Source organism: Orcinus orca, chromosome 2 (genome assembly GCF_937001465.1).
Source record: "Orcinus orca chromosome 2, mOrcOrc1.1, whole genome shotgun sequence".
In the NCBI taxonomy this organism is placed as follows: Eukaryota; Metazoa; Chordata; class Mammalia; order Artiodactyla; family Delphinidae; genus Orcinus; species Orcinus orca.
This window is the reverse complement of record NC_064560.1, coordinates 196,480,491-196,688,062: the sequence shown is the minus strand read 5'-3', so window position 1 is coordinate 196,688,062 and position 207,572 is coordinate 196,480,491. Positions and strand designations below refer to the sequence as shown.

General features: G+C 46.4%; 1 protein-coding gene across 3 annotated transcripts; it reads right to left on the bottom strand.

Moving 5' to 3' along the window:
* Positions 1–1,598: 1,598 nt before the first annotated feature.
* EML1 (EMAP like 1) lies at positions 1,599–145,477 on the bottom strand. Of its 3 annotated transcripts, XM_033420148.2 has the most exons (23): positions 145,239–145,477; positions 85,918–86,100; positions 69,654–69,789; positions 57,659–57,793; positions 44,999–45,027; positions 41,553–41,682; positions 40,826–40,975; positions 39,987–40,056; positions 38,049–38,159; positions 37,097–37,192; positions 35,416–35,550; positions 34,589–34,688; positions 32,911–33,065; positions 30,612–30,737; positions 30,228–30,359; positions 27,292–27,359; positions 24,347–24,435; positions 6,732–6,829; positions 6,534–6,621; positions 5,075–5,170; positions 3,689–3,819; positions 2,959–3,122; positions 1,599–1,806 (listed from the first exon to the last, which is right to left on the bottom strand). In XM_033420148.2, exons 1-22 carry the CDS (start codon positions 145,444–145,446, stop codon positions 2,997–2,999), a joined length of 2,592 nt encoding a protein of 863 aa, XP_033276039.2. In that variant the 5' UTR covers positions 145,447–145,477; the 3' UTR covers positions 1,599–1,806; positions 2,959–2,996. The 3 variants fall into 3 exon arrangements, with proteins under 3 accessions (XP_033276039.2, XP_004262438.2, XP_033276041.2); XM_004262390.3 differs by having other exon boundaries at positions 1,599–3,122; XM_033420150.2 differs by lacking the exon at positions 85,918–86,100 and having other exon boundaries at positions 1,599–3,122.
* Positions 145,478–207,572: the final 62,095 nt, after the last annotated feature.

The following is a 207,572-nucleotide window of genomic DNA, read 5'->3' as shown; positions in this document are numbered from 1 at the left end:
AGATGTAAGTCCACGGATGCCAGGATCCACTGAACTTTCCCCCATGCAGCTCCAGCTGGCTCTGGAGGCCTCCCACCCCATGCCCTCACCCCTGACCTTGTGCCCTCTCTCCTCCACTTGCTGAGGCTCTCCCAGCACGCCTGGGTCCCCTGCCCAGCATCACTTTGTACAAAGATGCTGGAAAACCATTTGTTAAACAAGTAAAGAGCCCACAGTGGCTCCACAGCGAGCACCACATCAAGCCCCCGGCTGCCGGGTCCTCCACAGCCCTCGTGTGGGTCTCTTTTCTGCCCCACCCAGCCCTCTGCTGGCTTTTCTCCTTCCTTGCTGACAGCTCATGCTCTACCTAACCTTGAAGTCCATCGGAGTCCCCCAGGCTGCGTCGGAGGCCCTCTCCTCACCCTGCTTGCCCAGGACCCGCAGACTCAGCACATCCTGGCTTCAGCGTCAGCCTCCTGCGGAGAGCATCACTCACGCTGGTACCTCCAGCCCGACTTCTGTTCTGCGCCTGCCAGCCAAACGCCTGCTTCGCACTTAACACTTGGATGTCTCAGCGGCCCCTCACCTCACTCCAGCCTGTACCAGGCCTGACTCATTATCCTCTTTCAAACTTGCAGCGCCCCCCATCTTAGCCGACGGCACCAACATCTGCCCAGAGAACAGTCGGGGACCTGGGCCTCACCCACCGCCCCCATCCCATCCATCGCCAGGCCCTGCTGACGTCACCCCAGGAACCGCTCTCAGACACTCCATTCACCTCTCCCCTGTCCACTGCTTGCACCTTAGTCCACACCATCACTTCACCGAGATTAGGGTAACAGTCCGTCATCTGTCACTCTCTGCAGTAGGGCTAAGAGCTGATGTGGCCATAGGCCACTGGGAGGAACAGGCCTGGCTCTGCTTCTGGGGTCTCTCATTCCAGCAGAATCCCGGGGTTCTAGGCCTAGTTTGCCTGAGAGGTGGTAAGTGGTGGTACGTGGCCACTGCTTCCTATGTTAATGAATACCTGCAAGGTTAATACTGAGAATTTCATTTAAAATGTAGGCAAGTATGAAGGTAGCAATAATGATTTATATACATACCCCTTTTCCATTATCGAGCTTGGAAAATACTGAAAGTGTATAGAAATAAAAGTAGATCTTATAACTTTTGAGTCAATAATGGGTTTCCTTCCCTTCTCTGATCTGGTTATTCCTTAATTATTAATTTAAAAAAGATTATTTTTGCCAGTATTTACATAACCAAGTAAACTAACAACTGGGTATGGTAATTAAGCTAAAAGCTTGGGAGTTCCCTGGTGGCCTAGTGGTTAGGATTCTGGCCTTTCACTGCTGTGCCCTGGGTTCAATCCCTGGTCAGGGAACTGAGGTCCCACAAGCCACGTGGGGCGGCCAAAAACAACAACAACAAAAAGCTGAATGCCTTATAGTTGTCTAATCTGATGAATGCTTACACACCATATGCAAACTGCTGTTTTATCTGCAAATGACCCAGGTGAGAAAAAAAAAATCTGGATATGAAACAGAATATTGTGTGAATCATATCTAATTTTAAATATTTTAATTTATATACTTTCATGATTATAGGTCAATAAGAAATCCACTTTTCAGATTTTATTTCATTATAGAATATATTTGATAAGGATACATTACAAACAGAATCATCTTTAATACACATTGTTTACTGGTGCCCGGCATTTCCGCAGCCGGCTGGAGATGGAATAAAAAACGCTCCCCAATGTTCAGCTTCATCGGCCACTCTAAACAACCAGTGCTCTAGAGTTGATGGTTCAGTTCATTTACTTGCCTAGAACAAGTAAAAATCTTAACATTCGTCTTTCAGTCTGTTTATTACTCTTCTATTTTAAAATCTGAGATACATTCCCCAATGTAAACAATAACCTTCAATCTGCCACACAATTGAAATGGATAAGGCCTTCTCTGTTTTACTCATCAGAGCGCAATCTTATTTCATAGCGTAATAAGCCGTCCATGCACAAAAGACAGGAAAAGAAGCTGCCCTTAGTACCTGGTGGAGCCTTCCAGACTTCTCCCCGCTGCAGGTGTATGGTACACTAGAGATAGCTTTTTGACTTGGTCTACTTGGTCTTAAAATACAAATATACAATGTCCGTAAGCATTAAAATAGTAAAGCCTAGCCTTACGTATTCGTTACGAATTGCTAAAATCCTATACAAGTACGATACCATATCATGCCAATTAATATACAGAGGAAGGTGGCTCGTTGTCTCCACCATTCACCAAGGGCCTGTGAGCGGGGAACAGAGGGGACGTGATTCGTGTAGCGTTAAGTGGCTGACTGCATATGGTTAGGCAGACAGTCTAGCTGGAACTCTGAAATGCCTGGGTACCCTGCTGCAATAGTTAAGTGAATCTGGAGTAGAATTTGCTTAACACAAGAAGAATCTGACTCCTTTCTCACCAGCCTCCCAGAGGGAGCACTGAATGAAACCTTAGAAAATGTTAACCAAATAAAGTCTTATTTGCATTTCCTGATTCAGTTGTGCAAATCAGTTATCCATTCTCTTCCCCAACGACTTATCCTTTTAGGACCAGTTAATCAACAGCAATCACGATGCAGTACCTCGTTATCATAAATATCTGACTTAGCAACCTCCATGGTGAAACAGTAAAGCCTATATACAATCTTTGAAAAGGCATTCTGTGACCGTTTTTGAAGAGTTCATAGAAAAGTTATGAAGGATACACCAGTCACTTCTCGATGTCACCGTAATGTAAACCTTGGCATCTTTTTTATATTAAGTGTTTTATATATTGTACAACAAAAGAGAGACCTGAATGGCTGACCTGCTGTGATGCTCACCGATCCACTAAGCTAAGGTAACCAGTAAAGGGCATAATTTTCCTGAGGTTTGTGAGAACTCTTCAAACAAAGCAGAAATCACAGTGACCGAGTGAGCGAAACTCGAGTCTGTACCTCCTGGCCCGTTCTGCTCCCCCGGGTTCTTGCCGGGACTAAATGACCCGCCACTGCATGATGCTCGTGTCTTTGCCGCCAGTGGAGATAAGGTGGCTGTCGTCACAGAGGAAATCGACGTTGGTGACGTGACTGCTGTGCCCGCTGTACACGTGGCTGGGAGCCTGGGGAAGAATGATATGGAGGGAGCTGAACGCAAAGCCATCGAGGCGGGGTTGGAAGTGCTGGACGTCTACATTCGTGCCAAACCACATGGAGCCCCTGTACATTGAGAATCTGGTCTGGAGGGGACGAATGCGGGCAGGGAGAGGTTCAACCCCAGAGGCTGCACCAGGCACAGGCCGGCCCAAAGGAGGGAGGACCGGATGCAGGGGTGGAGGGGAGGGTCTTCTAGGAGGAGGGTCAGGTCTGGGAAGAACGAAGAGGGGTGTTCCAGGAACTGGTGCGGGCTCGGCTCAGCAGGGCTGGAGCAGAGGGATCCGTGGTGGACAGCAGAGGGGGGAGGCCCACGAAGTGCAGAGGAGGACAAGCCAGCACCACGTCGGGGGGCGGGGTTCTCCCCAGAGGGCAGTGGAGGGGGACCTGAAGAGCTCTGGGGCAGCCGAATGACGGTCACCCCTGCATTTGTGACTGGTGGCATCACTCACAGCACCTTTCTATTCAATTACCAACAGGCCAGGCAGTAAGTGCGCCCCGTGGGGTAAGGCTAGAGAAGAAGATGAGCCTTTACCCTGAACTGTGAGCAGGGGTAGGAGAAGAGGTGCACTTTGCCAAAGTCGTCACCGGTTGACAGGAGTTTCTTCTCGTGGGCCCGACAGGCGGCATTGATGTCGGTTCCGTCCGAGCCTTCTGGCCACACTCCTAAAACAAAGACCCCAGACAGAGCACTGGAAATACCAGGACACAGGGCCACACTGTGTGAGGACTGGCCATCGAACTCCCACGAAAATAGAAATGTCTCCAATTTAGAAACCACGCCCAAGGAACGCTTCGTCTCAGATGATCTCCCTGCAGGCTGTTCCAGGAAACCCTCACTGCGTATACTGTTCTGCTGCATGAGAGTCGCAGTGACAGGCCTTCAGGGCTTCCACCTCTTTCGGGCCCCTTCTTGACGCTACATCAGAAAGCAGGCCAGAATCCCTGGTTCTGGACATGATGGCTTTCATTATCCCCAAAGCATCTGATGGGAAGCTGACTAGTCCTAAGCCTGCAGTTTCCTAACTTTTCTTTTTTTGGGGTAACTCTTTACATATGAGAGGCCCTCCAAAGAGCTTTTTAACTCTGGGACTGCCTGTGTGTTTCAGGCGTTCCTTGGTGTCAGCCCTTCATGGCTTCTGTCTGCCTGGTGGCACTGGGCAGGTGGGGTGTCTGCTCACTGTGGGCCGGGTGATGCAGCAGCTCTGACTCCACAGCCCTGTGCCCAGGTGGGCCTGGGGTGTGGTCTGGGGGATGGGATCTCCTGACCATTGCTTCAGGAAACCCTGTTGGTCCCAATAACTTTGGATATGAGAGAGCTGCATGCACATCAGTTTCCTAACAGGCAGATCTAGAGTAAACCCAGGGCGTCCTAGCATTCAACACCAGAAGATGGCAAAACGCCAGCCCTAAGGAGACTTGTGAACTTCTGACCAACTTACTGACTTGCGGTCATACATAAAGAGATTATAAGTACCGCCTTTTCTTTTTTTATTCTATTAAATTGTGGCAATTTATTTTAGACCATTTATAAACATATTCCTAATCTAAACTTTGAAGGAGGTGAAAAATTTAGTTTAAGGGCCAAAAAGATACAATCAGTCTAACAAATGGTAAATAAATTGATAGGGTACCATCTGGTCCATTTATCGAGGACGTTTGGCACTACCTCATACAAGCGTTCTAGAGAATTATCTCAGGACCCATTTCGTATGAGAGAAAAGGGTTCTGGTTCCTCTCGCCTGGCCATAGCTGGGCAAGCCCTGGCCCTTCCCCAGGGCTGCGGGGAGTGTGTCCTGTGGGGTCCACGGGGTAGCAGAGCAGTTTGACGCCGACCAAGAGACTTCACTCCTATTCGAAAGTCATTCTAAAAGTAGATAAACCCTATGTTTGACCAGAATGAAAGGTGCAGAAACCTTACCAAAGACGTGGAATCCCAAAGTGCAGGTGTATGTGGCCCATTCGATGTCTCTCGTAGTTTCCACACTTACGACTTGCTTACAAGCAGAGGGAATCCCTGGAAAGGCAAATGCAGGTCTGGTGACATCAGTGCCAAAGCCCCCTCTCCTTCTTGGGCAAGGCTGGGCCCTCGGAGCCAGGCCCCATCGGCTACAAAGCCCTCTGGGAGGGGGACACCATCCACCTCCCAGCTCTGTGGGGACCATGCTCACTGCCCAAGGCCCGGGGCCTCGGTGGGGACCCCACTTCTTCCGCTTCTTCTCATCTCCTCTGTGTCTGTTCCCCCAGTCTGGCTTCTTTTCTTTGACCACCTCTGGTTCTGAGGCCCCTGTCTGCTCACTGTTCCCCTGGATGCAACTCCACCCCCTGCTGTCAGGCTCCCTAGCCCTCTCCCAACATACACTTTGGCACGCGCACGCGCGCGCGCGCGCGCACACACACACACACACACACACACACACACACACACACACACCATCCCTTCAGCACCGAGTTAGGAATGGAAGCTTACGGAAACCAGTCATACCAAGTACCTGTGGCGCTGCAGGTGATTTGTTTGTTCCCCAGTTAAACTCTCACTAGTGGAGTATGCGACCATGTCTGAGAAGATTCTAGACCCATGGCCTGTCCCTGAAAACCATCCCCCACTCCTGCCCCACATCAGGCAGGGCCTCCTGCCCCGCCCGAGGGAGGCCCCTTCCCTCCAGCACCAGCAGCCCTGCCCAGGCCTGCTCCTCAACGAGGGGGCGCCCACCTCCCCACCCACTGGCTCCTGATGCCTGTGGCCTTGTATCTGAGATGATATTTCCTCTTCCTTAAAATGGGACAAGCCAGAAAGTGCTGTGGATCACCTGAGAGCCTGTGGGTGAAGCACACTGCACTTGCTGGTACCTTCCGCCGGGGCAGAGACCGGGCCCTCCTCTGCCCTGGGACCCTGCACTTGGCACGCGGCAGGTGCTTGCCAGATGCTGGAGGAGGCAGTGCACGGCATGTAGCATGCGCTCGGCAAGTGCAGCCCCATCCTTCATGCCTCCACTGCGCGGCCCTGCCTGGGCTCAGACCTGGCCAGGAGGGGCTGAGGGAGGAGGAGGGGCCCAGGGGGCTGCTGGGTCTCTGCCCGTGAGGGTGATGCCTTCACGATGCGCCATCCCTCTTGCCGGGACAGCTCTGACCCACTCTCTCTGCCTCTCCCTGCAGGGCCCCACCTTCTCCTCCTGGGGGCCCAAACCCCAAGTATCTCAGTGCCAAGGCGGAGGTGTCCAGCCCAACTCCTGTACTGTGCAGAGGAGGGGCCCAGGCCCAGAGACGCCATCACGTGCCCAAGTTGTATGGGGCGTGGGTTTTTGCAGGAGGCCCCATTTGGTCTCAGAGTGAAGGTTCTACGTGATCTGCACCCAGACCACACCTGGGGAACCACTCACAGTAAAGGATTTCATAGTCTCCGGAATTCGACATGAGGAACTGTGAGTTTACAGACCAGTCCAGGTGAGTGATGAAGCTGGAATGACCCTGGGAGAGAACACATGGGTGAGTTTCACTTGCCTTATAGATTCCCACCCACACTGTCGTAACGTGACAAACAACTGCACAGACCCACGAGGAGTGACCAGCACGCTCACCGAGCACTTGCCGACCCGTGCGTACTTCCTCCCATTGTCACTGACTCCGTATATGTAGATGCAGTTGTCATGGGAGCCTATTGCTAAGAAATTCCCATCTGCAAAAACACGCGGGATTACATTTCAGTTGTTAAGAATAAACATTTTATCAATTACAAGCGATAATGCTAGTGGCCATTACAGAGTTAGAAAAAATAGCCATGAATTATTTCAAAGAGACAAAATTTGCTTTTAAATCACTCCTATACCACTTCCAAAGCTATCTTTTGAAAATCCACATCTGATCAGATTCTGCCCCTTAAAAAAAACCTTCCCTGGCTGTCCCCACTGCTGAAGGATCAAGACTCAGTTCCTCAGTGGGGTCCCCAAGGCCCGCCAGGATGCAGCTGCATCATTCCTCCCTGAACAGACCGGGTTCTCTCAGGCCTCTGGCACACTTCCTCCTGCCCACCCCCTCCCCGCCTGGAAAGCCCTCCCCCTCACCTCTGTGCACTCTGCCCCCTCCCCCCAGCCTGGAAAACCCTCCCCCTCACCTCTGCACACACTGCCCCCCCTCATCCCCAGCCTGGAAGGCCCTCCCCGTCACCTCTGTGCATGCTTCCCCTCCCCCCTGCCTGGAAGGCCCTCCCCCTCACCTCAGTGCACACTGCCCCTCCCCCCATGCCTGGAGGGCCCTCTCCCCTCACCTCTGTGCACACAGCGCCCCCTTTATTCCCCCGCCGCCCCGCCTGGAAGGCCCTTCCTGCCGCTCTTCCAATGGGCCATCAGTTAGCATCTCCTTTACCCAGGTTCCTGGCATCAGGAAGGCTTAAGGAATCAGGCCGTGATGCTCGTGTAGAAACACAAGGGAAGGCGCTCACTGTCATGTAAGAGCAGAGCAGCCCCTGTCGCTGGCAGATGAACCTGCCAAGTGTGAAGCCGGAGTGGGGAGGCCCAGGATGTACTGGGATGGAAGCGGGGCCTGAGAGACTAGTCTGGAGGAGGTCAGACCTTCCTGGGGCCAGGAACCGGAAGGAAGGAGAAAGGAACCACATGGGGGCCGGACAACCTGCACCCAGAATGGAGCCTAGAGGAGGCGGGGTCTCTGCCCACGAGCTCGGGGACAGCAAATGCGTCCCTCCTCTCACTGAGCGCCAGTTCCTCCATCCACGAAGCACGGCACCTTCTCATCGAAATTCAGAGGATTCCCTTGGACAATGTCTGTAAAGGTCCTAGCGGTCACTGGCACATCATGAGGTCAATAAGGGTTCTCCCCCCACCTCTTCCCCCTGGTTTTCCTTCTCGCAAGGTAGGAAGACCTACAGGAAATAGCATGGCCTGGCACCATCAGGAAATGGTATTTTCGGAAGTCTTGGCCAATGCCTGGCCAAAATCAAGGTGTTGGCAAGTCAGAGTTAGCCTGTCCAAAGCAGGCTCGTGAGGGGGTGGGGTAAATGGGCCGAGGACTGCCTTAGCTGGGGGATGGGCCACCTTCTGCTGCTGATGGTTCTAGAGAAGGCCAGAGAGCTGCCCGGCAGACCACCTGCACTTGGTCCTCCAACTGACCAAGCCCTGACAATAATGATGATGACAGTAAACAGTAAATGCTAACAAGAATTACTATCAAATAATTATGAGTCGACGTTTGTTGAATAACTACTATGTACCAGTACTATTCTAAACTCTTCCTATATTAACTTACTTAATCCTCATTGACCCCTGTGAGGTAGATATTATCTCCACTTTTCAGGAGAGGAAACTGAGGCATGGATGATAAAATAACTTGCACAAGGTCACACAGGTTTAGAGAAGCTAGGATTCGAACCCAGCAGTCTGACTAGAGCCTGAGCATTTCTTTGCTAAATGCCATTGCCCCTGTGACAAAGAATAACAGTAAAGAACAGCTGAAAATCTGATAAATGATGTACGCACCCTGGCTTGTACACTCTTTTTATTAACATCTTTATTGCAGTATGATTGCTTTACAATGGTGTGTTAGTTTCGGCTTTATAACAAAGTGAGTCAGCTATACGTATACACATATCCCCATGTCCCCTCCCTCTTGCGTCTCCCTCCCACCCTCCCTATCCCACCCCTCTAGGTGGTCACAAAGCACCCAGCTGATCTCCCTGTGCTATGCGGCTGCTTCCCACCAGCTAGCTACGCGTGTACACTCCTAAGCACGACGCTCTTTAGATAAGAACGACCGTATCATTTGTTAGCTCTAAAATAATGAGCTCTCTTTCCTCGTGGAACCACTTGTTATGATTTTGCCTACCCCAGCCTTTATGACTTTGACGACTCTAAGTTCCTCATAAGTGAAATCGTACAATATTTGTCTTTTGGTGCCTGGCTTATTTCACTCAGCAAGATGTCAAGGTTCTTCCACGTTGCAGCATGTGTTAGAATTTCCTTCCTTTTGAAGGCTGAATAATATTCCACTGTATATCACATTTTACTTATCCATTCATCTGTTGATGGACACCTGGATTGCCTCCATGGTTTAGTTATTGTCAATAAGGATGCTATGAACATGGGTGTACACAGACCTCTTTGGGACTCTGCTTTCAATTCTTTTGGGTATGTATCCAGACGTGGAATTGCTGGACCATATGCTAATTCTACTTTGAATTTTTTTAGGAACCGCTGTACTGTTTTCTGCAATGGCTGCACCACTTTACATTCCCACCAACAGTGCACATTTCTCCACATCCTCACCAACACTTGTTGTTTTCTGTTTTTTTTTTCTTTCGTTTTTTTTGTGGTACGCGGGCCTCTCACTGCCGTGGCCTCTCCCGTTGCGGAGCACAGGCTCCGGACGCGCAGGCTCAGTGGCCATGGCTCACGGGCCCAGCCGCTCCGCGGCATGTGGGATCCTCTTGGACCGGGGCACGAACCCGTGTCCCCTGCATCGGCAGGCGGACTCCCAACCACTGCGCCACCGGGGAAGCCCTGTTTTCTGTTTGTTTTGATAGTAGCCATCTTAATGGGTGTGAGATGGCGTCTCACTGTAGTTTTGATTTGCATTTCCCTAATGAGTAGTGATGTTGAGCACCTTCTCACATGCTTACTGGCCATTTGTATGTCTTCTCTGAAGAAATGCCCATTCGAGCCTTTTGCCCATTTTTGAGTGGGTTGCTAGTTTTTTTGTTGTTGCTCCAGGAACACATGCACAGTTGCCTGTCAGGGGACTGGAGGTGAGGGGGTGGGTCGCTGCCACTGTGCTAAGAGCTGAAACTGACTGAAATTAACTGCAACTTACCATCCAAGTCTTTCTCTGGAAGTTGCAAGCCTTCAATAGACTCTGGCTTTCCAAAACAGTTCTATCAGACAGTTTCTGCCAGTTGCTGTCTAGGTGGAGAGACAGATTCCTGCTGGTTCCTACTCACCATCTTCCCAGAATCTTCTCTCAAACCCCCCACTTAAAAGTCAACTTTGAGGTATAATCTACACACAATAAAATGCACATATTCTAAGAGTTTTGACAAAAATACCCGTATAACTACCATCTCCATATCTGTTTTTTTTTTTTTTTTTTTTTTGCGGTACGCGGGCCTCTCACTGTTGTGGCCTCTCCCGTTGCGGAGCACAGGCTCCGGAGGCCCAGGCTCAGCGGCCATGGCTCACGGGCCCAGCCGCTCCGTGGCATGTGGGATCTTCCCGGACCGGAGCACGAACCCGTGTCCCCTGCGTCGGCAGGCGGACCCTCAACCCCTGCGCCACCAGGGAAGCCCCATATCTGTTTTTAAAGATGAATGAAAAATAGGATTTCACAATCTCCCTTGGCAATTCACTTCTAACAGCCTAATGAGATTGTAATTTCTCCTTAAAATTTGAAATAGAAAGTTTTCATGTAACGGTTTAAGCTCATTCATAAATATGTAATAAAACTGTCTGCCTAATACGTCAAAACCAAGCAGTTTCGGTCAATATGCTATCAGCGGCCAGATGAAACCCAAGCGCTGCCTATTTCTCGGACCTCCAGAGCACTTTCTCATCCTGTGAACCACGTCCTCTCACCCATAAACTCTATGCCTCACCCCCAGCTCTCTCAGAGAGTACAAAATTCCTAAACTTACTCGACTAAAAGAAGCGGGCATTTGGTCCCAAATAAAAATCAGCTGGAGGACTGACTCATAAGAACAGAGAGCAGGGGTCTGGTCACCTGGAGGAGAAAGATAACACCATAGCCAGTTTCACTGATTGCCTCTTTACAAGGTTTGGGGATGGGTTTCCACACAGCTCTTAACTAAGTCCAACAGTATTTTAAGAGCAGGGAGAATTTGTCCAGCTGTGCAAATGACGAAACTGAGGTTCAGTAACTTGCCTAAGATGACACAGCTGAGTGCGTGGCACGGCTTGACCTGGGCTGGAAGGACGAGTGAACCGTGGGCATGGGAGACAGTGCGCCAGGTGGGAGCACAGCAGGGTCTCCAGGGTAGCTGTACGGCTGCTGTGCATCCGCCCTGCTTGTCACACGGGGCAGGTGATTTGGGGCTCCGCAGGAGACTGCTGCACCTGGACGGGGAGCATGCCTGGTGGAGTGCAGGCTTGGGGACGTTGTGTGGGCAGGAGAGAGGTTGGCTGGGTGGCAGGGGCGGCATCCCAGCGGGTCTCTAGTCCCACCTGGAAAGCAGAGGTGGGATTCGATGCTGGGGTGATGCAAATGAACACCAGATTCTGATTCATTCTTATAAAAGCAGAGAAACTCCATGTCTCAATGATACGGATAAGATTAAAGAAGAGATCAATATAATCACATGAGCAATGCATTAGTTCATTGTGATTTTCCCTTTTTCATCTTCACGTTTAGGGTTTTAGATTTTTAATCCAAGTTTCAACAGGTTGAAACTAGACCAGGCAGGCTAAGTATTTGCAGTTGGGCTTAACGAACATGAAATTATCTTCTTCCAATCTCCATTCCTCTTTTAAAAAATTTACAAATTTAATCCAATCAAAACTCCATTGGTCCACCGACAAAGTGCTCTGTAAGGTTCCTGATGTGCGTGTCAACTTTGAGAACTGTCCCTACTACAGTTCTATATTTAATGAACCTACAAGGGGCCTGGCAATCGTAGTTGATTATGGTTTCAGTAAAAATTCACATAACGTTAGCTTATTAGCATTAGGCCATCTTATGTAAGGTATTTCATAAATGAAAACATGTAATAAAATGTGACTGAAATGGTTATCAGATGATCCATTGAAATGCTCTAGGTTTGTGGTTCCCAGGATGCCAAAGAACCCCTCCACAAGCCCATACCCTCTGGGCGATTCTAATGCACGCCAAAGGCTCTGCTTCACCGGCTCCCAGCGTGCACCTGTGTCTGGGACTATCGCTCTGAACCTCCCACTTCAACCAAAGGCCAGATACAGGTTATTAGCCGCTGAAACCTGGGCCTCTCACTAGTGCCTGCGGAATTGAGAAATTGTCTGAAAGATTTAGTTCTCAGGCCACACGGTTAACTTCAGGGAGCAACTGCTCACCTCTCACCATCCCTGCACAACATAACGTCAACCTTAAAGGGGATTTACAAAGCAGTCTCACTTCCACCTGAGCTCATCCTACACAACCCATCTGCGGCAGTAGGTAGGTGTCTGCTAGCGAAGAAACGTCATCATGCGGAAGCCCGGGGAAGGCGTTCTGGCTTATTCGTGATTTAACTTGAATTTTCGGCTAGCTAAAACAGCCTATGTGTGGCCTAGCAAACACGCCGTACACCTGCTTTACTCACTAAAGAAAAGGGTGCCTTGACCAGAAGTAAAGAATACCCACGTTAAAAATGAAGATTAAATGCCTCTCTTCCTGGGACGCCGGTGCTGCTCTGCCCTCAATGATAAGATTCCTTTTCCAGGCACCAGGTGCCGTCCTGACTTGCTGTGTATGTGCTGTTCTGTTCTTTCTTTTAAACGTTGAAGAAATGTATCCCTGACTTGTGTGAAGTTCTTTGTTCCGACGCAATATAAAACTGCTGAAACCATGCTTCTCTGGAGCAGTGCCGCAGAATTATCTGAGAGGCTGTCTCCTGGGCTTTGGTCCTCACTTTGGCTCACTTCTATGATTATTTCCATCTACATTGCTTGGCGTAGCTGGCAGGATATCAGAAAAACCCACGTGGGGTCACCTGGAGTCTACTTTTCTCCCCCCAGCCTTTGATATTTATTTATTTATTTATTTAGGGCTGCATCGGGTTTTAGTTGAGGCACGTGGGATCTTTCGTTGTGGCGCACGGGATTCTCTCTAGTTATGGCGTGTGAGCTCCAAGGCGCATGGGCTCTGTAGTTGCAGCACGTGGGCTCTCTAGATGAGGCGTGCAAGCTCAGTAGTTGTGGCGCACGGGCTTAGTTGCCCCGCAGCATGTGGGATCTTGGTTCCCTGACCAGGAATCGAACCTGCGTCTCCTGCACTGGAAGGTGGATTCTTTACCACTGGACCACCAGGGAAGTCGCTGGAGTCTACCCTGGATGGATGCTGGGCAGCAAACACGGACCCTTTGAGCCCCAGCCCCAGCCCCCCAGCTTCACAGCACTCTTGAGGTTGGTTGGTTCGGTGAGTTTTTCCTGATGTCTGGATCTTCTTGTATGAAGTGGCAGTCCATGACTTTTATTTGAGCTGTTACCTTAAGACCTGGACTCTTAAGGGGGTACCAGTACATTTCCTAGGTGAAAGGAACCTAGCGGGAAGTTCCAGGCAAGGGATCTAGATGGAGTTTCCAGGTAAGAAACCTAGAAGAAATTTCCAGGCAGGAAAGGCCTAGAAGGAACTTTGGGGTAAACTGGGTTGGTTGGCTTTTTTTAAAATGTGGCTTAAAATTGGAAAGATTTGTACTGTATAATAAAATGAAACTGAAATAAATCAGGAAATTGTGCTTCTAACGCCTAACGGCTCCCAGACAGGGAACTCCGGCTGGCTTCTACAATTGTAGAAATGACATAGCTCTAAAATGGCCAGAATGGGACTCTTCTGACATTCTAAAACTGAGTTTTGCATGTGCAATTAAAGAAAGCTGGCTCGGGCTTCCCTGGTGGCGCAGTGGTTGAGAGTCCGCCTGCCGATGCAGGGGACACGGGTTCGTGCCCCGGCCCGGGAAGATCCCACATGCCACAGAGCGGCTGGGCCCGTGAGCCATGGCCGCTGAGCCTGCGTGTCTGGAGCCTGTGCTCCGCAATGGGAGAGGCCACAACAGTGAGAGGCCCGCGTACCGCAGAAAAAAAAAAACAAAGCTGGCTTGATAAAACATTTTTTTTCAAAATTCTGACCTGAGACAATAAAAGTACTCCTTTTTATGCTTGAATAAAAGTATTCAAGCAAATTTGAAGGTATAACTCTTATCATGTCCTTGAAATGCAAGCACAGCCCACACTGCCTGAGACCACAGCCTTGGCTCAACTAGTAGAACCTAAAACTGCAGAAAAGGGGAAATGAGACCTTTAAAAACTGAAGCAGGAAAACTATGAGATTTCTGTCTATCTGGATGTGTGTATGTCTGTATGTACATTATAAATATAGCACGTTTCTACCTCCAAATGATATTATCAAAATTAATTTGAAAAAGAGCTCTATTTAATTGACTTAGAAGTAAGTGCTTACCTATGAAATATTTCTAACTATAACAAGAAACTAACCCCTCACATTTTTAAAGTATCATATGATCCAGGATTAATCTTTAATAAATGAAAATAAGTTTAAGTTGTTGGTTTGGTTAATACAGACACGTCTTTAAGTCATCAACATTAAGTATAATACTTTTATTATACCTAGGTTTATTGAAAGTCAATTAAGGGACTTCCCTGGTGGTGCAGTGGTAAAGAATCCGCCTTCCAATGCAGGCGACGTGGGTTCGATCCCTGGTCAGGGAACTAAGACCCCCACATGCCGCGGTGCAGCTAAGCCCGTGCGCCACAACTACTGAGCTTGTGTACCTCAACTGGAGCCCATGTGCTGCAAACTACAGAGCCCATGACCCTTGGAACCTGCGCGCCACTAGAGAAGAGAAGAAAAAACCCGCACACCACAACTAGAGGGAAGCCTGCGCACCACAACGAAGAGCTGGTGCGCCACAACAAAAGATCCCGAATGCCTCAATGAATATCCTGCGTGCCGCAACTAAGACCCGACGCAGCCAAAAAAAATCCCCAAAAAATCTTAAAAAAGAAATCAATAAGCTCATGTTATCTCTGTTCCAACACTTGTCAACAAGAAAATTAACTTGGTATGATGATGTTTTCATAAGTAGGGAAATAGAGACACATGAGATAAAAGTTTTTAGGTAAACTCTTTAAGAATGATTATGTTTTATAAATAGTACGTTTACTTAAAAATAGTTCCTCCAGATTTTGGTAACTTGAAACTTGAGAGTTTTGCTAAGTTAATATAAATTATGGAAATTCATTAAATATACAGATAATTTCCAAATAAGATAAAATACTAAAACATTACTTGCTAAGCAAATCTAAGTTTACCTCTTTGTCTTCTTATTAGAGGAAAACTAAAGATGTTTGGGTTTATTTGGACACACATCTTATACCACATTGAGAAAAGAAATTACGCTATAAGAAGATGTATGTTTCTAGACGTTATAGAAAATTTTCGTAAGTTTGCCAATCGGGAAATGTTAATATGAGAAACAGTTCACAATTGTTTGCTTCTTGGTTTTTGCTAGAGATTAATGTTTTTTAAGGGTTAAAAATTATATATGTAATTCATGCTACTAGAAATATTAAGGGAAATATTTCAGTATACAAGGAAAATAAGGTTTTCAGTAAAAGAAGATATGGAATGGAAATGCATTTTGTTAAGGGAAAAGAAAGTGATTTTGTCCTGAAGCATCTCAAAGAGAGATATTAAACTAATTAGGTTTATTTGGTGTTTATTTGGTATGTTAAATAACATGGGAAGCGTGGTCAAATAAAAGATAACGTTAAGCCTTGTTAATGTTCTGTCTATATAAGTATATATTATAGGTGTTCCAGAAATTATATGACATTCTTGGAAATCTTATATGTCCCGACATAAAATGCTATTTGTCATCAAAATTGAGGCTCACACTGAAGGGAATGAACCCAAGTATTAGGGAAATACTCCAGCTGACTTTCAGGCAAAGGCAACAACAAAATCTGTAAAGATTATGTAACGATGTAGATACAAACAATTTTCTGCTTCTACAAAAGTTAACCCCCCATTGTTAGACTTCTGCCATCCTGACGCTTGTGACATGGCAACAGTCTGCTCCTAAATCAGATAGTTAAGATGGGTAGACAACAGCTGTGAGTTTTAACAGCCAGGGCTATGGGAAACCCTTGACGGTTGCTTGGCTCTCCCTGTTCCCTGGAAAACCCCATTTTTGTTTGATGGGTTAAAGCCTTCTCTTGCTGCAAGGCTAATGTCCTCACAATGACAAAGAAACTGTTAGAAATTGTGTTTTCCACTTGGGATATACTTTCCACAGTGTCCAGTGGTCCAAGGCACCCATGTCACTGGGCAAATCATATAAGCCTTAACAAAAACCTTACAAATTTCTTGAAATTATCACTGTCACTATCACCCTCAATCGTCAGGCAAGGTCAACAGAACTGATGGAAAAACTGGACTCAAGTGGAACAAAAATTAATTACATGGGATTGAATGAACTGATAAATATGATTATAATTTGTGTGACTTTCATCTGAAATATTACTGGCTTTTAATCTTTGTTTTCCAGATAAGGGAACCTTTCCCCTTAAGCTAATTATGACTTACAGCAATTTAGTAAATTATACCTTTGTAAACAGAACTGAAGCATTTATCTTTTCTTTCTACCTGACCTCTCCAGAATTTGGAAACTCTTAGGTTCCCAGCAGCCTTTCCAGGTGAATAAGGAAGGCCCGTTCCTGGCAGGTGCAGTAACCTCAAGATATTTTGGACCTTGAGAAGAGAGGAATTCACCTAAGTCTGTAGGTACTGCAGGCAGGATCTAATGGCAAGTCTTTGGTGTGGCTTTCCTGGCTTTGAGAGGGCTTTTGAAAGTTCAATTTGAAATTCCCTATGAAAAGTTCCAGCAAAGCCAAATTTAAAAGAGCCTAGGGCTTCCCTGGTGGCGCAGTGGTTGAGAGTCCGCCTGCCGATGCAGGGGACACGGGTTTGTGCCCCGGTCTAGGAAGATCCCACGTGCCGCAGAGTGGCTGGGCCCGTGAGCCATGGCCGCTGAGCCTGCGCGTCCGGAGCCTGTGCTCCGCAACGGGAGAGGCCACAACAGTGAGAGGCCCACGTACCGCAAAAAAAAAAAAAAAAAAAGAGCCTATATGATCAATTACATTTATGTAAGTAATCAGGCCAAGTTTACTGAAACCAGACGTATTTTGCAAACAATTTAGTCTTAATTTGACTATATTTGGTAAAAATGAGGATTATCTATTTATTTAATACAAAATTGTATATATTTATTTAAAAGCCTGCATTTTCTTCCCTGGACTTAAAACAAAGCACAGCATGTTGAATCCTGGCCATACGAGTTAATATGAAATTTCTCTTTACTCACATGTGAATTTGGGGTGGGGATGGGCATCAGATTAGGTTCTTTTTTTTCATCTTTAAGATTATTTCAAGGTCAAGTTATTTGCTTTGTTAGTTTTTCAAATACTTATTGGCTAAAATGAGGATAATTTAGAAAGAAAAATTATGTTTCAATAATATACCTTTGTGGATACTGAGGTTTTATATATATTGAGGTTTCTGTATTTACTACCTACATCCAAGATGCTTCTTTGTTGCTATGTTACATTAAAGTTTAACTGAATTATTAACAGGATATTCTAAGCTTGTTTCTGAAGCTGATTACAGTTATTTATCTTTGGACGAAGATCAGATGCACCATGACCTGCCCCCAGGAGATTATGAATACTGTAAAAGACATTTTTAAAAAAACTCTCTCTCCAGCCTAGATGGAAGGACCCTTATCAGGTACTCCGCACAGTGAAAGTGAAGGGAGTTGACTCCTGAATTCATATTCCCCCTTAAAAAGGGCCTCCGCACCAGACTGCTCTATAGAGAGGACCGCTAACCTCAAACTCACCTTAAAACAACCATCAAGCCAGGTGGAGAAGATGACAACAACAGTAGACAGATGGCCCGCAAATCCAGACTAGGTCTGGAAGACCCGTCCTACTAGTTCAATTGAACTGTCTGCTAAATGTTTGTCTCCCTATCAAAATTGAAGGTTACTGTTTTGCTTTTAGCTATATTTTTGCCCCAATGTTCAGGATGGAAAAAAAAATTCTTTAGTAAAGTTATCACAGAGTATAGCTACTGGGGGAAAATCTAACCAATTGGTGGATCTGTCGTCAAATTCCTTGGTCAATACAAGACCGATACAAGCCCCTTATAATACGTATCACTGACTGTTCAGGTTTTCCTAATGTGACCACTCACCGAGACTAACCTCTCTCTGGCCTAATCTTTCAGGTTCAAACTTTTCAACATATTAATATGTCCATCCCTTGTCGGATACTATCCTCAGTCCTTAGAGACCGAGCACAACTTACCCTAGGGCCCCTTGATCTGTCCCTTACTTAACTGAAAAATGTCTTTTAGAGAAAAATGGGAGTAAATTATGCCAGCAACTACTGTATATTAAATACCATGCAAATGACTTTTGGAAAGTCTACGAGAGAAGTGATCCATAGTTTAATATTGTGTTGACAGGCTTCTCTGGTGGCGCAGTGGTTAAGAATCCATCTGCCAATGCAGGGGACACAGGTTCAAGCCCTGGTCCGGGAAGATCCCAACATGCTGCGGAGCAACTAAGCCCGTGCGCCACTACTGAGCCTGCTCTCTAGAGCCCGTGACCCACAACTACTGAGCCCGTGAGCCACAACTACTGAGCCTGCATGCCACAACTACTGAAGCCCACGCACCTAGAGCCTGTGCTCCACAACAGGAGAAGTCACCGCAATGAGAAGCCTGCGCATGGCAACGAAGAGCAGTCCCCACTCATCGCAACTAGAGAAAAGCCCGTGCGCAGCAACAAAGACCCAACACAGCCAAAAATAAATAAATAAAATAAATAAATTAAAAAAAAATTGTGTTGACAAAACTCCCAATTCATGAGGCTATCAATGAGAGCACTCTGGGAGGGATCACCTGTGCTCCCCCAGGTCTTGTATTCATAGGTGGTATTGGAATTGACCCACCTTCCCAAGGATGGGCACATAAATTTCTTAAAAGCTGACAAACAGAAGGTTTACTCTTATTGGGACATTATGTTACTCCATCGTCTGTACATCAGGAAATAGACGAACCTCCTTTGTCTCTTCATTACAGAGTCAAGAGAACCATGTTAGCAAGATACTAAGATACCTGGTGGCAAAATCTTTGGGGAATATTAATTCCTAGTGCAGGAATGTACAGTTTACATATTGTTACAAAAAAGATGATCAGAAATCTATCAGCCACCATTGGTTAAATAGCCAAAGAGACGGCCAAAAGCATTGCAGCACAACAGACATCCCTAAGTTCCTCAGCCCAAGTAACATTAGACAACAGGGCTGCCTTAGATTTTCTACTGGCTAAACAAGGGGGTGTTTGTGTTATTATTGCTCATACTGTTTGTTGCACTTATATCAGTACCGCTGGAGAAACTGAGATGCACCTAGAAAGAATGTCCCAGAAGGCAAAACGGTTATAACATATAAGAAAAACTGACCCTTTAAATGATCTGTTTCGTTGGCTCCCCTCAGAAATAGGCAACTTTTTTGCTCTGCTTTACAGATGATTATCATTTTCATAATGTGTAGTATTATTCTTTTCCTAGCCGTCAAGTTACTCATGACATACATCACTGCTTGCCTTAGGCCTACTGCTAAAAGCACATGTACAATGTTTGCATGACAATTTGGTACAACTGCAAAAACATATCGCCTATAAAATATTTCCCAATTAGCATACCTCTGTACTTGTTCACTATGTCTGCTTAGTTTCCCCCTAATGTGGGTAACGAGGCAAATCTCCACACATATATAAACAACCAAAAAGAGGCCAAGCACCGAGGGACATGATGGACACAGGGCAGGCGGCAACCACCCTGACGTCAAGGGACAAACATTTTGATCGTCAATGCTTTCTGTTGAAAGATTTATGATCAAAAGAGGCAATTAACGCAAAATTTTTCACATACTGAGACATGGAGAAGTCATTCTGGCTTATACATGATTTAACTTGAATTTTACACTAACTAAAACAGTCTGTTTGTGGCTTATCAAACATACATCCGCTTTAATCATTAAAGAAAAGGGTGCACTGACCAAAGTAAAGAATGTCCATATTAATTTACATTCCCATCAACAGTGCAAGAGGGCTCCCTTTTCTCCACACCCTCTCCAGCATTTATTGTTTCTAGATTTTTTGATGATGGCCATTCTGACTGGTGTGAGGTGATACCTCATTGTAGTTTTGATTTGCATTTCTCTAATGATTAGTGATGTTGAGCATCCTTTCATGTGTTTGTTGGCAGTCTGTATATCTTCGAACCTAGGGGCAGGACAGGAATAAAGACGCAGACGTAGAGAATGGACGTGAGGACATGGGGAGGGGGAAGGGTAAGCTGGGACGAAGTGAGAGAGTGGCATGGACATGTATACACTACCAAATGTAAAACAGATAGCTAGTGGGAAGCAGCCGCATAGCACAGGGAGATCAGCTCGGTGCTTTGTGACCATCTAGAGGGGTGGGACAGGGAGGGTGGGAGGGAGATGCAAGAGAGAGGGGATATGGGGATATATGTATACATATAGCTGATTCACTTTGTTATACAGCAGAAACTAACACACCATTGTAAAGCAATTATACTCCAAGAAAGATGTTAAAAAAAAAAGAAGAATGTCCATGTTAGAAATAAGGATCAAATGCCTCCTTTCCTAGGATGCCAAAGCTGCTACTCCTTCAATGATAAGACTCCCTTCCTAGGCACCAGGCGCCATACTGACTCTCTGTGTACATGTTGGTCTGTTTTTTTTAACCTTGCAGAAATCCACCCTTGACCTGTTTGATGTTCTTTGTTCTGACAAGACATGAAACTGCTGAAAACCACACTTCCCTGGAGCAGTGCCTCAGAGTTATCTGAGAGGCCGTCTCCTGGGCAACAGTCCTCAGTTCTACTCCAGGAAAGCTCTTTTCTACCCCTATTATAGACTGGTTTATTGATTACTTCCCTCGACACTGCCTATGTCACTGACTGCAAAGGCGGCATTTATCACGGTCAAGCCTGGCAGCTGGAGTGTACTGGTCCTTCCCAGCATCCTGGGGGTCAGCTCCACCCATAAAGCTTAAGAATCGTTTGCTTTTCCTCTAGCTGCTAGCACAGCATCCAGAACTTGCGTGAGACTGAAGGAATGAGAAGAAAGCCCTCCTAGTTTGATGTCTTCTCAGCAAAGCACAGCCCAGGGAGCCGCGGCGAGACGGCTGCAAACGCGGGCTGGGGTTTCGCAGCAGTTTCCTGTGTGTGTGTGTGTGTGTGTGTGTGTGTGTGTGTGTGTGTGTGTGTGTGTGTGTGTGTGTGTGTGTGTGTCTAAAATCTGTAAATACCTGAATCCGAAAAGGAGCCAGCCGGTAATCTACAATAGTATAGCCCACGTGCCTGAAAGATCTCGTGCGCAAGCAGAAAACTCATAATGATGATCACAGTGTGCTTTGCATCTAGTCAGATGCACTGTAGTTAGTCTGTCTGCATTCGTGCATCAGCTAATATTCGCTGAGCATCTATTCTGTCTAGGTATATATTACCTCCTCTTCGTGCTCTGTTGCATCTCCTCTCAGCAAGGTGCTGGGCATACAGTGCCGAACAAGACACTGTGGGGCTGGGGGCCACGGCCCGAGGATCTGGGGCCACCACCACTGCCACGGCTGCTGCTGACATCCCATCCCCCATGTCATCTGCGTAATGCTCTGCTCTTCAGAGAGCACGTTCACACCTCCTCCTTTGGTTGAGCCCCACAATAACGTGTCTGATTTGACAAGGGACAGCTGGCTAATGAAGAGAGGGCACTGGGTCCACATGCAGCCCGCCCTGATTTGGCCCAGGCTCATCACCTCTGCCCCACACAGCCTCCAGTCAATGACTCTAAAACCTGAGAGGCAGAGTTACTGGTAGTGAGAGCTCTCTGGTCTCCAGGGGACAGTCATTAGTATAACTGACAAGAAACAGAAATGGACTCCCGAAAGGACCCTGCTATGTTAGCAGGAGCTAACAGATAAAAAGCAGCTGTAGATGAGGCCCTCCTGCACTCAGCAGAGGTTCAAAGTAACTAAGAAAATGACGAGAAGCACATAGGAGGATATGCAAAATATGGCCTGGGATGAACAGAACAAAATATGACACTTAAAATGTCGAGTGAAGTAAGGTACTTCTCAACATGGAGAAAAGGTTCCCAAGGTGGCTGTGCAGTTGTCTGTTTAGGATAAGAAGTTGTAAGTCTTTGGGTGCAAGGGTCTAAAAAGGGTATTCTTTCTATGAGGTTACCTCTAGAGAACAAGAACACAGCCCCACCATGAGATAAGTACGACCGTCTATCAGCTTATAAAATGGAAGACTCCTACAGAGTGACGGCAATTCAGTCGCGGCCAAGTATTTCCAAGGACTAAAACTGCTATTTCCAAGAGTGCTCACATAGCTGAAGGTCCTACATATCACGGAGAAGGAGTGCTTCCTAAACCAAAAGCATAAATGACGAGGCTTAGAAACGATGACCTACCCAGTAGCCACGAGCATCCCAGGAACCCAAGCTGTCAAAAGGACTCAGGAGCCAAACTGAAGTGGCCAATAATGGATAAATGGTTCCACGTACCATAACTATCCCAGACTGAAACATACCAAATACACTTAAATTCATAACGGCACCAAAAACACCACCACCGGCAACCGATCATTGTTAAAGGGAGCAGAGAACGAACTCACTATCTTGGAAACTGGTAAATAAAGGGAAAGAAGCTGAGCATTTATCTTGGTTAACTCTACCATATGACTGGGTAACAAAACAGTATACTATTTGGGTAACAAAAAGTAGATGAAGGGAAGTTTCTCTTTATAGAAGTACTATATCTGATAAATGAAGAAAGGCTAAAATAGAAAAACCAGTCCCCGTACGGATCTAAGTGTTGGGCAGTGACGGCTCTAATGGCATAGACAGTGAGACAAGCAGACCTCATGTGTCTCTGGTAGGAAGAGGAGACCAATACACATAGAGGTGGAAGCGGATCTAGATCCCAAATTACATTACAGGAAATATGGGGGACAGAGGGACGTGTTAAGCAACACCACAGAGATGCACTCACAAAAACCCAGAGTGTGGAAAATGCTCTGGGAAAAATGAAGCAGCTTGTTCAACAAATGAACTGCAAGCGAGGGTGGCGTGTGTTTGCCTGTGTGTGTGTGGAGGGAAAGAGAGAGAGGCGGAGAGAGAGAGAGAGAGAGAGAGAGAGAGAGAGAGAGAGAGAGAGCGCCTATGGAGTAAAAGAGACTTATGAGTACAAAATGTGCATATGGGGACTTCCCTGGCAGTCCAGTAGTTAGAACTCCGAGCTTTCACTGCTGAGGGTGTGAGTTCGATCGCTGATCAGGGAACTAAGATCCCGCAAGCCATGAGGCGTGGCCAAAAAAAAAAAGAAACCAACCAAAATGGACATATGATCAATGTTCCTAGCAGCATTATTCATAATAGCCAAAACACAGAAACGATCCAAATATCCCCTGATGAATGGATGAACCAGACATGACACATCCGTAAAATGGGATACTATCTAGCAGTTAAAAAGGAATAAACTACTGATACACACACAATAACATGAATAACCTCACAAACATTATTTTAACTAAAAGAAGTCAGATGCAGCAGGTGACGTGTTGAACGACTCCATTGACATGAGATGTTCAGAAAAGGCCATTTATGTTGCCTAGGGCTGGGGGTGGGAGTAGAGATTAATTACTAACAGGCAGGGAGGGAACTTCTGGGGGTGATGGGAAGGTTCCAAAACTGGCTGGTGGTGATGGTCGCACAACTCTACAAATTTACTAAGAATCACTGAATTGTACATTTCATGAAGAGTAAAATATTGTATGTAAATTATACCTCAATAAAGCTGTTTAAAAAGGGTCCTCATATTCTTTAGATCTCTCTAGTTATTAACATTAACAGATGAAAGGATAAGACGTCTGGGAGCGGCTTCAGAAACAACATGGGAGGGGGCAGTGGGTGGGGCTATGGGTGAACAAAACGGCTAAGAGTCGATAATTATTGAAGCTGGGTGATGGGTACGTTGGGGGTTCATTATGCTATTCTGTGCAATTTTGTCCCTGTTTGAAATTTTCCGTAATAAAAAGTTAAAAACACACAAGTAAACTGCTCCAAAGGCACCTGGCAAGAAAGCATGAGTGCATGAGAGGCTATTATAAATATAATAAAGGTGCTTTTTGACATGCTGAAACAAACAAAAAAACCCACACAAGCATAGTGACCCAAAGAAGGGAGGTTGAGAACGCCCAAGTGCCACAATTATGTGCAGATATAGTTTAAATTTCGCTCTTGAGGGGGCCTGTGAATGTTTTTTCTTTACAGACATCTACAGAGAACTTCATCAATCTGTCAGAGTGAATGGACCGTATTCTAACCTGGTGAGTAACGCATTACAGACAGCTGTTCATTTCCATCCGTGTGGACGGTGACCAAGTCTTTCGTTTCTGTGTCAAACACGAACCACCTGTTGTAAACATGGGGAAAAGTACAAATCAATTGTTTAGCGAGAAAATGAAGTAAGACTACTACAGTCACAGCAAGGCTATTAAAAAAAATTAACCTAAGAGCTTAAAAATGCTCTGTATTTGCTTAATAAGAATTCTTATTCCCAGCTTTCATTTAAAGAAAATTTCCTGCATATGAGCAGTTCCTAAAGATAGGAGCAGCAAACTGGGTACTATGGGAAATGATTCAGTTACTGATGCTATGGCAGGGTTCCCTGGTGTTTGAGTTTTGTCACTTACACATTAAAGGAGAGAAAGCCCTGGGCAGGGAAGATGAACCAACACCTACCCCCAGCCTGTGGCCAGAGGAAGCAGCAAAGGGGCCACTGCACACACTCACCCAGAGATCTGGCCCAGGGCAAGGCAGGATGGGTACAGGAGGATGGGGCCGGGACAACTTCCAGGGCTGCTGCAAGCAGAGCTGGGCCAGCACCTGACCTTCTGTGATGCGGGTGTGCAACCAGCTGGGTGAAAGAAATGACCCAGAGAATGGCAGAAGGGCGAGTAGAGGACTGGCCTTTGAATTTAGCCTCTCTGGGCTCAGTTTCCCCAACTGTAAAATGGGAATAAAGGCCCAGAATGACTTTGCAGGCCCAGCGTCCAATCGGTCAAATTATAATGGACACGGAAGTGCTCCGAATCCTCTAATCAGGACACGGTACTCGGTCAATGTTTGTTACATGGCGGGAAGATTGAACTCTCCTGCCCACGTGTTCTCAAGTAGTGGCAGTGAGTGGGACCCCAGTGTTTTCAGGGATGAAAAGGAATGTGGACTCCCTGCTGCTGCCGTTTCAAACCTTGATGACACACATCCATCAGCGAGTCCCTCGAGCCAGAGTCACCATCCACTCAGGGCCCTAGTCGGCACCACTCAAGGGGACCGGCTGACCCCCGACATCTGGATTTGGCGTCTCAGCTTTGCTTCCTTGCATCTCTAACAACCATTTACCTTTAATGTGTGCTATCTAACTTTTTTTAAAAAATATAAATTTAATTAATTTATTTTTGGCTGCCTTGGGTCTTCGTTGCTGCATGTGGGCTTTCTCTAGTTGCGGCGAGCGGGGGCTACTCTTCATTGCAGTGCGCAGGCTTCTCATTGCGGCGGCTTCTCTTGTTGCAGAGCACAGGCTCTAGGCGTGCGGGCTTCAGTAGTTGTGGCGCGTGGGCTCAGTAGTTGTGGCTCACGGGCTCTAGAGTGCAGGCTCAGTAGTTGTGGCGCATGGGCTTAGTTGCTCCGCCGCACGTGGGATCTTCCCGGACCAGGGCTCGAACCCGTGTCCCCTGCATCGGCAGGCAGATTCTTAACCACTGCACCACCAGGGAAGTCCCTGTGCTATTTAACTTTAACAGAGGTCAGAATAGAAGAAGCAGAGAGACCGGGCTGTCTGGGCTGTGCCTTTGAAACATCGTGTTAAACTGCCCCATCGAGAGCTAAGCCTGGTACCAGGACCAGGGGTGGGGGAGGCATAAACAGAGGGGAAGGATTAAGTTGCATGTTCCATCTCTCTTCCTCCTACAGGGCACTGTCTGTGATTCTGAGCAGCTGGCACTGTCCCATACCCTGTCCTGCCACACAGACTCAGCACGTAGCTGACGGCAGTAACTGGCTGGCAGCCGTTCTTCAGAGCCTGCTGAGTTGGAAGCTTCATATGTCTCTAAGAGAGGTCAAAGGAGTGTGTGTGAGTGTGTGTGTGTGTGTGTGTGTGTGTGTGTGTGTGTGCAAACATTTTCACGAAGGATTCTGTTGGATACAAGGTGCCCAACTCTTAAGATGTTGCCACCTATGACTTACAAATGGTTACTCTTTCTTTATACATACTCTAAGTTCCTAGCAACAGAATCTAAGTGGTATTCTTTTTTTTGAAGCATAGTTGCTGTACAATATTTTATAAGTTACAAGCGTACAATGTAGTGATTCACAATTTTTAAAGCTTACACTCCACTTATAGTTATTATAAAATATTGGCTCTATTCCCCATGGTGTACAATACATCCTTGTAGCTTACTGTATACCTAATAGTCTGCACCTCTTACTCCCCTACCCCTGTGCTGCCCCTCCCCACTTCCCTCTCCGTAAGTGGTACGCTCTTTAGAGAGGAGGGGATCACCAATGGTATATGAATTAAGCTATAATACGTGTAGATACTATGACAAACAATATAAAAGTATAATCGAATCTTATGAAACAATGATATAATAATAACCACCGAAATCGCCTGCCAGGCGACCCCAGGAGCTGCTTCATCCATTGTCTCCCTCAGTCATCAGCGTACGGCCAGGCAGATATATCGTCACAATTTACAGAGGAAGAAACAAACTCAGAGAGATCATGTAACTGGCTCAGAGACACACTGCGGCTAAGTGGCGAAGCTGGGATTCAAGCGCAGAGCTAGTGCCTCGCATATCAGAGGCGCTTTGGCAAATAAGTGTTGGCTGAATCCAACATGAGGCTCAGGAGCTGGGCAGTTTCTCTAAGTCTGACAGGGCAGCAAGAAAAAGCATTTAAAATTCGCAGTGCTTTGAAATGCTGTGTTGCCCCATTCCAAAGTTGAGAAGCCCCACAATCCTGTGTGTGTGGAGCTGGGGCCTCTTCTGGGAGAGGGGTCCACAGCTTCCCTCGGCTTTTCCCAAAGTCCAAAACGTGAAGGGCCACTGCCTCAGGTTTCACTTTCGAGTTCGGACTTAACTCCCGGCAAGTCATTAGGAGCTCAGAGAGGCAGCCAAGAGCTACCCTGTGCCTGTCGCTGGGGAAACACAGACAACAAGCCTCTTTCCCATGAACTTTGAAAGCACAAGCCATGCTGACATGCACTTACCTCCCAGTCAGTGTTCCGACTGCAACCACAGACCCTGAAGGATGAAAACCAGAAGACTGAGCTGGATCCTAAAACATTGTAAAGGAAGTGTAAATTGATGGCCAGACACAGTGCGATCACATAAAACACACACAAGCACAGCTGTAATCCCTTAGGGCTACGTGGCCCCATTTAAAAAATCTCTTTTCTCTCCAGAGAGGAAAACATTTTCCTACTTTAATGAAGGTCATGTCTCAATAATACTAAATTTTTATCCTCTTATAATTTTTCTCTTTCTGTCTTATATCCTTTCACAGCTACAGTAATCAGATGACAGATCAACAAAGACACGCTCCTCCTCCAGGTCTTGGAAGTTCCTTCAGTTTACCCCCATGCTGAGTGGGAAGCTTGTGCTCCATCCGTCTGGAATTACGACCCCTGCACCCAATGCCATCAGGTCGATACTGGGTAAACGCCCCCCACTGGGTGCAAGACACCACGGTAGCCCTAGACGGATCTCAAGATGAGCAGGGCACATTCCAGGTTTGGCTCTAGTGGGACACGTACGTGTTTGTTCCTAACAAGGTGAAACGAGACTGATGAGAGAGGTAAAAGGAGCTGGAGACGGAGCATTAGGTGAAGTCAGATGGGGAAGCTGGGCCAAGGCATGCTGGCGCTGGAAGTCTTTGACTCGGGCCTTCCGGTATAGGTGAAGGCGGACGTGGACACACCAATATTTTTTTTGGATCGCGTGTTAAGGGGACAAAAATATAGTCAAGGAGGTAGAAGCAACACAGTTTGGGGCATGTTTGAGGAACAGCAGGTAGAGTCAGCGGGTTTACAGGGTGGGGAACGGGAAAGCGGAGAATGCTACGGAGGATGCTAGTAATGTGGGCTGCACTGCCACGTCAAGGGCTGTGATCATCAGGAAAAACACAGTGAGAATAACTGTTTCCTTTCACGAAAAAGAATGACGTGATCAAATCTATGTCTTAGATCACTTGCTAGGAGTGCTCAGGACGAATTGAAGTGAGAAGAGATTAATCACAGGAAGACCAAGAAAATAGGAGTACTGGAAATGGAAATGGAAGGAGGCACTGAGGTACCACTGGAGAACCCGAAAAAAAGAGAGAGAGACCAGAGAGAAACTCTTCAGGGACTGATGACGTTACTGCGTTGCTTTTCCAAAGCGGGAGCTGTGATTAAGCTCAGGGCCTCCACTGACATACAGAGAGAAATCATGTGCACTTGAAGCTTTACTGCCTAGTTGATTTGAGGCTCATAACATTTTTGAGACGAAGACACTTGAGTGTTTCTGTCTAGTGGCCAGTGGGTAAAGAAGCTACGGAACTGCAGATCTTTCTGGGCTCCAGTTTGGCGCCCGTGCCCTGATGCCAGGCTGGTGATGGAGTAACCGGCATTGCTTTCGGCCAGACTGCCGTGTAGACCGAGGCCGCAGGGAAGGCTGCTCTCCTGGACCATCACTGTCCCTGCTGCATCAGTGGCTGTCAGCTCTGCACCAGCCCTTCATGTACTCGCCATTCCATCTGATCCTCCAAGCCCCCACCAGGGGACGGTCACGACATGGGACACCACTTCCTGTAGCTATGCCCTGCCACCTGGGCCACTCCCGCTCTGCCCTCTGGTGGCGGTGTCACCCCCAGGCCTGTCATCTCAGTGATCAGCTCCCCCAGTGACCAGCCAGCTCCAGTCTCTTACAGACCTTCTCCAAAAGCAAAGGGCAGGGGCTTCCCTGGTGGTGCAGTGGCTAAGAATCCGCCTGCCAATGCAGGGGACATGGGTTCCAGCCCTGGTCCGGGAAGATCCCACATGTCACAGAACAACTAAGCCCGTGTGCCACAACAACTGAGCCTGCGAGCCACAACTACTGAGCCCGTGTGCCACAACTACTGAAGCCCGTGCTCCGCAACAAGAGAAGCCACCGCAATGAGAAACCCATGCACCGCAACGAAGAGTAGCCTCCACTCGCCGCAACTAGAGAAAGCCAGCGTGCAGCAACGAAGACCCAACGCAGCCAAAATTAAACAGATAAATAAATTTATTTATTAAAATAAGCGAAGGGCAGGAGGGCCAAAACACGGACCCAGCACATCAGGAAATGCTGGCAACTCTGCGGGGGCCGAAAGGAGGACGTGTGGGGTCTACAGAGGGGCAACCCCTTGCCTGGGGCTGGATGTGTCATTAAGGGCATAAGTAAGATGGGAGGTGTATTTCACTCACTACAGTAGGATGTGGCAGGAGACCCTGACTTTGGGAGTCAGACTGAGCTGGGGGTGAACACTGGCTCCATCATGGATTCAGGGACCTTGGTGAGCTATTGACTTACCTAAGCTTCAATTTCCTAATCAATAAAATCAGGGTTAAAAAACTTCAACCTGCAAGGCTGCTGCAAGGATTAAGGATAATACATGTACAATGCTTGGTATGCAAACAGTGCTCGATAAGTGCAGACACTGCTGTGTGGTATGTAGGGAAAGGATACTTCAGCACTCTGATGTACAACTGGAGTTCCGTTTGCAAAGGTCACAGACATGCTGACTTTAAACTTTACCATCAGACTCAAAGCGCAGAGATAAATTAAACTGTACGCTGTTAGAATAGTTAATAAATCCTCATTCAAAAGGTACTCTGTAAATAGAATGCAGGCTCGTAACGAGGGCTTTTCAGCCTTTAAACCAGAAGAGATTGCACTTGGGAAACCCAGCAACCAACTCGGAAAGGCTCACTTGCTGTCCAAAAATGCAACAGCAAACTTCCGAACTACACGGATGAGACCACTTGAGGCAATGTTTAAAGCAGTGCAATTTGAAGGAGATAAAGTAAGTGACATTTGCTTTGGGACGAATTTATATCACTATTAATCTCATGCAAAAAAAAAATCAACATGTTCCAGATGAATTTTTATAAGAAAGATGGAATATAACATGCATGTCTACCTCTATTATTTTGTTCCAGACAGGCCGGTGACCAACAGCGTCCCACAGGGTGGCGTGCCTGTCATGCCCACAGGTCAAGAACTGAGGTTTTGAGGCATGGATGGCCAGTCCCCAGAGCTCATCAGTGTGACCCTACAAAGAACCGAGACAAACAGAAGCTCTGAAATATTACAGCCAACACCCAGGAGCCCTGCAGGACCATGAACCATGGCTTACTGCACACGCTGGAATTTCTCCCATCTGTTTTTCTTCCTCGCTGACTGAAGCCGAGGAAGGTGATGTTAGTATAAAACACAGGAAAAATCTCCTCTTTGTAACTCTGTCTTATGTTCTACTATTGCACAGAATGAACGTGTTTGGTGGGCTGGCTGAGCTGGCGCGTACCTGAGTGATGGGTGTGAAGTCTCCGGACAGTGTGCCCTGTAGGACGAAGTTTCTGGTGGTGCCTATCAAGATCACATCGCCCTTCCCCTCAGCCACTGTCCGTATGGGACCAAACTGTTCTGGAATCTGCATGGAAAAGATTTCAAATGTCATTAAATGCTTAGCTCCATCATTCAAAATACTTGTTTACTTATCATGATGACAGCTCCTATCACAATGACATACACACATGCATGTGCTATGGAGAGAGAGAAAGTACTTGAGTGAATGATCCCCAATCTTACATTTAAACTCCAAACATTTAATATACCTAAAAAAAAATCAGCAATCGTAAGGTTTTTTTTTCTTTTTTATACATTTATTTATTTATTTAGTTTTGGTTGCATTGGGTCTTCATTGCTGCGCACGGGCTTTCTCTAGTTGAGGTGAGCGAGGGCTACTCTTCATTGCAGTGCGCGGCCTTCTCATTGAAGTGGCTTCTCTTGCTGTGAAGCACGGGCTCTAGGTGCGCGGGTTTCACTAGTTGTGGCTCACGGGCTCAGCAGTTGTGGCGCATGGGCTTAGCTGCTCTGCGGCATGTGGGATCTTCCCGGACCAGGGCTCGAACCCACGTCCCCTGCATTGGCAGGCGGATTCTTAACCACTGCGCCACCAGGGAAGCCCAGTAAGGTTGTTTAAAAAACAAAGAATAAAACATTTTTGTCTTGACAAAATATAAAAATAAGAAATACAACTGAGTAGTTTACTCTTGTTATGACTTCTGATAGCAGAACCAGGTAAAATTTGGAAAGTAAAGAATATGTAATCTGCTGTAATAAGAGTTCCTAAACATTTTTTATAACTTAAAAGGTTAAATACTTTGGCGACTTCATTTAGTTTTGAAATCTACTTCTCATGTTGGCAAACATATATGATTATCTAAGTGTTAATAAAAATAATTTCAAAATACACCAGCCAAGAACGATTTGCTATGATAAAATAAACAGAGGTGCTTGCACTTTATAAAAAGAACAGAAAATCGCAGTGAAAGCCTGGGGTGGACTCCAGGCACCGCGGCTCTGGGACGGTGAGGCGCAGCCTGTCCTCATACAAACTGTCTGCTTCCAGCGCGCTCTGTTAGCACAGCCTGGAGAAAAGTGGGTAACAACCCACGCCAATGAAGAGGACTTACAGGTACTTAAAAACGATGAGTATCTTCTATAAAACTAGGTGAGACTCTGGAGTATTTGTTATGATTGGGTTCATCAAATGCTGGTCAAATCTTATTATAAAAAAATGCTACCACAATTAAAGTCTCCATGAAAGGAAGGTGATTTCCAAAACTCAGATGAAGGCCTTCCTTTTTTTTTTTTTGCGGTACGCGGGCCTCTCACTGTTGTGGCCTCTCCCGTTGCGGAGCACAGGCTCCGGACACGCAGGCTCAGTGGCCACGGGTCACGGGCCCAGCCGCTCCGCGGCATGTGGGATCTTCCCGGACCGGGGCACGAACCGGTGTCCCCTGCATCGGCAGGCAGACTCTCAACCACTGCGCCACCAGGGAAGCCCAGGCCTTCCTTTATGAGGAGCAGGAATCAACAAAACCAAATTCTCATACTGTCAGAGCACCATGCCACGCTGCTCTCTGATGTAACTGTGCTGTGTGCATCTGACTTAGAAGTTGGAAAAGTTCTACAAGGTGTCCATGCTATGCTAGAGAGGAAGAAACTCAACCTTCGGATTGATGCCGACCTTGATATCTGTCTGCTCATAATTTCCCAGGGCCTGGGGGAGAGAAAATTCAGTGAGTGTGTAGAAGGGATATTGAATTTCTTGCCTCCGGCTCCTGTTGGAGTCCAGGTCTGCTAACCAGGTAATAAGGAGGTGAAGGAGATGCCCAAAGGGGTCAGAGCTCTAGAGATGGTGTTGGCACTCAGCCACGCACAACGTAAATACTCAGTGAACACTAGTTCAAAGTGAAAGTGTCTCCAAAGTAACACGATGGAAATTAAAGTGAAAACAGAAGAAACGTTTTAACGATTAATCAAAATGTGGATAAATGTTCCCTTGGAAAAGTGAGATTGGGTCTTTGATAAAAATATTCTAGATGTGAAACGCGACCACCTCACATTTTATAAACCTAATTCCCTTTTAGTACTTAAACTGCCTTCGTGATTTTGGTAAAATACTACCCCGTTTAGGAAAATTTTATCTAAACGATTCTCAAAACGGTAAGCTGAAGATTTCAAACTAACAAGGAAACTGGTCAGTATAACAGTTTAACGTTCAAAACGAATGTCAATAGCATGACTTGCTGTCTTACCTCGGTTTTATGAAGTTTCTGGTAGTTTCCATCCCAAGAAATGAGCTTCCGGTCTTTCCCTCCTCCCGACACCAGCGTGCCGTCCCTCAACATACAAAGTGCAAAAATACCGCCCTCGTGGGCCCCTTGAACTGCGTGGCTTATTCGATTCGTACCTAAACACAGCAAGACCAAGCTGAGGACATCGTCAAAGGCTCACCTCTGCCCATCTCATTTCATTTTTGTTTTAAAATGCGATACTGTCGGTTAGAACATCATTGCAGTGTGACTCTATCAAGGATCCACTTTCTAGAAGTTCCCAGAGCACCAGACAAGCATGAACTGAATTACTTTATAATTAAGGAAAACAGGGGGAGGGGGTTGGGGGGAGGGACAGACTGGGAGTTTGGGAATAGCAGATACAAACTATTATATATAGGATGGGTAAACAACAAGGTCCTACTGATAGCACAGGGAACTATATTCAATATCCTGTGATAAACCATAATGGAAAAGAATATGAAAAAGGATATATATGTATATGTATAACTGAATCTCCTTGCCGTACAGCAGAAATTAACACGTTGTAAATCAACTATACTTCAATAAAATAAACTAAGAAAAAAATAATTAAGGAAAACACGCTAACACGAAGCATAGTGTGTGAAGAGTACAGCCAGACTACATGTGGCTGAGAAATGAGCTGTGTGTCTCTGGACAGGTGACTTAACTGCTCTATCTCAGTTTCCCCCTTGGTGTAATGGGGCTACTGCTTATCCCACGGGATTGTTCTAAGGGTGGAATGAACTGATGTATACATAGAGTCCATGGCACCCAGAGTAGCAGGGATACTACAAAGGTCACCATATTAATCTGAAATTACACTGGTGGCTCTGTTTTCACCTTCACCCCCAACTCAAATACTAAAATCCTCGAGGACAGGGATAGTGCATTTTTCCTGGCACATGGCAAGCACTCAGAAGTGCTCACTGAAGAACTTCCCTGGTGGTCCAGTGGGTTAAGACGCCGAGCTCCCAATGCAGGGGGCCCGGGTTTGATCCCTGGTCGGGGAACTAGATCCTGCATGCCGCAACTAAGAAGTCCGCATGCCGCATCTAAGACCCAGTGCAGCCAAAATAAATAATAAGTAAATAAATAAAGAAATAATTTAAAGTCAATAAATAAATGCTCGTTGAACTTGACCAAATAAATGTTTCTGAGTAAGGAGACCTCCTTACCACACTGTTTGCCCACTGACAGCAGGGATGCCCATCTGACTCATATGTTTGCTCAGCATCTAGCATGCTGCCTCAGACAGCACTCAGTCAACGTCTGCCAAGCACTATGTGGACCAGAGAAGTTAAATACTGTACAGCTAAATAAACAGTCTTCGATGATTTCACCATTATAAGTTGTTATCAGATCTCCTAAATAAGCTATTAGCTCCATTATAATGTCTTGGGCTTAAAGAGCCTTTTAGAGCGACAGAAGTCCACAGCTTACTAGTCTCATTTTCCTCAGTCCCAGTGTTTTGGTTCCAAGTTACACCCGCACACATGCATGTATGTACCTATGTACCTTGGAATCGAATAGTAAACCTGGAAATGATATTAACAGACAATACTTACAGGAGCCACGTTTGGCTTCATATTTATAACATCACCCAGAAATGTCTGCTTTGGGAGGAATCACGTGTTACCTTTTCCCCATACCAGGATGTTGCCACTTGAATCTCCGGTGATGGTGTCACCATTTTCAGAAAATGTCACACAGAGGACAAACTTTGGCTTTTCTTGCTTCTGCAGAATATTTTAAAAGAATACATATATACAATCAAGACATCCTTTTGTTTGTATTAATACCATCTAGAAGCACAGTCACCCCAAGCTGGATAGTGTCAGCTTCTGCTACCACACTGTGTACCTTTCATTCTTATCCACCATTACGTAACTTATGCCCTGAGATTATCTTGTCTAAAGTAAAGAGATTTCTGCTACTTATCAGGTTGAAGGCAGTTCGAGCAGAGGAGGGTGTTGGAGAGGCTAAGGGGCCGTGTTGCCGTGACTACGGCCTGAAGGATGGGCCTGGCATCCTCTGACTCAGCCTCTGGGCCCACAGGGCAGCAGGTGCCCTCCCGGTGCTCTCGCAAGGCCCGCAGATGCTGGACTAAATGGCACAGAGACTGGCCATCGCTCTCTGCAGAGTCCCACTGGGGTCTCCTGGGCGCCTTCTTCCTTGCTCTTTGCAGCCAGCAGGCCTCGGCGAGGGCCCAGCCCCTGGGCATCCTTTCCTGGTGCTTCTGCCTGTGCTGATCCTTCCTTCTCAGCATCACCAGTGTTATCCATGAGACACAAGGGGCTCCCCAGCTCTGCCAGGGATCTCCAGGAACAGTCTTTATCATGACACCCCCGCATTTGCCAATTAAAACAAATTCTAGCACTGGGATGCCTCGAAGCTTCCTTAAAAGCTAGGTGACCGCAAGTACCATCGGTGAAAAATAAAACGACAGATGCAATTTCACTTTACCTCGAATAATCCTTGCTTCTTAATAAGGGAGCTTCCTTCTAGTGTCCAAAAGTAGAGATGGGACTTTCCACAGGTAACAATTATATTCGTGTCCGTGGGGTGGAAATCCGCAGCAAATACAGCTTCGTTAGAACACTTGGTGCAAAACAGGAGAATCAAATGTCTCAAGTCTCTGAAGACACTTAAGAAAATAAATACACTCTGAACCACAAATAAATAATTCATCAAGGTAAGCACTAGGCCTCTTGGTATTTTCTCCCACTGAATTCGTCTTTTGGAATCACTGAACTTGTGTCTGTGCGTGCCGACCCCTCTCCTCCTCGTCTGTCTCCCCCACTGCACTGAGCCCTGAGGATGGGGCCACGAGGTCATCCTTCCGTATGGGGACTCACGGGAACTGGGACACAGCAGGCACACAGTGAGCTCTGGCTGAAGGGGCGGCCGGGGAACTAAGAATTGCAGGTTCATCGCCATCGAGTGACTGGAAGGGCCCCGGCGTCTGGATCGTATTCGGCTCCATCGCTCCCGGCCCACTTTGGCTGCCCTGCTTGTCTGGGGAGTCCCTCCTGATACGGATCCCCAGGACTCTGCCGGTGGTTTGCCGACCAAGCCTGGAATCCAGCAGGGGATCTGGCTCTTTGGGTACCACTTCACCACCCTCACCCTGCTATCTTGATTTCCACGACTTGCACCCTGGTCCCATGAATCAGACCCTGATGGCTCTTTGTGCTTGATAATTCAGTTATACATTCCTAAACCCGGACAGTAACTTGCGCTGACTGCTTCCAACCCAGCGACATGGCAAGGACTTAAATACTTGAGCAGACTATTAGAAGGCATAGCTACAGCATAAAAATAGTTATTTAATGCCTTATTAGAACACAGGGTCTGCATCCCACACACAAACAAGAGAGAAAGTTATGTAAGTGGGGTGATCCAATGGTGCTCCTAATGTCAGGTAGGTAAAGTGATCCAATGGTGATGCTAATCTTAGGTAAGCCAGGTGGTCCAGTGGTGATGCTAATCTTAGGTAAGTCAGGTGATCTACGGTTAACGGATGCCAGGGTGAGAAATCTGAAGTCAGTTCTATAAAAATAGATCCAATCATGGTTTTAACAGGAGGAAAGCATAAGAAAGCTCAAGGAAGGTACACTGACATAAGGAAAGTCCAGTGGGTCCCACTGCAGGAAGAGCACCGCTGGGAGGACCCCATTCCGGAGTCCACTCAGCTCGGGACAAGCCCTGTGCTGGCTGTGCCGCCCTCCTCGTGCCCCTGCTCCCTGCCTGGCCCTCCCGCTGAGCAGCAGGCACATCTCACTTGTCACCATCGCGCCAGTGTCTCCTCAACACGCGTGTGCAAAGGGGACACTCGGCATTTGTGGATGACGGAGAGAACGCGAGCAAATGAGCGACGGAGCGAATTAAAAGGGTGGTGACTGTAAAATGAGGAAGGAAAACCCTTATAGACGCTGTGATGAGAAGAAGAAACCCTACCAGGCCTTGGGAATGGGGGGAGGGGTGGGGGCCCAAGGGCTTCTCGGTGAAGGGGTCCTGCCTAGGGGCTGTAGCGGGGACGGAGCCCACAGCCCACCGAGACACAGAAAGCTGGCCAGGGGCCAGCAGGGGAAGGCTCCACATGGGAAAAGGACAGCATAGCCCAACATGAGGCTTGGAGAGAGACCTTGACATCCGCCAGCCTCTCTTCCTTTTGCCAGTCCCACACGGACAGCACGTGGTCATTGGAGTCATCCACGGCACAGAGGTTGCTTCCTCCATTCTGGAAAAAAAAAAAAGGTATTCACAGGAAGACTACATTTGAGAATAAACTAGGTTGAGAGTGATTAAAAAGGAACATAATTTTATTTTTAATAAAGAGTCCGCTACATCTTCATTAAAGAATATTTACCCACCACCGTCGAGACCTACTTATGACTTGGGCACACAGACAGTGGGAGCAGGGGAATGTGGGGTGACAAGGGACAGGAGCGGGAGGGAGGGGTCGGGGGCTGCGCTTCACCACTGGTTCTGTTAGAACCAGCCTCCTAGGGGCTGCAGAGCCCCCGCCCTGGAGGAGAAGGCATCTGCGGCTCCAGGGCACAGGTCTGCGCTGAGCGATGACCAGGTTACCGCAAGGCCGTACAAGGGGAGGGGGCACTGGGGGTGAGGCACGCGGTGTACTGATGTGAACACATGTATGTTTCTGAACTGGCTGAACAAGTGCTTTAAATGGTGGCTTTGTTGAACGGGCACATCCTGAGGAAGCCTGGGAGACCACGAGGTCCATCCAGCCCCTGCTTATGGCCAGGCAGCGAGCCAGGCCGGCCGGGGACCGCACAGACAGGCAGGGGAAATTCAAGGCCAGAGCAGGCAAGACTGCTCCAGGAGCCTGAAGACAGTGTGGCTGCAGGGCCTCTTCTCATCACCGTGGAAATGTCGGATTGGGAGCGTGTGTCACCGAGGCGGCGCATGCGACCTCTGAATGAGGGGACCTGGGATGCGGGGGGTTTCGGAGTCCAAATCTGTACACACACCTGGGCAGTTACGGGCGTGTTAACTCTCTCCCTCTTCCACCTTGAGCTGATTCTCTCCTCCCTGTGGACAAAGGCTGCAATACCCACAGGGCTCGTACTTACGGATTTTGAGAATGCGATACAGGTGACGGCTCGGTCAAAAAACCCGATTCCGATGACGTGCAGCGTGTTCAGCGTCACGGAATCCCAGATGCGCACGTTTGGGGGCAACTGCTGCTTAGAAAACAAGGCAGAGTCACCTACTGTGCCGCGTCTACAAGTTTATCTTTACCTTGAAATTATGAGAATACTTTAATATTGTCAAAAAAAAATGTTTTTTTGATGCATTTGAGGACTCTGCCTTTTAATGTAAATAAAACATTCCCAATCTCTCCCGGAGGTCGTGGCTCTCGGGGCCAATTTAACTTCAGGAGAGCTCGTTATTGATAACTGTACCACAGGAAGTGATATTCTCATGTGCGTATCGAATGCGTCTGAGTTTTAAAAATGAAAAATGATGAAGAACATGGAGTCTCATTTAAGGGTTATCCTTGCAAAGTCTGTATTGTTACTGAGGATCAAGCGTGGTTCAATTCACCATGATGGTTGCCACCAATGGTATTAAGAGCTTAACATCCTTGGGCCCCACAGGAAATTGATTGTATGCAAACGAAAATTTAGAATTGTTATGATTAGTTCAAAACCCTCTCAACTATGTTAATTTTTCTCTTCCTTAATAGGAGAAAACATCACAGAATAATCAGCAGGTTTATCAAGAAAAGGACTAGCATTGTACCCCGTAGATGGGTGAAGTAGGCTCTAGGTTGGACTTGTCTCTAAGTAGCTGAGCATCCGCAGACAGTCCCTCGGCCTCTCCAGACTTCTCCACGTGTAAATGCAAAGGCATGGTTCAGATAGCTATGACATTTTCTCTGGCTCTAAGGTTCTGATTCAATTTCAAGGCCAGAAACTGAAATACACAGTTAAGCCACTAGAGGGGAGGAACAAATGATTTACTACTAATTTCAAATAACTTTTAAAGATCATTTAACAGTTAAAAAAAAAAAAAAAAGAAGATGGGGACTTCCCTGGCAGTCCAGTGGTAAGACTCCGTGCTTCCAATGCAGGGGGCATGGGTTCAATCCCTGGTCAGGGAACTAAGATCCCACATGCCATGTGGTGTGGACAAAAAAAAAAAAAAGAAGATGAAGACCCTGTTCCCTCTGTGTTTACAGAATAGTGGTCTGATTTCCGTTGTTCCTGTTACCTCCTTTCAAGTATAGGATTTTAATGGAAAATAGCATAAATAGTTAAAATTTGATGTTATTAAAATATTTTCTGAAAAATGGTAGCACTCAGGATAAAAATGGAAGAACTTAATGTAATTAGCTTCAGATCATACATTGTGCATGGATACACAATGCTATACAAAAATGGACATCAGAAAAGTTACAAGAAGTTTTGGATAAGACATGACAATGACCACAGATTGTGGTAAATAAGTACGTGGAAGCCAGTATTGAGTTGTTCTCTTTGTCAAATTCTACTAGCTCCTTCTCTGATTCCTTAAAATACAAACCGAAGTCTTGCTGAAGTGCTTACAGAATTTGGGCTAAAATCCTTCCAGCAGCCCTTATAGATTACACCCAGACACAAATTCCATGGGTTGAAGTCATGATTACAGGGAATTCATGGCAGAGGGTGTCTGAAATTCACTGAAGAGGCAACGTGCCCCCAATTCAAATGATTATTTATTATGATTTTAACTTTGCTTATTAAATGTGTACTTAACATTTTAATGTTTATCACGTGTGTAAATAAGTATCTTAAGAGTTAATGGATTCTTAGGCAAGAACAATGCTATTTAAAAATTAGCTGAAACTAAGGTGAGCTCAAGGGGTTTGTCAAGTCAGTGTAAGAACTTTAATTTGCAATAAAACATTCAAATGAGGGATTAAGAAGTACTCAGACATTTTGTATCTAAGCAGGCTCATTCGTCAGCAAACTTTTCAGAAATTTTGTGTTACCAGTTCATTACAAAAATATTAAAATAGAACTCACTTTTCCATCCTTAGATGTGCCTGCAACTTGTCCTGTGGCTATCGTGATCCTATCAGGATGAACTGCAAGGCTAAAAAGAGATATTTAAAAAACATCTACCGTTTAAAGGTAAGCTTCACTCTTCCCTTGAGCAAATATAATCTGGTCAAAAATTTAAAAGTAAGATATACACAGTGCCTAACTTCTTACAGTCATGATAAATTCTCTAAGCACCTCATTTCATTTCATCTTAATTCCTTTATCTATAGAGAATTTTCAAATTCAAAGAGAAAGCACCCTCTGCTTGGGAAATACCATTTCAATCTCAGAACCACTTCATTAGTATACAATCTTTATCAAGAAGTCATTTGAGTATCTCAAATAGCAAAAGCATCATCTTTTTCCAACAGCATTTTAATAACTGACCAGGGAGTCAGGATAAATAGAAATACATAAATCCATCTATTCATCCCTCATCTTTTCCAGATACATAAAATCGCTACCAAAGGTATAAATGAATTATAGGAATAGCAGACCCAGACATACACATGAGGCAAAACATTTTTATTAAAAAATAAAGACTCAAATTAGAAGCCGTTAGCACGAGAAGGCCTCCAGATAGGGGTCTGTTAGAGCTATTTGTTTAGGTAACATGGTTGGTTAAGATGATGTGTTATAAGGATAGAAAACTAAAAAGGTGTCTTAGAGAGTAGGCTACCCAGAACACAAAGAAGAGTTTTCCCCAAAGATCCTATTTTCTCAGATCCCTTTCTTTCTCTTTAGTTATATCCCATCACTGAACCCTTTCTGCCAATGCCCTTCCCACAGGTGTCAGAGGAATCCCGGTTTTGAGGACTCACCACTTCACGTCATCATTATGGCCCGTGTAGTGCCGCTGAAGCTGCTCCTCCACGTTGTACAGCACGACCACGGACGCGATGAAATACACAGTCTCGCCCGTTGGAAGCAAGTACAGGTTGTTACGACAGTCTCGACCCCTGTACCCATAGCTTCGTGTACGTCAAGACAAAATAAAAAATATGTTTTTTAAAAGTAAAAAATAAAGTAAAATAAAATAAAAACCCAACTCTTTCACGTGCTCTATTTTCTTGTCTTTCATTGTTTTCTTCTTGGAAGCTCGTTCATGTCCCCAAATCTCATACTATGAAGGCTCCAGCAGCTTTATTTCAAGAACGCTAGTCATACGGCTGACTCAGATTTTTGTGGCTTAGATTTTGTGGGAGCTTTTTCGTTTTCTTTTTTGGAAAGGGTATTATACCTGTGCTACATGTCCATTTAATATAAGCCATATACTGTATTTCCTTCATTTAGTACTGGGTTCATCCTCATGTTCCTTCTTTAATTAGTCGGTGTTAACTTGAAGTTAGGCCCCAAGGTTAGCCAAGTCCCTACTGGCTGAGGGGGCAATGCTAGTCTTTCCTTCCAGGGTACCCCTCTTTCTTTCTTTGGGTTTAAAAACTTTGTGCCAGCATGGTTTAGTGACGTGATTTTCTACAGCTGAATTTCGATAAAAGCATTCATCGACTGATTACTTCGTGTAAGACTTAATCAATGAATAAAGGATACACCCATTCCAGCTTAAGTCTCTTCGTCGGTAGTTCTACTTTTGCTTCCAAGCTGTAAGAATCCACTTGATCTTTGGGCATGTGCATGGTAACAGGGCGTCCACGAAGAAACATTTTTACATATCCTTCTTCTATGAAAAGAACAAAGAGGTCAGTAGGATACCTCAGTGCCCAGCGTACCTGAGAAAAGGTTATATTTTCTCTGGCCTTTCAATGGGAAAGCGGAAACTTTGCCCTTTATGTCCTTTCTGGTTAAAGTCCTAGGGAAAACTACCTAAAACACAAACGGTTTGAAACAAAATTTTTCATCTTGTTTGCCTTTGACATTCTGCTTACTTAAGTAATGTAAGAAATTGTAAAAGGCAGGAAAGAACTGGATTCCCACAATTATTTTCCATGAGAGATTTTAGTGCTTACGTTTCATCATCAGGAGGGGGAAAAATGCCACCCCCCCCAAAAATTACAACTAACACAAGAAATCCACTTAAATTCTTTATTGAGTTCAATGTATATACAATGTCAGTATCAAAATTCATAAAATATCTTTCAATGTTTAAATTGGTGTGTTATAGCGCAATGTAAAAATGTGTCTTTATGTATCTTTTACACTGGACACTTCTTTCAAGTGTAAAGAACACAAAATCAGCAGAAGTACATGCTAGGATGCATGCAGGAGGAAAATGCTCAAAGAAAAGCTAGAAATAGGAAACCAGAGAACAAAAGACCCATTAGAGAGAGAAACTGGGAAATAAACCTTTCCTAAACAAACATTTTTAATAACAAAATAACTTATGATGTTTTGATAAATTATAGGGATGAAAGTAAAACCCAATAACATATGGACAAGGGGCAACTCCTGGACTTTTAAAAAGAAACGACTTTGGGTTTTCTGGCTACAGTTTTCAGGATATAATAAGACCAAAGAAAATGTCTTGTGAGCTCTTGATGAATTCTGTTCTGATTCAGAACTCACTGCATTCTGATGCTTCACTGCAGATCAAAGGACTGGGTCTTAATGGCATTTAAATTGGGCAGTTGGGACCGCGGATATCTGTACATCACTCAACAGAAAAATCCTCCGCAGAGAGGAAATTGCTGAGGAAGTCATAAAGTAATTATAGTGTCGTAAGTACCACATTTACAAATTAGTTTTGTAAGTCTTATTCCTAAGGATTTGCAAACAATGCCACATGCAACATTGCCTGGAAGTTGAGAGGCCATCCCACTTTTATGTTATGGTGTGCGTGCAATTCAGGTCATAAATGCATGCGATACGCTCTTCACTCCTGCACACAGCGTGCCAGCTGCTCTGTTCTGTGATCCGCCTCCCCAGCTCCGCTGGGACTAGCCCATCTGAGGCCCACGGCACTGCAGGCCTTCTCATCACCCCACCCCCCGCCCCGGTCATCCTAGATGCTGCTGCCAAACCTGTCCAGGCCCACAATGGATTCAGAATCCTTCTCCCACTCTCTTACCTGCTGGACCCAAAGCTCTAACTGCCCTGCCCCACTGTTCCCGTATGTGACCTCACTGGCCACAGCTACCCCCCACCCCGTGGAACCTTCTCTCTCTCTGCCACCTGCACACCACTCCGTGCCTCTACCCATGCTCCCCTCAGCTGACCTCTTCCCTTCCTTAATCCCTCACCCAAGTCTCAGCTCATCAGACAGTGTGGCTACCTCAGCTGCAGACCCTAAAAGCACCCAGCAGACCGATCGAAGGGGGACAAGGGGGGGGGGTGTGACAGCTTAAGTGACAAGCGATTCCGTTAATTCTCTTTGTAAGGGGAATCACGGAATGCAGATTCAGAATAAAGGGACTATAATGCCATCCCACAGCACACACAAGAAGCCTAGTAGGGCTGCATATGATCAACGTAAGTGACACATCTACTTGAGTATATGGTTGTTATGTGCTGGTAAAGTCCTTATGATGGACGTTTGCTCACTGGGCAGTTCTACATCACTGGACTGGGCAAAAAAGCGCTGGAGTTAGCCTTGGCACCGTTTTGTACTGGTAAGTCAGACATTCTACAACTAAAATAAAAAACGCAGCAAGGGAAAGCAATGTTTTTTTTTTGTTTTGGGGGTTTTTTTTTTTCAGGCATATTAGGATAACAGCACACACCCACCAAACCCAAAGGTGCTAGAGGGAGCGGCCAGCAGCAGTGCAGGTTTCAAACAGTGGGGCATCCAGGGGTTGCCCTATAGCTCTCTTAAGGTTCATACAGATTTTAAAAAGAGTTCCTATAATCAGCCAATAATCCATCAAGATCCAATTTATAGCTGCTCATTAAAACCCACCCCAGTAAATGCTCAGGAATGCTTTTAACTTCCAACGAATCAAAGTGGTTTGCATCACAAAAACATTTTCATACAAGGAGACTATCTGTTGGCCTGTATGAAAAGAGTTTCTGCAGCCTGGGTCACAGCTTTGCTCAGAGAGCTATGAGGTTTCAGAAATGCCGCCTACCTTTGCAGTGTGTCACCCGGCGTTTCCCTTGTGATTTCGGAGACAGAGACAGAAGTGCTGGGTAAAGAGACGATGGGGCACTGCAAGAGTGACTGGCCTGCCCGGGAGCACTCCCGAGCCCTCAGGCCGAGAGGCTCCCGGCCCCCTGCTAGAAAAACCTGGACACATTTCGGGGATTCTGACAAGTGCACTCCAGACCTAGCTCTGCAGGCTTAGGGTGATTACATTTTCAGTGAGTAATTTCATGCTTCTTGAAAACGAAATGAATACTGAAGCACATGCGGATAAATAGGAAAGTCCGACTTTCATGTTTCAATTGTGCACTTAAGGGGGAAAAAAACCTTGGAAAATTAAATGAATTTATTTAACCCGTTGCACACTTGTCAATGATTTTGCGTTTTTAAACACACTTTCAAATAAGGTTACTATTCTCAAAATAGCAGCTCCCTTATTATAAAATGTGTTAGAAGAGACATATAGAAAGATATATATGAACTATTAGTTTGCAGTTTAGGAAATCAAAGGCAGAAAAAGAAAAAAAAAAGTTGCTTTTAGACAAAGTTATAACTGGATGCATCAGAAACTTTCCCCTTCAGAGAAATGTAAATGTTGATGATGGGGGGGGAGCCCCATTAGTAAGGAAGAGATAACAAAGCAACAGGAGTCTTTTAACCTAGAACTTTTGTTTCAGTATAATGGCATCTCACTCTTCCTCCTTATTGATGTATCTTGAATCGGTTTAAAGGGAGTGAGTAAAGGGTTTAGTCTTTATGACCATTTTCTGGGTGGTCTCTGTATGACGTGAGCCATCAGACCCCCAGGTACAGGCTGACAGTGAGCACTCAGCCCCCAGTCCTGCCACATGGACCCCCCATGTTCTGCCCGTCCCAGCTGCCCCTGAATAACTACTTCTTATCGCCCCTCAAGTCCTGAGGTGACTGAGGGACGCCCGCACCAACATTCAATCAGCCTTACCTGCGCTGAAGACCGGCTCCTTGGGTTTGCTGTGGAGATAAAACCAAACCAGTTTGTAAAGGGAGGCTGGGGGTGGTGGTTAGTCTCATTCACAGAAGACCCCACACCCCACTAGCTGCCGCAGTTTGTCACACGGATGCTGTTAAAAAGAAAAACAAAACCATGTAACTGCAAAGAGGAGGAACGTAAGCAAAAGTGTCCAAAACCAGGTGCCAGAGACGACAATCCCAACTTCATCACCAAAGATGTGCTTTTTATGAGAGCAGATAAAGGTTTGGAGACGGAAAACATGTGGCTCATCACGACGGGAACAGCCCTGCCTAAATGTGTAGAAAGGTTTGTTTTCCTTCTCCACGTTCTTCTGGCAGATTATCTGAAGAACTTACTTAAAACTAGCAAACTCCTGTCACAGGGGCTTTGGGGAGAGAGCTTTTAGCGTCCAGCTCCCAGCAGGGATGGGTACGGGGTGGGCGGGCGGAAGATGAAGGGGTGGGAGAGAGGGAAGAATAAGGAATGTCAGGGTGTGGCCACATCCTGGGACATGTGGGGATCCTCACTGTGGGCCTTGGCCAGGCCGAGACCCCCCATGACTGCACCTGGGAAACCAGAACCCCACCGTGTTCAAGTTCACACCACCAGGGACTGAGGTCATCCCTAGGGGCAATCCTCCCACAGGACGAGCCTGCATGGGGAGTCCCCCCAAGTGCAGGAGGGCACAGCCCTCCCCGTGACAACCTGACAGCCACCTGTGGGGAGACTGTCACCTCGTGCCAGACAAGGGAAGGGACTCCCAAGCACGGCAGGAAGTGCGTCCCGTTCAAACACAGAGCCAGTGCTTGAAGCCAAGCCTGTGAGACTCCGATGTCTATGCCGTCTTCCAAGGTACCCCTACCCCACCAGAGTACCTCCCGCTTTAAGATGTGGAAAAGACACAGCAAATAAACGAAACCCGTCCCAAAGAGGGCTGGGAGAACAGTAAGCCTGCAGAGGCGCCTACATTTTTTGTGCGTACATGTTGAAAAACACATACTGGAGCAGATACGGTCCTAATGTTACTTTTCCCCTTCATTTTAAACTTGAAATACATTGAGAAACACCACCAGTAAAAACTACCCCTAATCCCATGATGTAATAAATGACATTATTTATTAATGGCCTTGATTTTCAGATAATTTTATGAGTATATGGCGGGAAACTCTTTACTGATGCTTTAAGAATGGTTTACTGTGTTTCAAGTAGGTGGATCTGCTATGGGCTGAGATTCCTGCATGCGAACCACTGGTCACTGAAAATAGTACTCTGCAGGCCCCGCACACCATTTAACACAAAAGCCTAACTTCCATCAGCCCTGAAAGCCCAAAACAACCTCTGTGGACCCCGACATTTTTCCGATCTCATCCTCCTGTCTCTCCCCTCAGTCACAGACTTCCAGACACTCTGTCCCTGCTGTCCCGAGACTGGGCCAGCAGCTCCCAAGCCCAGTGTGGACCCCAGCTTCCCACCCCCATGGAGAGCGCATGGCCGGGCGTGTGCTCAGAGCCGCCCCGAGAGGCCTTCTTCCATGCTCCACTCTGCAGCCTCCTCGGTCCTGCTCACCACGCCCCGCCTGGCTTTATCTGTATTAATCTGTCTCTCCCCAGAAGCGCAGGAGGGCAGAGATCTTTGCTCACGACCGCGTCCCGGGGCCTGTAACAGTCTTCAGCTGCTGCCTGGAAGCTGGTAAGGTCTGGAGCCCTCCCTGCCTCTGATCCCAGCTGGCCCCGTGGGTGTGCGTCTGGCCAGGGGGGCGCTGGGGGCTGTCCCGACGGCCCTGCTGCCCCCCACCTCCCCCGAGGTAGCCGGTACTTCCTGGCGCCTGGCGTTTCTCGCTGTCCTCCCGGTCAGTCCTCAGCCTTTACTGCGCCATCACGGCATGCAGCCCCTCCAGGGCCCCCTCTCAGCATCTTCGTCCCTCCTTCGGGGTGGTACACACACAAGGCCCAGTGTGGAGCATCCCTCCCGGTCCTCGGGCTGGGCCCTCGGCAGGTGCCATGCCTGGGCTCAGAAGGGGTGGCTTCAGAACTCCTGTCCTGCTCCCAGGCTCTGTCACAAGCTCACCGAAGGTCTGTGGAAAAGGGGTACGTGTGTGTGAAGGTTCCCTTTGTGCCTGGGGCTCCCGAGAGTTCTACACCACTCGGCCTCTCGGGATTCTACAAGCTGTCAGCTCCTTTCTTCTTCCAACCATTCCTCCTCTCCTGCAGCTCTGCCAAAGATCACGGCGGCCAGGGCAGTCCCTCCTAAGAGGGGCTTGTCACTTTTGGGGCTGGAGTTCGTCATATCACTCGGTGACCTCGGCTCCACGGCGGGCTCACCTGGCTTGTTCTCGTCGTTGGGGGGAGTGACACTCTTGTGATTTTCTAAGCAGAAGCGTTAAGTCTTAACTGCAACTTTTATATCTTATTAGATTCACAGGCAGGGCAAGGACACAAGAGGAAAAGCTAAAACAGAAGACTACAAAGCAAACCTACTGGTTAGGTAAGCCAGGCAGGGAATTAGAAGACAGGAATGTTATTTTTCCATCATGACTTTGATCACAAAAGCAGAAAGATGCCAAGTCCATGAAACAGACATAAGCAATCTGGAACCCTCCCTAGAGACAGAAAAGAGCAATTACAGATTATGTTCCTCTTAGAAAGAGAACATCCATAGGGGAATTTGAACTTCAAATATAGGGAAGCCAGTGGAATTTTGATGTTGAAGAAGATGGATGAAAGATCAGTTAAAAGACCAGAAAAAGGCAGCTAAGTGTTAACAGCTAAAGGTCACTGAGAGGTACCAGGTACTGAAGTTCTCATAGTTCTTTACACCTTGCTCTAAACTATGCCTTACCTTTTGGGTATACAGGTATTGTATTTAGAAAACATACTATCGCTAGGCTTCGTTATTCTAGAAAGTTCAATTTTTATAGAAAGATATACTATACTTAGAACCCACGATTCCTGCCCACATACCACCCTCCTGAAAGGCAAGAAGCCTGGGAAAAGGTACTATTCCAACTCACGCATGCACGTCTGATAAATACAAACCTATAAAATGACAATAAATCTTCCCAACGATTGATAGAAGGGCAAACCCACAGAACATGTGATGACGAGTATCCAAAGTTAAAGATGCTGTGGCCCCAGGTCAAGATCAGTGAATGGCAGCTGTGCGCCGATCACCTGTCCGATCTTGAACTCACCGTCAATAGAGCTGAGAGTGGGTGGGCCCTTCAGACCCAGCACACTGGAAACACGCTCGGGTTGTGAGCTCACTTGGAACGGGAGACGACTGCCTCTCAAGGTGTGGTGTAATTTGTCCCTGGGCACCCATTCCTTAAATGGGCTAAATGGAAAACTGAAGTGGGGGACTTGGCACTGCCTCTGCCGCCAGGGTGTGGCTCCTGGGGGCGGGGGGAGAGTGAATAAACTCTGGGACCAGAATGAGGCTCCATCCATCCCTGTCCGAGTCTGGAGTCAGCGCAGATGTTCCCCATCCTGAAGCCCAGGACTGAAGTAAGCCCAGAGGAGAGAAAGGATTTCCCTTCTGGCAAATAGTCTCTTGGCTATTCCGGCCTCAGGCTGCTGGGCCCAATATCTCCAAAATGAACCACGGTGCAATCCAGTGCGGGTCTTTTTACTGCTCTGCTTTTGGCAGGAAGGAGATTTGCTGAAAGAGCTTGGCTGTACACTCCCTAAAGCTGGAAGGTTCGGGAGACTCTCCTAACTAGAAGCAGTACCTGGGGGTCACGGAGGACGTGAGGAAGCCTGGAGCCTTCACCAGACCAGTAGCTGGATCTAGAGGCAGTAGGAGGAAACCAGACAGTTGGCCCAAAGAAAAACTCCCACCCGGAGCTGTGAGCTCACACCACGAAGCAGCTATAATCACCCAAGTCACATGTTATCCCCGAAAACGTTCACTGTGGACTCTGGTTGCCGGGACTGTCAAAAGTGGCTGTTTCCCCTTCATCTGATATCATTCAGATGACTCACTGTGGGCTGGGTGTTTGTAAGGGGGAGAGTCCAGCCAAGAACTCGTTCAGACTCAGATGCAACGAGTATTCCCTGCACTGCTCCTCTGCGGTGGGATCCGCGCTTAGCACATTCGTATCTGTTACTAATTTACCCCAAGGTCCTGAAAGCCGGTCTCCGACACATGGGTGACGCATGTAACAGGGAGCTCTGGAGACGGGAATTAGGGCAGACTGACAGTGGCCAAATGCTTCCGAGCAGAGATACTGGCTTTACAAAATGATTAATAAGGCCTGATCGAGGAGGAGACCGTTCCAAAGTCAAACATGTTTTTTCCCTGCAACTTATTCATCTACAAAAATGGTACCTCTCGGCATACATACCATGACTCCTTCTGAAAATGACTTCACTTGATGAAATGTGATCCCTGCTGGGAGTCAAGATACTCTGCTACGTAAATAATGATTCTTTTTATAAATTGCCCTTAAGTAAGCAGCTGTTAACTATAAGTAGGGTCATTCAGGAACCATCTATTTAAAATATTTAGAAGTTGCTACTGGGGACAAAAACTACTGCTTCATACACATTTCCAACCAATACTTCCAGTTTAACGTGGCAGAAAGAGCACAGGGTTTTTTGTTTTTTGGTTGCACTGGGTCTTAGTTGAGGCTTGCGGGCTCCTTAATTGCAGCACGTGGGCTCCTTAGTTGCAGCAGGCGGGCTCCTTAGTTGCGGCTCCAGGCCTCCTTAGTTGCGGCAGGTGGGCTCCTTAGTTGTGGCATGTGAACTCTTAGTTGCAGCATGTGGGATCTAGTTTTCTGACCAGGGATCAAACCCAGGCCCCCTGCACTGGAAGCGTGGAGCCTTACCCACTGCACCACCAGGGAAGTCCCAGGAGCACGGATTTTGAAGGCAGTTGGATTCGTGTTTTATTTGGGCAAATCATTCTACCTCCATAAACTTTAGATTCTTTCATCTACAAAAATGGGACTAAAACCACTGTGAGGCATAGGCATAGGCAGGATCGTATATAACATGTGACAAAGTATCTAACACACGGTTATTAATTAATATTACTTCCCTCTTCCTCCTAATTTCACTGACAATAACCTATCAATACATGTATGTACTTCTGAGCTCTTTACCTAACAGCCTCAAAACTAAAACAAAATAAAGAATACCATACCAGCACTTATTATTTTAACATTTGTTAAAAACTAAATGACCTCTTGGCTTAAAGAGTGAAACAATCTTTTCATCTGAAAAAAAAAAAAAGATTCATTTAAATCACCTAATTTCCAACGTTTTGGAATCCAAAATATAGTGTTAAAATCATCTACCAATAGGTGGTGCTGTTTGCATAGTTCTTAAATGACTATGGTTTTAAAATCTAAGTACAGTATATAGGTAACATCCTTTCATTCATTCAGCGAATGTTTATTGAGCACTTACTGTGTGCCAGAACTGTGCAAAGTGCTAGGAATATAAAGAAGAAAAAATGACACAGCTCTGCCCTCCCAAAGCTTAAGGGGGCGGGCGTGGGGGGGGGGGGGCGGAATGTGTGGGAAGCCCCTGGGGGGTGGGGAGGGAGGAGTTACAGTTACAGATAAAGTTAATGGGCAGGAACAAAGCAATCTGGAAGGCAGCTAACTCAGACCAGGGCGCTCAGGCAGGCTTCCCAGAGAAAGGGGCATCCTGAAGGATTAGCTGGAGTTCTCCTCCTGCCAAGTTTCCAGACACATACATATGCCACTTAGGACAAGGGACAAACCTCCACTTACTAAGTGTTAAAAAGTGTCATTCATCAAGCTCTGCATTTGTTTGGTTTTGGTATCTGTTTGATTTTCTAATACTACAATAAAAAGATTTTTCTAGGGGCTTCCCTGGTGACGCAGTGGTTGAGAGTCCGCCTGCCGATGCAGGGCACACGGGTTCGTGCCCCGGTCCGGGAAGATCCCACATGCTGCGGAGCGGCTGGGCCCGTGAGCCATGGTCTCTGAGCCTGCGTGTCCGGAGCCTGTGCTCCGCAACGGGAGAGGCCACGGCAGTGAGAGGCCCACGTACCACAAAAAAAAAAAAAGATTTTTCTCCATATGCTATCTTCTTATTTTCATTTGGGTTTCTTTAATGAAGACTGAGTTTGAATATCTTTTCCTTAGTTAATTGGCTACTCGTATTTCTTTCTCAGCGAACTGTCTCTGTTCAAACCTTTTACCCACTTTCCGATTGAGTTAACTGTCCTTTCCCTCGCTGGTGTGTGTTGTGACCTTTGGAAATGAAGGACATTGGCCCTCTTCAGTTGTGGGTGTCATTCGTATTTGTTGAGAGGATGAGTCTTCGTGGGCTTTTCCTTCCCACTTCCCGCCAAGCCTTACGCTCTGTCCTGCACATGGTAGGTGCTCAGTGAGTCAAACAGTGCTGGGAAAGGGTATGAGTAAGGTGAGAGAAATCTTCAGAATTTCTGATTCCTCCCTTTTCAGGTTGGGGTGAGATCAGAAATGGGAGTTGGAGAATTCTGGAATGTCCCAAAAAAGAGAGGCACTCAAGGGCTTCCCTGGTGGCGCAGTGGTTGAGAGTCCGCCTGCCGATGCAGGGCACACGGGTTCGTGCCCCGGTCCGGGAAGATCCCACATGCCGCAGAGCGGCTGGGCCCGTGAGCCATGGCCGCTGAGCCTGTGCGTCCGGAGCCTGTGCTCCGCAACGGGAGAGGCCACAACAGTGAGAGGCCCGCGTACCGCAAAAAAAGAAAAGAGAGGCACTCAAGATTGGGGAGTGGGGTGAGCAAAGGTGTACAAACATCAGCTCCGACTCTGGGATGGAGAAGGCAAATATCAGTACTCACACCATCTATGGAGCGCCAACGTCGGCCAGCCCCACGCTACGCACACCATCTTGTTTAATCCTTACAACAGCCCTGAGAGGTAGGTATTAGTTTTTACTGGTGCTGAGGGAAACCCCAAAGAGGTTAAGTAACTAGTTCACAGTCACATAACAAAAGTGGCAGAGCTGGGATTAAAATTTGGTTATGGCTATAATGCCCCATCCGTCTACACTCGTTTTGTTATATTGATTGGGGTAAAACGAGTTGTTCAACAAATGTTTATTGGGTACCCACTGTATGCTGGGCATTGTTCTAGATGTTGGGCTGGTCTGACAGGACTAGAAAAGCCTTGTTGGTATCCAAACGTCCAACAAAAGTGCATTCGCCTAGATAAATAATGATCCACATCTGAAATAACGTTGTAAGAGTATACTTCCTGACACAAAGACATGCTCATACAGCAAATGAAAAAGAGGGTTACAAAATGTATGCAGAAGAATATTCTTTATGTAAAAATTATACCCTACACACATGCAACACCCTAGAAATAAAATCTGGATGGAAACACAATAAAATGGTAGCTGTGAGTTCTCTGAGTGCTGAGATAATAGGGGATTTTCCTTTCCTCTCTTTTGTACATTTGGATATCCTAAAACACATGTTTACTTGTGTAATAAATAGATTACTACAAAAAGGAAAATAAATCCTGCTGGGGGAAAGTAAGAGCCAGTGTTGGAAGCTGTGGATATCAGGGTACAAGACAGGGTGAGGAGCCAGTAGATGAAGGACCTTGAACCCAGGCTGAAGATTAAGATTTACATTCCACCATCAGTGATGCGAAAGGAAAAGAAAAGCAATGCTGAGCCTTGAGGACCCTGAGGTGTCAATCAAAAGACTGCCTCATTGGTGTGCAGAAAAGGGAACCCTCCTGCATTGTTGGTGGGAATGTAAATTGGTGCAGCCACTATGGAGAACAGCATGGAGGTTCCTCAAAAAACTAAAAATAGAGTTGCCATATGATCCAGCCATTCCACTCCTGGGCATATATCTGGACAAAACTATAATTCGAAAAGATACATGCACCCCCTATGTTCATAGCAGCACTGTTTACAATAGCCAAGATGTGGAAGCAACCTGAATGTCCATCGACAGATGAATGGATAAAGGAGATGTGTGTGTGTGTGTGTGTGTGTGTGTGTGTGTGTGTGTGTGTGTGTAATGGAATATTACTCAGCATAAAAAAGAATGAAATAATGCCATTTGCAGCAATACGGATGGACCTAGAGATCATCATACTGAGTGAAGTCAGACAGAGAAAGACAAATACCATATGATATCACTTATATGTGGAATCTAAACTATGACATAAATGAACTTATCCATGAAACAGAAACAGACTCACAGACATAGAGAACAGACTTGTGGTTGCTGGGGGCGGCGGGCGGTGGTGGGGGGCAGGTAGGGATGGATTGGGAGTTTGGGATTAGCAGATACAAACTATTGTATATAGAATGGATAACCAACAAGGACCTGCTGTATAGCACAGGGAACTATATTCAATACCCTGTAATAAACCATAATAGAAAAGAATATACATATTATATTATTATAATTATATATATAACTGAACCACTTGGCTGTACAGCAGAAACTAACACAACATTGTAAATCAACTCTACTTAAATGAAATAAATTAAAAAAAACAAGACTGCCTCACTGAACGCTAGAGCTTAAAGAAGGATGGAGCTGAGAGTTCCGCTTAGGGTTCTGAACTTCACGGCCTGGATAAAGCAGCCAGTTGCACAGCACAGAAGGGGATCTAAGGGAACACTTTTATGTGGCAGACGTCTTCATAATTTTGAAGCTTTCTTCATATTTGTTTACTCCAGAGATGGGCAGTTTATTTGTGTGTTACAAGGTTTCCAGCAGATGGCTGAAACACTTCTTGTTCTGACAAAATCAGCTCATACTGCAACAACTTTTTGATGGAAACAAAGTGTCTTGCTTACAAAGTTGATATATCCTATTCCAGTCAGAATTACAAAGGAGGAACCAGTTGGATAATTGAAACATTTTATCAGTCTAGCAACATCTAACATAAACTATGCATTACAAACAGTAGTTGTTTTTCTGTCTGATATAAAACATTTTTAAAAAAAAATTTTAAAAAAACCTCTCTTGGATTACTCTACTGGCGACATTAGATAGTACAGGTTGTTTATCAGAATGTTATTGGCGATTCCCTATTTAAATTTAATAAATACTTCCTTATGACACAAATCACTGTATAACTGTTAATATTCACTTACAATCAATAATATATAAAGTGAATATTACATTGCCATATAATGCTTTTGTTCTTATGAAAGTTTTGTCAGCAAAGATTAATAAGGGCTGTTAAAATTCTGTGGCTCATTGCAAGCAAAATATTTTAAAATGTTAACTATTCTAAGATAAAAGTCTACAATGTCACAAGAGAAACTGTTGACTCTCACGGCCATTTCCAAAGAAAAGGAGATACAGGAGCACGAAAAGTGAAACTCTCAGGAATAACAGTTTGTATGAACACAGAACACATGATTATTATTAAATAAATTAATGTATCTTGGAAAACGGGAATGCTTAGGACATCAAAAACACTGGTATTTTACGTTGGACAGTAAGATCTGTACAGTTTATAGGGAGTGTAATTATTATTACTGAGGAATATAAATGTTGAAAGGAGCCTCCTAATTTTCACAGAAGTGCCAGGTGCCCTGGAGCCAGCGCTGTGTGTGGTGCGTGGTCACTGTGAGCGTTACAGCCGACAGTCTGCGATTGACACAAGTTAAAGCACTGCCCTGCGTGAAGGACTTGCTTCTGCAAATCAGGACAGACCCAAAGTTACACCTCACTCACTCACATTCTGATAAGCTTTCCTGTGAAGCTCGGGGCCTGCACACCAGCTCATTCTGATGTGACAGTAACAACCATGAGAATACATGGTCGGTCCTCTGCATCTGCAGGTTCTGCATCTGCGGAATTAAACACCCACAGTCGTAGAGATCCATGGTTGGTTGAATCTGTGGATGCAGAGCCCACTGGCTAAAGGACTTGAGCGTCTGTCCTTGGTATGGGGGTGGGATCCTGGAACCAATCCCCCTCGGACAACCTGGGATGACTGTATAATACTTTATTTCTCCCCAACCAATTTTACATTTTGCCAAAATCCAGGTTGCACTCATAGGACTGTGTCCTGTGAATGTAAGTTAATATGTGTTAGACCAAAAATAGACTAATAATTTCAGATGTCATCCACCACCTTCATCTTACCAATGAGGAAATGAAGTTCAGAATTTTGGAAAGCCTCATGAATTATTTTCTTCTACTCTGCACAGGTCTCAATTTATAACAGCTGCCATTACTGAGTGCCAAGTGCTACGATGGGTGTTTTCCTATCCAGTTAGCTCTCTGACAAGATTGAAGGGAATTAGGTATAAAATCCCTTTTTCACAGAGGGGGAAAACTGAGGCTCAGAGAAGTTAACTGGCCAAATTCACTTACAAACCCAGATCTCCCTTTTACTCCAGAGCATGTGTCCTTTCCATTACATCTTGCTGTTTATAGTAACCAAACATGGACAATGTGTTAAAATGCAAGACAGCTTTCTGGAACCATGAACAACGTAAGACAGCATCCTGGCACCATGGACAAATACTTGTGTGTGATGCAGAAGAGGTCACGCTGTCTTAGACCACCGAGGATCATGTTTAAAAGGGGAATTGCATCGAGGCCACCTCTCTATCCCTTTCTTTGCCTGCTTTAAGCCATGGGGACTGGGCATTGGTCCATTAGACTCCAGCTCTGATTCGGTACAAGGTCAAGGTAGCCCAAGAGTAGGGCTCTTCATATGGGGATGGAAAGGAAAGATGAAGGGAAATGGGCAGGCAGCAACAGAAGAACCAGCTTGACCTTCACCTCTATTGCTTCTCAGCTACTTCTTCCTTCTGTCGGAGTTCCTGCTGCCATCATTCCCATGGGCCCCTAAAGGTGTCTGTCGGTACCAGCAATGACCTACGAGAAGGCAGGAACTTTCTCTCTGAAGCTCCTTAGGTGCAACTCAACCAGTTCAGTGCTACGTGGGCCTCAACTACTATTCCTGGGCTCTAATGAGACGAAGAATTTATGCTTAAATGGACGTGTTTAGTTGCCTGAATTATTTTTATAAAATGATTAGTAAATTTTCCCAGTCCCTCATTTCCAAATCAAAATTTCCTACGGTAGCATTAAAAAACAAAAAAACCCTTTGTAAATATCTTTCATGGAAATATTTACCCAGCACACTTAGCAAAGCCATAGGATTTAAAAGATACAACAGATCTGGAGTTTGCACAATGCAGATTCTTTTTGGAAATTCTTAATACAAATCAGATGTGCAGCGAAGAAGCCAGGTTTTTAAGAACTGCCAAGATCTAGACATCTCAGGTCAACTTCCAAGCTTACGCTGAATTCAGAGAAGCCTAAAGGCCACCCTGCATCTCTCACTCACGCTCTGCTACCATTGTAACTACTTGGCCTTATTTCCAAGGTATTATCACCCAATTAGCATAATCTTCTGATAAGGAGTCCTATTAATAGTCTAAATTAGAAGACAACCCCAGGTTAGTGGTTTTGAGATTGTTAATGGACTGTGGACTTGACCTGCTAGAGATAGGAGAGGCCCCCGTATCTCTTTCTACGCAACATATCTTTTAGGAATAAAACTGAAAAAGGGTTTAAGCTTCCTTTACAGGACTGAATCAGAATGGACTTACAAGCTTGGAAATTTTTCAGCCTGTGGGTTGGAGTCCACTGCTTTATGACTAAGCCTTCTCCTTACACGAACATTTGGAAAAAAACAAAAGAAAACATGGTTAGCCTGTGAAGCTGAAATTCCTTCCTAAGCCTTGCTCAATAGAGAGAATAGAATTAAAGCACAATGTTTAAAAAGAGAGAATAAAGTACATTGAGTAGATATATACAGAGACAGAGAAACTGATCTCAAATACACAATACATTCTTAAACATAAAACAGGGCTTCCCTGGTGGCGCAGTGGTTGAGAGTCTGCCTGCCGACGCAGGGGACACGAGTTTGTGCCCCAGTCCGGGAAGATCCCACATGCCGCGGAGCGGCTGGGCCTGTGAGCCATGGCCGCTGAGCCTGTGCTCCGCAACGGGAGAGGCCACAACAGTGAGAGGCCCGCGTACCACAAAAACAAAAAACAAAAAAAAAACAAGCTCTTAAAATGCCCCAAATTAGCTTTCACTTATAAAATGTTACTATTAACAGGGAGCTATCATAATCCATTATAAACCAACCTCAAAGAAAAAACTCAAAGCATGTTTCATGAAACCAGAAAGAAAATAGTTCCTAGTTCTGGAGTTAGCTCAATATTAAAAATAGTTTCTGACAAATCATAAAATTACAACTTTTCACCCAGTCTGTCGCAGAAAATACTGTTCACAAACAAGCCACTAAAATTAATTTTAAAATGGCAGCAGAGAGTATTAGAAATATAAAGTGCTCCGTATGGAAATTCAGAACAGGTTCTCAAATTCCATGGAGTTGGTACTAAGCAAATTCTCAGAAACGACTTCTGTCTGAATAGGAGCCCTGAGAGTTCAAGTTGTAATTTTCTACTTGGATGGTAAGTGGTGTGAGCTGTGACCCGCAGCTGTTTGATTAGCGCCCACAGTGATGTCAGGAGAAGGAGTATGGGGCATGGAGGGCTCACAGCTTGTGTGCGTATTAGGGGGTCTTCTGATTCACCTCTGGGAAAAGAGGCCACACAATATCGGAACCGCAGGAACCAGAAGTAAGACGCCCCTTACCTTTCACTGTTCTTTTTGCCACTAGAAGAACTGCTGGTGGATCCCGTGCGATTCCGGTTTCCTTTGGAATCCCCATAGCTTTCCCTTCGACCACCAGGAGATACCCGTTCGGAAGAGCTGGTCCTCTTGATGGTACTAAAAGTACAAAGTAAATGACAATGAAATCCTTCACGGAGTGATTTTATTTTATTGCTGAGTGTGAAGATATACACATAGAACATTCTATTTCCATGTGGATATTTAAAAGATAGAGTGGTTTGAAATTCCTAACTATAGAGATCAAAAAACTTTTCAGAATGTCACTTGAGATCAATGCCTCTCCTCATTGCCTTTGTAACTGTGGCAATCAGTGTAGTTCAAGGTCATAGAGGAATCTGAAAGGTAAGATTCCCAACAATACCGTGAGAACTCTCCAGGGGCCTAGTGGGAGGTGACCCCGCCCTTGTGCAGTTTTCAGTCTAGACCAGTGGTGCTCAACCAGGGGTGACTCTGCCCCCCAGGGACATCTGACAATGTCTGGAGACACTTCTGCTTGTCACAACGGGGGCAGGGGGAGGGCCGCTACACCTAATGCATAGAGGCCAGGGGTGCTGCTAAACACCCTATAATGCCCAGGACAGCCCTGCAACAAAGCATGACCCACCCCCAAACGTCAACAGTGCTGATAAGGAAGAACTCTGGTCTAAAGGCGTACGTGGGACAAAGACATTCCACTCTCTATAGGATGCCTCTGTTTAGAGGTGGTGCCCATGCAAGTGCTTACTTCCTTCTGAATAAACAGAGGGACTAGAGTGGTTGGAAGCCTGGTGAGGGATGTCTGGGGAAGACTTCCTGAAGACTGTGAATTTCTGGGAGACAGAAAATGAACGGCTTGAACGTGTTATAATGACACAGTAGGGAAGATCCTGTCCTAGGAAAAGGGATACCACACGCACAGGTAATTCACAGGCGTGAGGGGTCAGTTAGCCAGGGCAGGGGCTGTAGGTTGATGGTTTGCTCTTGGAGCCCGGAAGTGTGTTACAGGCAGCCCTGTAAAGTTTCTTTGTTTGTTTTTTTTATCTTCATCATTAAGCCATATGTTTCCCGAGATCCCATCTCATTTATCATTCTTATATTCTTTGCAGAGCCTAGTATAGAAGCTTGATAAAGATTAATTAAATGAAAGGGTGAAATAAATGAAACGATCAATGGTAGTGTCACCCTGACCCTGTCACAGGCAGAGGCATGTGATGCTATAATTTAGCACCTGCTCCGTGAGGAAGAAAGAAGGACGAGAGTGGATGGTGGTGCCGCTCCCGGGTGGGGCTGCTGGGGGAGGTCTGGTCTGGATGCACAGAGTCAAGGTGCAGGTGGGCGATAACGCCAAGTCTGCAACCCAGGAGGTGGCTCGGGATTGGCACCGTCAACTGGGGGGTCACTGAACCACGGACGCGGAGGAAATCTCCATGCCGGGAAGGAGAGAAGATGAGAACGGAGAGAACCTCCCCAGCAAAGAGTGACTTTATAAGACGTTGGTTGAGGAACTGCCACAGGAATCTCAGGTAGCAGATAAACCCCGAGGGACAGGGGAGGAAGAACCCCCAGAGGACAGTTAAGGTGCTGGGGTCGTGGATGCAGGAGGGGGACCTCGATGATGATGATGAAGCCTCAGGGGCTCCAGTCAGGGGAGGGTGGAGACGGACCTGAATTTCAATCCGGAGGACACAGGCAGGAGCTGAGAAGCTTGAGACAGTGAGACTACTGCCCCTGGGCTGGATTCCAAAGCCCTCCTTTCTCACAATTAAATAACACAGAATGTGCAAGAGCCTTGCACACGGGATGCTCTGCTGTCTTCCCTTCATTCTCTTTTTCCTCCTCATTTCTGCCTTCCTTTGGGCCAACTTTAAGTCCTTTTTCCTCTGTAACTTCCGATCGGTCAGTAAATAATCTCTTAGCACGTTTTCAAAAACTGCACAGTGTATCGGCTTTTGAAAAGCCATCTCGCTCCCTGAGTGAATGAACATAAATGAAATGACCATAATCATGATGATCTGAAGACACTTTCTGCGTAGTCTTTTTGGTCACTGAGGAAACTCCGAATTGACAGCCCCGGGATCTCACAGCTGGGATCTGCACGGGTGTGCCTTAAGGTCAAAATGTGAATTTTTAGAACTCTCAATTTGAGGACAAGGAAATTACAGATCTTAGGAGAGCGTTACATTTCTGAAATTTAGGATTGAAGTCTAAAAATTACAGAAACCTTTATGTTTAAAGTTCAAGATCTTCCAGTGACGAAAAACACCAAGCTAATTTCACGTTGTGGGAGCTCTCTCTGCTAAGCATCTGGCCCGCCGAGGCTCTCAGGCACACTGCCCCAGCAGCTGGCAGCCCTGAGCGGCACCTCCATAGTGTCCTTGTGGGAGTTCAGGGTAAGTTCATGGCATTTTAAAGGCTTGTATAAAACACCCTTAAAGAGCTGAAAAGCCATGACTATTAATCAATGATAGCAAACGTTAATCGATTTTCTAATAACACTCAACCTGGTGGCTGGAAGAGTTAAGAGGGGAGATCAGTGATGGAACCATGGGCGGCAACGGTTCGCATGTATTAAGAGCTTCGCGTTTTATACGAATCATTTAATTTAAACCTCACATCCCCTGCAAAAGTATCATTGTCCCTATTCTCCAGATGAGGGGACAGCTTCAGGGATACAAAGCAACACGTCTGAGGTTACTTGACCCCTTGCTCTCTACTGGGCCTCCTAGTTAAGGCCACCTAGGGAATTCCCTGGTGGGCCAGTGGTTAGGACTCCTCGCTTTCACTGCAGAGGGCCCGCGTTTGATCCCTGCTCAGGGAACTAAGATCCCACAAGCTGTGCGGCATGGCCAAAAAATAAATAAATAAAATAAAGACCGCCTGCAATTTATGAAACACCGAAGTACGTTAGTTTTGAGGACCTGTTGAACAGAGATGTTGGACGTCTAAAAATCCAATAAAGGTCAATAATTAATACAGTTATATGATTTAAGCCTTGATCAATGGCAGGCATCGGAGAAGGCCCTCTAAGCTACTGCACTAAAAGGGTGGTAGAACTACCAAAGCATTAGTGAGGGTTACAAAGTAAATCTAAGTACTCCTCACCTGGGTGTGGAACTGTTCAGTCTGCATGCATTGAGAAGACTCACAGACCTGTTTAATCTACGTGTGAGAGGCACGGAAACAAAGCAGAATAAACACGACTGCAATAATAAAAGCGAGGAAAAATATTCTGGTAAACTTCAATAAATTACAGAATACACCGCACATTAAAATGGGAAAACATTTTGGTTTGCACATACAGACTTGGATATAATCCATCCGGCTCCTTCAAGATATTTGTCATTCACGCATTTGCATTAAAATGTTCAGCTTTAAAAAAAATCTACTATTGTTGTATACGTAGAAAAAACAAGAAATTTCCTTTTGAGAGCCAAAAGCTCTCATGAATTAAAGAGGATTTACTAGGACTCGGAGTGAAGGACAGAAAATAGAGCTTGAAGACAAGACATCTGCAGGAACAAGGGCGGCCAGAAGAAGTAATACTGTATACTCACTGAGAGAAGCCTCCTTCAACAACCAGCAGGGAATATCAAAGAAGTTATGCTCCCTCTGGACAGCAAGTGAGAAATCATGTGCTTTATTTTGAAAGTGGTAGAAGTCCTAGCTTGTGAAAGACTGTATAATAACACAGCACAATTTTTTACTGCTTAAGGCAAGCATTTTTGGTGTAGAAATGCAGATACCATCATTTCTCTTCCCTTCTGCTCTCAACCTCCACTCTCAAACCCAAAGTTCTGAAAATACAATGGTTCTTCGCCTTACACTACAGTTGCATTCAATGGTTTTTGCCAATTTAAACTAAATTTTAGACATAATAAAATCTCTGCAAAGGGAGAACAGAGGGAAAATGGCCATCTTTCTTCTTATGGTTAGATAATAACGCTAAATGTAATAAGTTACCACAGCATCTTTCTTTCATTATGTGATTTAAAACCAAGAATTGGTTTTCCAAAGTTTTGCAGAAAAGATCTCAAACTTTTACAACTGAAAAAAAATACTGGGACTTCCCTGGTGGTCCGGTGGAAGCCTCTGCGCTCCCAATGCAGGGGGCCCGGGTTCAATCTCTGGTCAGGAAACTAGATCCCGCATGCCGCAACTAAAAGATCCCGCATGCTGCAACGAAGACCCGGCACAGCCGGGTCCTATTTATAAATAAATAAATGAATAAGTAAATAAAAAGGAAAGAAAGAAAGAAAACACTAATCTGAGGGGAAGCTTGTACTCGTGACCCGAGATTTTCTGATGAGGTCATTTGCCATGACAGCCGGAGGGATTAACGCTAGATTAAAACGATTATCTACTCAACAAATACTCATTTGGAATCAATTTATACTGGGCTCTACGCTGAGCACTGGCAAATCAACATGGGACCAGGACTAACCTGGTTTTTGTCCTGCAAGGGGTGAGGTAATTGTGACAGATTGAGGTCACGCAACTTCAGTAATTAGGAAATGCTCTTATCTTTGTCTAAAGACATCTTTGTAGCAAAAACCAAGGCATTTCCTAAGAAGGCTGGTGGCCTTAGAGAATTTGACAGACCAAAATAAGTTTTTTTTCTATCATATGAAGCCAACTACCTGAGCCCAGAGGGGGGAATTGCAACACTTCTGATAAGAGAATAAGTACCAATTCATCTTCCTCTGTTCAAGAGCATCAACTCCCATTTCTAGCTTGTTACAGAGATCACACTCAAAACCTGAATTTAACACATACATTTCAGTGGATCTCAATGATAAAGAGTATATTAGAAAAAAAAAAAAAAACCAAAGCAGATTTAAATCATGTAAGTACCTGGCGCTGACTTTGGTACTTTTACAAATGCTGTTATTTCTAATGAGTGCAACTAGTTTTCTAAAGGACTATCAGCTGTTTGTTTGAAAGCCATAGATATTTACCATCCTACCTTCCAACTGGAACAGAGCATTTTAAAAATAATGCTCTCTTTTTGTACCAGTTTTGTTCTTTTGATCTCTCTTCTCACAGCTTTGCCCTATTGTAAAACTCTACTTAGGAGTGGAAAGAATGAGTGATTGTTTTGAGCCAGTGGAAATGTTATTCTATTGTCAGCTCCAGCATCCCCACTGAGGAAGGTATGACCCTACAATGTCTTCCCCGGATTTTCTGCCTTTTCTCCTTTCACTAATGGAAACAAAGCTTTTCCCAAGGATTCCAAATCACGCCCCCAATCGAAGTCTTAATTGGCAACACAAAGCACAACCCCTGGGTGCTGGACAATTTCCAAAGGGGATTTTGTTCTTTAGTACTAGGCTGAAAAAACCCCAGAGAAAAGAAAACAAACATATACCCATCCACACACCAGAGATGCCCCAGCTTGGTTAATTTGGAACTCTGATTACAGAAAAATTCCTACATGATTATAAATGTATTTGAAATGGCTCGGAGGTTGTTTTAATCCTAACAGGCGGATTTCAAAATTCTCTAAGGAGAGATCTATAGGAACTTCGTCACAGAGTAATTATTATGTGCCACTGTTTGGGTTTCCAACTTCCAGACAGATGGGAATTCACATCCACGGAAGCCCACAAAAGGCAGAGGAACAAAATAAATGAATCACTATGCTTTACACCGAAACACCAAGAGTCTCAGACAATCTAGAAAACCATGTATTTCTAGTTGGCTGCCGGACATAAGCTTATCAAATGAATAAAACTGATTATTTTGTAAATTAAAAAGAAAAGTCTACAAAGGCCTAAGAACATTTCTAGAAGGAAGGTTATTGTTTAAATGCTAATACACACACACACACACACACACACACACACACACACACGCACGCACATACACATATATATAAAATATGATGGCTACCGACTATCTTCCCCCGCCACCATCCTTTCCTTCTAAGATAATATTGCTGAGGGCAAGCACTGTCCGTGAGCTCCTTCATACATGGCTGAAACGGGGGGCAGAGGACCCAGGCTTCTGCTCACAGCAAGGGGCCTGGTCCTGTAATGGGAGTTCAGGCCCTGCAGCCCCATATGAATGGGCGATTCTGTCTCTCAGAGTTGCAACTTGCTGCCAATCTCTGCTCAGTCACCCTCGCCCCTGCCTGCTACTCCTGTCAGCACCCTCAGGGGCATCTCAGAACATCACCGTTTCTAAAGAGCATCACCCAGACAGGATGGGGAACACAAAAGGGATGGTTTCCGAAGAGCAATTATATCAAGCATTTTTGTATGAGTAGATGTAAGCGCTGACCTGGAAATCTTTGCAAGAAGCAGCCTGTCACAGTGAAAGGAGTGTGAGCTCTGGATCCAGACAGACCTGCGTTGGAGCCCAGGTTCTCTACTCACTTGATCCCGGGCAAGTTACTTCACTTCTTTGAGCGTCAGTTTACCCACTGGCAAAACAGGGATAATAATATCTACCTTGGAAGGTTGTTTGGAGCATCAGTGATAATGGTATTAAAAGCTTGATGCTTAGTACACTTTTATCATTAAAAGATAATTTCTATCATCATCACTGATTTAAAGAGGGCCCGAAGCACCATGAGGGCTCTTTGTCTTTTTCACATCCTGTGGGAAAGTATCAATTAGATTCTTCAGCAGAGCCTCACTCCTGTAGTCATCTGCATAAATCCCATCCCCCAGCCTTATCCTACCCTGAATCGATGTTTCAAATACTAGCACTCAAAACACAATTTGCCAGGGATTCTTAACAGTTGTGCCAATTAATCCTGCAAGGTCTAAGAAAACCATAAACAGTCTATTAAGTGAAGGATATTATTGTACTACATCAAAGTTACTTTGGATCAAACACAGAGCCTTCCACAGAATCAAAGTGCAAGAATGCTTGACATATGCTCTCATGAAAGGAACTGAAAGCTAGAAATTGTATCTACATTTCAAATTTTACTTTTATGATTTTTTGCTCTGAAAAAAAATTTTCCTTTTACTTAAATGCCAAATATATAAAGAGATATAAATTTAAAAAGTGTATTTTCTTTAAGAATAAAGAAAAAGAATCTCATGTTTTCATTAACTACTTGCTACTTCAAAAAGTCAGTCTTGAAATTCAACAACTCGCTTTTAAACAGCCAATGAGTTAAAGAAGGAATCGCAAGAGAATTCTGAAAGTATCTAGAGACAAATGAAAACAAAAACAAAACATTCTGAAACTTGTGGGATGCAGAAAAAGCAGCGCCAAGAGGGAAGTTTACAGCTGTGGAAACACTTACATTAAAAAGAAGAAAGATCTGAAATCAACAACTTGACTTTATACCTCAAGGAAACCGAAAAAAACAAGAACAAATAAAGCTAAAAGTTAGCAGAGGGAAGGTAATAACAAAGATTACAGTAGAGATAAACAAAATGGAGAAAAGAAAAACAATAGAAAAAAACCAGTGAAATCAAGAGTTGATTTTTGAAAAGATCAATAAAATTGCCAAATCCTCCATTAAACTGAGAAAAAGAGAGAAGACTCAAATAACTAAAATTAGAAGCTAAAGAGGGACTATTACAACTGATGTCACAGAAATAAAAAGGATTATAAGAGACTACAATGAATAAATGCATGCCAACAAACTGAATAAACTAGAAGAAATGAATAAATTCTTAGAAACATACAACCTATCAAGACTGAATCATGAAGTATTGAAAACTCTGAATAGACCTATAACTAGTAAGGAGATTGAAGCAGTAATCAAAACCCTCCCAACAAAGCAAAGCCCAGGACCAGATGGCATGACTCCAGAATTCTACCAAACATTTAAAGAACTAATACCAATCCTCCTCAAACTCCTCTAAAGACTAAAGGGGCAGTGGGGGCACACCCAATCTCATTCTAGGAGACCAGCATTATTCAGATACCAAAAAAAAAAAAAAAAAAAAAGACGCAACAAGAAAAAATACACGCCAATAACTCTGATAAATAATGATGCAGAAATCAACAAAATACTACCAAACTGAATTTAACAGCACATTAAAAGGATTATACACCATGACCAAGTGGGATTTACACCTGTAATGCAAGGATGGTTCAACATAAGAAAATTGATATAATATTGTACATCACATTAAGAGAATGAAAGACAAAAACCACATGATCATCTAAATTGATGCAGAAAAAGCACTTGACAAAACTCAACACCCCTCATGATAAAAACACTCAAACTAGGAATAGAAGAAAACTACCTCAACATAGTAAAAACCATATATGAAATGCCCACAGTGAACACATACTCAATGGTGAAACACTCAACGGTGAAAGCTTTTCTCCTAAGGTCAGGAATAAGGCAAGGATACTCAGTCTCATCACTATTGAACACAGTACTGGAAGTCCTAGCCAGAGCAATAAGACATGTAAAAAAATAAAAGGCATCCATGTTGGAAAGGAAGAAGTAAAACGACCTCTGTTTGCAGATGACATGATCTTAGGGAAAACCCTAAAGATTCCACACAAAAAAATGTTAAAACTAATAATTTCACCAAAGTTGCAGGATACAAAAACCAAAACACAGAAATCAGTTGTATTTCTATGCACTAACAATGACCAATCTGAAAAGGAAATTCAGAAAATAACCTCATTTATTATAGCATCAAAAAGTACAAACTACTTAGGAATAAACTTAACCAAAGAGGTGAAAGACTTGTAGACAGAAAAGTACAAAACACTGCTGAAAGAAATCAAAGAAGATACAAAGAAATGGAAAGTCATCCTATTTTTGTGGGATTGGAAGACTTAATATGTTAAAATGTCTACACTACCCAAAGTGATTTACAGATTCAATGCAATCCCTATCAAAATACCAATGGCATTTTTTGTAGAAATAGAAAAAAAAATCCTAAAATTCATATGGAATCTAAAGGGACCGCAAATAGCCAAAACAATCTTGAAAAAGAAGAACAAAATTGGAGGACTCACATTTCCTGATTTCAAAATATACTACAAAGTAACAGTAATCAAGACAGTGTGGTACTGGAATAAAGACAGATAATATAGGCCAATGGAACAGGATAGAGAGCCCAGAAATAATCCCTTGCATATACGGGCAAATGATTTTCAGCAAGGGTGCCAATACTACACAAGGGGGAAAGTCAGTTTCATCAACAAATGGTGTAGGGAAAACTGGACATCCACATGCAAAAGAATGAAGTTGGACCCTTACCTTATGCTACATACAAAAATTAACTTGAAATGTGTTAAAGACCTAGAACTATGAAACTCCTAGAAGAAAACATAGGGGGAAAGCTTTAGGACATTGGATTCAGCAATTATTTCTTGGATATGACACCAAATGTAAAAATAAACAAATGGGACTGCATCAAACTTAAAAACTCTGTGCAAAGGAAACTGTCAATAGAGTGAGAAAGCAATGTATGGAATAGGAGAAAATATTTGTGAATCATGTATCTGGTAAGGGATTAATATCCAGAATATATAAGGAACTCCTACAATTCAACAACAAAAAAATGAATAACCCAATTAAAAATGGGAAAAGGAATTGAATAGAAAATTTTCCAAAAGATATATACAAGTTGCCAACAAGCATATGAAAAAGATGCTCAACATCACTAATAATAAGAGAAATGCAAATGAAAACCATAATGAGATATCACCTCACACCCATTAGAATGGCCACTATCAAGAACAGAAAATAACAAATGTGGGCAAGGATGAGGAGAAATTGGAACCCTTGTGCACTGTTAGTGGGAATGTAAAATGGTGCAGTCATTATGGAAAACATTAAGGAGGTTCCTCAAAAAATTAAAAATAGAATTACCATATGACTCAGCAATCCCACTTCTGAGTGTATATCCAAAAGAATTCAAAGCAGGATCTCAAAGAGATATCTGTACACCTATGTTGATTGCAGCATTATTCACAATAGCCAAGAGGTAGAAGAAACACTAACATCCATTGACATGAATGGATAAAGAAAAGGTGGTATACTGGGCTTCCCTGGTGGCGCAGTGGTTGAGAGTCCGCCTGCCGATGCAGGGGACGCAGGTTCGTGCCCCGGTCCGGGAAGATCCCACATGCCGCGGAGCGGCTGGGCCTGTGAGCCATGGCCGCTGAGCCTGCGCGTCCAGAGCCTGTGCTCCGCAGCGGGAGAGGCCACAGCAGTGAGAGGCCCGCGTACCGCAAAAACAAAACAAAAAAAAGAAAAGGTGGTATATACACACAATGGAATGTTATATAGACTTAAAAAAGAAGAAAATCCTGGGACTTCCCTGGTGGTCCAGTGGGTAAGACTCCATGTTCCCTGTGCAGGGGGCCCGGGTTCGATCCCTGGTGGGGGAGCTAGATCCTGCATGCTGCAACTAAGAGTCGGCATGCTGCAGCTAAAGATCCCGCATGCTGCAACTAAGACCTAGCGCAGCCTAAATAAATAAAAAAAATACAAAGCCACTTTAAAAAAAAAAAAGGAAATACTGTCACATGCTACAGTATGAATGAACCTTGATGATATTATGTTAAGTGAAGTAAGTCAGCCACGAAAGGACAAATACTGCGCGATTCCACTCATATGAAGTATCTGATGTAGTCAAATCATAGACACAGAAAGGAAAAAGGTGGTCACCAAGGGCTCTGAGGGGGATTTACTGTTGAAGAGATATATTGGGTTGGCCAAAAAGTTCGTTCTGGCTTTTCCTTCCCATCTTAAGGAAAAATTCGAACGAACTTTGTGGCCAATAAATAGTTTCAGTTCTGCAAGACGAAAAAGTTCTGGAGATCTGCTGTACAGAATATACGTGACACCACTGAACTGAACTGTACACTTAAAAATGGTTAAGATGGTAAATTTAATGTGACGTGGTTTTTACCACTATTAAAAAAAAAGAAGAAAGAAATGGTAACAGATGGCAACCTGAAACTTAAAAAGTCAGTGTCAATCTTATAACATCTAGATGAATAAAAGGCAGTCCATATCTACTGCTGCCAATTAGAATCCAGAAGGTCATTTCATGTTGATTATTAATGAATGATTCAAAGAAGTATTAAAAAGGGATGAAATGAGGCTGAGAATTTCATTTTAAAGTTCTAAAAAGCCCTGCAAAACCAATTTTCTTAAAATTCACAAACAATAAGTACATGAAACTCTATCTGATGAAACACAATGCCAAGTTTGCTTGGCGAAGGATAAAGCTTTATGTATAAACACTATATATTTAAAAGATAAGACGGCGTTGTTACATTTTCATTCCGAGTCACGATGCAGCATTAAACCTACTCTCACCAGCCCAATGGGTATCCCAGCACACCGCAGAGCATACTCACACCCAGAATTCCCAGTGCACATAAAGCAAGTTAGCATTTTCATGAACTTTACGAGTTCTTCTAACAAGCCCATGAGGTAGCATTGCAGAAAGAATTTCTTTAAGGTTTTTCTATGCTATATTATTACCAGATAGTTCGTTTTTTTAGGGCATAAAAAATTAGAAAACTGGCCTGGCATATAAAATATACAATTTTAATATGACAACTATGAAATTATAGAAAATTAAGAGCAATCTATGCTCTATCTGACAAACATAAACATCTGAAGCTCCACTGTTAGGCATCATTTAAAAGTACGAGCTTATCCAAATTTTACTGATAAAAATTTAAGCTCAGTACAGCAATCTGAATTTTGCTATATTCCAAGCATATTCATTTTTTATATAGGTTATATACTCCCACTTGTTTTTTCAAAAGAGAAGTTTAAGTAAAAACACAAAATGCTGCACTGCGGCTTTAGTGAATGAGATTTCAAAGACTATATGATTACAACAAAAAAAACGCAGACTAATAAATCGACATGGTTCCTGTTTTGGCAACACACCAAATATTGTGCTTTTATAAGCTTTAACTCAAAGGAGAAATTTTACTACAGTGTCATATAAAAGAGTAATACTTATTTTAGCATCTGAGCCAGAACTGCTTTCAGAGTTCATGTAAGGTGCTTCTTGCCTACCTTTTGGCTGTGGCAGGTACAGCGGTTTCTTTCCTGGCCCCCGAAGGGGCTGGCAGGGAGCCACTGGCTTTCTTTGGTACCACAGTGCCGTTGTTGACGGTGGTTCTTAAAGGCAAGGTCTGCACCAGTGGTCTTGCTGTAAGACAAGCAGAAAAGGCAATCAGAACTTTCGCCTTTTCAAGGGAACTCCTTACAGGACTTAAAATAATGTAGAAAGAAAAAGGACGTCCATTTCAAATGCTAGCAGAATCGACAAAGGTGCAAAGACAACGGAGCTTTTCAACAACGGTGCTGAAACAATGAACCCAGACACCAACCTCAGGCCTTACACAAAAATTAACTCAGAAGGGACCACGGGCCTATGTGTGAAATGCAAAACTAAAACTTCTAGATGAAAATATAGGAGAAAAATCTGTGTGACCCTGCGTTTGGTGATGGGTTTTTAGATACAATACCAAAAGCACATCCATGAAAGGAAAAATTGATATCTTGGACCTCATTAAAATTAAAACAACAACAAAACTTTTGCTCTGTAAAAGACATCATTAGGAGGATGAAAAGACAATTTATAGACTGGGGGAAATATTTGCAAATCACATATCTGATAAAGGACTTGTATACAGAATATAAAAAGAACTCTTAAAATTCAACAATAAGAAAATGAATAGCCCAATTTAAAAAATGTGCAAAAGATCTGAACAGAAACCTCACCAAAGAATATATACAGATGGCAAATAAGCATATGAAAAGATGCTCAACATCTTTTATCATTAGGGAAATGCAAATTAAAACAATAATGAGATATCTCTATTACACCTATTAGGATGGCTAAAATCCAAAACACAGACAGCATACCAACTGCTGGCCAGGACGCAGAGCAAGAGGAACTCTCCTTCATTCCTGGTGGGAATGCAAAATGGTACGGCCGCTTTGGAAGACAGCTTGGCGGTGCTTACAAAGTTGAGGCTCATAAATTCTACCATAGGATGCAGTAATTGTGCTTCACACTAAGCATTGACCCAAGTGAGTTGAAAACTTATGTCTACACAAAACTTTCATTTAATATTTATAGCAGCTTTATTTATCGCTGTGAAAACTGGAAGCAACCAAGATGTCCTTCAATTGGTGATGGATAAACAGACTGGGGTCCATCCAGACAATGGAATAGGATTCGGTGATGACAGGAATGAACCAATCCACACAACCATGGGTGAGTCTTAAATTCATATTGCCAAGCGAAAGAAGCCAGTCTGAGAGGCTCTATACTGCAAGATTCCATTTAAAGTGACATTCTACAAACGGGTAAACTACAGAGACAGAAAGTGGATCAGTGGTTGCCAGAGACTGGGGGCGGTGTCACTAGGTGAAGCACAGAGATTCTTCAGGGTGGGAAATCGTAGTGGTGGACGTGTGATGCTATGCATTTGTCAAAACCCACAGACCCTTACAGCACAAAGAGTAAACCTTAATACACGCAAATACAATAACAGTCAATAGGAGATGGGGGAACCCCATGACGGAATGCAGACTGTGACAAAAGAATCTAACTGCGTTACAAACATGCAACGTAACCTCACGGAAGGGGTTGGAGAGGAAAGGTGCAGACAAAGTAATTCTGGTAATGAGCAGAGACTGGAAGACTACAAAAGGAACTGCACATAAGCACTGTATTCTAGTTGGTAAAGTTGTTTCCCACAGGGCCATAAGGTAGGAGCCAGGCTTCTCACTGTTGGAGAGGGAGGTTACAGACCAGCAAGGGGGGAACGCTAGAATGAACCAGGTGGAATGGAGAAGAGGAGACATCAGTGTGAACTCATGTCTATCTTAACAGAGACAAAGACACACAGAGATGTAATTATAGGTAAGTCTGTGTACACGGGTTGTATAAACACATCTATTTCCCAGCTCTGTCTGCTGAGAGACCCAGGGCCCAAACCTGGGTTCCTAATACCAATCTACAGGAAAAGGAACCAGGGCTCCTTGGGGAAGCACCTGAATCCAGGGCTGAGACAGGGAATATCCAACATGAGCCCGGAGCATCTCATGGTGCCAGAAAGTAAGGAAGTGCTCACAGAACCCACACTGACGGGGGGTGTGGCAAAGGGACCCAGGAGCCAATGGGAAGAGCCAAAGCCGCAACAATGTGGGCAACAGAATAAATAAAGTCGTGCTGGGTTATACCCCCAACTATCACATAAATATCCACAGGTCCACACTGATATAAATGCACGATGGAATAAATGCATGAGGAGGACAAACCCCCAGGCAGAAGAATTCTGAATGATTGACGTAGATACTTTGTCCTTGAGGTGGTGGGGCACATTCTCCACTCCTTCCGTGTGGGCTGTGCGTAGTGACTTCCTTCTAAACCACGCAGTGCGGAGGTGTGGCGAGAAGGAGAAACCTGACCAACGCATCTCAGGTGATCACGGTCAACGTCAACAGTGGTAAGTCATGTTCACAGGACACGTCCTTGGTAGATGTGATGAGAATGGCACCTGACCTCTGTGGTCTTCCTCCCTAAACCCAGCCCTAGTCTGATCGTGAGAAAAACATCACACAAACCCAGACTGAAGGACCGTCGATGGATGACCTAAGTGGTACTCCTCAGAACTGTCAAGGTCTTCAGCAGCAAGGAAAACGTGAGAAACTGTCAGTTCAGAGGAGCCTCAGGAGGCACCATGATTAAATATAATCCCAAATGGGATCCTGGGACCAAAAAAGGACATAAGGGATAAACTAAGGAAATCTGAATAAAGTATGCCCCTCGATTGATAATAATGTATCAATATTGTCCCATTAGTCGTGACAAACGCGCCATGCTAATATAAGATGTTAACAGTAGGGGAAACCGGGTGCAGGAGATACGGGAACCGTCTGTATTCTGCCTGCAACGTTTCTGTAAATCTAAAACTACTCTAAAATTAAAAGTTTATTTTAAAATGCTAGCAGAATTAATTTTGTTCATCCCAGAATTAAATCTACCTCAGCGCAGGCTCTTAAAAACACGACCAGTGACAAAACTGCCTAGAATGTCAAAATTTTAATATACTGAAACTTTTCAGTCCCTAAAGCTGAGGGCCAGACTACCTTTCTTTTTAACTGTGAAAGAGAGTTTAAAAAGCCACAGTCAGGCCCCTCCAGCCAGAGCAGAACACCCTTCTTCACCCTCTCCAAGCTCTCTCTTTCTTCATCCCCTGAACACCTACTCCAGCCAAGGGCCTAGACCGGTGCTCAGAGCTAATATTCCACAGTGAAAATACCACAGTTCCAAAACAGAGATCCTGAATCTTTCCTAACACACACAATCTGCTCCCCGTGCTGAGGTCCACTCTCTGCCGGGACAGAACCCTTCCCAAGTAGGAAGAAATGCCATCCTCACCTCATCTCTATCTCCTTTTTCTACTTCACCTACCATTTCAGTCTCCATTCTGTCTTTTTCCTTTAAATACATGTACTGTGTTAGTGTCCTCCCCGAAATTCACATCCACCCAGAACCTCAGAATGTGACCTTATTAGGAAACAGTGTCTTTGCAGATGTAATTGGTTAAGATGAGGTCATACTGGATTTGGGTGGGCCCTGAATCCCATGACTCGTGTCCTTTTAAGAAGCCCATGTGTATATATGTACATATAATGGAATACTACTCAGCCATAAAAAAGAATGAAATAATGCCATTTGCAGCAACATGGATGGACCTAGAGATGATCATGCTAACTGAAGTAAGTCAGACAGAGAAAGACAAATATCATATGACATCACTCATATGTGGAATCTAAAATATGACACAAATAAACTTATCTGCGAAACAGAAACAGACTCACAGACATAGAGAAGAGACTTGTGTTTGCCAAGGGAAGGAGGGGCGGGGGAGGGATGGATTGGGAGTTTGGGATTAGCAGGTGCAAACTATTATATGTAGAATGGATACAAGGTCCTACTGTATAGCACAGGGAACTATATTCAATATCCTGTGATAAACCATACAGAAAAGAATATGAAAAAGAATGGCATTGACATATATACACTACCAAATGTAAAACAGATAGCTAGTGGGAAGCAGCAGCATAGCACAGGGAGATCAGCTCAGTGCTTTGTGACCACCTAGAGGGGTGGGATAGGGAGGGTGGGAGGGAGGGAGACGCAAGAGGGAGGAGATATGGGGATATATGTATATGTATAACTGATTCACTTCGTTATAAAGCAGAAACTAACACACCATTGTAAAGCAATTATACTCCAATAAAGATGTTAAAAAAAAAGACTAGTAATACAAAAAAAGAAAGAATGTATATATATGAATAACTGAATCACTTTGTTGCACAGCAGAAATTAACACAACATTGTAAATCAACTATACTTCAATAAGATAAATTAAGGGGAAAAAAAGAGGCCCAGGTGAAGATGCATAAGGAGGAGCTCGCCACGTAAGGACAGAGCATCCTCTAGCCGAGGCCAGACAGCAGCCACGAAGCCCGGCAACAGGCATGGACCAGTTTCTCCCTCAGAGCCTCCAGGAGGGACAATGCTGCCAGCACCCTGATTTCAGCCCAGTGGCACTGACTTCAGGCATCTGGTCTCCAGAACGGTGAGGGAATCAATTTCTGTTTGTACTAACTCACAACAGAGGCCCTAGGCAGTGACTACAGTATGCATATCAGCTTGCTGGGCGTCTTTCAATCCACCGATTTTCTTGTTCCCACCACGCACCCAGGCGCTCCAACATCCACCCCCCCACCCCCAACAAGCAAATCCTGCCTCATTCCCACCTCCTTAGCTTGTTTCTGTGGAGAAGAATCCCCTGGAGTTAAAATACAGATCGCTGGGCCCCATCCCCAGATTCAGGAGGTCTGGGGCAGAGCCTGAGACTCTGCATTTCTAACCAGTTTCCGGGTTGCTGCCGCTGCTGCTCTAGGGACCACACTTTGAGAACCACTGGTCGGTGCCATCCTCCAGCTTCGAAGGGCCTCTCCTCGTTACCCAGGCCTCCTTGGCTGTCCCGCTCTGATCTTCTGTCACACGTCAGTCTGTAGCTCACAACTGAGTGCCTGATTACGGACTGCTGTTTCAGGCGGGCTAGTCTTACTTCCCCAGTTAGAGTGGGTGCACACATCGTGCTGGGGGAGGGCATCACCTAGATCCTTCTCCGTGTGCTTGGGGAGTGGACTGGACTCCACGCCGAGCCCCAGGCTTACTGCCCCGTCTCCTAGGCTGACAGCAGCACAGCTATAGCTAATCCCATGCCTGCAGGGCCAAGGGGAGGGAGGTCACGAGACCCTAAGAGGAGAGACGCTGCTGGGGGAGCAGCAGCTATATCCAGGGGGTGGGGACACAGCCAAGCCGAGGGGCCCCATGTGGAAGGAGTCGGGGGTGGATCCTCTGACCACACTCTCCCTCCTTCCAGTCCCCAGCTAGGGATCCCCTGCTCAAACCTCACTGGAGCAGAGAGTGGTGTGGTCCATACAGCTCAGCTGCCGGGGCAGAGAGCTGGCTGGAGGAGGGTAAGGAAAGGGCCTGGAGGGGCCGATGGAAGATGCCTGGCCCCCAGCTCCTCTCCGGCACCTGGGCCAGGACCTGCCTCACCCACTTACATGCCCACCAAACCAGGCCGGGCGAGCCTCCTGGGCTCCCCTGGTCCCTGCTTTGCCGCTGTCCTCACATTGTTTATTCCTGTCCACTCCATTGCCCGGGGGCTCCACGACGGCAGCAGCCCCTGTGATGCTGACACAGAAGGTGTTCAACATGCATTTGTTGATCAGACTGCACTAAATTTCGAGAACAAAGACCCCACTTTCAAGAAAAGGCATTGTGTTGCCATTTCTGAGTCACTGTTTTTTTTTTTTTGTGGTACGCAGGCCTCTCACTGCCGTGGCCTCTCCCGTTGCGGAGCACAGGCTCCGGATGCGCAGGCTCAGCGGCCATGGCTCACAGGCCCAGCCGCTCCGCGGCATGTGGGATCTTCCCGGACCGGGGCACGAACCCGTGTCCCCTGCATCGGCAGGCGGACTCCCAACCACTGCGCCATCAGGGAAGCCCCACTGTGGGTTTTTCTTTTTTTTAATTTTATTTTTTGGCCATGCCACACGGCATGCGGGATCCTAGTTCCCCGACTAGGGATCAAACCCTCACCTCCTGCAGTGGAAGCACGGGGTCTCAACCACTGGACCCCCAGGGAAGTCTGTCTGAGTCACTGTTTTTTATCTTTCCTTGAGTCATAATTTCAAACTTCAGTCTCATAATAATCTAGTATTGTCCTTCTCCCCAAAAAGGAAATGGGACTTTTTTAAAGCCCATAAAAAGAACATCAATTGCATGCAACGGGCCTTCTCAGAGGGCACAATAAACCTTACACATTAAACTATAACAGAGTAGCAACAAAAGCAAACAGAACTGTTAAAGTTGTAATGCGAAATCATAAAAGAAAAATAGTGGATATGGAGAGGAAGCGGGGAGAAGGAGGGAGGGGGGGATGGCGGCCACACTTGGAGTGACAAGAAGTTGGAAAGGTTCTCATTTTGGCAACATCTGATCACCACTACATGCTTATCTTGATAATATCTTTGGCTTTTCGTCACCACTGACTTTTTAAATAGCATCACGACTACACCAGTATGCGTGCTAAATACCTATTTTGCACACAACATCTCGTCAGGTCTCTTTCATGTTTCCGTATCTAAACATGATTGGCCACTCAAGGAAAAAATGTTGCCACCATAAAGAAAAGTTTTGGAAGAAAACAGTATCTCCTAATGTCCAATCTGAACAGGTACTAGCCTGGATCATGAGGGCAGCAGGACACAAGAACAGCCATAATGAGTCATTTTTCAGACAAGCGATCTCAGGAACTGCAGAAGAGAAACAGCACCAGGGAAGGTTCACACACAATTTCCTGCTGATCAGGTGCTAAGATAAATGGATCCCTGGCTTTGAGATGACACCAAGGTATGAGATATTCTTCCAGTTCATTAAAGGTTTTTTAAAAATAATTATTTTAATTGTTCTTAGGGGCAAAACATAGACACACAGCACTGAAAGAAGAATTTCTCAACATAAAAGGAGAATGAGTGCTACATGATATATGTTTAGAATGCATTCATTGGAAGGGATGTCGGGATGGTGGGAGGAGCACAGAGGAACAAAGGGCAAAGAGCCTTGAGTTAGGACCCACTCATTCTCAACTCGGCAAGTCACCTTTCCAAGCCTCGGCTTCTTTGTAAAACAGGATAACAGTGCCCACCTTGCAGGGCTGCTGTGAGGTTTTGGAATGAGGAGTGGCAAGCTACACAGTGCCCTTCGTGGAGCAGCACGTAAAAGGTGGCAGCTATTACCCCACGGCCACGCCCAGATGATGAAATGCTCTGCTTTGGACACCGGGATGCAATCTCGTAGCTTGAATTCAATGTGAGAAACATTAAATGCAGGATTTCAGTTATGAGCAAAGGTGCCTGAGGCAGAATCAGGTCCAGTGAGTGTCCCCACTGCATCATCCCGCGCACACACGGAGGGGTCGAGGAAGACCCCAGACAGTTCTCATCCCCCAAACGGTTGCTTTCCTCCTCGTGCCCAGGCAAAGTGAGAGGGGGGAGGAGAGCGCAGAAGGAGCTCAGGTCTGGGAGTCGGGGGCCAGGGCGTGAATTCCAGTGTGTCCTCGACTGGCAGTGCGACTGCAGGCAAGGCCCTCTGGGCCCCATTTCCCTAACCCATAAAGGAAAGACTTCAGTCTATAAATGCTCTAAGGGTGGCTCTTCGTGCTCTGAAATCTATGATCCTAATTCATGTGAGAAGAGTGTTCAGGAGAGAAACACCCGAGTTTCTGTGGGACTTTTCACACTGCGTAAGTTCCTTTAGACCCACCAATCCACCAGAAGTGAAGGAGAGGAGCCACTGAAGTGGACAGGCCTCGTCAGAGGGACAGATGCAGTCACATGCACAGTGTTCATGGCCCCCAGTTTCCTGTTACCGTGCATACTATTTAGTATAAGGTCCCCATAAAGTACCTCAAGTTAACATCCCTGAAAAATGACGCCAGGGCTTCCCTGGTGGTGCAGTCGTTGAGGGTCCGCCTGCCGATGCAGGGGACATGGGTTCGTGCCCTGGTCTGGGAGGATCCCACATGCCGCGGAGCGGCTGGGCCCGTGAGCCATGGCCGCTGAGCCTGCACATCCGGAGCCTGTGCTCTGCAACGGGAGAGGCCACGGCAGTGAGAGGCCCGCGTACCGCAAAAAAAAAAAAAAAAAATGACTCCAGAGTGTGGGAACTGAAAATCTCTAACATGGGACATCCCCGGCAGTCCAGTGGTTAAGACTTCGCCTTCCAGTGCAGGGGGTGCAGATTCAATCCCTGGTCAGGGAGCTGAGATCCCACCTGCCTCGTGGCCAAAAAAACCCCCAAAACATAAAACAGAAGCAATATTGTAACAAATTCAATAAAGACTTTAAAAATGGTCCACATCAAAAAAATCTTTAAAAATCTCTAACAAAGGTATTCAGAATCTCAGGTCTAAAGCATTACAAGTATGCCTGAAATAAAAAGGTTTCATCTTTCTAAACGGGAGGATTGGAATACTCAGACTTCCATGAAGTACTATCTGTGGCAATATATTTCCAAAACTACAGTTGATGTAAATATAGAAATTCAAGTATAGGTAGTCAAATCTACTAATGCTTATTATTATGATACTGTCATAATCTAAAGATGAAGAAATCCTTTTAACTTACATCACATTAATAACTCAGTGTGCAATATTTGATAAGTAAAACTTTCCATTAAGTTTCACAATAAATTCTTTTTTTTTTTTTTTTTTTTTTTTTTTTTGCGGTACACGGGCCTCTCACCGATGCAGCCCCTCCCGCTGCGGAGCACAGGCTCCGGACGCGCAGGCCAAGCAGCCATGGCTCACGGGCCCATCCGCTCCACGGCATGTGGGGTCCTCCCGGACCGGGGCACGAACCCACGTCCCTTGTATCGGCAGGCGGACTCTCAACCATTGCGGCACCAGGGAAGCCCCACAATAAATTTAATTATGCAAAGCATGACCACGTATGTGATTATGTGTAGAAATTCAAAGCTTAACTTTAACACACCTGACCATTATGAACCCAGAATTCCTAAGTATCTACTTTGAAATTGAAAAGATGTCTATACTTGGAATTGGAGAAGGCAACTTGCTTTCGCTAAATTGTCAGACAAAGTAGATAATTACTTATGTGCTGGGGAAGGTTCCCGTCACTAATACCTAGCAATATTACAGATGCATTTGTCCTTGGATCCAGCAATCCCACTTCCAGGAACCTATCCTAAAGATATACCGGCAAATAAAAAGAAACAAAATTGAGACATCTGTAGTGAGGTGGATGGACCTAGAGTCTGTCATACATAGTGAAGTAAGTCAGAAAGTGAAAAACAAATACTGTATGCTAACACATATATATGGAATATAAGAAAAAAAAAAAAAGGTCATGAAGAACCTAGGAGTAAGATGGGAATAAAGACACAGACCTACTAGAGAATGGACTTGAGGATATGGGGAGGGGGAAGGGTAAACTGTGACAAAGTGAGAGAGTGGCATGGACATGTAAACACTACCAAACGTAAAATAGCTAGCTAGTGGGAAGCAGCCGCATAGCACAGGGAGATCAGCTCGGTGCTCTGTGACCACCTAGCGGGGGGGGATAGGGAGGGTGGGAGGGAGGGAGACGCAAGACGGAAGAGATATGGGAACATATGTATATGTATAGCTGATTCACTTTGTTATAAAGCAGAAACTAACACACCATTGTAAAGCAATTATACTCCAATAAAGATGTTAAAAGAAAAAAAAAGATATACTGGCAAAAATAAAAAATGCCATACACACAAGGCCAATTATTTGTAAAACAAAAGACCACCCATAGGGAGTGGCACATGCCCATTTTTTTCTACTTTTATATGCATTTCAACATTTTCATAAGACAACGTTTAAAAACAATCTTTCTCAGTCTCTGAAAAACTGAATATACCTACCAAGCCTTTTCTATAAATCACTAACGAACACCTATTTAAACTGGGGAAGGTAATTAAAGAGGAAAATGGAAGAAACTATAGCATGTTCTGTCTAAAAGAAAGCACAAGTTATTTTCTGTAATTAGCCAATTTGTAAGGAGAAAGATAAGGAGAAAGCACAGTAGACCAGAGAGAGGGAAAAATTGCTAGTTTGGTTAACCAGGAAAAAGAACTAAGCTAAATATTCATTAAGTTCATTCACTGCAAAGAACTTAAAAGTTTTTCATTTGTTAGTTGCACCTAGCTAATAAGATTTGTGAAAGGACTATGATACAATATTTGATACAATTATACGCTGAATGTCATTTGTTGTATTTGGGACACTTTGCAAATCAAATTAAACCTTGAAAAAAACCTCATTTCAAGTCATATCCTTATTCATTCCTTAAATATTTGGTTTGATTTGAATAATGCTAATTTAAATAATACTGCTAAGAGGCGTAAGCACAGCCAAGCAACACAGATGGCAGAAAGAAAGGACGTTCAGCCAGGCCCTAGGGTCTAGTCCCAGATTTTCCATAACCAGCTGTGTAACCGGGGGCAAATTATTCCATCTCCTAGAGGCAGCTTTCTCATCTGTAAAATGGGCACAATAATACCTACCTCAAAGGGTTGTGGAGAGGTAAAATGAGCTAATACATACAAAGTATCTATTGCAAAGGCCTGTACCCACCCAATTAATAAATGGTAGCTACAAGAATGATTATGACTATCAGGGTTAAGTGTTAATATAGCAGAGGCTACTTAAAGACAACCTGCAGGGCTTCCCCTGGTGGCACAGTGGTTGAGAGTCCGCCTGCCGATGCAGGGGACACGGGTTCGTGCCCCGGTCCGGGAAGATCCCACGTGCCACGGAGCGGCTGGGCCCGTGAGCCATGGCCAATGAGCCTGCGCGTCCGGAGCCTGTGCTCCGCAACAGGAGAGGCCACAACAGTGAGAGGCCCGCGTACTGCAAAAAAAAAACCCAGAAAAACAAAACAAACAAACAAAAAAAGGCAACCTGCAGTCAGCTTTCAACACCAGTTGCAGAGACTAAATTCTGAGACCAGATTTTGATGTCCTGGAACAACAGGACTGTCTTGCTTGTCAGCATCTCCAGCTGAAGGTTTTTGCTTATATTTATTCACTCTCCGATCTGTTAATTAATGGGGTTCTTAATATAAAGAACAGAAAAGTTTGCAAAAGGTGCATTCAAGTTTTTTAAAAGGCAAGCTGCCAAAGACAGTCTGAACTCCCAAGCAAAATCGAAAATGAGAAACAGGAACTCTTGCTGGTTAATGCATAGCGAAGCAGACCAGCCCCACATACATGGGACAATGAGTATATTTTAACCTACGTTTTACACTGAAATCCTGTAACACTCCCCTAGCACTGAAATGGAAATTAGCCGTGCATGTCTACAATGGATCTATTATGAATTTAACTCCACACCATGATTCCTTCTCTTCTTTTTTTAAAAAAATTTATTTATTTTTGGCTGCATTGGGTCTTCATTGCTGCTGCACGCAGGCTTTCTCTAGCTGTGGCGAGCGGGGGCTGCTCTTTGTTGCGGTGCGCGGGCTTCTCATTGCAGGAGCTTCTCTTGTTGTGGAGCACGGGCTCTTCAGTAGTTGTGGCACGTGGGCTCAGTAGTTGTGGCTTGTGGGCTCTAGAGCGCAGGCTCAGTAGTTGTGGTGCACGGGCTTAGTTGCTCTGCGGCAAGTGGGATCTTCCCAGACCAGGGATCGAACCCGTGTCCCCTGCATTGGCAGGCACGTTCTTAACCCCTGCGCCACCAGGGAAGCCCCTCGTTGTCTTCTTGAGAACACACATGAGCACGCTCCAGCCTCCGGACATTTGCTCTGAGCTGTGCTATTGACCTTGGTGCAGTGAAGATCAGCTTCAGTGGTAAGAAAGGAGTCATTTTAAAACACAAATTCCTTCTGCTTATTAAAGAATACACACCAAAGAGCGTTTAGAAATGAAGTAAAAGTATAAAAAAGAAAAAAAAAAATCATCATCCTCCCACTCAGAAAAAAAGAAAGATAACTCTTGGTATACTTCTCTCCATTCTTCTTTGCATAGATTTTGTCTATTTAGTTGAAAAATACAACATATCCAGTTTTATATCCTGATTCTGCCTTTTAATATAATACACAAGCATCTTTCCTGTTGTTACCGGGAACACAAACATTTTTAAAGATTGCATGGCTTTCCATCATACGAGGATCCACAGTTTTCTGGCCACGCCCCTATTGCTTGCTTTTGCTTAACTGTTTCCTACACAATTTTTCTCCAATATACGTAATTCTGCAAGGAACTCCCTGGTTCCTCACACGTTTTTCTGTATTTACACTCAGAATAGCAAAAAAATGGTGTCTGTTCACTGCACTCTGTGCCCCCAGTCCAACCACAACACTGAAAAAACTTTAATATCGGCAAGAATTTTAAGAATACAGGCCTCCAGAAACTATTTGATTCTCCTTTCTCCACTGTACGGTAGCCCAAGTTCAGTATAATTAGAACACCCCAAATCTTCCTATCTGAAAGTAAATCCCACCCAAACAAAGCAAACTTTGCAGGCTGAGGTTCTCTACGGTCGAGATGCATGACAAGGCAACAAGTTCTTCATATGTCTTTTTTTTTTAATAACAAAAGCAAAGGAAAAGGAGAATAGCAATCCTAAAACCCAGGGCAGTATCGCTGGGTTAAAAAGAGATGGAAAATGAGCACAAAAAGCCAATCCCGGGCACAGAAAAGGGTTACCAAGAAAAGGTAGCGTCTGAGACATAACTCTGTCTCTATAAACTGTGTGTCCACAGGCCTCGCACTTTACAGGGTTGCCCACAATCTTTCCTCTGTTTCAGGAGGCCTCGAACTTGATCTGTTAGTGAATTATCTTCATGAGACTGCAGTTCTCACTGGTGCACTAGTTAAGCCATATGAAGAATGATGATAAAGTAAGTGAAAGTTTAGATGTCAGAACACCTTTCTTCATAAGTGAAGTACCGTCGTGAAAAGGTTAAGAGTTATTATCCATGGTCTCCCAGGCAATGACTAAGGCCAGTGAGTGGACACTGCAGTCTAACGGTTCAGGATGGCTGCAGAGGGGACGTTGTGCTCGCCACGCACTTCCTTTAAGCTGACCCACACGGACGCTCACTGCCTTCCGAGGCAGCCTGTTTCTCTGTGGCACAGCCGTCCCTGTCCCTGGGCAAACGGCACAAAGATGTGCACCAGAAGCTCGAAACCCTGAGCCCTAAGCTTCTGACAATTAACCTTGGGGGAAAAAATCATGTGATATTTAAAAATTAGAATGCCACGTGTCCAGGCTACTTCAAGCCTGTGTTAGGATGGCAATCCCAAAGAATGGCAAATGATAATAATAATGCGGCCTTCTAAGAACCAAAGGAGGCTTGTCTCAAAGCTGTCTTGTCTGAATATCCCCTAACTAAGCCACGGCTATGGAGTGCCAGCTGTCCAGATAGGGGTGTACATACCGTGCCAACATGGCACTGTCTGAAAGAGAAGCAGCGACCCAGGGCTTCTTATGGAATCACTCCCCCTTCTCCCCTCTGCTCCCACCACCCTCTAACTGCATAGGAAGTAGGGGGGCCCACAGCCCACTGAATTCAGGGCACGCCGCTCACCAGCTCTCTTATAATCTTTTTTCTGTTTCTTGGTGTGACTTTGGCTCTCGTGCTTTGGTTTATTTTCACTTTTGAAAATAATGTTATAAAGAAACATCAGATCTAACTATGAAAAAAAGTTAAAAGTTTCCAAAATTCAAACTTTACTCTCGATCAAGAAAATAAGACTCCTGGGCAGTCCCCTGGTATTATTTTTCCCCCTCCTTTTTCTAAAAATAGAAGTTTTAGAAGCCTGGAGTTGGATATAAAGCAGCGACTTCAAATGTACCCTTTAGGATAGGTAGTCATCAGATTTATTTTTGGAAAGCCGAGTAGGTCAAGAATACCTAGAATAACCTGGTTTCTATTTAAAACACCCTAATTGCTTTGTAACTTAGGAGAAAAAGATTATTTAAAAAGATTATTCAAAATGTAGACATCGCCCAGTGTGTATATCTCACATGGAGCTGGTGATAGTTATCCCGAAGGACAAGGAAATAGATTTCTTTCCATAAACGTGTGAAAATGTATCCAAGACCAGAGAAGAAACTAACATATGCAACATCAAGACAGTACCCTCTCCTGACTCCAAGGAAAAGATGGTAACTGTGAAATAATTTGTTAAATCCAAACAAAATAAGAAAGTTAATTTTAAGGGGACATTTACATGCCGCAGACTCAAAATGTTTTAACTAAAGGAATTTTACAGCCCAGATGAATTCTGTTTCCTAGAGTTAGCCATGAGGAAAAGCCGTTCTGGCAAAAGATGAGCAATGCATACTGGTTGGAAGCAGACGTCAGGGCACTAACTAGGAGAGAAGCTTTTACGAGGCGTTTTATTTCCAAAATTGTAAGAAGAGGGTCACTACAAAGTTATTTAAAGCACAAATATTGCTTTTTGTTTTGTTCCCAGGCACCACTGGGAAATGAAATGGTGATCTAAATGTGCCAGAAATCCACTATTTATAGGTATAGAATTCTGTTGTAGGCTATGCTCTTCTGGACAAAAGAAAAAGGGATTTTAAAAAACCAGGAGGCTTTGCCCCAAATGAGCTTACTCGCTAGAAGGCGGAGGGAAAGTTGGTGATGAGCTTCAGGGTTCTGAGCAAATCAGGGAGGGGCCTGCCCGCCTCTGGGTCCCAGTCCTCAACTCAGAGCTTCACATGTGGCATGTGATCAAGTAAGTGTTTGCTGCGCTGAACTGGACAACAGTGTGAACTGAGGACAGGCTTCCCTGGTGGTACAGTGGTTAAGCATCCACCTGCCAATGCAGGGGACACAGGTTCGAGCCCTGGTCTGGGAAGATCCCACATGCCGCGGAGCAACTAAGCCTGTGCGCCACAACTAGTGAGCCTGTGCTCTAGAGCCTGCGAGCCACAACTACTGAGCCCGAGTGCCACAACTACTGAAGCCCACACGCCTACAGCCCATGCTCCACAGCAAGAGAAACCACCGCAATGAGAAGCCCGCGCACCGCAATGAAGACCCAACACAGCCAAAGAACTAAATAAATAAAATAAAAATCTTTAAACTGAGGACAGAGAAAGAGATGAGAGTCGCCAAAAGTTTCTAGGTGAAAGAGCCTCCACAGGGGCCCAAAGAATCGTGTTTGCTTTGGCTTTCGGTTTTGTTTTGCAAGCTCTCTCTATCCCAGAGAGTCTGGATAAATGACAGTTCTCTGGTCCACTGTGGACATTCCTTCCTTGACTCAACCAGTCTTTACGGGTCACCTACAACTGTGCACCACTGGGCTACAGTTCACCAACGTCCAGCCAAAAAATACTGTCAAACTTTGTGTGATGATTTCAACAATCCTAAGGCTGCTTCACTGTTTTTCTAAGCTTGGGTTCTCTGTCAATATTAAGAGAGCAACATATTTGCTGGAGCAAGAATCTGCAATGAGCTACCATATGATCCATCAATTCCCCTCCTGGGCATATATCCAGAGAAAACCTTAATTCAAAAAGATACGTGCACCCCTATGTTCACTGCAGCACTACAATAGCCAAGACGTGCAAGCAACCTAACTGTCCATCAACAGAGGAGTGGATAAAGAAGATGTGGTACATATATAAATGGAATACTACTCAGTCATAAAAAAGGAATGAAATAATACCATTTTCAGCAATATGGATGGACCTAGAGATTATCATACTAAGTGAAGTAAGCCAAACAAGGATGAATATCATATGATATCACTGCTATGTGGAATCTAAAAAAAAAATGATACAAATGAACTTATTTACAAAATAGAAATAGACCCACAGACATAGAAAACAAACTTATGGTTACCTAAGGGGAAAGGCGGGGGAGGGATAAATTAGGAGGTTGGAATTAACATAGACTCACTACTGTATATAAAATAGATAACCAACAAGGACCTACTGTATAGCACAGGGAACTATATTCAATATTTTATAATAACCTATAAGGGGAGAGAATCTGAAAGAAATAGATATACAGGTCTGTACAACTGAATCGCTTTGCTGTACACCTGAAACTAACACAACACTAAATCAACTATACTTCAATCAAATTAACAAACAAGGATACTCAGAATGAAAGAAAACAAAATGCGCCACGAGCGCCATTCCCGTGAGTCTCGAATGCCCACCTTTGGTAGGTCCTTTCCTGTTGAGCACGGCCTGCTGCTCCTCGGTGATGTTCAGCCGCCGAACCACATCGGCCAGAGCCGACTTGAGCAGCTGGATGTCGTCTTCCTGCATCTGGACTTTCTGCTCCAGGGAGGCGATGCGGTCTGTCACCTCCATGCTACTGGCGGCAGAAGCGCTGTCATCTAGACCGAGGGAAAGGGGCAAATGAGTCTCAGCTGCTCCCCAGAGAAACCAGACTAAGAAACACACACCAACACGTTGCTATTATGTAACACAACAACATTTAAAAGCTGGAGACCACGGCTTGTAGGCAGAACTCATGCGAAATCTTTTTTTTTCTTTTTTTAAAATATTTATTTATTTATTTCTATTTTGGCTGCGTTGGGTCTTCATTGCCGTGCGCAGGCTTGCTCTAGTTGCGGCGAGCGGGGGCTGCTCTTCATTGCTGTGCGCGGGCTTCTCATTGCGGTGGCTTCTCTTGTTTTGGAACATGGGCTCTAGGCGCGCAGGCTTCGGTAGTCGTGGCACGTGGGCTCAGTAGTTGTGGCTCGCGGGCTCTAGAGTGCAGACTCAGTAGTTGTGGCGCACGGGCTTAGTTGCTCCAGGGCATGTGGGATCTTCCTGGATCAGGGCTCGAACCTGTGTCCCTGCATTGGCAGGCGGATTCTTAACCACTGCGCCACTAGGGAAGTCCCTGTGTGAAATCTTTTAAAATTATGAAGAACTGCACTGCTTCATTCTGCTACCATCTTTTCATTCTCTAGGTTTGTGCTTTTCATGTTTTTTTTAAACTGTGGTTTTAATTGTCATGATATGTTTGTAGATTCAGGCCATTTTCTTTTCTGTGATACCAGAGAACCTCAGAACTAGAGTGGATATTAGAATACATGTACTACAACTTCCCACACATGGCAGAAATTGACTGCATGGTCTCCTAGTTTTTGTTCCAGTGATGCTGACAGGTCGTGCAGATAATCACAGGGCCATACTATCTTCCAGTCAAGACTCTTAAGGACAAAGCAATAGGAGTGGTCAAATCTGTTTGGTAAGCACACCCTTACAGCTAGAGTGATCATAGTTTCTTATCTAGAGGCACTAACTCCCAGGTCCTTACCAAGGTCTACCAGGGCCCTTCATGATCTTCCTTACCTCTCCAACCTCATTTTACATCCTTCTGCCCCCTCTTCCCATGCTCCAGCCACACTGCCCCTTCTCTCCTACTTTAGGGATTTGGTATCTGCTGTTGCCTTTGCCAGAAGCATTTCTCAACCAGATTTTTTTCATGACCAAGTTCTGTTCTTTCGGTCTCAACTCAAATGGAAGTTTCTCAGAGAACCTTGCTAATAACCTTCCTTTAAGTTGTTCCTTTCAGTCATGTCTACCTTATTTCTTTCTTTCATAGCATCACTATGACCTAGAATCATCTTGCTTGTTTGCTTCCTGTCTATGTCTCCCAATTAACATGTAAGCATCATGGAGTCTCTTCTGCTTCCGGGTATGAGAAACCCCTATTGGACAGCACCCGCTGCAGAAAGTAATTGTTAAGCCTGGAAATTATACAAATAACAGCAGAAGTACTGGAGCGTGGACACAAGCATATAGACTCTGGTGGGAGTTTGCACTCACTTGGTAGAAGGGAGATGGGGAACTATACAAGTAAACTCCCTTTTTCCCGGCTTTGAGCCCAGGGCTAAATGTTGTATACAATGGGGGTGAGGACACACTCAGAAAACCCTGTTGCCTTTTTGTCCTTAAAAAATAAAAAAGTGAAGTCTGAAAACCATGAACACTAACAAGAGTGGGGAAATCCCAGAAGGAAAAAAAAAACTAGAGAGGGGATCCCCAAACTCTACCTCTTTATATCTCTGACTGACCTGTGAATCACACATGCATGGAATAGACTCAAAGCAGAGCTTGCAGTTCAAGCCCAATTAAAGTACCCACTGAAACAAACAATACTTGTCAGAGAAAAAATACTAGAATACAGAATCTCCATAACTTAACATTCATAATGTCCAGGATATAATCCAAAATTAGTAACATACTAAGAATCAAGAAATGGAACACATTCTCAAGAGAAAAGAAAATAAATTGAGTCCAACTCCAAAATGAACAAACATTGGAACTAACAGATAAGGAATTTAAAATGGCTATCAAGACTACCCTCTATATGTAAAATCAGTATTTTTTTCAATGAATGAAAATTTCAGAGAGAAGTGGGAAGTATCGGCAGAAAGACAGAAATGAAAAATGAACTTAATGGAAATTCAAGAGCTGAAAAATATAATGTATGACAATAAAAAACTCACTAAATGGAATTAACAGACATGACATGAAAAACCAAACAAAACTGAAGACAGATCAGTCGGAAGTATCCGAGGTGAAGAACACAGAGGGAAAAGTAACAGAGCCCTGGGGACTTGTTAGGACTATCTCAAACAGTCCAACATACATTTAATTGGAATATAAAAAGAGAAAGAGCAGGACAGAAAAAAATATCTGAAAAATAATGGCCTCAAACATCCCAAGTTCAATAAAGGAAAGAAATGTAAAATTACAAAATGCTAAGCAAAAAGCAAGCAAAATAAACACAAAAAAGACCACCTCAAGGTCTATCATAATCATACTGTTGAAAACCAAAGATAAAGTACGCATCTTGAAAGCAGCAAGAGAAAAACAACATATATAACTATACAGGGAACAATAATCTGATTAATAGCTGGTTGTCATAAACCATGGAGCCTAGAAGAGAGTGAAGCAACATCTTTAAAGTACTGGATGAAAAAAAACTCAATCCAGAATTCTATATCCTGCAAAAATATCCTCCAAGAATGAAGGCAAATTAAGGCATTTTCAGATAAATGAAAACTGAAAGAATTTATTGCCAGTAGATCTGCATTACAAGAAGTTAAAGGAAGTTCTTCAGAGTAAAGGGAAATTACATAAAATGGAAACTCAGACCCTCAGAAAAGAATGAAGAACACTGGAAATGATAAATATTTGAAGGAGCTCAAGCCTTTTTTTCTTTTTGCATTTTCCTTTTTCTTCTTCCTTTGAGAATTTCGGGGGGGGGGAAGCAAGACTCAACTATATGCTGACCACAAGACACACACTTTATATTTTTTTATTTTTTATTTATTTATTTTTTTGCGGTACACGGGCCTCTCACTGTTGTGGCCTCTCCCGTTGTGGAGCACAGGCTCCGGACGCGCAGGCTCAGCGGCCATGGCTCATGGGCCCGGCCGCTCTGTGGCATATGGGATCTCCCCGGACCAGGGCACGAACCCGTGTCCCCTGCATCGGCAGGCGGACTCTCGACAACTGCACCACCAGGGAAGCCCAAGACACACACTTTAAATGCAAAGACACAGATAGACTTAAAGTAAATGAACGGAGAAAAAGATATAGCATGCAAATAGTAAGCATAAGAAGGCTGGAGTAGCAATATTAATATCAGATAAAATAGATGTCAAATAAAATGTATTACCAGCTATAAAGAAGGACATTTCGTAATGAAAAAAGTATTAACTTATCAGAAAGGCAATGAAAAATATGCCCAATAACAGAGCTTTAAAATACATGAAACTCCATTTGCAGCAACATAGATGGACCTAGAGTTTATCATACTAAGTGAAGTAAGTCAGATAAATATCATATATCACTTACATGTGGAATCTAAAAATAGTGATACAAATGAACTTATTTACAAAACAAACAGACTCACAGACTTCGAAAATAAACTTATGGTTACCAAAGGGGAAATCGGGAGGGGGATAAATTAGGAGATTGGGATTAACATATACAAACTACTATGCATAATGAATAAAACAGATAATCAGCAAGGACCTACTGTATAGCACAGGGGACTCTACTCAATATTCTATAATAACTGACTATTAAAAAGAATCTGAAAAAAGAATGGATATATGTGTATGTATAAATGAATCACTTTGCTGTATACCTGAAACTAACACAACACTGTAAATCAACTATACTCCAATATAAAATTTAAAAATTGAATTAAAAAAATTAGTAAGTAAAATACATGAAACAAAAATTGACAGAATTAAAGTGAGAAATAGACAATTCCACAGTTATTCCTCAAGATTTTAACACCCCTTTCTCAGCAACTGACGGAACAACTAATTTAAAAAATCAGTAAAGACAGATGATCTGAATAACATTATAAACCACTTTGACTAAATTGATATGTATAAGAAACTACAGCCAATGATAGCAGTGTACATGGTACATTTACCAAGACACGTCATATTCTGGGCCATGAAACAGACCTGAATAAACCTAAAGATTGAAAGAGTATGTTCTCTGACCACAGTGACAATAAATTAGAAATCAAAAACAATAAGAGAACAAGGAAACACCCCCAAATTTTGGAAATTAAACAACACACGTCTATATAATCATTAGGTAAAAGAAGACATCACAGGAGAAAATAGAAAAAATTTTAAGTTGAATGATAATGAAAATATAACATATCAAAATGTATGAGTTGCAGGTAAAGCAGGTCTTTGAGGAAAATTAATAGCTTTAAAATCTCTATTAGAAAAGGAGAGTATTCGCAAATCAATGATTCTCAGCTATCACATTAAGTAACTAGAAAAAGAAGAGCAAATTAAACCCAAATCAAGCAAAAGAAAGGGAAAGAGTAAAGAGCAGAAATCAATGGAATAAAACATGAACAAGCAATGAAGAAAATCAATGAACTCAAAGGCTGGTTCTCTAAAACATCAATAAAGTGTAAGCTCCATGAAAGCAGGGATCTTTTTTGCTGGTTCACTGCTCTATGTTTCCAATATGTAACACAGAGTAAGAACTCAATAAATATTTGGTAAATGAATGAATAAATGTGTAAATGGCTATCTTTTATGAAACATACATCAAATTAGTTTCTGGGGATGGAAAGATGACTGATTCACCGTCCTTTAGAAGCTCTCTCTGTGGTGGAGAAGACAAATGTCCCCAAATCCCTAAAACAATGTGATAAGTTATATAATTGAGAAATATACAGAGTGATAAATGAACACAGAGAAGAAATATTAATGGTATTTGGAAAAACAGAAGAAAGTAGGGGGTTGGCCATGAAAGATAAAAACATTTACAAGGTGGAAAAGCAAGAAGACTCCTTTGTCCTTTTGGACCACCTCCTAGAGAAATGGAAATAAAAACAAAAATAAACAAATGGGACCTAATGAAATGCTTTTGCACAGCAAAGGAAACCATAAACAAGACGAAAAGACAACCCTCAGAATGGGAGGAAATATTTGCAAACAGAGCAACTGACAAAGGATTAATCTCCAAAATATACAAGCAGCTCATGCAGCTCAATATCAAAAATACAAACAACCCAATCCAAAAATGGGTGGAAGACCTAAGTAGACATTTCTCCAAAGAAGATATACAGATTGCCCACAAACACATGAAAGGATGCTCAACATCACTAATCATTAGAGAAATGCAAATCAAAACTACAATGAGGTATCACCTCACACTAGTCAGAATGGCCATCGTCAAAAAATCTACAAACAATAAATGCTGGAGAGGGTGTGGAGAAAAGAGAACCCTCTTGCACTCTTGGTGGGAATGTAAATTGATACAGCCACTATACAGAACAGTATGCAGGTGCCTTAAAAAACTAAAAATAGAACTACCATATGACCCAGCAATCCCACTACTGGGCATATACCCTGAGAAAACCATAATTCAAAAAGAGTCATGTACCACAATGTTCACTGCAGCACTATTTACAATAGCCAGGACATGGAAGCAACCTAAGCGTCCATAGACAGATGAATGGATAAGGAAGACGTGGCACATATATACAATGGAATAATACTCAGCCATTAAAAGAAATGAAATTGAGTTATTTGTAGTAAGGTGGATGGACCTAGAGTCTGTCATACAGAGTGAAGTAAGTCAGAAAGAGAAAAACAAATACCGTATGCTAACACATGTATGTGGATTCTAAAAAAAAAAAAGAAATTGGTTCTGATGAACCTAGGGGCAGGAGAGGAATAAAGACGCAGACATAGAGAATGGACTTGAGGACACGGAGAGGGGGAAGGGTAAGCTGGGATGAAGTGAGAGAGTGGCATGGACATATATACACTACCAAATGTAAAATAGCTAGTGGGAAGCAGCCACATAGCACAGGGAGATCAGCTCGGTGCTTTGCGACCACACAGAGGGGTGGGGTAGGGAGGGTGGGAGGGAGACGCAAGAGGGAGGGGATATGGGGATATATGTATACATAGAGCTGATTCACTTCGTTATACAGCAGAAACTAATACAACATTGTAAAGCAACTATACTCCAATAAAGATGTTAAAATAAATAAATAAATAAAAGAGCAAGATGGAAGCACATGTACTAACATGGATAAATTTCTAAGATATCTTGTTGAGAAAAAGAATCATGTTTCAAAAAGACAAAATAATATATGTATTCTACAATATTCATTTATATGTATGTAAATGTATAGAAAACGTTCTAGAAGGATATGCACAAATTGTCATCTCTGGAGAATGCAGCAAGTATGGGATTATAGGTGGTGGTCAAAGAGAAACTTAGACTTGCCTGTAATATTACAATGTTTTAGGAAGATTTTATATATATGTGTGTGTGTACTACTCGTGCAGTTTGAAATTAATTTTAAATGAAGTGTAAGACAGATCCACAAATAGCAATATGGACAATATCGTAAATAAATTGCAAAGTGAAAACAAAAAAGCAAAACAAAACAAAACAAACAACCAAAAAAAGAAGAATCCTTTGCATTCCAGGCAAAGGAAACAATTTAAACAAAACATGGGAACATGAAAGCATAAGGAATATTCAGATAATCATGGCCTTTGAAATTGAAATCTACCATCTTGTAACTTCTACTTACTGGATATAATTCTGTCTTGCCCTGAAATTCGAGCTCTGCCAACTTTCTAAGTAATATAATTGTTTCATACATAGAAATGTTTTTTAAGTCAATGTCAAGTCAAGTGTCAATGGCACTTCTGAGGGAGAATAACGTATTAAATATCTGATAACGCAGAGAACTTATTAAGCAGTCACACATATCTAAAATTGTTACCCTTTTATGAAGAGACATTATATAGCTGTTTAAAAAAATGTATCGGGCTTCCCTGGTGGTGCAGTGGTTGAGAGTCCGCCTGCCAATGCAGGGGACGCGGGTTCGTGCCCCAGTCTGGGAAGATCCCACATGCCGCGGAGCGGCTGGGCCCGTGAGCCACGGCTGCTGAGCCCACACATACAGAGCCTGTGCTCCGCAACGGGAGAGGCCACAACAGTGAGAGGCCCGCGTATCACAAAAAAAAAAAAAAAAAAAAAGTATCAAGACATATTTCTTTAAAGAAATCAAACTGTGAGGTAAGAACTTACAAACAATCCTCTTCTTGCACTCCTCCCCTTCCTAGAACTGCGTACTCCATCCTTTACACTAATAATATAGAATTCACACTTTTTCAGCCAGCAACCTGGGGGTAACCTTTTTCTCTGTCTCCTCCTGTGGATTGAGACGCATAAAGAACTTTAAAAACCCAACAATGAGAAAAGAAATAACCTGATTAAAAAAGAGAGAAAAGAAAAAAATAGGCAAAAGTCTCAAGCAGACACTTCGCCAAAGAGGATATACAGATGACAGACACATGAAAAGATGTCACTGTCACTAGCCATTAGGGAAATGCAAATTAAAACCGCAATGAGATACTGCTGCATACCTATCAGAATGGTTAAAACACAAAATATTAACAAAACAAAATGCAATAAGGATACGGAGCAAATGAAACTCTCCTACGTTGCTGGTGGGCACATAAAATGGTATGGTCACTCTGGAAAACACTTTTGCAGTTTCTTGTAAAGATAAACATACAATTGCCATGCGCTCTAGCAATCCTAAGCACTTAGTCTAGAGAAATGCACATTCGCATTCATACAAAGCCTGTACATCAGTGTTTACTGATGTACAGTGATGTACAGTGGCTCAATTCACACTTGGTAAAAACTGGAAGCTACTCAAACGTGTATACACTGTGGTATATGCAACATAGTGGAATACCACTCAGCAATAAAAAGGAACAAACAAATAAAATACCACTCAGCAATAAAAAGGAACAAACTACCGATACATGCCAACGATTTGGATGGATGTCAAGGGCATTATGCTGAATGAAGACAGCCAGTCTCAGAAGGTTACACATTGCATGATTCCATTTATCTGATATTCTCTAAAAGACAAAACCATAGTGAAGGAGTATAGATCAGTGGTTGCCAAGGGTTAGGGTAGGGATAGAGCACAGGGGAGTTTTGGGGGGATGATGGAAATGTTCTGTCCTGATGGTGGTGGTAGTTACATGAATCTATACTGTGTTAAAATACATAGAATTCTCTCAAAAAAAGAAGTTTTGTTGAATGTTAACATAAATAAAACAGCTTTCTGAGAGTTCAAGTGAGATAAAGTCTTAAAGTCTTCTTCAAGTGAGATAAAGGCTTTGTCAATGAGAGGTTATTATATTTGCTTGTTGAAGTTGGTTGCTTTTTTTTTTTTTTTTTTTTGGTGGTACACGGGCCTCTCACTGTTGTGGCCTCTCCCGTTGCGGAGCACAGGCTCCGGACGCACAGGCTCAGCGGCCATGGCTCACAGGCCTACCCTCTCCATGGCATGTGGGATCTTCCCGGACTGGGGCACGAACCCGTGTCCCCTGCAACGGCAGGCAGACTCTCAACCACTGCGCCACCAGGGAAGCCCTGAAGTTGGTTGCTTTTATACCATGAGATCTCAGCAAGGAAATATTTCAATGAAAACTGAATACTGGTTGCTCATTAGAAAGAGACCATCCTTTAAGTTCTAGATAACTTCTTGTGAATGGACAGTAGTTCTGTTAAATTTCTCCATTTGTCCTTTGACCTGGATGGGAAAGCGGGAAAGTCCCACTTCATAATGTCAAGCTGATTGGAAGGGAGAAGTGGGGAGGATAAGATAGTATTTTATATCTGTCTTCCCTCTGGGAGCAACTACAGAGCTGACGAAAACCTTCAGTCACGTGCAAGCCTGGGCCATTGCAGACCTAACTGGGAAGGTCTCCGGCCTCAGGAAGCAGGTGGTGGGGGGATGAGGGATGGTTCTAGAGCTAAGTTAGTGTGGGAGAGTACTTGCAGGACCAGCATGTACTTCAGTCATTAAAAGCATGAACTCTGACGTCAAGCTTCCTGGGTTCAAACTGCAGCCCTACTACCTACTAGCTACGTGACATAGGGCAAATTATTGAATCACGACGTGCCTCAGTTTCTCCATTTGGGGAGCAACAGAAGTTATCTACCTCAGAGGGTTGTCGTAATAGTAAATGAGTTAATATAGAGAGAGCACTTGGGATCTGTTTTTGCATATAGGAAGTGTTCTCAAAATGTAAGCTGTAAGCTATTGTCATTATTATTACTGATACGGATGACCAAAGCAAATTCAAGTTTAACATTTTTCCGTCAAGACTTCTATGTGCTGTCTGAACACTGTAGTGCAAAAGAGCACTGAAAAATTAATTAGAAATTAGCGTTTTGTTAACAAAATGCTTTCTAAGTCATAAAAGGATCTGGCATATAGAGTCTTGTATTCCTCTGATCTTTTTGGGTTGTCTGCCTAGACAGCTGCTTTGAAGAGGGTGCTACACCCATCACTGGGACCTGAGCCCATGGACAGTGGTGGCCAGCAGTCCTGGAGGTCAATAAGTTGGCCTCTATCATCCAACGTTGCATTTTCTAATCACTATCCTATAACCTACCAAGTAAGACAAGGCAGGCCTGCTCCACGTTACCAAAATTTATGATGCGAAACAGCATCCCTGTGGCCTCAGTTTGCACTATAGATGGCTTTAATAAACTGCATAAATCAGGCTCTATTTTAATTAGACTGCCAAGTCTGCATAGGAAAAAGTCTAATTTTAATATTTTACCCAAAATAACCCTTCAAAATCCCCAAACCAAAACCCTAACCACCTGAATATCTGCCTTCAAATACAAGCGATTAAAAACTGCAATGTCTGATCTGCTTAAGAGACCCTCCATTTGTGAGATGGGCTGAAATTCCCCCCAGGCCATAAACCTAGTGCTTATCAAATCCTGCCAGCACCGCTGCTATAACCTGTCGGGAACTGACTTCTGCTCCTGCAGGTAACTGACTCTGGAGGACAGACTGGAGGCTTCTTGGCAGCAGTGGGAGCTGCCTGAGGTTCTCAGCCTTCTGGTGCACAGAAAAGGCCAGTGTTGTTCAAATGACTTTACATTCCAATTCAGCTGGGGCCAAACTGATTAGCATAATGAAAAACAAAACCCAAAGCTTGGTTTAACCAACGCGAACCGTTTCCGACCTCTGTACATTGCATAGGAGTCTGGAGCACAGAATGGGAGAGTTTATCTGAATTCTATCAAAGAAAACCTCACTAGATTGGGAATCCAGCCCAAATAAAACCTTCACAGGTTATTTATTTCAAAGTAATTTTCATTTCAGTGCCTCTAAAATTTATCTATGGCGGTCATTAAAACAGTGTTAACATGAGAGCGGCTTTAACCTTTTTCAAAGTATTCTCATTCTTTCAAGCACCACTGCACTTTGTGATGTTAGGGAAGGTTTGAAAAAGGATAATAGTCTATATTTTCACTTGTTGAGTTTTGAGCTAGAACCACTGGCTGGGGCTGGGGTACCTTCTCATTTACTCAGGAAGGCACGGGGATCTATTTACACACAGCAGGTAGGGTGTCCCTTTATCTCGGTATTGGGTAACCATCTCTCAGATGGTGATCATGCTATGGGCAAGGGGGTAGACAGGATTTAATCTGAGATAGAACCAGACCCACAGTGGTGCGAGGACCTTAATGTAGATGTCTCAGCTGGCCAACTTCTCTAGAAGATGCTCTACCAGCAGCAGACCTTCCTGGGGCTACAATTTCCAACCTCCCGGCATTCTGTCAAGGTCCAAATGTGGTTCAGTAAACTGGCTCTTGGAAAGGCCAGTAATCAGTGTCACCTACACTGGATGGTCTGGGTCCTGGGGCTTTAGACAGGACACTGACCTGGGGTTCAAATCGGGCAGCATTCCATTCCTGGGTCTGGCACTTAGGAGCTATGTAACCTTGGCAAACAACTTGACCACTCCAGGAATAATACCATAACCGGTCTTCTGAAGTTCTTGTGAAGATAAACGTTAACGTTTATGAAACATCTAATAGGATGGTGGCAGATAGGTGCTCAACACAAATGGTAGTTTAGTATTTCCATAGCTGACTGTTGTTAATATTGTGTATCATAGACCATCAGTAAAATCAACATTAACAACAGTTACTGAACAAATTCTGTGAGTATGTGCAGTGCTTGCCCCACGAGACAGGTCAAGGCTAGACTAAAAGGTACCATTCCTGGTCTGCAGCACCTCAGGTCAAGTTGAGGAAACGTGACATTAAGCTTAAGGTGAAGAATTGTTTCATAAAAGCCCTCTCCCATGACAGCGCCTGATTAGTGGCCAAAGGATGGACCGAGCATGACACCAACGGCTCCATCCTGACTTGCCTCTTGTGAGAACCTAGCCAAATGCCGGCTTCTTTCTGAGTTTCAAGTGATGTCATGGACCCAGGTAGGTCCTACATCCCCCCTCGTTCCACAGGTAAAAAGATGACCTTGAGCTCTGCCTCTTCCCTAGGTCTCCGTGTAGCTATCTGCGGTGATGACTTTCAAGTTTAATTACCGTTTTACAGTAAAAAGCGGCACAAAAAGATCTTCAGGTAACTTGTCTGTTTTACTCTATTTAAAAGGCAAGGAAAGTATACTTTTTCCTCCATTCATATGATCATCTCATTACCTGGAGATAAAAACAGGCTCTTGCCTCTAAATCTTCTGGTGATATGAAGGTACTGCTATTACCTGAGTAATAATCTTCCAGGAGCTCAAAGGGGGCCTATTCATTTTAAAAGGTTAACTTAGAATCTGTCCCCTTTATGTTGAGATGGTCTCTCTTTTCCCTAACTATTTAAAACAATAAGGATAGCACCAAAACAATAATAGCTACCCTTATTCCCCACCCACTATGTGTCAGACCCTATGTCTTGCAGTGTCTTATCTCCAACCCATACAGCTTCCTCCATCTGGGTGCTGTCCCCGTTTCAGAGATGAGGTTGAAGAACTTAGGTTTCTCATCCACCTAATCTGAAGTCGCGCAGTGAAAGCGGCAAGCCAAGGGCTAGCCTTTACACTGTCTCCTGTGGTCCATCCAAATGACAAGCTTTAATTCCAGTGGGACTTGTGTGGTACTAAGTAAAATATACATACAAATTTTGCATCATTTTACCTTTCCAAAACACTAGACAAATGCTATTTAGAAATCTTATTATAAGGTTCTAGTATTTTAGGAACCAATCACATAAGCAATAAGGACTAACAACCTTTCACTCAATATCCTGTAGGTAGACACCTATGTAAAACCTGGCTTTCCATATTTTTTTTTAAATATTTATTTATTTATTTATTTAATTTATTTGGTTGAGCCAGGTCTTAGTTGCAGCTCCAGGGCTCCTTAAGTTATGGCTCCAGGGCTCCTTAGTTGTGGCATGGAAACTCTTAGTTGTGGCATGCATGTGGGATTTAGTTCCCTGACCAGGGATGGAACCCAGGCCCCCTGCATTGGGAGCGCAGTTTTATCCACTGCGCCACCAGGGAAATCCCCTGGCTTTCCATATTATACACTGTTTGCAGAAAAGTTATATTTTGTTGTCATAGTCCGAACCACTATAGTGTCCACTAGCAAAAGAAAAATGGAAACAGGTAGCATAGAGAAACAACATATCCTCTGTCATTTTAAGGTCTGGATTTCAGCCCTACTGTCAGATCTGCAGCCCTGTACACCCCTCCTGGCTGAAGGGCTCCAGCTTTATTTCACTTCTGAGACTGGCTTCTTCTTTGATCATCTGGGTCAGTCAGGAACTCTGAGACTTGCACATCCCTGGGCTGGACCCGTCACTTGAGCTCTCGCTCTGAGACCCATCACTTCATAGATAATTACAAGAACTGACCCCATCCATCAGTAAACCCATCTCAAATGACGCTGAGCAAATGTTCCTATACTTGATTGTGAGAGAATTCTACAACAGCCCTTAACTGCTATAAAAATGCTGGCATTGCCTACTGATTAAAGGAACTTCAGCAGAGCCTCTTGAATCTGGAAGGAAATGTATCAAGATATTTTATGAGTCTTGGGTTGTAAAACAGGGGTGCTGGAGACCAGAAAAAAACACATAAGAATCACCCTAAGAAGCAGTATGTGACTCAGCAGCATTTAGGTGACACAGTTTAAAGCTAACAAACTTTCCATTCGGTTCAATGCAACGTTACCAAGCGTCCTCTGGACCAGACCGGCAATCAACACTGCGACCTTCCGTCTGGCAGAGGAGAGACTGGCCAACAAATAACTCCCCAGGAAATACAGGGACACAGACAAGAGGGCAATTAAACTGTCCCCACCGCGCCCCCATCACAAGCTGGGCAAAAAGCTGGCTGGAAATGTAATATGAGGACTAGTCAAACCTAGAACAAAACACAGGTGAAGGAGGAAGAACAGGATTTCAGGTGAGCTACTGGGTTTCAATGAATGCATAACGGATGAGGCAAAAGAGGAAGAATACGAACAATCACTTACAGAAAGAACAGCCTTGAAATTCTCTAGTTGCCTATTTAGGAAGTGTGTTAATTACTTTATCTTGAAACATGCTCTCATTTCATTTTGCCTAAACCATAGTTACCAAGCCAGCAAAGACTTCCCACGGAGCCCTGAGATTCTCTGAAATCCTTAGAATGCTTATTTAACAACTAACACTTTAATATTTAATACTTGAATTTTTTTTTTTTTTTTTTTTTTTTGGCGGTACGCGGGCCTCTCACTGCTGTGGCCTCTTCCGTTGCGGAGCACAGCCTCCGGACGCGCAGGCTCAGCGGCCATGGCTCACGGGCCTAGGCGCTCCGCGGCACGTGGGATCTTCCCGGACCGGGGCACGAACCCGTGTCCCCTGCATCGGCAGGCGGACTCTCAGCCACTGCGCCACCAGGGAAGCCCTGAATATTTACTTTTAACACTATACACGCACTCCCACACATACACACACACACACGCAGACACACACGTGCATGCACACACACCCCTACTTTTGCAGATGTAATTCTGTTTCTTGTTTCTGTTAGATACTAAAAGACCTAGGAACTGTAAAGTCGTTAATACCTTTCCCCCACCCACTTTACAGTTTTAAAGCAAACAAGAGATGCTGCAATTGAGCAGAAGAGAAACTCCCAACAGTGTGTGAAGTGATCTGCCCTAAAACTTGGCCTTTGCTCTGAAGCTCAGAAGCCCAGGAGTGCTGAGGCAGAAATGGCATATCCAGTCTCTGGGACAGCTGGGATGAGAGGGAGGGGAAAGGGGTAGAGGGGAAGGGAGAGGGGAGGAGGGGAGGAGAGGGAGAAGGAAAAAAACTGAAGCTTTGTAATAAAGCCCCTAGCAAGTCATGCAGGATCACCAAATTCTTACCATAAAAGGAAAGATTAAAGTTACGGAGGTGGGGAAGGGGAGAGCAGACAGAATGCCAAGCCTAAGGGTGGAACTTGATAAAGATCTAAAACCATAGTCCAAATTTTTATTTTACGTGGAGACTATGCAATATTCGCTCGTTACATTTGTTGTACACTTCTCCATAAGATGGACTCGGTTCATAAACTGACCTAATAAAAAGTATCTAAAAAGGTAGCTTTAACAAGTTTTTATTTGATACAATGGTTTTAAAACCTTTCAGCAAAAGGAATAAAAGAAAAGCTATTCTTATCTTCATTTTTTTCTATTAATTTCCATTAGTACAAAAACATTTCTATTTAAAGTACTCTACGAGGGAGTTCCCTGGTGGCCTAGTGGTTAGGATTCAGGGCTTTCACTGCTGTGGCCCGGGTTCAATCCCTGGTCAGGGTAGGGACGTTCCCACAAGCCACACAGTGCAGCCAATCAATCAATCAATCAATCAATCAATCAAATCCACAGAATTCCCCGGCGGTCCAGTTGTTAGGACTTGGCGCTTTCACTGCTGTGGCCTGGGTTCAATCCCTGGTCAGGGAACTAAGATCCCCCACACTGCATGGCATGGCCAAAAAAATTAAAAATAAACAAAAAGTTAAAAAATAGAGTACGCTATACGGTTACATTACCCTTAACACTGACTGTCTTCTAGACCGAATCGTTTTGATTAGTTTTAGATAATATTCCCTCATGTGAGAGCCTGTGCTTTAATAGTTGAGATGAAGGTCAGAAAAGCACAGTTGAAATGGTCTGAAATCCACCACTGGGGCTAAAGCCAGAACACTGGTCTTCGAGTTCTAAAACATACTGAAACTAGTGGTCCATCTTCAGGATAATACGGTAGATATGACTGGTTCATAGAAGACGTTACAAGTGAAAATACCTAGGTCCTCGTTGTAGCACTTATCTTTTAGGTTCCTTTCAAAAAAGTGGAGCTATAACATTCTAAGGTTAGAATCTAAAGGGAGGTTTGAAATCTAACCTCTTCCACCCACATTCTTTTTTGTGATTATTGTTCTCGCTGTAAAGCTTTTTCTTTGCCCTTTCTTATTGACACTGTGGAACTACTTTTTTTTTCAAGTGCCATTAACTTCTGCTTCCAGCCAAGACGGAGCAACAGGGACTGGATTTGCCATCCTACCTAAAACAGCTAAAAAGAACAGACAGAATATATTACACAATGGTTTTTAAGACATTGGACGTCGGACAATGAGGGGCAGTGATTGCTCAGTGATGACAAGCAAAAGAGCTGAACCCTATGACTGCCCCAGGATACAGCCTGAAGACTTTCCAGGAAGTGACGCCAGGAGGGGAACCAGGTGGAACCTGGAGGTCTCCCTTGGTGGAGGAGACCGTGCTGGAAGTCCAGAAAAGCCAAGGTGACTAGAGTTCAGGGGGCAGAGTACCAAAGAGGAGAGACTTGCAAAGGGAGGAAACTTCAGAAATCTGCAGAGAATACCCCCCATATCTTCAGCTGAGTATTGATCAGCTGAACGTATGAGGAAATTACCCAGGTCTGGGGAAGCAACCATCCAATACGAACAGCGAGAGCAATCACTGGAGCTCACACAGGGCTGGGAGTAGCTCCTGTCACCCTTCGCTAGAGTGGAAACCACAAAATCCACAGGGCACTGGGTAGAGAACGCAGAAAATTTTACCCTAGACTAAATGCTACTCTGGTTTCCCCTAATAAAGCTTAAGAGCAAGACATGAAAGGACCAAACTGTTTCCAAGTAACTTAACCACATCCCAGAACAAAGCTCAAAAATTTGTATGGGAATATGAAAATATCCATCTCCCAACAAGGTAAAATTCATAACGTCTGGCATCCAACAAAAAACCGCCAGGCATTCAAAGAAGCAGGAAAATGTATGACCCATAATAAGGAAAAGAACCAACGGAGCAAAACTAACCTGGACATGACAGAATTACTCGGCAAAGAAAATTAAAGTTATTGTAACTGTATTGCCTATGTTCAAGAAGCTAAAAGAAAAAACTGAATGTGTTAGGTAGAGGCATGGAAGGTATATATTTACAAAATAAGGCAAACTTCTAGAGAGGAAAACTACAATATACTAGATGAGAGTAAATGAAAAGATTAGTGAACATGAAGAAACAACAATAGAAACCACCCAAAATGAAATTTAGAGAAAAAAAAAAAGACTCAAGGGAAGGAGGGAGGGAGGGAGAGAGACAGAGAAAATGAATAAGAACGAAGCATGGGGGGGGGGGTGTAAGACAACTTCAAGTGTACTAATAATATCTGTGTAGTTCAAGTCTCTAAAGGAGGGGGGGAAACAAAAACTAATTAGAGAAATAATGGCTGAAAAATTTCCAAATTTGATGAAAATTATAAAGTCACAGATCAAGGAGCTCAATGAATCTCAGGCACAGAAAACATGAAGAAAATTACACCAAGGCAGATCAAAATCCAATTGCTTAGGACCAGAGATAAAGAGAAAATCAGGCAAACTAGGAATCCAGGTGAACTTCCTCAACCTGATAAAGAACATCTACAAAGAGCCTACAGCTGACGCCACCCTTAATGGTGAGAAACAGGATGCTTCCCCCTAAGACTGGGAACAAAGCAAAGACGTCCCCTCTCACCACTCCTATTCGACATCATACTGGAAGTCCGGGCTAGTGCAAGAAGACCAAAAACGGAAGTGAACGGTATACAAATTGGGAAGGAAGAAATAAAACTGTCTGTCTGCAGATGACATGATGGTTTATGTAGAAAACTCCAAAGAATTGATCAGAAAAACCTCCTAAAACGTGACTAGAACGCTGTTGCATGAAGCAAGATTAATATACAAAAGTCAACCACTTTCCCATGTACTACTGATGAACAATTGCAATTTGAAATTAAAAACATAATACCATTTACAATAGCACCAAAAAAAAAGAAATAGTTATAAATCTAACAAAATATATTCAGAATCTATATGCAGAAAACTATAAAATTATGATCAAAGAAATAATAAGAGAACTAAAGAAATGGAAAGATATTCCATGTTCATGTATTAGAAATCCCGATACTTTATGATGTTGATTCTTCCCAACTTGATCTATAGATTCCACACAGTCCCCAGTCATAATCCTAGCAGGCTATTGTGTGAATAATGACAAACTGATTTATATGGAAAGGCAAAGGGCCCAGAAGAGCCAACACAATACTGAAGAAGGGCAACAAAGTTGGAGAACTGATATTACCTAGACATCATGCTATTGGTGAAACAAGGGACGTATAGGTCAATGGAACAGAACAGAGAGCCCAGAGACAGACCTGCTCAAACGCAGTCAATCCTTGACAAAGGAGCAAAGGCAATTCAATGGAGAAAGGACAGTATTTTCACCATAAATAAATAAATACATATAAATAAATACAATCTAGACACAGACCTTACAACCTGCAGAAAAATTAACTCAAAGTTTATAGAAAGGAAAATTAGATAATATTTTGAACTGAATGAACATGAAAACACAGCATATCAAAATCTGTGGGATGCTGCTAAAATAGTTCTTAAGGAGAGTTTTAGAGCTCTAAACACCTACATTAGAAAAGAAGAAGAAGGAAGACGAGGACGTGAAGGAAAATGACCTCAGCATCTGACTTAAGAAACCTAAAGTAAGCAGAAGAAAGTAAGTAATACGCAGCAGAGCAGAAATCAATTAAATAGGGAAAATCAATGAAACCAAAAGCTAGGTCTTTGAGGAAATAAATTTGACAAACCTATAGTCAAATTATTGAGGAAAAAAAGAGAAAAAGAGAAAGGACACAAAATATCAATATGAGGAACCAGAGGTGACACTACTACAGATCTACAGATTAGAAGGATAATAGGAAATATTAAGAATAACTTTATACCAATAAATTCAATAACTTAGATGAAATACAAAAATTCTTTGAGAGACAAAACTACCAAAGGTCCTGCAAGAATAAATAGGCAATCTAAATAGTACTACTAAAGAAATGAAATTTTTAGTTAAAAACTTTTCAAAACAAACAAACCCAGACTCAGACAACTTCACCAGTAGATTCTACCAAACATTTCAGGAAGAAATAACACCAATTCTACACACACTCTTCCAGATAACTGAAGAGGAGGGACTATTTCTCATCTCATCTATTAGACCAGCATTACTCGAATGTTCAAGTCAGACCAATATAAGACAAAAAAAGTGCTGGCTAGCACATGGAGCAACTGAGTCTCTGACATGCTGCTGTGGGTGTGTAAAATGGTGCAGCCACTCTGGGAAACGGTTACACCCACACCCACTGCCTGATCCCATCATTCCACTCATAGGTGTTTACCCAAGAGAAATAAAAACATATGCACATACAAAGACTGGAAACAGCTCAAACGTCCTTCAAGTGAATGCGTAAACAAACTGTGGTACGTCCACACAGCGGATACGCTAGTCAGGAATAAAAATATACTCACACTGAACAAGCAACAACATGGAGGAATCTCAAAATCATTATGCTGAGTAAAAGAAGCCAGAAAATAGAGTACGTGCTGTATGATTCCATTTCTATAAAATTACACAAGATGCAAACTAATCTATAGTGACTAAAGATCAGTGGTTGGAAGGGTGGGCGAGGCAGAGGGATGACGAAGGGGCACAAAGAAACTTTAGGGGAGGATGATTATCTTCCTTATCTGATTGTGGTTATGGTTTCATGGATACATGCATATGTCAAAACTTATCAAATTGTTCCTTTAAATATGTTCAGATTATTGTGTGTCAATACTTCCAGAAAGCTTTTTTTTTTTAAAGGGGAGGAAAGAAGCAGCAAAAAAAAAACAAAAGGGGGAAGAAAAGAAAAAAAAGTATATATATATTTTAATGATTCCAAAAAATCAAAGTGTTACATGATACCAAAAATCCTTTGCAGAATGAGGCAAGATACAAAATTTAAGAAAGTATTTGGCTTGGAGAAAGAAAGGAAAAGGATAAATTGACCTGTTTCTGGACCTAAAGTTACAGCAGATGTTTTTCTTAATCGACTTAAAAAAAAAAAGGAAAAATATTTTTGATTAAGGCCAGTCAAAGGCTATATATGCCAGCAGTCATAGCAAAACTATATTTCCCCCATCTCCCACACCCCCCCCCCAATTTTACTCTCTTAGAATAGCTTTTAAAATCCCACTGGAGGCACAGTGGTTAAGAATCCTCCTGCCAATGCAGGGGACAAGGATTCAAGCCCTGGTCCGGGAAGATCCCACATGCCGCAGAGCAACTAAGCCCATGCGCCACAACTACTGAGCCTGCGCTCTAGAGCCCGCGAGCCACAACTACTGAGCCCGCATGCCGCAACTACTGAAGCCCACACGCCTAGAGCCTGTGCTCCGCAACAAGAGAAGCCACCGCAGTGAGAAGCCCATGCACCACAACAAAGAGTAGCCCCCGCTTGCCGCAACTAGAGAAAGCCCATGCACAGCAACGAAGACCCAACACAGCCAAAAATAAATAAATTTATTTTTTTTAAAAAATCGCACTGGAAATTCCTCATTCCAAATTCTATAAAAGATACAAATTCCCTGGCTCACAGCTGCTAATGGTCCAATGGGAGCAGTGCCACAGAGCCAAGGGCTCAGGTCCAAGGCCCTGCCAGATGCACTTCCATGGTACCTGTCCTAAGGGCTGCTGTCCTCCCCACCTGGTTCTCTTTCCACTGAGAGTTTAGAGAGTGAGACTGAGATTAAAACAACCAACGGAACCATTCATCTGAACATTCAGACCTATCCACAAAGACATTTGCCTCTCCACATTCGAAACCCTGCTTCCAACCCCCATACCCAAACACATTGGCAAATACTGCTCAGAGTACACTTCCATAATGTTATCACCTTCAAACGGCATTCAAATAACACAAATTGACAATCTAGTTCTCTAATTTCTTTAATGCACTTGAAAAGGGTATTGGCGCATTTGAGCATTTTCCAAAGCAAAATTTTGCAGTTTGATTTTTCTTTTTATATATTTTATTATCATTATTATTTTTTTTAATTTTTATTTATTTTTGGCTGTGTTGGGTCTTCGCTGCTGTGCGGGGACTTTCTCTAGTTGTGGTGAGTGGGGGCTACTCTTCGTTGCGATGTGTGGGCTTCTCACTGCAGTGGCTTCTCTTGTTGTGGAGTGTGGGCTCTAGGCGGTCAGGCTTCAGTAGTTGCAGCACACGGGCTCAGTAGTTGCAGTGCGCAGTCTTCAGTAGTTGTGGCACACAGGCTCAGTAGTTGTGGCATGTGGGCTCTAGGGCGCAGGCTCAGTAGTTGTGGCACACGGGCTTAGTTGCTCCACGGCATGTGGGATCCTCCCGGACCAGGGATCGAACCCGTGTCCCCTGCATTGGCAGGCGTATTCTCAACCACTGTGCCACCAGGGAAGTCCCAGTTTGATTCTTTATTTGAGTATCATTTTAAGTTTAATCTGAAAGATGAATGCTAGAAAAAATGGTGGTGGGGAGAGCCAAGAGAGTGGGAGGGGGAGGGACAGGAGATGATTAAAATAACCTTGTCAATCTAGAACCCTCGGAGAATAAGCTTTCTAGAAAGCCAAGTATTAGGAGGGGTCATCCTTTCAAGGAGCACATTTCTTTCAGGTTTCAAACATTTTGTTCAATAACAGAAAGATAAATCGCCCAATTAAAAAATGGTCAAAGGACTTGAATAGACATTTCTCCAAAGAAAATGCACAAATGTCCACTAAGCACGTGAAAAAACGTTCAACATCATCAGGGAACTGTAAATCAAAACCACAACGAGACACCCCTTCCCATATACTAAAATGGGTATGATCAACAACATTGAAAATGACAAGTGTTGGAGAGGGCGTGGAGAAACTGAACCTTGTACATTGCTGGTGGGAACGTAAAGTGGTGCAGCCTCTGTGGAAAACAGTCCAGTGGTTCCTCAAAAAGGTAAACAGAATTACCACTCTACCTCTAGGGTATACATAGAAAAAGAACTGAAAACAGGGACTCCAAAGGGTATCTGTACACTCACGTGATAGCAGCATTAGTCACAACAGCCAAAAGGTAGAAATAACCCAGGTGTCCGTTAGCTGATGAGTGAATAAACAAAATGTGGTCTTTCCACAAACTTGACTCTTACTCAGGCATAAAAAGAAATGAAGTTCTGATGCTACAACATGGATGGCGCCTGAACACATGAGGCCGAGTGAAATAAGCCAGTTATAAAAAGCCAAATACTGTGCGATTCTACTTATGTGAAACGCCTGGGATAGGCAAATTCATAGAGGCAGAAAGTAGATTAGCGGTTTCCTGGGCCTGGGGGATTGGCGGAGAAAGAATGGGGAGTTACTGCCTAACGGGTACAGTTTTTGCTTGGGGTGATGAAAAGTTCTTGGAAACAGATGGTGGTGATAGCTGCACAATGCTGTGAACGCAATTAATGTCATTGAATTTGTACACGTAACAACGGGTAAAATCCCAAACTTCACTATATGTTTTTTACCACAATAAAAAAGTACCCAAAAAACTTCAACCATTTTGAATGACTGGCTCTCAAGGGAATGATATCTCCATCCTTCCGTTCATCTGCTCACTCTGTAGCAGAGGCTTGTCGGCACAGATGACGGCACAGGACAGTGCAGTGGCAGAAAACCAGCATGGACGGGGGCCCTCAGACCAGACTGGAGGGTCTGGAAGGCTTCTTGGTCCTGGTAACAGTGGTGGCTGAGTTTTAAAGGACTAAAGGAACAAGCCAAACAGAAAAAAAAAAAAAAAAAGGCATCCCAAGAACTGCCGGTCTGTATAAGAACAGCTAACAGAGTGTCCCAAACAGGAGCTAATGCATCCGGTATTTTAAAGTAAAGAAAATGAAGGATGTGAAGCAAAAGGAACATTTGTACACTGTTGGTGGGAATGTAAATTGGTGCAGCCACTGTGGAAAACAGTATGGAGATTTCCCCGAAAACGAAAAAGAGAACTACCATATGATCCAGCAATTCCACTGCGGGATATATATCTGAAAAAAACCAAAAACACTAATTTGAAAAGATACATGCACCCCAGTGTTCACAGCAGCATTATTCACAATAGCCAAGATATGGAAGCAACCTGAATGTCCATCAACAGATGAATGGACAAGGAAGATTGGTGTATATATACAATGGAATACTACTCAGCCATAAAAAGAATTAAACGTTGCCATCTGCAGCAACATGGATGGACTTGGAGGGCATTATGCTAAGTGAGATAAGCCAGGCAGAGAAAGACACACACTCTATGGTATCACTTGTATGTGGCATCTAAAAATACAACCAACTAGTGACTGTAACAAAAAAGAAGCAGACTCACAGATACGGAGAACAAATTAGTGTTTACCAGTGGGGAGAGGGAAGGGGGGAGGGGGAGGGGATTAAGAGGTACAAACTATTAGGTATAAAATAAGCTACAAGGATCTATTGTACAACATGGGGAATACAGCCAATATTTTATAATAACTATAAATGGAGGATAACCTTTAAAAATTGTGAATCACTATATTATATACCTGTAACTTATATAACATTGTACATCAATTATACTTCAACCTTTAAATTTTAATTAAAAAAAAGAAAATGAAATGCCAGTGGCTAATACACATAAATGATTTGGAACCAACAAGAGAAAGAACTGTAACTATCAAACGTCTCTGAAATGAACCTAGAGATGAATACACAGGCTGCAGGCACACCGACAGCTTCAACTCCTTCACGGGTGAAGACTGCAGAGCAGAAACATCTATCTGTCTTCCTGCACCGCACGTGCACTGCAGGCCTCCTGGGTCCAGATGCTCTGCTGGGGTATTTCCAGCACTCACGTCAACTGAGTCCAAAAACTCTACGAGGGATGCTGGGGCTGCCGTAACCAAGAAGCACAGACCAGGGGCCTCAAGCAGCCAAATTCACCTCCTCGCAGTTCTGGAGGCTGGAAGTCCGAGATCAAGGTCTTGGCAGGGTTGGGTTCTCCTGAGACCTCCCTCTCTAGCTCGTAGACGGCCGTGTTCTCCGTGTGTCCTCACGTGGGCTTCCCCATGTGCGTGTCTGTGTCCTCATCTCCTCGTCTCATAAGGACACCAGGCAGATTGGATTAGGGCCCACCCTAATGACTTCACTTTAACCTCATCACCTGTCAAGACCCTATCTCCAAATAAGGTCACATTCTGAGGTTCTGGGGGCTTAGAGCTTCAACATATGAATTTCGGAGTGGACACGATTCAGCCCATAACAGACAGTATTTGCAACACCCATGCCTTCTAGGTCCGCAGGCGCTACGAGGATATTGACACAGTGCTAGGACAGACCAGGTCCGGCTGCTCTGCCAGGGTGTTTGCCGGCTGCTAAATGGCTCTCTGTGGGGCAGGACTCTGACTGCCGTCATCACCGTGGTCTTCATTTTGCACCTAGCGTGAGCACAATGCCTGGCTCTGAATGAATGAAAAAATAAATGGATGAATTTCCTGACACTCTAACTCGCTGAAATCAGTATCTGGAACCACCTTGAACAGTCTCCTTCACTGTTCTGAACCACACTGTACTGACCCCGTGTTCTGTCCCCAGTCAGTACAGAAGTCTTTGTTTTGTACAACATTCCTGGTCACAACAAAGTTCTAAACGCTCTCTGTTTCTGACTCATTTCTTCTCCTTGGCACTGACGTGACTTCAGCTTTCTTGCCTTTAAAATGGAATCACATTTGTTAACGCTCAGAATTCTCGAATAGTCCAAACAGTCATGCTTTGCCCTAAGATGTTTTTCAAGAAGCAGGGCGATACTAAAATTGGACACCACCACTGTCTTACAGGGTGGTGCTGCCAGTGAACAGAGCAAAGCGTCCATCCGTGATGGCACGTGAGCCACAGTTCATTTTCACAAGACTCAAGGGAGCTGTGGAGGGCTGTGGCATGTGCCTCAAAGTAACGATGCTCTGAGCGGCTGGACTGCAGTCCCCTGGAGAAGGGAGCGGTCAGGACTGGAATGCTAGTCCTCCTTGACAGTTGCTCAGTGTATCCACAGAACTTGATTGTATCCTTTTCCTGCTCCAAAGCAATGCACGGAAGCACACTTTAAACACTACAGACTTTCCAGATGTCAAACGTCACCCCTCCCAAGAACGACCACTCGTGATAAGCCAATTGCCTGTTATGTGCAACGGCGCGCCAAGGCTTTTCAGCTGTCATAGGTACAGATCTCTACTTGCTGAAGGTAAAGTTCAGTGGCAAGACCTTCAAACAAGTCATCGCTCGGTGAACGGAGATGCTTAACGTCTAAAACAATTTTCTAACATGAAAGAACCTTCCTTTTCCCTTATCTTCTCTCCAAACATATCCAGCTTGACCATTCCCTGCAGTCTACAGAGCCGAATTCTGGGAACCCGTAAGTGGAAATCCACGGCGTCCATACACACGGCCAGGGCCTGTTGTGGTTGGAGCTGGTTATGGATTTAATGAACTTGGGATAAGCTCCCGGGAACCATCAGGCACTGCTCCAGGTGCTATGGGTAACAGTTCCCATCCTTCGGGAACTCGGAGGCTCACGGGGGAAAAACACAGGAAAACATCAATGTCCATAGGCTATGGTGAGTGTTGGATGAACATGTGGTCCTGAGGGAACAGGGAGGATAGGAGGTGTGGTAGAAAGGGTAGAGACTGCAGTCAGACATTCACTTCTGCTGCTTTCTAGCTCTGAGATATCGGGCAAGTGCTGATCTCTCTGAGCCTGGGTCTCCTTACTAAAAACTGTTATATATACTATAAGCACTAGAGAGGAGAGTGAAGATTAGAAATAACGCATAGGAAAGTCCTTGGCTCCTAAAAGTTACTCAAAAAACCACAGATATTCTTGTTTCATCTGGACAATCAGGGAGCGCTTCCTGGAGGAAATGGTACTTAACCCCGAGTGATACTAAGTGATAACCAGACAACTCAATCCACGTCATTTCAGTCACTGGTTCATTTTCTTCAGAGGAAATGACTTTGTTACTTACCTGCTTACTTACTGTCCCTCTCCCACTAGGATGTAATGCCCTTCTGGGGTTTATTTTCTTCACTGCTCTTTCCCCAGAGCCTAGAAGTGGGCTTGGCAAGCTGGAGGCATGCAATAAACACATGTTGGAAGATTAAGCAGGCCAACCCTCCTCTAGTGCTTGTACAGCCCACAGTCTTGGCACACACGCTGTTTCATCTGTCTCTACAATGAACAAGCCATTGGGATAGATCTTATTTGGTAACTTAATCCAATTTCATAGATGACAGAAATTCAGCCTCCGAGAGGAGGTATCACACGTGGACCCCAGGTCTCCTGTGGCTCTCGTGATGCCAGGCCACGTGCCCCTCTGCCACACCACACTCCACCAGAAGGGGCTCCGGCTCTGATGCCTAGGCTGGGACACAGCTCTGCCAGGCCAGGCCAGGACAAGAGCAACACCCACGTGCAGCCAACAAGGCCCACATACGGTCACATGCTGCTGGAGCTGGGAGCCAGCACCAGCCTAAGAAAAGAAGCTATTCTGCTAGCAGTGGGATCTCCTAAGTGACAAATTTTATACAAAGAAACGGAGTCAGTATAAAAAGATGCTGGTTACACATCCTAAGGCAGCCTCCCCACCATCCCCTGGAACTGATGGGCATGGCAGGATGGTGAGTTCTCAGAGACGGGGATGTGTGGGGCAGGGGGACTTGGTCCTCTTCCTGGAGGAAGTGGCTGCTGGAGGGCCTGGGCCTTCGATGCACAGGGACCCAGCTTTTCAAGGCTTTGGCACTTGTGTGAATCCAGAAAACACAGATGGATTGGACTGGTGACAAGCAGCATGTCTGGTGGGGCAAAGTAGGCCAAAAAGAGGGTGTGTTAAAATATGAAAAGGCTCGAGAGAGGTTCCAGCAGCCTGAAACGGGGACCAAAAGAATGGAAATAAAGAAACAATTGGAGAATGGAGCCGGGGAGGTGCTGGCCAGCAGATCCGCTCCAAGGGGGTGTCCTCGACTGCTAACCTGTGCGGGCAAATTCAAGTCCAAGGGCCTTTCACTTGCGACACACGTGACAACAAAAGGAAAATGAACGGCATTTTAAAACAAACCCAACAAAGGTGCTCACCACAGTCACTGGTTCTGGGAGACCGGCCCAAGAGGTGTTTTATAATAGAGGCTGAGAAGGGAACCGGGGAGGAGGTTGGGGGTGGAAAAATGATATCAATGTGAATAAAGGAGATCAAAGCCGGAGAGGGAAGGGATGGGGGGGCATATCTCTGCTTCCCCACCCTCACCCCCCAGCTGGGGGCTCAACCTCCTCAGAGCACTGGTGGGAACAGGAAAGATCTGTAACTCTAACTGAATTATCATTCAAATGATATCTGGGCAAGCACTTTGGAAATGTTAATGTACCTTATAAATATAAGGGATTATTACTAGTGTTATTCAAACAAATGAATGTTGTTAAATGATTATTCATCAGCCACCAGGGTCCCCTCCACACACACACACACACACACACACACACACACACACACACATCCCCTCCCCCTCTCTCTCTCACATAGATTCTCATACATAGCGCCTGTATTTGATATTCAAAAACACCATTCATGACAGTGTTATGGTTTTAAAAGGTGGAATTTTTTTTAAAAAAAAGAACCTTAGAATGAGAAGCAGTCCTAGCCATACTGAGAATATACATGGTCTGCCCTCCGCTTAGATGCCAGAGCTTCTATTCACAATCATTTCCCACCACCCCACAGGCTGCAAAATGCCTTTGTTCAAAAAAGAGCAACCCAGCCTCTCATTTCTGCACACCAGGCTGTCTGTCTGCTCCTGTTACTCAGTGTTCCACAGCGGCGTGCCATCCCTGAAGCTGCGCTTCAACCTGCTTTCCTACCCTCCCGATAGGGAGCGAATATTCTGGTTTTCTAACCACAGATACGCTTACTGTTAATGGTCTGTGGTTAGCCACAGAGGTACATGATAGAGACGAAACACAACTGCAGATCCTCATCTAAATGCTTTTTAGATCTGCTCCTATTCTGTTTCATTTGCTGTCTCACGGTGTGGAACCTCTAGGATTGAAGAGATGAATGTCCCCTTCCTCCTGGTGCAGAAGGCACCAGTGCAATAACCAGAGCCCTTAAAAGACCCAGGTTAGGGGTATGTTAGCCCTAACACGTCCTTTGACCCTCGATTCAATTTCCTCATCTGTACAATAGGGATAATGACCCTATTTCACAAGGGCATATTACTGAGATGCTCAAATTTAAAGAGCTCTATATAAAAGCAGGAAAAATTGTAAAGTTAGTTCAAGAATCCCTTCTGTAATAACCATGTTAGTTATCAGCATCTGTTTCCATCTGCAAATGATGTCAGAGGGGGCCTACTCTCTAAGGCACAGCTGGGAAGTGTGTAGGGTTTTTTAAAAAAATCTTAGCCGGAATCTGCTACTGGGCCTCTGCGGGCTTCCTCCCTCAGCTGCTTCCTCCTGCACTTTCCCCCATCTCCTCGTAATCAATGCACTTCAGTTCACTTTACAGCAACTACTTAGATATTACACTTTAACACAGTTGTTAATGGAGGAGTTGAACTAAAGCAAACGCAGCTTCGGTTGTGAACCTACTCCTGGATCCTTACATGATGTCAGGACATGGTAGCAATTGGTTTGCTCAGAGAAAGTGCAATAGGTTAATGGAAAAATAATGATTCCACGTCTTTGGTCTGATGTTTTTGCCTATTACCAGAACTAGGCATAGGACTTTCCTAAGAATTTGCTTCACACCAAACAGTAAAACTCTGATGCAGAAACCAGACTGGGAAGGTGCTGGGATATCAAGATTCTCCCTCTTCATCCTCGAAAACCTGCCACGTGCTGAGCCTCAAAGGTGTGAAGTTTCCTTCTGAAGGCTTCCTCCACACCAGGCAATGTGGTTGAGTCTGGGTTTCTCGGGACACATCAACACTCACTACGAGTAAGAGCAACAGACCATATGATTCATTTCCAGTAAACACAGAACTAAGAAGATACTGAAAAAAATACCCCCCACCCCCAAAAAGACACAGTGTATACGCAGGGCTAAAAAGCTTCAAATACAAATATTTAAAGATAGATCAACTTTCACAACCACCTAGCAGGTTGATAAAGCCTCGAAAACCCTTGCTGGCAAGCTGCCTGCTGATGAGATGGTACCATCCTCTGCGTGCACGCACAGTCCTTCCATCGTAACTAACCCTCCTGGATCCTGAGTTATGGGGGAGTCCCTTTAATAGATAGTCTGGGTTATAAGCAAATAGTCTGAGTGTCCCAAGTGTAGGATTAGAAGACATTTTAACTGGTTATTCTTTTTTTCATTTTGATTTTTAAAGTACAGAAACATATTAGAAAAGATTTTAAAATGGAAAGAGAAATGGAAAGTAATCATCAGCCCTTCCCCCTCCCAAGTGAGGCTGCCGGTGCCAAGCCATGGCTCAGGCCCAACCTAGGCATTATCAGGGATGCTGGGGAGGGGGAAAGGCTGAACTGCCAGTCCAGACTCTCCCGTCTTCCCACCCACGTCTGCTTCACACCTGCCACCATGGGAGAAACCACTAGAAAATGCCCCTGATACTACTTAGCTCTAAGATGCTACTTTAGTTCTAAGATGGGAACAAATCCCGCTACTTCCCTCTTCCTGCCACTGCAATGCCAAAGCACAGCGCTCATCCAAACCTCACGTGACAGATAGCACTTCTGATGTTATTGTTCCCATCTTTGGCCAACCGACAGAATGAAAACCATAACTTCTAAAATTACCAGTCTATCTTATTCGTATAAAGGAAGAAGGGTAAAACTTCTGCGAACTGGAAAACCATAGATGGGGGGAAAGCCACCCTATTTTTAAAAGAAAAAAAAATATTCAAAGGGGTGGGTAAGGAAATATAAATCATAATTGATATTTTCACCATCCTTTACAGATTTAAAGTCTGTGTTAGTTCGGGAACAAAAAGATGTGTTATAGGGGCCGTCCTCCTCGTAAAGCATCGTGTTTGGTGTGAAACATTTAAAAGCACGCTCGGACCGTAACTAAACGTTTAGTGGAAGAGTTACGACTTACGATCTTTTCTCTACTCTTTCTGCACGTGACAGGGACTAGAAGACCCAGGTCTGGGTTTCCTTCCTCCCAGACCTACTGAGCTGCTGTGACTTCCCTCCTGACGTGAGCCCCCCTCCTCTTGGGTGACCTCACCAACCCTCCCGGTTGCAGCCATGACCTCTGTTGCTGACTCCTCAACTGACATCTCTGACCAGAGTCGTCTCGAGCTCCAGATCTGACCCCATCAGCCCACTGACATCTTCACCTGGAGACACGGGCATGTATAGACATGTATACACACGTGCGTGCGTCGGAACATGATACATGAAGTTAAACTGGCCATCTTGCCTGTAACCACCTCCTCTGCTCCCTCACCTCTATGCATGAAGCATCATGCAGCCTACTGTTGATCTACAAATCTCGGAGTATCCTTGGCTGCTTCCGTATTTCTTACCCTCAGCATCAGATCAATCCTCAAATCCTGCTGACTCGAAGTACCTAAGTATTCAGAATATTAAATACCGTCTCAGTATCTACAGATCTCATCTCCACTATCACACCCTGGTCTGGCCCTGGTCACATGCTCTCTGGACTCCATCCAGCCTCCACTGGCTCACCTGTCAGCAGTCTTACCCGTTCCCTCCCCACTCTTTTTCATACGGCAGCGTGATCTTTCTAAAATACAAATTGGATCACATCTCTGCTTAAATCCACTGTCTTTGGGATAAAATACTCAGCGCTTGGGATCAATCTGCCCTGTATATGTCTTCAGTCCATGTGACACCCCAGCTCCTGTGCTCCAGCTCTAGCTGGACTCTTGTAGCTTCTCAAATACAGTAAGTCCCCTACATACGAACGAGTTCCGTTCCGAGACCGCGTTCCTAAGTCCAATTTGTTCGTAAGTCCAACAAAGTAGCCTAGGTACCCAAATAACACAACCAGCTATATAGTACTGTGCAGTAATAGGTTTATAATACTTTTTGCACAAATAATACATAAAAAACAAACACAAAAAAATAAAGAAAACCTTTTTAATCTACAGTACAGTACCCTGAAAAGTACAGTAGTACAGCACAACAGCTGGCATACGGGGGCTGGCATCGAGTGAACAGGCAAGAAGAGTTACTGACTGGAGGAGGGAGAGGAGGTGGGAGATGGTAGAGCTGAAGCATCGTCAGCAATAGGAGAAGGAGGGCGAGCTGCGATTCCACTCACGCCTGACGCTGACGGCACAGGTTCTGGTGCCTTGCTGGGGTCAGATGCACATTCACATCTTGAAGGTTCATACGTAGGGCTCTTACTGTATTTCAAGCTCTCTCCTGCTTCCAAGCCTTCTCCCAAGCCACTCAATCTTCCTGGGACTCTCCCCCTCTTCTTCACCTGGATTACTTCTCCTCTCGAAGCTCATCAGCTCAGGGCTATTCCCTCCAAGACACACCCCTCACCACCCACTGCTAGAAGAACAAGCCGGGCTGAGGGGTCCTCCCGCTATTTCCAGAGCATCCCGTCCGCTGACCATTATCACTGCACTTACTAGGATGTTCTGAAGGCACCCACTTACTTGAGCCCTTCTCCACTAGCCTGCGAGCTCCTTGAAAACAGGGACAGCCATCCTCAGCCCCTAGCACATTACCTGGCACAAAGGCGCCCCACTCCACCCCCGTGAAGGTGCCGAATGAAGAGCTGTTTCCAACACTGACAGCAGCAGTTCCAAAAGCACAGGGCAAAGACCCCTGAGAGTTCCCGAGACCCCTTCAGGACATCCATGAGGTCAAAACGATCCTCACAGTAATACCCAGATAGTACTGCCTCTGTCACTGTGCTGACACGCGTGCTGATAGCGCGGAAGCTGCCAGCAGGGTAGGGGCAATGCTGCTGTGCCTTAGCCCAGACCCTGGCTGCCACCGAGGGTGAAGAGCTAAGTTCACGCAAGATGTCTTTAGTGAAGCCGCACGATATCCTAACGTTATTCAAACAAACCCTCGAGAGTGAGCCTCTTTCCTCTGTGAGAGGAACGGAAAGCACAGGAGGCCCTTGGCTGCCCGAGGCCCGCAGGCCGTCTCAGCCGCCGTGGGCTCTGACTCGGGGAGCATCATTTTCACCTGAAAGAACAACAGCGCGGCAAACTGCGGTTATTCAGACGGGAGTGCTGTGCGGTCATTTTCTCAACAGGGAATGAAGTGAGCCTGTCCCGTCAAGGAAAACAATTGACAGTGTTTGCTACCAATGATAAAATCTGAGCTTTCAAGAAAAAAACAGAGCATTGGAAAGTCTGTATCAGCCCCCGTGAGCTGGACAGCATCCCATACTTTAAGACTTTTCTGATGACTTGGTGGTGACATTAACCCATGTGATTCTTCTAAGTTGTATAATGAAATGTGTCAACATTTGGAAGATCTGCATAACCAGTGAATCAATACTTTTCACGTGACTGAAGTGTGACATCAGAAAATCATGCATGATCCAAAGAGATGTTCAAAGGAAACATGGACCAAAAGGTTTGAGAACCTCCAACTGCCAGGGTCAAGCTGAAGGACTCAGAGTAGAAAGACAGGCTGACAAATTTCCAGCAACGTGGACTCCTCCCCTCCCTCAGGAATTGGCCGTGCGCTCTAGCAGTTAGAGGTATGACTTGTACCTGCATCTGACAATGGTACCATTTCAACTTGAGCTTTCCTCGTTTCAAAGGAAACGTGAACCCTTCGAAGTTGGGGAAAACTGAGACGTGATGTGATCCAGGAGGAGGAAGCCCGTGGACCAGGGGCCACAAGAACTGCCCTCCAGCTGTCAGCAGGGGCCCCAGGTGCCACCGGGTAAGCTAAGCAAGGCATCCAGCTTGCAAGACGGCAGTGCCTTCACCTGCAGCGGGAGGAGCCCCGTGTGCTTGCAGAGCACCTGTCTGAGGGGAAGACCTGCAGCTGAGCCCCTTGACCACAGGGGTCCCCAGGCCACATGTCAGGTATCACCCGACAGCATTTGGTATCAGTACGAATCCTCCAAGAGGAAGGGGTGTCAAAAGTCAATGGTTACAGGGACTTTCCAGGTGGTCTGGTGGTTAAGACTCTGTGCTTCCACTGGAGGGGGCACGGGTTTGATCACTGGTCCGGGAACTAAGATCCCACATGCCGCAAGGCGTGGCACAGCCAAAAGGAAAAAAAAAAGTCAATGGTTACAGTCAGGAGAGGGAAGGGGGAAGGGGCTGTATAGGGATAGGGAATTAAGAGGTACAAACTATTAGGTATAAAATAAGCTACAAGGATATATTGTACAGGGAACACAGCCAATATTTTACAATAACTATCGATGGAGTATAACCTTTAAAAATTGTGACTCACTATATTGTATACCTGTACATTATATAACATTGTACAGCAACTATACTTCAATTAAAAAAAAATTTTTAAGTCAATGGGACAAATATGGTAGGGAGAAATAAAGTGGAAAAGGCTAGAACGAAGAAAGAGTACAACAGTATTTAAACATCTGTGCTCTGAAGTCAGCAGGCACCTCCGGAAGTACCTGCTTCACAGGAATCCCCACATTCTTAATCCTGCCAGATTCCTATCTCACAGGAGCCACCTTTTCCCTGGAAGCAAACACAAAATGCTGATAAGCATCTCTACCACAGAAGTAATGCCAGTGTCACCAACGTGGTTTATCTTTCAAATCACAAAGAAGATAAAGAAGAGATATCACCAACACCCTAAAGGTCCTCTCAGTTTACGCAACCCAGCAAAAAGCAACTCTGAGCTGTGCTACCAGCTCCAGTGCTGCTGCCCCTTCAAAATTGTTCTCTCCAACGGCAGAAAGTATTACACAGAGCTGCTGCATTTGGCTACTGAAAATAAATATTGATTCCTCCCCATTTTAACAAAGACGAACAAGAAGAAACCATGGTTTTATAGAAAAAAAAAAACAGACCATTTTAGATTTTGCCTCAAATAAATCAATGTTAATTGTGACGCAACAAGGGGGCGTATCATCACTTTATTAGAAGGTGTACAGTTTGTTTTTCAAACGAAGCCTCACAGATCTCAGCTGAAGCACCAGGGAAAATGCGAGCTCACAGATATCAAAGTGACAGGCAGTGCTTGAACCATGAAACGTGGGTCGTACAATAATCAAACAGACCCGAGTCTGAGTACTGGTTCTGTCCCTCCCTAGCTGTGTGACCTCAAGCAAGTTACTCTGCCTCTCTGAGGCTCAGTTACACCATCTCTAAACCTGGGGTAACCTGCCTACCACCGATGGCTGTGAAGAGTAAAGAGCATATAGACCTAGCACAGTGTCTGGCACAAAGTCATGCACTCAGGGGCTGTCTCTGCTAGAATAACGACCACCGAGACACATCTGCATGACAGCTGCCCTGCACTAGCCGTGCAGTTGTGGCCTGGGAAAGTGGGAAAGGGTAGGGCATCTCTTGGCTCTGAGATAACTGGTCCTCGGGCTGGGATTCACCGAGGGGGGAGGGGGGAGGGGAGAGGGCAGTGGGATGAGAGCCTCTGCGTTCTGTAAAACAGAACCCATTTATATAACCCATTCTTTCCTTTATAGTTTTATGACCTATTAATTTAAAAGATGTTTTATAATGAAATTCGTTCAGGGACTTCCCTGGCAGTCCAGTGGTTAAGACTCTGCGCTTCCACTGCAGGGGGCCTGGGTTCAATCCCTGGTTGGGGAACTAACGATCCTGCGTGCTGTGCATCGTGGCCGAAAGAAGAAAGAAAGAAAAAAGAAAGGAAGAAAATTGGTTCATTTGACCTTCTTTTTGGACTCTTTTTATAAAAGATGAACTTTCACCCTGAATCCTTTTAGGTCCTTTCCATCTCCAGGTTTCCATGACAACAACAGCTCTACATCGTCAGTGTTTGGAGGAAAGAACAGTGTCAACTCTTAGAAGTGGCAGTAACACAAAACACTGTTGAAGGCTACGGTGTGTCAAGCACACGGACCTTCACCGTCTGGTGTTGATCTTGGACTTGCAGTCTGCAGGGCCTCGAAGCCTTGGTCAGCTGAGAAAGATCTCGACTCAGGCATCAGCAACCTTCTGGTAGGGAGGAAAGGGATTCTGGGGTCAGAGCTTCCAGAGCATAAGCAGAAGTATTCAATTCACTTACATTTTCATTAATTTTAGTTGATAACTAGTTTTTAATTTGAATTAGCATGATTACATGCAAAGTTTACAGTCTTCATACATCTCTGTATTTTTTAACAGGTAAAGACAGTTATTTTTGTTGGCCTTGATAATCTACCAGATTATTTTTTCTGCAAACAACAACAACATCATATAAATATATAGGCTAGGGCGTCTGAATCTTTGCCTTGAAGACTAGAAAGAAAGAAAAAAAAAGTAAGCAAGATTTGTTTCCCCTTAAATCAAAAGCCAGTATTTCTCTTGCATGAGACTGACATTTGCTGTCCCTGATTGAGAGAAACACAAAATTGACAAGGTTGGAATTTCAAAGCATACAAAACGGGTTTGCTCAGCATAATGAGATTAATCATCTTTCCTCCAGAAAGGTAGCTAATGAAGATTCCTTGGCCAAACGTGGCGCTTTTTTTTCTAAGGGCGGCAACTAATTTATTCAGCCTTAAGGGGCAAGACGCGGAGCCGACAGAGCAAGGAACGGAGTTTTTAGCAGAGCAAATTAGAGATCCTTTGGGTTACGGCCCCTCCGCCTACTCTCGGCTTGTTAGCCATGGATCAGAAGAGAGAATTATTACACTTAGAAACACTTTATCCGTTCACTTGCTTTAAAACCGTGTAAGAACGTGTAGCTAAAGAGAAGCAAACTGTAACAAAGCAGTTGGTAACTGAGATGCTAGTCACTGGGAACTCCAAACAAACTATTCAGGGGCCTCTATTCAAAGGTCTGTATTATTTCCTTGACCCCTGAAACATTCCGCAAGCCTGCAGAGAGGCCTGCATCCCCCTCCCACCCCCGCCCACCTCAAACCAGCCCTAAATCTTGACTCTGGGAGTCTCTTTGGTATGGAGGAAAACCTCTGAGCCAGACAGATTGTAGCAGCCATTGTATACGGAGGGGGAGCAGAATGCAGGGAGAAAGGGTCACCCAGGGGTTCCCGGCAGGGGAGACATTCCCACAAACACCTGAATGCTGGATGGCTCCTCCAAAGGCCTAATGGACTGTAGACCAATCTGTCAGCCTCCCAGTTCCTGTTTCAGTTACAGTGTATTAAAGAATTGTCATCTGGACATTGCCTGCAATCCACACTATTAGATTTAGGTTAGAAAAGACTCCTTGACTGACTTCCTTCTCAGTCTATACCCAGCTGTTTTGGTGTCATAGGGACAGAGCTTTGTTAACGCCCCCAGGCACACCTGACTGAGGGGGCCGGGCTGTCACACCTGCCAAGGTGATGTTGACCATGTCACCGAGCCCAAGCGGACATTCCTCTGGTATATAAACTCCAACAACCATTTACGGTTCAGTAGCGAGCAGGGCAACACACGTTCTCAAAGACAATAGAGGCTTTGCCCTTGAGGACGTCAGGAAAGAGAGCGTGGAAAGAAGGGGAGCAGGTGAACCCCAAAAGACCTGGAGGAAGCACCATGGGGAGACCCCAGCCAGACATATCTGGATGTCGGGGTGGAGAAGAATTGGGAAATACTGTGCCGTGTGGTCAGGGGCTCTGCAGCTCCCAAGGCACAGTCTCATAGATGGCTTCGCTTGTAAGGATTATGAAGCCCACTTTAGGGCATGGAAAATGGAGGTTAAATGATTTATCCCGGGAATCTGAAAAAGAGCCACCACTCCACTTGGATTGGGTTTTGAGTCCTAGAAGGGAGAAACTTGGCTTGGATCAACGAATAATTTCAGGGCCTCTGAAGGCATCAGAAAAGGAAAAGCCTGAGGCCAGGCTCTGCAGATTGAGAGCTGTGTGTTCTGGGGAGGTGACATAACCCTCAGTTCCTCAGCTGTGAAGACAGAGGCCAAGCCCAGTCTTGCCAGGAACTGCTGGCGGACGGGATGAGAAAAGACAACAAATTACAAGCTGTAGATACTAAGCAGATGCGAAGTATCACTGCTCCGCTTCACAAGCCAAGAGCCAGGCCTTGTTACTAGTAGACGCAGATTCCTGTGGAAGGAAGGGAAGGAGGGAGGGAGGGAGGGAGGGAGGGGGGATGAGCTTCGTAGAGTCAGTAGACGCTCCCTGAACTTTGCTTTCCCGGGACAAACCTTGGCACAGCTGGCTGCCTGGCTCTGTAGGCAGCTGGCTGGCCCCAGTGGCACTGTGACAGACGACTGTGCTGCAAGGGCCTCACGGCTCCCCCCAGGGCACCACCCACCTACAAACCAGGCTCTCCCCTGAATGTCAGTCAAGTGTCGGGCCAGGGTCCACGGATACGGTCTCGGCAGGAACTGCTCTGGGCACGGGCCAGCCTGGCCATCGGGTCCCACTGGTCCACAAACCCTTTCCCAATCCCCTGGGGACTGACAGGCTTCTGAATCCAGGTTCTGACCTCAGAACAAAAGCAGGGGGCATATAGCATATAATAACCAACACCCCCAGAAGGGTCTGGGGCAACACCCCTAATCGCACTCAAAAATAGCTCTAGATGGCAGAGGAGTAAGACGTGGAGGTTACCTTCCTCCCCACAAATACATCAGAAATACATCTACATGTGGAACAACTCCTACAGAACACCTACTGAACGCTGGCAGAAGACCTCAGACTTCCCACAAGATATATCTATATTTTTCCTTTTTCTCTTTTTGTGAGTGTGTATGTGTATGCTTCTTTGTTTCTTTGTGTGATTCTGTCTGTATACCTTTGTTTTTACCATTTGTCCTAGGGTTCTGTCTGTCCGTTTCTTGTTTTGTTTTGTTTTGTTTTTTTAGCATAGTTTTTAGCGCTGGCTATCATTGGTGGATTTGTTTTTTTGGTTTGGCTGCTCTCTTCTTTCTTTCTTTCTTTTTTATTACTTTTTAACTTTTTATTTTTAATAATTTTTAACTTTAATAACTTTTATTTCCTTCCTCCCTCCCTCCCTCCCTCACTTCCTTCCTTCATTTCCTTTTTTCTCCCTTTTCTTCTCAGCCACGTGGCTGATAGGGCCTTGGTGCTCCAGCCGAGTGTCAGGCCTGTGCCTCTGAGGTGGGAGAGCCGAGTTCAGGACGTTGGTCCACCAGAGACCTCCTGGCTCCACGTAATATCAAACGGTGAAAGATCTCCCAGATATCTCCAACTCAAAGCTAAGATCCAGCTCCACTCAACGACTAGCAAGCTACAGTGCTGGACACCCCATGCCAAACAACTAGCAAGACAGGAACAGAACCCCACCCATTAGCAGAGAGGCTGCCTAAAATCATAATAAGTCCACAGCCACCCCAAAACACACCACCAGACGTAGACCTGCCCACCAGAGAGACAAGATCCAGCCTCATCCACCAGAACACAGGCACCACTTCCCTCCACCAGGAAGCCAACAAAACCCACTGAGCCAACCTTACCCACTGGTGGCAGACACCGAAAACAACAGGAACTACAAACCTGCAGCCTGCGAAAAGGAGACCCCAAACAGAGTAACTTAAGCAAACTGAGAAGACAGAGAAACACACAGCAGAGGAAGGAGCATGATAAAAACCCACCAGACCAAAAAATGAAGAGGAAATAGGCAGTCTACCTGAAAAAGAATTCAGAGTACTGATAGTAAAGATGATCCAAAATCTTGGAAATAGAATGGAGAAAATACAAGAAAGGATCTAGAAGAACTAAAGAGCAAAAAACAATGAAATAGAATGGAGAAAATACAAGAAAGGATCTAGAAGAACTAAAGAGCAAACAAACAATGATGAACAGCACAATAAAGGAAATTAAAAATTCTTTAGAAGGAATCAATAGCAGAATAACTGAGGCAGAAGAACAGATAAGGAACCTGGAAGATGAAAGAGTGGAAATAACTACCGCAGAGCAGAATAAAGAAAAAAGAATGAAAAGAATTGAGGACAGTCTCAGAGACCTCTGGGACAACATTAAATGCACCAACACACCACTTATAGGGGTCCCATAAGAAGAAGAGAAAAAGAAACGGACTAAGAAAATATTTCAAGAGATTATAGTTGAAAACTTCCCTAATATGGGAAAGGAAAAAGTCAATCAAGTCCAGGAAGTGCAGAGAGTCCCATACAGGATAAATCCAAGGGGAAACACACCAAGACACATATTAATCAAACTATCAAAAATTAAATACAAAGAAAAAATATTAAAAGCAATAAGGGAAAAGCAACAAATAACATACAAGGGAACCCCCATAAGGTTAGCAGCTGATCTTTCTGCAGAAACTCTGCAAGCCAGAAGGGAGTGGCAGGACATATTTAAAGTGATGAAAGGGAAAAACCTATAACCAAGATTATTCTACCCAGCAAGGATCTCATTCAGATTCGATGGAGAAATTAAAACCTTTACACACAAGCAAAAGCTAAGAGAATTCAGCACCACCAAATCAGCTTTACAACAAATGCTAAAGGAACTTCTCTAGGCAGGAAACACAAGAGAAGGAAAAGACCTACAATAACAAACCCAAAACAATTAAGAAAATGGTAACAGGAACATACATATCGATAACTATCGTAAATGTAAATGGATTAAATGTTCCAACCAAAAGACATAGACTAGCTGAATGGATACAAAAACAAGACCCATATACATGCTGCCTACAAGAGACCCACTTCAGACCCAGGGACACATACAGACTGAAAGTGAGGTAATGGAAAAAGATATTCCATGCAAAAGGAAATCAAAAGAAAGCTGGAGTAGCAATTCTCATGTCAGACAAAATGGACTCTAAAATAAAGACTATTACAAGAGACAAAGAAGGACACTATGTAATGATCAAGGGATCAATCCAAGAAGAAGATATAACAACTGTAAATATTTATGCACCCAACATAGGAGCACCTCAATACGTAAGGCAAATGCTAACAGCCAGAAAAGGGGAAATCAACAGTAACACAATCAAAGTAGGGGACTTTAACATCCCACTTTCACCAATGGACAGATCACCCAAAATGAAATTAATAAGAAAACACAAGCTTTAAATGACACATTAAACAAGATGGACTTAATTGATATTTATAGGACATTCCATCCAAAAACAACAGAATACACTTTCCTCTCAAGTATTCATGGAACATTCTCCAGGGTAGACCATATCTTGAGTCACAAATCAAGCCTTGGTAAATTTAAGAAAATTGAAATTGTATCAAGTATCTTTTCTGACAACAACGCTATGAGACTAGACATCAATCACAGGGAAAAAAATGTAAAAAATACAAACACATGAAGGCTAAACAATACACTACTTAATAACCAATAGATCACTGAAGAAATCAAAGAGGAAATCAAAAAATACCTAGAAACAAATGACAATGAAAACACGAAGACCCAAAACCTATGGGATGCAGCAAAAGCAGTTCTAAGAGGGAAGTTTATAGCAATACAATCCTACCTCAAGAAACAGGAAACATCTCAAATAAACAACCTAACTTTACACCTAAAGCAATTAGAGAAAGAAGAACAAAAAAACCCTAAAGTTAGCAGAAGGAAAGAAATCATAAAGATCAGATCAGAAATAAATGAAAAAGAAATGAAGGAAACCATAGCAAAGATCAATAAAACTAAAAGCTGGTTCTTGAGAAGACAAACAAGACTGATAAACCATTAGCCAGACTCATTAAGAAAAAAAGGGAGAAGACTCAAATCAACAGAATTAGAAATGAAAAAGAAGAAATAACAACTGACGCTGCAGAAATACAAGGGATCATGAGAGATGACTACAAGCAACTCTATGCCAATAAAATGGACAAACTGAAAGAAATGGACAATTTCTTAGAAAAAGCAAAACCTTCCAAGACTGAACCAGGAAGAAATAGAAAGTATAAACAGACCAATCACAAGCACTGAAATTGAGACTGTGATTAAAAATCTTCCAACAAACAAAAGCCCAGGACCAGATGGCTTTACAGGCGACTTCTATCACACATTTACAGAAGAGCTAACACCTATCCGTCTCAATCTCTTCCAAATTATAGCAGAGGGAGAACACTCCCAAACTCATTCTACAAAGCCACCATCACCCTGATACCAAAACCAGACAAAGCTGCCACAAAGAAAGAAAACTACAGACCAATATCACTGATGAACATAGATGCAAAAATCCTCAACAAAATACTAGCAAACAGAATCCAACAGCACATTAAAAGGATCATCCACCATGATCAAGTGTGGTTTATCCCAGGAATGCAAGAATTCTTCAATATACGCAAATCAATCAATGCGATAAACCATACTAACATATTGAAGGAGAAAAACCATATGATCATCTCAATAGATGCAGAAAAATCTATTGACAAAAATCAACACCCATTTATGATAAAAACTCTCCAGAAAGTAGGCATAGAGGGAACTTACCTCAACATAATAAAGGCCATATATGACAAACCCACAGCCAACATCATTCTCAATGGTGAAAAACTGAAACCATTTCCTCTAAGATCAGGAACAAGACAAGGTCGTCCACTCTCACCACTATTATTCAACATAGTTTTGTAAGTTTTAGCCACGTCCAAAGGAATCCAAATCAGAAAAGAAGAAGCAAAGCTGTCACTGTTTGTAGATGGCATGATACTATACATAGAGAATCCTAAAGATGCTATCAGAAAACTAAGAGAGCTAATCAATGAATGTGGTAAAGTAGCAGGATACAAAATTAATGCACAGAAATCTCCTGCATTCCTATACACTAAGGATGAAAAATCTGAAGGAGAAATTAAGGAAACACTCCCATTTACCATTTCAAAAAAAGGAATAAAATACCTTGGAATAAACCTACCTAAGGAGACAACAAACCTGTATGCAGAAAACTATAAGACACTGATGAAAGAAATTAAAGATGATACAAACAGATGGAGCGATATACCATGTGCTTGGATTGGAAAAATCAATATTGTGAAAATGATTATACTACCCAAAGCAAGCTACAGATTCAATACAATCCCTATCAATCTACCAATGGCATTTTTCACAGAACTAGAGCAAAAAATTTCATAATTTGTATGGAAACACAAAAGACCCTGAACAGCCAAAGCAATCTTGAGAAAGAAAAACGGAGCTGGAGGAATAAGGCTCCTGGACTTCAGACTATACTACAAAGCTACAGTAATCAAGACAGTACAGGGCTTCCCTGGTGGCACAGTCGTTGAGAGTCCGCCTGCCGATGCAGGGGACACGGGTTTGTGCCCCGGTCCAGGAAGATTCCACATGCCGCGGAGCGGCTGGGCCCGTAAGCCATGGCCGCTGAGCCTGCGTGTCCGGAGCCTGTGCTCCAAAATGGGAGAGGCCACAACAGTGACAGGCCCGTGTACCGCAAAAAAAAAAAAAAAAAAAAAAAGTACGGTACTGGCACAAAAACAGAAATATACAGCGATGGATTAGGATAGAAAGCCCAGAGATAAACCCATGCACATGTGGTCACCTTATTTTTGATAAAGGAGGTAAGAATATACAGTGGAGAAAAGACAGCCTCTTCAATAAGTGGTGCTGGGAAAACTGGACAGCTACATGTAAAAGAATGAAATTAGAACACTCCCTAACATCATACACAAAAATAAACTCAAAACGGATTAAAGACCTAAATATAAGGCCAGACACTATAAAACTCTTAGAGGAAAACAGGCAGAACACTCTATGGCATAAATCACAGCAAGATCCTTTTGGACCCACCTCCTAGAGAAATGGAAATAAAAACAAAACTAAACAAATGGGACCTAGTGAAACTTAAAAAATCTTTTGCACAGCAAAGGAAACCATAAACAAGACGAAAAGAGAAGCCTCAGAATGGGAGAAAATATTAGCAAACGAAGAAATTGACAAAGGATTAATCTCCAAAATTTACAAGTAGCTCATGCAGCTCAATAACAAAAAAACAAACAACCCAATCCAAAAATGGGCAGAAGACGTAAATAGACATTTCTCCAAAGAAGATATACAGATTGCCCACAAACACATGAAAGGATGCTCAACATCACTAATCATTAGAGAAATGCAAATCAAACTACAATAAGGTATCACCTCATACCAGTCAGAATGGCCATCATCAAAAAATCTACAAACAGTAAATGCTGGAGAGGGTGTGGAGAAAAGGGAACCCTCTTGCACTGTTGGTGGGAATGTAAATTGATACAGCCACTATGGAGAACAGTATGGAGGTTCCTTAAAAAACTAAAAAGAGAACTACCATACGACCCAGCAATTCCACTACTTGTCATATACCCTGAGAAAAACATAATTCAAAAAGAGTCATGTACCACAATGTTCACTGCAGTTCTATTTACAATAGTCAGGACATGGAAGCAACCTAAGTGTCCATCAACAGATGAATGGATAAAGAAGATGTGGTACCTATATACAACGGAATATTACTCAGCCATAAAAAGGAACGAAATTGGGTCATTTGTAGAGACGTGGATGCATCTAGAGACTGTCATACAGACTGAAGGAAGTCAGAGAGAGAAAAGCAAATATCGTATATTAATGCATACATGTGGAATCTAGAAAAATGGTACAGATGAACTGGTTTGCAGGGCAGAAATAGAGATACAGATGTAGAGAACAAACGTATGGACACCAAGGGGTAAAACGGTGGGGTGGGGGGGCAGTGGTGGGATGAATTGGGAGATTGGGATCGACATGTATACAGTAATATGTATAAAACAGATCAACTAATAAGAATCTGCTGTATTAAAAAAAAATAAAAAAAAGAAGAGTCATGTACCACAATGTTCATTGCAGTTCTATTTACAATAACCAGGACATGGAAGCAACCTAAATGTCCATCGACAGATGAATGGATAAAGAAGATGTGGCACATATATACAATGGAATATTACTCAGCCATAAAAAGAAACGAAATTGAGTTATTTGTAGTGAGGTGGATGGACCTGGAGTTTGTCCTACAGAGTGAAGTAAGTCAGAAAGAGAAAAACAAATACCATACGCTAGCACATATATAGGGAATCTAAAAAAAAAAAAAGTTCTGAAGAACCTAGGGGCAGGACAGGAATAAAGACGCAGACGTAGAGAATGGACTTGAGGACACGGGGAGGGGGAAGGGTAAGCTGGGACGAAGTGAGAGAGTGGCATGGACATATATACACTACCAAATGTACAACAGCTAGCAAGTGGAGGCTTTGCTACATGTGATTGTGAGTTATTTCACTACTGTGACCAATGAAGAAGTGTTTCTGGTAATACTGGAAAGCTTTTCAGGATCAGGAAGTTCTCCCTTTGCCTTTCATGATGATTTAAAGATAGCATGGCCCTTTGTCTAATTTTAGTGTTTGACTTTTCTTTTTTTTAAGCAAGTTAATTACAGCATCACCAGGTATCTTTCTGTAATGCAACTCCCTAATCCTGAATAGTGTTTGACTTTTCATTCAACCAGCATTTATTAGACACACACCATAACCAAGGCCCTGTGCAGAGCAACGGAAGGAAGCCAAATAAAAAAGACAATACAGGGTCCCCACCCTGAAGGAGTGTGCTAGCTGGTGGTGGAAACAAAGGTTGAACAGATAACCATAAAGCAGGATGGAATGAACCAAGTGCCAATGAGAGGGGTACGTACCAAAATTTGGAAATGCAGAGGAAAGACCAAGTGACCCTGGGTAGATCAGGGAAGATGTCACCCAGGAGACAATGTGTAGGCTGGGTCCCTAGGATAAACCGTGTTTCAATATGGAAACAGGAGGGGATAAGGATTGATAAAGCATGACTACAGGACCACAGAAATTCTTGGCGTACTGGAAAAGCAATGCACAGTTGACAGAGGGATGAATCCAACATTTATGGGATGCCTATGTGACATCAGGAACTAGGCTAGATCAATGCAGTGGCAACCATCAAATATTTATTAATGTGTTACAAAGGTAACACATTAATAAATATTTACATCTTGATTCAAGACACCACCACTGGACCTCTTGCGATTGCCCTCAGACCCTTCCCTGTCCTCTGTGCTGGGAGGCTAACTCTGGCAGGGGTAGGGGATTGCAACACAGCCCCTTGTTCCCTGGCTCCCCTCTCTGTTTGCCCAATGGGACACAGAGCAGCAGATGGGCGGGAGGGAGGAGAGTGGGGTCAGGGTGCTTCTTCTTCATAATTGATTCATGATTCGAGAATCAATGATTCGAACCCAGACCTATCTGTCTCCAAAGCCCATGCTTTGAACCTCGGGAATGTAATCTAGTGATAGATTATAGAAGGTCTTGAAAGAAATGCACACAACCTTTTGTGCTAATTCTCAAGAGTTAATGACTCATTCCGGGCATGTGTAGGCTACGCCTGCTCATCTTTTTAAACAGTCCTGTGAGTGTGATGCTCCAGTCAGACACTCATGTCCGTAGATCGTGCCAAATGTGCAACAGCGATCTTTTTAAAAAAAAGAACAAAAACTCAGAGATATTCCAAGACTCCAGTCCAGATCCTTCCTAGAGCATGGGCCTCACATCTGTTGTTTCCTTTCTTAGATTCTTAGCTAGTTGAGAGAGAATGTATGCTACTGGTGATCAAAAGGCATATGTCCTGGAATTTCTTTAGCAAACATATGCCCCTCATCATCTTTCTAAACTGCCCTAAAATTCCCCCCCACCCCCCCATTCCTAAGAGAGCTTAGACACTTGTTACCATTCTCTGCTTGTCAAAGTGGCCTCTGTTGCTGTTTGATGGTGTACAGGGCAGTTTGGAGTCTGAGCCCTGTTTCCAGGACTCTGCACCACCCTTCTTGAGTCTGGCTTTGCCCTGACGTTAGCTCTGGGGGAAGAGCACACTTTTTACCGCAGGGATTCCAGAGATAAGATGCTTAGACTTTACACGGGCTGAGCAGAGCTGCTGGTAACGCACGTGGGTGTGATCTGGTGACACCCCAGCAGGGACTCTGACAGCCTCGAACTTTGAGGTAATTACCCCCCTCCCCCGGCACCCAGCTTTGAACCCTTAGTCAGACATTGTTCGGTTTGGGATTCTGTAACTCATGAAACTAGAGTTTCACAAAAGGTTGTGCAAGGGAAATAAGCCAGTTACAAAAGGACAAATACTGGAGGATTCCACTTATATGAGGTCCCTAGAGTAATCGAATTCTTAGAGACAGAAAGTGAATGGAGGGTGCCAGGGCCAGAGGAGGGAAGAATGGGATTTACTGTTTAATGGGGACAAAGTTTCAGTTTTGCAAAACGAAGAGTTCTGTGGACAGATGCTCGTGATGGTTGCACAACCATGTGAATGCACTTCATGCCGCTGAACTGTACACTTGAAAATGGTTAACAGGGTCAATTTCATGTTGTGCATTTTACCACAATTAAAAACTAAAAAAGTGTTCTAAGAAGAGCAAGAGAGTAATAAATGGGATGAGGCTGCTGGAGAAAAATGGAAAGAACCAGAACTACCGACAGGAAGACTGAACAGTTTCCTTAATGCTTGGTCACCGCAGGGGAGGGGGCTACGCACAGAGCGTGTTAAAACTTTCTAAGTGGGCAATTACCAGACCAAATGACCGCTTCATATTTCTACTCTGAAATGACTCACTCTTTGGTTCAGCACACAGGGGCTGAGGGTCCACGATGCGCTCCTCTGGGAACTGCTGGTCTGGAGGGAAACCAAGGTTTGCAGCGCACCGAGACACAGCACCGGGCTCGGGGCACCAAGAGAACCTCGCCTAAATTCAATATGCACCAGGGAGGCCTCCAGGGCATGAAGCCAGGCTCTAAAGGTAAAGAAGGATTGGGGAAGGGTCCCTGCAGGGAGGGCAGGGGCACAGCATGTGAGGACGCACGTCAACCAGCCCTGCGCCTCCAGACACTACCCGGAGCCCAGGGGGCAGCCTCCAAGGCACCTGGGAGGAGAGGCCGCCCTGGGTCAGGGAAGCAGGCGCGAGGTTGTTCACGGACTCAGCCCTGCATCCTCAGAGCCATGGGTAGCTTCCACGGGACTTTGGGTAACTCAGAGATAAACGAGACTCCTGCTTTAGAAAGTGCGTGAGTGGTGTGATTTGAAGGGAAACGTGGGTGAAGACAAGAACTTGTTCGGAGACCCTCTCAGCACCCCAGTGGAAGGAACTCAGATCTGGACTAGGAATTAGTGTGTGGCCTCTCCCAGAAGCAAGGGGCCAATGAAAAACACCTCCCACATCCCTTCGTGTCTGGGACCGGTCCCATCTTTTGATCCGTTGCTCATTCATCAAACACAACTGAGCACTTTGTAGCCTGTGGACCGTGGAGCCAGATGCCTGGGTTCAAATCCCAGCTCTGAAAAGGACCAGCCAGGCGACCTTAAGCAAGTTAGTTAAACTTTTAGGGCTCCGTTTCCTCACCAGTCACAACGCAGATGATCACAGCAGCCACCTCAAAGGCGTGGAATGAGGGTTAAACAGGGGACACCTGTAAGTGCTCAGACTCTGTGACACCTGAGGCTGCCTGGTGGGACCTCCAGCACTGCCTGCGTCTCCCGCTCCTCCCCTGCCATGCCACGCACACACACATGCGCACGCGCACATGCATGGTGCCCGGCAGGGGGCAGAGAAAGATGAATGGGACGTGGCCCCCACTTTGAAGAAGCACAAGCTCTGGCTGGGAAATAACAACTCTGTAGTGTCAGAGCTATAATTAAGTACAAGATGCAGTGTGAACACATATTTTTATATAATTAAATTATATCAACTCAACACGAGGCCGTTTTCTAGGAAGGCAAAGAAATGACACACAGAGCAGATTTTAGTCTTTGAGAGCAGCGGAGTGTGGGCAAGGCTGCATAATTACTTTCTAAAGGACTAATTTGGTGAAGCCACGCTCACAGATCATTATCTTTATTATAGTGCCCCTACATTCCCAGGGGAGCAGTCTCCATGTTTTATACACGGGATAGGTAAGCATTACAAGAAACTTGATATTACACGAAGTATCATCGCTAAGTTCCATTCCTAAGGATTTTCAACTGTTGCTGACACTGTAATTGGGCTAATATGTACAGAGATGCTACGGCATAAGACAGTTCTAACTATACCCAACTGCTTCTCGTCTGGAGCATATTTTTCTAGAAATGGTAAAATTATTGTTACACAAAATAACTTTGGGGGGTTAATTTAACAGTCCAAACTTTTTTTTTTTTTTTTTGCGGTACGCGGGCCTCTCACTGCTGTGGCCTTTCCCGTTGCGGAGCACAGGCTCCGGACGCGCAGGTTCAGCGGCCATGGCTCACGGGCCCAGCCGCTCCACGGCATGTGGGATCTTCCCGGACCGGGGCACGAACCCGCGTCCTCTGCATCGGCAGGCGGACTCTCAACCACTGCGCCACCAGGGAAGCCCAGTCCAAACCTTTTTTCCAGCTAAAAATGCCGGTTTTGCCAAGAACTGCTTCCTTGTGTCAGTTCCTTTGGCTGAATGTAATTTGTGTTGTCTGTTAAACCACCCCAGGCTTTTTGCAAATGTTTCTACTTATTGATTCAAGTGGACCCGTGTCCAGCTGGGGCTTTCTGTACTGTTTGTGCAGGGGAGTCTGACTCCATCTGGCCAGTCTCTGCACTGTCCCACATCCGTATGTTTCTGGGTTTTACCCGTAATGTTTCCTTGCCTGCGATGCCTAAGTCTACTGGTTCTTTGATGAGGAAGAGAGTTAAATGTCACACGTGTGTGCGTGTGTATCTACACTCCTGTGACATGGGTACCAATATGTATGCACGTGTACTTATATACATATGAGATATATAATATAAAATATGTGTACACATTATTTCAAGCACATAGAAAAGTGGCATGAGTGCTTTCCCTGTTTAACCTCAATTTAGTGCACATGTTACATGGGAAGCGTTTCGACTGGTGTGTGTGTATTTCACACACACACAGTATCCGTCAGGAAACCCACCAGGCGCAGGCTCAGCTTAGGAGCAAAAGAAGCACAAACGCGACCCCCGGGAGCCTCTGCCCGGAAAGTGGTACCAGTCTAACGGGAGATTTGAAAAAAAACCGCCATGACAGGCCTCTGGGATCATCATGATGACGGGTTTACGTGGCCACCCAGAAAGGACACCTCACAACACGCGGGAGCCGGGGCGGTGGCAGGCGAAGGAGCTCGGAGTCGGCTGAGACAGGCAGCTGCACCCCTGGGGGCTTTGGGCGCCAAAGGGGAAGGAGGGGGCCCTGAAGACTCTGCAACAGGAGGTGGTTTTCCAGATCAGATCTGTCTTCTAGGAGGAGCATTCCCAGCAGCTAATTTCACCTTAGGTGAGCTCATCTTCAACGTGGATTCTGTTACCGTCTGTATACTGATGGCTCTCAAACATTTTATCTCCAGTCCGGACGTCTCCCAGGCTCCGGTCCCCACATCCTACAGCCTACTCAGCCCGTCAGCTTCTACGTCCCACAAGCCCCAACTGAACCATCGTCCACATGCCGGTCCTTCTAGGTCCTTCTATCTCGGCCCATGGCACTCACTTGGGTGAATGGTCAGGAGCCCGGGTGGCATCCTTGATTCCTCCTCCTCCCGCTTGTAATGACTTAAGTCCAGGTGAGGTCAGCCCCTAAGTACCCCCTCTGGTGGAAATCACCATCGCCTCTCCCTGCGTTCACACCACAGCCTCCCTCCTCCACCCTCCCCTGCTCTTCCGGCCACCTCTCCATGCTCCAGGGACAGCCGTCCTCCAAAAATTCCTGCATATCTGACCACGTCACTCTCTTGCCTCAAAATTCTCCAGCACATTCTCTGCTCCTTGGAAATAAGACCAAACTCCTCAATGTGGCCGAAAGGCCCCACAGGACACACCGAGCCTCATTTCAAGCTCTGCTCCTTTTTCTTTCACCACAGGAGACTTTCTTTCAGTTTCCAAAAGGTCCTTCCCACCCCCCCCTCCGGGCTTCCCACCCAGTCTGGAATGCTCTTGCCCGCCCTCTCCCCAACCCCTGTCAGTGAGTAGCTTCCACTCATCCCAGAAAGAGCTCACACAGGCCTTCCTCAGCCCGAAGCCTGGCCACACGCCTTACGCTTCTTCTCAGCACCATCGATTCCCGGGGTCATTAAACAACTTGTGAACATGATGACGAGCGGCCAGTTCCCCAAGAGCAACTCCGGCTTCCTGAAAGCAAGGACCACGTGGACCTGGCGCGTTGCTGGAACCCTCAGATCCATGTAACGATGAGCACGGTGGGTACTCGACCACTTGTTCAATAAGAAAAGGAGCTGAGACTGGAGGCAGAAAGGCTAGCGTGGGGCTGCAGTCCTTACAACAAACCCCAGATGAGAACTGACCAAGGTCTGAGCTAACGCGCAGGGAGAAATGGTGAGATACTTGGGGAGCAGAACCTCCCAGGCCCATGGAGATGGGAGGCCGGGAGAAAGAGTGTAGGACAATGACTAGGGCAATCTAATGTTTCTAGGGAAAACCATGTTTTAAACATTTTTCATTGTCCTGTGCACGTTGGAGGGATTCACTCGAAATCGGCTCCACCTGCCAAGTGAACTTAAAGGCCTCTCTCTCCATGAATGCGTGCCTAACCGTCTCTATCCTCATTATCTTTAATGTGAGCCGCCCATTGTCCTGGAAAGGTTTTCTGTGGGAATAATTTGCAGTCCAGGACAATAATGCCTTCCCCTCCAGAGGGCACAGCATGAAGGACACAGCCAGTTCTGGACCACACCGCAATGATGCACAATGATCTGGCCCCCACGCCTCGGAGGGCTGGCACCTCCCGTTCTCTCCCCCTCTGCAGGTAGCCACGGTCTCCTGTGGAACTCCCCACTGTGGGCAGGCTCTGGGCTTGGCGTCCCTGCCCTGTTGCACCATCCAAGGGTAACGGTCAAATGTGCCCCTTCACAGCGGGGGTAGTTTATTAAAGTCAGAGAGTTTACATCTTCTCCAGAAAACTGGCAGAAAAAAATGTGCTATTGCATTTTAAGACACGACTAAGTACTCTGTAAAAATGTGGTTTTCCACACAGATAGTATTTTCCAGTAAAGATACAGCTTGAGAGGAAACACAATAGGAAGTATGTCTACCTAACTCTTAATGGAAAAATAAATACTTTAAAGAAAGACAAACTTCTAAAGAGCTATTTCTTTAAAGTAAACCAAGGAGGATGTGTGCTGGCTCCTGCTGGCCCATAAGGACAGACCCAGTCCTACATGATATTAAAACAAGCATGCTGCTTTCAGCAGAATATTAAATGTACGTGTCCAATATCTAGTGAGAAAAACATGAAGCTCTGGGGGGACGGTATATTGATAACAATTATATAGCATTTAAGGTTTATAGCATACTTCTTTATTATCCATGTTTCTGGTGGCATTTAAAACACTTTACAAATCCTAGAAATCCTCTATTAATAAGCTAGGATTTTTAAGATGAATAACCACAGTTTTCCTGAAAGAATTTTTGTAAGCAGTACAAATTACCATTGATTTTAAGTCCTTGGAGAAGCTGCTTTTAATAAAAGCAATGCTTTAATGTTCAATTTTCGATGCTATCCATGATTAAGTTTTTACGCTTCTAGTTTTATAGCTCGAACAGACTGTAACAGTAGAAACAAAGACGTTATTTTTCTTTTATCCATCCTCCACTCAACTAAAATGTTTATTTTTTTAAAAGACTATATGAAAAGGCTTACACCATCCCAAAAATTAATAACCGACTAATGGTTACCTTTAAGCATAGTTTCGTGAATTCTCCACCAAAATGCTTGGGTCTGTTCATAATGTCATAAATGCTCGTGGTTTGGCTATAAAATAAAATTCCTTGCCGGAATACCAAGTGTACCAATTAGAAGTTCTTGCTTAGCACGGGTGCTTGCTATGCACTGTCCCATGAAAGCATTTTCTATAGATTTTGCTATCAGAGAACGCCTAAATCAGTCCTCTGCCGCCACATAAGAATACGTACGAGGTCTGAAAATACTTCACGTTGTTGAGTTCAGAGTGATTTCCTCACACGAGGTCCTTGATGCTGTTTCAAACCCAACTATTTGCCAACCTGAAAATCCTATCCTAATCATAGTAAAGAGAAAGTGGTCAGAATTACAGATGCCAAACTATTTCTAAGATTTTAAATAAAGTACTCTTAACTCCCCCAATATAAATGTTTAGAAATGAAAACAAGTTTTCATTTCACAACTAGAAAAAAATAAATGGCAGTAGCTCAAAAGATTGTTATACTGACTTCAGAATGTCATTGGGAGCAGCAGGTTGTGAGTGTGGACTTGAGCAGCCATGGTTATTAACAGGTAGCACCTGCAGGGGAAGAAGCCCAGCTACACCAGGAAGTGGTAGACACGCCATGCATAGGATTTAGAAGGAAGCTGATAAGGTCTCTCACAACACCTTTCCAGGCAAGATGGAAAAAAAGCTATCAGCCAGAATCATAACCTTTAAGGCAATGACTAACTTCCACGTTATTATAACACTGAAATATTTTACGTAAGTGTTGGGATTATTTACAGCATTACGATACAGATTACAATCATCTTGGGCTGGAGGAAATTCCTCCTCAAAAAGAAAATGTAAAAGTAAGCAAAAAAGGGCTTAGCCTCAACATAAGAAAGGCCATATATGACAAACCCACAGCCAACATCATTCTCAATGGTTAAAAACTGAAACCATTTCCTCTAAGATCAGGAAAAAGACAAGGTTGTCCACTCTCACCACTATTATTCAACATAGTTTTGTAAGTTTTAGCCACATCCAAAGGAATCCAAATCGGAAAAGAAGAAGCAAAGCTGTCACTGTTTGTAGATGGCATGATACTGTATATAGAGAATCCTAAAGATGCTATCAGAAAACTAAGAGACCTAATCAATGAATGTGGTAAAGTAGCAGGATACAAAATTAATGCACAGAAATCTCCTGCATTCCTATACACTAAGGATGAAAAATCTGAAGGAGAAATTAAGGAAACACTCTCATTTACCACTGCAACAAAAAGAATAAAATACCTAGCCAAACATAAACACCTAGGAATAAACCTACCTAAGGAGACAAAAGACCTGTATGCAGAAAACTATAAAACACTGATGAAAGAAATTAAAGGTGATACAAACAGACTGAGAGATATACCATGTGCTTGGATTGGAAGAATCAACATTGCTAAAATGACTATACTACCCAAAGCAATCTACAGATTCAATACAATCCCTATCAAACTACCATTGGCATTTTTCACAGAGCTAGAACAAAAAATTTCCCAATTTGTATGGAAACACAAAAGACCCTGAATAGCCAAAGCAATCTTGAAAAAGAAAAACGGAGCTGGAGGAATCAGGCTCGCTGACTTCAGACTATACTACAAAGCTACAGTAATCAAGACAGTACGGTACTGGCACAAAAACAGAAATATAGAGTGATGGAACAGGATAGAAAACTAAGAGATAAACCCACGCACATATGGTCACCTTATTTTTGATAAAAGAGGCAAAAATATACAATGGAGAAAAGACAGCCTCTTCAATAAGTGGTGCTGGGAAAACTGGACAGCTACATGTAAAAGAATGAAATTAGAACACTCCCTAACACCATATACAAAAATAAACTCAAAACGGATTAAGGACCTAAATGTAAGGCCAGACACTATAAAACTCTTAGAGGAAAACACAGGCAGAACACCCTATGACACAAATCACAGCAAGATCCTTTTTGACCCACCTCCCAGAGAAATGGAAATAAAACCAAAACTAAACAAATGGGACCTAATGAAACTTAAAAAAACTTTTGTACAGCAAAGGAAACCATAAACAAGACGAAAAGACAACCCTCAGAATGGGAGGAAATATTAGCAAACGAAGCAACCGACAAAGGATTAATCTCCAAAATTTACAAGCAGCTCATGCAGCTCAATAACAAAAAACCAAACAACCCAATCCAAAAATGGGCAGAAGACCTAAATAGACATTTCTCCAAAGAAGATACACAGATTGCCAACAAACACATGAAAGGATGCTCAACATCACTAATCATTAGAGAAATGCAAATCAAAACTACAATGAGGTATCACCTCACACCAGTCAGAATGGCCATCATCAAAAATTCTACAAACAGTAAATGCTGGAGGGGGTGTGGAGAAACGGGAACCCTCTTGCACTGTTGGTAGGAATGTAAATTGATACAGCCACTATTCAGAACAGTATGGAAGTTCCTTCAAAAACTAAAAAGAGAACTACCATACGACCCAGCAATCCCACTACTTGTCATATACCCTGAGAAAACCATAATTCAAAAAGAGTCATGGGACTTCCCTGGTGGTGCAGTGGTTAAGAATCCACCTGCCAATGCAGGGGACCCGGGTTCGATCCCTGGTCTGGAAAGATCCTACAGGCCGCAGAGCAACTAAGCCCGTGCACCACAACTACTGAGCCCACGTGCCACAACTACTGAAGCCCACGCTCCTAGAGTCCATGCTCCACAACAAGAGAAGCCACCGCAATGAGAAGCCCGCGCACCGCAATGAAGACCCAACGCAGCCAAACATTAATTAATTAATTTTTAAAACGTCATGTACCACAATTTTATTGCAGCTCTATTTACAATAGCCAGGACATGGAAGCAACCTAAGTGTCCATCGACAGATGAATGGATAAAGAAGATGTGGCACATATACACAATGGAATATTACTCAGCCATAAAAAGAAATGAAATTGAGTTATTTGTAGTGAGGTCGATGGACCTAGAGTCTGTCCTACAGAGTGAAGTAAGTCAGAAAGAGAAAAACAAATACTGTACGCTAGCACATATATATGGAATCTAAAAAAAAAAAAAGTTCTGAAGAACCTAGGGGCAGGACAGGAATAAAGATGCAGACGTAGAGAATGGACTTGAGGACACAGGGAGGGGGAAGGGTAAGCTGGGACGAAGTGAGAGAGTGGCATGGACATATATACACTACCAAATGTAAAACAGATAGGTAGTGGGAAGCAGCCACATAGCACAGGGAGATCAGCTCGGTGCTTTGCGATCACACAGAGGGGTGGGACAGGGAGGGTGGGAGGGAGACGCAAGAGGGAGGAGATATGGGGATATATGTATACATATAGCTGATTCACTGTTATATAGCAGAAACTGACACACCATTGTAAAGCAACTATACTCCAATAAAGATGTTCAAAAAAAAGAAAAAGGGTTTAGCCACAGTACATGTAAAACAGACAAGAATTTTAGGTGAAAACCAGTAAGAGGTAACAATGTGAAGTGACAAGCAAAAGAGTTAATACAATCTTGGGCTGCATTATTAGAAGTATAGACTGTAGAACATGGGAGGTGAAGTGTCTGGCTCTACTTTGCTCTATTTAAAAACCATGCTTGGAATACAACATCCAGTAGTGTCACATTTAAAAAGCCGTATAGAATAAAGAAAACAAACGTAGACCAGGAAAACCAGGACGATTAAGGGTCTAAAACTGTGTCTTGTGAGGAATTTTTTTCTTTTTTAATGGTAATGTTTAGCTGGAAGAAGACTTGAGAAAGAGCTATCATGACTGTCTTCAAACATGGGACAACCTGGCACATGGAAAACAGATTAAACCTATTTTCTCTGGACCCAAGGGACAGAACTGGGGCCAAACTTTGACTGCATTTAGGAACTGACAGTCTGAATTATACAAAGAAGGAATGGATGGCATGGAGCGACAGTGAGTTTCCAGTCCCTTGGAACTGCTCGAACGTGGGTTGAATAACCTTTGGAGCATCCCCCCATGGAACAGAGATTTCAAGCTTTGGAGGGATGGGTGGATTGAATCAGTGGAGGGCAAGACAGGCGAGGAGGACCAAAGAGCGCTGCCCTCTCCCCACTTCAGCTGGAGCTGCTCCCTGTTCATCTGCTTAACGTTTGGATTCCTGGGTGAGCTGTACTTTGAAGAAACAGTCAAAGGCTTAAGAAAGTAAACCATGAGATGAGATCACCTTTTTGGTCCCCTTGAACGCTGAGACTCTTATAACCTATGGCAACGAAGCAGGAGTGCGCATTGACTTGTTTTGATGATCTGTGACTGATGAGAGAATCAAAAGTGACTCACAGAAATGAAACAGCAACACTATGTTCCTCCCACCCACTTCCTTCCCTCTTTCATCCAGCTCCTTGACTCCCTATTCTTATATCAGCAAGGTATAATAAAAGGAGCTTGACATTTAGATTTCAAAAAATCCAGGTTGGTTCCTCAAAAATGTTAAACCCAGAGTTACCATACGCCCCAGCAATTCCACTCCTAGGTATTGACCAATGAGGAATGAAAACACCTGTTCACACAAAACCTTGGACATGAATGTTCCAAGTAGTATTATTCATGAGTGTCAAAAAGTAGGAACAACCTAAATGCCTATCAGCTGGTGAATGGATACATAAAATGTGATCTATCCACACAGTGGAATGTTACTTGTCCGTATAAAGGAATAAAGTACTGACACATGCTATGGCGTGGATGAACCCTGAAACATTCTGCGGAGTGAAAGAAACCAGGCACGAAAGGCCACATAGTGTATGATTCCATGTATATTAAACCTGCAGAATCTATAGAAACAGAAAGTAGGTTAGCAGCTACCAGGGGCTAGGGCAACAGGGAATACGTCCTTGTGGGTCCTGGGGCTTCTTTGGGGAGGTGATGAAAATGTTCTAAAATTAGATAATGTTGATGCTGGCTCAATTCTGTGAATATACTAAAAGCCACTTAACGGTACACTTTAAAAGGGTGACTTTTTATAGAATGTGAATTCTATGCCTCTATAGCTGTTATTAAAACAAAGAAATCCTACTGGTATCCAAGCTTTACTAGCTGTGTGGCCTTATAAAGTCAGAAAAACCTCTTTGAGCGTCAGTTTCTTCCTACGTAAAAGAGGACGGTAATTCCACCTATGTCAAGGGAAGGCTCTGAAGAAAAAAATGGAATAAAGGATGGTCAGTATTTCCCAAACGACAAACTGTCTTATAAATGCCAGCTTTAGTCCACTTTCCAACTACTGTAGTTTTTCTTAGGGCAATAAAAGAAGTTTGATTTCTAGCTCACTTTACAGAGTTCTAAACAGTTTGAAGAAAAAACACAGCACACATTTTCTACTTAAATGAGAAGGCCAGTATCTAAAAGATGAGAATGGATAGTCTTTTCAGGAGGCTAGATACTGCGTACATTCACATTTAATATCCATTACAAATTAAGTAGGAGAGATAGTAAGGAAAAAAAGTATAAGGATAAAAGAGATTTCACTCATTACAACGTTTTTTCTTCCTTCCTTCTCATTTTCATCACTAACTTCTATCTTTATCTCACCAGGAGTACGTTAACTGTGACAGTCATACAAGTAAGAAGTATGGGTTGTATTTTCTGAAGCTAATATACAACTATGACTTTTTAGTTCCTGTCACTAGCAAAAGCATGGAGTGTACCCAACATATGAAAATTTATGAGTTCATCTATTACACTGCTGTAGTCCTGCCAATGTCATGTAAATCTCTAATTTAAAAAGAAAAAATTTTTTTTCAATGTAGCTAATAAAACATCCAAATGTTTAATTTAGCTCTTGGTGAAATGGTGTTTCTGTGATCCACTGCTTTAATTGAATCATCATAGTCATTAACTGGATTGTATTCATTTATATTTTCACTTAATGGAAGCCTCTTAAAAATGAATATTTTCACATCAAAACATCTGCTGCCTGAGACATCACCAGTTAACACTCATTTCTGCCTGACAGGCTACTCTTGCTTTAAACTTTATTCATAAGGTAACCCAAAAATAAACACAGAGCTGAGCTTTTTAAGAAAAGCAATTCAACAGTTGTGATTTGGTTGTATTTTGAACTGATCCTATTGCTTGATTCCAGCTATTTTAAAGTCCTTTTTTTTCAAGGCTGGTTGGGGGAAGGATGGATTAGGACTTCGGGATTAGCAGATGCAAACTATTACATATAGAAGGGATAAATAACAAGGTCCTACGGTATAGCACACGGAACTATATTCAGTATCCTGAGATAACCCATAATGGAAAAGAATATGACAAATAATGTATATACTGTATAACGGAGTCACTTTGCTGTACAGCAGAATTTAACACAACACTGTATTGATAAATCAACTATGCTTCAATAAATAAATAATAAAGTCATTTTTCTTTAAACTGTTAGCCATACAATATAAGAGCTGGTTTTTACTTTCTTCTAGACCCCGTTACCAGTAAAATTCCTTACCGATATCGCTAACCTAGCAATTAACAAGAAAAGGCAGAAGACCAACACATTCATGAATAGATGTGTAGGTCAACTTCATGACTGAGCGGCTGTTTAGAAACAATATGACCAGCCCCAAACAACTGCTCCAATATGTGGAGAGTAAAACCGTTCCCATGACTCTAAACTATGTATTGTATAAAGGATTCCAGTGGCCAGTAGAGTACCAAATACATTCTGTCTGCCTTCAACTCTGAAACGTTGTTAAATGTGGAGAGAGAGCCAAAACTTTCTTCCTTTCCACTGAAGAGGGCATTACAAGTTAATGAAGGCTCACATGTGATTAATAGGACAATTATAAGCTGCCCAAGCTATCAGAATATACACTCTTCCATGAAAAAGATGATAAATTTCACCAGAGATTAAAATATCATTACAGAGGATGAATCAACCCAGTGATCTTTATTGCCAAGGCTAATACCTCCAATTTGCAAACAGGTGTTGAATAACTAGAAAAATTCCCCTAAATCACAATTACAACTGCAAAATAAATTGCTCGAGTTGTCAAAGCATCTAGAATTCCAAGTTATTCCGACTGCACCATAAGCAAATTCCATAAAACACACATTTTTTTTTCTTTAACAAACTTTTGGGATCCTCTAATAAAGCAGTAAATCCGACATATAAAAAACTGTATGGTTAACTTTTGTGCATGAATTATCACACATCATGTTCTGATAAACTAGGCAGTCTGCCGTGAAAATCTTTTTCAACCCTGCCAGGGAGATTAAAATCTTTCAAGCATGTAGGATTTTATATTTTTTTAAAGATGCCATATTGGTAGCTATTAATATTTCCTTCCTGTAAAAATAAATAAATAAATAAATAAATCTATCACCTCGTAAACAAAACAGTCGAAACACTTTTAAGCCTGGTTCACTTTGTCTGTCCATTTAAAAAGCTCTAGATTGCATGAAACTGTGATGATTTCATCAAAGTAGAACTGAATGGATCCTGAGGGTCCACCCGCGAGAAACACTGCGCACATCCTCGAAGGAGTGTTTCGTTATTAAGTGATTTGTTTTCCGAGTTCTTCATCCAGACATTTCCAAACAGATGTGAGTTTGGAAGCAGAAAGCAACACGTCCCCGGAGCCCCGGGGCGGCCGGGCCTCCCCGCGCGCTGCCCGGCCGGTGCGCTCGCGCGGGTCTCCTCGGGATCGGCCGCCCCGCGCGCACTGGCCGAAGCCGGAACGGGAGCCGGGCGGGGCGGGGCGGGGGCGCAGCGAGGCGCGGCCCGGGGCCCGCGGCCCAGCACAATGCGCCCGCGGCGGCGGGAACCGCGCGCCCCTCCGCAGCAACTTTGCACGGCCTCCCCGGCCGCCCGGCCTCGCCCCTCGGCCCGTTCCCGGCCGCGGCCCCCGCCCAGCCGGCCGCCGCCCCTCACCGTTGCAGAACTGGAGCAGCGAGGATGTGTCGTACAGGCTGCTGTAGCTCGAGAAGCCGTCCTCCATGCTGAGGCCGCCGGGCAGCGCCCGCTTCCCCGGCCCGGCCGCGCCGCCGCCGCTCACCCCCACACTGAGCCGCGCCGAGCCGCGGCCGGCGCTGGCGCTGGGGCCGGCCCTGCTGTGGCGGCGGCCGCTGCCGGTTACCATGGCAACCCCGGGCCCGCCGCCGCCGCCGCGCTAGCCCGGCGCCCGCTCTGCCCGCCAGGGGGCGGCCTCCGCGGGGGACGTGGCCGGGCGGGGACGGGACGGGGCGGGGACGCGGCCGGGCGGGGCTGCCGGGTCTAGCCTAGGGCGGCGCGCGGCCGGGGCCGGGATGCTGCGGGAGCGCCGCGGCCAGGCCCCGCCTCCCCGCGCGGTCGCTAGCGCCCCCCAGGAGGGCGGGACGCGGGGGGCGCGGGGACAAAGGAGAGGCGGAGACGTGGGAGCGGGCGCGCGGGGAGCCAGGTTGTCGACCCGGCCAGGGCAACCCCTCCTGCGGACGCCGGAGACCACGCTCCCCGGGGGCGCTATCACCGCGCCCGCGGGCGGCTCCGGGACCAAACATGGACAGCTCGCGAGCTCATTTCGGCTGTCTTTCCACGTCGCAGCAACTCCGCTTTTGGCCACGTCCTGCGAGGCTCGCCCCTCTTTCCGCACGTCTTCCGCCGCAGCATGGCCCTGCCTCGAGTGAGAATTAGCTCAGGGCTTGTAACTCCGCTCTTGGGCCGATAAAAGATGCGGTTCCCACTTCAAAAAGAGGCCCTGGTAATGTCAGGCTGGAAAGGCTGCGGCCTTTAAAGGAGCTAAAACATCTGCTCTGTTCTCTCCCCCTCTGATCAGCCCCTGGGGTGCAGATTTGTCACATTACACACTTGTTAGCTTGTTACAGGACCCACGGAAATCTGTATTTACTCTATCTCAGAGAGACGAAGAGTTGGGACAAAATATCATAGTAGGAGATAAATGCACAAATCCACGGGTTTGTAACTTTTCCATTCCCTGAGGACACATGCCAGGTTAATGGTTTGAGTTTCAGTGCCCATGGCCTGAAGTAAAGATGCTGGCAAATAACAAATCAGGATGCAAGAGAGAAGAATATGAGTTCGGTGATCCTCTGGCTTTGTCCAAAACAGACCGCATAACATTTATGCTCCCGGTTACACAATAGTTATAATTCACTTACATGTAAAATTCTGAGTGGGTCCGAGTTGTAGGTGTTAATTCCTGTAGGTTGAACACAAGTAGGTGAAATGAGAACCGAGTAAAAAGTTACTATTAGGAAAACCTGGGGGCCTCACTGGGGTTCAGAGGCGGATAGAGGCCTGTCTTTGCAAAAGCAGAAGATGCTGTCAGGGATGGGACTCTGGTGGTGTGCCTGGTGTGTTTGGCACATGGGATAGCATGACTGGCATTAGATGCTGTGGGCAGAAGGAAGAGGTTGAAGCCCTTATCCAGGTCCTGGTCAGGGAAACCAAGCAGAGAAAACAAGAGGGATTGTTAATGGGAAAAGTACATGGGGAGGTGGGGGGCTCGCTCAAGGGCTGCAGGTGCTGTGGGTTTGACTGTGACCTGGTGTTTGAAGGGCAGCGTTAGTGATTGTGGAGGAGAGAAGGAGCAGGGCCTGCTGACAGGCCAAGGGCTGGCCGGACAAGAGCAGACAGCCTGTATATAGAAAGTGGGAAATGAGTGCGCAGAGAGAGAGAGGGGCACGGTAAGAGAGGTCCCGAGAGCCAGCAGAGGAGCCTGAGCCAGACCTGGCAGCAGGCGGAGGGAGGCTGGCACGAGCAGTGTTAGAGATGAGTCTGAGTGTGAATCGGACCACAGGGGCCGTGCCCTGAAGCTGGAGCAGCCCAGGGTGTCTGCAGCGCTCCAGAAACCAGACACTCAGGGCCCAGACAGTCAGAGGGAAGAATGGCTGAGGGACCAGCCAGAGGGAAACTGCTCCAGGACGATACAGCTGGAGAGACAGAGAGGCCAAGCAAGCAAGGACAGCAAACCTCCTGTTAGAAATGCCCCATAGCAACGGGGGATGCAGACCAGCTGGCCAGTGAAAGAATGGGGATGTGGGAATTGTCAGCAGAGAGGCTGTACATGAACTGTAAAGGAAAGAATGGAAGGTCAGAAAGGAGCTGGGAAGACCCTTGGAAAGGGAGAAGGACATTCCGAAGGAGCTGTCAAAGAGGCAGGACGATCAGCCTAGCGGGTTGTCTCATTAAGCGAAGAGCACAGCAATTTGCAAGGAGGTGGGCTTTTTCACAGGTTTCTCTAGAGGACAGGTCAAAGAGGATGAGCCTGGGGAAAGGGCTTGGGTCTGGTGGCAGAGGGCTCCCAGGTAACTTGGAGCATCTTGGTGAAGCAGTGGGGACCGGAGCCAGGCTGCTGGACGTCAAAAGGAGAGCACATGGGGACTTCCCTGGTGGTCCAGTGCTTAAGACTCCACACTTCCACTGCAGGTGGCATGGGTTCGATCCCTGATCGGGGAACTAAGGTCCTGAATGCCGCGTGGCGTGGCCAAAAAAAAAAAAAAAAAAGAGGAGAGCACATGTAGGTGCACATTTCAGAACTTTGACAGGGAGAGGAGATAGGTGCCAAATATAGAGCGCAGAGGTGGCAGAAGCGTCACATGAAGCCTCTACCCCCGCCCAGTACGGGTTGACCCTCTGCATCCCGAAAGCAAGAGGCGGGTACTGTGCAGGAGGGGTTTTGAGCACACGTACACATTTGAACTTGGCCCTTCTCTCTTTTCTCATTTCCCATCTTTCCTCCCCTCTAGTCCGATCTTTCTGCTATCGCTGCTCTACTTTGTGGTTTTATACGTCAGGATATTTTGGATAATTGGTATTAAAAAATTGATATGTGGCATTCTCAAACTTGGAAATGAAGTGATAATCATGAATAAATGATCAAAAGATGATTCTCTTTAAGAATGTTAGCATTCCTGATCTATAATGTTAAAGGTATGATATTTGGTGGCCCCAACAAAGGAAGGTTGGGGAATAAAGAAAATTCAGAAGTGGGACGAAGAAGAATTGAGCTGGAGATTTTCTTAGAGGATTTTACTTCCACCAGAGCAAAGTTAGAAATAACAATAAGAACACAGTCCACTGCTTTTGAGATGATAAAGATCATCATTACACTCTTAACCTAGAGTATTAAACAGCTCTGTTTTTTCCCACAGTGATAAAAGCCTTACTCTAAAAGGGGCAAATTTTAGTGTAATTACAAGGATATGCATGTTAAGTCAATTAGGTATAATCTACACAGCATTTTTAAAAGACTTATGGAGAAAGTTCAAGGAAAATCTCTGAAAACCTAATTAATAATGTGAGATTTTGTGCCCAAACATTTTAATAGACTGTTATTCCACGTCATTTTGAGATAATTTATGGCCTGAGTCCAAAACATGTTGTTGTCATAAATGATGTATGCTCTCTAGGACAATATAACCATAGCTTTCAGTGGCATTAATAGCAGCATTTGTACAACATGTGAAAAAGAAAGGAAAATGGGAGCTCTGTAGCCATTATTCATGGAGAAGTAATAAAAAAATACCCAGAAATGTAAAGCCTTGTGCATCTATAGTTTAATTCAACATTCCTCCAAAAATAGTTCTACAGGACTAGGAACCATGCAGAGGCTGGGAATACATCACACAAAACACAGTGTCTTCCAAACTGCAGGTGTCATGAAGTTAAAGAGTCACATCAGGGACTTCCCTGGTGGCACAGTGGTTAAGAATCCGCCTGCCAATGGAGGGGACACAGGTTCAAGCCCCAGCCCGGGAAGATAACCACATGCCACAGAGCAATTAAGCCTTGTGCCACAACTACTGAGCCCGTGAGCCACAACTACTGAAGCCCACGCGCCTAGAGCCCGTGCTCCGCAACAAGAGAAGCCACTGCTCACCACAACTAGAGAAAGCCCGCGCGCAACAACGAAGACCCAACGCGGCCAAAAATTAAAATAATAAAATAAATTAAAAAAAAAAGTCATTCAGCACTTTAAAAAATGAAACAGAATCAACTATACTTTAATTTTTGTAAAAAAGAAACAGAAAAGTCCATTCTGGGTATATACCCAAAGAAATTGAAAGCAGGGTCTCGAAGAGATGTTTGTACACCCATGTTTATAGAAGCATTATTCACAATAGCCAAAATGTGGAAACAACCCATTTTCCACCGATGGATGAATGGAGAAACAAAATGGGATATATCCGTACAACAGAATACTATTCAGTCTTAAAAGAAAGGAAATTCTGACACTTGCTACCACATGGATGAACCTTGAGGATATTATGCTGAGTGAAATAAACCAGTCATAAGAAGACAAATGCGGCATGATTCCACTTATATGAGGTCCCTAGAGGAGTCACATTCATACAGACAGACAGTAGAATGGCGGCTGCCAGGGGCTGAGGGGGCGGGGGGTAGTTAGTGTTTAACGGAGACTGCATTTCCAGTTAGGATGATGAAAAAGTTCAGGAGATGGATGGTGGTGATGGCTGTCCAACAGTGTGAATGTACTTAATGCCACTGGACGGTATACACTGCAAAGTGGTAAAAACGGCAAATTTTATGTTGTATGTATCTTACTACAAGAAAAAATAGATGAAATAGGAAATATCAAGGTGCATTGAACATAGTAAGAACAAGCATTTTTACCTGAAGTATTGATCTTTACTTGAAATGTCTGTATGTGTGCTGAGTTGGGATGTAAAATGTATTTCTCCCTGTAGGCGACATATAACAATCGTACAAATAAATACATCATTACAAATTGTGCTAAGTGTTATGAAACAGAGGAAGGGTTTCAGATTATTGTGGAGGGTCTGAACTGGACTGAGCCATGAAAGGAGGGCACAAAGCAGCAGTGGGCAAAGAACCAGTGGACGTTGCTTCAGGCCAATAAGGCTCATCTGGGGAGCTGAGATTACCGCGGTGGGAGACGGGGTGGCCTGTTCACAGGGGGTTCTGATTTTATTCTAAGAGCAGAGAAGTTGCCTCTCAGTGTTTTCAGTTAACTTGTGCCCCCTCCCGCCAACTTCATATGTTGAAGTACTAACTCCCGGTACTTCAGAATGTGACCTTATTTGGAGACGGGGTCTTTACAGAGATAATCAAGTTAAAATGCACTCATTAGGGTGGGCCCTAATCCAATATGACTGGTGTCCTTATAAGAAGAGGAAATTAGGACATAGACACACACAAAGGAAAGACCATGTGAAGACACAGGGAGCAGATGGCTGGCTGTCTCCAAGCTAAGGAGAGAGGCTTGAAATCCATCCTTCCCTCCCAGCCCTTGCCCACACCTTGATTTGGGGCTTCTAGCCTCCAGAGCCATGAAACAATAAATTTCCGTTGTTTAAGCCTCCTGGTGTGTGGTACTTCATTACAGCAGCCCTGACGAACTAATACAGTTAGTACAGAATCTCGAAGTCAAGAATTGGATATTCCAGAGATTCAGGACACCATTCATCACTGATACTAAATTATAAAATATAAAATACACTTTCTCATGATAAGACTGTTACTCCATAAAATGAGAGCTAATCACAGATTCTTGACATCAATAAAGAATATTAAACTCCTTTGTCCCCAGCTTGCCTGCTGACGCAGCAGTATTTCTCTGCAACATCCCTGACAAACGGTCACTCGGCTCATTTCAAAGTTGAAGAGCTTGAATTATTAAAAAGATTGTTGGTTATTTTTATCCCAAACCGCCCTTCCCAAAGCATCCTTCATTGATCCCGCTTTTGTCTGGTCAGTTTAATCTCCCTCTGTCCTAACGCAGGCTGCTCTCTGTTCTGAAAGGGTGCTCTAACAGCCTGTGTCCCGGTATCCCCACCTCTGCTTTGTTACTCCAGGGTTAACTTGCCCAAAGAGGGGTTAACGACATCATTTCATTCTCTGATGCCTGCCACATTAAGTGCACACCTCTTGGTGTGGACTTCCAGTCTGTCTGTGTTCCTGCCACAAATGCTGTCTTTGGCATCCGACACGCTCCTGCCACACCACATACACGGCAACCCCTATCTACGACTCTCATACGTGCCATGCACGTGAGTGCTCTGGACCTCTGCCCACACCGTTTCCCAGTGCTGAGTGCCCACCTCCCTGCCTGCCAGCGGAGAAGCTGCCTCATGTGGGAGGGCTTGGTGAGCCCCCTACACCCCCCTCACATCTACTGGTACCCTATTGCATCCCTTACATCAATCAGCCTTGTCTCGTAGGAACGTGTGTGTGTGTGTGTGTGTGTGTGTGTGTGTGACCTGAGTGGCAGTTCCCTTAAATAACTTGGAGATTATGATTCTATTGATACAACAGAACTCTGTATTGATTTTTTTTTTTTTTTTTGAGCAGCCAGGCTATATGTTGTTGGTTCATATTGAACTTCTGGTCAATTATAAACCTATCAGTCTTTTTCAAATGCATTACTGTTGGGTCGTCTCCAACCTGTACTGAGCTAATTGATTTTTTAAAAAATTTTTAATCTAAAGATAAGATTTATCTTTACCCCTGTAAAACGTCATTTGATTTGTTTCAATCCATCCTTTTAACGAACCAAAATCTTTTAAACTCTTGAGTCTGGTATATAACACATCAGCATTGTGACAGCAGCGAATGTGCTGTAATAAACCCATTAATGTCTTATTCACCCTTGTAGTTGGTAAACACATTAGAAGCACAGGGTGGGGCTGGCGGAGGCATGGAGCTCTCACATCGGCCACACCTCACCAGCTGCATCTCCACTGATCTTTTTATAAGTACTCTGGATGTGTCTGTCCAACTAAATATCAAGTCACCCAATTGTCTGTTAGCCCAGACTATTTTTCTCTGTACTTTCCACAGGGTTTTGGGAAGGCTCTTTACCAACGCTTTGTACATCCAGCCTGGTAACCCCGTGAAAAGAGGGAATAAGTTTGGTTTGCCTCTTCGTAACAACATTTCCTTCCAAGTGAGTTTACACCAGCTCTTCAAAAATCTGTTAAAATTTTTGCTCAGAACCAATATTAATATCAAATTTATTATCTGTATTTTCCAGAACCCAACTTATTCTGCTTTTTGGAAAATTATGACATTTTTCCCTTCCCAGTTTTCTGCGACTCCCATCTGGCCAAATCCGAGAAAGTTTGTGGAGGCCTAGAGACTGGATTCACAGTCACTAAGCACCACCCGCCTGCCCCCATCTCTCACCTATCTTGGGCTCTTGACAATTTCTCCTAAGGGACATTTCTTCAACTCTTCCCAGTTTAAAGATTATTCTCCTTATTGGAGGAAAAGAAACCCGCAAAGTCCGAGATACGCAGACTGGCTTTCAGAGTCCTTCGAGGCCCCCATTCTCTGCCTCAGTCAATCCATTCTGCTTTTTTCTTTTCTTTTTTTTTTTTTTTTTTTTTGGCTGTACCGCATGGCTTGTGGGATCATAATTCCCTGACCAGGGATGGAACCTGGGCCGTCTGCAGTGAAAGCGCAGAGTCCTAACCACTAGGCTGTCAGGGAAGTCCCTCATTCTGCTTTTCATTCCCCAAACACCCTGCAGTTATCTGCCCCTGGGGCTTCACTTGCATGATTTCCTGGAAATATCCTTCCGCTCCTCTGTGGGCTCAGCTCTTAAGCTACTCCCGCTCTGTCCAGCCAGAGTCCCTGCCCCCTCCACCGCGGATGGCTGTCAGTACCGTTCCTCTGTGCTAAACCAACCTGCTTTTTGAAGCTCTGTAGAAGCTGGGGGCTCCGTGGGGGCAGGGCTGCGGCTCTTCGCTCTGTATTCATTCCCCCTCCCGCAGCAGCCCACACGTGTCCTCCTAGCGCTCTCCCGGGCCTCGCACCAGGCTGGGAGCCTCATCCCCGCATATGGAGGCAGATCTTGCAACTCGTCTCACAAAGGTGAACCCAGCTCTCTGACTACCTGTGCAGTGCTGGTCCCGGATGGGCTGGGGTGGGCAAGAGGCACCGGACTAGAAGCAGCGCTCTGTGTAATAAACACAGCCGTATCAACTTCATTATCCTATCACAAAAATGTCGACACTGCAGAACCATGAACTTCTGAGCCTCCCACAGATAATCTGCTAATAGTCCAAATGGATATGAAAACTCCTTGTTATCTAAGAAACCCATGGGGTTTTTTCCCTCAGTAAGTTAGCCAATCAAAAGCATTCTTGGGCTTCCCTGGTGGCGCAGTGGTTGAGAGTCCACCTGCCGATGCAGGGGACCCGGGTTCGTGCCCCAGTCTGGGAAGATCCCACATGCCGCAGAGCGGCTGGGCCCGTGAGCCATGGCCGCTGAGCCTGCACGTCTGGAGCCTGTGCTCCGCAACGGAAAAGCATTCTTAATGATTTGCGTTGATCAAAAAAATTTACATATTTTGCAGTGTCTGAAGTGAAGTGGAAAATTAAAAGCAATATTGGTTGGTTTTCTCTCTCTTTTTAATCCTTTTATTTGTTTATTATTTTTTTGACCGTGCCGCACAGCTTGCGGGATCTTAGTTCCCCGACCAGGGACTGAACCCAGGCTGCAGGTAGTGAGAGCTCAGAATCCTAACCACTGGACCACCAGGGAATTCCTGGTTTTCTCTTTTCAGAATGGCATTCCATTGAGGAAACTCAGTGTTAAAAGCGTCCCTTATCCATACAGTAATGCCAGTACTGCAGTGGATGGCAAATGAAATTTCCGTTGTGGCGTCTCCACCGAAAAATGTCATTTTCAGGAATTTTTGTTCATTTGCTCCATTGTGTCACCTGTGAGGTTTTATGGCAGTTCTCGGCATACCACCGACTGATCACAGAGTAAATATTCTAATATTAGGTCAACTACTCATTCCAGTGTGCTGGGGCAGCCGTGTTTATGCTTGTGTCCTGGCATAATAATCCCCCTTTGACCCTGAAGTATTCTAGTTTGGATGACAGATTATATAGTCATCCTAGCTAATGTGGAAAGATGTAGACTATACCCATATCATGCATTGAAAAAAATTATTGAGGTTCATACAGTTGTATTTACCATGCCACCCTCAGCTTCCTCACAGCAGCAAAACTGCAAGAAATAAAAACAAGTTGCCGGAAATCTGAATTATCTATCAGGAAAGTCAAGTAAAAGTCCCGCTTCTGGGGTTTGCCTGGTCCCTTCCTACCACCCCCATCAGAGCCCTTTTCATCCCAGTGGCTGAGATACATAATGCTTACTTGTAATTAACAACACGTCCTGGAAGCTTTGCTAATATATTTGCCTATGGTCTGCAGACTCTAGTTATCGCATTGGTTAAGGCAAAGGTTTAAAGGGTCTTCTGAGCAGAGATCACTGGTAAGATGCTTTTCCATCTCCCCCCGTCATGGGCTTGTTCACTGTATTTTTTTTTTAATTGAAGTATAGTTGATTTACAGTGTTGTGTTAGTTTCTGGTGTACAGCAAAGTGATTCTGTTTCATATATATATATATATATATATATATATATATATTCTTTTTCAGATTCTTTTCCATTATAGTTTATTACAAGATATGGAATATAGCTCCCTGTGTGTTCTTCATCACAGATGGTTGCTGGGTGCTGACTATTGACTCACTTGTTTGCACACACTCAGTGCCCACTCTGTGCTGGGAGCAAGGGACACAAACGGGACTAGAGCAACACCTGTCCCCTGAGGGTCTCATCGTCCAGGAGGGGAGTAAACACCATAGGAACACACTGAACACACAGGAGGGGACCAAGGCACCCAGGAGCTCCCTGGGGGAGAGTGCCAGTGCTGTCCATGCATCAGTCACCATCCGTGCCACAGGCCTGTGGGGAAGGTAGTACTGCCTCAATTTTATGTGTAGGGAAACTCCCTTGTGTGCAGAGGGGCAGGTGCCTGGCCTAAGGTCACCTTGCTGGTGAGAGGTAGAGCAGGATTTAAATCTGATCCTGTCAGGTCCCAAACCTTGCTTTTCTGCCCTGAACTACCACCTCAGCAGCTGAGGATGGGATAAGAGAGCCTGGGGGAAGGACGGAAGATTTACCCAAGAATAAAAACTGACAGCCTGGTTGGGGACAAGAAAGAGGAACACCCCAAGATAGGGTATGGCCATGGACCTCATTCTGTGGGGTGCAGACCCCAGGTCCAACTTACCAACAGTACGTGTGAAGAAAGTATTTGCTCCTTGGGCTTGAGACAAATGAAGGCATGAGGATTACTGAACCCCCAGGGGCTAGGGCAGACAGGGAAGGAATCCAGGTTGGGGATGTTGGATGGGACCAGAGTTCTGGCTTTGATGGATCTGAGAGATGAAGTAAGTGGAGAGGAGGAGCTAAAGTCATCCAAGTAAGAGGCTAGAAATGCACACCCAATGTGTCTGGGAAATGAGGAGCCATCCAGCTCTGTTCAAGTCAAGGATGGGACAAGGAGGTCAGACAGGAGGTATCAGGCTGCACTGCAGAGGGCCTAGGACCCCTCACTAAGGGGTTGGACTTGATCCATGGGCAATGAGGAGCCCCTTGGAAGCCTCACTATTAAGCTGTGCTTCAGGAAATTTGATGGGGAACTGCAGGTAAACGGGACCAGGAATCACAGGACAAACTAGTGGGCCACAGGCCTAGTTCCAGGTAAGGCAGTGAGAGCCTGGGTGTGGCCAGCAGCCATCCTCCCAGGTGGGTGGGGAATTGGCCAGTCGGACCAGGTTATTGATACAGAAGACGCCAGAGGAGTGTCTCACTCTGAGAGGGACGGAGTGGGATGTCGGGAAGAGAGGTGAGTGCAGGGAGAAGGCCGAGGCCTTGGCAATGAGGATGCATTTGGGGACACAGAGGCCGGACAGATGAGCTGTAGCAAGGCCTGAGGGCCAGTGGTGGCCAGAAAAGAGGCAGTCAGGCTGGGAAAGGAGAAAAGAACTGGAAAACCCACCTTGTGGGGCAGCATGGCCAGAAGGGGCTTTGTCAGGAGGAAAGGGTCAGAGGAAGGAGAACTGGTTACAATTCAAGGAGAAGGGAGGTGGTGGCTGGAACAGACTTCCAGAGAACACTGTGTGTGTGTGTGGCGGGGGGGTCACTTGGGAAAGAAGGAGGAATGGCATGTCTTCCGGGAGGAGGGTCAGAAGGATGAGATGGGTGAGATGCTGCAGAAAATGTGAGGTTTCATTCATTTGTTCAACAAATCTTTGTTGGCAACATGATCATCCTTGTAAGGAAGTTCTAACAGTGACTTTCTAGGGAAAGACAGCACACGGATCGTGCGTATTTGTCTCCACATCTGGGGACACTCATCATACCCATGGGACAAAGAGGATGGAAGGGGGGACAACCTCAGTACAGCTTCACAGTGGTAAACAGGTAAAGGAGAGGTGTGGTCTCATCTGCCCCAAACAAGCTGAAACTGAAGCCAGCAAGCTGGGGACAACCAAGGAGCACCCCACTTCCCACCAGAGAACCAGCAAAGATTCAGGAACTGACAGCACGACTATGGAAGTGGGAACACAGGAGAGGCTGAAAACAGGAGGATTGGACTTCCCTGGTGGTACAGTGGTTAAGAATCCGCCTGCCAATGCAGGGGACACAGGTTTGATCCCTGGTCTGGGAAGATCCCACATGCTGCGGAGCAACTAAGCCCGCGTGCCACAACTACTCAGCCCGCATGCCACAACTACTGAAGCCTGTACACCTAGAGCCCATGCTCCGCAACAAGAGAAACCACTGCAATGAGAAGCTCATGCACCACCACGAAGAGTAGCCCCAGCTCGCCACAACTAGAGAAAGCCCTTGTGCAGCAGTAAAGACCCAATGCAGCCAACAACAACAACAACAACAACAACAACAAAAAAAAACAGGAAGATTGGCCAACAGTCTGCTTAAGAAGCTGCTATGACTGAATTGTGTACTCCCAAAATTCCTATGTTAAAGCTCAAACCTGCAAGACAACTGTATGGCTGTTAGTAGTTAATTAAGATTAAATGAAGTCATAAGGGTGGGGCCCTAATCTGATAGGATTGGTGACTTTATAAGAAGAGGAAGAGATCTCTCTCTCTCACCCTGAGAGGACAACTGCCTCCAGAACTTCAAGAAATAAATGTCTGATGTTTAAGACCCCCAGTTAGTGATATTTTGTTATGGCAACCCAAGGTGACTAATACAAAAGCAGTTAAACCCCTTCCCAATCTCCTTCCTCTCCCTGCAGAAGATTGGAGGTTTAATCTCTGAAACAGGTGTACTAAGGTGTTCTCAGCACAAATGGATGCCAGGGGGGAAGACTCTGAAGATGAGAAAGAAGTGATAGCCTAATGCTGAATGGTGAAACCTGGCCCCAGCCCCTTCCCATCCTCAGTTCCTGCATCCTGGCAGCCCAGTGTCTGCCGTCCAGGGCAAAGTGTGGAAGACCCGTCTTTAGGGACCATGACAAACTCTTGGGAAAAGACCTGGAGGTCAGGAAGGTCAGGAATCACAGTTGTTGACAAGTCCTCCTGTGGACAAATCTCATCTGTGGACTCAGAGCCTCATGCAGCTTTTGAATGCTCGTCTCTAAAATTTGAATGGAGAGCCAAGGATCTCTAAACAGTTGAAAAAATATAAAAGGAAAAAAGGGCAGGGAAATATGAGGAAACAGACAACACAGAGAACAGAAGGATACAAAAAGATCAACATCCTCAGAGGCTGACGTTATTGTAGCCACAAAACAAGGGCAAGATACTGAAGTTAGATGATAAAAATGAGTATTTGACAAATGTAGAAAACAAACTTATGGTTACCAAGGGGGAAAAAGTTGGGGGGGATAAATTGGGAGATTGGGATTGACATATACACCCTAAAGCAGATAAAACAGATAACTAATAAGAACCGACTGTATAGCACAGGGAACTCTACTCAGTACTCTGTACTGTACATGTAACCTATATGGGAATAGAAGCTAAAAAAGAGTGGATATATGCATATGTATAACTGAGTCACTTTGCTGTACAGCAGAAACTAACACAACATTGTAAATCAACTCTACTCCCATAAAAATTAATTAAATAAAAAAATGAGTATTTGGAAATTAAAAATATGATGGTAGAAATAAAATCTCCACAGAAGAGTATAAAATAGAGTTAAGATAGACACACTACTGTATATAAAGTAGATAACCAATAAGGACCTACTGTATAGCAAAAGGAACTATACTCAATATTTTGTAATAACCTATAAGGGAAAAGAATCTGAAAAAGAATATATATATATACACACATATATATATACATATATATATATATAACTTAATCACTGAGCTGTACACCTGAAACTAACATGACATTGTAAATCACCTATACGTCAATCTAAAAAATTGAAAAATAAAATAAAATAAAGTTAAGGAAATCTCTCTGAAAAATAGAATAAAAAGACAAAGCAATATAGAATATAGGAGAAAAAATTCAATAATCATATTGGGAAGTTCAATGTCTGAATAAAAGGAGTTTCAGAAAGAGAAAGTGAAGAAAATGGAGGGAAATCAGCAAATAAATAATTCAAGAAAAACTTCCAGGACAAAGGGACATGAATTCCTGCATTGAAAGAGCCTGCTAAGTGCTCAGTACAATGGAGAGACAACCAAACATGAAAATTTATATCCCTGTGACATATTACCACACTGGAGATAAGGGAAATGTTTAAAAAGCTTGCAGAGAGAAAACAACAGGTCTCAGACAGAAGATTAAGAATTACAATGAAACTGGATTTCTCAACAGTGATGAAAGGAGCTAGAAAACAGTAAGGAAATGCAAAAATGTAAATTTTGGCGTGGAACTTAATTTCAACCTATAATTACAGACAAACCATCCAATCAAGTGTGTGAGTAGAATAAAGATATTTTCAGTCACACAAGTTCTCAAAAACTTAGCTCCCATGGGCTCCGTTTCTCAAGAAGCTACTGCAGGTTGTGCTCTACCAAAATTAGGGGGTCACCAAGGAAGAAGACGTGAGATCCAAGAAACAAGGAACCCAGGACAGAGGAGAAAGGAATCCCCATGAAAATGTGTTGAGAGCTCCCAAGACATCAGTTGTGCAATGGACAGTAATAACTGTGTTAGTGGGCAGCCAGTCAGGTTGCAGCCAGAGGACAGTCTCTGGAGAAAGACTGCCAAGAAGATGGAACGAGAAACTATCGCAAGATTTACACACAAGCCAGAGTATTTGGGGATGACTTAGTAATAGGTACAAAGAAAACAGAAGACAGTTACCCACTCCAGGAAAACAAAAAAAATTGTACAAGAAAGGAAACACAATCAAATACTATATGGCTTAACCATGAATAGCATTCCATAGTCCTAATAATACAAGCATATAACGATCAAATTAAAAAATTATGACATAACTATATTGGAAAGACAGGGAGAAGTGTGCGTGCATGTGTGGGTGTATAGTGAGTGATGGGAAAGAGAACTAGGTCTTCGTCTTCCATGGTGGGAATTTAACAGATAACAAGTTCCTGAACCTGGAAAAATCAGAAAGCATCACTATACCCCTGTTATTTCAAGAAAGATAAATGCATTCAAAAAGGAATAGATAAAATATTTGGAAGGAAGTTGCTTCTGGGAAGTGGAAATGTGGGGATGGCATAGGGAATGAGGGAAGGTAACTGCTCTGTCTCTCTTTCTCTTATTTTTTTGTATTAAGCCTTGTAGAACTGCTTGATTTTTAAAAATATGTGCCATCTGACTTTAATAAATGCAAGTTAAGTTTAAAATCATATGCATGTGTTAATCTAACTTCTTGAACTTCAATTTGTTTATTTGCTCTTTTTTCACGCAAAATCGTCTTTTTATTTTAATTTATTTTTTATCAAGGCCTTCATTTATTCATTCAATCAAACAAATGTGTTTTGGGATTTTGTTTTTTTGCTATTCAAATACACAATTCATTCCTGGGCTTTGGAGCATTTTGGCATTAACCCAATAGGGTAAAAGTGTCTTATGTTTATTTGCTCTTTAGTTCATTTGTTTGTTGGTTCATTCATTCTACAGACATTTGCTGTGAGCCTTCTTTTTCTTTTTGGTTTTTTTAATGTGAGGCTTCTTCTGAAGGTCAGGTGCCATGCCAGATAAAGACTCAATTCTTGCTGCTAAAGGACCTTCCCTTTTTATAAGAAAAACTTAAAGGAGGTTAAAGATTTCTGTGCCTTTTCACTTTGTTTTGCATATGAGGTGGGTTTCTGAAGAACTCTAAATTCTACGTTTGTAAATCCGTTGAAGTCTTGGGAAGATGTATGGCTGCAGCGTGCTATTCAAATCTTTTGGGAAAAAAAAAACCCTGCATAATATATGTGTAAGCTCATATTTTCATATATTGGCCACTCTGGTGAGAAATAGATGTGGCAACAGGAAAGGTAATTTGAGAACAAATTTATGGGTGACATCATTGCCATTTGGCAAGAGGGGAATTCATTTATGACCGATATTACTAATGACAGCAAATGAGAATTCATCTATATTCCATTCACTGAGCTGTGGTCCTTAATTGCATTATTATGAGCATTCTTAATGACGTCATTTAGTGATTAAAAACAAACCATATCCAATAAATGGGATGGTAATGTGTTCAGCTGTACATCACTGAGATTCTGCATGAATTAAATTCACAGGTGCTTAATTCCCGCCTTTATAACAGATATACTTGCTTCCTTTCAGCTTCATTGATAAGGGTACAGAGGAGAGCCTCTTCTATATATTTAATATACGAACCGATATGTTACCTGCTAAGTTTCATTTTTGCCTGTAGGACATTTTATTGCACCAAATTAGAGAAGCAAGAAAATATTCTTAAAAGATAGCCATCATTTGGAAAAACCATCTGTTTTAGTTGGAAGAGTATACACATGAACTGTATCATGAAAATTTGCTGTGAAAGTGCTCTTTCTTCCAAATGTTACTTTCGTGCTATGACTATTTATAATGTCCTGGATGAGTCTACAGAATGTTTTATTCAAAGTCCTTGCTGCTCTCCCAAGACTGCCATTACGAGGAAACAGTAGAGGGTAATAAGTTACACTCGTATATTAGGCATGCCTTTCCAGTTGGTACAAAAATCATATCAGGCAAAATACATCCCGGAGTAGCGAAAACATCTTTTCCACCTGGTGGCCAGATTGGCCTGCTAAAGTGCAGCTCTAATCCTATCACTGCTCAGCTCAAAGGTCCCCCGTGGCTCCCCACTGCCTGCTAAATGAAGAGCCAGGGGCCAGGCCATCCTTCCCAGTGTGGAATCTATCACACATGTTCAGGCCTTGGCTTACTAGCCTGTGAAATGGACCGTTTGCTGTTCTCTGGATACACCCCTACTCTGTCCCATCTCAGACTCTGTGCTGTCCCTTCCCGTTGCTCCGTGTTATAGACTGAACTGTGTCCCCCTGACATTTCTGTGTTGCAGCCCTAACCCCCAATGTGACTGTATTTGGAGACAGAGCCTATGAAGAGGTAACAAAGGTTAAAGGAGGTCATGAGGCCCTACTCTGATAGGATTGGTGTCCTCCTAGGAAGAGGAGCCTCAAGGCTTTCCCTACCCTCCACGTGAGGACACATCCTCGAGCCAGGAGAGAGTCCTCCCCAGAAACCTAACTTGCCGGCACCTTGATCTTGGACTTCCAGCCTCCAGAACTGTGAGAAGAGAAATGTCTGACGTTTAAGCCACCCAGTCTGCAGTATGTTGTTATGGCAGCCCGAGCTGATTAACATCCTCCCTATTCTCCAAGTCATCATCTCTCAAGGTTCATCAAATGCCGTCTACTCACGTGGCACCTGCTTTGGGGACCCCTCCTCCCTCCTCTGAACCTGGTACTGTCCAGGGAGAGCCTGGCCCCTCGAGACCTTGCCTGGTCTACCCCGTGGGCTCTGCACGCCCCGAGAACAGATTCCCTCCCTCCCGAGGCTCTGCATGTAGAAAATAGATTTGACGTGGAAACATGGGTTCCTGTAACTTTTCAAGAAGGCTGTGGCGCCCTGCCTCTGTGTCTCGGGCAGTGTGCCAGGAAGCTGCATTCCTAATTAACAGTATTAAATGTAAAGTGTGTGTCAGTACGAAGAGAGGAACAACCTTTTTTATTTTTTGGTATTTTGCAACCAGCAAAGCTCTTTATGATCATTGGACTAGTTTCCATTTTAAGCTAATTAGTAAATTGCATTTTTGGCTTCTTTAACTGGCTAGGTTAAATTTAGCTCATCTTTTCCCTTCAAGTCAAGCTGTCAGTGGGATCTGCAATTAAAATTTTCACTCTCAACTTTCTTTCCCATTCAGGGGAGAGGTTGGCAATGTACCCCCTCTTCCCAGCCTTCCTCCCTTCAGCTTTTTCCCCAGCCCAGGGCTTCTCATGGCTGCAACCAGACAGCTCCCTACACCTCTGCTTGCTGGCCAGCCGTGAGTAAGGCTGACATCCCTGCGTCACACCCACAAGCAGGCAAGGCATGTGCCCATGGCTGCAAATCCGCCTCGGGCGTGCAGCTGAACACCTATCATGCCTCAGACCCCAAAGGAGTTATTTAAAATATGCAACAAACTATATGACCAGGAACAGGAGCCTGGAGGTACCCCGACGTGCAAGGCAGGAGCCCTTCCACTGCTGGACACAGGAGGTCTGAGGGGGTCCCAGAAGAGGAGGCTGGGTGGCAGGAGGAAAGGGTGCATTTGGCGGCGGAGGAGGGGTGGGAAAACACTGCAGAAATACTGAGCTCTACAGAAATATTTGAATCTTCCAACAGCTGCCACGGCCAGGCCCAGGAGTGCCTGCTGACGCTGCGCCCTGCCTGGCCCCAAAGATGCCTGAGAAGGTCACGGCGAGGAGCGTGGATGAGTTCATGCAGATGTCACAAGGCCACCCCTGCACGGCTATCTCGGAGAGCCAGGAAAAGCCCCCCACCCCTAGAATCCCACCCTCTCACCTCCAAGCCCTCTGCTCTTTACCTGGAACTCTGCTTCCCTCCCCGCCCCCATCTCCCCTTGAACCCTGCAGAGGACTCTTCCACGGCCCACCCCCAAGTGCAGTTCAGAGGCCCAGTTCCCCAGTCCCTCAGTAGGACAGCCTGAGAGTGGGAGTGGGGGAGATGCTCACACAACCTCCGTCGTCGTAAGGAAGAGACACCGGCCAGTTCCCCCTGTGTGAGCAGCCTGCTGCCCCTCCTCCAAGGGAGATGGGGAGTCACAGACCAGCCTTATGAGCAGAGGCTCGCAGCCGACTTCTCTCGTGGTTGTTAAGCAAGACGGGCTGGTGATTTCCAAGAAGACAGGAGGAGGCCTCCATTATGTGGGCACCAATGCATCTCCGGGTCTCTGTGCTGCTCCGGGAAGAAGGGTGGAGTGTGTGACAGGGAGCAGTGCCCACCTCGGTCCGGCTTGTTCCTCTTCCCATCCACCTCTGTTTTCTGCATATCTGGGTGATGGCAAGTAGGGCGGAGGAGGCCACCCCAGGGAACCAGCTGCGGTTAATGAAATGAGCTCTGTGGCCTGGGGAGTTTATGGAGCAGAGAGGGAATCTGGGAACAAGTGCCTGCGTCTTCGCAGTCAGAGTGACTTGGAATTTCAGTGGAGAATTACCTGTGCAAAAACTGGAGAACATTTGTTCTCTCCCAGGTGTGGGACCCTGGGCGAATGCCCACCCCTCTCTGGCCAACACAGGAAGGAGGTGGGTTCCAAGACCTTCTGGTGTCCTCCCAGCATGGTCCCGGCTGTATCGAAGACTCCCAAACACCTACCCATGGAATGGTGACAAAGGTAGGGAGTGAGGTTTCCATGGCAGGAAGTGAACTTGGCCTTATTCTGCGATTGTCCATCTGGCATTTTTGTAACCTTTGGTTTATGAAATGATGGCCAGAATAGATGGTCTTTATTTATTTATTTATTTTGGTCATGCCACGTGGCTTGCTGGATCTCAGTTCCCCAACCAGGGATCGAACCCAGGCCACGGCAGTGAAAGCCCAGAATCCTAACCACCAGCCCACCAGGGAACCCCCAGATGGTCATAATTTTTAAATATCCTTGTTTAACAAAATAAAAAGTTGGCAGCCTTATGTTTCTGTCCTGGATGGCCAGAGATGTATGAAGTCCATGAATCCCATCTAGCAGGGAGTCCTGGGTCCTGGAGGACTCTTACTGCGGGCTTTGGTCACGGTAGCCCCAGAGGGGTGGGAGGGGGAGGGGACACAGATGGGCACCCCATCTGTGGGGACAACATCATGACCGCCACGCTCATAGCATGTTCAGGATGCAAAGCTTCTAAACCTTGTGCAGGGGATTGAGATGCTCTTGTGTTTTATTCATCCAATGAGCCTGTGCGGTAAGAGCACCTGCTCCTTGTCTGGCGGGCGTTACAGCGCAGTGGGTCAAAGCAATTTAGCAGAGGACTGAGACCAGCCTTTTTTTTTAGCATTTTTTAAAATCTTTATTTATTTATTAATATCTTTAAGTATAATTGCTTTACAATGGTGTGTGAGTTTCTGCTTTATAACAAAGTGAATCAGCTATACATATACATATAGCCCCATATCTCCTCCCTCTTGCGTCTCCCTCCCACCATCCCTATGCCACCCCTCTAGGTCACAAAGCACCAAGTTGATCTCCCTGTGCTATGCGGCTGCTTCCCACTAGCTATCTAGTTTACATTTAGACCAGCCTTTTTTAACTGAAAGATTGTGGAATAGAACAGAGATGATCAGAGTATAGCATATGCAGACATGTAGTAGGTAAGTATTGATTCATGAATCTTTTGTTTCAAGTATATATAAATTCAAATATTCAAATATTTAAGAATATGTATATATATGTATATATTCTGCTTCTGTATGGAGGAGTAAATTGCTCACAAACCAACCTTCCTGCAGACAACATATACAAATCTACAAACTATGGACAATATAACCAAAAACAACAGAGCCCTAGAGGGTAAACATAAGTAGACGTGTTTTGGAGCAGCATCAAAGCCTAGAAGGCTCAACCCACAAGGGGCAAGTTTCCTATTTTTGTGGGTTTGCCCTGAGGGCAGCCACATTTGTGATGGGGGCATGAGGTAGCTAAATTCTAGTAGGAGGCCTGTTGTCCCTGTGGACAGAGGGACCAAGAGAAGGAGACTTAGACAACCAGGGTCACTGGAGAGTGGGAAGGAACCCCACGACGCAGAGAGCTGGAGAAGAAAAATCCAGATTTTGTGTGTAAACCCAGCCCAAGTCTCTGGCTGAGCCCCAAACATGTGCCTGACAGATCAAAGCGGTCTGAGCTCCCACTTACCACAAGCGTCATAGAGTGTAAAGTTCAAGTCTAGCCAAGTTAATTGCCTAATGAAACAAAAACATCAACGTTCTACAAAACAATATCACTGAATCAGTTTCCACAGCACAACATTCACCATGTCCAGGATACAATCCAAAATTACTCTACACATGAAGAGCCATTTTCAAGAATAAAGTCAATCAATAGATACCCATTCTAAGGCAACCCAGATATTGGAATTATTAGGCAAGAAATTTAAGCAGCTATTATAATACTCAGTGAGGTAAAGAAAAATACGTCCTAATAAAAATATACGACATCTCAGTCGAGAGGTATAATACATAAAAATGAACTACTTGGCAGCATTATTCATAACAGCCAAAAAGTGGAAAATATCCAAATGTCTATCAACTAATGAATGAGTAAACAAACTGTGGTTCAACCACACAATGGACTATTTTTCAGCCATAAAAAGGAATAAGTTACTCATACATGCTGCAACGTGGATGAACCTTGAAAACAATAAGCGAAAGAAATCAGTCATATAGACCACATATTGTATGATTCCATTAACAGAAAACTTCCCGAAGAGGAAAATCTATACAGAAATTAGATTAGATATTGCCAGCAGCTGAGAAGAAGGGAATGTGGGGATTGATTGCTAATGGGTACTAGATTTCTTTTGGGTGTAATGCAGTGTTTTGGAATATATAGTTGTGATGATTGCACAACTTTGTGAATGTACAAAAAAAAAAAACCCACTGAATTATATACTTAAAAATGAATCAAATGAAAATTTCAGAACTGAGAACTACAGAATTTAAAATGAATAAAAGTCATGGCATGGACTCAGAATGAGAATGGAATGACAGACGGAAAAAATCAGTAAACTTGAAGGGAGATGAATAAAAAATTTCCAATCTGAAAAAGAGAGAGAGAGAAAACATAATAGAATAAAATTAACAGAGCCTCAAGGACATGTAAAACAATATCAAAGTCTAAAAGTCCCAGAGGACAGGAAAGAGAGAATGGGGCAGGAAAAGTATTTGAAGAAATAATAACCAAAAACTTCCCACCGTTGGACAAAAACATACATTATAGTTTTAAGAAGTTCAGCAAAATCTGAACAGAGTAAATGAAGAAAACTATGCCTTAGGCACATCGTAATCAAACTGCTGAAAACCAAACATAAAGTCAAAACTTTGAAATCAGAGAGAGAAAAACCATGCATTTCATACAGGGGATCAATGGTTTGAATGGCTGCAGACATCTCATCGGAAACCACGGAGTCAGAGTATAGTGGAATAACATCTTTAAAGTGCTGAAAGAAAAAAATACCATCAACCCAGAATTCTATATTCAGCAAAAATATCTTTCAAGAATGGATGAAATAAAGATATTTTAAAATAAAGGAAACTTTGGTAATTCATCACCACCAGACCTGCATTATAAAAAATGCTAAAGGAAGTTCTTCAGTTGAAGAGAAATGATGCAGGTGGGAAATTCGGATATTCATGAATGAATAAATAGTAAATAGAAATAGTAAATATTTGGGTAAATATAAAAAACGATTTTTCTTCTTAATTAAAAAAATTACATGTAACTTTCTGAAGCAAAAATTATAACACTGTCTTGTGGGATTTATAATAGATATAGATATAATACATTTTGCAACTGTAGTGTAAAGCAGGGGTCCCGCACCCGTGGGCCGTGGACCGGTATCAGTCTGCAGCCTTTTAGGAACTGGGCCGCACAGCAGGAGGTGAGCGGCAGACGAGCTAGCAAAGCTTCATCTGCCGCTCCCCATCGCTCTCATTACCTCTGAACTATCGCCCCCCAGTCTGTGGAAAAATATCCAACTAAGCCAATAATTACATTAAATCTTATTGGGCTAAACATTCTAGTTAGAAGGCAGAGATTACCAGAATGGGAAAACGAGTAAGACACAGCTATATGCTGTCTACAAGAGACTCACTTTAAATATAAAGACGTGTGTAGACTGAAAGTAAATGGATAGAAAAAGATGTAACATGTAAACAGTCAGTAGGAAAAGGTTGGAGTGGTTCTATTAATATCATGGAAAACAGACTTCAGGACAAAGAATATTACTAAAGCTAAAGAGAAACACTTCATAATGATTTAAAGTTCAGCATGTCCTCATCAGGAAGACATAACAATAATAAATGTTTATGTGCCAAATGGTAGAGCCTCAAAAAATACATGAAGCAAAAACTGACAGCTTTAAAGGGGAGAAATAGACAATCCCACAATCACGCTAAGAGATTGTATCACCCTCCTCTCAGCAACTGATAGAACAGTTGGAACAACAACAACAACAAAATCAGTAATGACAAAGAGGATTCCAACACACCCTGACCTGATATTTATATGTACAGGTTACGCTGTAAAATGTATTACTTACTATGAATCATTTCTTTAAAAAACAGTTTGAAAATCACTCTGCCAAGGCAAACACAGAGGACTGAACCATAGACCCTTAAAATTCAATATCTAGTGGGGGAGGCAGGCACAGATCATGGTAATAGAATTGGAAATTGCTATAAGGAAGGCTAGGAAAGGGAAGGGAATTAATGTTTACTGAGTATCCACTATGAGCCAGGCCCTGTGCTCAACACATTACATAGTTATATAATTCCTGTTACTTGTCCAGGTGTATTATCATCCCCATTTTACAGATGGGGAAACTGAGGTCCAGGGAGGTAAAATTACTGGGTTCGTGTCAGAACTGGGATTTGAATCAGCTCTGACTCTTACAAAATGACCATAGGAGGACAGAGAAGGTAGTTCCTTTACTTTTGAGGAAAGTGGAGAATAACGGTACAGCAAAGTTTAGGTGCCATCAGAACAGGGTGGACAAGAGAGAAATGGAAGAGGATGAGCAAAGGTGAGGAGAGGGGAAAGTTTGTGTGTGGTGTTTGTGGATGTCAGGTGGCTGGAACTTGAAGGGAATAGGAGGGGCTGGTGGCAAATGTGGCTGGAGGGGTCTACAGGCACTAGATCAGGCTGAGCCCCATTTCCATTCCCAGGCAAAGGGAGAAAGAGACGCAGCAACAAAATAAAGTGCACATCTCCCCCTCCTTGGCTGGCTGCATGTGGGAGATGCAGCCTGGGAGGAATTTTCCCTACACTTAAATTGAGGGTCCCCAGTGTAATGTCCTGAGAAAACCTGAGCATCAACGGCAGGGACGTCTAGAGGACATCGTGACACTTGTCCAACTGCTGACACACATATTCCCTGTCCCCAGTCCAGAGTGACGGCTTAAAGGATGGGGACGGGTCGTGTGGAGACATGTAAACGATTAGCATCCCTTTCACTGTCCGGGAGGCCCCAAAAGGAGTGAAATAAGATGGACCACATAAACTAAGGAACCTCGGACTGTCTGCATTAGATGCATGTCTAGGGGAAGAAAGGGATGCCCACAAATGAGAAGACACTTGTTTCCCTGCCCACTGCCAGGCAGGCCAAGGTTACTGAGGTTCAATGCCAGCACTGCCTACTGAAGACGACCCTGTGGCACTTCTGGCTCTGACTTCCACGGGGGTTGCCTCCTGCACGCGCTCCAGAGGGCCTTCTCCTGCTGGTGCCCACCACAGGGGCCCTGGAGCCAGGGCCATGCCCTTTGGGTCGGTACTTTTCTTGGCATCTCAGGGATGAGTTCTGCCCACAGGAAGACCTCAACCTGGGTCAAGTGTCCCCATAGGGGACCAGGATGCCATCTGCAGAGCAGGCCTTGCTGCCTGCACGCTAACACCCTCCAGCTCCCCAAGTGTCCAGCAATGCTGCAAAACCCCTGCCAGCCTGACTTGCCAAAAGAGATGATTACCGCTGTTCCCTTTTCTGCTTCTCAGGCAAGTAGCTGGCAGGTGGGGGCTCCGGGGGCTGGCTGAGAAAGGAGGACCAGAGAGGGAGCCTCCGGGGGCTTCCCCTTGTCGCTGGAGGAGTCTGTGCTTCCTGGCTACCTTGAGTCCACATCAAAACAACCAACCAGGGGCTTCCCTGGTGGTGCACTGGTTGAGAGTCCTCCTGCCGATGCAGGGGACACAGGTTCGTGCCCCAGTCCAGGAAGATCCCACATGCCGCGGAGCGGCTGGGCCCGTGAGCCATGGCTGCTAGGCCTGCGTGTCCGGAGCCTGTGCTCCGCAACGGGAGAGGCCCACGTACCGCAAAAAAAAAAAAAAACAACCAACCAATGCCAGTTTGGGTCACCCTGGAGCCCCAAACTCATGACAGAAAGACATACCTGCTCTGGGGGCTCTGGCCAGTGAAGTTCCAAGTCTTTGCCTTTGACCAGCTGTTCTGGTGCATCTGAGCAGGGACTCTCTTTGTGCCCATGAATGAAATGCTACAGTGCACGTGGCGGTTCTCCGCGTGGCGCCCCGTCTGCCTCCTCTCCACCTCCTCCCTTTTCTGTGCTCCAGCCCCGTGGAATTACTGATGGTTCCTTGAGTTGCATCAGGCTGTCTGTGCCTTTGCCCACGTTCCTCCAGATTTCTTCCAAAATCTCTTCCTTTGTGGCAGCTCACGGAGCTCCACAGCCTTCACCCTCCCAGCTCAGACTTAACCCTCCGGCCCACACGGCTGCCCCGGGAGACTCTCTTAGTCCTCCCCTCGCCAGGCAGAACACATCCTTCCCCACTCCGGGTCACTTCTGTTGACAGGACATCCTTCTGAGAAGTCCACTTAACACGTGCCATCGTAATGACCCTATTTTCTCAACTCTAAGACCAACTTTTTGCTTTTGAAGCTTTCCGAAATAAGGCTGGCTCTTAATGTTCAGTGCATACATTTTGTGTAGGAGGGCTTCTCCCCTGTTCCCCACCCCGGGGAGAAGCTGCTGTGAAATCACAGGCAGGTCTTAGAATTAGGGGGACTCAGCCCCCTCCCCTGAATTATCTCTATGCCCCACAGCCTGGTGCAGATGGAACTTGGCAAGCATTTGCTAGATGCAAAGCGGAATTCAGTTCAAGCATTTCTTGAGGCCTGCACTAAGTCAAATCACCTGCTCTGCAAAGAGGAGGGTTCTGGGTAAGGCAAAGCAAAGTTCCTGCCTCTAGGGGGTCCCAGACTGTGTGTGTGTGTGTGTGTGTGTGTGTGTGTGTGTGTGTGAATGGGGGGCTGGAGACACCATAAGGAATGCCGTCAACTGTAACGCAAGATAAAACCACCTGCAACAGCACCTTGGCCTGCACTAAGTAGAGGTTTTGTATTTGTATTTTGTTCGTGATTTTTTTTTTGAATAAGTTTTTACAATTTGTCAATGTCTTGAATTTTTTCAATCAATCCTATAGAGAATCCTAGATTCCCATTTGCCATTTTCATTTTGCAGAGAGAGGAACCAAGTAAAGAGCATTGCCCAAGGTCAACAGCTAGAAAGTGCCAGAACCAGGGCCAGCAGCCCAGCTGGTCTCATCCCCTGACCCCCGCGCTCTCTTGGCTAGAGTAAACTCTGCTTCGTGGGACCTAACTCTCCTCTCGAAAATATAAAACACGCAGCCCACTCTTCAGCAGAAGTCTAATCTCAGTTCTGTGAAATAAGAAGTAAATCCTGAAGTTTCTCCCTGTGCCTTGTTCTCACACAGTCACCATGGTGATGGGGAAATATTATGGGAATATGAATCAGCAGAACCAGCAAAAGGACCTTTGGAAAACCATGACTCCCAGTGGACATGCCGTATTTTCAAAGCAAACACTCCAGAATGATGGATTGCACTTCGCTTCCTACAGAAACCTGAAGGCCAGCCTCACTCCATTAGCGACAGAAAGCCTTCTCCGGGTGAACGCTGGTCTTCTCTCCTTTTTGTAAGAAAAGCACTGGCCGTTTATTAGTAAGACTGCAGCTCGGCACCATGGGATTGTGATCGTGTGCTGGCTCATTAAATGTTAAACATCTTTCCTTGCCAAGTGGAACAAATTATTGATGTTGATTTGGGTGAACATTTAACATCGTCCAATAGAATTTCAATGGTGAAGAGGCCGAGCCTGGCTTTTAAGTCTAGAATGATGACCCAACATTAAATATTGTCTGAACGTCATGACTGGCTCATCCTGTTCTTGGTAAGCCTCCCTAAAATTCATAGTAAATCTATGTGTGATAAAAAATACCAACTGAGTTCCTCAAAAAAGTCAAAATAGGGGCTTCCCTATTGTGGCACAGTGGGTGGGAATCTGCCTGCCAATGCAGGGGACACGGGTTCGATCCCTGGCCCGGGAAGATTCCCACATGCCTTGGAGCAACTAAGCCTATGTGCCATGACTACTGAGCCTGTGCTCTAGAGCCCGTGCTCTGCAACAAGAGAAGCCCCGACAACGAGAAGCCCGCGCACCACTAGCTGCAACTAGAGCAAGCCCGCGTACAGAACAAAGACCCAACATAGGCAAAAATAAAAAACAAATAAATAAATAAATTTATTTTTAAAAAAAAGTCAAAATAGAATTACCATATGATCCAGCAATTCCACTTCTGTCTATACATTCAAAACAATTGAAAGCAAGGGCTTGAACAGGTATTTGTACAACCCATGTTTATAGCAGCATTATTCATGATAGCCAAAGGATGGAAACAACCCAAGTGTCCATTGACAGATGAATGGATAAAAAAATATATATGGTACACCATTAAATGGAATATTATTCAGCCTTAAAAAGGAAGGAAATTCTGACGTGTTCTACACCATGGATGAATCTTGAGGACATTATGCTAAGTGACAGTCACAAAAAGACAAACACTATATAGATTCCACCTATATGAGGTTCCTAGAGGAATCAAATTCATAGAGACAAAAAGTAGCATGGTGGTTGCCAGGGGCTGCCGAGGGGTGTGGAATTCAGAGTTAATGTTTCAAGGGTATAGAGTTGGTGTTTTGCACAATGGAGGGTTCTGGGGATGGATGGTGGTGGTGGTTGTACAACAATGTGAATGTGCTTAATACCACTGAAATGCACACTTAAAAATGGTTAAGGTGGTAAATTTTCTGTTACATGTGTTTTATCACAACTTAAAAAAAAACCAATCGAGGAATGGGCAAGGCAGTGGTTGGTGTCCCTGAACTCTGACTTGGATCTATACTGCTAGCACTTTAGTCCATGTTTCACCAGGCATGGAGGGTGCTGCGGGCATGTGCGGTCCACCCTGCTTCCTCTGTTCTATTCCTGAACTGAGGGGCAGGTGGCTGCCTCTCTCACTCCTGACTTGGTCGGCCACCTCCTTCTTTCCTTCCCACTGCGCCTCAGGCGTCTCTTGCAGAAAGCCTGCCGTGCCCTGCCCTTCCAGGCCCCTCATTACCCCCCATCTGTGTACAGGCCCCTATGCCCCCCTAGTCTGCAGCCCTTGAAAGCAGAATGCAATGCCTTGGGACTCATCAACAGCGCCTGGGAGCTGGCTAGAAATGCAAACTAGCCACCCCGCCAATCAGAATCTTGGGGGACGGGCTCAGGAACCTGGATTTTACCAAGCCCTCCAGGTGAAGAGGGGTTTGTCACCCATCTTCCACCCTGCCCCCCACCATGGCTCTTAGCCAACAACTGCCCGGTGAGCCAGTGGGATAGGCCAGCCCCTGACCTCAGGCAGGGGCAGACTCTGAGGGGCCATGCAGCCTGCAGAGCCCCGCAGGATGCAGTCCCACCTAGTGAGGCCGTTTCCCCTTCCCTGCCCTGCTTCTCCCTCTCCTATACCGGTTTCTCCTGGGAGCACGGCTCTGGGGAACCCACCTTACATCCACAGCAATGGCTCATTGATTTTTATACTGTGCGGCTGGACACGCAGTAGGTGTCAGTCATTGTTTTGTTAAACTCTATCGTCTAACATCTGTCAGTGCATCTTTTAATAAGTGTTTTTTAATTTTCGCCAAAGATGTCATTTCTTTCAACCAAGGGAGTGACACACTAAGGGGACCATTTACAGTGTCACTCTTTAGCCTCATTCCTCCACACCTTAGTGAGTGTGATGGTTCAATTTCTGTGTCAGCTTCACTGGGATAAGGGTGCCCAGATTGCTGGTGAAACGTTATCTCTGAGTGTATCTGTGAGGGTGTTTCTGGAGGAGCATTTGAGTAAAGAAGTTGGACTTGGGACTTCCCTGGTGGCGCAGTGGTTAAGAATCCGCCTGCCGATGCAGGGGACACGGATTCGAGCCCTGGTCCAGGATGATCCCACATGCTGCGGAGCAACTAAGCCCTCGTGCCACAACTACTGAAGCCACCGCAATGAGAAGCCCGTGCCCCGCAATGAAGAGTAGCCCCGGCTCACCACCACTAGAGAAAGCCCACATGCAGCAACGAAGACACAACGCAGCCAGAAATAAATAAAAAAGGTGTTGGCCTTGGGAGGGATGAGTTAGGAGTCCAGGATTTACATATACACACTACTATATATAAAACAGATAAACAACAAGGACCTACTGTATAGCACAGGGAACTAAATTCAGTATCTTTTAATAGCCTGTAATGGAAAAGAATCTGAAAAAGAATATATATGTATAACTGAATCACTTTGCTGTACACCCGAAACTAACCCAACATTGTAAATCAACTATACTTGAATAAAAAAAAAAAGAAGTTGGCCTTCCCCAGTGCAGGTGGATACCACCCAATCCATGGAGGGCCTGAACAGAACAAAAAGTGGAGGAAGGGCCTGCTCATTCTCTCCTCTTGAGCTGGGACAGCCATCTTCTCTGCCGGTGGACCTCGGAGTTCCTGATTCAGCCTGGGACTGACACCTAATGGGACTTCTTGGCCACCCTTTCTCAGGCCTCTGGGCTGGGACTGAATGACACCCCCAGCTCTCCTGGTTCTGAAGTTTGCAGGGGGCAGATCACGAGACTTCTCGGCCTCCCGTGATCCGCCGTCTGCAAGATTTATGATGGGAATCGGCTCAGCCAATCACCTCTTACTTCTCTCTCTCTCTCTGTCCTATTGGTTCTGTTTCTCCAGAGAACCCTGACTAATGCCCTGGGCTCTCCTCGCCCTGCCATAGACCGTCCCCGCCTGGAGGAGGCACCTGAGGCCTTCAGCTGACCTGTGATGTTAGCACCGTGTGAAGTGCAGCCCCAACACCCAAACCCTGCCTTCCAGGAGGGTCTCCACGGTTAGCGACCTCCTGGAGCCAAAACCTCCTTCGGCCCGGCCCCTCCCACTCGGCAGATTTGTGTGAAGGGCAGGCAGTGACGTCTCGGGCCCTCTGGTGTCCCCCACTGCCCTGAGAGGCCCCCCCACGTCACTATCCACACTCGTGTGTGTTGTGCAGCTGTGCTGAGACTCCAAGAGGCTAAGGAACGTGAATGGTAAATGCTAACATCAATGGAGACATCTGTACAGCTTAGCGGAGGAGCCAGAGAGAAACCCCAGCATGAGAGTCATGACCAGGACACCAGCTCCGTGCCCCAGGCACGTGGGGGCTGCCAGGCGCTGCTCTAAGCACTTCCCAGGGGTGGCCTTGGGGCTCCCTCAGAATGACCCAGGGAACCTCGCTGTGGGTGCGCCTGGGGGTCTGCCTCTGAGATCCTTCCTGTTGTCCATCCTTCTTTCCTTCTTATTGCTGAATAGCAGTGTGGTGCGTGAACGTACTGATGGTTGATCGATTTTATTGTGGACGAACATCTGGGCAGTTGAAGCTGTCATAAAAGTGCTGCTGTGAACATTCTTGTCTTGTAGTGAATACATGTATTCATGTCTGTCTTACACACACACACACACACACTTACATACATGTACGTACATCATGCATACATACCTAGGAATGTCATTCAGCTTTAGCAGATAATCTCAGTCTTCCAAAATGCTTCTCACAAGTTACACTCTACCAGCACCAGGCATGAGTTCTAGTGGCTCCAAATCTTCACCAGCATTTGTATTTCCATTTGCCTGATGTCTAAAACAAGCAAAGCTAATCTAGAGTGAGAAGTCTGGTAGTGTTCACCTTGGAAGGGGTGCAAGGGGTATTCAGGTGCTGTCATGCTCTGTCTCTTGATCAGGGTGCTAGTGACATGTGTGTGTGTTCACTTTGTGAAAACTCAAGCTGTGTTCTCACAATCTGTGCACTTTTCTGTATGCAATGGTCAACTTCAATTAAAAAGTTTATGAAAAAAGTAAACTTAGAAACAATCCAGGGGCACAGGGGCCATTATAGTCCTTCTGGTTCATATGAAGGTGCTGAAGGTCAAGGTCACGACCTGGTGCTGGGTTCACTGTCAGAGTCAATTTACGTGAAGTCCCTTTCCTGACCCATCCCCACATCTGTTCGGTCACTGAGTCATTTCTACCTCCACGGTGTTTCTCTAACTGGTCACCCATTTCCGTTCGTGTTACTCCTCAGGCTGGATTTTGTCACCCTCAAATTTCATGTTAACGTTGCCCTCAGTTCTAGCCCAGGTGCGATCATTTTGAATACTCATTCTGTGATCTCCCAGGCCACCTCTTGGCCCCAGGCTCAGTATCATCCGCGAATCTGATAAGCGTACCTTCCACGTGTCCATCCAGACACCAATACAAACGCTGAGCAACTTTCCTCTACCTGGGAAGGGGCAGCCAGGTCTCACGACACCTAACGAGAGCCCTGGCTAGATTGCCGTGGGCTCAGTGATCCATTCTGGTCTGTGTTTGACATCCCCACCCCCCCGCCATGGCTCTGCCAGCCTGCCTCCTCCCAACTTATCCACAAGTGTGCTATCTGGCAAACAGTCCTCCACTGGACAAACACTGATTCAGCACCTCCTTTGGGAAGGCCCTGTGCAGGTGATGGTACGGGTACAGAGCTGGATTGAACTTGGCTCCTACAGAGCTGAGAGGAGAAAGGTGACTCTGGAGCCAGACAGCCACAGCTCAAATCCTGACTCTGTCACTTGAAAGCTGTGTGACTCTGCCCAAGTTACTCAGCCTCTCTGAGTCTCAGTTTCCTCATCTGTTAATACTAGTGCCCCTAGGGGTGTGGTGAGGATTAAGTGAGTTAACAATTATAAAGCTCTTCCAAAAGAGAAAGCACTTTACAGCTTTGGATGGCATGACTTGTGGATACATCTGTGATTCCTCCGTTTCTCTTTTTCTCTGCTTGCCTGGGGTTCCCCCAGGGTCAAACCTCGGTCATCTCTGTGGCCCTCGGACAGCAGAGAGCGAAACATGCACCAGAGGCACTTGGGTGAGATGCACCCGTGTTTGAAACCCAACTCTATACTTACTGGCTGAGCAAGACACTGTTTGCACAGCCTAAGATGAAAGCAGGGCTGCCGCACGCGGGGACCGTCGGCCCAGGGTAGGTGCTTGCTTGCTGAGGCCAAGATTAATACCAGCGGCTGGGGAGAGAAACGTGTTTCAGGCTGCAGGAGACTAGAGGCGTGAAGGAGGGACGGTAGATAGATGGTCCTCCTTTAGCAACGCGACACAGGGATTAAATCGACAAAAGGCTGAAAGTCATTTCCCGTGACCAGTGACTCTTAAAATCCTGCACAGTAACGCCCAACATCAAGGACTGATTCCGTGCATAATGCTCTGCCATCGTTAAAAGCGGTAACTGTGGACATGATGCACCGATGTGGGAAACTTACCACAGTGCCGAGAGGAAGGAACAGGAGATACCATTTGATGGGTGGCTTGATTGGCAACCCTGCTCAGAACAGGTGGGGAGAGAAAGGAGGCCCACATGGCTGGCAATGCTGGGTTTCCAAATGAAGACACTACAGTGGATTTTGTTTTCTTTTTCTCTGTTTAATGCAGAGGTTTTGTTTCTTATACACATTTGGAGTTGACTTTTTTTTAAAATACATTTATTTCTGTATTTATTTTATATTTGGCTGCGTTGGGTCTTCGTTGCTGCATGCGGGCTTCTCTAGTTGCACTGAGCGGGGGCTACTCTTCGTTGCAGCGCGCGACCTTCTCATTGCGGTGGCTTCTCTTGTTGCGGAGCATGGGCTCTAGGTGCAAGGGCTTCGGTAGTTGTGGCTCGTGGGCTCTAGAGAGCAGGCTTAGTAGTTGTGGCGCACGGGCTTAGTTGCTCCGCAGCATGTGGGATCCTCCTGGACCAGGGCTCAAACCTGTGTCCCCTGCATTGGCAGGTGGATTCTTAACCCCTGTGTCACCAGGGAAATCCTGGAAGTTGACTTTTTAAAAAAATGGAATGGTTTAAGCCTAGCCCTTTAGCTCGGATCCATGAACAATCATGGTGTTTTTGAGGGCATAGCCCTGGCCCTGTCGCCCGTGAAGACGGTTGAGGCTGGGCTGGGCTGGAAGCAGTGCCTGAGTGTAGACGGGCGTCCTCCAGACCCGCAGTGCCACATCCCAGCTGCTGACCAGGACAAGCCCTTCCCTCTCTGGCCGAGGCCTGGACCATACGATATGCACCGGATTTCTGCCCAGGCTGCTGGGAGGCTGAAATGAAAGGAAGGGTGAAGTGGCCACACGTGGTGGCCGTGGATGCAGGGAAGGTGCTGGCAGTCACAGGACATTCGCTAAGGAGAGAAACCTCCCTGCCCAGGAATGCACACGAGGCCGGCAGAGGCGTAGCTGGCAAGGAACAGCCGAACTGTCGGAAAGCTGTGAGGTCAGTGAGATCAGGAAGTGGGCACCAATGGCAGCAGCTGGGGAGGAGGAGGGAGGGCCCCCCAGGGAGGAGCAACCTTCAGCCAAGGAGGCCGTGCAGAGCTCACCTCGAACCCCAACCCTGACTGCCCGTGTGCCCACCGCGTGCACGCCGTCACCAGCGGGAGGCCAAGGCTGGCTCCTGCGAGGCAGGGGGCCCTGCGCTGGGGGAAGCAGAGCCGCTCCCTCCCCTCCCTGCTAGAACCTGGGCCCTACCCTGACTCCTGGCCCAGCGCTTGTTACGTGGTGCCGGGGCGCCTGCGCCTGAGTACGCTCTGATCCAGAGGCGCGTAAGCTCTTTAAACGACCGGTAAATTACACATCTGGGCATCAGCTTCTCAGCTGTGGGGGGCCTCGGTAAAGTCAAACTTCTTTCAAGATGTGCGGGCCTGAAGCAAGTCTCCCAGACGAGCGCAGGCCTGCTCTGACCCCAACGGCCCCTCCAGACCCACCAGCATTGTCATCGGAGAAGCAACAGCCAAGTAAACTCCAGATTCCGTGAAAACCAAGGTGCCGTGTTTTAATAGAGCTAGAGAGGCATCTTACAAGTTCACCGCGATGGGGAGGGAGGGAGGCAGGCAGGAATACGTGCTTTATAAGAAGCCCTTGGGAGCAAGACTTCCGACACAGGACTGAACCATTCCCAGCCCTCCTCGGCCTCCCCAGGAAGCCCCGGTAAAAAAATGCATAATTTATGAGGAAGAGCCTATGCATATTCAAGAGCTTGCTGCCTTCCAAGGCCAGTCGCTGTCTGTGAAAAATCCTCCCGCAATGAATTATTGCGTGAAGGAGCTATGGGGGCCGAGGGCAGGCCTCCAGTCCTCAAAATGTCTATAATCTCTAAAGCTTGCTTTGAAGAAAATGCTCCCAATGTGCCTGCCTTTGGTCAAATGAGGGGGGTTGCAGAGAATGAAGTCTCCACCGTGGGGAACCCCTGAGCCCCCAGGCTGCATAGATCAGGGTAGACCAGCAGCGTTTCAGGGAACCTGAGGCAGGTCTCCATCCCCAGAGCAACCCTGCATACCCAGCAGGTGTGACTCAAGACTGAGCCCTCCTCAGCCTCTGATCACAGACCAGCAAGAGGCTAAAAGGCCCTCTGGCCAGTTACCCTCCTTTCTGGGCTTCAGTCTTTCCATCTGTTGACTGGGGAGGCTAATCCCTCCTTCCATCGACTCTGAAACATGCTTTTCACATTTAAGCACCTTCAAGACAGAAGTGTGCCCTGCCATCAATGCCTTGACTGGGTCAGGGTTTGAAGGGCAGTGCTTCCTCTTTCTAAGCGGTCCAGAAGACAAAGTGTGTGTTACAATCAGTGCATCCTAGGCTCTGATGAAATACAGCAGTAAGCTACCATTTACTGTGTGCCAGGTACCACGCACACCACTAAGCACAGGGGCTGGCGCACAGTAGGTGCTCAATAAAGGTGAGCTTCCTCCCCTTCTCAATCCTAGGAAGAAAGGGCAGTCCTGCTCGTGGCAATTTGCCTGGGAGAGAAGTCTGTTCACGAAACTCCTTATGTCCGCATTTTATTCGGGGAGCTTCATGGTGTTTGAAGCGTTAATTAAGTGGTGCAGGTTTAATGTGGATTTGCGTTGAGGTGGGAGGACTGAAAAGTTTTCCCAAACTAGTCACAACCCCATTAGAATGTTACTCATGAACCCCAGGACGGTGATTCATTGCATATCGCAGCTGGCATTTCTCGCTGACAAGCAGCTCACATGTGACTCAACTTTGATTTTGCTTGTTAAGCGTTAACCAGCACACTTGCTCATCCCCAAAAAAGTCATTTGGGAAGCCTTGCTGCACCTGAGCTTGTGCGCCCACGAGTGTATATTTGTGTGTGTGTGCGTGCACGCACAGGCGCGTGCACCTGCACCCTGGGGTGAGTTCATCCAGGAGCGTCCCAGGGTGTACGATGTGAGGGTCCGCAGTGCTGGCTTTGTTGACACGTGACCTGTGCTGTCACGATAGGGCCCTGCGCTCGGCTTGACATCCTGCTTGAAATTCTTTTCATTGTGTAGCCAGCCTGGGTGTACTTGTGCAGGTCTGCACGTCTGTGTGGGCGTGAGTCCATACAGATGGGGTGCAGGAGTGTGTGAGGACATGTGTGGGTGGGGACTGAGAAAGTGGACGTGAGGGGACATTGAGTGCCAGAGGGTGCCTGAGAGAGGGACCCACAGCCCACAAGGGGAGCCCCCAGATGCAGATTCCACGGGCCTGGGTGCAGCTCAGGAATGCAGGATTTTCGCGAGCCCCTCCCTCAAAGTGACTACAGTTTGAGAACCACGGGCCATAGGTCTTAGGTACTGAAAATCAAGGCCATGACACAGCAGCATTCCTTACGGGTGCGTTAGAAACTCATGCCGCTCAAAACCATTTCCCTGCCCACGCTATCATCCGAGTTCAGGTTCTCAGAGGACCAGCAGCCCACCAGGAACGCGAAGGAACCAGTGAACCCTGAGGCTGCTAAGCAGGGGAAGCCCAGCCGGAGGCCTCCCTCAGCTTCCCGGGCCCTGAGCCAGGTGGTGACTCACGGCAGAGCAGGACAGAGTGGCCTTGACGGCCAGCGCTCCCAGCCCACGTCCCTGCATCGGGGGGGCAGGGCCAGGGCTGCCACTGCCGTGACTTCTACGATTTATCAGCATGGGTCGTACGGCGGGCCCTGCTCCCAGGTTCCCGCCCTTGTCTGTGTTCCTGGCCTGACCCTCACCCACACTGAGACCCACCCTAAATCAGAGGTGATTGGCATTGGCCAGCACCCCCGCTGCCATCAGGGGATGCCACCTCCAGAAGCCCAGGGGAGGTCCTAACTGTACCCTCCTGGGGCCTAGCTGGCACTGGCCCTCAGATTGCTGGCACCTGACCCCACCCAGAATAACTGTTCCCAGGCTCCCTCTCACTGAAAAGCCATCCCAGGGTCAAGGTGGTCCCCCTCGCTGAGCACATCACGGCTGGGTGAGGGGTTGCAGGGCAGCAGGCTGCCGCTGCCACTGGGCAATCCCTTGAGCTCTCTGAGCCTCAGTTTTCTCATCTTGAAACGGCCCTTTCCTGTGCCAGCCCTTGGCCTGGGGCCTGGCTCCTGCCTCCGGCCTCCCTCTGGCCACACCTATTCCCAGCAGCCCCTCTTGGCCACCAGAAGCTCATCTCGGTTCCCCATCCCTGCCCTGTGGGGGGTTGGGAATGGAGCCACTCATCAGCACCAGTGTAAATTAGACTTAGAGTTCTGAAACTTACGGTTACCAAGGAAGGGAAGGGGGCAGTGGGATGAATTGGGAGACTGGGACTGACATATATACACGACTATGTACAAAACAGATAACAAATGAGAACCTACTCTAGAGCACAGGGAACTCTACTCAGTGCTCTGTGGTGACCTAAATGGGAAGGAAAGCTAAAAAGGAGTGGATATATGGATACATAAGACTGATTCACTTTGCTGTGCAGCAAGAAACTAACACAACATTGTACAGCAACTATATTCCAATCAAAAATTTAAAAAAAAGTAAATCAATATACTCCAATAAAAAATTGTTTAAATGTATTATAAAAAACTAATGTATGGGGCTTCCCCGGTGGCGCAGTGGTTGAGAGTCCGCCTGCCGATGCAGGGGACATGGGTTCGTGCCCCGGTCCGGGAGGATCCCACATGCCACGGAGCGGCTGGGCCCGTGAGCCATGGCCGCTGAGCCTGCGCATCCGGAGCCTGTGCTCCGCAATGGGAGAGGCCACAGTGGTGAGAGGCCCGCGTACTGCAAACAAAAAAAACCTAATGTATGTTTGAAATATAGTCACAATCTGAAAACAAAACCAAAAAGAAAGACTTAGAGTTCTGCAAATTTTGGGTGGACCAGAAGGAGCTCCCAGTTTCCCAGGAGGGAAGCGGCTCCAGGACGGGAAACAGGCTGGCCCAGCACCACACTGCCAGCCCGAAGCTGTAATGGGACAGATATTTTCTGCTACTCCCTCCCTGCCATTGAATGCTTTCTTCCATAGCTGCCCCTGCCAACCACCTACTGTGTACCAGGCACTCTGCAGGCTGGATCCTGGAGCCCCTGAAATGATCATAAGTGGTAGGCAGGGATGTCATAGAGGAGGAGATGAGGGCTCAGAGAGGTTAGGCATCTTGCCCAAGGACACACCAGCTTATGAGACCTGAGATGGAAGCTGGGGCCTTCACAGTGACACCTCGCCTCTCTGAGCAATGTCAGCCTAGCCCCAAGCTCCTCTGGGCCCCTAGGGTCACCATGCCATCCGAGGCTGTGTAGCTCCCATGGGTCCCCCCTCAGCTCCCTGACACAGCCCAGGTGGCTGGGAGCACAAGGCCAGCCCTCCTATTATTCACGCCTCTCTTTGTCAATGGGGACCTGGCCCAGAGGCCCCAGCGTTGCCAGGAAAGATAACATGCCAACCCCTGACTCATCCTCCTCTGCGCTCCATCTCAATTTCCCCAAAGAACACGAAGGCCTGTTGTTCCTGGCCCAGTGCAGGAGGCCGGACCTCCCTCTCCTGAAAGGAGGACAAGCCATCAGCAGGATTACAGGATTAGAGTTACAGCTTTTCCTTGTGGCCACCTGTTCCCTCCTGTAACACTGCATGGGCACGAGGGGCGGGTGCCTGCCCACTGCGGGGTCTCGGGCAGGGGCGGCATCGGCTCCCACAAGCCCGGCTTCAGCTGCATCGTGGAGCCCATGCAACTCTTTTCAAGGTCGGTGCTACTAGTCCCATGTTAGAGGTGAGGAAATTGAGGCTCACTCAGACCACACAGCCGGTGGATGACTTTGCCAGGGAGCCCTGCCCCATGCCGGGTGGCAATCTGACTCATTTGTCCTCAAAACAAGACTCGGAAGAAGTGAACTCATGTATGAGCAAACCCTGCCCGACAGCACCTCCACGTCTAACTCGATACTTGCCTCAAGCAGAAATCGTAAAGAGAGAACAGAAATGCGAGGCCAAGACAGGGAGCCGCGGAAGGTCGGCCTGCGGCCCCCTCACCCCTTCCTCCTCTGCCTTCAGCACAGGGAGCTGGGCAGCTGGTCTGGGAGCGAGTCACGACTCCACTCAGAGGTTCGACGGAGTCCCTGGATCAAAGGATGCCTTTGGTCTCCAAGTGTCATGGGTGCCACCGTGGGGGAAGCAAGGCAGGGAGGCAGCCTTCCAGGCTAGGAGATGGGTCCCTCCCTGCCCTGGCAGACCCCACCAGGCTGATGATGCCACTGCCCACACAGGATTAAGGTGATGTAACAGGAAGCAGCCTAGTGCTGGGACAAATTAACGTCTTCAGAATGTTGGCAGGCACTCCAGTGACACCTGGGCATGAGCAAAACGTGGCAATGTCTTGTGTCTCCCCACCCCCAGTGATGAGACACTTTAATATCACCCACTGCAGCTCCACCCATTTTACACATCAGGGAACTGAGGACCAGAGAGGGGAAGGGATTTATCCATGAACCCCCAGGGCCAAGGGGGCTGTCAAATGGGGTGGATGGGGCATTGGTTGGAAAGCTCTCTGGCTTTGCATCCCACCAGCCCTGCAGTTGAACCCTCATGCCTCCATGGATCCACACCCTCTGACCCTCAGTTTTCTTGTCCATAAAATGAGAGTGTTAATAACACCCAGCTAACAGGGTTGCAGGGAAAAGATAACAGACACTACAACTTAAAGGCTTTGCAGAGAGCTCTCAACCCTAAGTCTTTGTAAGGGCTGTTGGAGGAACAATGACTAGCAGCAACAGAGAAATAACAAGACAGTTTGTTGAACACCTGCTACGTGCCAGGTTCTGGGCATAAAGATGACTCAGACATAACTGCTGCCCTCAAGATGGTCAGCATCTGATGAGAAGATGCACAGAGTGGAGCAATGGAGGCCCACAGAGGAGGCCCTTCCCTGCCAGGGAAGGAGGTGGGGGAGGGCAGGAGGGCATCCCTGGGAAAGATAAGGCATTCCAGGAAGAGGGACCAGCACCGGTCAGGACCAAAGGGCGAGAAACGGCGTGAAATATGTGGAATTCCATCTGCTTGGCTGCACTCGGGATGGATGTGAGGGGGTGGGGTGCTGGCAGTGCTGGGCAGGGAGCCCGGGGTAGCCAGCGGTGTCAGGCCACCCAGAGAGGGCCAGTGGGCGCCAGGCCAAAGGGCTCAGACTCAACTCCAACGGGGAATTCTCCCTGAAGGGTCTCACTAGCTGAAGTGTCAGGGACCCCAGGCCGCTGGGCTGAGACCAGAGGTTGCCCCGCGGAAAGGGCAGGTGGGGGGCTGGGGTGCTTCCGTGGGGCACAAGTCATCAATAGGCAGGACCCCCCCAGCACGGGCTGTGCTCACTCTGCCACCTCCCCTGCCTCCTTCTCACGGCCATCTCGAGGTGGGCCCCGAGTTACAGATGGGGAAACCAAGGCTCAGCCAGGGGCAGGCGCTCAGCAGGGAGTCGAAGCCCTTGCTCCTTCCTTTGACTATGCTACCTTTCCGCTTCCTGGAGTATTTCTTCCATTAGCCACACATTTCAGGGTTTGTTTCCTAATTCAGGCTTCATTATTTTAAAAAACTTCTATTTCAAAAAAAACCAAAAAAACAAAAAAACCCCTTCTATTTCAAAATGTGCATTTTTAATGCATCTTTTTAAAAAGTAGCAGCTGATTCTTCTGGAGTCGGTCCCCCATGCATCCTCTCCCTCCAGCCCCATTTTCTCAGGGCCATAAATCACTTTCTTAAAGGGGGCCGGGAGACAAGCTGCGGTTCACCAGCCAAAGAGGTTTGGGCTCCTGAGGCCCAGAGGGGCAGCCGGGAGTCGCCAGACCCTGAGGCAGGCACTGCTCCCCTGGGAAAACGCCCCAGCCCCTCGTGTCTGTTCTTCAGACCAGCGGGACCAGAAAGCTTTCTGCCGCTGCAGGCCTGAGCTCTGAGACCCAGATCCTCACCCTCTGGCTCCACACACAGGGCTCAGGGATGTGCTGGGGGTGAAGGTCCAGACCAGCCAGGCCCTCAGTCCTGTGAGCCTGGAAGGTTCAGAACCGTCATCACGGGAGATATTCTTGGAGGGATGCTCTAGTTGCCAATAAGGAGAAATTTGGGGGTTTTACTTGCACTTAAAAAATTACCTGTTGTTGATCTGAAATTCACCCTGGAGCAGACATGTGCATTCTATCTGGCAGCCCCGGTGTTGCTCACGGGAATTACAGTGAGTGCCTACCCATGTGTGTGTGTCGTGGCGGAGTCCAGGAACAAGGACTTGGAATAAAAAATGCCTCTCCTGGGGGCTGTGCTGGCTGCACTGTCTCCAGACAGAGGGCTTGGAGCTCCCAGCACGTTTGCACTGAGAGCTGGCTGCATTTTATTTTATTTTATTTTATTTATTTATTTATTTATTTTAACATCTTTATTGGAGTATAATCGCTCCAATATAGTGTGTGTGTTAGTTTCTGCTTTACAACAAAATGAATCAGTTATATATATACATATGTTCCCATATCTCTTCCCTCTTGCGTCTCCCTCCCCCCCACCCTCCCTATCCCACACCTCCAGGCGGTCACATTCCCACTATCTAACTACCGTACGTTTGGTAGTGTATATATGTCCATGCCTCTCTCTCGCTTTGTCACATCTTACCTTTCCCCATCCCCATATCCTCAAGTCCATTCCCTAGTAGGTCTGTGTTTTTATTCCTGTTTTACCCCTAGGTTCTTCCTGACATTTTTTTTCTTAAATTCCATATATATGTGTTAGCATACGGTATTTGTTTTTCTCTTCCTGACTTACTTCACTCGGTATGACAGACTCTAGGTCTATCCACCTCACTACAAATAACTCAATTTCGTTTCTTTTTATGGCTGAGTAATATTCCATTGTATATATGTGCCACGTCTTCTTTATCCATTCATCCGATGATGGACACTTAGGTTGTTTCCATCTCCGGGCTATTATAAATAGAGCTGCAATGAACATTTTGGTACATGACTCTTTTTGAATTATGGTTTTCTCAGGGTATATGCCCAGTAGTGGGACTGCTGGACCAGTCGTTTGCCGGGTCCATCAAGAGGGCCTCTGGAGCAGCTCCATCTGGGATGCGGTGATTAACAACTCCAGCCTGGGCTGGCAAAAGGCCTTGGCTTTGACACCTCTTATCTTCTGATGCTCAGAATCACTGGAAATTAGCATCTCCACTTCCTTCCTGCTGCTTGCTTGTAAAACCCAGTGAGGCTTCTCCACTCCTCTGCTCTAAACCCTTCCACAGCTCCCACCTCACAGAGGGTCAAAGCCAAGGGCCCCTCTTGGACGGCAGAAAGGCCCTTCACAACCTTCCTGCCCCCTCCTCTCTGGGCTCATCTCTCTCCACACCCCTATTCACTCTGCCCAAACTGACCTCACTGGTGTTCTTTGAAAAGATCGGGCACCTCCACCTCAGGGCCTTTGGCCCTGCTGTTTCTTCTGCTGGGAACTCCCTTCCCTCAGCTATTCCCAGGGCTCACTGTTCAACTGTCACCCTCTTAGAAAGACCTTCCCAGGCTCTCTCCAAAGGACTGCTCTCTCTCTTCCCGGATTCACTGCCCTCCATCCTTTTCACCCTCATCACCATTGTACATCCTTTGGCTATTTATTTTGTTCACTGTCCGTACACTGAAGTGTCAACCCTGTGAGGGCAGGGACCACACACTCTTTACAGCTGATCAACAAATGTTTGTTGATTGACTGATTGACCAAATGCTGCTGCTGCCTCTGCTTCTGTGCCAGGTCACCCAGGACCTTCCATGCAGCAGGCCTCGCTTCAAGGACTTGCTTTGTAATAGGAAGACCTGTATGTGAGGCTGTCTCCAGCACCCTGGAGGCTCGTGTGCCTCTGAGCCAATCATGCTGCCCTCTCCCCTCCCTTGTCACCTCCCAATTGTCCCTCAAGACCCAACTCAGGGTCACCTCCTCCAGGAAGCCTTCCCTGTCTATCCCTCATAATTTGAGTCACAGCACACAGGTTACTGGGCTCTCATTGTCCTTATTCTCAGTTGTCTCCCTTCCCAGCTGTGACAGAGAGCCCTCTGTGTCCCCAGGACCCTGCGGTGGCCTGACCGACAGCAGGTGCTCAGGGCATGATTGGCAGCTAAGTGAACAATGGCTTGCATAGTTTCTTTTTATTTTCTTTTAAGCTTCTCCTTCATAGATCCTGGTGCTTCACTGGAGGCACTGGCTCCAGACTGGTTCATTTCACAGGCAGGGAAACTGAGACCCGGAAGATGAAAGGCATGGGAACTAATTCCTTTCCAGCATGTTCTCTGAGCCCAGCACCAGTGTCTGAGCAGGGAGACTCCTCCCCTGGCCACACCCCCAGCTGCTGTGGGACTCTCCGCGGCCATTCCGTGGGGGGCGGAGGTCACCGCCTGCACCGAGGCCATGGCTTACTGGGATGTTCAGCCCAGACTGAGTCCTTCCAGAGAGAATAGACTTGGATCTTTCCTAGAAAGATTAAAAGGGTTTCTAAGCCTCCAAACTTCCCTTTCCACAGCAAGAGAAAAGCCTAAAGAGCACAGAGAGGGTAGGGCAGGGCGAGGAGGGGCCACAGGTAAGGCGGGCGCTTACTGCCTCTCCCTTGGGGGCAAAGCCACCTGGGGACATCTGAGACCCTTGGGCCATTTCCTTTGGTTCCCAGCAAGAGCCCCGGGAAACTATAAGCTTCTCTGAAGAATCCTGTACTTGTGCCTGCAGTGGGCTGAAGGCCCTAATCCCTGGACCCTTTGAATGTTACCATATGTGGAGAAAGGGTCTTTGCAGGTGTGATGAAATTAAGGATGTCAAGATGGGGAGATTATCCTGGATTATCCAGGTGGGCCTAAATGCCACCACAAGCGTCCTTATAAGAGGGAAGCAGACAGAGATTTGATGCACAGAGGAGAGGGCAGTGTGGCCTTGGAGCCAGAGATGGGAGTGATGTGGCCACAAGTCCAGGACGCCCAGAACCACCAGAAGCTGGGAGAGGCCGGGGACAGAGTCTCGTCCAGTGGGAGCCGAGCCCTGCTGACCCCACAGGAAATTAATACAGCACCTCAGCCGAACTGTGCAGGAGCAGAGGGGGAGGCAGGGAGGAGGGGAGAACAAAGCGGGACCCTTGCGGTTGACGCCACCTGACTCACTGGGGCTGGGGTGCAAAAGCTGGGCCTTCTTGTCTCAGACTCCATGGTGCGGTCTGTACCCCAGAGCTTCCGCACGCAGGGCCAGGCTACTGCAAGGCCTGGGTGACCCGGCACAGAAGCAGAGGCGGCAGCAACATTTGGTCATTAATCATTCAACAAACATTTACTGATCAGCGCAGACGAGGAAGGCGTGGTCCCTGCCCACACTGGAGTGTACGGACAGCGAACAAAAGAAAGCTAGACGTGTTTCTCTCCAAAGTCTTCCCATGGAGTGGACAGTTCTATTAAACCACTATTTATTTTATTAAACTATTATTTAAAAAGAAAAAAGGCTAGACGTCACCTGAAACCCTACCCTTTTTCCCTCCCTCCTCTCCTAAAAGCCCCTCCTGATAAGCCAGGTGCATAGGATAGAAGCTCTGCTCTATAGACTAGAATCCCCCCCACTTCTGCCCTTGACCGCGTGTGCTATTTCATTCACACTTAGCAGCCATCCTATAAGGTATCATCAGCCTTGTTTTGCACATGAGGAGACAAAGGCCCAGGGAGATTATATGACTTGCAAAGACCACACAGCGCCAGGTGCAGAGTTGGCATGCCAGGGCCAGCCTGTCTGATTCCCTGTCCCTGCTTCCCACCTGTGTCCCGCGTGACTGTGGACAGAGTGGCAGGATGAGGAAGGAACCTGGGACTCCTGCAGGCTGCGGCATCCACACCCAGCCCCAGGGCCTGGAGCCCCCTTACGATATGACCCGCCCTTCCCAGGTTAGAGACTCAGCTGAGCATTCCAGGGCCATCAGGGTGGGCTCCAGAACAGGACATAATTGTTCCCTCCGGGGCAGCCTAATGAGCTCGCCGTCCAGCAGTGGATTTGTTTTCCACCCGTGATGAGCTGACTGTGTTCCCTCACCTCCCGCCTGGCTCCTGGCTCAGGTTTCTGCTACACAATCGGCCTGACCATTGGCACCTCCGCCAGGTCCCAGGCTCTCACCCAACCTCATGGGAGGATGCTCCTGGCCTAGTTCCAGAGCTCTCTTTTGACAGACTGCAAGGGTACAAATCCAGGAAGGGCAACGTCACCCCCCTTGAGAGCAGCCACGGGGAGGAGGCCAAATAACTCATGATAAGAAAACCCACAGGTGCTCCTCCCCAGAAACCCAGATGACAGGCGGGGCTTATCTTCACTGCGCATGTGGTCTGGACACCTGCCTCATCTGCATTTCGCCCGGCTGCATAGACACAGCCCAGTCACTTGGACTGCCCAGCCGAGCAGAGCTTCAAAGCTGGGGAAGTCCGCCAGGGCTGGGCCACTGCCAGTCAGCACCTTCTCTGATGGTGTTTGTCCCTTTCTTTGGAACTTGCAGAAGGCTCGAGATTTCCAGCTTTCTCCATGTTCCTCCTTCACACCAGCCCTCAGAGGAGAGGCTCTGACCCCAGCCTGCAGCTTCGAGCAGCAAATGTTTGCTGACAGCCTCTCTGCACCAGGACCCTAGAATTATCTCACTGAATCCTCACCACAGCCTGTGAGGCAGGTGCTGCTGTCATTATCCCCATTTTACAGATGAGGAAACTGAGGCATAAGTTCTCAGAGCCGAGAGGTGATGGCCAACAAGCACATGAAAAGATGCTCAACACCGTTAGTCACTAGGGGAAAGCAGATCAAAGCCACAATGAGACACCACTTCACACCCCCTGGGATGGTTAGAATCAAAAAGATCATAACAAGTGCTGGTGCGGAGGCAGGGAAATCAAGCCCCTCACACGCTGCTGGTGGGAATATAAAGTAGTGCAGCCTCGGTGGAAAACAGTCCGACCGCTTTTCAAAAAGGTAAACATGGATCCAGGAATTCCACTCTAGGTGTATAACAACCCTAGAGAGATGAAAACCTATGTTCACACAGAAACTCGTGCACTAGCATTCACAGTGGCATTACTCATAAGAGCCAAAAAGTAGACACAAGCTAAATGTTCATCACTTGATGAATGGATAAATACAATGTGATCTAGATCCGTACAATGGAATACTATTTGTCCACAAAGGAGCGAAGCACTGACACACACCCAAACACGAGTGAACCTAAAAATGCTGAGTGAGAGCAGCTGATCACAAAACGCCAGGTACTGTATGATTCCACTTCCATGAAATGTCCAGTACGGGCAAACCTATAGAACCAGAAAGTAGAGTACTGGTTGCCGGGGGCTGGGGGTTGACTGCTAACAGGTTAGGGGTTTCTTGGGGGGGGGTGTTAAAATTGTTCTAAAATTGATTTTGGTGATGGTTGCATAACTCACTTTCAATGGGTAAGTTGTATGGTATGTAAATTACATCTCAATAAGGCAGTTACCAAAAAGTTTAAAAAGTGATGGCCCAGGACTCTCCACAGAGCCTGCAGCCCTGAAGGTCACTGGCTCTACCCTCCTGCTGCCCTGTGGCACTCAGAGGGGCCTGAGCACAGCTTCCCTGACCGGCTGACCCCACAGCTGATCCCACAGCTTCAGGGCAGGCTTGGGAGCCTGGGACCCCCGCATGCTCTGAGTTAAGGCCACCCCCCAGACCCCACAGGACCAGGGAGCTCCCAGCTGTGGCCTGTCCTCCTGCCAGATGCACGGGTGTGGATGCGGATTGGGGTGGGGCTCCTCCCAGGAATTGGACGGTCTCACGACGGCGCAGCTGCCAGGCCTGGTGGTTCCAATTTATTTATAGCACCTTGCCTCCTGGGTTGGGATCGTGGCTGAGGTTCCTCCTCTCTCAACAAGCTTCAAGATGGAAAGAAAAGGGAAGGCATTCCATGGGGGCTGAGGGATGGAGCTTTTGCAGGGCCTCCCCGTGTCCACCTCTGACAGCGCTGAGGGCTGGATTTCCTCCCGGTCACGCCCCCAGGTGTCAGGAAGGAGTACCTGCTGGGGGGGGTCCCAAGTTCCAGGCTGGAACTCAGTGGTAATTCATCACCCACAAGTGTCCAGGCCTGTGAGATGGGGACAGCGTCCCTCACAGAGCTGTGACGGCACGGGGTAGCAAACGCAGATGGGAGGGAGCTGCCCAGAGCAGGACACACAGCCGACGCTCAGTGAACCGGAGCTCGTGGCCACTGGTGCTTCTCTCTCTGGGAGGAACTGGGGGGGCCTGGGGTGGGGACTGCCCAACGGGTGGAGCCACAGCCCAGGCTCTGTTCCAGCCTCAGCCACACTTCTTGGGTACAGAGTTGCCAGGAGCACCCTCCAGCAGCAGTTCAGGGATGGACTGTAGCCCCGGGCTGCGTGGAGGGGCCCCACTGTCACAGGCGTGGCTGAGCCCCCACTGTGGTCCTGGGGCAGAGCCGGGTGACAGTCACCGAGCAAGCAGAGAACTGCTCCAGAGAGATGCTGGGCCTTTGGAGGCCCCTGCGGAGTCCTAAGATTCTGCTACAAGAAAGAGAACTGATTATCTCACATAACATTCCTGGGTCCAGATTCTGATGGAAACCTCTTCAGAAAGGGCAAAGGACTTGCTGGAGGTCACTGAGTACTTTCATGTCAGAACTGAGCTCAGGGCCAGGTGTCCAGGCTTCAACCCCGGTGCTCCCGGTGGCACACCCCTGCCTTCCAAAGGAATTCAGAACGAATCTCATCTGCTGTCTTGGCTCTCATAAACGCCCTCTCCCAAGCCTGCTCCCTGACCCACTGGCCTTCCTTGGGAAGGACTGAAGCTCTCCCGGCCCTCCTCCAAGGCTGCTTGGTGCAAAAGAGGAGACCCAGGTTGGGGCCAGCACACCTGCATCCTGGTCCCACCTCCCCCACTGTGTGCTCTGGGGTAAGTCACTCAGTGTCTCTAAACCTCAGTTTGCTCATCTGTAAAATGGAAAAACAGTGTTTACCACATAGGGTTACAGTATAAGGAGAGTCATGCTGAATCAGGTATGCGAAAGGACCTAGGAAAAGGGGAGAGAGCATTTATTTAGTGCCTACTGTATACAGTCTCATTTAGTGCTCTCATAACTTAAGTCTGTTAACCCTGTAGAGGAGGAAATTGATGTGGCTTGGTGAAGGCAAGTCTGCAGGAGGAGACCCAGCTCTCCCCTCACACTGCAGGGCCCAGCAGGATATGTGCACGGAGGACATGCTTACGACAAACACTCTGAATCAGGGTGTCCACTCAGACCGCCAGCTCATCCCTTCAGCAAGAAGTGGCAGGAGGGGTGTTTTCGGCAACTGCACCAGTGCTCTGATGTGTTTTTCCACCCGAAATAAATGAGGTGGGATTCCCAGAAATGTGTTTTAAGCTGGTAGAGAGTTCTTTAAACGGTTTGGCTTAGATGTTGAAATACGGGGCCCAGAACTGCAGGAAGGTTTGTGCCCCAACACGGAGCCCAGTATCCCCAAATTCCAGTTTTAAGTCTTGCAATTTGGGTGACATCATCGACTCTTGGGGCAGGGCTCGGAGACCACCTCCAGTCCCTGCAAACATTATTTTTAAACCAGGTCTGATCTCGTTATACAAAACAACGTGTGTCGTCCATTGCCACAGCCCTCTGTTAGGCTGTGCATTTTTATTGAAATTTGTTTAGTTATATACTATTAAAAGTCAGGTAGGAAAGCCTGTAACAAAACTGATGCTGCAGGATTTATTTGGTGACGTCGTACAATCGAGGAAACAGTGTCTGTACGAGAAGAATGAGGTACAGACCCACAGTTTTTTTTTTTCCAATATATTTGCATAACCATTTCCTTCTAAACTCACGTCCTATTTTTTTCATCCGTTGATCTCAGTGATTAAACTGGCTCATGAACTGTTCATCCCAGCTCCCTCCTTTGTGCCTTAGCAAATGATAAATTGAGAGAGCTTTGGGGCGATAAGCAGCAAACTTTTCTCTTGTTTTGTTTTCCTCGCTGGTGTTGTGACCACGTCTTTCAGAAATTAATTTTTGGGCTTTTCAACTCAGGTTCACATCTGTGGGAGAGAACACGTTTTGGAAAATCTTGCCCTTGGTTTTGGGATTTGCATATCAGAAGGACTCGTGATTCACATTTCAGAGGCTTGCTGACCACAGCACATACAATATGCTCCCAACATTTCATCGTTAAAATGGATTACTTTCCAAAGAGTCAATTGGGAGAAAAAGTTAAGGGGGGCGGGGAACACATTACTAATCTGTTCCCTAACGGGAGCCTGTACCCTGCCCTCATGCCATTAGGTGTGGCTATAGGACTTGTTTTAGCCGATGAAATGCTGGTAGTGATGATATTGATCACTTCTGGGCAGAAGCATTTAATTGCCGGTGTGATGTCTCAGCCCCTCCTGTCACCTGCCTCATGAGAAGGGGAGCTGGGTCCCTATGGAGGCATCACACCCACTGAGTCATCATGTAGGCGACCTGCCCTGGAGAGTTACTCAGACCTGCAACAGACTTTGCATGAGCGAGGAATACACTTTTGTTGCTTTAAGCCACTGAGATTTGTTTTTTTCACAGGATACTGAGCCTGTCCTGAGTAACAGGGCAAACCAAAAGGGGCTGTTTTGATCAATGCAGAAACTGGAAATCAATAAATATGGATGACAGCAGATACCTTTGGCCCATCTCAGCCACCAGTTTCTGTATTTTATTTTGCCTGCATAGTTTCAAGAAAAAAGCTGATAAACGGTTACAGACACCCACAGCTTTGTGTCATTTAAAAAATATAATTTGAAATATTTAAAATGTATCCCGCTATCTCAAGAAAGGTCAGTTAGAATGGAACTAATACTTTAAAAGAACAGAAGTGGAGGGGGGTGGAATTCCCTGGTGGTCCAGTGGTTAGGGCTCAGCACTTCCACTGCAGGGGTCACGGGTTCCATCCCTGGTTGGGAAACTAAGATCCAGCATGCTGTGCGGCACGGGCAAAAAAAAAAAAACAAAACAAAAGCAAAACAAAAAACAGAAGAGGGTAACTCTTATTTCCTGGTTGAATTCCTAGCAGCTTCTAAACTGTATTTCTTGTCCTAAGCGTAAAAGCCCCCGAGGGTGCTTCAGACACTGGAGCTGGGACTGGAGCCGCGTCGATTTCTTCATTTGCTGCTCAGAGGTTCACCGGTAGAGCCGGGGCCCCTGAGCCCTGCCTGATGTCTGAACACAGGACACATGTGCAGAGCTCTGTGCTCACCTGTAGGATTCTACCGGGGTGGATGCAAATTTAAAAACCCCCTCTGGGACCAGAAAGGGCAGGAGGCTTGTTCTGGGTCACACAGCAACGAACCCCCAACACATCGCCCAACGCCCAGTATCCTGTGAGCGGTACAGGGGTGTCCAGGTTGGCACCAGTCAAGCTGTTTCTGAGCAAGACGGGCAGATGGTGGGGGGGGGGCGCCCTCCAGGAGTGCAGGGCCCCTGGGGCTGCAGACTCCAGGGAAGGGTCCCTGGAGAAGGTAGGGCCCCACCAGCCTGGATGATGGGCCGGCTTTGAGCGGAAAGAGTGAAGGGCTGAAGCCCGCGCACAGGTGCCGAGAGGCCTGTGTTAGGGAATCAAGTCCGGGCTCATCACTCTCTAGCCGCTGACCCTGAGCCAATCTCTCTTTCTCTTGGGCCTCAGTTTCCCCCTCCATAACATGGGGATTCACGGGTAGGGAGTGTGGACGTGGAGTGAACTGTGACGCGTGGGAACCGAGAGTGGTGGAAACGGGGCGCTGTCTGGAGGGTCCCGAGCCGCCCCTGACCCCAGCCTCCTGCGCCAGGTCCGATGCTTCTCAGCTTAAGCCCTTCCTGCCGTCACTAGCACAGGTACCTGGACCACCTATGGCCACAGTCTTAAGGTTCATTCCTGAGGACCACCAGCTGCCACCCACACCTCTCCCGGCCCGCGGTTCACGGGAGTCTGAGGGCGACATCTCATCTAACCCCCATGACGCGCCCTAGGCCTTGGTGTCACCCGCACTTACAGCTGAGCCGGCCGAAGTTCAGAGGGCAAAGACCTGCCTGTGTCCGGCGGGGACAGGTGTGCCTGACCCGGGAAGCCGTTCTCCATCGACTCCAACGTGCTGTGCGGAACGACACCTGGGGCTTTGCCAGGTCACCCCACTGTACCCCGAGTCCCTGACGGATGAGCCCTCTGTCCTCTGGACCGTCCTGGTGGGGAGGCGGCATCGGGCCTCGGCCTGTCCCGCCCCCGCCCCCGCCCCAGCAGCTGCCCCATCCTCCCGTTCTCCCCCCACCCCCCAGTGGGCCTCACCCTCTCTGCTCAGGACCATTTCACCAGCCTCCTCCCGGGCCTCCTGGCCCCCAGAGTCTCTCTCCTGACCTTTCACCCCCCCACATGGAAGTGATCCAGGCACCTCCCCGGCTTGAGGTTTCCCTGGCTCCCAGCCAAGAGGTGAAAATGGAACCCAGTTGCTGTCTGGGGTCGGGGACAGCCCTCACTGCCAGGAGGGGAGCCACATAGAGAGATGCTGAGGCCCAGGGGCCAAGCCTGCCTCTTCCCCCCCAAGAGTGGGGCCTAAATAATTAATAATTATTAAATAAATAATAATTAAAGCGGAGATGCTCGCCCCAGACCCAGGCCCAGAGGTCGGTCGGTAACCATAAAGGAGAGCAGAACCCAGCCCACACCTCGGAGGGAGGTGGACGCTGTTCTGCAGACTGGCGGGGGGCCCACCACGAGGTCTGGGGGCAGGAGGCTGGGGCAGGCTGTCTCTGGCTCTGGGATGCCAGGAGTTGAGTGAGAAAGGGGTAGACCACCCCGATGTCAGCCACCAGCCCCCCTCTCCCCAGAAAAACCACTTCCAACTGTACAAACAATGTGACTGCAGTCCCCGGGGTCGGGGGGATGGAGTGGGCAGTGGTGTTGGTGGAAGAAGGTTTTACAGGAGGAGAAAGCAGGTCACTCTGCTGGCTGAGCCCTTACTCAGGTTAGGGGCGTCCATCCTCACCACAGCCTCGGGAAAGGGCAAGTGTCCACCTGTCACTGAGCCCCAGAGAGGTTAAGTGACTTGCCTAAGACCACAGAGCCAGGGAATGGCAGAGCAGGGATTCAAACCCCAGGCTCTGATGGACCTGCATTCAGGTGCTCTGCTGAGAATACAACGGCCTATTCCTCGGTGCTTGGAATCATAAACTTGCTTTGCTGGAAACTCTCCCAAACATGGGAGGAATTGACAGCACGGAGGTTGGATTCTCTTCCTGTGGAGTTCTGTCAAGAGGTCAAAGTCACCACAAGGTCAAAGGCAGGAAAAGACAGTCAGCAGACCCAGGGTATAAGGAGCCCCTCTACCCCGGCAGGTGCCAGCACTTACAGACACTGTGTAAGTCTCAGGGCCAGTGAGGGACGCGGCAAGGCCCCACTTTACAGACGAGGAAGCCGAGCCTCAGTGAGGAAGTGACCTGTCCAGCCCGCCACCTTGCTAAGGGGCAGAGCCAGGCCTGGAAGCCAGGCGACTGTAAGGGAAGCACCTTCACTGGACATGGTTACAGGCTGGCAGTCCTCGGTGCAGGCGAGTCCCTGCTATAAATATGATGCTGACTCCCGGTAACCTTAGCCTCCAGGCTCCCTTGCCCAGGCACAGGGCCATAAATCCCAGAGCGGACTACCTGCCACCGCGCTCCGCGCTGCGGAATTTTCCTGGTGCTCTAACAAGGTACCACCTTTTCTTTTTTTACAGGCTGCAAATTATTGGAAATAATTGGAGCCTGTAACATTGGAGAAATGTTGAGCTAGCTGTCTCCCAATGAGAAGGGCCATTCCTCACAGGAGAGCCAGAAATACCTGCAAGATGGCTAGCTTCCCCACCCCCCAGGTAAGCAGGGTGGGACTTCCTGGAAGGGGCATCTGATCTGGGTTCTGCACAAACAGGGTCCAGGAAGCTGGGTTCAAAGCTGGGTGAACTTGCACAAGTCTGTCTGCCTCTCTGAGTTTCAGTTTCCTTAGTTATACAGTGGAGTTCATGCCACCCCCCTCCTGGGATTAAGCGGAGGGTCCACAATGGCCAGGACACAGCAGGCAGTTTGGTCCCTTCATTTTCCTTTCTGGGTCGCAGCTCATTTACTGGTTGAATAATAAAAACAACAGCTACGACTGCTAACAACAAGCCTGGCATTATGTTCAGTGTGTTACATGCCTTCTGTCACTTAATCCTCCCTGGAACTTGAAGAGCTAACGTCTATTATTGTCCCCATTTAACGGATGAGGAAACTGAGGCACAGCACCCTTGAGTAATCTGCCCAAGGTCACACAGGTCGTGGCCAGAGAGCTGAGAAATTTCCCCCTGTCTACACAGACGCAGAGACTGGATACTGAGAATAGGTGGAAATATTTCACAGCAGCCTCCTGGGCCCAATCACTGCTGCACAGTAGGAATCCAAGAAAGACTTGAATTTCAGACAACAGACTCTAGGAGCGCTCCCCCCTCACCATAAACAAACATACGTCTCTGCACACAGGCTCTGTCTTTACTCCTGCCAACCAGGTGTGATCCCAAGCCCAGCACATCAGAGACCAAAGACCATCACACGGTATTTTGTAGGTGGGAAGCCAGGCACCGACCTCACCCAAAGAAGCCCACCCAGGCAGGATGGGCAGAGCAAGGACGCTGCCCACCAGCTTCCCATCCAGCTGACCTTCTCCCAGACCCGACAGTGAAGGCTGTCTCCTCCCAGCCTCCAGTCCACACACACACACACACACACACACACACACACACACACACACTTGGTACCCACTCCATCGCCCCGAAGGGCTAATATTGTCCTGGGCTTCCTGAAATACCCATCCCCACAGCAGGGTGGTTTTACAAGCTGCTAAAAGCAGCGCTGTGTCCCTGGTGGAGGCAGAGAGCTATTCCGGGTTTGCGTCAGGTGTGGGCAGAGCCAGCCAGAAAGGGCCTGTCTGCACTTCCCCCACCATGCTGGCTCAGCGGACAATTCCTGGCAGCCAGCGCCACTGGCGCCCAGCAGAAGAGGGAGAGGTCAGGCCAGTTTTGTCGGTGTCCCCCTCCCCAGCACACATACACACACCCTCTGTTCCACATCTGACTCAGCCAGGCCCAGGCGCTGGAACTGTCCATCCGACACCATGCAGAGTGGGCACACACCGCTGTTGCCCACAAGGCACCCTGAGGCCCTCCGGGACAGCCTGACCTGCCCGAGATTCCCCACGGCAACGTCTGACGGAGAAGGAATCCATGACCTACAGGCACGCAGCGGCTTAGGCGGCCAGACTTGGCTGGAGGGGGCCGGGCAGGGATGCACAGGCCCATGGGCTTCTGTGCGCCGGCCCGGGACCCCCACTTGCTGTTTCCACGAAGACACTGCTAAGCGCTCACTACACACCTGCAGACGCTTTCATGCGTCATCACGTTCAATGTTGACGACCCCCTGTGGGTTACGTACTGTTACCACTGTCTCCCTTCTCACCTGGGGACGCTGAGGCTCAGAGCAGTCAAGCCACTTGCCCAAGGTCACCCAACTTGGAAGTGAAGGGACTGGAACTTGAACCTGGGCAGCCTGACTCCAGAGTCCCCAGTATATTCCCAGCCCCTGCCCAACCCGAGGCAGGTTCAGGATGACGTCCACATCAGAGCTTGTCTTCAGCTGGACGGAGCCAGGGGCCGCCAGCCAGGGACATGGGCAGCCAGTTCCCACCATAGCCCCTCGCCCCGGGCAGAGCAGAGGACATGTGGGCAGACTCCAGTGTCAGACCACCCCTCCGCCTGCCTGTGTCCCTGGCCATTTCCAACCTAGAGGATTTGGGGGCCCACGGTGGGGTCTGCTTTGTGCTGTCAGACCAGAAGCTCAGAACTTCCTGGAGGTCTCAGACCGCGGGGGAGTCTGATGGATGCTGTGGACTCCCCCTTCCCCCTGATGACAGGGAAATGTCCACGCACACTCGTTTGCACGTGATTCCAGAGGCTGGCACCCTGAGCCCACCCAGGGTCCAGCCGCAGCCAGGGCCCCTGCTGCACCGTGGGTCGCTCCGGACGCCCCGCTGAAAGCCGGGAGGGTCTGCAGCAGAAACAGCTTCCTGCTCTAGCCCCGTTGGGAAGCCGGGCAAGAGGAGGGGGGTGGGTGGGCGTGTGAGGCACAGTGAGCTTTGAAAGTCTCTCACCCCCCTCCAGGAGCCAGCCCCCCAGACATCAGGCCCAGAGGAAGGGGGTCCAGCCCCACAGCTGCCTGCAGCCTGCGGGGGGCCCAGCGCCCTCGCTGACCAGTGGCCTTGGCGCTGCAACCAGAGCAGCAGTGGGTAAATATAGCGCTGCCACTCACCGGCCGAGGGGCCCTCGCCGTCCGACATGGTGCAGGAGATGGGCGGGCAGCCCGCCACGGCCCGCTGGGACGCTCAGGGCCCTCGGTGGCTGTCACCCATCTGGTGGGGCTCGCAGCTGCCGGCCCTGCTCGGCCTCCAGTCCCCAGACAGTGTCCTGCCCCGGCAGCCCTGGCTACCCCCGCCCCCCATGCTGGGTCAGGCAGATAAGAACGCGCTCCAGGGCCAGGAGCCGGCGGGATTGGTGGATAAATCTGGGCACTGCCCTCCCCTGCCTGGGCCTCTCCGGCAGTCTCAGAATGTTGCCCAAGAAACCACTGCATCCCGAGGTGCTTGGTCAGGCTGCGAGACCCCCGCCCCAGCCTGGGACCCCAGAATGCCTGCAAGTTCTGTCCCTGGGACTGGTCCCACCTACGCAGTGAGGGGCACTTAGGGGCGTTAGAGAAGGAGGACAAGGAGTGATACCACCCTGGAGCACATGTGCCTGGTGCCGGGGTCGTGCTGAGAGCTACCACCCTTGTCCTTGCTCTCAGATCCCTGGGGCGGCCTCCCCTATGTTCTCCATGTCACAGAAGGGCTTAAGTGACCTACCCAAAGCCAGTTAGGGGTGTGACCGGAGCTGGGCTCTGGAGCCGGGCTGTCTGTCTCCAAGGCGACTGTAAGGTGTGCCCCTCGCCTTTGTTTGGCAGATGGGAGCCATCCACACTCAGGGGCACCTCCGCCTCCTGGGTTCTAACTGCTCCATGTGTGCTGGGGGGGCGGGGAATGGAGATGGACCCCCCCAAGGGCAGCCATGTGACCCTGTGTCTGGCACAGAGGGGGTGGTCAGGAAATATCAGTTGAGAGAACACACCTCAGCAAGCACTTAGTATGCACTTGCTGTGTGCTTGCCTAAGAACCAACCCAGTCCCGCTCCTGAGTCCCCACAGGGACCCAGGCCAGAGACCAGGGCAGTGAGGCAAGTGGAGGGCTCTGGGCTGAGTTCCCAGGGCTCAGTGCCGGTCCCAGGGCTCGAGCCCGCCCAGGCTCGAGGTCTACCTTGTTCTGCACGCAGAGCACAGAGGGAGTACGGTGACTTAAAGAGAAGGCTGGTATCAACCCCAATCAGAGAAATACTGGAGGGCTTCCTGGAAGAGTTGGCATTTGAGTTACATCTTTGAGGAATGAGAAAGTTTTTTCAGGGGAAGAAAGGACATTCCAGGAAGAGAGACCAGCAGGTGCAAAGGTGAGAAGTGGGAAAGCTCAACTGGAGAGTGACAAGGGACCCTGGCAGGGGCTGGAGATAGTAGTGACCCCAAGGAGAGAAGAAAGTTGATGTCTGTGAAAGGGGAGGCATACAGGGCTGGGGAAGCCAGGGCAGGATTCCTGGAACAGGGGGCAGATGCTGGTGGTGAAGGGTCCACGAGCCTCAGAAAAATGAGAGGGGGGTGGAATGGTATTCCAAGGCATCTAGCAGCTCTTCCTTTGGCAATGAGACCTTTCCTAGCCTGGAGACCTGGGGAGTAGAGGCAGGAGGGGCTCCTTTCCAGAGATGGGGTCGGGGGAGGGCTGTAGAGTCACACCAGCTGTCAGAGAGAACAGCAAAGGAATTCAATCCATGTGAGATGGTTCTAGGCCTCTTGGCCTTTGCCTGTGGGGTTCCCTTGGTTAGGAATTCCCCATCCTCCTCCCCAGTCTCCTTCTCTGGGAAGCCTTTTCTGACTGTCCCTAAAGGCAGGTCAGAGGACCCTGCACTCTGCTCTGCAAATTCTGACCTCACTGTGGTCAGTGCCTGGTTCTGGCTGTGTCTACCTCTTGGTTGGCTCTTGCTGTTATGAACAGTAATGAGCTCACTGTCACTGGAGGTATGTAAGCAGGGCTGGACAGCTACTGTGTGAGGACACAGTGGAGAGTTCAAGCATCAGGTGGAATTAGATTAAATGGCTTTGGAGTCCCTTTAGAGTGACTTGTCCTGGTTTCCCTGTACATTTCCCTGTTTTAGCCCTGAAAGTCCTCATGCATCCTGGGAACCCTCAGGCTCAGGCAAACAAGGACTGCTGGTCATCCTGGGTCTCTCCTAACTGAGATTTTTATTTTAAGTGAGAAAAAGACAAAGAAGGACTGGATCTGTCTCTGGAGCCCTAAACCCCCAGCCACTGCAACCCAGAAATCCTCCCCCTCCTTCTGCACCAGCTAGATGTGATCCCAGGACTGGGATTCTAGGCGTGAGTGGAAACCTAGCTGCCCTGTGCCTTGAGAGGGCACGCAGGAAAGAAAGGAGGCAGGTCAGCAAGGAGAGAAGCAGCTCTTCTGGGCGCCCCCTACCTGCAGAGTGGGGAGGAGTCTCTCCCACTGGGTCTGGAGGACTAACGAGATAACGCCGCAGCCGGAGCACCACAGGTGGCAGCTGTATCTCTACTGAGGGGCTGGAACCAGGTGGGACCCACATACCCAGGCCTCCACCTTACTTTTCCCCTGGAGCTGCAGCGGGAGGGCATGAGAGGGTTCAGACCTGTCTCTCTGTGTGTCCTTGGGCAGGTCATGGCCCCTCTCTGTGCCTCCATCTCCACATGGGTGGAGCATTTATGAGAACCTCGTGCACCCAGGCCTGGGCCAGTCCCGCGGGGCCTCGCAGGCTGGGCTGATGGCCCCATCATGTGTGTGTCATCTCCGGCAGCATGTGCCTGGGGCTCCCTGGGCTGGGCCCCCAGAGGAGCACACTGTGGAACCCACCTCAGGGTGCCCCCCGAGACCACCAGAGGCCAGGCCAGGTACCACGGGTGTGCCCAGTGCTGGACGAGCAGCGTGGCTGCAGAAAGAGCCCCCCCAAGCCACCTGGACTTGCAGGCAGAGGACTCCACCGTGGCCCCTTCCAGGTGGGGCTGCAGGACCAGGGTTGGGGGAGCGTGATATCAGATGAGCCTGGGTCCAGGGCCAGCTTCGCCTGCCCTCCCTGGGGACTGGGACGAGCCACCCCTGCCTTGGTTTCTCAACTGGATACGTGAGAGGTGACGCCTGTGGGGCCCTCAGACAGGACCAGCACCGGGGCACACTCCACCTCCCCACCCGGCAGCCGTCTGTCTGTCTGCCCCTGAGTCCCACCCGGCTGGAGCCGGCTCCCTGTGTGCAGGCCACTTCCTCTTCCTGCCCCTGGCCCCAAGTCCCTTCCTGTTTTCTTTAGTGTGGGAACATGTATGGAGGAAAAAACAACTCGATTCTTCTGCCCCTGAGCCCACCGCGTGTTCATGAGCGTGTGTGTGACAGTGTGTGTGTGTGCACCTGCGCGCATGGAAGCGTGTACACGAGTGTAGGGGAATGCGTGTGTGTGTGTGTGAGCATGTATGTGCGTGTGGACTTGGGGGCGGGTACCTGTGCACCTGCGCCCTCTGGCCCCTCCCAGGCTATCGTGCAGCCCTGACTGCCCAGCCGAGGGCACCTGTCGTGTCCCTGTCACGGGCACCGAGACCTGGCATGGTCTTAGCTCACAAGCGTGTGATGTCATTTCAGCCGCCCGGTGGGCATCCGTGATGGGCAGTGGCTGCCGGGGCCTGGAGGGAACGTGGGCGCAGCCTCCTGGGGGGCTCTCAGGCACATGGGGGGTGGCGGAGGAAGGGCAGGGCAGGGCGCAGGGCGAGTGGAGGCGGTCAGGGAGGAGCAGGCTGACACCTGGACGGGCAGCCGGACACCTGGACGCCCAGGGTCAGGTTCAAGGTGGAGGAGAAGCTCCGGGGAAGAGCTCGGGGTGCCGCGGGGATGGATGCGGAGGGAGACAGGGTGAGGGGGCGGGCGGGCTGCTCCTGTGAGCTTTGCAGCTGGCCAGAGTCGGGGTGCTTGGAAGGGAACAGGGGGTAGGAGGTGCACATTTCCTGGGTTTGCTCTGAGCTGGGGACCCTCCCGGGCCCTCCCCAACATCGTGCAGTCTCAGGGGAAGCCATGTCCCGCTTCACAGGGGAGGACGACCACGAGCCTCGCAGTGACCACTCGTCTGGGGACCGTGCGCTTAGCGACCTCCCACACCCCACTCGCTCCCCCTCAGCCCCTGAGTTCCCACTGCTCAGCCAACCAGCACCGATGCTGGGAGCAAAGTGACCCAGGAGGGAGGGAGGGTCAGGCTGGCCTGATCAGAGGTGGGAGGGCATGGGAGCCTGGGGGGGTCAAGGTGGACGCCCTGCTTCCTGCGGGCACCTGCTCTCCCCACATTCACACAGACCCCAGCTGGGTCTCAGGGGTTCCGGCACCTCCTCCCTGCTGGACACCCCATCTTCCTGGGCTCTCCGCCCCATAAATAGAGGCAGAAACGTTTCAAACAAGGAGCCTCACCTGGGGCCTTGGTGACCATGACTTGAAGAAGGACAGAGGATGTCCCCGTTGGATGGACCTGCGTCCCCTGGGTGTGTGGCCTTGGGCGGACCACCTGACCTGTCGGGGTTAGGATGGGGTGTGCGATGCACAGCCAGGGCCGAACACCAGGTGTATCCACCTCCTTAGCTTAAAACAGACACCTCCTTTAACAGCTCAGGTCACGGCAGACACACACCCAGACGCACGCAGCCTGAGACACGCAGACACGGACGCTGAGACCCGTATGCACAGCCTCACATGCGAGACACAGAGATACACAGAGACAGGGAGACCCCAGACACACAGAGATATATGGAGAGACACAAATGGACACACACTTGTGGGGCTCACACACGCACCCATGGGCTCACACATACATAGGGCTTACACACACACACACACACACACACACTCCAGTGCAGCTCTGGGAGCTGGTTTCCCACACCTGGGGCACCCCCACCCAGCCCGGGCACCCTAAGCTGATGGCTGCCTGGTGGCCTTGGGTGAGCCTCCTGGTCTCCAGGCTCCCGGCCAAGAAAGAAGCCTGAGAGGCCCGTCAACTGCACTGGGTATCCCTGGGGTGTGAGGGTGTGGGCAGCTCCTGGGTTCCTTGGGGCAACCCCTCACCTCTGGGAGCAGGCCAAGGAGCCGCCGTCATTTGGTGTGTGCGAGGGGTGGGTGGCCCAGGGGACGCAGAGCTGCTGGGGAGACTCTGGGCCTCCTCCTCGGGCTCCTGGGCTCACAGCAGGGGCGAGGCCCCCCAGAGAGAGTGAGGCCCCACCTCTCGGGGCCCTGTCTGTAGAAAGGGGCCCGGGGTCACAGTACAGCTGGGCCCGGGGCTGGCCAACGCCACCATCACGGATTCCTCCTCAGCCAGGATGCCAGGGCTGCCCGAAGGGCCCTGCCCCCAGGCTGGGGATGCAGGAGCTCTGCCACGGCTTCATCACCCCCCTCTGCCCCCCAAAACCTGAACCAACGGAGCTGGGCCCAAGGACCGGGAGTGGGGAGGGGAGACAAGCCCTCTGCCGCTGCCCGCCTGGCATTGGCCCTGGGACCCTCCACACCCCACCTGGGAGGCCGGGCTCCTGCATGAAAGGCTCCAGGACTCCCGACCTCCCACCCGGCCGCACCGCCTTGAGGTCCATGGAGCCTCCTGCAGGGCAGGCCTGGGGCCTGGGCATGGCCAGCTGGAGGCTGCCTGTGGGACCGCCGAGAGTGGGAGGCTCCGGGCCTCCTCTGGCCCCATCCTCTGCCGTGACCCTCAGGCCCCCCGCCCTGGGCGTGACCACTCGGCCTGGCTGGCTGGGGCTAGCCCACCAGCAGAGGCTGCCTACGGTGGGCAACACCAGGAGGGTGACCATGGTTTCCTCCAGTGGGAAGAAAGTGCGGGAGAGCCATGTTCTGGGAGAAATGAGTGTTTTTAAAGCCCTGGACCATCTGTCCCCATCCCAACCCTGATTCAGAGAAATGTCCCTCCTCTGCAAGTCTCCTGTCGCCCGCCAGAAATACCCCAGTGTCTGCCCCCTCCCCCGGCTGGGGTTATTTTTGGACGTCCAGGAAGAGATGCCCAAGGCTGTCTGGAGGAACCCAGGGTGAAGTCTGGGCAGACGTGCATTTAGGGGTTCGAGACCCCCCTTTGGGCCACATACTTATCAGGAAGCCGCCAGAAGATGCGGGATTCTTGCCTCAGAGGGGAGTAAGCGTCCACGCAGAGGGGGAGCGACGCAGAACGAACCCCTGGCTTGAGCCCCCTCTCGCCCCTCCCCTGAGGTCACCTCCAGGTGGCCAGCCCCCCTCGTGATCACCCAGGGAACCCCACACACACTGTGCTTGTGGGGTCTGCCTGGCTGGACCTACTAGGGTAGCGGACACCATACCTACTCGGCCAAGACAACCGGGAGGGGCTGAGCCCCATCCAGAACATTCCCAGCAGGGCAACTAGTTGTGACCCTCTGCCCACCCATGCTGGCTGCCACTGAGGCCCAGCAGGGCCGCCAGGCAACCCCAGAGCCAGCCTCCAGTCCCAGCACCCAGGGCACAGAGGAAGAAAACCTCCCATCTGACCACGGCTGGGCCAAGCTTCTCATCTCCACACCAGCAGACGAGGCTCCTGAGGCCACTCCCCACCCCAGCCTCCCCACCCCACCCTGAGGGTCCCCCATCACCAGCCTCCAGACCCCTGGGGCCGAGGGCACCGGAAGTGACTTCCGGGGAGGTGTTAGAGCAGCTCAAACCTGAGGGATCGGGGGACTTGGGGGAGTGTGCAGGCTGGAAGTTTCCTGCCCGGAGTGAGATTGTAGCCCCACCTCACCTTGTCCAGGTTTACAGAGGAGGGGGCGGGCTGGGAAAGGGCCATCAATGCCCGAGGTCCTGAGGGAGGGAACGGCAGGGCAGAGGGGACCAGAGAGACCTAGTGAGGCAGCAGGAAACAGCCTGACGCCATACTCATCTTTGGGCATTTCTCCACCGTGGGACTTTTCTTGCCAAAACTGCCCCTTCCAGGTGAGTCCAGACCTCCCGGCTCGTCCCACTGCGGGTCTGCCGGCATCCCACCACCAGACGCGGGCCCACCGCCCGGAGAGGTGGGGGGGGAAGCACCGAGTGATCGCTGCCCCCCGACCCGCGTGGCAGTGCCCCTGCCGCCCCACCAGCTGCCTGACCCTCGCCATGCCTCAATGCCCCATCTGTGAAATAGGGACCGTGATGCCCGCCTCCCTACTCCCATCCCAGTGGTCATTGGATGCCCCAGACCACCCGCGCCTCTCGCCCTGACCCCTCCTCCAGGAGGCTGGGCTTGCGTCGCCTCGAGTCCCTCCCCCTCCGGACCTCCGGACCCTCCGAGGGTTGGGGAGGCACCGCCCACCCTGCCTGCGGCGGACCCGCAGTTCTGAGAGCTGCGCCGGGGCGCCACCGTGTGGCTCTTCTGGGAACTGCACTGCCCGGCCTCCTCCTCTGGACGTAACAGCAATAAAGGTGCCACGGCCAGTTGCAGTTTACAGCTGCTGAGTGTGCAGCACTGACGCTGAAAGGCTCTGTGCTAAGCACCGTCCACGTAGAACGTTCTTAATTCTCCCACAGACCTTCGGATGCGGGGCCTGTTATTTGTCCTCCCTTACAAATGGGGAAACTGGGGGCGAAGCCCCGTAACTAGTGACAGATGGGGTAGGATTTGACCCCAGGAGGTCTGGCTGCAGGACCTTGGTTTTAATCCCATCCATCTTGCCTGGGCCCCAGGGGGTTGGTACCAGCCCTGTGCACACTGAGGTCTCCTGGTGGGGGGGGGGGGGGCGCTTAAAAGGAAAGGTTTCCAGCCCAGCTGACCTGATCCAGCTGGCCCAGACACACCCTTCTCAGAGCCACAGGAGGTTCTGGCCTCCCCACCCCACCCCCAAGGCAGGGCGATGGGAACAGAGAGGGTGGAGTGTAGCTTGATAAGGGCCCAGCCGAGCGCTCAGGTCAGTCCGGGGTTGCGGGAGTGGGAGGACCCTCAGTCGGCAAGGAACCTGCAGCTACAGAGGCGTCCCAGAGGCCAGACGCCCAGCCCAGAGGCTCAGATGCGACTGCTCTCGTGGGACCCCATGTCCAGCCTGGGCTGGGAACGCAGCCCCACCCTAGGGCAGAACACCCACCTGTGCTGAGCATGCCACTTTCTCCCCTGAGCCTCAGTTTCCCCATCTGCTAACTGGGAAGACCCCTCGGAGCTGTCGTTCAAGACCGCAGCAGGGGCTGAGGAGCTGACGTACAGCAGGGGCCAGTCCGGATCTGTGCCCTCTCAGGTATGGTGGGGGGACCTGTCCGGCGCACGTACCCCGGGCAGTGGGCCAGCTGTTCCTGCATGACGACGAACTCCCAAGTGCTGAAGGAGAAACAGGCCCTTTCCCTTGGACAGGCCCAGAGGA

Bases quoted from the DNA above. Each gene is read 5' to 3' on its own strand.
- EML1 (XM_004262390.3), bottom strand. From the start codon at position 145,446: ATGGTAACCGGCAGCGGCCGCCGCCACAGCAGGGCCGGCCCCAGCGCC. The intron at 24,436-27,291 runs GTAAGTGCATGT...TGTTTACAACAG, and splicing joins GTCGGAACACTGACTGGGAG to GTGGTTCGTGTTTGACACAG. The intron at 6,622-6,731 runs GTGAGCGTGCTG...GTTCTCTCCCAG, and splicing joins CACGGGTCGGCAAGTGCTCG to GGTCATTCCAGCTTCATCAC.